This window comes from Myodes glareolus, chromosome 17, assembly GCF_982192425.1.
Source record: "Myodes glareolus chromosome 17, mMyoGla1.1, whole genome shotgun sequence".
In the NCBI taxonomy this organism is placed as follows: Eukaryota; Metazoa; Chordata; class Mammalia; order Rodentia; family Cricetidae; genus Myodes; species Myodes glareolus.
In genome coordinates, this window is record NC_142042.1 from 55345086 (window position 1) to 55633443 (window position 288358).

At 45.9% G+C, this 288358-nt stretch overlaps 3 protein-coding genes across 5 annotated transcripts; 1 reads left to right on the forward strand and 2 right to left on the reverse strand.

The window, feature by feature from the left end:
• Positions 1-20827: 20827 nt before the first annotated feature.
• On the forward strand, positions 20828-72982 carry Vangl1 (VANGL planar cell polarity protein 1). 3 transcript variants are annotated; one of them, XM_085677914.2, is made up of 9 exons: positions 20828-20962; positions 29166-29354; positions 37020-37158; positions 42325-42932; positions 60270-60403; positions 61381-61419; positions 61708-61840; positions 63079-63313; positions 68139-72982. In XM_085677914.2, exons 2-9 carry the CDS (start codon positions 29284-29286, stop codon positions 68397-68399), a joined length of 1620 nt encoding a protein of 539 aa, XP_085534040.1. In that variant the 5' UTR covers positions 20828-20962; positions 29166-29283; the 3' UTR covers positions 68400-72982. The 3 variants fall into 3 exon arrangements, with proteins under 3 accessions (XP_085534040.1, XP_085534039.1, XP_087753821.1); XM_087897695.1 differs by lacking the exon at positions 20828-20962 and adding an exon at positions 21584-21787; XM_085677913.2 differs by lacking the exon at positions 61381-61419.
• Positions 72983-81423: 8441 nt separating this feature from the next.
• Casq2 (calsequestrin 2) lies at positions 81424-149157 on the reverse strand. Its single transcript, XM_087897696.1, has 11 exons — positions 148737-149157; positions 124717-124801; positions 121719-121819; positions 113222-113333; positions 109124-109197; positions 103099-103229; positions 101825-101870; positions 95085-95139; positions 85398-85498; positions 83686-83760; positions 81424-82730 (listed from the first exon to the last, which is right to left on the reverse strand). Exons 1-11 carry the CDS (start codon positions 149010-149012, stop codon positions 82500-82502), a joined length of 1287 nt encoding a protein of 428 aa, XP_087753822.1. The 5' UTR covers positions 149013-149157; the 3' UTR covers positions 81424-82499.
• A 66524-nt stretch (positions 149158-215681) lies between these two features.
• On the reverse strand, positions 215682-218090 carry Nhlh2 (nescient helix-loop-helix 2). The gene has a single exon (XM_048442157.3). It carries the CDS (start codon positions 217707-217709, stop codon positions 217302-217304), a length of 408 nt encoding a protein of 135 aa, XP_048298114.1. The 5' UTR covers positions 217710-218090; the 3' UTR covers positions 215682-217301.
• Between the last annotated feature and the right edge of the window lie 70268 nt (positions 218091-288358).

The following is a 288358-nucleotide window of genomic DNA, read 5'->3' on the forward strand; positions in this document are numbered from 1 at the left end:
AGTCACCTGAGGTACTTGCTGCAAGAAAGAATCCCAGGTCACATCGGAGATACAATGAATCTCTAAGTATAGCTGTAGCTAGAATTCTACACAGGGTTTTTAAACAAATTGTGTGTGTGTGTGTGTGTGTGTGTGTGTGTGCATATATATGTAAGATCATGGGAGGAATGCACACATGTATGTGCCTGCATGTAGAAGCCACATGTATGTGCCTGCATGTAGAAGGCATCTTCCCCGATCACTCTCCACCTTACTTTTTAAGAGAATCTCTCAAAGAGCTTGGCATTCACTGGTAAAGCTCAATTGGTTGGCCACCAAGCCCCAGGGATCTTCGGTCTCTGCCTCCTCGTTCTGAGATCACTGAGATGATAAACATGTACAGTGCTCACTTTCCTTTCTCTTTCTTCTCTCTCTCTCTTTTTAATTCAAGTGCACCTTACCTACTCCTCTCAAACCCTGCAGTCGGCTTATTCAAAAGATAGTTATTGTGTAAAACAGTGCCTAAGAAGCATGCATTCAATGATTCTCATACCTAAGCCTTTCCAGGACCCTCAGAGGTGGCATGCCTTCTGTTGTGAATAGCTTATAGAGGGGACTCTATTGTAGATATTACCCCTACACAACAACCAGGGAGCCCTGATGGTATAAATTCTTACCCATTTTACTGTGACTTGACTTATGTTCTTACTTAATTTGTTTTGTTTTTATTTAATTACAATCTATTCTATAAGTGTACCCTTTGGACAGTTTTAATTGTCGATGGCAGTGTTTATTTATTTATTTATTTATTGATTTATTTATTTTTGGCTACTTGAAGTTTCTACCTTGTTAAACCATTAAATGTCTCCAGATTCTCTGGACAAACAAAACCAATGGGAAAGACATAGACGTGCATGGGGAGGGGTATTGTGCGCTGGATGGGATCCTTGAGCTACAAAGGCTACAAAGCCCCCTAATGTGTCATCTGCAAGCTAGAGAAGCGGGAAAGCTGGTGTGGCTCTGAATACAAATGTCTGGGAACTGAGACAGGAGTCTTGGGGTGGAGGAAGGCAGGCGTGGGAAAGGATTGGGGGTGAGTCCAAAACTCCAAAAATCAAGAAATCTGATGTTCAAGGGAGGAGATGAATGTCCCAAAGAAGAGAATCTTGTCATTCGTCTCTTTTATTTTACTCGGTCCCTCAGTTAGAGAGTGGCCCCCACACTGGTGATAGTGATTTTTGCTCAGTCTGCTGATACAAATGCTGGCCTCTCCTGGAAAGTCCCTCAAAGTCGTGTCCAGAAATAACGTCTTACCAGCTGTCTAGACATTCCATAGTCAAGACAGAGGAGTCATCATCAGGTGCTCTCTGTCACAGACTGCTGGAGTCCCCGACTCAAGACAGACTCCCTTCAGTGAGACGGAAGGCCGGACTGAACTCTCCGGTGTGGTGGAACTCCATGTAGGGATACAGTTGCCTTAAGAAACCCTACAAGTTGGATCTTCAGGATTTGAGTCGACATGCAAATAGGTTCCACAGGTACTGGTCAATCGATCCCATGCAGAAACAATCTGGGAAGGGACTATCTGAACAACCCAGGGAGCACTGGGAAGCCCATCTACCGCCCCTTCTGCTCTGGAGAGCATGCCCCACCCACTTCTACAATTGTCTTCACCTACTACTCTGCATCCGCGCTGTCAAGTTCTAACTCTCGGGATCTTCCTTCCGCCTTCCCAGGAGGACCACTGGTTAACACTAGTTGGATGTGCTACCTCTTCCTTGGAATGTCTTAATCTTCCTGAGCCATTATTTAGTTAGGCAACTAGAACATGTCTTATGTAACTTTCGGTGGAAACTAAGCACAAAGCGTAGGCGTCACATGAAAGGGGTGGAGCCTATTCACAGCCACACCCCTCTTTTCCAGAGCCTTTTTTGTACCTCATTAAAAGTATCCTAAATGGGAGGGAAAGACAAATGGTTCTACAGATTCTTCTCTCTTTCACCTGCCCATTTCTACTTCCAGCCCCCACTTCTGCCTGAATGTCAGATCCCCTAGAGTTATCCACCTGCTTAGCCTTTCTCTTGGGCATCAAGCCCAACATCCCAAACTTGTTCCTCTCAGTCTGGAAAACAGCAAGCCCTCTCTCACCCTCTCACGCACTGCATTCTGTCCATCAAGCATCGGCCAGCTTCTGCCCATGCTGGATCTGACCCCTTCTCACCTCATAGCCGTCATTTCCTTATATTACAAATACATCCTCATGAGCTACCTGGAGTGACACCTGCCCCTCTCTGCAGTTCATACTTCACGCACAGCCAGGCCAAAGGTGGTACCACTTACACAGTGGTACCCATTTCAAGGCCAAAGCTGCCACCTTCACCTTGCCTAGAAGTTAGACTGTCTACAGAGCTTCTCCTGGCCCTTAGCTCCGTCCCTTCATCTCCTTCCCTTCCTCATTTCCCCTCTGCCTCCTACTCCCACTCTCAGTTTCCCCAGCATGGTACCAACTCAAGAACTTACTTCCTATTCTTCACGTTTCTACCAGCTTTCCCCAAGACCTCTGATGCTTGCTCTCCCTGGCTTACTTCAGATCCCAACTCAGGCATCACCTCCTAAGAGAGGCCTTCTCTCTCTCTCTCTCTCTCTCTCTCTCTCTCTCTCTCTCAATCTCTCTCTTTCTCTGTCTCTGTCTCTGTCTCTCTCTCTCTTTCACACACACACACACACACACACTTTGGATTAGGAGCCCTTCCCTGGTACTCTCTCCTCTCCCTCTGCATCACTGTTCTCCAAAGCACTTCATTTCTGGGGTGTAATTATTTATTTATTTCCTTCGCTTGCACATGAAGTCTATGGTGGTAAAATCTTTGATTTTTTTTTGAAGAACCCCCCCAGAAAGGAACACTTCATAGTCTCTCAGACGATATTTGGTGACTACGTAGATGACTTGGTGGCTCTTGCGGTAGACGCTGTAGGAAGTATTCTATTTCATCATTTGACTTTATCCCCTCAACAGACCTGGTGGCTTAGATTGATGTTTTCACTTTTCCTGATGATAAAGCAAAGGTCCAGAAGGGCTAAAAAATAAAGTCAAAAGCCTCATAGTGCTCTTTGCTGATAATTGATGGAGTCAGGATTTCAGCTCAGTTCTTAACAGAATTAGATCCCACACTGTTAATATAAAGGAAGTCAAATATTTTACTCTTCTTGGAAAGATTTTCATTTTAGAAACTGGGGATTCAGCTAAGTTGATAGTATGCCTGCTTGCATGAATGAAGCCTTGGGTTCTATTCCCAACATTGCATAAGTCAAGCGTAGTAGCACAGGCCTGTAATCATAAACTTAAGGCCATGCCTAGCTGTAAAGGAATCTTGGGGCCAAACCTGGACTACATGAGATCCTGTCTCAAAATTTTTCATTTTAAAATGATAGAGTGCACAGAATATGGTAATATTGGATCCTTAACAATAGAAACTTCATACCCTCTGGCATTAGACCATCTCCAAACCAAATCCTCAAGCCGTACTACACAGGTGTCTCACCATTCCTCGGCTCACCCTGCAGCGTGGGACCCCTCATCACGCTCCTTTTATATACATAGCCTGAAGCAGCATTCTTCTCTGGTACCACATCACAGGTGACGTGGGCCATACGAAAAGGATGAGATATGTCCTTGGAACAGCCGGGATCAAATTCTTCTCAGCCGATTACTCACCGGGTGACTGCACGAGACATGGTCAGTGCCTGGTCTTGTGTGGCCCCCATCACAGGGTAGCTGTGGTGGCCTAGGCTAATTGCTATGCAGTGTGGCATCCTAATGTGTTCTGTCATTCCTACTGGCTAATTCCTCCTACGGATACAAACTTGGGCTTTACCTGCGCAATAGTCGTGCTACATATGGGACTGATCTAACACCTCCAGAGGCTCTCAATCCCACCGTGTCTGCCTCGCTTTCCCTGTGAGCACCCTCTAAGATATCTACTACCTTTGCTGGGCACCCAATCCGTGCCACAGCCATCATGCACATCGCACACCCATAATGCACCACAACTGGTAATGTTTGGACGGACACACGCGTATGCTTTCTCCCCGGGCTCAGTTTCAGGCGTGCAGAGCTGTCTTAGAGGGTGGTGATGAAGAGAGCAACTGTTCGGAAGAAACACCCTATGGCGGCTGCAGAAGGAGGCTGCGTGTTGGAGAAGTCCCGAGATTAGGCTTGTGCACTTTGGGCGGTGCACGTGGACCAGGGTTGAAAGTGCCAGCATGCATAGGGTAGACAGGGCACAGTGAGCAGCTGCGAGTGGTGTCAGCCTCTATTCTGATGCAGTGTGAAGCTGCAGCAGCAGGTCTTCTCGAACAACCTCCTTTCCTCAGTATATGGGGAAGTCCAGAAAGCCACCCAGGAAGGCTTGTGAGTGGCGGGCGGTGGCAGCACTGATGTTCCGAGGGGCAAGGACTCAAGCAGTTACGACTCACCCCCTACCTCTATACAACCGTTTTTGTCTTTTCCCTCTGCATCCCAGCACCACCTGGGGTCCCGATGGCTGGGAGCCCGGATTTTACCACCTGTCCGCAGAGGAGCGTTACCTCTGAGAACTTAGCTCCTCCCATGTGAAATGGGAAATTTATGTCTCTCCGTCAAAGAGAATCCAGCCGCTCAGGATGAGGAAGGCTAGAAAGAATGTTGTTACTGTTCGAACAGCGAGGAAAAGCCAGATAAAATTTTATGGAGCCTCTGAAAAAGGCGAGGCTACAAAGCTTCCAAACAAACCAAATTCCAGAGAGGGATAAGACCTCAGAGGCAGGACCAGACACACACAGCCTCTCTTCCCACAGGGGACGAGAGAAAGGCAAGACCACCAAACAAGCAAAGGGAGAACACGTTAAAACATTAATAACTCCTTCAAATAGAGAGGCTGGGGGCAGGGATTTGAGGCAGTTGATCACATCTTTGGCTCTAGCAGGATTTCGTGCCCACCTATCAAGCCCCTTCCCTCCAGCCCTAAGTCACCCAGTTAGTGGTCGTACCCCAAAGGTTCCACAGTCTCCAACAACAATGTCACAGGTGTGGAGCAAGAGTTCAGACCCACAAGTCCGTAGCGGACACTTCACATTCAGCCAGAAACACTGGCGCAAGAGGGGAGAAGGTGATGGGTGTTGACGGATGATGGGTACAGAGTCTGCTAATGCCCATGAGTCCCCTCCTGCCATGGAACTAAGCCACTACAGGAGACACAACCTAGGTCCAGGCCCCTTGCAGAAGAGGAGGAAGAAAGCTCCCTCTTCTTTTTAGAAGGTTGAAAGCGTTATCTCCGGGCCACCACAGGAGAATAGAATGGAAGCAAAACTTTCTTCCCTTTGGCTCCAGAATCTTCCCTGACACAGAAGAGACTGTGCCTGGGAAAAGGTCACAAATTTGAGGGTGGTGCCAAGCACAAAGCACAGTTTAGTTATCAGCGTCAGCGTTAGAAAGGCAAGAAGGCACATAAGGTCTCTCCCCACCCATGCTTCCCGTAAGAGGGGGCCACTCCAGGACAGTAGAGATCACTCCCTGCCCTACTGCAGCCCTAGCACTGAGCAGCCGAATTCTGCTGATGGGGGAATGGAAGAGAGAGAAATGCCCTGTGGTGTAAGGACTGAGTGGGGGACAGAAACCCCAAGAAAAACTCAATGGTACCCCAGGGGTAGAACATGAAGCCTAGACCAAGCCAGTTCTTGACTGGACAACCTCAGTTGCCCCCGCCCCCCAGTCATAGCTGCAGATCTAACAGGAAAATAAACAATTCCATTTCCAAGTGTGCGTTTCCGAACCCCCAGATGCCTGGCTAGCTCAGTGACTCCCCAGGTCCCTTCAGTTCTCCAGTTAAGAGGTGTCAAAAATAAGACATTCTGCTGGGTTTTGTCCCCTTCCCTTCAGAACAGGAAGACCCACAGCACTGAAGCTCTCACATTTCAGATGACAAAACACAGAGGAATGTTGGGGGATGACCACCCTGGAGTACTTGGGGCTCCTCAGCTGTAATGCAAAGCAGGGTGTAAGTAGCTGAGACTCCGTCTGCCCTGAATAGATGTTCTGACCCGTGGAAGGCTGGCTGCTGTGCATCTGAAGCTTCTACTGATTCGTGGTCTCTCTCTCTCTGTGAGTACCTTATTGTGTGGGGTTCTGCCTCTCCACACCCACACTCTGGTGAGTCTGTGACAAACTTCCACACAGACCTAAGACACTTTAGAAAGTATAGATGCTGTCTATCCCAGTCTCTGCTCTTCTTCCATATGATATCTGATTTTTTTAAAAAAAAATGAGCAAAAATGTTTTTCGTAAGGGGAAACAAGCTATTGTAAAAAGGTGATGTTAGCTAGAAATCATGATCAGTCATTGTTCAGACGCTTGAACTATCAGAGAGGAACTTCAGTGTAAGTACATAGCCTATTAAAGCCTGAAAGTAAAATATGAATTTATAAAAGACCGAGGGAGGTGGATGATATCAAATATTAATATTTTGTTACTATTATAACCATGATACTAAATATTAAAACCAATGATACCAAATATGAGCATTTTATTCCAGCAGGGCTTTGAATAAAGAAAACACAGCTGGGGGGCTGGAGAGATGGCTCAGTGGTTAAGAGCATTGCCTGCTCTTCCAAAGGTCCTGAGTTCAATTCCCGGCAACCACATGGTGGCCCACAACCATCTGTAATGAGATCTGGTGCCCTCTTCTGGCCTGCAGACATACACACAGACAGAATACTGTATACATAACAAATAAATAAATAAACATAAAAAAAAGAAAACACAGCTGAAAAAATATCAACCACAGTGAATTTGAGTCAACAGGCAGGATTCAGACTAAATTACAAAGAGAAAAGTTAGTGTAAGATCCAAGTACTCAAAGCTATGGGACACTATCAAGAGGTCTAATTCATGTAACTACAGGGACTAGAGAGAAAACCCAAAATGGGATAAATATCTGAGGACCAAATCTTTGTGAATTCTTTTTTAAATGATAAAAGATGTGAAGTTATAGATCTAAGAGTTACTGAGAACCCAAACAGTACAAATACTTTCTGAAAGAAAACTAGATACATCATCACCAAATTGCTAATACCAAAAATAAAATAAAATAAAAGTATAAGAGGACAGACATGTGTATAGACAAAGATCAGTAACACAACACTCTTACCAGGCATGATACAAGCCAGAGGAGGCAGAACGGTTATTGTGGGTGAGAAAGACCATCTACCCAAATGTCTACACTCAGGAAAAATTCTCTAAGAAATGGAGGCAAAGTAATCAGTGCTTCAGACAGATAAAATCAGGACAAATTAATTTGAGGAAGAACCATCTTATGAGAAATACTAAAACTTAAATTCCTTTGGGTAAGAAAAGTGATACCAAATTGGAATCTAAAAACAATCAAGGAAGGACATATACACAACAGACAGTGAGATAATTAAAATGAACCATTCTGTTTATCCTGGATTGCATTATGAGGTTATTGACTAGCTGATGACAAACAAAATAGCTATACATTTTATGTAATCCATTAAAAATTATGTTTAAATATCAGAAGGGAAAAAAGATAATGTTCGTGTTATTGTAAACTTTATAGCCATGTAACAAGATGGGCTTGTATACTGTCAATCTAGGGCAATCACTGAAGATAATTAAAATGAATAATTAGAAAACAATTAAAAATAAAATTAGTCACAAATAAATAATTCAAATGGTGGCAGGAAAAAGAACAAATCCAGCAGAAAGTAACAGCAATGTAGAGTACATGAAGTCAACCACATAATAAATTAAATATAGTTTATAGTAGTAACAGATTTAATTTTAAAATAATTAAATTAAATATAAATGGTCTAGAACTTCTGCTTTAACCAAGATGAATTAACAGTGAGCATATTTATCCCTGCTTCCTAAGCCAACAAATATATGCACAAAATACGTAAGAGGCTGTTTTTCATGATATAGAATGGTAGGCAACTGAGGACAGTGTTCCCTGGGAGACAGGAAGAAAATATGGTAAGATTTAGGATGACCCAGGCTCACTGCCTCAGGAAAGAGAGCTCTGGAAAGCCATGAGGGACTGACTGCTGTGGAGATGGCACTAAGAACCAGCACAGGAAACCTCCGAAGCCATGCATAGGTGACCAGCATGACTCTGATCTCCTCCTGTTCGTTATATGCTTGAATCTGAACCGCCCACAGAAGCTCATGTTTTGGATGCTTGCTCCCCAGCCAGCGGCACTGTTAGGAGAGGCCGTGGAGCTTTAAGAGGTGGGATCTTCCTGGCAAAAGTAGATCACTCAGAATGGACCCTAGAAAAGTGCAGTAGAGGCCTCCGTCCTGCCATGCTTGCTGCTTCCTGTCTGCTCTGATGTGAACAGCTATCCTCGGACACACCCGGCACTGCCAGGACATTTTGCTCAAGTGCATAGAATCAAGAAACATGAACTGTAGCTTCTGAAACTGTAAGCCAAATAAGCCCTTCTCCCTTAAGTTGTTTCTGTCCAATGCTGTGATATGACACACAAGTAATTAATACACATACTTGAAAACCAGTCCTAAGGGTCAGATTGTTTCCAAGTGTCTTAGTGGTGTCAGAGACAATAGCTTACACACACGCGCACACGTGTACACACATGCACGTGCACACGTACACATACGCGCACACACACACACACACACACTTAAATTTTTGTGTAGCATTTTAAACTGAGGGGATTTTTTTAGATTGATTTACTTTGTATGAATGGGTGTCTTGCCTGCATGTGTGTATATATTTCTGTGCATGACTGATGCCCATGAAGGTCACAAAGGCATCAGATCACCTGGAACTGGAGTTATGGATGGTTGTGAGCCACCAAGAGGGTGCTAGGAACCGAACCTGGTCCTCTGGAAGGATAGCAACTGTTCTTAACCACTGAGCCATCTCTGCAACCCTGCTGAACAATAGTTATAGAAGTTTAAAACATATCCAACACACAAGGCGAACTTCTCAAAGTGTAAAACTCAATTTAATAGATCACCAAGCAAGTCAAAAAGCAGGAAAAGAGCATTCAAGTGAAAAGAAGAGGTTAATCATTTGAAATGATATAGAATGGGTATGGGTGTTAAATCTAGCCGACAAGAGCATTAAAATGTGTATTTTAGCTGCAATCCACATTTACAAAACTTTAAGGGGAAACATGGGTGATGCAGAAAAGATCCAAATAAAATTCAAGGAAGAAAGCATTTAAAATAAACACGTGGACCCAGTGGAACTGGGAGCAGATTAGATGCGGCACGAGAAAAGGTTAATGAACTTAACTTCTCAGACATTGCAGGAACTTTTGTCAAAGGAATTCTTTCAGACTGCATAGATCTGGATGGAGTTCTTTGTTGTTGTTTTGTTACACCTTAGAGTTTTTTTGTTTGTATATCTGGTTTTCGTTTTTTTTTGAGGCAGTCTCATAGAGTCCAGGCTAGCCTCAAACTCACTGCAGAGCTACACAGCCTATGGTGACTTGGACTTCTGAGCCCCATCCTCTCGGGGTGATGAGAACACAGGCGTGCACCGCCAGACTCAGCTCCATACAGTGCGGAGACCAACCCGGGGGGCTTTGCGCATGCCAGGCAAGCCTCTACCCCCTGTGTCACATCCCCAGCCCCTCACCTTAAATTTGGCAAGATATTTTTACCGGACAGAGAGGGACATACTGTAGCAAATTCCAAGCTACCGAAGAGTCTGTAAATCTGCAACACGATGCAAGGCAAAGGAAGAATGGTTTATTTTTGCTCAGGATTTCAGAGACTTCAGTCACCGCTCTGGGCTCTGTTGATTATGGTCCTGGAAATCTAGAAAACATCACAGTAGGAGCAAGCAGAGGAAGGAGGAAGGAAGAAAGATGAGAACAAGAAAGGGATTGGGCAATGATGTAATCTCCAAACCTGCTTCCTCCAGCCAGGCCCCAGAACCTCTCAAACCAGTCCTGCCAGCAGGGAGTGCTCAACACCTGGGAGACGTTTGAACCACAGCAGTAGTCTCTTCTGCGGCGGGAGTGACAGCTCAGCAGGGGTCAGTGTTCTTACCGAAGACGTGAGTGATTGCTGGCACGTCCAGTGGCTCTCAGCCTCCCGTAGCTCCAGCTCCAGGGGATCAGATGCCCTCTTCTGGCTTCTGAAAGTACCTGTGAAAATATGGCATGGGCTCGCACAGACTCAGAGACGTGTATCTATGTGTGTGTAATCGTTTTTATAAAAATGAAGATTTCTGAGGGAAAATGCTTGCCACGTGGGATCAGCTGAAGAAACGACACTGCAGAAGGTTTGCAAACTAAGGATCAAGCAACAGAAATTATCAAATAAAATGCAAGGGGGAAAAGTTTAAAAACAAAAGTAAACAGGGCGTCCTCTTTTTCATCTCTAGAAGCTCAGCTTTTGCATCCCAACGCTCCCGCGGCTTTCCTTGCCGTGCCTAGTCTCTCCTGTAGCATTCGGAACGTACACGAATGTACCTGAACGGTCACTTCATTGTGTCCCTCCTGAGTCATCTGCGTCAGTCCAGGCAGGTTTCCAGGGATGCCTTTTCCCTCTCCTTAGCTCTTCTTCTGCTTCTTCACAGGCTGGGCCATTTCTCACAGGATCCCATCCATTGTACATTTGCTTTGTTGGATGTTGGGAGTTTGTACAATGATCCATACATACATATTCTGGAACTTTGTTCTGTGACCAAAAGTCCTGGCAAGAGACTGACACTTTCAAGTCTTTGAAGCCTTGAAGCATTTAACCCAGAGCTTTCTTTTTCTCTTGTCTTACCATCAAGGAAAGACTTTTCTTATTACCGTACCGACGACCCATGGCTGCTGAGGTTCTTCAGCCTACCTACTCATAGCGACTTACTTCCTTGTGTGAGTTTTTGGCATTGCTCCCTCTCAGCCACTCAGAGGATATTTTCTTCTTATGCTGAACATGCTGGATTGGGTGGAATACCCGAGGGAACCCTGAAGACCTGAAGACTCCTAGACTCTTCAGTGCACCCACCTGACCTTCTGCTCTTTAGATTCTAGTCTACTTGTCCTCTTTGAGTTCTGACCCTGTCTCTACAGTCTAGGGAGAGCAGCAGAGGTCTAACCCCTTCCTGCATCACAGCCTAAGCACTCTCACGGCAGAAAGCTGGGTAAATGCTAGGGTTTGCTTGTTTGTTTCCGGTCCCTCAGAGGCCATTGTCAGCTGTTGTCTGCTGATTTCTTGCTTCCTGTTGTTTAGTAATGTTTTCATCCTGGGAAATGGGGCTAAGAGGCTTTGTTGTGGTTCCTGTAGGAGGAGGATCAGATGGGACGGGACCGGATCGGGACAGGATCGGCTAGTTTGAATAATTTCACCAGACTCCAGGATAAAGGCTATCTCTCCTGTCTGGCACCAGGCCCCGAGGTGCTTAGGGTAGACCACAGAGGTCCAGAATGAATGAGTTCCGCAGGAGCCTGATAAATGAGGCAGAGGGCCAGAGATGTCAAGACAGCAGAAACACCGAGATTAGAGAGGTGTGACTGGGGCCTGGAGAGATAACTCCGCAGTTAAGGGAGAGCACTTGCTGCTCTTGCAGACCTGGATTTGGTTCCCAGCTCACACTGCTCCATAACTCGGTTCCAGGGATTCCAAGTCTTTCCTCTGGCATCTGTGGTCAACAGATACATACATGCACGTAGAGAACAAACACACGTTCAGGCAAAAACACCCGTGCACGTAAAATAAAGACCACTTTAAGAAGGAGCTCAATGATTAATAGTGACCCTACAGTCACTACAGTGTTGTCCTACTGTGTCCGGATTTGGTCCACCTCACCTGCTGCTCTCCCACACACCGTCTGTGACTCAGGAGAGAGACCGGGTCTGCGGTTAGGGGCGTGGGGGACACAGGAAGTCAAAACCTGCCTGAAGCTCTTACACAGCAGGAGTCTGAGCGGGGCTAAGAGTTCCAGAAGCTGGCCTCACCCTTGGAAAATAATGCCACCTGGTGTCAATCCAAATAATTAGCTTAACACCATATGTGGTGTGTTATTCAAGTTTTTTTCTCATACATAGTTAATGGGCCACTGATGCTATCACAGATTAAAAAATCAGCATAAAAGAAGGAAGTTCAGCATCCCACAAAGGATCAGGAGCCTAGCTCAGCTCTGCCTGTGCTTGGCCCATGAGCATAACCGTCTGTACTGCCGAGGTAATTAGGACCATTTTGGGAACACCCAGCATCCCCAGAGTCATGTGCACAGGCCGGTGTTTTTATTGGGCCCTCTGCCGTGGGCTTGATTCGTATTCTTCTCACTGATAACAAACCCAGGGTTTACCTGTAGGCCTGGAAGGATCCTGCTTCTGAGATCACATACACACCTGGCATCATGTTCCCTCCCTGGCCTGAGAGCCTCTTGGCCTACCTGCCTAGACTTGCAGATTAGCATGGAGGCATCCAAAGGGCTGGCCTTTCTGGGGAAGTGGTATACTTGGGCCACAGATGGCGACTGTTTAGGCACCCATGACTTCACATGAAATATACACTTGTCCACAGGTGACACATTGTCAACTTGATGAGATTTCGAATAACCATGGACACATCCCCTCTGGATGTGTCTATCAGAGTGATTCCAGAGAGGTTTGCCTGAAGAGGGAAGAGTCGCCCCTCATAAGGGGGCACCACTAATGGGGTGGAGCCCTAGACTGATACAAAGGACAAAGGACATTGGTGTTTATCTCTCTCCACTTCCTGACTATGGCTGAAATGTGACCGGCTACCACAGACTCCTGCCACCAGCACTTCAGTGACGGCCTGCACCCTCGATCTACGAAAAACTTTCTGCCTGAAGTTGTTTTTATCACATATTTTGCCACAGCAATGAAAGAAGTGACAAAAACCGCAGGACAGGGATTGGCTCAGTGACAGAGCACTTGCTCCTGATTTAACCCCAGCGTGGAAGACAGAAATGCTTCGATGTGAAAGAGCCCATATAGCACACCGTGTTTGGGGGCTCCAGAAGGGCCTCAAGATCTAACTGACATAGCTTGCTAAGGCAAGGTGAGGAGTCCATTTCCCTGTGGCTTCCAGGACAATGACCACCAGATTCTGGAAGGGCAGCCATCAGGCCGGCCTCCTCCTCTGGCCTGACTCCACCTCTCAGCTTCCCGGGTTCTAGCAGCATGTTTGGAGCTTTTGCCTTCTGCCACATCTTCCTGCTGACACCTGATCCTGGCTGTCTCACCTTTGTCTGCACCCGTGGAGGCCGAGGTCCATGGCCTTCATCACAAGACCCTTGTCACCTGGAACTGCATCTTCTCTCCTAAACCTTAGCCTCTCTGAAGTTACCTCTCCCTGGCCTATATAAGGGTTCAGAGCTTCCCATGATGCAACAAAACAGCAATGACAGCAGCTTCACCTTTGTGCACCCTGCTTTATCTCTGCTCCATGTGGCCAGTCTTTCCTCACCCGCATCTTTATTGCGTGGAAGGTTGCATAGACTGTCCCCAAACTAGATTCATTATCATGAGATTGCGTCTTTACTATTTTTAGATTTATTAATGTTATGTGTATGACTGTTTTGCCTGCACGCCGTATGCATTCCTGATACATACGGAGGTCAGAAGAGAGTAGCAAACTGGAGTTACTGATGGTTGTGAGAAACTATGTGGGTGCTGGGAACTGAACTCTGGTCCTCTTGAAGAATATCAAGTGCTCTTAATTGCTGAGCCATCACTCTAAATCCTCTCCATGACTTTTAAACCCATTGATATATGGCTTAAAAATGAGGAATCTGAGAGTTGGAGCAATCGCTCAATGGTTAAGATCTCTGACTGCTATTGCATTAAGACCAGATTATGGTTTCCAGCACCCACACTAGGAAGATCATAACAGTCTGTAACTAAAACTTCCAGAGATCTGACACCCTCTTCTGTCTTCTGAGGGTATACACACACACACACACACACACACACACACACACACAGAGAGAGAGAGAGAGAGAGAGAGAGAGAGAGAGAGAGAGAGAGAGAGAGAGAGAGATCTAACTGCCTGGCCCAGTTGCTAGCAACTGGGTCATCTCAGACAAGTTATTTGGCCTTTCTGTATCTTTTCTCTGTAGAAAGTTATGAATAGGTCTTCTGTAGCCTGATAATATGTTTCTCCACTGAATCAGTAAGCCACATCAAGTCAAACTGAAAAAGTGAAAGAACATGTTTATTTGAGTAAAGCCACTCCTGGGTGAGTTCTCCAGTCCCAGAGATCGAGGCCAAAGAAATCTTGCACCTGAACTAGAGCAGGGAACTTACATAGCCTGTGGGTGATGGGTGATGGTGTGTCCTCCACAAGCTGGATTTGTGCCCAAGGATGGTAGAAAACTGAATGCTGTAGGTGGGGATTTGGGCTGCTGGCAGCTTTAGGGGAGGAGCTGTCGTAGCCACCAAAAATACAGAACTGGGCATTTTGGTGCCTTTGCTGGAGATTCTCTGAGAGCTTGGGGTTTGGAGTGGGGGGGCTTCTCAGATAGTGCAGGAGCGAGCTTGGCGGTACCAACTGAACAGTTATCTTAGGATGATAAAGACCATGATCAGAAACAGCTTGGGAAGGAAAGGGTTTATTTGATTCCACTTCCACATCACAGCCCATCGTCAAAGACACCAAGACTAGGAACTCAAGGCAGAAACCTGTAGGAAGAAACTGAAGCAGAGACCATGGTGGTTTGTTTTTTATAACTTTCTCAGACAGCATTATACAGCACATGGGACCACCAGCCCATAGGTGGTGTGGCCCTCAGTGGGATGCCCTCCAACATCAACTATCAATCGGGAAAATGCACTACAGGCTAATTTGGTGGGGGCATTTTTTTTTCAACTAAGATTCCCTCTTCCAAAAGGACCCTAGCTCATGTCAAGTTGCTATAAAACTGGCCAGCACACACATGGATGAAGCACCAGTGTCATGATTAGGTTTAGAACAACCCCTGACAGGTAGCAAATGCTCAGTAAAAGTGGCCTGTCATTCCTGGCACTTGCGCATTCCCCAGGGACCCATGCACTTTGCATACCTGGATCTGAGAGTACCTTTTCTTCTTAGATTCCTTGTGTTTTCTGATCCTCCGTTCCCAATCTGCCCGTGGTGGCTGCATTCTCTCAGGTCCCTTTGTCACTGTGAGCTCCCGATTTTCTCACATGTCATTCTCTCTGCTTCACATGTCCCTCCCACCCAGTCGCCTCGACCCTCATTGAAGGTCTTCTGGTGCTCTGTGTCCCGTCTGCGACGTGTCCCCTTTACCAGCCACCTAAGACCAGCACCTCTAAGCCTGCTGCATAGCGCTTCCTGAACACTGACCACTGCGTCTCTTCCAGGCCTGTGTGCTGCCTTCTCATGGATCTCAGACTCTTCAGAGTCCCTTCGTTCCCCCAGCACAGAATGTAGACTGGCAGCTGCAGGGAGCCCTCCCACTTCAACATACAGCTTCTCCATTTCCTGTCTTGTCCCACTGCTGGCCTGCCAGGACCTCACCCTGCAGGCCTGTGGTTCTGCAATAGCCCCCCTCAGGGAATGCCACTGTCCCTTCTGGCCAGTAGCTTGCACAGCATATGGCTGTGACAGGCAGTTTCCTGGTCACGCGAGGTCATACACCTCTGCCTTACCTGCCCCTCACCTCAGTCACGTTACTATCACAGTTTATTGTCTTGGTTTACAGGAACCTTTTCAGGCTATGCCTGAGTTCCAGAAGGGCGTCCTGCCCACACCTCCTGTCTTCTTTCCTGCATTGCTCTCCACCTAACACTTATGTTGAGAAGGAGAACATGTTTGTGTGGCTTGTCTGTCCCTCTTTCCCCACTGGAATATAAACTCCATGTGTGCAAAAGCTTTTGATTGTTTTAATGTGTCCTTAGAGCCTAAAATAGCGATTGGATCATGGTTGATGCTTAGGCAAATATTTGTTGGATAAATTATTGGATCACCGATGGACGTGACACTGTCTGCACTCATGTCCTTAGTAACATGCACTAAGTATGCACGCTTCTCCAATTACCACGACGTTATGGTCCTGATAAACCGATTTAATTGAAACTATCCTAAAAGCAGTTAACATACCTAGCTTACAAAACATCGTCGCTTGGCCTGGTTTACCTTAAATCTGAATCTATATCCCTTTGCTTTTGTGGGAAACAAAGCATCAGCTATATGGCCTGCTTTATAAGTCAGTACTGACTATCTCGTGCAACTTATTGGACACATCCTTTGAGGAAGCAATGTGACACATTTTTTTTTTTTTAATCCCCCGGTCATATGATTGAACTGGTCAGTGGCTCCTTGTGGCTGCATCTCGCTAGTCAGAGTAAAAGCCAATATTCAGAATGCAAAGTCAGATTTCTTTGGACTGGTATTGCTTTTGTGGCAGTGTAATGTTGAAGTGTGTGTATGTATTTGGTATATGTATTATGTATGTATGCATGTTTGCATGTGTGTGTGTGTGTGTGTGTGTGTGTGTGTGTGTGTGTGTGTTGTGGGTGTGTAAACAAGTGGTAGATGTCTGGTATCTTCCTCCATGGCTTTCAGCTTGTTTTTGAGACAAGGTCTTCGACTGAACCTAGAGTGCACCTGGGGAAGATTAGCTGCCCAACTCTGCAGGGATCCTCCTGTCTCTGTCCCTTCAACACTAAGATTATAGGAACAGGTCGCTGCATTATATTATATGTGGGTATCAGGGACCTGAACTTCGGTCCTCATGTATGCATGGTAAACACTTTACTGACTGAGCCATCTCCCCAGATTGAAAGCTCCTAAGTAGAGCCATTGTAATTCAGACACTCATATTTATTCTTGGATTAATGAATATTTTCTCATATAGTTAGTTTGCTTTTAAATGTTCAAACACTAATGTTGTATTCAAGGTTCCCTACTTTCTGGCCTCTCACCGGCTTTTGAATTCCCTATGTCTCTGCATCATTCCTTAGCTTCACCCTGTCTATTCCCTGCCTTGACTGGATTCCGGGTGCTGCTCCCTCCACACCCATGCCCGCAGTCAGACAGACACACTGCTGGCCCATTGACTCAGCACTTGAGAGAGGCTTTTCTTCTTCCTGCCGTCACCCTCCACCTGAGACTATTTTCCTTCTCTCCTTCCTCAAGGGGAAGATGAACTGACCCCTCCCCGGGACAGGCCACCTAGGCTCAGCACCAGCGTGAGCAACAACAAAAAGACACCAAACATATGCATAGCTTTTTACATTTAATGGCCCTTTAAATGATCAGTTCCATTTCCCAGTTGAAATATTTACGGATGTTAATTTTTCTATTATTTACTTTGCAGCTTCCCTGTCTTCCCTCTGTGTGCTAGCTCTAATTCTGGGGTGTGGTCTAGGAGAAATGTCTAGTAAAGTGAGCTTGGGACCTCCACAGTCCTCACGAGGAGCCCTTTTACCCCCCCCCCCTCAAGAGTTCTCTAAGTGTGGGCATGACAGTCTCCCACTGTCTCTTTTAAACTGGGATGTATAGAGCTGGGGAGATAGCCCAGAGGTTAGCAGCATCTGTTCTTGCAAGGGGCCAGGTTTTGATTTACTGCGTACACAAACTGATGTTTATGAGTTTTTCTATTGAGATGTTTCTCATTTAAGTCCTGTTTTTGCTTTGTTTTTCCTGTTAGCTTCTGAGTTCTGGAGGAGAGATAGTTGACTTCAGTGAAAGTATTATCCACATTTAACATAGTGTCTTCAGCATCTTTTGCTGTTAACTTACTTCAGGTATGTCCTGACTTTTCAATCAATTGTTCCCAGCAACCATAGAGGGTGGCTCACCACCTGTAACTCCAGCTCCAAAGAATATGACACTCTCTTCTGGACCCCTCTGGCAGCTGCATTCATAGGTGGGCATGCCCCCACCCCAACTGTTGTACACATATGCCTATAATTTAAAATGAATTTCAATAATAATAATAATAATAATAATAATAAAATAAAGCACACAGTCTGTGGGAAGGTCTGTGATGGGGTGGGGACCAGGCCAGATATGCTGGCACTGTAATCTCAGCATGCAGGAGGTGAAGAAATCAAGATCAGGAATTTAACGGTAGCCTAGGTTGATCCTGTCTCAAAAAACAAACAAACAAACAAAAAAAAACCAATAAATAAAAAAGCCTAGAGTGCTTGGGAGGTGGTAACATTCTGGTTAGAGAATTGGAGGGGGCTTTCTCTAGCTGGGGATATGAGTTGGTGTTATGTAAATTTCCTCTAGAGCTAAAACAGCCCATCCTTCAGGGAAGCTCCTTAAGCAGGAAGATACACAATTCAAAATAGTTTCAGGAAGTCCCTGAAATTGACTAGATTCACTAAGTCCCTCCCTGCCAGAGGAAGCAATAAAAACTGAGAGTCCTTCTCAGAGGAACAGGGCCAAGCCAGAAAGAAGACTCTGAGACCAGACCAGTTGTCTGGAAGAAGCAGAAACCAGCTGAGCTGCCTGGAAGAGGTTTGGAGCAACTGAGGCACCTGAAAAGGACCCTCTCCAACCTGTCAAGCTGCCTACAGGCTGTGCACTGCAATGCAAGTTCCCAGCTTTGTGACCTGTCACTCAGGCTGCGGTGGGCTCTGGTGATGCAGCCATTCTGCTTCTCTAACCCCCTCCCCCATCCATACTCCTGTAAGGAACACCAATAAAACTCACTGGTTACCAAGCTGGCCTTGGTGGTATGTGCACTTTCATCCGGCAAGGTTCTCTGTCTGAGCTGAGTAGACCTGTGTGTTGCATCTCCCCAGGAAACGTTTTGTCTCACGACACCTGGGTCTTGGTAGACAGATCACAGCAGGTTACAACCTTACAAGCCTTGGGAAAAACGGAAAGGAGAAAGGAAGAAGGGGGAAATGCAGATGTTGCATGGAGTTAGGCTGAAGTTCTGAGAACCACCGGTACATACCGTCCCTCTTCCCCTGTTCAGTTTGGAACAAACGAATTAGTTGGAACAAACGAATTAGCAAAATAAAGAGTAGCAGATGGTGCCCACGGTGCCACCTTCATTATTGATAAAGGTAAAAAGCTGGAGGAGGCTCCCTAAGATGAAAGGCCAGCGGCACTGACAGCTCTGCCACGGGTGACTTGGGTTGTTCCAGTGCGATGCTGGGCCGTTGGACCTGCCACTCAGCGTCTGAACGTCTTCAGCTGAACTTTTCAGCTCTGAAACTCTAGGTTGCTGGGTAAAAACAAAAGGCATGTAAAAGCTGAATTAATTATTTACAACTGTTTATTTTGGACGATCCTTCTCTTCCCGCCCTCCCTCCCAACACACAAAAAGCATCCTAGGTTATTCAACCTAATCTCCTAAAATGAGCTGCAATTCCACTCCATGACAATTCAGGCGGCTCTTCGTAGTACACAGGAGCCCCAGGAACCTCTTGGAAGGTTCTAAAAGTTAAGATGAATGAGACTCAATTTCCAGAGTTCTCTACCTACCTTAGCAGCTGATCATGTTGGACAGACAGTTGGCTTTACTTGGACTCTGGAGTTACCAGTGGAGTCTGGTGGCGAGGAGTGGGGAATATCTGTCAGCTACCTTAGACATCTGGGTTTACTTGGAAGGAAGTGGCATGTATAGTGGAGAAAATGGGGTATGGAGGTGTGGGGAAAAGAGGAGGGTGAGGAGCAAGGGCTTCTCGAGGTTGCAGGTTCCTGAAGAAGGGTGCTTCTGAAGGAGCCTGAGTTTTCCAAACTGAATCACTCCCAGCATTCCTGCAGACAAACTGCAAACTCAGCACTTCCTGCTGTGCATGCCCTCCTGCGAGCTTTTGCCATGGCAGCAGTAGATCTGTCATTCTGGGCACGGATTCTATTCAAACCAAGAACGAAGGGTGCAAATATTACACACACACACACACACACACACACACACACACACACACACACACACACACACACACTCACAGCTGCCAACCGCTCAGCACTTTCTAGGATTCTCACTACAACCCTTCAAGGTCAACATTAGCGTTATTACCACTGTCCAGGCAGGGAAGGGAGGCTCAGCGAGGGAAGTGGTCTTAGTCAGTTGGGAACTTTTGGCTCTCCGCCTTTAGAGATGCGCTCTTCAGGCCGTTTCCAGAAGACCAGGAAGAGCAGGGCATGCCTGCTCTGGTAGGAGAGGGGCAGGGAGAAGCTGCTGGAGAGGTGTGGGCGTTTGTGGTTATTGCTTGGGTCATCTCTTGGGCTACATTGGAGTTATGTGAGCTGAAATATGTATGAGTCTGGGGGAGGGGTAGAAGTTGGTTCTGGAGCCACCGGTGAATATGTGAGCTGAAGCTTTGGTGATGAAAAATAACGAGAGGGCTCGACTTTTATGCACAATTGGAGAGAGAGAGAGAGAGAGGGAGGAAAGGAGAGAGAGAGAGAGAGAGAGAGAGGGAGGAAAGGAGAGAGAGAGAGAGAGAGAGAGAGAGAGGGAGGAAAGGAGAGAGAGAGGGAGGAAAGGAGAGAGAGAGAGAGAGAGAGAGAGAGAGAGAGAGAGAGAGAGAGAATGTTGGGGTGCTGGTGGGGAGACAACATCCCTTGGATCATACCCTTGGATCATATATTCAGGACGCGGTTGCTGGACTATGTGTTCCTGTGTGCACATGGGAGTTGGGGTGTCAGCCCTTAGTCAAGCAGTGAGAGAACAAGAGATTGAGAGACAGAGACAGAGACAGAGAGAGAGGAGAGAGAGAGAGAGAGAGAGAGAGAGAGAGAGAGAGAGAGAGAGACCTGGGAGACCCGCCCCGCCCTCAGCTGCAGGTGGGCCGGGCCGGCCGCGGGGGCCGCAGCGCTTGCAGCTCTTGGCTGGCCGCCGCGCTGGGCTAGCAGGGCTGGGCTGGGGCTGCGGGGCGGCGCCGGGACAGGAAGCGGAAAGCAGCAGAGAGCGGCGACCGCGGCGGGGCTGTGCCTCCACTGCAGCCCAGCGCAGGCCGCGGAGCCGGGGCGCTGCAGCAAGAGCGCGGGCGTGGAGCAAGGCTGGCCGGCGCCGGGGTGAGTCCGGGGAGAAGCGGGCGCGGCGCGGCGGCAGGGGACTGAGTTGGGCGGGAGGTCAGGCCCAACTGCGCTTGTCCCTGCTCCCCAGCACTCGGATCTGGGTTCGGGGCCTCGGGCCAGGAGCCCCCCGGGCCGCTTCGGGTCGCGCTTCCCGGCACCCGGGTCCTTCCATCCCTGTCCCGTGCTCTCTCCGAGTCCCGGGGCTGCCTATGCTACCTCGGACGTTACTTTGCCTTGGCTGGCCTTTGGAGTGCGCCCCTGGGTGCGCATGCCGGGGCAGCAGCGGGCAAATGACGGCGTGTCCGAGGCAGCGGGCGGCAAAATGCGCCGCGCAGGGCAGGACGCGATCGGGGTCCAAGCCAGCTCCCGGGGTCACCTGGCCGGTACTCGAGTACCGGGACGGAGCTGGCTTACGTTTCACATTTCACTCACAAAACCGCAGCCCTGGAGGCCTGGGGGGCGCGGCCCGCTGCGCTCGCTGAGCGCAACAGGCAGGTAGGAGTTTACTTTCAAAAGCGCCGGGGCGGAGCAGAGGCGTGCAGCCAGTCCCAGCCCGAGGAGGAGTCCCTGTCCGGGGCAACCTCGCCGTGCCCGGGAAGCACCGGTAGGACCTCATTTCATCCCGCAGCCATTGAACTGCCCCCAAGCAACGCGTCCAGAGACCTGTGAAGCTTTTTAAAAAATTTAAAAGCGTCGGCGGTGGAAGCAGGAGTGGGGCGGAGCCACACAGCTTGGCGGCTGGGTGATGAGCAGGGGAGACTTGGAGCCGGGCAATCTCAGTTTTCACTTCTCCAAACCGGGTATGATGCCCACACTGGGAAGGTGAGCTCCTTCTGAAGTCATGGGGAGATGTCAGGGCTGTTTATCATGACGATTGTGTGTTTGGCGCGTGCGTCTAGTTAAAACCCTTTTGAGGGGCTATGGTCAGGATGCATGCGTTCTTACAGGCTAATTCCAAAAGCTAGCAAGCTGTGAGAATTAGTGTTTTCACTGACATGTTTATGCCTTTTACAGGGTTTACTGAAAAATATTGTAAGTTGTGTCACCAATCGACAATGTTAATTAGCCTTCTCCTTCCAGTGGGTGTGTTGATTACACAGCTCCTGGGCTCTGTAAGTGAGATGGCAGAAACTGTCTGAACCCAGGGAGGCATAATTAGCCATTTTATGGAACCACTAATTAGAGTTTTTAGAATTGAATTAAATCAATGTGATATAGTTGGGGCTTTGATGTGTGGGAGGAAACTGTTTTATTCTACATTTCAAAGAAATATCCAGGTGCGTTTAGCATTTCCAAAGGTTGATGACTCCCAGTATGATTAGCCAAAAACACCCAGTGTGAAAATTTTCAGAGTTGCTGCGCCGACAGTGTGACTTGGTGACAACTTAATTTGTAAATAAAATGGGAGAATTGTGAGGGTGTCATATTTTTGAGACTGCTTGCCAAGTCTCGTTTTTATTGTCATATTTATTGAGCAACAGGACGGAACCATACAGGAAATTGAAAAGTTTCCTTACCGAGCAACAATTCCGGGACACCCTCTGTTGAATTAATGTGTTGACTGTGGCGAATACTCTTTTGTTTATCCCCCTAAAGGCACACCCTACTTTGCCTCTGCTGTAGTTTGGGTTGAATGGGCCCTGATTATACTGGTTAATAATCAGAGGTCTCACCTGGGATGGAGGCTGCTTGAGATGAACTTCCTTTCTCCTTAAAGTCCGGTCCTGTCCATCCCCAAGCTCCACTTCCCCCCCCCCCCCCCCCACTGAGCCTGTGAGTAGGCATTGAACTGCAGGATTCTTTTTAAGGTTATATGTGGTTTGGAACAATTCACTATTGTTGCCTTCTCTAAGCAAACAAACAATTCTGGTAATTGCTACATATCTTTCAGTTTTCCTGGGCTCTCTAAAAGCAGACTCCTGTAGTTCAAGTGGGGGCGCTTGCTTGTGTGTGTGAGACCCTGTTTTCTTAACTGCACCATAGCCTTCTCTTTTGTCCCTTTAAGGTTGTTCTGAGGATTGAGGTATTTCATGCAAGTGACCTCAGTCTTAACACACAGTAAGCACTTGTTGTCAGACTGGAACTGCCATCATTGCTGTGGCGTGAAGTGCCTGTGCCCAGAGCCTCTGCTGCACACAGGCATGATTGCTCTGAAGCTGCCCATAAAGAGGACAAATTCAGTGGCTATGACTGGACTCGTGCTGATAGCGGTCTAGGTCCTCCTGGAGTCAGAAGAAAAGCTGCCCGCATCCTCTGCTGCTCCGTCTCCACCCATCTCCCACCCCAGTCCCACTTAGAGCACTGTACCTGGCACCGTGGAATATGTGGAGTGCATCAGATCTGTTTCTGGGGCTTCCAGATCTAGGAGGGGGCAAGGGTTTGCTTGAAAAAAAAATCCATCATAGACACAGTAACTATCCACAGCTCTTCAGCAATCTGTGCCCGGCTGCCCAGAGATGGTCCAGAGGTGATTAAAGACTCACTTAATCGCAGTTGGTCTGGGAGTGCAAGTTGAACTCTGGCAAGCCAGGTAAAATGAGGCTGGCATTTTCTTTCCCCGGTGAACAGTGGCCCTCAGCCGTGCATTTTGAGGAGTTCTCCTGCTGGGAGAGGGTCATGGCTTTGTCACAGGCGCCTGAGCTCTGCAGAGCCTCCTGCCACCGTCTTGGATCTTATTCTATGATTTACAGGTGCGAGTTCAGCAAGGCGTCTTAGCCACGCCCCTCCGCGCCGTCCTTCCGCGCCCGAGAGCCTCCAAGTGAACCCGCATGTGCTACTCTCTGGATGCCCTGTGCAGTAGCTTTTCCCCTTCCCAAGTAGAGCCCCAAGAGTTGCCTGTAATTAATCGCTCTGGGTAGAAACTGTTGAGAGGTTCTTATAACTTCCTTTTCATAGAGGCTAGCTTCCGTTTACCATGGTCATTATTATAACCTGTTATTTCCCTTATATGATTTTTTCCCCCTGAGCCCTGTCTTTCTTTCAAGTAGGAGCCATGTATTTTATAGGAGTAAATGTGACTTTAGGGGAAGATTCTCCTTGAGGTCACCGACTTTCACCTTGTTTTAGTCCAGGGTGGCGGGGGAACGTTCAGTGCACACTGTGAGATGCTGTCTCGGCAATGTTCCCCAGGCCCTGTGGTTTGGTGTATTCCGGCCCAGACCAGGGCAGGATAGTAGCTGAAGCAATGGTGCTGGTCATCCCTGAGCCCATCTGGACCATATGTTCTGTTGCTAAGCAAGCTGCCCTGTGCACCAACGGTGTAGCTTCCTTCCGGATAGTCCCCAGGTCTCCCCTTTACCTGCTCTCTGCAGGCTTTCTTCTATGGTAAAGGCGTGCCTCCGTGTCCTGAAACAGGCACGTCTCAGGACATTCTCCTCATCCATTTAGCAAATATTTATTAATGTGCCTCTTGTTTGCCAGCAGCTGGGGAGAGGGTAAGGAACACGGTCCCTGCACCCCAGGAGCCTCTTCAGGGAGCCTGATGCTCAGTTGCCACCCAAGTGAATGTGTAACTTGGGAGATCTGTAGGGGGAATGCAGGTGGTGGGCTGGCCAGGTGCGGACTGGAGGGTCAACAAGGGCCTGCCAAAGAAGTGTGTTTAAACGGAGAGGAATTAGCCAAAATGGTGGGTGGGAAAAGAACGAGCCCCAGCAGATAAACTGGACTCTCTAAGGTCCTGGGGCTGGAATGAACCGGGCCCCAGAGGAGCTGGAACAGCTGGCAAGACTGCTGATCAAATGAAAGTTTCTGTGGTTTTTTTTTTCTAAAGATTTATTTATTTATTATGTATACAGTGTTCTGTCTGTATGTTTGCAGGCCAGAAGAGGGCACCAGATCTCATTACAGATGATTGTGAGCCACCATGTGATTGCTGGGAATTGAACTCAGGACCTCTGGAAGAACAGTCAGTGCTCTTAACCTCTGAGCCATCTCTCTGGCCCCAAGTTTCTGTGTTTTAAAGTCCAGGGAACACCATAGGGAATTTGAAGCAGGTGGGGATAGAGGTGAAGCCAGTTTGTCTACTACCCAGTGCAGGTCCTGTCAGGGGCTGGTATGATAGACAGCTGCAGGTTCAAGGATTCCCCGTCTACACCCCTACCTGCCCCTATCCCAGTCTGGGCACAGCAACCTCTCATTAGCTTGCTGCCCAGGGAAAGGGACGTCTTTTCCTTACTTTATTGTCTTTGCTGATAAAGGTGTCCCTCGTACACTTGGTTAGTTCCTTTCAGAGATGAACATGGGAATGTGTGCCTTAATTAACTCAAGTGGGAGCCTCTACCTGAGGTCGAGCCCTTTTCTGGAAGGAGTTCACCCTGCCTTTTATTAGTTACCCTCCTGACTGCTCACTCAGATCTTAGGATGAGGCAAGAGCTGGTAACCATGGTGAAAGCAGAGAGACTTAGGAAGGCCAGGCTCTGTGTGGGCTGGGTCAGGTGAGGAAACCTGGAAACCCGGAGGTGTTCTCGAGGCTGTCTCTCTGCTGTGAGCTGTGAGTGGATAGGGCGGACCTGAGGACAGGTGGAGCTTGGCGTTGCTGGGATGCGTGGATGGACCGGAGAGAGTGCTGAAAACACCAAGAGTGGGTCCATCCACTGACTAGGCTGGCAGCATCACAGGCCAGGCCGAGGACAGTAGGAAGACCAAGACAAGACAGAAGAGCACAACTGTGGACCAGAGCTGAAAGAGCAGAAAAAGGGAGCATTTGGTTTTAGTTTTCAGGAAGCGTTCATAATCTTTGGGTGAGGGGACCATTGCTCCTGACTCTGAGGAGTGTGTCTATCACCAGAGATGTTGAAGAATAACGGGGTGAAAACCTGATAGGGGGTGGGATTGTAGGAAGATGTGTTAGAGGAGAAGGGGCAACAGACAGTACAAGGGCCATCGAGTTAGAAGCTAGACATCGGTGAAACTTAACGAGGGAGATGGTGTGCCCCTGTTGAAGCCATCCCTCTGTCACTGAGCAGGGTTTGGAGGCTGCTCATGAAATATGAAGGGGTGAGTCAAAGGGTCAAGATGGGCCAGGAGAAAGAGGACAAGGGTGACCTTTGGAGACTCAAGGCAGTCTCTGGCCAACTGAGAGTTTCTTCAATGAAGGGGGAAGGATGGAGGATTTAGTGGCAGCAGGTATGGGGTCAGGCTGGATCGCATTCAAGATTCCTCTCTTTGGAGAAAACCTGGGCAAGGGTAGTTGGTACAGTTAGGAAGAGACGTTTTCCAGAGGGGGTCTGTTGAGAGCTGGGATTTCCTCTGTGGGACATGCCTGGCGTTGCCTTAATGGATGGTCCACATTGTAATGAGGACAAAGAATGATGATGACCTTCCGCAGAGGGAGAAGCGAGCGAGATTTGGGGTCTGTGCGCGAGAGATTATACCTCAGGAGTCTTGTTTATTCCTCATAATGACCTTGAGAAGGGAATATTAATGATGTCATTTTACTGGGGACTTGGGCATGGGACAGAGCAGAAGCATTTGACCTGTGGTATGACAGCAAGGCGGTACGAACACAGACTCACTCGTGGTGTTCTGGGTTGGAGCTACCTTCCTCTAAGATGCCCCTCGATTGCTGGTGAGAAATCAGAAGTTACAGGCCGGAAGGTAGAAGAAGCAAGTGTCAGGATGAGGGGAGTTAATTATGAATGTAGAGAATGGTCAGCTTTCTGACGAAGGAGGCAAATTTTGGAATCTGTAAGTCAGCAGAGAGCTGGGCCAGTGGCTATCAAGGAAAGAGGATTGGTTGCTGCTAGGCTCCCTATCCTGGCTGTATCTCCCTAGGGGTGCTTGTCTGCCAGCCAGAAGGCCAGTGAGAAAGGAACATAGCCCAGGGCAGAAAGGAGGGAGACCCCTGCCTTCTGAAAGCTTGGTGAATGGCTGGTGAAGTCCCTGGGAGACAGTCCTGGAGCCAAGCTAATGTTTTGAGAGTGCCTGATTGGTTTCACATTTAGTCTGTACCCTCACCGCCTTCCTCCCAAGTAGGCTGCTTGACTTCCTTTTACTAGGTAGGAAACCCACAGCGCCAAGATCAAACTGCCTTCTTCTTCCAGTACACAAGCTGGTGGGTGAGCAGGCCGCCTGAGAGGCAGCCCCATTCTGCCCGCAGCAGGTATGCCTTGGGTGGGAAAGCCTAGAGGAAGGTGCCCTCCATAGAAGATCTTGGAGTTTAGAAATCTCCGAAAGAAGCTCTTGGAGCCACCCACTTTTACTTACCCTGCGCATCTGGTGCCCATGCTGGTTCCTGTTACCTCCGTGCGCTCGTATAGTCATCAAAACGCTCCTGATGCTCACATTTTATAGATGGGACTTCAAAGAGGTTTCATCATTTGACTGAGGCCCCACAGCTAGGAAGCAAGTCGAGTCTGTGTCTGTTTATATCTCTGCTATGGGAGCTGGCGGCTTGCGAGTGATGAGTGAGCAGATTTGGATTCAAGAAGGCAAGAGAGGGGCTGATCACAGGTGTCTAAGCATGGCCTGGGCTCTAGGCTTCCCCATGACTAGGCTTTGGCTCTTGCTGACAGGTGGCTGTTAAGTAACAACCTGATACGGGAAAGAAGACCAAGCAGTAGAGAAGGAAGGCTATGAGTGGAACTGGCCGGCCACCAGCAGGGCCAGGGAAAGGGCCAGGTCTCTGTCCGGTCACAGCTCTGTGGCTCCAGCACTCCTGAGCAGGGTCTCCCGGCTCCTTAATAACACGGACATGAACTGGACGCGTCAGTGCCGAGAGAAAGGCCTGGGTGGAGCAGGAGGGCAAGGAGTGGCCTTGGGGTTTGACTCCATAATTATCATTTCCTACCGACGTGTGCTAGTTTGGGGTTGACTGGGCCATATGTGCCCTTGGTTTAGGGGACATTTTCATCGCTTTTAGCTTTTAATCACATTAGAGAGTGGGGGAGATCTTTTTTTTTTTAACATGAACAATTAGTGCTCTGAGGTCAGTTCCTAGCGAAATCATGAGTTGAGGCATCTAGAACAAGGCAGGTAGCCCCTAGGCACGGGGTCTCTTTAGGAAGCATCTTCCATCCAGGAAGGAAGAGAATGCCACTTGTAGACTCTGGGTCAGTGTAACTGTGCAGCTGTGACGTCCAGGCCTGGTTAACGCTCCCAGTTGGAAATGTCTCCCAGTCTGAGCTGTTGCTGTGGTCTGGGACCCGAGCCTCCCTGCACTGGGGCAGGGTGTGGACTTTGCAACTCCTTTGTTTTCTTCGCACACTTCGTCACACTGGCCCTGTTTGAGTTTTAGCCTCCAGGACACTGCAGGGTGGGAAACCCTGCGGGGCCTAGACCAGGCCTGGGAGAGGGGTGCAGTCAGAGGCAGAACTCTAGATCAGACTTGCTAGAAGTGAAGGCTGAGCATGTGGAGGCTCAGGAATGGGCTCACAAGTGTTTCCAATTTATTTTTATTGCAGAGCAATATTTGCGGGAAGTGGGAAAGGACCTAGGACCTTGCAACTAATAAATCACCTTTCCTGATGTCCCCGGGTAGCAGTCCCTGCCCTTCCGTACATCATTGTAAAAGTTGTGTAGGCTCACTGGCTACCTGCAGTCCTGTTTCCTGCTTATTAAAAATCTCCATTCTTCATAATTGTCATTTTATACGGATACATGATATTTTCTTTGACTGACTAAATCATAATTTCCCCCTAGCTATTCCTTGGCTTGGGGAGGCATTTACATTGCTTCTGGCTTTTTATTATCATAAGCAGCAAGGCAATTGTGGTGGTTGTTGATTTTTAATTATCTAAGGTAAATTTCTAGGTGTTTGGAGTCTCGAAGAGACTAAGGGAAAAAAAAAACCTTTAATTGACTTTTGGAAACGATGGCCAAAATGCTGAATAAGCGATTTCCCTGGGAGTTGTTTTTATAACTGACAGTTGGGGGTGGGATAGACATTTGTCTGGGGGTTGGTGTGAGAAGCAGTTCCTACAGCCAAAGCCATGAGAAATAAATGTCTCAATGCCTAGGCTTCTCCCAAGCCTTCTTCCTGTGGTTGTGATGGGGTCCAGCATGCTTGGTACCCCTCTCACCTCTCGGACACCTGCGAAGCTTGTTCCTCAGTGAGCAGCAGCCCCGTTTGAAGGTTTGAGTGTTATGCTTACTTATTCCATAACGGGAACCTCCGAGGAGAGTCGGCTATTGTCGGTTTATCTTTCCACCCTCTTAAGATTGATTTCTGAGGATTAATCTCTCCATTTTCTCCCTTTCCCAGAGTCCTGTTGAAGAGCAGCGTCTCTGAGGCCCACAAGGCTTTCGGAGCGAGCCGGTGAGACTGCTCGTGGAAGAAGAGAGCCTGCACCGTCCGCCATCCGGGGAAGCTCGCCATTGCTATGGATACCGAATCCACATATTCTGGATATTCCTACTACTCAAGCCATTCAAAGAAATCTCACCGGCAAGGGTATGTAAGCAAAGCATCAGTCCGCCCTTCTCTTTGGGAATTAGGTTTTCAACAGTCTGCCCTAAGGGCTGAGGATGTTAAGGGTTCAGCCGGCTGGTGCTTGAGAAGCCAAGCTGTAAGAGCAGCTGACAGGCTCCCTGAGACTCGGCTCTGCCAATTTACATTTTATAGCCGCCATTAGAGTTGATGACCTTAATTTCTCACAATTGGTTTTAAATTAAAGTTTTCCCAGCAGTGGAAATGGTTCTCATTTCTAAGTCCTTCTCATAGATGTAGTTCTTCTAAAACTTTACCAAGTCTGTGAATGAAAGTTAAAAAGTAGGTGTTAATTTCTCCCTTCACCCAGAGCTGCTGACTCACGGGCCATTAAGCCTCTGCCCTGAGGCTCTCTCGGGCATGGGGTGGAGCATAAGGGGGGCGAGGGGTGGGAGGGGGACACAGACGTGCACACCTGCCCGCCGACACCCACACGTGGGCATGATTGGCCTAGCATCCGATCTCTCTTTGACTAGTCTTCCAAGAGAGCAAGCTCAGGGTTTGCAAACACTGACCTGCGTGGTGGGACCCAACTCTCCAGCCTTGCCGATCGAAACAGGCCCGCTTTGGTACTCAGAGCGCCATGTGCATTCTGGCCTGCAGAATGCTTGCTGAGTGGCGGGACACAGGGACGGATGGACGAACGGACACGTCAATGATGCCGTGGGTGGTATTGTACTGTGCAGGGTAAGAACACAACAGGTGAGGGGTCTCCTCCTCTGTGAAATGGGTATGGAGAGCCCGTCTCCTAGACTGAATGAGCTGTGCTTGGGAAATGAGGAGCTCGGCCATAGTAGGAGGCCTCTCGCTAGTAGCTGCGTCCATGCTGTTTAGCCTTGGTATTTCAGCCACCTGTGTTCGAAGGTGACGACTGCCCCTAGCTCAGAGGGCCACCTGTGGCCACAGCTGTGCTCAGAGGGCCACCTGTGGCCACAGCTGTGCTCAGAGGGTCACCTGTGGCCACAGCTGTGCTCAGAGGGTCACCTGTGGCCACAGCTGTGCTCAGAGGGTCACCTGTGGCCACAGCTGTGCTCAGAGGGCCACCTGTGGCCACAGCTGTGCTCAGAGGGCCACCTGTGGCCACAGCTGTGCTCAGAGGGCCACCTGTGGCCACAGCTGTGCTCAGAGGGCCACCTGTGGCCACAGCTGTGCTCAGAGGGTCACCTGTGGCCACAGCTGTGTGCTGTATGGAATGGTTACTGCCCTGGTGATGGCTCCTGTCCCTGAGCAGATCACCATATGAGGAGCTGTGCCCAGAGTGAGATTTCAGGTTAGGATATATGTTTTGTGGCTCCTGCATGGATGGCCATGCCGGGAAAGAAGCCTCCATGTGTTTTCCAGGCTGTTGGAGTGTCATGGAAGGGGCTCTCGGCAGTGGCGCCTGGGAGGTGGCGACTTGTCCATGTAAACTTGATTTTTCTCCACCAATGTGGAGTTTGTAATTTTTTTTTTTTAAAAAAAGAGTGAATGGACCCCGATAAGGGAGCAGAGGCCTTTAGTACTAGCATGTAGGGGACAGAGGTGTGCTAGCTATGAGTTGGAGGCCAGCCTGGTCTACCTGACAAGTAGCAACTTCCAGGCCAGGCAGGGCTCCGCAGTGAGACCCTGTCTTCAGAAAGGTAAAACGAATGAAATAAAAGCATAAAAGGAAGTTTTTCAAGACTGTGCTCACGGGACGACATTATTTCAAAGAAATAGGCTTCTGGGTGGTTCTTCTTCTTTTTAATTGCTTTCTTTTCCAAACATTCCTGCATTTTTTGTATAGCTCCCAGTGCTGGAGCCCAGCTCTTTTCCCCAGTGAGGACAGAAGGCGCGGAGTGGGCACTTTGGGGGTGACGTTCTACAGCCCGGATCCTGAGAAAGTCAGAACCCCCTTCTTCCCCTGGTTTTAGAAATGATCACAGATTTTGATCAGTGGGCGAGCTTAACAGATTTGTTCTAAAATACCAGAAACAGCTGTTTTCAAATATATGCTTTTTTTGGACCGAACTGGAAAAAGCAGCTGGGTTGTTGGGATGTCAGGCTTCCTCATCCATATGGTATGAGTAGAAATTTGGGGTTTCTTGGGAGCTTGGGGTGAGCAGGAGAGGAGGGTGGCTTACAAAATTCTGAATGGAGCCAGCCCCGGCTTCTTTTGTCTGCACATCCAGCAAGATGTACACCTCCCAGGCCCATTGCTGCTTGCTGCTGCTTCCCCGGACCTCCTGGGGTCCCCGAGATGCATGGCTCTAGTGCTGTTATGGGAACTGTAAGAGACTATAACTTTCAATTAAGATGACACGCAGAACGCTTAGTTCTTCCTTGTTCCCTTGTGGAAAGTACTTGGCAGATGCAAGTTGGGGCCGAGGCTTTTAATCAATTGATCAAGGAACGCTGTGGAGCTCCTACTGGGAGGCCCGAGTGGAGTTCTGCTTCCCAACGGTTGGTCAGGGAATATTGTTGAGTGCCCATTCTGAGTGGAGCTGAGTGAGGGATTTGAGCTGGAGGGCTGTGTAAGTGCACTTAGTGGATCTTTGAAGCCCCTCCCTCCCTTCTGTTGCATTGTCTTGCTGGGGGAGGACTACAGAGGTCATAGGAACGGCAGGGCACAGTTTGTACCCCACTCACAGTGGGTCCTGTGGAGTGTTCAGCCAGGGTGCGAAGAATGTCCAGCGGTGGAGGGGCCCTCCACAGGCAAGAGAGCCAGCGGCCTCGGGCCTTTCTGGTCTGAGGAATGCCCTGTAAAGGCTTCTCTGCTTGATGATTTGCAGGGAGTTTGAATGGAGGAGTAGGAAAAGAAGGGGACCTGGTCTTTTGGTAATTTTAGCGCAGCTCCAACTCAGAAAAGAATAATGAAGCGCCTGATGACAGTGATGGGCTTGGAGGATTGGCCACTGCCCGAGCCCGCTATCTGACAAAGAGGTCACTGATGCCTGCGTTCTCCAGAGAGCGTCCAGTTAGTTAGCTTGCCGAGAGAGCAGTACAAACTGCAGCCAACCTCGACTGACCTGTGGGGCTCCTGATGCCAGCAGCTGCTGGGAGCAAGGTCTGTCCTGGTCGCCATCTCCTCTGCTTACAACGGTCCTAGAATAGTGGGGATCCGGGGCACCATTTTACAGGTGGGGAAACTGAGGCCCAGAGAGGAACATGACTACCAGATAGATATTGGACCACTTGACAAGTTTCAGGCTTGTTGGTCCTTTGGAAGAGAGTGCCACCTTTGGAAGGAAAATGTGGCTACTGTGTTAAAATGCATTGTTGAAAAAGGGCTGCCCAGGCAGTGGTGGAGCCCCAGCCCCGCCCCCCATCAGCCTCTTTGTTCTCCACACCCAGCAGGCCTCCAGTCCACTGGCAGGGGACAGGTAATGAGTGGGTGGTGGTAGGGGAGGAAAGGGAGGAGTAACCGGTGGGATGGCTTTCCCCATTTAGAAACGGACAAGCAACGGAACGGGAGGAAACAGCCTGCCCAGGAAATGCTGACTGTAAGTGGGGACCGTGTGGGAATCTCAGGCATTCCGGCTAAACCGAAGAGGGAGTCACAGAGCTCCCTGCAGCTTGGCTAGCAAGTTGCCTAAATGATGCTGCATTTGCCTGCGCACATGGTTGCCTCACGCTTGCTGCCACTTGCCCTCCCCACCCTCGCGCGCCTGTGTACCCACAGTGCACAGATACACTTATCTTTTGCCCTGACAGCCTTATCTTTACTCCTGTGGGCCAAGGAATCAGGAAGACAGATTTAGCGATAAAGACGCAGATTCCTGTGGGTGAGGAGGCTGCCCAGCCAGAGCCTCAGGTGATGCGGACCACTTAGGCCATTAAATCTTGAGTGTGTCTTAATGTTCCATTTATTGGCTTAGGAAACTGTTTATTCCGCCCCCACCCCCACCCCTGACTCTCAGTTTCATCATTGGGGAGCTCTCTTCCAAGATAATGGACAGCCACAGATAGATGTCCCTTTAAGTTACAGCACCAGTTTGCTGTCCCAGGCTGGCCTCGAATTCTGTATGTCACCAAGGGTCACAGGTGTGTGCCGTTTTGTCTGGTTTTATGCGGTGCTGGGGATTGAACCCAGGGCTTCAGTAAGGCTAGGCAAGCCCTCTACCGACTGAGCTCCATCTCCATTTTCCCGTTACTGCCTCTGGAGCTACAGAGATGAGCGTTGAGGTATATTCTGCAGTGGAGTGACCTCTTAGAGGTTTTGTAGTTCTGCAAACTAGAAAGCCCTGGATGGATGATCAACAGTGTTTTTCTTGGACATCACCCTCAAGTCCTGGCTTGACTTGGAGACTTGCCCAGAGCAGTAACTAGCAGCAGTGATTTCTGGGACTGCTGTGTGGTGAGTCTCACTCCCTTCTATGGTGAGACCAGTACGGGGAGCAGCTAGCTCACTTGGTGAAGCGCTGATAGGAGCCTCTCTGTTCGGGGTCACCCTCGGTTGGGCTTGTGTGCTTTACTTCATCCACGCACTACCAAAATTAAAAGATTTATTTTTATTTACGAGTCTGTGTTTGTGTATCCTAAAGGTGCTCACGGAACCCAGGAGCAGGAGTTACAGGTGTTTGCCAGTCTCTCGATGTGGGTGCTGGGAACAGAACTCAGACCTCTGGGAGAGCAGTAAGCACCCTTAACTGTTGAGCCATCTCTCCAGCCCCACTATTTTAATAAGGATGCACTGTGTATTACAGCGCTACACAGCTGAGCATCCCGTGATTTTGATCCCCGGCCATTCACAAGGCTTTTCACACATAGGCAGACTTCTAAGTAGGAATTTCCACAGCGTCCCCACCCCCAGCCCGCCCCCGAAACAGGGGGTGGGAAAGTCCTCAGGAATAATCCTTGGGTCACCTGCATCCTGATGGCCTGGGGTGCTGGTGAGAAAAATGTAGATTCCTGTTGTCTCTCTTCCAGACAAATTCTCCAAGGGCAGGGCCACCCAGTCTCTGCACCCACGGTGGCTTGTCTGCACAAGGGGTCTGAGAAATGGGAGGCACTGGTGTGGAGTGGCAGGTGCTGGAGGACAGGGTGCTAGATATCAAGTTCTTACCTGGTTCACTCCGGTACTATCCGGGGAGCTGTGAGACAGAGTTGCCAAGATCCTGGATGTTCCCATGTCAGCGTTCATGGGGCCTTTACGAGCCCTGCCATCTGGGTGGTCCAGAGAGAGGAGTGTGGTCCTTTTTAGTTCCTGTTAGTTCCTTTCTGCTTCAGCCCTGGCGGTGTTCAGGAACCAGAAGCTAGCACGAAGTGGAAGGATTTAGTTCCAGAACAATCTTTGCTGTCACAGGATTTGACCTGTGAGGGTTTTCAATAGAGAGTCAGGTTAGATAAGCATGTGACTCAGCAGCTGGCCAACAAGAGAGTGACAAACGGAAGAGCAGTGGGGGGAGCGGAAGGGCATGGGGTCACCCCTGGGTAATCCAGGTGCAGGCAGGACCTGGTGGAAAGCAGTTCTAGACCTAGCCTGAAGTTCATTCTGAAGACTGACCTCGCTGGGAGAGCAAGAATCCCCCACTTGGCTCAATGTTGCTCACAGAGAATGCCTTTTGGAGTGCTGGTATTGGACAGCCCAGAGCGCACAGATAAGGCTACTGATGGTCACGGCCAATAGTGACCATCAATACTAACTTCAAAGGCCTATTTCATAACTCCAGCAGAACATGAGTACTAGGAATATTTACGCTATAAAATCTCCAGATTTCGGATATTTAGGAAGAGAAAGGGAAACAGTGGGGAGGAGGAAAAGAAGGAAGAAGAGGGTCAGTGTGATCAAAGTACAATATCTTCATGTATGGAAAGTGTCCTAGTAAAAGCCCATTGTTTTATATAATTTTTATGCTAATTAAAAAAATCTCACTATTCTCCCAAAACAGTATAACATAGTGGCTTTGAATAGACATAATGGCAACAGACTTGGCTTCAGTTCCTGCTCTGCTCCTTACCACAACTTCTGGAAGGCACTCAAACTCCCTGAGCCTCAATTTTTTTCCATCTGTGAGATGGGACAGTAATACTGGCCTCAGAGCCATTTGTTAGAATTGATTGGAGCTAATCCAGTCAAGCACTCCACAAGAGCTGTGTGGCTGGGCCAGAGCAGGGGAAGCTGGCCGCATTACCTATAGACCTGAGTGAAGAGCTAGATCCTCTGCTTATTTGGTTGCCTGACTTGAACCACCCACAACTAACCAGAGCACTTCTCTTTCTATTGGACAGGCTAAGAATGGAGGTATTGTCGCTAGAAAACTCCCTGCCGTGGGAAACCCTTTGTTCCTTGAAAGAATTGTCCACTGCATATCCAAGGGAGGGGTTCCCAAGATAGGAGTCTGCCAAGAGATCTGCCATTCTGTTGTTTTCTTTTAGGGTTTTGTTGTTGTTGCTAAGGAGTAGGTTAATAGGAGATAGACGGTCAGTGAGGAAGAGGTTTGGTAGTGTGCTGCTCGGGGCTCTTTTACGCCCCTTTCTTCAGGACGGCATACTTTCTGTCCCAAGGCCCAGACTCCGTTGTTGCCGTTGACTAATAATGGCCACTGTATGTTGGGTGCTCCCTCCACATCCTTGTACTGGGCACACGCACGTTCCCTCGTCTGTGTGACATCCTCATGGCCCCCATTCCGTTTCCCACAAAGGGAAACTGAAGTCAATACCCTGCGCATGGTCACCCATCTCCTGTGAGATGGAGAACTAACTGGCTCTGCACACAGAACGGGAAACCTTGGGTGTGAGGAGAGGTGGCAGTGGGAAAGACTGTCGTCAAATGGCACACGGGGACAGGAGGCCAAGGAAACCCGATAGGATGTTGGGATGTTGGCCACTGCAGGGCTTCTTTTGAGCCACTGCTTATTGACCTGCCTGTGACCTCCAGGGCTTGGCCACTGTGGCCGATTCCTTTTGTAGTTTTAAGACTTAACAACAGGGTGTCCTCCCACTGTCTCTGGAGGACCACCCACAAAGTCCCTCTGGGGTGCAAGTGTGGAAAGCCTGCTTTTCTCAGGTGGCCTGAAGACACCCCCCCCCACCCCGCAAGGGTCATTTGTTTCGCCTTCTTTGTTCCTATGGGTGTCTTTGAGCTCTGCCAAAACCTACAGGAATGGCTTTCATGTTGAGTTTGTAAGAATGAGAAGTAAATGATTCTCTGTCCGGGTTTAGGATTTCCTTTCTTCTGTCCTTGTCCCCCAAAGTATAGTGTGACATCGTGTCCCAGATTTTTTTTTTTTTTTTTTTTTTTTTGGTCAGACCAAAGTTTAGATATGATGCAGTGTTCTTCCAGTAAAAAGCATTTCTAATTAACTGAGGCAAATGATAGTCAAATCAACCAAGTTTAATTATTACAGTAAAATGTTCCTCAGCCATAGGATTTCTAAAATTAGGCTCTGAAAAAAAAAAATGTGATCATTGTTGGTGGAGGAGTGGCCAAGACTTTGTTTTGGGTTTTAAATTGGCAGAAAGGAAATACTAAATAGGGGATTCAAGATAATCTTACTCCTTACAGGCTGTGGGGATGGATAGCAACGGATGCCACATGTATAGGTGGGGGTGGGGTATAGGTCTAAGCATAGAATTTCCCTGACATCAAAATAAAATTTATGTTTTGGTGAGCTAGAGAGTAATGAACTTGGCCTAAGCTTGAGATCTGATTACTGGATTTCTCCCCAGGGAAAGAACACGAGAAAGACACAAATCTCCACGGAGTAAAGATGGCAGAGGGTCAGAAAAGTCTGTCACTATCCAGGCTCCCACTGGAGAACCCCTGCTGGCAAATGACTCTGCCCCCACAGGCGCAGAGGAAGTTCAGGTAAGGATCAAAGGCACTGCTGTGGGCAGGCTGCCACTCAGCCCCGCCTCCCCTCCGCAAACGTTTTTTTCCCCAAAGTCTTGTTGCAGTAAGTTCTCTTGGGTTTTTAATTTTTATTTTTCTAACATCTTAATGAGTTTATCTATTTTTCTGGTTTTATTGCTGGTCTAAGAGACATGTCCTATCATTGGGCAGCTTGGGGTCCTTCTGACGTGTGATTGGTGGCCTCCTTTGAATGATGTTGGAAAGAAGCCAGCTGGGCTGATGACAGGTCAGAAATGGGGAAAGTTCCAGGCAAGAGTCCCTGGAGACTCATTCCAAAATGGAATGGAACTGGAGAGGGCAGGAAACTCCCTCCCCAAAAACACCCAAAGAATGTTTGACACTGACGAGAGAAGACAGCCCAGAAACTCGGAATATGAAGAAATCAAGTCCTTGGCTCTTGGTTGGCAAGCATAGAAATCTAAATGAATGGGATATCTAAAGTCAAAGATCAGGGTCAGAAATACGTTCGGCAAACTTTGGGGTGAGTAGCTGTGGTCTTTGGGGCGCCTTAATGTCAAGGCTATTGGTTGGAGCTGGCATAAATTGGAGAAGGGGTTTCCTCTGGCAAGACACAACAGCTTCTCTGCTCCAGACCACTGCCACTCAGGACTGCAGGAGTTCGGGTTTCCTAGGCCTGGCCTGTTTCAGAAATATTAGCTTTAGGACCTCATATGAAGTCAACCAATTTTGAAATATCAACACTTTATTACTTTAAAAAAAATGTGTGGGATCTTTTTGGAGTCCCTACTGTCTGGCAGCCTACTTGATTTAAATAACCATCTGAGCTAAACTCAGAAGTATGTTTACACACCCCCCCACACACACATCTGAAATATTGCATGCCCAGCCTTGCCTCACACAAACAAAGCAATGCACGGATACACAGCCATAAAGATAGAGGAGCAGAGATAAGCGTATACCCATGCACACCTGTAGGTGCCCACAGATAGGCATTCATAATCAGATAGGAACCCTGAAACTATAATCCCTTCAAGGCTACAGATGCCATTGGTACTGATAACTATGCTTCCCCACTGAATGTGGAGTTTGTTCAGTAGCGAGCAAATTCTTGTAATACTGTTTGCTGCTTGCTTTGGTAAGAGGACAGATGTAAGGATGGATGGATGGATGGAAGGATGGATAGATGGGTGATGGATGGATGTGGTCAGTCTTATGACTGGATCATCCTGAAAAGCCTCAGGGGTCAGTTTCCTCCAGAAGTGGATTCAGAGGTGCCAGTAACCCACCGCGTAGGCTTTTCCTTCTTTGTACCCTGAGCTCTCTGGGAAGCTGTTGATGCTTTCAGCAGGATGGTGTGATGGGAAGGACTTTAGGAGGCTGTGTGTTTCAGTAACCGTGTTAACTTTAGGAACTACAACTCTTGTTGACCTCAGCGTCTTCACCAAAAATCTAGGGATTTCAACTGGTGAAGTTCAGACGCATTTTTCCTCCCTGAAGACCTCAAATTTGAGAGACGCCTTTGTACAGCTATCCTTTTCTTAGACAGAGATGTGCATGGGTTCGTAAAATGATGAGGCATTTAGTTAGCAACTCACTGGCAGGGAGTTGTGTGCGCAGCTGAGTCAGAGCAGTGTTATTACACAACAGAATCCGTACTGGTTACCTCAGCAGGGCTATCAGTCACATGTGCAGAATCCAGCGTTTGTCTTCCCCGAGACAGTGCTCCAAGGCCAACTGTTTCCTACAGCCTGTGAACTTGTCTTCTATTGCAGCAAGTTGTATGTCTTTGTGCTTTGTGTTCTCCCGCTGGTGTATTTTTTTCTTAACTGACCTAAATTCACTCGGAGAAATCAAATCGTTCTCAAGGGTATACTTAGAGAGTTTCAACAGATGAACCCACACCCTTCGGCTCAGAAAATTCTCCTGGCTCTTCCTAGCTGATCCGTACCGCCATCCCCACCTCTCCAGGGCAACCGCTATTTTGATTTCCATCTCAGTGGATTGGTTTTGCCTGTTGGAGAGTTGAATATAATTGGAATCATATGAGTTTTTCCCCACTCAGCATGATGATTTTGATATTTGTCCACGGTCTGTGTGTTTCAACAGTTCACCCTTTATTATTTTTGCTGACTAGTGTTCCATTGACTTGACCACTGTTTGTTATCTGTTCCGCTGGCGGGTGGACCTTGGAGGCATACACATTCTACGATGGATTAAGCTCCTATGAATATTTTTATACGTTTTTTGTGGACATATTTCCATTAACTTTTGGTAACACCTAGGAGTCGAATTGCTGGGCCGTGTGGTTAAATATATATCTAAGTTTCTGTGAGAGTGTCAGGCCCGTTTTCTGGCAGTGGTAAACCATCTTAAACCTCCATCAGCAGTGCCTGGCTGCTCCTAGCCATTGTCTGTGGTCATTTCTCTAATGCCCCATGATGCCTCTGACTTCCCAACTTGATAGCCTATGTGTTCCTATATTAAAATCATTACTACCCACCCCTAATATTTGCTGAGGTGTTCATAAATTATGTTTTTTAATGATAACACATTATTTCTTAGCCTGGATCTTTAAAAAAAATTAAATGTAATGTTCTTATTGATTCTTTAAAAATTTCACACATGCATACAATTTATTTGATCATATTCACTCCTCCCCATAACTTTGCCCACATTCACTCTCAACTTCTCACCCCTCCCAACTATACATCTTCTTCTTTAAAGAACTTACCTAGTCCAGGATATGTGAGTCATTCCCTGGAGTGTTTGCAACCTACCATGGGCCAAACCGTGAACAAAACAACTGACTCTCCTGCCTCCAGAATCCATTAGCTGCCAAGAGCTTCACAGTTAGGAGTTGGGGACTCGTGAGCCCCTTGCCTGCTCTGTACTGGAATGTTGGCTGGCTTGATTTTGTGTAGGCAACCACAACTCTGAGTTCATGAGTCCAGGGTCCTGTTGTATTCCAGAGATACTGTCATCCTGTTTTCTCCCTGATTTCTGGCCCTTACAGTCTTTGCTTCCCCTCTCCTGAAATGGTCCCTGAGCCTCATACAGAAGGGGTATGATACAGATGTCCCGTTTGTAACCGAATCACATTTTGGTTTTGCTCTAGTTCTGAATTTCTGTGTTAATTGCCATCCACTACACAAAGAAATCCTTCTGATGAGGTCCGAGAGGTAAAGAGATGCGACTTTAGAAGATGCCTTGCTATTACATCCATTTAGCAGAATAATGGCAGTGGTGTCCCCTTGAGGTCTGTGACCTCCCCAACCATGGGTTCTTGGCCACATTGGCTTTACATCCTATCAGAAACCAGTTGGTTACCATCATAGCATTCATGCCATTATTGCGGCCATGAGAGTTCACAGCTGAATCAAACTACTGATGACTTCCCCATCCCCAACTCCCCAATTGCCTGCACAGCATCTTTTGTACTAGAAAAACTAGCCAGCAGGGAGGAAGATTCTTTGTCACTGCCTACTTGGTTTTCCCATTCCCTGTGACCAAAGGATGTGATGTCTTCAGCAGCAAGGTCTTACCGTTAGCTTCTGCTGGGCGCACACACCCAGCACTGGACTTTTTATTTGAAAACCTGTGGCTTCTGGGAGGAGCTTGGTGCCTTGTGTAGGGTGATTACAATTAAACTCTTTTATATGAATAAACATGTTTGTGAAGTTTATAAAATAATAGTTATCCTCCCCCACATAAAGTTCCCTTTCCGTCTCCCCCCTCTGCTTGCTATCGCCTGTGCCCTACACACCCCCTCCTTTAAGATCCTTCTTCTTCTTCCTCCCTACCAATGGTCCCTCTCTGATTTCCCAGGTCCTATGGGTACTCCAAATGAAACACACAAATCCAAAGATTCACTGCTAGGATCCACGGATGGGTGAGAACGTGGTTTGTTTGGTTACGAGTGATTATGCCGCCATTTTATCCATGTACTGAAACTCCATCTGTCGTAAGCTGATGTCCTCATTCTACCACTTGGCTGCTGTATACGACTTAAGTTTTTCCAGTTAAATCATAACACGTGGAACTCACATGGTCTCTGGTGCCTCCTGACTGACTCTGTTGTGCCCTGAGATGGAGTCCCAGTTGCCAGAAAACAAACGACGTATTTAACAGACTCTCATTGAATGAACAGGTCAAGTGCTCCCACTAGCAGCTACCTAGCAGTTTAAAAGAAGAAAGCAATGGAGTTAAAGATAGAATAGCCATAATAACATGCTATGTGCTGATATTCCTATGACGTTGCTGTTTAGTTTATCATGAAAACATGTTTTAGAAAGAATTTTTGAGCTGATCTGGCCATAGATAGAGTTTTAGATTTTCTTTACTTAGTCAGTGAGAAATGTTGTCAAAGAGTTCTTATTGCTGCTCCTCACTGAAGTAAACCCTGCAAGTGTCATACAGAAGTTTAGATGTTGTGTGATTCAGCTGTGGGTGCGTTTGAACTCGCGTGATGTGATGCGCATTCCTTTTTTATGCCCCTGCTCTGCAGAGCTACCGGAGGCGAGATCTGGGCTTTGTCAGCCTAGAACTTAGCAGGGGATGAGGTCCACTGGTGTGTAGTAGTGGGTGACAGGGGCGGGATGCACTGGTGTGCAGTCGTGGGTACTCTCCTGTAACAGCTTCACTGCAGCTTAATTTAACAACCGCTAGTCAAGTCGGAGCAGAAAGGCCAGGCCCCTGGGCTTCTCAGGACTTTCCACCCTGAGGGATGACAGGCATCTCCGTGACGGATCACCCAAACGGATTCACAGGTTGGATTGTGTTTTCTGTGTTCAAAGGACAAATAGAGAATCTGTTTTGAAAATATCAATGAAAATGGCTAAAGTTTAAAAGCATCCCTGTATTAAAAGCTGACTCTAGGGGCTGGAGAGATGGCTCTTCCAGAGGACCCAGGTTCAATTCCCAGCACCCACATTAGCAGCTCACAGCTGTCTGTAACTCCAGTTCCAGGGAATCTGGCATCCTCACCCAGACACACATGCAGACAAAATACCAATGCACATACAATAAAAGTAAGTCGTAAAAATGAAAAACGCACTCTATTTCCGCTTCTGAGAAAGTCGGGGTAACTGAAGTGTCTTTCTTTTCTGTTTTATTTTGCTATGGCTTTTTACAAATCCGTCTCCCTGTCTCCTCTCCCATCAGGATGACAACTGGGGAGAGACCACCACGGCCATCACGGGCACCTCGGAGCACAGTATATCCCAAGAGGACATTGCCAGGATTAGCAAAGACATGGAGGACAGCGTGGGGCTGGATTGTAAGCGCTATCTGGGCCTTACTGTCGCCGCCTTCCTTGGACTGCTCGTGTTCCTCACCCCCATCGCCTTCATCCTGCTGCCCCCAATCCTGTGGAGGGAGGAGCTGAAACCCTGTGGCGCCATCTGCGAGGGACTCCTCATTTCTGTATCGTTCAAACTGCTTATTCTGCTCATCGGAACCTGGGCACTCTTCTTCCGCAAGCAAAGAGCAGACGTGCCGCGGGTATTTGTGTTCCGAGCCCTTTTGTTGGTCCTCATCTTTCTGTTCGTGGTCTCTTACTGGCTTTTTTACGGGGTCCGCATCTTGGACTCTAGGGACCAGAATTACAAGGACATCGTGCAATATGCCGTCTCCCTCGTGGACGCGCTGCTTTTTATCCACTACCTTGCCATCGTCCTGCTGGAGCTGCGGCAGCTACAACCTATGTTCACACTGCAGGTGGTCCGCTCCACCGATGGAGAGTCCCGCTTCTACAGCTTGGGACACCTGAGGTAAGGGCACGTGCACACCGAGCAAAAAGGATGACCTATAACTAGAAGATAGCCGGTCCTCGGCCGGCCGGGCTGAGATGCAGTCCTAGATATAAACGCTACAACTGGGGGCCAGACTCTCTGGCTCTAGTAGGGGCTGTGTGAGGTCAGGGGTGTCCATGCCTTCACACTGGGGCTCTCGACTGTGTTCAGGGTTTTATTGGACTCATTCCCTACCTTTGGCAGTTTCCAAAGTAGCAGAGAAAAGATAGCATAGTGACGGCTACCTACCTTGCCTGAAAACTTGGCTTATGGATGATGGATAAGGTGACTGTTCCATTTTGTCCAAAATGATGCTTTAGGTACTTGCTATACCCAAGTTTTGGAATCATCCTAGCTGTCCACTGGTAGATAAATGGATTAAGAAAATGTGGTGTGTGTGTGTGTGTGTGTGTGTGTGTGTGTGTGTGTGTGTGTGTGTAGTAGAATTTTACTTAGTTTTAAAGAATGAAATTGTGTCATTGGCAGGAAAATTGTCAGAATTGGGGATGATTGTGTTAAGCAAAGTAAGCCAGACCTACAAAATAGGGAATCACATTTTCTCTCATATAGAATGTAGGTTTTATAGATGTACATATATATGTATGATGTATATACACACACATGAAAATAGAAGGAAATTACTTAGGAGGGAAACAGGGAAATGAAGGTTTGGGGGGAGAAGGAGAAGTAGGAGAGGTTTGTGGGTATTATGGGAATGAGTATGGTTAAAATACATGACATATTTGATCTAAGACATCATTATGAAATATATCACTTTGTACAGCAAATATGCTTAATACCCCTGAACTCAGTATTCAAAACTATAATACCATGTTTTAAACAATCTGGTTTACTTTGGTGCCTCAGTGGGATTAGTAGCTCATCCTTTGTGCTTCCACTTTCAGAGATTTAGTCAATCAGTTGTGTAGTGGCCCTAGTGACTAATAAAAGTGTCAGGCTCTGGCTGGGGTTAGTGGCCTATGCCTTTAATCCCAGCACTCAGGAGGCAGAACTCTGTGAGTTTAAGGCTGGCCTGGTCTATGTAGTGAGTTCCAGGACAGCCAGGGCTACACAGGGAAACCCTGTCTCAAAAAAAAAAAAAAAAAAAGACTCAGGCTGAAGGCTATAAATGTGTAAGGGTTAAGTGTTTATAAAATGTCTGTGCAAGGAAAGGTTAAAACTCATTTATATAGTGTATTATTTCCTGGTTAACTCCAAGGGTGGGAATTTGTTTGTTTTTATAAAGGAAGGTAAGCACTCTATGCAGGTTATCACTGTGAAACCTTGTGATATTATTAATCCCAGTGTTTTGGACGCAGAACTGGGGATAGAGGGTGTAAGTAATTTGTACAACATAGCATGTCCGCCTTATTTGGATTCCTCCCATGTCCTGGGGCTGAATTAATGATCCAGTTATGACAGCTCTCTTCCGCGTAGCTGCTTACTTTTCTGTTTGTTTCCTTCTGTAAATTGTGAGATCTCTGAGACTACAGGCCATGTCTTACTCCTTCTGGCGCCCTTGTTGCCTGGCATGGAGCATGGCACACAGTTGGCAGTCCTATGGTCCTTGGGTGAGTGATCCACTGTGGTGGTTTGAATGAGAATGAGTTCCATAAATGCTCCTGTATTTGAATGCTTGGTCCTCAGTTGGTAAAACTGTTTGGGAAGGATTAGGAGGTGTGGCCTTGTTAGAGGAGCTGTGTTACTGAGGGTGGGTGGCTTGGGGGGTCCAAAACCCACATCATTTCCAATTATCTCTCTTCTCTCTGCCTCTGCCTGAGGGAGATGTGAGCTCTGAGCTGCATACTCCCTGCTATGATGATCAGAGACTCTCACCCTCTAGAACTGTGAAGTCCCAAATTGAATGCTTTCTTTTATAAATTACCTTGGTCATGGTGTCTCTTCACAGTCATAGAAAAATAACTAAGTCACCTACCTTGGATATCTGGCTTTAAAGTTTCACTGTCTTGAGCTTACGTAAATGCTGATGCATGTCACATGGCAAAGCAGCCAGGACCGGTGAGGACACTTTGTGGTTACCAGACTGGCTTTGTCACTGTTTTGGCTACCCACAGAGGTGGCCCGGCCCCAGTCTGGAGTCAGATCCCGCTGTCCAACCAATGTCACGTTGGCGTGTACTCGCATCCATGTCTCTGGCTCAGCTCATACTGCCTGAGGACTAACTGGTTTGGTGTTCAAGGCTGCAGCCACCGTGATTGATTCTCAGAGGAGCTTCTGTTCCCATGAGTGAGCTGTGCAGCATACGTTGGTGTTTCAAATCCTCCACGGATGCAAGTAAAGCTCCGGAAGCAAGGAAGTCAATGAGGCATTGGAACCTTAGAGAACTTTCTTCCTTCTCTTTGTACTAGAGAGGGATCCCCGTGATGTTTCCATACAGTACCCAAGCCCAGAGTTTCCTGCAGCTCCCAGGCACTTGGAAAGAGACTAGCATATGGCTTGGAAGTGGGCAGTTGCTGTGCCAGGCCTGAAGATAGGAGACTGGGATACAGGAGAACGGGGTTTCTGAGGGGGGGCAGCTACAAAAGCCTATTGGGAAACAGTCTGGCTCCGAGGCGAGTTTTGCTGAAGTCAACAGGAGAAACCCGTGGTCCTGGAGCAGGTGAGCAGCATTTGGGGGTGTAGAAGCCGTGGGCTGTGAATGAGACCAGATACAGCTTTGCGTCTCGGCCTTCATTCTCAGTACTGTAATTCCCACTTGCACAGGGAAGGGTGAACTCTTCCTCCCCTTAGGCCAGTCCAGGCTGCTGGGACAAATGGCTCCTCCTGGATTCCCATCCTGCTCTGAGACAGGTTGATCTCAACTGCACGTGGGACCTGGGTGCTTATGGAAGGGGCCAACCCAACAGTCCCTAGAAAGTAGGAAAGCAAACAAACCAAAAAACTGACAAGCAGCTTTGGTATCTCACTGCTTAGCTTTGTGGGTAAGGGGCAGAACTGGGTGGGAGAAGCCAGACTGTTGTGTGGCTCCGGGCTTGCTGCTAATACACAGTCCAGGAAAACTGCAGGTGGCATGTTTCTGCCAGGCTTGGAGAGGAGCATTTGAGTGGGATTTCTTCCCTGCGGCTCCCCTCTCCCCCTCCTTTGTCAGGGCATTTTTGTCCCTTACATGGTGATTCTGAATTCTGAGGTGGAAGGAGAGGTGTCCCGTCTCTCTTTCTGATAGATCCCTTGGTCAGGGCTAGGTGTCCTGTGACAACCAGGCTCAGAGAGCTGAAACAGGACTGGCCCCTCCCCTGGCACTGTGCTGATTTTATCGCCTGCTGATCCGTGGGCTAAATCCAGTCCAAACCCAGCAGTGGCTGGAACAATCACTGGGCCAGAAATATAACTTCTGAGCCCTTTTGTGAATTTTCAAGGCGGGAGGGAAGCCGGGAGCAGGAAGGACAAAGCAAGCCCCAGACGTCAGAATAGCAAGTCTTTGCCAGACCCAACCAGAACCCCAGGCCTCCGTTTTCCCTTTATGCCAAGCCTTTGCTGTGCAGAGTGACCTATTGCGCTTGGTTGTGGAGCGATGGGGAGCTCTTTCTTCCCTTGTTCAAAGGTGATTTTCCTGAATGGACTGAGCTATTTTTGAGAGTGTTCAAAAGAATGCCTACTCCTCAGGTTCATAAAGGAAACGGTCTTGTTAGCACTGGTAAAAGGCCCTGGCTGTGGCTTCCCTTGTGGGCAGGGATCGTTTGGGGTTTATTTGAAAACCTTCTGAAATGGGAGAGATCATTGTTGCGGGATGTGAAATTCCATAAATAGATGTAAGATGTGAACTAACCTTTAACTAATGCCTCAGGAGCCCCAAGGGCTTTTCATGTTTGCTTAATTTACCTCACCTTTGGGGGGCAGAAATGGTGGGACAGGATGGTGGCATACAGCTTTTCCCACTGAGGGCAGGTTAAGGGACCTGTTTGCAGTCACTGGCAGGCAGCACGACCTTTATTCTCTGTGTCACCTGAGGTGGATGTGGGTGTGAAGGTCTGTGTCAGCCGCTTGTACACATTCCACTGGTCACTTCTTTGGCCCAACTCACACAGTGATTTGACAAATTGTCTTTAACTTTATTAGAAATATATTTTTTTTAAAAGTTGACTTATGAGAAGAGTAACACAGAAGAATATGGGAGACAGGTTTTAAAATGACCTTTACTAACTTCAACATTTTCTGTGTCTTGAAATCTTTAAAGCAAAAACTCAGTACATGGTGGAGCAGGCACTGATGTAGTTGACAGCAAGCAGCTACCTAGCTGGCTCTCAGCCGTCAGACGCCTTCTCTGCTTCGAATGCAAAACTCAGTTTTGAGGACAGTCCTGTGGGGGGAGGCACTGTCTTCTTCACTGGTAGATGCGGAAATGGAGGCATGGGGGCGTTTGTCATTGTGAGCGATAACATTTGAGCCAGCCCCGATGTTGTGGGTTCAGAATGGCCTTAGCCACTCCTGGTACTCGCCCTGAACGGAGGTTTTGTGCTCATGTTCTTGGTCCTGCTGTAAGAGCACATGACGGACTTGCAAGCACCTTGTGTGGTAGTGTACGCCTGGCAGGTGTTAGCTGATGCCGTGGGTGCTGCTGTATTCGCCCGGCTCTTTGGAGCGGAGTGACCAGGATGCAGATGTCAGGCTGGCTTTTTCTCTCCGGTCCCTTGGCTCCACCAGTCCTTTGACAAAGACTGGGCCTTGGAGCTGCCGCAGTGTGTTTGAGGCTCTGGTTGGATCGTCTTTTACCTTCTCTACTTTACCTGCTTCAAAGATGCCTTTGCCCCAGTGCTGTGTAATAGCATAAAGCAACCATCATTTCATTTCTAACAGTTCTGCAGCATGGGTTGGGCTCAGCTGGGTGGTTCTTCTGTAGGTCTTGCCTGGGTCCACATATGAACCAGTGTGGCTATGCCTTGCTTTCTTTCTGCGTATCCTGAGACTCTCTCCATCCCCTCATGAACTCTTTATTGCTTCTGCGTCAGTATCTAGATATCAGTGGCAGCTCAAGGATTCAAAAGATATCCAAGTAGTTCTCAGGTGCGGAGAGCTGAGATCTAGAACTGGCCCGGCATCACTTCTGGTATGTTCTTTCTGGTGAAAGCAAGCCCAGATTCAGAGAGTTTGTGTTGGCCCGTTTTGAGCATGTAGTCAGTCATGGCGGGGTAGTCATGGCTACAGGGGCTGGAGGCGAGTGCTCCCATGGCGTCTACAGTCACAGGCAGAGAGAGAGAGATGCCGGTGCTCAGCTCACTTTCTCCTCATTCAGCCCAGGACACCAGCCCCTGAGATGGTGCCTCCCACAGTTAAGGCGAACCATCACACTTGGTTAACCCAATCTACTTCCTCTCTCATAGCCCTGCTTAGAGGCTCACCGTCTAAATAATCTCTTACAGGCTTATCTCCTAGGATCTCCTGGATCCTGTCAACACCTACCACCCCAGGCTCCTCGTTCCCAGTCTGCTAGACTTTATTTTGCATATAGCTCTGATATTAATTTCTGTATCTTAAAGAACGAGAAGAAGGTTACAAGTGGGAACAAAGTGCTTCTCTGGGGTGGTGCACAAATATTAATACCTTGCTGATAATCACCGTCAGGAAGAGAGAAAAGGCACGCATGAATGGCCATGCAACTCGCAGCAAGCACCCTGTAGATTTTAATTGTCTTTTTCAATGCTTCATTCAGTAAGACTATGAGTATCTTATAAATTGCCAATGAACGTGAACCTCTTCGTCACAGGGCTAGTACCTAACCAGAGAACCTTCTATGCTTATAAGAAGTAGTTCTAGAATTGCTTTCTAAATCATAAGAATATATGATTATATACAGCTGTTGGGTGGCTTTGTTGAAAAGGTGGTTTTATGTTCCTTCTTCCACAGTGACGCCCTTGCCCCTAATATGGCGGTATTTGGAGATGGGCTTTATTGAAATAACTGGCTCATTTGAAGTCATAAGCTAAGACTCTAGATAGGATTAGCACCCTTATATACAGGGATACCAGAACACCCTATTCTATTTCCACGTGCACACAAACACAAGCCACGTGAGATAGTGAAGACAGCCATCTGAAAGCCAGGATAGGAGCTCTCACAGGAACCGAATTGACTGAAACCTTGGTGTTTGCTTCCAGGCCTCAAAACTATGAGAAAACGATTTATGTCATGTAATTTACCTGGGCTCATCCACGTTATAGGCAAAGCTAAGATGGGATTATTATCAGAACTGGCAATTTTTGACACTACAACGCAGGAATCTGCGGGGTCAGTAAGCACATTTTGTCCCTAATGAAACAGGGTTGGTCTTGTCCTCTGGGTGGCTCATCCACTCTCTTCCAGGCTTGAGTCGGGGGCTTTGCTTTCCCTGCAAATTCTATGCTTTCGAGCTAAAACAAAAAAGGGGGAGTCAGGCACCCTGGGAAGGCTTGTGTCCCTGACTCTGACTCCAGTAGTCAACAAGTTGCCTTTCAGGATGTAGGCCAGGCTCAGTCGTGAAGCTGACACCCGCCTCTCCTCCTATACTAGGGACCAACACCAATGGTCTGGGGAGGCTGCTGAGGAACCAGAACCATCGGCCCTAACACCAGGAGTGTTTTTAAATGCTTACTGCCATTCTTGGCTCATGTTATTACTGCCGTGGTTTCATATAGAAATGAGTGCTTTCACTTGTAGCTACTTTCCAATAACGATATTTCACCAGTCCCCATGCCCACTCCCTTAAAAAAGCAACGGCTAAAGATGAATGCAAGCTGAAGACCAGAGGGGACTGGGTCTGTGCAGACTGTGCTGCAGGAGAACTTGGAGGCAGGCTCAGAGCTGCCGTTTGTGGTTGGGTGCTGTGGTGCCTCTCAAAAGTGTCTGTAATGGGACTGTAAGTTTCTGGACACTGTGGTGCTGTGTTTATACAGCTGCTCTCTGGCAGCCGCCACAGCTGGGGTGGCTTGCTGTGCATGGCGTCTGCCCACAGCCTCATGCCGAGGCGAGAGGACTCGCCTCTCATAGGGCACAGTGCCCACGGAAGGGAAGCTGGTTTCCACTCCCTTGTGTGTGTGTGTGTGGGGGGGGCTGTGGCAGTTGAGAATGCCTTCCTAAGGGTTATGCTTATACATGCCTTCCTAGGACCTATCCTGGTGTGGAAGACCTTCATGGGCACCATATTTGTATGGAAGCCAACCGGTATTTTTGTACGATCCATGATAGATCCGTGAACTGCCTTCTTGGGACCCATGCTGGCGTAGACAGCCTCCTTGGGGGCCATGCTGGCGTAAACAGCCTCCTTGGGACCCATGCTGGTGTAAAGAACCTTTCCCAGGACAGTGTGAGTATAGGCAACCTTCCTGGGGAACCATACTGGTGCAGGTAACCGTCCTAAAGAGAAACGGCTGTGCTTCCTGAACAGGACACCACCCCTTTCCCTCAAGGGTTCCAGTGGGTTGGTCCCACACTCCAGCTCTCACCCATAAATACAGGTGTGACTGTGCTTGTCGGGGCACCGCCGAGAAGGGAAGTGGTGCCTGGCGCCTCTGCCCTCTGACTCATTGGATGGCACTCAGCTCCGTTCCAGGTATAGCTTGGCCCTGTCTTGCAGTCACAGGTTCCATTGGGTAGCTGTTAACTGTTGGAGCCCAGACTTACTGCCTGTGTCCCCATTGTCTTCCTAAAGCTAGGGGTGCCAATTGAGGAAGGTGGGACACGGACGGGAAGGCCAGTAGAGCCTCTCAGCTGTGTCTGCAGGCCTTCTTAGTCTCTGCCATGGCTGCTTTCAGACACGCTAGGCAGGCCCTGGTCTCTGATCCTGGGGTCTCTGGTGTTTTGTCTTTGTGTGATTCACACAGTAATGTGTCAAATTAAGAAAAGCCAGTTTCCAGATCAGGACTCCGGTCCAGACAGTTCTGACAATACAGGTGACAGACAGTGTGATGGGGTTCTTTTGGTTTTTTGAGACAGGGTTTCTCTGTGTAGCTTTGGTGCCTATCCCAGAAGTAGTTCTGGTAAACCAGGCTGGCCTTGAACTCACAGAAATCTGTCTGCCTCTGCCTCCCCAAGTGCTGGGATTAAAGGCGTACGCTGCCACCACCACCACCACCACCCAGCATGGTGGGGTTCTATACTACAGCCTGACACAGAGCTACAGCCTTCTGAGGAGTTAGTGCCTGGGCCATGGAGCTATAGGAAGAGGTCTCCTGGGTACCAAATGCAAGAGGGTTCCAGTGTCCCTGGCTCTGGCTGTGACTCATCGGAGACTCAGAAGGAAAATGTCTGTCAGTGCCCTCCCCACACTCAGAGCCTTGCATAGGATCATGCGTGATGACCAGGGAGGGTGCACGCCCATGGCAGCTTCGTGTCATTTCTTTCCCGAGACCAGAATAAGCTGGTCTCTTTCACGTGCCGTTCGCAGTGTGCGCATGCTCTGTGTGTGGCTCCACTCGCGGTACAAAAGTGGCTTTCTTTCAGAGTTTCGCTTTTATTATAAACTAACATGGCCACAGTAAATGCGTGGGGAAGTGCTCAAGGTGTCCCCTACCCTGTACTTTGAAGGCCAGGCCGTGGTGACTCAGTTCTATTGGTTCTGTCTTGGCGGTCTAGTCTCAGTACCCCAGGCTTCTCATTGGCTCGCCCGTCCTTCACTAAGGACAAGGAGTAGCTGTGAGTCTTGCCCCGCTCTGGTAGTAAGTGTGGAGGCCAACAACACTTTGCTCTTTGTGATTATTGATTCAAAGTTTCCACCTGCTTGCACTAGAAGACTTGGATCCCCTGTGAATCCAGGCAGCGACGGACTGGGATTTCCTGCAGCCTCACCAGCCCGCCAAAGCCACTGATCGGCGCTTCCCTCTTTGGGGTCGATAGTGTGCCTGCCTGGTGGTTAAAGATCGCGGGCAGCCTGGGTCCCAGAAATGTGCCACAAGATGCTTTGTCCCAGAAAGCTCACTCTATCTCCTGGTATAATAAACATAAACCAATTCCAGTTTTTGCCCCTTCTGGTCTCTTGAGTTCCAAGGTGCGCGCTGCCTGTTATTTGGGTGGGACTTGATCTCAAGCTAGCTTTGCAAATACAGACATCTTAATTAGATGGCAGAGGGCCTGGAAATGTAAACACTATTTGTGCCTGGCCGAGACAGCAGCGGCATTCGGGGATTTGCTTCTCCGGGACTCACACAAATAGGGCTGCAAGTAGGCAGGTCCCAGCTGTGTCTTGCTTGAGCTCTGGGCTAGTGAGCTGCATGCATGCAGAGTGATCTGGCTCTCATATATACTTTGCTGGGGAGAACTGGCCATTGGCTGAATGGTGGTGTGGGCAAGGGGTGGGGGGGAACTGACCGTTCCGTTCGTTACTTGTCTGGTTGTTGCTGTCAGATACCTAATGAAAGCAACCCACAGAAGAAAGGCTTTGTTTGGGCTCAGGATACAGCCCAGAGTTGTGGAGTTGTGGCAGCAGGATCCTTAGGTGGCTCGTCATACTGCATCCGTTGAGGGAGGTGAAGATCTGCTCAGTTCCTTCCTCCTTTGTGTGTGGCTCTTCCCAGCTCCCTTAACCTAACCTAGATCCTTTCTCACAGCTTTGTCTCCAAAGTGATGCTCAGGTCCTTCCAAGCTTGCTGTCAGTATTAACCACAGACGTCTTACCCTGGCTGGGAGTTTTTTGACAGACAGCAGAATCAACTTGAACTTGAGATCCTGCGTTTTTTGTGTTGTAAGAAGACCTGAGTGTGAACCTTAAAATGTAGTCCCTGCAGCAGCCATACCGTAAAGGGTAGGTGACGGGATGTGGTCGATGTTTCTACTGGTAGTCTTGGAGTTGTCCAAGTGCCTCAGTTTCCCTTTGCGCTTGTGCAGAACTTCAGCTACCAGCAAGCTCACTCCCCGCTTATCCTTAACTAGTTTACCTTCTTTCCTGATTCATCTTCTTACTAGCTTCCTGGGGCTGCAAGAAGAAGGGGCTACAGATCTTCCTTTTGGTGTCTCAGACACTTGTGGTCTCCATCTTAGCAGGGCCTCGCTCCTTCTGAAGGCTTTAAGGGACCCCTTCCTCAGCTGTTCCTGCATCTGGTGCAGTGTGCTGACTGTCCTGGCTCTCCCTGGCTTGAGGTGCATGACTCCCACTTCTGCCTCCCTAGATCTTGTCAGGCACACCAGGTTGAGTGACCATGACATCCGCAAAGATGCCATCTCCAGATCAGGTCACACTCCGAGGGTCCAGACGGATGCAGATTTCAGGAAACCGTCTGAGAAACTATGTTGGGTTTCTCAGAGCCATCCAGTGGTGAACACTGACCCTGCGACTCCCACTGCAGATCTTTCGCTCATACTTTTTCCTCCGCTTGGAGTTTTTGGAGCCCAGTGTCCTCAAAGTGGGACCAACACTCACCTGTTAGCTTGGGCAGTTAGCGTTGCCTGGTGTGTGGACCTCAGCTAAAACTCCATCCCCTTCCTTTCCGTATGTGTTTGCTTCCATTTGCGTGAGTCTTTTACGTGTACTCTGTTTTGGTGCTTGTCACCACCTATTGAAAGAATGAAAGTCCTTTTAAAAGTCTGGTTTGTCAGAGGACACGGGCCCAGCTCGCAGCCACACTGGCCCGGGGCAGGCGCCACTACAGTGAACAAGTACATGGTAGAGAGATGGGAGAGAAGCAGCCTTGTGCACTGGGAAGGGAAGAGGAGCTGGAGACTTGACTGTGATGAGGATCGGCCTGATGTGAGAGGCCTGCACTGCCGTCTGAGGTCATGGTGACGTCTGGGGCCATGCCGCTGCCAAAGGCCATATCTGGGTCTGTGGCCCTACTGCACCTAGGGTACCTGGCCAATGTTACCCACAAAGGCCATACAGATTTCCTGTCTGGGCTTCAGTCTGAGTATATGTTGATGACCGAGTGCCATGCTGAGCTGGCCCCACCTCACCAGCCACTGCACAGTGGCGCCAACAATGATGTGGGAACAGGAGAATTGGTCCTGCCCCTCTCCTGGGCAGTTCAGGAGAGTTGGCAGGCTGACCAACTCAGCTACGACTCAGGCCCAGATTCAGGGCTTTGAGTTGGCCTGTCCTAATGTCCACCCCATGCTAGAGCACCTGATGGGAGTGGTCCTGCAGAACCAAAGCTGCGGGATCTCCATGACTCAAGGCAGCAGGAGGATAGCTGAGAGGACTCTTGGTGAGGGGCCAGTATTGATGGTGTAGCGGAAGCCAGAGGCCTTGAGCCAAGCCAAATGACCCATTGCAGTGAACATTTGCGAGTAAAGCCATTTGGACAAAAGGATACACAGTGTGACACACTGACACACCACAGCTTTCACAGCGAGATATTTTTGTTTATTTATTTTTGTTATTTATTTTGTGGGGAACTTTCAAGAGTGGAAGTGGATATTGAAGGACTGGGAAACGAGCAGGATTGAGGTGCATGATGTGAAATTCCCGAAGAATCGATTAAAAAAAAAAAAAGCATGCAAAACAAAGTCTGTCTTGGAGTTTGGTGACTGGAACATCACAGGTGTTCAGGGTTTGCAATGGCCGGGATGGAGATGGGGCAGCTGATTATTTACCCTTTTCTGGACGTCAGCGTAGTTGACTTGAAGGATGAGTACGTACTCTAAATGGACATCTTTCCAGATTTTACTATGTCAGTCAACACACACCTAGGTAATCGGAACAGTGGTCTGGCGCTGATGGGGGGCAGTTGCGTGTAAGGAAGATGTTCACATTTTCTCCTCGTGGAGAAAGCTGTTTTATTGAGCTAGACGGGTCCAGTTAATATTGGAAAAGGCTAAGACTTAAGAGGGCCTTACCTGTGCCGTGCTGTCTCCCCTTGGTCTGAGAGGAGTTGAGGATGTGAGGGATTTAGCCTAGGTACGTCCTAAAGAGCAGTTTTCATTAGCCATTTCCGTCATGTGTACTAGTTTGGTTGCAGAAGACACAGTCAAGCCAGGGGAGAGCAAATGAACAGTAAATAAGGGACCGCGTGTGGAGGTATACATGTATGTATGTATGTATGTATGTATGACCTCATATATATGCATGAGTGCGTGCTTCTCTAGATTTCAATCCTTCTCTTTCTGCAACCTATGGTATGGTTTAAAAAGAGATGGTTTATGGCCCCAGTTGTTTCCTCCAAGTATGAGATGTTCTCCTCAGTCAGAGGGACCTGGACCTGTCCCCAGGGAAAGCAATGAGGACAATAGCAGAAGTCAGAGATTAGTTTAGCACGGTGGGAGAATGATCTTTTCAGAGGTTGGAGTTGTCTGGGGTGTTATCAAGGGAGTTGTTACACAGATTGGCAAAAATAAACCAGATGAATTCCGATTTCTTTAATTCTTGGATCTCTGGCAGAACAGTGAGGTTACATCCATTTCTAGAATTCTAGGAGTATGTTGGTCAGTTTTCTATTGCTGAGGCCAAATACCTGAAATGGTTAGTTTTTGAGGAGGAATGACTTATTTGGGCTCTGCTCACAATTTCAGGTTTCATTTGTTTGTTTTGTCTTTGCTCACTTGGCCCCAGTGCTTTAACAGGCCGAGCTTTGGGGTGCAGAGTATATACCCCAGCCAGCTGCTCAACCAGGAAGCAAGAGAGACAGGACCAATTAACGATCCCAGTGTCCCTTTCAAGAGCACACCCCTAGTGACCTACCTTCCTTCTGTAATTTTCTACCTCCAGGGTTTCGTCCTCACAGTGCCCCAAGCTGGCAACTGAGCCTTGAGGATATAGTCTTTGAGGGGAGCATTTAAGACACAAAGCTTAACAAGTCATTCAGTGTGAATGGATGTTGAACCATACTTTTATGCCCAGGAGTGGCACGAACCAATCAACCCTATTCCCTATTGTAAGATGATTATACCCATTTTCAATAATATGATACTATTTTTATAAGGCTTTATGGTTTATAAACACATTCACAGGCCTGATTTCAGTCCATCTCAACGACTTCATAAGGTAGTTGTTTTTTTATCTCTCTATCACAAGCCAAGAGGAAACAGTCTAGAAAGTAACAGAAAAACAAGATCAGATCTGGAATCTCGACTTTCTGCTTTGGAGGCCAGTGTTTTCTTCACCTATGAGTCATGGCTGCCTCCCAATAAGTAGAAGGTACTGTCAAGAGGCTGCGATTTGTCAAAGCACGCTGGAACCTTGTGTGCTTGTGGTTCCTCTCTCCAGAGAAGGCTATTCAGAGGGCTCCACTTCGGCTCATCCTAAAGGCAGCCCCCCTGGGTGGGAGAAATTGGCACGGATGTACACGGGGCAGATCCGCTTCCCCAGCACACACATGGACATAGAAACTCATGGCCACAGCGGTATAATTTACGAGGCATGTGCCTTAGACAAGACACTTTAAATTATATCATCTTATTAAATCTTATCAAGCCTAAACTAAACAGACGAGTCAAGTGGAAAGACAGAAGGCAAAATCCCCAAGCTCCAATATTTTCCCTGGCCTAAATGTCAGTCAGAGTGAACTTGTAGAGAGTCTGAATTCAGCATTTGCCCGCCAGCCTTGAAGCTCTGAAGGCGGTTCTCCCTGAAGTCAGCCTTCGCCAGCACCTCAGGGTCTCTCACTGGAATTTCTAACTTCCCCAGCCTGCCCAGTTCATTTTATTCACCCTCCAGGGACACACTTCATATCTGCCAGCTTTTGGAGCCCATGTCCCATGGCATAGCCAGATATTCTGGGCAATTAGTCCCATCCTACTCAAGATAAAAACAAATGAATGAAATAAATAATTTAAGATGATATGACCTCCCTCTTTCATTCTCTCCAGAGACAGGAGTTGTCTGGGGTATTATCAATAGAATTGTTTCATGGATTGGGATATTGGACTAGATGAATTATGATTTGTTTGATTATTGAACTTTGGGGAGAACAAAGAGATTGCTTTCATTCCTATAATTCTGGGAATATGGTAGGGTTGTGCCCACAACTTGTGTCCCAGATTTCCTGCTTAAAGATGGCTTGGCCAGCTCATTGCCTTTTCTCTCTGAATCTGGCGCTGCCAGCGTGATGCCAAGCTCCTCACCAGTCTGATTTTCCTTGTCCTTCTCACTCCCCAGAGAAGATCTCAACTAGGAATCAGGGTTCCTTGAAGGATTTGATTTCATGCATCTCTCATTCCCCCTTTGCCTTGAATGATTTTAGGAAATACTTCTTGGCCAGTCTTAAACCTATGGGAATCCTAAGGTTTCATAAATTAACAAGTTGAGCCTACAAGTGTTATGTGTGGAAGAAATAAAGGAGGCCTCCCTTGCATGTGAGGAACTTCTGCAAGAAGCGGTTAAAGAGCCAGAGATTGCATTGCCTGACTGTGTAGCCTGACAACGGTCTGTGTAGCGCTGGCGGTACTCTGAATCCAAGGACAGGCCATGGGGTCTAAAGACTGTGAACGACTTCCTGAAAGAGGCCAGGCCTGCTCTGGCCCTGTGTGGTGCCATAGTTGGAGGATACAGAGAAACAGAAGCAAGGACGCTATCTGAACACTGACATTGGCTAAAAGAATGGGTGCACTGTGTGTCCTGGTCTTGCAGGGCTATGACGTAAGCCAGCCTCTAAGCCATTGGAATGACTTTGATAGCCAACAACAAGGGAGAGCGTAGAAAATGACATCAGCCGTAGAGTTCTGAGTATTTAGATTGTTACCGTCGCCTGGAGCATGGGGGACAGGTGGTCTCTAGCTGCAGATTGGACCCAAGTCTTCAGCTGTTACGTATGAAGCACAGCTAAGCTGTGAACACAGAGGATCACCATCCCGGGTCTCGACAAGACTTCAGGCCTGTCGCACCATGGTTTACTCTGTAAAAAGATGAAACACAGTAACGTTGGCGTTTGACCCAAACAGTGACAACCCCCCTTCAAGTTGGGGACACTGGCCATGTATTGTCTTAGTGCTGTGGGAATTCTCGCTCCCTTGTATTGTTCGATGCCAGACAAATGGTTCTCTGTAGGCGAGAGCGCGCACAGCTCTTGGAGGGGTTTAGAAACTTGGCATGAGAGTAAGTCAGCTCCTGAACTAGCTTGTCAGTCTGGGCAGCTGGCCAGGACCTGGCCTGGCTCTGAGTCACCCTGGTGCCTCTGTGAGATGACGGAGTGGGAGAAGGAGCAGGACGCCTGCTCTTCTCTTCTGTGATTCTTAGGAGATGAGATCCTCCGGCCTTGGGGGGACGGAGGCCCTGTGGGAAGCACCAGGCCTCTGTCCCGCAACACCAGCTGCCTAGGGATGTGCCCCAACATTGGCAGCCAGGGGCCTTGCCTCAGCCTGTCCTGGCCGTGCTGGAAGGTGACAGGGTGGGTGCTCTGCTCGAGCGAGACAAGGACAAAAGCCACTTCTAAAGATGGCATTTGTGGGGCGAAGGCATTGAGCAACAGTACCATGTTCTCAGTGCATGAGCCCATGACATTCTCTGGGCCCCTGCTTGTAGCCAGGATGAAAAATCAAAACCCAGCGGCCACCACAAGATGATTTGAAGATGGCCCTGGGGAGAACTTTGGAAACTGCCTTTAAATTCTTCACTCTTTTAAAAAAAAAAAGGATTTATTTATTTACATATTTATAATATGTATGAACCTTCAGAGTTTATGTGCCCCACATCCAGGCAGGAGCCCACAGACACCAGAAGGGTATTGGATCCCCTGAAATGTCAGTTACAGGTGCTTTAAACTGCCATATGGAGGCTGAGGGCTGAGCCTGGGGCCTGTACGAGAACAGCCGGTGCTTGATAGCTAAGCCATCTCTCAATCCCTCCACACCAGTTCTTAACTTTTGATTATGGAAGAATCTTCTGCTATAATCCAGGCACCTAGAGATACTCTTGCTGGTATAGAAGCACAGGATGAACTAGTTTGAACTGGTGTGTCTGTATATAACTAAGACTTATTTTCATGCTTAGGACCTTTGTCTTGCCTTAGGCCCAGAGGTTCTGGGAAATTAGTGTGGGCAGAGGCAGAAAAGCAGCAGCAGTGTTCAGGGAAGCACGCGTGTAATGGAGGAGGATATACCTTTGGGTCCCGTGCAGGTGAAGGAACCCCTGCCCCTTTCTGGAGAAAGTCACAGAGGAGGGCGGGGTAGAGATGGAAGCCACACTGAACAGAGCTCAGAAATACATGAATATCTGCACTGAATCCCTGCCAACCAAGGGCCTTGGGGAAGTTACTTTTGCATCCCACACTGTCCTAGTGCCTGTTCGGCCAGTGCAGTCCAGAGGACAACAGTCTAACTGAGCCTCATCCCAGCCTGTGTTCAGTTCTTAAAGCAGAGTTCCAAAGGGAGTGTGTGTGAGAGGGGGACACACAAGAGCTTCAGCTGGTTAGTTAAGGGTTGCACGGTCAGAATGAAGTGAAGGTCTCTGAGCCACTCTGAGAGCACTGGAATGCCACATCGTTGTCCAGGAATCCAAGACTGTCCCTGTCCTGGGGCTCTGGCTATTGTAAATAATCCTTATAAGCCAATCATCTTAGGGTGTTGGGAAGAAGACTCAAGAGGGCAAGACAAAACAGAGCCGTGGTGTTTACCACGCTGGGGTTGGTGAATGTCTTTAGAAGCTGCAGGCGTCAGAACACATAGCATAGGGTGAAGAGCCAGCATCTAGGTTGTTAGTCTGCACCAGGTCCTAGTCGGACTATAGTGCATGCCATGCCATTGTGTGGCTCATGGGTTTCTGTACCTTTGTTTTCTTGCCTAGAGTGATCATGAGATGAGATGGGCTGGATGTAGGCCCTTCCTGCAGCACTGCTGGGTGGTCTCTCTGAAATAGCTCCCAGCATGCACCCTTAGTCCTGGGTGTGGGTGTGATCTCCAGGCTCCAAAATGGCAGGTTAGGGCTATCATCTGCTGAATGACCAAGATGGCAAGGGCAGGGCCTCCAAGGATCTTCTGACCAGACAGTCTTATCTGAAGCCTCATTTCAAGCCGACTCTGCCTCATAGGAAGACCGTCACTGTAATCTGTGTGTGAAACCTAGCATTAGCGAGGGCCTCAGAAACCGTGACCTTTCTTTCGTTCATGAGCCCTGTGACCACCTTCACACCTCCTACCTTTGGGTGGGAGGCTCTCAATTTTCTTTTTTCCTTTGTAAACTAAGGACAAGCAGGGAAAGTTCTGTATACATTAACCCTAGATCTCAGTTTCAGGTTGTAACGCTTTTCTCTTCCAACCACTGGCTGGATGGGATATGGGGAATGAAGGAGCCCAGGAGAGGGAAGGAAGCCACTTAACTGGACCGTGTGAGGAGTGCAGCCGGCAGACTTCTGTGGGAGGTTACCCTGCCTTGCAGTTACCAACCTGACACGGAGGACTTCTCATTGCAGACCGGTGGTATTCCATGACAACCTTGTGCGTTAATTTTTGCCCTTGCTTTTACAGCATCCAGAGAGCAGCCTTGGTGGTTCTGGAGAATTACTACAAGGACTTCACCATCTACAACCCCAACCTTCTAACGGCGTCCAAATTCCGAGCAGCTAAGCACATGGCTGGCCTGAAAGTCTACAATGTAGATGGTATGTGCTTGAAACCATGCATGAGGTGTGAAGGCCACAGTTAGGCACCTTCGTCACCTAAAGTTCATGGTACATTTGCCTCTTCCCGTGCTCTGCGCTTGCCTTGTGGGCTTCCTCACTTCAGAACAGTTTCTGTTTTATTTCACTTGTAGGCAAACATGCTTTCCAGGAGAATGTCAATTCACGGTCTACATATATGGCAAGTTCATGCATTTGGGGATTTTGGTATTGGAAACTGTAGTTGTGTTTCCTGCCTCCTGCTGGGAGCATCTTAGATTGAGAAAGGGCTGCTTTTCCAAATCGGAGCAGCTTACCCAAAGACCAGAATGCTCCTCCAAAAGCGTGAGACTGAGACATGTCAGCAGTTCAGGCACCTGGGAGCTCCTCTCAGGCTTCTCAGTCCTGGCTAGGAGCAGGAGTTGAATGGTGACGAGAAGCTGGAGCCAGCCGGAGCCAGCCTTGAGGAGTCGGAGCCCAGCTTCATTCAGGGTGTCAAGTGCTTAAGTGTGAGAAACTGGACTCCCTTCGTGTCATTTCTCGCTGGGCACCCAGGATAAGACAAGGGCTTTGCAGACTCCAGAAGAGAATCACGTTGTCAGCCACTCAGCTGATTTACAAACATAGCAGCTTTGGTGCTGGCAACCTCTCTCGCTCTCTCTCTATATATATAAAGTGTAAGCTTCGCCTCATGGAAAAACTCAGTGAGACCAAATCCTCCGTAGCAAGTCACCCAGAAGAAACTGAGGTCCTGCCACATCTCTCCTATAGCGCTCACAGTGACATTCACAGATGGGGCATTTTGTGGTCGCTAGTCCCTGGTGTCTGGGGTGACGACTGTGAAGGCCGCACCCCGGCTTAGCGTGTTTCCTGTGTGTGGTCACTGTACGTGCCCTTTGACTCTCTTTTTTTTCTCTGTCTGTCCTTGTTCTCCCACCCTGCTCATTCTCTCTCATTGTCTGCTGCATGTGATGTCCCAGCTGCCCTTATGGCCAAACTGAAACTTTATGTCGCAGATGGTAAGTGACATCATCTTCGGCACGCTCTGGCGGGTGTTGTTCTTGGCCAACGTTCTCAGTGCTGAGCCTCCTGCAGCCACTTCAGAGTTCCTTTTCCATTTCCCCATCAGACTGGGGTTAGGTTTCTGGGCTGCTGTGACTATGGAGTACGGTGCCCAGGGGAAGTTACTTTTAGCATCCCCGTGTGCTCCACAGGGGGCGGGTGGGAGAGTACCCTGGTACTCTTTTTCTGTTCCATTTCCTGGCCTTTGATGTTAAAGCTTTCCCGCCATTCTCCTTTCATCCAAGGGCCCAGCAACAATGCCTCTGGTCAGTCCCGAGCCATGATTGCTGCAGCTGCCCGCCGCAGGGACTCCAGCCACAATGAGCTGTATTATGAGGAGGCTGAACATGAACGGCGGGTGAAGAAGCGGAGAGCAAGGTTTGTGACTCTCACGCGCCTGGCCCCTCTGGTGGAATCGTTTATTTTCACCTCCAGGGTTAATTTTCTGTTTGCAAACATGACCTGTGTGCCTGCTGACAGTCCACTGTACTCTTGTGTTTCTCAGATTTTGTGTGGGGGTAATCACCACCAGCCAGACATACCTCTGATGCCCGTCCCAGGTTCTGGGCCCACTCACATAGCCTCCTGCACGGTCTGAGGGTCTAGGATTGGGTTCAGGAATTTGCAGCTAGCGCAGATTCCCAGGGCCTTTTCTGCCGCTGCCCTTGGAGGGTGCCAGCCCCACCCACACTGTTTCCCCTGTTAATTGAAGGTGACAAAGGTGACTTCCCTTATGCCTGCTGCCCCATTCTTTCTTTTCCTGAGCTGCTGGGGTGGGAGGGAGGGTGGAGCAAAGGGGCCCAAGCTCTGGTTTCTTTTCTGTTTTTGTCATCCAGGCTTTGAACTCTCTGTGTATCTGAGGATAACATTGAACTTATTTTTTAAAACCTTTTTTAAAGCATGTGTCTATTTGTGAGTGAGTGAGTGTGTGTGTGTGTGTGTGTGTGTGTGTGTGTGTATACCCATGTGTCCATGTACTTGTACATTTATGCCACAGTATACGTGTGAAGATCAGGACAATTTTGGGGGAATTGGTTATTTCCACCACAAGTTCAGCCTTTACCCTGAGCCATCTTGTCAGTCTGACTTCTCACCCGGCCTCCACCTCCTGAGCGCTGGCTTACAGGAATGCCTAACCACATGAGGTGCTGGGGATCTCTCCTAGGTCTTGTGGTCCTGGGCAAACACTCCACCCACAGGAGCTTCCTGAGCTCTGGTTCTCTATCAGCTGCTTCTGTATACCCATTTCCTCTTCCTAGACGGAGTTTGAGCAGAAGCCTTCCTATCTCACCTTCTATTGGAAAAATTAAAGCATAGGTTAAAGTGAATTTTCTGAGCTCATTACTGGCAGAATTGAGAAGCCCCAGGGACCACCACCACCATCCCATCACCATCACCACCCCTACCCTCACCCCGGCCCCTCCAACCTTGTTTCTCCTGTTAGTTTTCTTTCTCCTGGTCTCTTCCCATCCACTGAAGGACAGCTAGGGATGAGCAGTGTGACAGAACCTTGGAGAAGTTGGTGGTAGGCACAAGAGGCCCTTGGGGTGTTAGGGGACTGTCCCTAAACCCTGCAGTGGGCTCTACCTTGATGACTGCGCCGCATCTCCTTCCAGATTGGTAGTGGCGGTAGAGGAAGCCTTCATCCACATCCAGCGTCTCCAGGCTGAGGAGCAGCAGAAGTCTCCAGGAGAGGTGATGGACCCCAGGGAGGCAGCTCAGGCCATCTTCCCCTCCATGGCCAGGGCGCTGCAGAAGTACCTGCGCACCACGCGGCAGCAGCACTACCACAGCATGGAGAGCATCCTGCAGCACCTGGCCTTCTGCATCACCAACAGCATGACCCCCAAGGTGCGCTGGCGGGGTTGGTGGGTGGGCAGTCACCTGACGTCCTGCGTCTCCTTTGTTGCTGCCACACTACTTTGATTGGTTTGTTTGTTTGTTTATATGTGCTTGTGTGTTTCCGTGTGAGCATCTCTCTCGTGTGTTTGGATGCCTCAGAAAAAAGCCAGAAGACAAAGTTAGGACTCCTGGAGCTAGAGTTGCAGGTGACTGAGTCTCCTGAGGGTGCTGGGAACCAAACTGGGGTGTTTTGGAACAGTAGCAAGATCTCTTTTAACTGTTGCGCCATCTTTCCTACCCTTCCACTTCATCTTTGAACATAGAACTCAGTGATCCTGCTGGACCGACTGATCAATGAGCCCTTGGGCCCCTCCTCTCTGCCTCCCCAGCAGTGGCTCACAAGCATGAACTGCCATGTCTGGTTTTTTGTGGCAGCACTGAGGATCTGAACCTAGGTCCCGTGCTTACACAGCAGACACTTTGCCCACTGAGCTGCCTCACAGCCCAATACAATTGTTTTTTTCTTTTAATGTACGTTTTGAAGGCCTCTCGATTCTATTACAGAGAAAACAATATTTCACCTTGTATCAGTACAGTGTAGTTGCTAGGGTGGACCCTAGAGCTAAACCGACCCATTTTAACCTGGGTCTTCCACCAACTGGCTGGCTGTATAACCTTGTGCAAATAGCTTCTAATGTTGTGCCTCAGTTTCCTAGCCTATAAACTGAGGGTGTTCCTAACAATCCATGTTAATTCATGTCACATGCTTAGCATCATACTAAGCCTAACTTAGTAGCTATCAATTTTTGGTAGAAAGGGTACCACCAATTTGGATGTTGTAGAAATAGTTTTACTGAACAGTTTTCTTTTTGTTGTTTTTTTTGTTGTTGTTGTTGTTTTTTTTTTTGTGAAACACAGTTAATAAAAACTCAGAGGCAGATATTGAGGTTCAACTTGAAGATCAGAGAAGCATCGCAGCCAGTCACTGACTCTTACCTTGACCTCAGCCCAAAAATGGCGATCCTGTCGGCAGGAAACCTCAGAATGAGACTGAGACTGAGAGCTGTCTCCTCCTGTCTTATAATCCTCTCTAGTTCTGGGATTAAGGCATGCACCACTACCGCCTGGTTTCTATGGCAAGCTAGTGTGGCTACTGGGATTAAAGGTGTATGTCATTGCTGTCTGGTCTGTAAGGCTGGCCAGTGTGGCTGTTTTTCTTTTCTGATCTTCTGGCAAACTTTATTTATTGACAAAACAAATGAAATGCCACTGCACTTTTGGACAAAGGCATTCAAACACTTTTAGGGATGGATATTACAGTGATCATCAATGTTATGTAATGGAGAGCTATGACCAAAAGACAAGGGGGAGGTGGTGCAGCAGACGTGTGGTGAGTTCAGGTCCTTGCCCCAATCACTCAGTTGGTTTGTAGCTGTAGTATATTTTTCTATACTTGATCCCTCCTTCAAATAGGGATATCTGCTTGGCAAGGTTGTTGTGTAAGAAATTATGATAAATAAGGCTACATAGCATGTAAATCATATGGAACCATGAATGACGTTGGCATTGGTGCATAGGTAATATTTAATAGGCCTATCCTAAGGACATGTTACTCTTACGTGTCCCACAATGTCAGTGCTATAGACTTGGAAAAGCCATGCAGAAATCTCCAGAGAGAAACTCTTAACATTTTCCATTTCTTTCACTCAATAGTCTCTCACCCAGGAAAGCAATCAACAGTCAGGTCCATAGTAGTTTTCTGTATCCCTGGGCTCCTAACTTGTGGTGTTAGCCGGTCATGGATGGAAACATGCATCCCTGCACTGAGCACGTGCACACACACTCTTGTCACACTGAGCACGTGCACACACTCTCCTGTCACACTGAGTACGTGCACACATTCTTCTGTCACACTGAGCATGTGCACACACTCTCCTGTCACATTGAGCATGTGCACACACTCTGCTGTCACACTGAGCACGTGCACACACTCTCCTATCACACCGAGCACGTGCACACACTCTCCTGTCACACCGAACACATGCACACACTCTCTTGTTACTCTGAGCATGTGCACACACACTCCTGTCACACTGAGCATGTGCACGCACTCTGCTGTCACACTGAGCATGTGCACGCACTCTGCTGTCACACTGAGCACGTGCAAGCACTCTGCTGTCACACTGAGCATGTGCACGCACTCTCTCATCACACTGAGCACGTGCACGCACTCTGCTGTCACACTGAGCACGTGCACACACTCTCCTGTCATGCTGAGCATGTATGCATGCTTTCTGGACACATTGACTATGTATATAACTTTCCCATCCCTGTCCCCGGAACAACACTGTGTAGCTGCCAGTAAGCACCATGTAGTAGATCTTGGAAGGCACCTGGAGATGACTGACTCGAAAGTATACAGATGTCTGCAGATTACTTGCAAATGTTGTGCCATTTTATACTAGGGGCTTGAACATCAGATTTTAGTATATGGGGGGACTGTCCTGAAATCAGCTTTTCAATTACTGTCTATATGCACAACCATACATTGAAGGTGGATTGCCCCCATCCAGAATATTCTATATAACTCCAAACTGGAAATCATTTACAAATGTGTCTATCATGCTGTGTGGTATATCATCTGTTGGAATGTGGCGAAAAAGTTGTTTGAGTATTTAGTTACAAGACTCCAAATACAACAGAGCGTGAACACAGGTTGTAAATAGAAAACTACATGCCTATATGCAGAGAAATGGTCTCTGGCAAGGACAAGGGACAGCTGTTCTCCTTTCTTCAGGGTTGCTAAAAGTCTGATTTCTTCCCCATTTTCTTTGAAAACTTATGCCTTCTTGAATGTTTATCATAGGGTAAGAAAAGTCCAGTGTAGAAGGTTATGTTTTCAGACAGCTGGGGTATGGTTATAGTCACAGTCCTTGGGAGGCTGAGGCAAAAGGATCATGAGTTCATAGCTACCCTGGGCTATGAAAGTTCTAGTCCAACCTGGGCTACCTAGAAGAACCCTTCATGGAAACAAAAAACAAACAGACAAACAAACAACAAAGCAACTAGAGCTGGTGAGTTAGCTCTGTGGATAAAGGTGCTTGTCACCAAGCCTGAGTTCAAGCCCCAGAACCTACATGCTGGAAGGAGAGACCGACTCCTGAAGGTTGTTTTCAGATTACATACATGCCATGGCATGCATGTGCATGAGGGCACACACACACACACACACACTAAATAAGGTAATCAGTAACCCAAAAACTAAAATTAAAAAAATAAAGGTTTTTTTTTTTTTTATTGAGGAATAAAATCCCTGTCTCCCTCCACTCCTCCACGTCTCACTGATGAGAGCTGGTGTGTATTCTAGTGTGTAGGGTGGAAATGCTTTGATCCGTGTTCGTACTTTGGAAACCCGCTTTCTCAACTCAAGGCTTCTTGGATCTTCTTTTCAATACCCTGTAAACCCCTTTCACACAGCTCCGACTCGCTCCCTGTGAAGAGCTGGGTCTGATTCCGCCAGATCCGCAGATTTGCTTAGCCGCTTGTCTGCTGAGGCACATTTGAGTTGAGTTTCCTGAGTCAAAGCCAGGGCTTGGCTGTTTCTGTGACTCCGATTTCACTGGAACACAGCCACACCTCCTTGTGTACCTATCACTATGGCTACGGCTGCTTGCAGTGCACACTGGGGTAGAGGAGTTACGAAAGAGGATTGCTTGAAAACTGAAAACGTCTTGACCTCGACCTAGGACCAGATGGATGCATGCCAGTATTTTTCAATTTATATTATTGGCTCATTCCTTCTCTCAACTGAACTGACTTGTGTATTTAATTCTGTGCCAGACGGACCAGAAAGTCACACTTTGAAAAGAAGAGAACAGTGTTGATGTAGGTCTTGCCCTCTACGAGCAGGGAGCTGGGTTGGGAGGAGACAGCAAGTTGGTCATAGGTCAGAAAGTAAACTATGGCACGGGATCATCCCAGTCATTTCAGGAGCCTTGACAGCAGAGCGTGTCAATCCATCTGAAAGGGTCAAGAAAATAGTTTAAGGTGTGAAGGGCAAGGAGGAATGGCACATAGGAGGATTTACTAGACTTCAGTTAGTTTCGTGTCTCTTCTGTCTCTTCTGAGCAAGAGCTCAGAAGAGGGGAGGGGACATTGGTCTGCCTGTCCCTATAACTGGCCTCGCGGGTTCGGTCCTAACCGCCAGTCACTGTGTGCCAATTGAGCTCCAGCGGGAACTGTGGGTGCTTTGTGAGTATTGAACCTTCCCACCTCTTGGTAGCCCAGGGAGTGAGGTAGTGTCGTCTCCACCCAGACCGAGGGCGAATGACCGAGCAAAATCACAGCCAGCAAGTGATAGAGCAGGCAGTTTTGTCTGTGTGGTTGTTCTTGTCTCTCTGTCTTGGAGTCACTGACTTTTCTTTTGTACCAGGCACTTGACCTGCCCTCGAGGATCTTTTGCTTTAGCGGGGGAGGTGGAAGAGCGTGTCCAGTGGCGCCTGTGTCTTCAGGTGACTTGTCACCTTAGAAGTGCCTTCTGACCAACAACAGTAGCTACTCCACTTCTCTTGCCTCATCCTCCGGGTGCAAATTGCCAAAGCAAACAAACAAAACAAAACAAAAAACAAAAACAAACAAGCAAACAAAACCTATGGGGAAGCCCAAGAAGTCTTCCTTCCCCCAGAGAAGGTCTCTCGGGGCTTCAGCCTGAGAAACCAAACTCTGGCTGAGGGTCTCTGTGTAACTAATATTTCCTAGGAATAAATAAGATGACCCCTGGCCGCATGGCGTAGCCGCCCTTGTTAGTTCCCTAATGCTTTTCTTTGCCTTTCAGGCTTTCCTTGAGCGATACCTCAGCGCGGGTCCCACCTTGCAGTATGACAAGGACCGCTGGCTCTCAACACAGTGGAGACTTATTAGTGACGAAGCCGTGACGAACGGGTTACGGGATGGAATCGTTTTCGTCCTTAAATGCTTGGACTTCAGCCTCGTAGTCAATGTGAAGAAAATTCCGTTCATCGTACTCTCTGAAGAGTTCATAGACCCCAAATCTCACAAGTTTGTTCTCCGCTTACAGTCCGAGACGTCGGTTTGAAAGGTCTATATTTGTGGCTTTATGAGAAACAAAAGAAGAATATATAGAGATATATATGTCCTGGGGGGGGGGATCCTTTTATAAAGATTTTTTTTTTAATTCTTCAATGCTGACTGAAGCTGGCAGATGATAGACCAGTATCCTTCGACCATCTGCACTTTATTTGGAAGGAAGCAGATGTCCACCCCGACAGCGACTGGTGGCGTCTGACGTTAATAGATGGGACTTCTGAAGAAGCTGTTCCCCGGAGTTCCTGTGACAGCTGTAAACCAAAGTGGAGCTGCTGTGTCCCTGGGAGCCTCACCTTACTGGTCCCTGCCTGTCGCCCCGCTACCATGTCCCCCTGTACTTCTGGCCGACCCCTTCATACGTTCTAGGGTACTCAGTTTGTCCTGCTTCAGGAAACTGCACATCCACACGTGTGTTTGCGCATGTAATTATCTATATCACTACACCATCCTGGGGAGGGGTGGGCAGTCTGGGAAGTACCCACCCACCAGCATCTGTTCTTTGTTGCCTTAAATTCTGCAGAGAAAGAGCCTGACGTAAACCGTGCACTGCCGGGTTGCAGCTGCTCGGTGACTGGCTTTCTCTTTTCCAGATGGAGAGAGCTACCTGCCCTGTTTCTGGCCCTGCTCCTCTAATAGGCCTGAGGCAGGTAGCCTTTCCCTAAGCCTGGGATTGACCACCTGAACTCCACTGTAGCCCGTGTTGAGCACCCCAGACCACAGCCCCACCTGGTGAGCGGCCCTGGAGGCTAGCTCTGCCCTCCAGAGCTTTTCCAGGGTGTCCACAAGCTCTTTGCACAGCCTTAGCCTCTCCTGCAGAGTCTTTTTCAGAAGTAGGGTATGACCCAGGGGAGCCATTTGGCTGCAGAGCCCCCTTAGGCTGCAACAAGAGCCCCTGCTTCCTTAGCCCTGCTTCTCCCAAACCAGGAGAGACCAACACTGTGACTCCCAGTTGGCAGGTGCCCCTTGGCACCATCCACTTTCCCAGGGAGACGGGTACTCACAAAGCTCATGTGCCAAGCTGCCCTATCACAGGAGACCAGACAATGCCCACACGCTGGTACCTGCTGCTGTCCCACCTCTGTGGTTTGTGACCACCATCACTGTGCAATGTACTGCAAGGAAAGGGGTACTCTGCCCTTAATTATTGGTCAGGAAGAGAAAGGGAAAGGGGGTGCTGGGAAAAGGGAGAGTGGGGGGGTGGTCAGCATTGCAGTCCGGGAGGCCTCTTCTCTCAGCTAGTTTTGTAACTGGTTTCAGGAGACTGTCCCTCAATATCCTCTTTGTAGACGTAGGTGCCTCCTGGCAGAACCCTGTGCCGGGGAATGCCCACGGAGCCATGTCCTGAAACCTTAAAGTGGGGTGTCTCGGTCTCTGTTTGCCTTCCTGTATCTGAAGCAATGATTCCCCAAGTATTCACTCTTTGCTTTCCTGGCTTCAGGGATCTGGTTTCAGGGAAGGAGAACACTGTCACCATGCCCCTTGTCCCTGCATGTGTCCCTTCCTGTTTATGTACTTGGTAAATCACACTATTTTATCTGTCATTTTTTTTAAAAAAAAAAAAGGTCAAAATTGGCTTGGGATATTTATAATATATCTGTACTTAGAAAAGCAAACATTCTTCACTCACCAACTTTTAGCTCAGGAAGGTGTGTTGGGGAAGGAAAGGGAATCACATGGGCAAGGCATAGAGCCAGGAGACCCCGTGTTAGTAGAACGGCTCTGTTTAGGATACACAGAGTGGAACCATGGTGCTTTGGTCTTAGTTTTTCCCATTAGGTCCCTTCTGACTGGAAGTTCCTTGTGATGTCTTTCTCAGGAATATTTTAGGAGGTAAGGTAAGGGGTGGGCAGTCTGTGAGAGACTGGCTGTGTATGGAGGGTAATGTCACAGGCTAGCTGCTCGGCCACGAATACCGTGTGGCTCTAAGTGCCATAAATGTACAGAACGTGGAGTTAAATGTATCACTGCTCATCAGTGCTTAAAATACTGTGCTCCCAATGCTGTCTTAGATCCTGGCTCTCAGAGGGGTAAGTTGGAGCCGTGGTATTGGTATGTGCATTTGCAGCAGGGTAAGAAAGGTTTAAATTAAGGAATTAATTTATTTTCTCTCCTGCCCCCTCTCCCTTTATGACTCTTTGCATAGTAGAATTTCAGACTTCCTGAAATTATTGTTTTGGTTGTAAATTGAATATCGATTCTTTTTTTCAAAACACGAAGTTTGCATCGATTCCTTCCCGAAGGAGAAACAAAAATCAAAGGCAAATTAGGCCCTTGTGCTCTTGCATCTCAACAGCTTGAGTTACTAGCGAAGTGGGACCATGTGAATGATCGTTTGGATAAAAGCTGCGGAAAGATGCAGAAAGCTGCATCACACGATTAAAGACAATAAATTTTTAGTTCATTTCTTGGAGCCCCACAGCCTATTCTTTTTAAAGGATGTAAACGGTGCCCTAAAGCGAGCAGGATGCATGATCCTGTTTAGAGTACACAGGATTCCATTAGCTTAAATGTTTATAGATTTTTTCCCCCTATAACTTTCAACTTAAGTTATTAAAATTCTAACATTAAGTGTGAAAGAACTCAGTGCCAAGTGTGGGTTTGCTGTGGCTGTCTTGCCCCCAGTGATTTTCAGTTATCTACAAAAGTAGACAACTTTTGTTCAAAAGTGTGTGCTATAAAAAGGGGGGGGCAGTCTTTAATAGTCCATGAACTGACTATGTGCAGTCAAAAAGTCTGCACTGTGGGAATTAGAATTGATTTTAAAGTTATAAGGCTCATTCATCCTTAGGTTATCCACAGAGTCAAGATTTTTTGGCCAAAGTTCACAAAGTAAGCCCCAGAGGAAATGCTTAGCCATCCCCTGCCACCTCCTGACAATAGCAGCTTCCCTTTCTCCCTCTGATCTCCCTTTTGAGATCTGCAAGAAGACAGGTTCTTTACAGCAGAGAGTGTGAAGTCAATGGCCAGCTCATGTATGTTTGTCTCATTGCAATTCATTGTTAGGAGCATGGGACGCCTTTCTAAAGAATGGGGCATGGCCATTATGCTGAGTCTTACAAAGGCTTACGGTGCTCACTCTTGCCACACCTTGAGTGGTGGTGGTCAGTCTCCTTTCTATGCCATCTTCTTGGGTGCATGTCTTAAATGTAACAGCTTTCTTAGGGTTACTACTATTGCAGTGATGAAACACTATGACCAAAAGCACTTGGGGAGGAAAGGGTTTATTGTGCTAAAGCTTTCATATCACATGTCGTCATCAAAGGAAATCAGGACTGGAACTCAAGCATGGCAGGAACCTGGAGGCAGGAACTGATGCAGAGGCCGTGGAGGAGTGCTGCTTACTGGCTGGCTTACTCCTCATGGCTTGCTCAGCCTGCTTTCTTATTGAGCCCAGGACCACCAGCCACAAATGGGCTGGAACCTCCTTCATGGATCACCATTTAAGAAAATGCCTTCGGGGTTGGAGAGATGGCTCAGAGGTTAAGAGCATTGCCTGCTCTTCCAAAGGTCCTGAGTTCAATTCCCAGCAACCACATGGTGGCTCACAACCATCTGTAATGAGATCTGGTGCCCTCTTCTGGCCTGCAGGCATACACACAGACAGAATATTGTATACATAATAAATAAATAAATATTTTTTTTAAAAAAAGAAAATGCCTTCAGACAGATCTTGTGGAGGCATGTCTCAATTGAGGCTCCCTCCACTCTAATAACTAGTTTGTGTCCAGTTGACATAAAACTAGCCAGTACAGAGCTCTGTCTGTAAGCATCTATCAACGTATTGAACTCTAGACATTGCCTGCCCACTCCTCCTTGCCAACCAATGACCCAGGGAAACAATGACGCGAAGACCCTGGTTTACTCTTGTCAACCCTGGCCCTGCTGTGTAAGACTCCCTACGTGTAGGTGCAAATCAGGCAAGGGGAGGGCTGGTTTCCGCCTGTATTTCTCTGAGCGTGTGTTGCCAGGTAATCATGTTTGCCAATTGTCTGTCATGACATTCGTGTGACCAGTGACAAATCAGTGCATGTCTCATGTGTACATGTGTGTATGACTGAGCCTGTGAGGGTCTACATCTCTTCAGAAAGTTTCTCAGAGCCCCCAGCTCTAAGGTGGTTCCTTGTCTATATTCTCCTTTATCCCTTTAACCGACCTCTCACCGAGGGGATGTCTGTGGGAGCCTGTTGTCAGCCTGCAGGCATGCCCATTAAATTTGTTCTTGCATTAGGACCTCTGTGACCTGCAAACAGCAAGCAAGAAAGAAAGGGCACGCTCTATGGGGGTTACTGTTTAAGGTTCACTTTCCTGGAAGCCTCTGTGCATTTATTATTGTAACTTTTAGAAGAAACAACCGATGATTAGTTATGGAAATTGACAGGAATGTCCTGGATGATAATTTAAAGAGTCCTGCAGTGGAGACCTCAATGGTTATAAAATGGCCTAAAGTATTTCTGGGTAGTGTTTGCTCTTTATGGATCTTGTTACATCACAAAAGATAAATCACTACTGTGAATTTACTACTATGTAACCTTGTCATATCCCATTATAAATAAAACATGCCTTGTTTCTAAAGCCGGAGTGCAGCTCTTGACTGGTACTCAGCGGAGTCATAAGCTGACCCCAGTTCAACCCCGCTGGAAGTACCTATTGAGTTTTAATCAGATGCTCAGAAAATCAGATCTGGGACACACGTTTCTGTTTTTTTGTTTTTTCAGTTAGTGTGTGTAGAGCGATGGGTTTCGTTCTGACATCTTCCGAATGAAAATGAGTGCAGTCCCCGTATTGACAAAATATTGTATTTTGTCACAAGGAGGGGAAGAGTTCTGGTACTCTCCACAGGTGTTAAGCCAGAATCTGCAAACTCTGCACCCTTGTCCTCCCCACAGGGTCTTTCATTAGGGATCCTTTCATTTGCAGATGACAAAGAGATAAGAGAAGAAATTTGCAGGAGACTCCTGCCGGGTAAATGAGATTTCAGACACGCCCTTAGAGCCAGGTCCCTCTGCCCACCCTATCCTGAAGCGTGAGCTCAGTGTTTTGGCATTTCTGGGTGTGAAGGAGGGACATGGAGGCAACCACCGTGAGTGGGAACCTGAGGCGGAGAATTCCTCGGGAGAACGATCATTTCTTTCACTTTGTGTTTACCGTTTGGTCCCGTGGGAAGCTTCTCCACCAGGCTGACCCGCTGGGATACATAATGGGAGGAAGTGAAGAAGCCCCTCCTCCCGGGAGAGCCTTAATCTGCTGCAGCGCTGGTCCCTGCAGCCAGGGCCATTTGCCTCCAATATCTACCTCTCCTCGCTGGACCAGAGCAAGAGGCTAACCTGGGCCTTGTGCACAGAGACCTGAGCTGGGTCAAGTTAGCCCAGCAGAGGGATGGAGGTATGGTGCTCATGTGGTCACTGCGCTGGGAGTTAAAATGAATTCCCAAGGGTGAACGAAGAGGAAAAACTACGGAATGAAATGAGAGCCTAGAACACCGAGACCTCCATCCTGTCCCTAGATCCCCCAATTTGCTTCACCATGCAATGCACCTCTTTAATGAATGTTTGTGGAGTTTTCCAACACTGTAGAGATCCCTGGAGCCTGAGGCAATGCAGGCAAGGTGGCTTTCTCATAAAGGCCAATGGCTTGTTCTCACCGAGATGAAATAAAGACACTTTTGTCTTAATTCCTGGGGACAAATGTAACAACCTCCCAGGCTTTTATCTTGGGTCTCTGATTCTTTTGGCCCTGAAATGACATCTTGATCATAACATTTCAGCATGTAATTTGTCTGGTTTTGCCTGTGTTTCTGTTTCTCGGAGCGTTCAGGCATAGTCAGGTACATTCACTGTGAATTTGCTCACCGTGTGGGAGAGTGATTCTCAGCCTTCCTAATGCTGCAACCCTTTAATACAGTTCCTCATGTTGTGGTAAGTCCCAACTATACAATTATTTTTTGTTACAACTTCATAGCTGTAATTTTGCTTCTATTATGAATTATAATGTAAATACCTGTGTTTTCCAATGGCCTTAGGTGACCCCTGTAAGATGGTCACTAGATAAGCCTCCACAGGTCACAATCCACAGGGCAAGAACCACTGATGTAGGAGTTTTCTTTTTTTATTATTATTATTTTATTACCTAAAAAAATACCAATCCATATTCTCACTCTCTCCCACTTCCTCCACAGACCCTCACACCTACCCCTCTCCAATCCTGAGAGAGAGCAATGCACCCTGCCCTGTGGAAAGTCCAGGGCCCTCTCTACTATATCTAGGTTGAGCAAGGTAAACATTCAAAGAGAATAGGATCCCAAAAAGTCAGTACATGCAGTACAGACAAATCCCAGTGTCACTATCAGTGGCCCCTCAGTCTGCCCTGTCAAACCCCTTCAGAGGGACTAGTTTGTTCCCATGTTCGTTCACTCGCAGTCCAGTTGGAGTTGGTGAGCTCCCATTAGCTCAGGCAAACTGCCTCAGTGGATGAACCCCTCATGGTCCTGACTTCCTTGCTCATACTCTCACTCCTTCCACTCTTCAGCTGGATCTTGGGAGCTCAGTCCAGTGCTCCAATGTGGGCCATTGTCTCTGTTTCCATCTGCTGTTGGATGAAGGTTCTATGGTGATATTTAAGATAATCATCAGTCCGACTACAGAGTAAGGCCAGTTCAGACACCCTCTCCTCTATTGCTTAGGGTCTTAGCTGGGGTCATCCCTGTGGGTTCTTAGGCATTTTTCTAGAGCCAGGTTTCTTTTCAAAACCCCAGTCTATGAAAACATCAAATAACAGACCTTTGTCCAGTGAATTAGTTACGGCATTGAGATGCCTGACTAATGGTGACAAGTTTAGATCAATTTGTGTTATAAATAATGTAATAAATAATGTAGCCAGAAGCATGAGGTTTCTGTCATAGAAGCCGGGAAGGGAGATGTGACGATTGCTTTCAGGTGCTATTGCCCCTCAGTTACAGTCTTAAAAAAATAGTTATTTTGTATAAATGTGGGCCAAAGAAAATCCAATGTTAATAATCTTATTTTTATGATAGTTACTCCAAGCTTTAAATTGTCAGCTCCTCTGGAACCCCCAAATTATGACCTGCTGAGCCAAAGTTCATTTCTAAGCAGCCACCAATGAGAATAACTGTTTCACAGAGCGTAGGAAACCAGTAAGGATGCAGCAGTGACAGACACTGTCCCACCAGGGGAAATGAACTGAACTCTGGTGAGGACCAGAGTCCTTACCTGTCTAGGCCGGGCCTTAGGAGATGCTATCTGACGCTTGCTTTTGTTAGCAGCAATTTTCATCTCTGAATTTTGAACCTAACATCTATCCTTATCTCGTAAACAATACAAACTATGTGGCATGGACCATATCCTTTTTGAATAGTTAGAGTATTGTGCTTTGTAAGCAAGAAGGGCAGTTTCTGCCTAGCCTGTACCTAGGGTTGTTTACCATGTGTATATGACCATGGTGGTTTGAAAGGAAATGATTCTCAAAGCGATCCTATTAGGAGGTGTGGCCTAGTTGGAGTAGGTGTGGTCTTGTTGGAGGAAGTGTGTCACTGTGGAGGCAGGCTTTGAGGTCTCACATATGCTCAAGATACCACCCAGTGTCTCAGTCTACTTCCTGTTACCTGTAAGATGTAGGGCACCCAGCTGCTTCTCCAGCATCAGTCATGTCTGCCTGCACGCCTCCATGATGCATCATGACAGTAATGAACTGGACCTCTGAGACCGTAAGCCACCCCAGTTAAATGTTTTTCCTTTATAAAAGTTCCCTGGTCACGGTGCCTCTTCACAGCAGTAGAACCCTAAGACAGTGACGATGCCTCAGTGCACACTGCAACATTGATTGGGTCACGTGCTCCAACAGGACATTTCTGAATATGTAGCTGAATGAATTGCATGACTCATAGCCATGTACACAAGTCCGGTTGTTTCTCTAAGCTTTGTTTTGTGAAATGCCCTCTCGTCTTGATGCTGGTGACAGGGTTGGTGTCTACCACTGACTGGAAGCTCAGAGCAGTAAGATGCAACAATCAATGGGACACTGTCCTTTGCTATGTCCAGCGTTATGAACACATTTTTTCCTATATATTTTGTCATTAAAAATTTATCTCCGGCAAGAAGGTGACTCTAGTCCCTGGTAGGCCATTTGGTCTTTCTGCTGTTTGCACATGCCACTGGCTAACGTGCCCAGGAGAGAAATCAGAAGCCATGATTGACAGCTTTCTCCCTCACATAGCAAATCCATCAAGACTTGTCCTTGCCCTACAACTTTCTCAACTTAATTACCTCTCTCCGTGTCCATGCATAGCACCCTAGTTCAGGGCTTGGCTTCTGCAATGACATTAGCTACCCTAGTTTCTCTCCGGTCTTTCTTTTTAAAAATTTTGAAATAATAGTAGTATTGTTATTATTTGTATGTTTGCATATGATGTATATGTGACCAGTGCCACACATGGTACCCAGTAGCTAATGTTATTTGGCTTTCGTTTGGGTCCTCCATTGATGCCCTCATCCCTTCCTAATTCACTATAAAACATTTTGCACATTAAGTATGCTAAAAACTTGGAAGATGAATTGAGAGCCCAAGTTGCTGTCTCCTTTTCTGATGTGACTAGTTCAGATTTAAGCTCTGCGATCTTTTCAGGGAACTTTTTTTCTTTTATCTTGATTTGATTTTCTGCAGCCTCACTTTTTTATGAAAATCAAGTGGAGGATGAGAGAGGAGGAAGGGCAGTGAAGGGCGGTGATCACTGTGACGACCATGAACAGTCACTAGCCAATTTATGGGAGAAAAAGTCTAAATGGATACAGAACGAAAGATGAAATCCTGAGGCTGCTCTAAAACCTGGAGAGGAAGCCAACTTCTCGAGTAAATCGAGTAAAAATCCATATTCAAGACAGGAAAGTGGGGGAAGAAACCGTCACACCGTGGATAGGGGTGAGAGGCGTGCAGTCAATTGTGTTTGGTAATTGGCTTTAAATTATTGACTTACTTGAGATGAGGGAACTAGATTATTTGATGAAAAATGTTGATGCTCGCTGCTCCGCATCAGCTACCCTTCGCTTGCCTGGAATGTTGATAGCGCACAAATTCCTACCAGTTGCATGGACAGGGATCAGAGAAAGCAATTGATTCGAAGATACTTATCGTATAGATTAATGATAAGCTATTTCCTTGGGCCACCAGCCCAGATGTTCACAGTTCAGAAGTTCACAAGCAAACCCTGCTGGGGGAACAAATTAAAGCCACATGCAGACAGGGGCCAACAGCTGTAGCTGCAGAGCGTGGAGGAATCTTGAGAAAGCAGTGTAATGAGCATCAGGACCACAGTAGGTAAAGTCTAAGAACAAGAGGCTGGACCGGCTGGCAGTAGATGGCACAGACAGGATGTCATTCCCCGTTAGTGCCAGGATGGTGTGCGAACATCCTCTAGTTACCCAGGCTCACGTTGCCATGGATAATCCAAAATGATAGTTGACTTTTGGCTCTGCTGCCTGGATCCGTGGCCAAATGTGTTTCTGTGGTCTCAGATTTCATATTGCAGGGAATATGAAGTTGCATTTTTCGGAACTGAAGCTGGATACTTCAAACATTTTTCCTCTATTGTCTCTCTGTTGAGCTACCTGCTCATTCATACCTTCCCTAATCTACGTGCAATGAAGGTTAGGAGTCTATTGATCTGTAGACTATTTAAAAAGTCTGACTTTTTAATGAATGAGTGAGTGAGCGAGAGCATCAAGTACACTCAACACCAAAGCACCGACTGCAAACTAATCACACATGATTGTTTAGGAGTGTTAGGGGCCTATCGGGGTCCTAGAGTTATCCCTCAGACTTGAAGTTACCGCTAAAGATTTCAGATTGTAAAAATATCGCATTGATTCTAAAGATTCCTCTTAACCTGTCTTGCAAGTATTTAGGTCTGCGAGGTGGCTGTGGTCATTCCATTCCCAGACAGCATGGCACTTCCGTGCTCATTCCCAGGCTGTGGCTCTGTTCCTTGCAAAGGACTTCAGGAACTTGAGGGAAAGGATCATCGTGCACCACAAACATCCTTACGGAGCCAAGGAGATCGTATGGTCCTGTTTCTGTAGTAGGTGGCTCTCCTAAGCCAATCCAGGCAACTGATACCATGCTGCCAAAAGCTCTTTGGTTAAATTCCCTTTCAATCATAACTAGGCTTATTTTGTGTATTCTTTCTTTTTTAAAATATTTTTTATGGTTTATTTAACTTTATTTTATGTGCATTGGTGTGAAGGTGTCAGATCCCCTGGAACTGGATTTTCAGACAGTTGTGAGCTGCCATATGGGTGCTGGGAATTGAACCCGGGTCCACTGGAAGAGCAGTCAGTGCTCTTAACTGCTGAGCCATCTCTCCAACCCCCTATTTTGTATATTCCTAAGAGAGGTACTCGCCGTTAAAGTCGATGTGTATCATGCTTGCATAGTTGTCACGAGATTTATTATTTGCCTACCCAAACTTGGGCAGAGGAGAAATGAGTAAACAAGTCTCTCCCCTAAGGTTGCTATCAGACCTATAGGTGAGGAACTCATACAATGAAAGCAAGATGACATGTAGTCTGCACACAGCACGGTTGTGACTCCTCACAGGGTGACAAACATGAAGGTAGGAGAGGCCACAATCTCTCCTAGAAAAGACGAGCGCTTTTCAGGTCTAAGATGGCATATAATTTATTTACACTAAAAAGGATTCTTTGTGCCAGATTCCACATTGAATCTTCCTCTTTCTTTTTGCTTTTTTGCTTTTTCTTTTCTTTTTCCTTTCGTTTTTTCTTTATTTTTATTTTTATTTTTTTTTTTAGCAAAATAGCAGATATTGTGTTTTTAATTAGCCTGCATTTCTAGTGTCATTTGAGTTGATTATGAACTCGGGATGGGAAGTTAAACGGATTCATTCAAGCAATAAAATCAGTTGCGGGAAATTCATGTGAGTCTGTCTCTTCAGACACGCTCTGAGGGAAAAGGAATGTTTTGATCCTTAATGTAAATCCTTTTAAGTCGCAACTACAGTTGTATCTATGTCCCTTCAAAGTGTTTGTGCAATCCTTAAGCCCTCTGTGTCCTACTGTATTAAGGACAATAACCAGACGCATCTCCTATTCTGCTCTAAGGGTTAGCTGCGGTCACATATGTAAAGCACTCAGCGTCATGCTCCAGTCATGAAACAAAACACTCCATGTGTATTAGCTCAGAGGGTTCCGGCTGCTCACTGAACTGTCCAGGCAGAAGCAGCTGGCTCCCAGGGATGCTAAAACAGGAATACCAGAGCACAGTTTCAGATTTGCACATTTCTAGGTCTCTGAGAACAGTGCTGGACTGAGAAACAGACTGCATACCCATCAGACCCCACTCCTTGGCTACTTCAGAGTTCAGCATCAGAGACTTCTTGGGACAATCACCTCCAAAATCAAAAACCCAAGAGTTTGCTTGAAGTGTGACTGGGCCTGGGTGGGTGGAACACAGCACAGCCTGCTTAGTTTTGTGAGGGGAGAAAATTATATTGAGGCCATGCTTTCTAGACTGAACTGGACACCCCCAAGATCATAAGGAAGTGCTGGCTTCTGATATAACTGCATTTGAAGACAAGGCCCTTTCAGGTGGCAATCAAAGTCAAATAAAATCATATTGGTGAGACTTTAGTTTGATAGGACACGTGCCCTAGAAGAGAATCAGAACTCCTGTCTATCATCTGTGTATCTCTCTATCTGTCTGTCCGTCTATCTATCTATCTATCTATCTATCTATCTATCTATCTATCTATCTATCTATCTATCTTTCTTTCTATCTATCTATCTATCTATCTATCTATCTATCTATCTATCTATCTATTGTCTATCTATCACTATCTGCCATGTCCTAACAAGATGAGAAGCCAGGAGAAGAGGCCTAAGCAGGAACCAACACAGCTGGCAACTTGACATCAGACTAAACTCTGGGAAGGCAGGCTTTTGTTGCTTAAGCCTCCCAGACTGGGGCTTTCTATTATTAGACAGATGTAAATATCATCAAAGATGGAAAGTTCACTGGTGGGGCTCTGAGAGGTGACTGGATCAGGAGGATCCTAATCCGTCTTGGTCCATTGATGAGTTCATAGGTGCACGGACTATTAGGAGGTGGGAGAGTAGGTCACCAGGGGGAGGGGCACTAAAGGATAGTTTAGAATCCCGCTTTGCCTGGGGTTCCTGAGGCAGAGAGGCCAGCTGTTTCCTCTGCTATAAATGCTGCCACCATGAAACTCTTCCTTAACTTCAGCCCCAGGCAGTGGAGACAGAAAAACTTAAACAAAAACCTCTGGTACTGTGAGCTGAAGTAAAATCCCTTCTTTTAAGTTGTTTCTCTCAAGTATTTTGCTATGGCAACAAAAGCTACCTAGTCCAGTGTGGGGCACGTGATACACTACCCAACACAACCCAGGGAAGCCAATGACAGCTGCTTTGACTGCCCAGTTATTCACATATTGACTAAATAAATAGGATCTGCTTAGTGATAGGCAAAGCACCAAGTGCTTGGAATACAGAGATAAGGACATGGCTAGTCTCTTACAGCCTGTATCTAGTGGAAGCACAGCTGTGCAATGCACTGTCATTGGAATGAGAAGCGCTGTGACCACAGGTGTGCACCCCATGGGAGCTCGTTCAGTCATGTACACCATTCCAGAGACGGTAAAAACACTCATCGAAGCTGGGACTTCACGAAAAGGACCGGTGTAGAGCGGGGAACGAGAGTGGGTTCAGGCGTTTCAAGTCCTCAGCTTGCGTGCCAGTGGATCAGAGACCAAGATCAAGATTAGAGACCCTTAGTGGAGGTCATGGACACACAGGTGGTAGCTGAGGATGACATACACGATAGTGCCTGGAGACGTGAACAGAGGGCCCCTGAGAAACACAGCAGATGCTGGTTGTGGCAGGGCAGACAGAGGAGCAGAGGGGTGGAACTGGAACCCGGCAAAAGCAAACAAACTCTGCAAGGCCAGGGTAGGATTATCAAGATAGCCTCGGTCTTTTCAAAACACAAGTTTAATGTCCGCCGGTTTATTACTATTCCATAAAAGGACTGCCCCAGTTTCAGAAACAAAGCCACACAGAGTGTTCTCCACGTTAACAGATTTTGAAAATAAATTAGAACACTTAGCAACTAAAACTACCAAGCACGATGTTACTTTCTGACAATTCAAAAGGCACTTGGGGATTTTCTTTTTTTCCTCTTTGCCTCAGGGCATCGTGAACTCTAATTATCACTGCCCTGGTCAACTGCAGAGTGCTGATGAATGGGGAGCTAATTGACCATTGGATAAAGCAATTCTAACTCAGATTGGGACAGCTCACTAGCAGGGACAGCGAAGGGGCATTCAGTTCCCAGATCACAGTAGGCAACCAGCAAACTCTTTCAGAGACCTAAACTGTCTCCATCAGAAAAATGAAAAACCTTCAACCCTCAGTCTCTCCCTACGCTCCCTGCTGATGAATATATGAGGCTTGCCAACTGTTGGGACGCTCAGAGAGCTAACTGACCCCCACACAGCTTTCTAATAGTCTAGAAATAATGGTGATGCCCACACATTTCAAGGATTCTGATAGCCATCCAAAGGCTTGGATTCCCCGAGAGATTCTGGGTTTGGGAACTGAATTAAATAATCACGTGAACTTCCCAGGCTCTGGTTAGAAATCCTCTCTCTGCTTGTGAACCAATAGCAAGTTGTCAGTTCTGTCACTGCCAGAATCAAAGAGAGTAAGTAAACTTGAGTAGAGGTGTCAGGAGATATGATCCCCAGACTCCCAGAATTCCATGACCCCCGAGGCTCTAGCAAAGAACAAGAGCTGTTTGTTCCCTGATGCTTAAAAGAAGTCAGCATGGGAATCACCCCCCTCCTGCCCCTGCCGAGTGGGACTGCTGGGCTGGGGAAGGCGTTCACTGAAATGTACCACTTCTGCCAAGAACCAACTAGAAAAAAGAGGCTGGAGAAAGGAAAAGAACTGGCTGGGTGTGGGCGCCGCCGCTTGCTGACCCCTTGGGTTGTCTGTACGGTAGGGGGTAGCTGTGATGGAGTTCTCATCGGATGCACCCAGGTCTGGGGTTATTCGTCATCGTCATCGCTGTCATCGTTGTCCTCATCATCAGAATTATCATCATCATCGTCGTCATCATCATCGTCATCATTGTCGTCATCGCCGTCATCATCTTCCTCTTCATTGTCGTCATCTTCAGTGTTGATCTTTCCAGAAAGCACATCCTCAATCCAGTCTTCCAGCTCCTCGGCTGTGGGCAGGTCATCATCGTCCGGGATCTCCATCCAGACACTGTCAGCCTGCGGTGACACACAGAATGGACCAATGCGTGAATGGGTGGAGGCTGAGACAGACCAGGGCTTTCTACGGAGCTCTGTTGAGTAGGCCTCCGAGTCTCTCACCCCTATCAGGGATACGAACAGATAGACAAACGGAAATACCAAACTGCAGAACACTCCTGTGCGGTCTTCTGTTTCAATAACAGTCAAAGAAATGTGCGTTCTACTACCCAAGAGAACGTATATGTGCATACACATAAATTAATGAATGAGTGAATCAATCTTCTTTCAAATTTCAAAAGTCAAGAAATGTAGAGATTGAGAGAACACTTACCACACGGCAGCAAAGAGACCTTGCTAATTGGCCCCTATTCACAAAAACAGCTGTGTGCTCTGGGCTGCAGTGGGCCCTCTAATGTGGCTCCTTCTTCCCACTGTTAACGTTGTTGAATTTGCCCTACTTCTGTCTTGATATGTATTAGATGTCTGGACTGAGTATAAATTTCTTCCCACTCTGTCTGTTTGTCTCAGTAGCCCTTCCCACCCTGAGTTCATCCGTGCTGAAACTTCTGTCATCGGGGTCTCCTGTCTGGGTGGGTGACTGCTAGCATGGGCTTCTGAATGTCAACCTCTCCATCTCTCTTAGGCAATGATGGTTCTAAGAATGAGTTGCCTGTATAAGAAGGCCTTGTTCTTTGGCTTGGAAAGTGAATACAAGAGAATGTTCTTGGGTGGAAAGTTCAAGGTCAATGAGTCAGGATGGACTAGCTCCATAAGCAAGGAAATACACTTCTCGAGAAGATTGAGACTGGCTTGAGCCCATGCTCAGGCTGTACCAGCAAGCTCCTAGAGTTTTGGAAAGACCCAAGAGTTCTACTTGGGGTTGTAGACTCCTTAATGACCTCATAGTTGGGGTTGTATAGCAGCCAACAGGGTGGCTGAGACCGCCTGACCAGGCCTCGGTGGGGATACTCACGTCTGTTACATTCACCACCCCGATCTGTGGCTTGAACAAGTCAATTTTGAAAGTCTTCTCCCAGTAAGCAACAAGCTGCAACAACAAAAAGGCCAGGTTAGACAGTGGGCGGAGGGCTGGACTCACCTACTGTAGTAACTAGGTTGTGATTGGTTGAATGCCTTTGAAAAAATTGTGGACCCTTAGGAAATTGAAGGCTTGCTCCATCTCTAAAGCACTATGCCTTAAACAAAAGATGCCACAGCACGAGCTGTAAGAACATCGAACATAAATGCTCCCACCGCTCTCAGGGAGACTAGCACCAAGATGGCCAAGGCCAGCCCCCAAATTGTAGCTTGTTGGTAGTTTGTGGGTAACGAAAGAGCCATTTCTCTTTACCTCCCTGTAAATGTTCCATTCTTAGAAGCCCTTATCTTGTGCCTCTCTGTCACATGAGATGCCTGGGAAAACATTGATAGGCTGTAACTTGGCATAAAATGCAAACACGAGCCAGGTTTCTTCAGCCAAGTGTGGGCTCCATCTGGACAGATCTCTAGTTGGGACAGGCCAATGGAGCTAGTGGAGTCCATGAAGCTAAGAAAATGGAGCTGTTCAGGGGCAGAGGTTTCCCTAGTAAATGCGGGGACTGACACGGACTTGGGTGTTGTAAATCTGGAAATTAGAAATGCCTGGAAATTGCTTTGCAAGTACCTAGGTAGATGCGGACTGACCAAAAAAAAAAAAACAAAAAAAAACCAAACTTGTATAATTACCAGCAGTTAGCCATACCAGAAGCAATCAATGGACCAAGCTTTAACTTTACTATGAATCTCAGTGGGACTTCCACATCTGCTAGCTTTAGTTTAGCATCCAGGTGTTGCCCTTTCTCAGTGGGATAAGGGTTATAACAGTGCCCGTCTAGGGAGTGAGCTATGAGGACATTCGCAAACAAATCACTGTAATTTAGTACCTATGTGTTAGTCTTCAAGGCTCTTGAAGAGACTCAAGTGCAACCCCTTGTAATGTTGGGGATCGTGGCTCTTGGTGCAGCGTTCTTGTCCAATAGAGAATGTTTGTAACAGTAGAGGATGTAGCTTCCTCCGCTGTTATTGTCACTGGGTTCCTATGTGGCATGAATTCTGTATGCTTTGCTCAAAACTAAGACTTAGTAGAGCTTTCTTGCTATTCCTCATTGACAGAGATTAGACTGGAGTGGTAAAGTCATTGTGCCTTCCACGTGTGCTAGGCACAACGCTGTGTCTTAGAGAACTTGTGAGAAACAAGCCAGGCATGGTCTCTGCCCTCAGACAGCCCGTTCCTTTGCTCCATCAGATTCTTAGCTCTACAAAGTGTTCGCTTCTGGCTCTATTCTCTAATAATTTAGGTTGTCTCTGGAGGCTCGGGGAGAGGTGGGTGGCGATACAAAAGGGCCATATTGTTGCTTAAAAAAGGAATGCTCCCAGCTCCCCTGGATGGGCCTCTCCAAGAGTAGTCACCTCTTGGTATCTCAGAAGTGAGGACACTGGTAAGTCTGGTCACCGTCATGAGTACATGAAGCCAAGGTCAATGCTGTATGAAAAGCATATGCACCCACTCCGTATGCAGCGGCCTCTGGGTTTCTTCAAACGTCTTTAAATCTTTCAGTGTGTCCCTCACGCTTGAAGACTTTGTGCTAAACAAAAACACGGATGGTGAAGGCCACCAGGGATGGGGCCTTGGCCTGGGCCACTCACCAGTGGGAAGTCATCTGGGTCAATCCACAAGATGCTCAAGTCAGGGTTATCAGTGTTGTCCCGGGCAACCTGCTTCAGGATCTCCAGGAACTCGAAGCCATCTGAACAGGGGACAAGGAAGTTGAGTCACCCAGCGCATCCAGTACTCCTCACGTGGAGCACAAGAGCGTGGTTTTTCCACAGGGCTTTCGTGGCCATCTGGTGCGTACCCTCAATTACAGAGTGAGTCTGTCAAATGAGTCAGACGAACAGCCGCAGACATAAAGGAGCTCATACAGAGAAAGCCAGGGCAGTGCTAAGCAGAGACATTGAAAGGTCACAGGGAAGTGGCCCCCTTTCTAAATGAAGATTTACCTTCATTTCTTCATCAGGAGAGGAAAACTGACAGAGGTCAGTCCCAGAGCAGAGGAAGCTCTCCGCCTGTCCCCAATAATCCTGGGTTCCAAGCATGTGCCATCCCTGGATTTCCCATAGTATCTGCTCTACGGACCGGGAACAGCCTGGGATTCCCAACGCCTTCAAACTGGGTCGGCCTCCCTCTGCTCTACAGTCCACTCCGGCACAAGCTCTGGTACCGCCAGCTCTCCCTGTACCCTGTCAGCAATATTCTCTGCCCCAGAGAGGGGATGAATCATAGGAAAAGCAGAGGCAGGCCTTTTACACTTTGAGCCTAAGCCCTGCAGCACACAGTGCTTTTTTCCATAAGCAAAAATTTTGCAAGAACATTCAGTAAGGGATACTGGAAACCTTGAACACACCCACACACACAACTAGAGCAGAGACAAGTGGTCTGATCCTGGCAGGTTCCTGACCAAAAAAGAAAAAAAATGAGTGTGTGTGTGTGTGTGTGTGTGTGTGTGTTTGTATATATGTGAGGAACATACACCATATGTGCACATAAGTCCACATGAAGAATCTCTGGGAGTTCAGGGAATTCAGAAGAGAACTAATATTTTGTTAAACAATTAAATTAAGAAAAATGAAAAAACCCAGGGAAGCTCTTAGCAAGTCCCCTAGTACTTATGCAAGAAAGTCCTGTGTGAGCCACCAACGGCCAGTTCATCTCAGAACCTGAGCAGAGATAAGTTCACGGTGGCAAATTTGATGACATCTTGCAGGTGGGAGAGGGCCAGTGGTGGTGACCTGCTTGGAACAAGGACCACAGAGGCAAGAGAACAACAGACTTCTTAACAGATGCGGGTGTGCACCAATGACGGGGAGCCCACCCACCTCTGTGTGGATACCACAGTGACTGGATGGGGCTAGAGGTTCAATTGTAGGACCAGCTCCTACCAGGCAGTAGTATACAGCTCAAAAGAGACATTTTAAGTTTAGTTCTAAACAATCAAGTTACATATCTGTGATAGCTGAGTTTGTGGCCTGAGATTCACACCCTCTGTACAAACATAGGGGTTGTGCTTTAGAGCACACGTATTTGCTCTTTGGGGGGTGGGGATGGGAAAAGTGTGGTTCTTATCTCCTGCATGTAGGCATCATTGAGAAAGCCAAGCTTCCCTCCACCAGCCTCAAATGTCCTTGCTGTCGCCTGGGTACATTGTGGCCCCTCTTCTGAGCATGTGGTCATGTCTCAGTGGAGGAAAATAAGGGAATTCATGGGAGAGTTGTCTGTGGATTTGTGGATCCAAAGGCATAGACCAGAAGAGAGAATTCCTCCCAGACACCAGCAATTCTGGCTGCGCACCTTAGAGAAGAAAAGGACAATCATTGAGGTGACATAGCCAGTTCTCTGGAAGATGAAATGAAAATGGGAAAGGGACCTGGACAGGTTTTACAAGTCACAAAGAGAGAGAGGTCCAACAACACAGACCACGTTCAAGCAGCTGAGTATGCGTGGACTGGGTCTTCTGGAGGGAGAGCAGAGATTCCTCACGCCAAGGTTGCAGAAGGCCCAGCCTATGACCAGACCTACAGATGCCGCCGTGTTCTCATGGAAAAGCTCATGTAATGCTGAGAATATTACATACGAGATCACACTGCCCCTCCTGCCTCTCTCATAGAGCAGGTTCAGCGATAGAAAGAAAAAGGTAGAATGAGCAAAAAATTGGGTTCCACAGAACGACAACAACAACCACAACCACAACAAAAAACAAAAAAACCCATTCAAATCTATGTTAACCAAAAGAATTCATAGATGTGGCTTTATTTCCATGTTAAAGATTGTGAAAGTATTTTGTGTGTGTGTGTGTGGTGTGTGTGTGTGTGTAAAGAGAATATTCTTCTTGTATAGGGAGAACAAGAAAAACTCAAAATCCGTTTCTTCCCAAACAAAATAAATAAAATTGACTTTAAAGGCACAAAAGCTTCATCAAGTTCCAAGGGCAACTACTTAGATGTCTGATGAAACTTAGATGCTGAGAAACTCTATATGGGCACCTGCCTGGGGCCCTGGGTGTTTTCATTCACTTTTGTGTGACACTTACACGTGTGGCTGTTGGGACCCAGTGACCTTAGTCCCAATCTCTTAGACTATCACTTGCAGCAATGTCCAACATTGTTTTTCTTTGTGAGCAAAATGTGTTGGTAACAATAATAGCTACTGCTTTTTAAAATTGCTTTTTTTTCATTTACTTATCTGACTTTTGTGCATGTACATATGTGTGGCCTCTGTGGGCGGGGGTCATGTACATGCCACATCTTGTGTGTGGAGGCCAAAGACTAACTTGCTGTAGTCAGTTCCCTGCTTCTGTAACATGGGTCCCAAGGATTGAACTCCGGTCATTAGGTTTAATGAGCGCCTCTACCCACCGAGCCATCTCACCAACTGCAGCAATATCTATTTCATAGGAGACTAAATGAATGTCTCTGAAATATGTAGCGCCTGGAACAGGAAGGCTCAATCAGGTGTTTCCCTCAGTAGTCTGGGAGTCTTATGTCTGAACGTAGGGGAGCCGAAGACCTCCATTAAGCCCAGTCTTCCATATGTCAGTGGGCTCACAAAAAAACTACCCCACAAAAGAGGACAAAGGAGGTGGTGGGACATCAGAAATGTCTGATTTTTCCTGCTTGTTCTGTGGTGGAAGCTGCTGTGGCTGTGAGAACCCTGCCCCAGTGACTGCGGGCAAGCCAGACTTGTAAAGCATTAGCCTGTTTGGACGCAAATGACTCAGGGTCTGCTGGCCTCTCCCTTCTCAGTCCTCAGCCTTCAGCAGATCTATCTCAGTGACTCCTTATCGACGTCTGGGGCTAGACATCTGGCTCAGTGGTTAAGAGCACTGGTTGCTCTTCTAGAGGACCCAGGTTCGATTTCCAGTACCCACAGAGCAGCTCCCAGCTGTCTATAACTCCAGTTCCAGGGAATCTGGCGCCCTCTTCTGGCCTCTAGCACACCAGGATCACAGACACCCACACACATGAAATTAAGAGCCAAACATCAGGTGACCCGAACATTGGCAAAGTCACTGTGGGTCTCCCTCACTGAGAAGGAGGTTTGTGTCACTTTGTGATCACGGTGACCACATGATTGGGACACAGCTGGAGGCAACTGAGCCAGGAAGGATCAAATGACTGTTTTCTGTATCAGTGACCTAACTCAGAGGCCTTAGACTGTGACAGACCATCTTTCAAAGCAAAACAAACAAACAAACAAACAAAAAACCACTATAATCTGTACTAAGTAAGTAGATAAGAGAAGGCTAGCTATAGACTCTTAGACTTGAAGTTGTTTAGGCTAAGCACTGGAGGACTAGGCTACCAGAGGAGCACCCAAAGAGGAGACCTAATGTCCTCAGTAACCAGGCTGGTGAAGAGCCCCAGCCGCAATCCTCTGTCTCTCCATTTTATTTCCAGGGTAGGTCCCTCTGCCCCTCCTAAAGTCTGATCCCGGAGCTGTCGATCCTAAGAGGCACAAATCTCCATTTCTACAGACACAGGACTGCTCTTTATTCGCAGAGTCTGCCACCTGCCACTCAGCCTTCCTCTCAGGCGCATTTGCACTGAGCACTCACTGGGTCCTGAGAATATTTGCATTTCATCTTCCCATCTAGTCTGCATGAAGGATTTTACCACCTTCATTTTTCCAGAGAGCTCAAAGGAGGCAGCTTGCCCCTGCCGTCTATGAGTAAGCAGCAGGGCCAGGAATTGAACTCGGGTTTTCAGTCTACACATGGACAGCCAGTTACTATCTGTCCTCCCTCTGAGTCTCGGCATTCCTACCACAGAGCTGCCATTTTCCTCCCTAACTTCTATACCTGAGTTTCCCAAGCCTGATGTGAAACTTTGTCTTCAGGAAGGTACAGAGTAGGTGAGGGAGGAGATGCAGTGTGGCCTCTCTCCTGGGGGTGGGGGTGGGCTGCCTCTGCCCTTCTGAAAGAAATTGGAGCCAAGCTCCTGTCCTGTTTCTGAGCGTGCTCCTGAGGCCTGCCCTGCCTGTGGGGTCAACTCAGTGATGCTTTAAGCAAGCCTGGAGTCTCCAGGATGACCTAAATAAAGCAGGCTGTGAGAACTGCAGGCCCTTCCCAGCCCCTAGACTGCAGGTCTGGAAGTTCAGGACCTAGGGCTGAGGAATGAGTGTGGGGCCAGGTTTCCCACGGCAAGCAACTGGCCTCTGGGAATTGCATCCCTGTGTGAAGAGAACCCGGTCATTATCCTTTCCTGCTTCCCTGGCAGAGGTTGGTGGGAACAGGCCTGCACCAGGCCCTAGGGGACCAGGTTAGGTCACTTACAGTCATCTAGAGAAAGGCCCTGTTTGCAGATGTGATTGTGTCTGAGACCGAGCTAAGGCCCAGGAGCAAACAGGCCTGTCATGCTGCCCAGACTGCCCCTTCCTCGCAGCCTCCTCCTGGTTGCTGGCTATGTTCAGTCCATGGAGACTGAGGATGCTCTTCCTGACCCCACACTATGGGCAGCTGTGGACTGAAGGGTCTCTGCCTGGGCTTAGGAAAGTTGTGGTCCTACAGTGGTCTGCTGCCATTGTCCACATGGAAGTGGGCATCTAGGCAGGCTAGTGGTCGGTATCATCCAGCTTGGAGGCTGTCTGAAAGGATGTTCTCTTTTCCTTAGGCATGCCTTTGAGTTTCCATGTGCTTCACACCCAGAGCCAAGTTGAGACGCATAGGCGAATCAATTACAAGAACCCCAGGGAAAGCCCCATGGGTCCTCGGTTGTATGGAATTCTCCAAAAGCAGAATTCTCCAGACTTGGGTCTTGTGGGAAGACCGTGAGGAGGTCACAAGGTTGGGAGCCCTCCCCCGCTTTTCAAAGAACTTCTACTGCAGTGAGACAGTCACTCAGAAGAAAAGACGCCATGGGACCCGTGGCTTTGAAGCATGTCCTGCCATTTTTTGCTCTTTGGATTCCAGAATTGGTGGGGGAGAAAGTCAAATGATACATTTTCACAATTCAGAGTCACATGGAGATAGATAGAGGGGCGGACTGCTGGGTCATAGCCCCAGATCTACCACTTACTATTCATGAGAGCTGAGGATGATGTTTAACTTCACCATACTGATGCCCCCTCCGTTTCTATCTGCAGAGTTGGTATTTGCTGTGCTTATAAGTAACATTCAGCACCCAGCAATCATCAAATAGTGAGACTGACATATCAAATTTAAGTTACAGAGCTCCAAGAAGCACCTAGTGCTCCTATTTGAGACAATTGGTCTCTAACCCATTTTTGCAAGAACCCCAGGGCAGGAAAAGCTCAAGGGCAGCAGGGCTTGAAGCCTCCTTCCAGGGGCCTGTTGCTAAATCTGCTCAGGGCTTGCATATGGCAGCCAACCTTGTGTTTTTAGCTTGTTAGTGTGACTATTCCCAATGCCCTTAGAGGGTTTCCATCCAGCGCGCACTCATGTAGAACCGCTCTCGGCAAACCTTTCATCAAATACTGTAAAGAAGATGTCAGCCCAATGCAGACGCATCTGGGAGCAGCGAGGAGGAGGATTCTTTGCAAACCTGCGGTGCAGCTCTGCTCTGAGCAGCCTAAGGAAAGGTGTGGGCAGAGGAGGGTGAGGTGCAGCAAGCAGCTGGCATGGTGGAGGGCATGAGAACATCCTAATATCCTTCCCACCCAGGCCGGGGAAGCTCACAGCAAGTGAAGACTCCAGGTCATGCTATAGGGCCCGAGAGCAGACACGGATTCCTGCCAGGGAGACACTCCTGCGCTCAGCCTCCTGCCGAGGGGAGCACAAACTGGCTGTAAGGAGAGTTTTTGGCGGCCAGGACACTGAAGAGACCAATGCTGCTGCCGCCCCGGAAGTTCACAGTCTGCATCCGGAACTTCCGTGGGCCCTAGGAGGATGCCTTGTTATTCACGGGACCCTCATGCTGCCAAGTGACTGGGCTTAGGTCTCACTTCCTTAGTACACTCTTTTGATCTACCTGCCCTGGCCCCTTCCCCACCACCCTGCAGCAACACTGCACAGCTTGCAGCCTTCCACCAGCTGGGTCATTGTTGGGAAGTGCTATCAAAAAGAGGACCACACCCACAAGGAGCCCTCTGCAAAGATAAACCTACTTTTCTGCCGTTCCTCTAGCCCTGTGATTTCGTGCACAGCACTGAACTGGCTGTGTCTCTGTTCTCCTGTGGTTCAAATGTTGGAGACAAAGGGATAGGTGGGGAAGGGCTGCATGGAAGGAGGGAGGCACTCCGAATGATCGCCTGGATGTCAGATGCCGCCTGAGCGGCACAGAAGTTTGCCTGCCTTGTGGTTAAGGGTGTGGGCTGGGAAGCCAGACAACCCTCACTTCATTCCACTGCTCCCCAGCCTGGTAACCTCCCTCAGCCTCTGCATCCTCAAGTGTATAAGGAGAATAACAATTAAACTTTCCTCAATGGATTGTTGTGACAGTAATGGCCACCATCACCACCTTCGTCATACTCCTGACGCATTTGGACGTCACGAGGGCTGGCTGCAAGGTCGGCCTGGACTTAGAGACCCTGGACAATGTGGTCCAGTCAGTTAGCCTTTACAGCTCCCTTCCTCACCTGACATCAGGAAAATAATAATAACAACCGCACACAAGAATCACAGAGTGGCCTCGGGATTACTGTGGCTCTTTCCTCACAGCTCCTCAACGCAGAAGTTCTTTCTTTCTATAAGAAGCGGCTGCCATGCTGGACCTACCACCTTCCTCTTTCAGAAAGTGGGTGCAGTCTGGTTAGGTAAGCCTTCCAGCGACCTGTTAGTCAGACCAAAGGAATCTGAGTAACCGGCTGCAGGAATGCACCCTCCAGGACCTCAGCCCAGCCTTGGGCCCCAAGCTGCACATCGCTGCCCAACAGGTGACTGACCCCAAAGTCAGGAACTTTCATTAGAACCCCGCTTCGGTTAGAGCCCTGAGTGCCAAGACAGCCCCTGCCTCTGAAAGTTCACGTTCCTGACCTCCCCTCCCAGTGTTGCTCTGCTCCCCAGGGACAAGTCCCGGCTTGGGATTTGGAGAGAAGGCAGAGCTTCAGGGCCCAGGGGTGTTTGCACAGGGAGGAGGTGGAAGTCCTTGCAGAAGCTTGATTCATTAGGGCAGCAATCTCTGTCAAACAGGTTTCTGCAGTTCAGGGAGACCTCTTTGTTCTATTGTTCCAGACAGCCAGACAGGCCTCCCTGCAACCCTGGAAGGGGGCAGTGGGGTGGCAAGGAAGCCCCCTGGAGTCCTGCCAGCAGGCAGCTGCCAGCAGCAACTCTGATCACACAACACCAAGGATCTGATTCTGTCTGCTTATAGCCTGTAAACCTGGGGGCTGAGGGTAGCCAGGATCTGTAAAAAAAGCGGCTGACACTACAGAAAAAAAATTTAAAAAAAAAAAGCAAGTCTAGATCCCAGAAATACTTGAGGAGGGTTCTCAGCTCTGCAAGTCTATGATGGGAAGTTCAGCCTAGCAGTGGACACTTAAAAGACTAACTCTCAAATGATGTGGCTTTGATGCAGTAGAACATTACTCAATCTTTAAAAAAATAGTCAAGATAGATAGATAGTGTATAGTAGGAATATATATATATATAAATATACATATATATGCATACATTATGCTAAAAACAAGATGCCAGATGCAAAAAGTTATACATTATATGACTCCATTCGTATGGAATGTCCAGAGCAGATAATCTGTGGAGAGGGTCGGGAATGGGAATGACTGTCAGTGGGTATTGTGGGTAAAGGGCTGGAATGAGATGGTGCTGACCTGCACTGCCTTGTGAGGGTAAAATCCCTACTCTGATGCTGGCTTTAGAGAGTGACTGCTATAGGGCGCCCATTGTGTTGATTTCCAGAATCGCATCATTAAGAAAGGTCTAACTGCTTGCTCCGTAAACATCTGCTGGGCACCTGCCCTGTCAAGCCACTGAGGAATCAGGCTTACACTGATGGGTGAGCCAGCAGGTCCTTTTTTCCCAGCACCCTTGTGTTCTCTTAGTCTGGGTTGAGCTTCTCTGAGTCTCTCTATCTTAGTCTGAAGCTAAGATCTGCTTTGTTGACGTTGGTTGGCTGGCTAGTTTGGGGTTTAAGGTCTTTTGATCTTTGTTTGCTTGCTTGTCAGATTTGAGGCAGGGTTTCATGAAGTCCAGGCTAGTCTTGGATTTGACACATGGCTGAGGATAGTCTTGAACTTCTGATCCTCCTATTCCTACTGAGATGCCAGACCTGCACCACCACACCCAGTTTTTACAGCTCTGTGGATGGAGCCCAGGACTTCCTGCAGGCTAGTATGTCCCAGTCCTAATCTCTAAATAGTGCCCTATGGCAAAGGGAGCTCTTGACAAACGTATAATTCTGCATTTTCTGGAGCAGTGGTCCCAAACCTGATGGTTTATCAGTGATTTGCCTCAGAACAGAGCCCCATAAAACCACAGATTCTAAAGGTATTGTCTGAACCAGCCCAAGGTGGCCTTTGCTGACATAGTTGCACACCCATCAAGGTCAGAAAACCCTGCTCCAACTCTTTATGGCCAAAGCCTGGCTGCTAGGCGTCCCAAATGACATGCCTGGACTCCCTGACAGCACTCTGGATTGTTCCAGGCCTCCCCCACAAGCTCCTCCTATCTGCACTTCCGCCTCCCCTCGGGAGACTGCCTTGTGGATCACTGTTCTTGGGAACTAGCATTTTGGCTCTTGCAAAATTCATTATTCTCTTCCTTCTCTTTCCATCGGTGTTGATAAGATGGAAACCAGGGAAGATTGCCCACAGTGCAAGAATAGCTAAGTTACCCTTCCACTCTTGTACTCTAAAAATGGACTGCTTGCTCTACCTGTCCACACTGTTCAGCAGATTTCTCTAGACCGTTCCTATGCACATGGTGCTTTCCAGAGGAACACAACATATTTTATCATTGTGTTAAGGTCAGATTGGTTTATATAGGTTTGATCATAAACTGACAGATACACACACACACACCCTGTAAGGCTCGGATGTTTTAGTGATCTCCTTGTGGGCTCCTTCCCATTCTGAGTAGCTGCGCACAATCACCATAAGTTGCCCACGCTGACCTTGAACTGCTGACGCTCCTGTCTCCTTCCCAAAGCTGGGATTCTGCACCCAGCTGTGTGGCTGACAGTCTTTGCAGTTCTATCCCCCTGGCTGAATTTACTGCTGAAGACTCACTCATATCGACCAGGTGACCACTAGAGGGGGTCAATTTCTTGCTGTTGAACTGGTACTGAGAGGGCTTGGAAGCCGGCTCCCGCCAATGGGTAAACAGATTGGTGAGGGTGGGAATGGGGGCTGGCTAGGTATCCTACCTGGGTCACTCCTCTCTGCAAAGGCCACGATGTGGATCCCGTTCAAGTCATCTTCCTGAAAGAGGAAAGGATCAAAGGTTCCTCTCAAGAGAAGAGAAATATAAATGAGTGCGTCAGGGACAACAACATGGAGGCTGGTACGGAAAAGGGGCAGGGGACAGAAATGGACACTGAGGTACAAATGGGCAGGACGGGCACACGGAAAGGAAGCAGATGCTGATGGGTGACTGGCAGGGCACATGGAACTCTGATAAGGGACTCGGATCAGTGGATTTCTAAGACAGGACAACACACATAAGAGTCAGCAGTAAATAGTTCTCACGCCTGTGGTCTGGCGAGTCCAGGGGGCGGCAGCAGTGGGAAATTGAAAAGCGAGTCAGTCTGGCTTATCAGAGGCTCCGGAGCATCAAAAACTCTGGAAACAGCACTAGCCAATCTAACAGTTTCAAGACAGTTCTGCGAATGTGACAGTTCTAATGTTCCCCACCAGGAGAGATCATCAGGGATGGACAAGACTACAGGGACTCCTGAGCATGACTGGCGGACCCTGAACCCCCACCTTGAGCAGTGAAGAGCCATCAACTCAACTAGGATCTCTGGTGCCCACACAAGAAAAGAGGATTCAACCAGTGCCTCTGGCTGAAGATGCAAAGCCCATGGAGCAATTCAGAGATGCCACTACATGAGTGCATGGTATGAAGGAGGCCAGAAGAGGGTGTTAGGTCCCCTGAAATTAGAGGTATAGGCAGCTGTAAGGGGTAAGCTGCTGTAGGGGCTGGGAACCTAACTCAAGTTCTTGTTCATTGCAAGAACAGCAAATGGTCTTAACCACTGAGCCATCTTCCCAGCCCCTGACAGGAACATTTCTATGAATGTGGGAGACCCTAAGGAGAATTTGGAATTTGGGACTATGGTGCTTTTAGGGCGTTCCTGGGGAGGGGGAGCCAGAGCAAGGGAAGTAAACCTGAGGACGTGTCAGATAGCCAAGAGTATTTCGCAGCTGCACATTCGGGGTCAGGAAGACTACCTGCCTGTCCCGCCTTCGTGTTGATTGTTTACTGGAGAAGAAAGAGTGAGGGTTTGGAGCAGACTCTTGTATAACAAATGTGACCCTCTGGAGACTCCATGCTACGAGATGGAGAAAAAAGGTCCAATGTATACTGATGACAGTTGTCAGGAGAGAGAGATTCACTGGGAACCCTTCTGTCATATCAGAGTCGTCCTATGGGGGTAGGGGACTCAACTGCCCCCACCTCCGTTTTCCATTTCGATTGCTTCTAATGCTGCTGCAATCCTATCTAAATGCTAATTTTTCCCCTTTGAGTTTGGCATGAACAAAGCCTCCAAAAATTCTAAGATAGATTAAATAGAAAATATTATTATTAAAAACAAGAGAGCGGGGTCGGCATCGGCCGGGTTCTCTGGGGAATTGAATGTTACAGATATCTATGTGTGTGCACCAGGTTATTAGGGAAACCCGACAGAGACCAGAAGGAGACTCTGACGTTCACCATCGTCCATTTGCTGTTATCACCAGACAGATTCCCCCAGTCAGGTCTCATTAGGTGGCCCCATGTCCTTGTTACCTGCCATCAGTTGGAATTGAGCACCCATAACTCTGTGAAGCAGGCTTCATTTCTGCCTCCCCTTCTAGAATGCACTTGGAAATTGGTTTTAGAATTAAGAATCCATATTCATTTTCTGACAGGCTGCTCCAGGTAGGCCTGTCATGATCGTTAGCTGAGACGGGCCCTGGATACAACACTGGCAGAGGGACAGAGCATCTCAGGCATTCGGGGCATGATCCTGTATCGAGCTCCTGTAGAGATATGGGAAGCCCGTGCTAGAGGCTGAGAATTTTCCTCAATAAACTCGTGGAGCAAGAATCCATGTGCAAACCCGTGAGTCAAATGCACATCATATACATATTCGGTACTTAAGAATCACGTAAGGAATATAAAGCCACAGAGATAGTGGTGACCTAAGTGGGACTGACTGGTTCCGTCTAGCCCAAAGACCCTCTGTGCTAGTCGACCCTGTCCACCATAATGAAGGGACATAAATTGTTAGTTTATCAACAACAGGAATCAGGGAGACTTATCTCTCACTATTCTGAGGGTGGGAAGTCCAAGGTGCCCTCACCAACGAATTCAGTGTTGGATGAGGGTTTGCTTAGTCTCTAAGTCTTTGGCCCTCCTCCTTTTTTTTCTTTTCTTTAAAGATAGCAACTCCTTATGTAGCCCCAACTGGCCCTAAACTCACTATGTACCCCAGGTTGGCTTCAAACTTACTAGCCTCCATCTGCAAGTATGTGTATGATTGACCAAGCTGCTTCTGCTTCTGCCTCTGCCTCTGCCTCTGCCTCTGCCTCTGTCTCTTCTTCTTCTTCTTCTTCTTCTTCTTCTTCTTCTTCTTCTTCTTCTTCTTCTTCTTCTTCTTCTTCTTCTCCTTCTCCTTCTCCTTCTCCTCCTCCTCCTCCTCCTCCTCCTCCTCCTCCTCCTCCTCCTCCTCCTCCTCCTCTTCCTCCTTCTTCTCCTTCTTCTTCTTTTTGGTTTTTCAAGACAGGGTTTCTCTGTAGCTTTGGATCCTGTCCTAGAACTAGCTTTTGTAGACCAGGCTGGCCTCAACCTCACAGACGTCCACCTGCCTCTGCCTCCCAAGTGCTGGGATTAAAGGCGTATGCCACCACCACCTGGCTGGGGCTTCTCTCATAACGGCAATTCCAACTATGAAGGCTCTTTCACGGCAGCCTGTCACCTTTCCAAAGGCCCCACCCACATGTGACATCATGTTTTCAAAACATAAATTTGGGTGAGATACAAATACAGACCATGGAACCAACAGGGAATGACAGCGCAGCTTCTCTGAAGAAGCTCATGGCTGCTGCGTGCGATGAACGTGCTTAAAGAGGTTAAACACAGCCTGTGCCCTCAGTGGTCATACCACAGACCCTAAGAAGCAGGGGTGTGGAACCACTAGTCAACACCCTTCTGTCGGGCCCTCAGCTTTTTGTCTGCTCCTGCTTAACAATGAATGACCTGGCTTGGGGTTGTGGATGGTGAAATTACTATTATTGCTATTATCCTATTTATGGTTATGATGATGTATTAATATTGTTATTGTGCGAGCATGCTATGGGGAAGGGAGCATGCCACAGCAGGCATGTGGAGGTCAGAGAACAACTTTATGGAATCAGTTCTCTCCTTCCACTTTCATGTGGGTTCTTGGGGGTTGAACCCAGGTTCCCCAGCCTTGCACAGCAACAGCCTTAACTAGCTAAGGCACTTCCCCTTCCCTGAGGCGTTAAACTTTGAGACTATTTCTCCTATGTAACCCTCAGCCTTAACTCCGGGTAAGCAGCATTCGTTTTAATAACACGCTTCTTAACACAGAGTAACAATGTAACGCACCGTCCACCAGCTCAAGGAAGAGCCTGTCTGTAAAACCCTCCCTCAGGGAAAAATGTTAGAAAACCTAGCCCTGCCAAGAAGAAACTAGTGTTATCTATACTGGCAGCTATGTTACCACTTCCGTGTTTTGTCCTATTTCTTTCACTTCTGGTGAACTTTCTCAGAATGAACAGACTTAAAGAAAACAAAGCAGAGCCCCTAAGACAGTGGCAACACCTTGGGGCTAATCGAAGGCTCTTCAGTCCTATCTTGGAAAGTATTCTGTATTGCAAGATTGAAAAGCATCCTTTAGAAAGAGATTACTGGGACAGAGGAGATGACTCCCTAGGTAAAGGCATTTGCCACTAAATAAGTGACGAATTCAGGGGGACCCACATGGTGGAAGACAGGAAAACCAACTGCTACAGGTTGTCATTGGACCTCTATGTCGTCAGACGTTGGTACCATGGCACACATGTACCCCACACACATACAAAATAAATAAAATATAAAATAATGGTTTTAGATAAGTCGCTGGCCCTTATCCCCTGTGGGCAGTTGGCAAGGACTCTGACTGGTGACAAGCAGTCTCAGAAGAGTGGCAAGCCACCACTAGGTTTCCATAGGATCTCTTGCCTCCAAGTTCTCTGAACGCTAGAAACTATGGGTTCCCCTCAGATTTCCACACAGCAAATGCCACTAGCCAGCATTTTCTTCAGTGCTAAGGCAGGTATGGCTTTTTGTGGGCTGCTGTCTTAAAAACCTGCACAACTGCAGAAAGCTAAGGGTAAACTGAGTGGGCTGGCTCACTCCTCTGTCCTGTGCAACTGTTCTGTAAGGTCAGGGAGAGTGGATTGAAGGTTTTTAAGTCCGCGAACTGGTCCCTATCGGCAACACCTGTAGTTTAACTTGCTGTGGACAAGTGGCCTGTCAAGATACTGCTCTTTGGAGCTGTGCCCCCCAGGTTGGGCACAGGGGCTGGGATTGACGTGGACCTGGCTTCTCACCAGTTCTTCTGACCAACCGGTGCTTGCTTTTTCTCTTCAAAACTGCGAAGATGTCTAGAATGACCCGTGCTACCCTTCCCCTCATTTGGGGACTTGAATGAGGGCTGGTCAGATCTTGTGACTGGTCCAGAATGCAGTGTTGGAAAGGGACAAGCTGTTCTCACTCTCTCTCTTCTTTGTTTTGATTCAACTTATTCAGCAAAAAACAAAGTAAAAAGAGTTAGTGCCAGCAGAGCCAGGCAGACACATCCTGCCTACCTTTATCACCTGAAGGTGATAAAATATTTGTCTGTGTGGTGAGGGGGGGATTTCAGAAGCTGATAGGCTCCGGGGCAGGGAGGGGACACAGGCTTGGAAAACCCGGTCTTGGGTGTGACAGGGTCTGTGAGCAGAGTCTGGGAGTGGGGATGTTTCTGCAGCTGTGTTCTCTTTCTCAGGATGAAAAAAAGAAGGACCGGAGACACCACATCCAAGAAAAAGCAATATGTGCTCTCAGTTTAAAATGGTATTTCAGGTTCTGGAAGAAAGCCGGGGAACCTGTTCTAGGGTCATGGGCAATGAAGAAATCTAACACCCAAGTGCAAGTGTCAGAATCTGCATTAGGTGCTGGGCCAGTGTTAAAAAGGGATTTCTCTTGCAGTAAAGGAGACTAGTGGGACCCCTGGCCAATTTGTGTAATGTTGAATATTGATTTCTGGATTGTTTCGTTTTGTTTCTAGAGGCAGGGTTTCTCTGTGTAACAGTACTGGCTGTCCTGGAACTCGTTTTGCAGACCAGGCTGGTGTCGAATGATTTCTAGATTTTTATCACTATGACCATGAGAGGAAAGCACTTAAAATATTTTGGGATTTTTATGTCAGCTACAGAACTCTCAAAGAGCACAGAAATATATTTACATATATGTATATGCTTATGAGCATATTCATATATATGAGAAGAGAGAAAAAAACAAGGGGGTAAAATAGCAACATTTGAGGACTCTGGGTGAAGAGATAATAGATTTTTCACATTATTTTATGAATCTGAAATGATTTGAAAATGAAAAGTTTTTAAAAGAAATGTTTGCTTGTCCAACTTACAGCCCGCAGGTCATGCCAAAAGATGTATAACTATGAATGAGGTCCGAGACCAAAAGCATAAGCTTTCTGAAAACATTATGAGATTTATTTGCGGGATGTTGTTTTGCTTTTTTGGCTTGTTTTACTTTTGATTTTTTTTTTCTAAATTTGATCATGTGGTTCTGGAGGCTGATCTTTCTAGATGATGTCATGTTGGAATGTCAGAAGTCTGGACAGCGTTCTAGGCATTTGTCATTCCTTTACATTCAGTAACAAACCCTTTAAAGATGAGTTCACTGAATGTGTGCTGTGATTTCAGAAACAGAAGCAAGTCCAATGTTGGGTGTGTGAGTTCCTCCCTGTGCAACCATGATTCCCCACTATGAGTTTAAATTTTAAGTAAATGTTTTTATTTTAAAGCCCAACGCTACATGGCCTGTGGGGACATGACCACTTTAGGGAGGGATATGGAGAAAACATGAGATTTGGGTCCAGATAGCCTTGCATCCCAAGGACTAATGTTTATTAGTTCTGTGTCCTTGAGTAGTTAACTTTGGCGGATCATAGTTTTTCCCTATGTCAAATGGGCTAAAGTGGTATTTGTCCCACATGAGAGAGCTGGCGGCTCTAAGTGAAACACCAGCAATGACCTAGAAAACACCCCCGGACTCCAGCTGTTTTTTGTCCATAGACTTCTAGTGAAGCTGGGGTGGGAGTGGGGTTGCACCCCAAAGCCTTTGGATGATACTATTTGAGCCACCTGACAGTCTATGACACAGACCTAGAGGAGGGGCTGACACCCCCAGCTTCTAGTGTCTCTTGCTAGTGTCTTTAGCTGTCATTTATTAACCAAGCACCTGCCATGCCCTGAACACTCCAACTCACTCATCCTCACTGAAGTCCCCATTTTAACTGGGGAAACAAAAGTCAGAAAGACCACGGGACATGCTCTAGATACAAGAATGCTCAGTGGCAGATACTGGACTTGAATCCAGGTCTCTACGACTTTGTAGACTGGGCTTCTTCTACTATGCTGCCCGACCCAGCTGGTGGCATCTGCCTGGAAGCCAACCTCTAAGGGAAATGAATTTGAGCAATATTACCTAGAGACTAGTACCCAGGAGGATTATACTGGATCCATGGAAACCTGGGCATTACATGAGCATGAAGCCATCCATGCTCCCAATACTTTACTCTCTAGATGCTGAACCCCATCGATAAGACTTGGTACTGAGAGGATAGCCTTCTTGAGGGACACACACCACAAGGTTTTGCCATTTCCTTACCCAGGTTTCAAACATGTCCTCCGGGCGCAAGCGACGTAGGGTGGGTCTGCAAAAGAGAGGAGTTTCCTTGAGTAGGGATCACCACAGGAGAAACTGAGTCTTGGCTCTATGCAAATTAGACACTGGTTCACTTCCTTCAGCCTAAGAAGCCCTAAATTCACTTCTGTCCCAAGGAAACAGAGCTCTCCCCTCTGCTGTGTCAGGAGAGAGCTAGGCCCAACCCACTCAGCCTAGTCAGACTCATTTGATCCCAGGCACACCAAGTACATGGGGATGGGTCAGAGGGAGCTGAGACAACTCCTTCCCATTGTCCCCTTCTCAAAGAAAGGGACTGCTCCCGAGAACCCAGAGTCAATTCTGAAGCAGAAAATGGGACACACAACAATTATTCCAAAGCAGAATGCCAGTTTTTAACATTAGGGTCATCCATCAAAAAACCTCAACAACAGACATCATGTTTACCCCTCCCCCAGTGCTGTCTTTCCTTAGGGACTGTCTAGGTGTCAGGGTCATGGCACTTCAGATTTGGTGAGCATATTTGTTCACGTCAGGGAGGAAGGAAAAGTGAGACCGTGGACTCACTACTGGGGCCTGCATTCCCAGGTGGCTCCAGAGGCAGAGGGCTCCAACTGGTGGGCCAGACCAGGCCAAGGCCTCCTGTTTGTGTGACTACACCCTGCCCGGGACACTGCCACACCCATTTGTTTACATGTGAGCAAGGGTTGCTTATATGCTCCAAGCCCAGAGCTGAACAGCTGCGACAGAGGCCGTTTGACCCCAGCACTGTGTAAATATTTACTATGTGGTTCTTCAGTGAAAAATTTTTGTGGATCTCTGCTAGAGATGCTCTGAGTCCTAGCAAGCATCCCTATCCCAGAAGTTGCCTGTAGAATTGGCCCTGGCTATGTTACTTAATCACTCAGTCCTACCTGCTGTCTGAGACGTTGGGAGAATAACAACTCCAAGGCTGGAGAGTGGCCAGAGTTCCTTCCATAAAGCACCAGGAATGTTTCTCCACATATAGGAGTTGCCGTTATAACTGTGGACTTTCATTCCTATCTTACTCTGGCTTTGGTAGTCTAGGAGGAGGTAGTCTAACCCTACCTGCAAATGTAGGGCTTCATTCAGAAGTGGTAACATCCTTGATACCGGTCAATGACTGCCCAAGCCACGGTGGCCAGTTCTGTTCTGTCGGGTGTCTTATTCTAAGCTGTTGCTCTTGGTGGCTCTGGACTCTTGGCCATTACCCAGACTCACCCCGACCCCACATGTACCTCTGATGCTCCGTCACAAACTCCACAATCTCCTCTTCTGTGTAAGGTTTGTTAGGGATGACATTGGGCTCATCCATAAACGGCTCATAGAAGCCAACTTCATTCATCTTCAAGGACAACTTCTTTGCCACCTGTAACAGGCAGAACTCAGACAATCGCTCATTGAATGCTGGCCTAGAGGAGCAGTGGGCTATCTACCCAGGAGAGGGTGCTTATCTTCTCCGGAACAGTGTGAGAGCTTAGGGACGATTTTAACTTAAATGTTGAAGTAGCAGGGACTCTATCGCTTGGAGTCTGGGTAGGATTTAACCTGCGATCAAAGAAGACTCAATAGAGAAGGCCTGGAGAGCAAGCATGAATACCAAGTGGGGAACGCAAGTGTGTGGTCATCTTCCCTCTGCTGCGTTTGCCAGGGCCGGAGGAGCGAGCCTGCTCGCAGGGTGGCTTTAACTGAAATAATTTGGATGGAAAAGGCAATTGATGGAAACCATTATCATACATAGGTTTACAGAATCAAAAGCTAGGCCATTCACCTGTCCTTGTTCCGCTCATAAACTCTAATTACTAGTTGAGCCAAAGCATGGGACCTACGAGGGCTCAGTCTCTGTCCCAAGCTTGCTAGGTGTTTTGTTGGGCACTGAGAACTGCCCAGCCATAAGACAACTAGCTGCTCTCCTTTGCCTAGGAGAGAAAGGCTCCCTGGGACATGGAACTTTCAGTGCTAAAGTGCAGGTTGTTCCCAGGGAGCCAGGAGGAGTGGCTCACCCTATAACTGAGCTCAAAGAAAGCACCTGAAGCCTGACAGATTTTTTTCTCTCTTGTTAAAGGGGCCACACACCAGTGCTTTGTTGGGGTAGAATGGTTGCTGTGTTTGCCTGCAAAGTTGCTGAGCTCAGGACCTCTTATTGCGACATACTTTGAGAGGCCTGGAATGTGCAAGGCTCAATAGGCAGCCAAATGCCATTCTCCGGCTCCGAGCCATGGTCCAAGAAAGCACAGGATAGAACAGATAGCTCCTTTTAAACTGCACACCACTGCCTAGGAGCTGACACCTTGCGGTGGTAACCAGAGCGCAGTGACCCAGTAACCCAGGGATTGGGACTACTGGGGGAAGGGTGGGTGTTACACAAGCTCGTACACAAAGAAGTCTATTCTGTGGAAACACTTCTGTCCATAAGTATCATCACTTGCTATTAATTCCAGGTCGCTACATTCCAAAAGACAAGCTTTAATTCCAACATCCTACACAGGGTTGAAGCCAACAGGCCACAGGGGGAGCTACAGTCAGGCTGGGCCTTCGTGTAAGCCCATAACCCCAGCCCTAGGGAGGCTGAGGCAGGGGAATCGCAAATTCAACACCAGATTAAACTAGAGTGAGTTCGAGGCTAGTCTCACTTATGAAGATCTTGTCTCAAGATAAAAGCGGGCTGAGGATGAAGTTCGGGGGTATGTAATTTTGCCTAGCATGCGTGAGGTTCAATCCTCAGCGCGTGCGCACACACACACACACACACACACACACGCACACGCACACACGCACACACACACAGTGTAGGGGGAGTCAGAAAGTAGGAGAGTCTTCCTTACACCCACCTTGGGAGGATACAGTATAAATGAACAGTAATGCAGCAGGGTGTGGGGATGGGAGGAGCAAACAGACCAGGGCCTCTATTGACACAATCCTTTGCACACCCTACCTATGGTACAACAAACTTGAAAATGCCAGGCCCTGCTCTCTGGGTTCACTTACTCACTCGTTCTGAGAGCCGGGCTTCGGGCTGATGAGAAATTATTCCTTGGAATAAAACTGCAATACTGTCCCGTGCATGGCCTGCTTACTATGGGCTGGCCACAGCTGCAGAGAGCTTTAGGTTGGTTACACTATGCAGTGCTCACTATGGACGTGGCCAGAGTATTGCTCCGCTCTGTTTTACAGACGAAGAAAAATTTGGGTGAGCGATTCATCAGGATGAGAAGGGCAGGGCCAACGTCTACACTCGGAAGGAAAAGTAAGCGCTTCCTCTAGTTTCTCATAGTCCAACATCCTTTCCTTTTGAGAATTCCCTTCTCCTTAGCCATGTAAAGAAATCTGTAGATGTTCCATAAATAACTACATTGGCAGCCTGCATTCTAATGAGATGTTTTGTTGCCATTTTGTCATGAGTTCTCATTAATCCGTCCTACATCAGAGGAAGTAATCGTGACTTGAAGGTGAGAGCTGGTCAGACCCACAGGTCAAGTGGCATGTGCATGTCTGTGTGTGCGCAGGTGCCTGTGCACAGGGTCTCTGGACCCTGGATGCTACTGTCTTAGTCTGCGGTGTTAAGTCTATGGATGTAAAATTGGATTGTTGAGGCCTTAAGTTCTAGGCTGGGAGAGCCTAAGATTTCCAACAGTCTCTTGGCTCCTTCCTCCCTCACCATCTGCATGGTGACTCTGTACTTCTCTTTTTTTCCTGCCTTGTATGATTGCATTTTGGACAGCAGGGACTGAAGGAGAGTTGACTGGCCAATGGATTTATTAGTTCAGTTTGTCTGTAAGCATTTAGCAGGGCCTTCTAGGCCAGGGCAAGACTCTAGCAAAACCTGGCTCACGGGTGTTACAATTTCATAATGATGCGTTGTACTCGCAGACACCAGAGAGTTCCATAAAAATAAAGTTGCCTGTGGTTTTTTTTTTCCCTTAGTTGGAATAAAGCTTGGTACTTTCAAGCAAACTACAAAAGACAATGGTTATTTCGCTGGCCTTTGCATACACGGGGATTTTGACTGTGCCTTTGCGGCAGTTCAACAGGCCAGTCCTGTGGTCAGCAATGAAGAGTCAGGTGAGCAGGAACCTGGACCTTCTCCACATCTCTCTTCTCCATCAGCTCCTTCAGGCCCCAGTCTGACTCAACAGACTAAATCTTCATTTCACTGGTCCCCAGGAAGAAGGAGAAGGGCAGCTTTAGGGTCGCCTGATCTATACCACAGGGATCCCCAAAGGGATCCGTGTGGGTCTCAAGCCCGTGTTTCCTGTAAAGTTCCCTGGGAGGAGGTTTTGTTTTGCTTTTTGTTTGTTTGTTTTTAACTTTAGAGTCCTAGGGCCAGAAGGATGGATCAACAGTTACAAGCATATACTGTTCCTACAGAGGACTAGATCAGTTCCCAGCACCCATGTTAGGGGGCTCACAGCCACCTGTAACTCCAGTCCAAGGGGATCTGATGCCTCTGATATCTGTGGGTTTCTGTTTCTGCTCTCTCTCTCCCTCCCTCCCTCTCTCTCCCTCCTTCTCTCTCTCTCTCTCTCTCTCACACACACAAACACACACACACATAATTAAAATAAAACAAGTATTTCAAAAACTAATTCATATTACTGTGTTCTGACACAGCCCTAAAAAAACAAATTTCCTAAACTTCTCACATAGATTAAGGTTCTTTTCTTTTAGTTGCTTTATCATATACACATACATATGATATGTGTAGATAATCATTTATATCTGTTGTATGTGTGTTCGTGCACATTCTGTTGTATGTATGTTCATGCACATTCAGGTGATGTGCCTAGTAGGTGTGTATGGAGGTTAGAGAATAACTTATGGGCGTCAGTCTTTCATTTCACCATGTGGGTCCCTGGGATTGAACCCAGGTCATAAGCTTTGACGGCAGGCCCCTTCATTGCTGAGCCATCCTGTTGGCCCACACAAAGACTTTTATAAGCTCCTCAGAGGAAAGAAGATGAACTGACTGCAGCTGGGAATGCTGGTATCGTCAAATCTACTCCAGCAGCCTTGTCTTCTTTATGGGCCTCTTGAATTGGGTTACTACTGGGTTCTTACTAGTTTTCTGCCCTTTCACCTCTCTCTCCCTAAACTCTAACTTCTACGAGACCAATTACATGTCTTGCTTGGTGCTGTTGAGTCCTGGAAGCCTAGAAGTCACTCAGTAAATAACTTGCTAACTGAATGAATGAATCCACGAAGCAAAAGAAAGACCACTGTGTCGAATGTTTTCTCATTGTGTGAAAAACTTGACCCAAACCGATCTTGTCTTCCTAACAGCCGCTTCTTTCTGGGCTTTGTAACGTCCTCAGTAGCTTCGAGGCTGCTTTTATTTTGGGAAGTTTTGTTGTTTTTCCAAATCCAGATTTGCAATCTCCAATTGTTTGAGGATTCTCTCCCCTGTCGTGGTCAGATGCCCTTGCCACAAACCTGGCTGTCTTCCTCCACCCAGGCTTTATTACTTTCTCTGCTCGTCAGCTCATTCGCCCTCTGCTGGACATTGTGGAGGCCGCAGCCCTGCCTTGTGGATCCCACCACCAAGTTCCAGGTGGCATTAGCCTGGTCCCCATCTGTGTTCCATAGGGAGATGCAGAAACTGCCTCTCTCTTTTCAAAGAGTGAGACCCTCACAAGGCCACGTGAGCGACAGCACGTAGGACTCTATCTGATTTGGTGGTAGAGCAGCTCTGGAGGTTCGCTGGCCTCCCTGTCTTCATAGGCACAGATGTGAAGTTGGCACACCATAGCCACAGACGCGGAGTCACACTCTGGCTAGGCTCGAAGGCATGTCTAAAAACAAACTGCCCTGAACTCTGAACACACTGTCACTCAGAAAACTAGGGACCTGGTGATTAGCCACGCCCAGCTGCCCAGCATTCTCTTCTTTCTTCCCTTTACACGAACCCGCTTTAATTTTTTTTTTTAAATTACACTGGGTCTCATCAGGAAATTTTCATGCAACTATATAATCTCTCCATACTTCACTACCCTTGTCTTCCCTTTTGTTTTCCTAAGAGAGTTTTACTTCTTATTTCATGTCATGTGTTTTATAGGGTTTTGTATATAATATAAAATATAGAACCCATGCATTACAGAAAACGTAATAACTGTGTTCTCTAGACTGACTCAATTCACTCCATATGATGACCTCCAATTGCATACATTTTCCTGCAAACAACTTCATTCTTTGTAACTGGAAAATGGTTATTATGTGTACATATCATTTTATCGATTTTGTTTTTATTCTATGTGTGTGGATGTTTTGTATACGACTCGTGTGCCAGGTTCCTGGAGAGGTTAAAGAGGGCATCGAAAACCCTGGAACTGGAGGTACAGATAGCTGTGACCCACTTCATGGGGGCTAGGACTCAAACCTGGGTGCTCTTCACTGTCGGGTCATCTCTCCAGTTCTTTTCTCTCTGAAGGGGTCCCATGTACCCAGACTGGCTTTGAACTCCCTGTGCCACTGAGGATGACCTTGAAAACCCTGTTTATGTGCTCATGTATGCAGTGCTGGAGATCAAACCTAGAACTTGGTGCACGTTAGGCAAGCTCTATACCAACTGAGCTACATCCTCAGCACTCAGAGCTACAATCTTAGTCAACCCTGGCGCAGCAAAAGCAGAGGCCAGTGACGGCTCCAACTCAGCCTTCTGCATTCATCCTCGCTAAAAACACTGTTGTGACCGCCCCTCCTCCTAGGTCTAGATGTCATTGGTTAACATCAGTTCTTACAGCTAGCTAACACATTTGCGATGGCCAAACTCCAGCCACACACTCCACCCGCGGCTCCCTTCTCTCAGCACAGCTATACAGAAGAGTCATCTTTGACATCAGGTGAAACTCAGATGACAGCCAGTTTTACCTCTCACTGACTGATCACATTCATATATCGCTCCCTGCCTTGTACAGTGAAAATATTGGCTCCTCTTGCAGACCTTTGGGAGGATGGGAATGCCCATCGCTGTGCATAACAAGCACGTAAGAAATGATCATTCTCCCCATCTTGCCTCTTCTGTTCAAAAGTTGTCCCAATTCTAAACCTCAGCCAATGAGGGCGAACTGTCTTTGTTTGAATTCGGGTTACATTGGATCCAATAGTTAACTTTTCCCTTTGGGTTATGGGCTTGAATATAGGGGCCACAGCCTCAGAAGCGCTTTTCCAGAATCTTCTAACCCTTGTGGACAAAGAGGCAACGAAGGATGTGGGGCTTGAATGTTCCATATCACTGAACGTGTCAAAATGGTTCCCATAGGTACTTACCCCCTTGTCGAAGGTGGCGAAGAACTTGATGTAAGGCTGGAAGTGTTCGGCTGCCTCTTGAAAGGCTTTGTAGTCTAGGAGGGAAGCCACGGGAGAAAGAGACATTTGCAGGAGGCTAACTGCACACTTGGAGAGAAGTGTGTTAAATAACTATTTAATACCATCTCAAAAGGTAGTTGGAGCTGAAATTGACTGGCATCCTTTTCCCATGGGTTCATGAACAGAAAGCAAGAAATAGGGGAAACTGAGGAAGAGGAAGAAAAAAAAAACCTGAATCAAAAAATCACATGGAAAACTCCAAATCAATGGGACAAGAAAAACCAAAAAACTTCTTCCACCCAAGTGCAGGGAGTTACAGCCACACCACAGATGATGCAGCTTCTGCATAAATGAGCCCATAATAGGAAGGAAACGAACCGCACTGTGCTTACAGTTAAAAAAGAAGACAGGACCCAGTGAAGCATTTCATGCTTCTCAAAAGAAGGGCTCCTAGGGACATCTTATCTTTGGTTTTCCTTTTTAAAAGCTAGTTTTCACAGCCCTCCTCGCCATCCCCCAGCAATGACATCCTCTCTGCCCCCTTTTCCGCCATATTCCCTGAGCCCTGGGGGAAGGGCTTGCTAGAGACGCCCCACCTACACTGGACGCTCACAGCTTCTGCACTGAGCCACAGCAATGAGCAACTTTCTAGCCAGGCTCGGGAGCTACACCAATCTCTGGATATAAGCTTACGCATTTATTTATTGGTTTGTGTTGATATGTTTTTTTGAGACAGGGGTTCCTCTGTGTAGCCCTGGTTGTCCTGAAACTCACTCTGTAGACCAGGCTGGCCTGTAAACTCACAGAGATCCATGGCCCTCTGCCTCCCAGCTGCTGAGGTTAAAGCCTGTGCCATCACACTTGGTTAAATATAAATATTTAGAAGGCAGTTTGATAATATGAGCTATGATCCTGGGAGGAATTCAGGGGGGCAGTCAGAGGTGAATATGATCAAAATTGTGTGTGTGTGTGAGTGTGTGTATGAAATGTTCAAAGACTAAAAAGAGGTTTAACTTTTAAACCCTGACCCTCTAAGAAGATCATTTTAAGCCAAGCCTATTCTTGACTCTGGTTTCAAACATGTATCCAAATTTGTCACGAGAGGACGGAACCACACCCGTGTGAGAACGCTGCCACTTTACTACACCTGGGCAGGGACTGTGAGGTTTCTGGAGAATGGGAATAGTGGTGCTTATAAATTCTATAACCCTGCAGTCCCATCATGATGGACTTTTCAGAAGACTGACTTCCTCCCATCTCACTGGATTTTATACTCCAAAATTAGGCAGATTTGTATAAGATTCAGTCATAGATTGTTTCAGAATAATGCTGGCTCAATAATGCCCAGGTAAAACAGATGAACACACCAATGTGATGAGACTTTTGTTCTGAGGAGAGCACTGGGTTTTAGGAACCACAGACCTGGGGAAACATCTCAGTCAGTTAAGTAGCTGCCTGACAAACTCAAGGACTTGAGTCTGGGGTTCAGTACCCAGAACCCAGATAAGACCCCATAGGAAGCTTTACCTTCTCTGAAGAATGGATGGGAAGTAGGGTGGAGAGAAGCTGTGTGTGTGTGTGGGGGGAGCAGGAGCAGGGGAGGGAGTAGGAACTGGGACCGGTATGTAAAAATGAGAAACGATCACTTTTAAAATATAAATAAAATTTAAACAAATAAACAAACAAATAAAAACCCAGCAGAGTGACAGATGCTTGTCACTTCAGTGCTGAGGAGGCAGAGACTAGTGGATCCCTGAGGTTGCTGGCCCCTACTTGGAAAGTCCCAGGCCAGCGAGATACTCTGTTTCTTAAAAATAAATAAATAAATAAATAAATAAATAAATAAATAAATAAATGGAGGGGGAGCGGAAGGAGGGGTAACTGTGGTAAAAATGAATAAAAATAAAAAAATCTGAACTAAAAAAATAATAAAGTCTGTTCTCTGTTGCACCCACATCTACAGGAACACACTCTCACACACACATGCGCATACATGCATGCACTCATATGCACACACAAACAGGTATACACACAGGCTGAGCATCTAGGTTTAACTTTAAATTACAGGGTCTCCCGTAGCACCAGCTGCTGCCCTTCAACATCCTGCCTCTACATCCCAAACGCTGGAGCTACAGGCATAAGTTACCACCATCAGCTAGTGTTTCGATTTCCCTAATAATTACAAAACAAGTTGGGCCATATCTATGTACGCCTTCCTAAGAAAAGGCGTCACTTGTTTCCCACACATAATATGCTACGGAAAGATACGGTTGGCTTTCAATCCCATTACTGGTCACGAGAAATAAGAAGATTATACCCACGACCAAGAAGAAGCATCAGTTATCAGGCTGTGGGGAGGCTTGGGTCCATGAAGAGCAGGGACCAGACGGCCTAAATTGTGTCCAAGGATGAGAAAAGAATGTTAGCAGCGACAGAAAAGGCAATGAGTGTGGTCCATTCCTCTGCCACCATCCAGTGTGTGAACAAGTCTGTTACCCATGGTGGTTTTCAAGGAACTGAAGAGTCTGGCACTTGAAGCCATCCTTGGGAATTGCAGGCTGCTATTTTAAGCCTCCTACCTAAAGTCACAAAGCTGCGCTCTTGGAAGTGACTCAAGAGTCTCCTTCCAGAACAGAAAACTATATGATTTGTTCCCCATCTCAGTTCCTTTTGCTACCATTACATAAGAAGATTAATAAGCAAATGAATAATAAAGCCAGGGAGCCCAAATCCCTTGCAGGTTACCCTCATTTTATGCCTACATGCATGATCACATCTGCCGTCCTCCTACAGGACTTGCAAGGCCTTGCAAGCATAGACCGCTCATAGACCGCTCGTTAGGGGTATGAGCACTAACGTTTACATCCTGGCTTCTGCATCCGTGAGTGACAAGAGACAGTTAATCAAACCTTTGTGTCCCACCCCTTCACGATCGTTAAAATGCAGACAACTGCCTGAACAGAACCTCACTCGCCTGTCAGGAGGCAATTTTCTAGGCACAGGCCCTGGCTATCACAGATGGTTAGAAAATGGGGTCGTTTTGGTTTTTGTCAGTGTGGCAGAGGAGAAGGTACTGGAAAGCACTTTCTACACTGCTCTTGGCCCTGGCCCCTCCTGATCCATGGTCACATCATGGTTGGTGAAGGAGAGGGAAGGCAGAGGATGGGAACAAATGGAGAGGAAGAACTGGAATGGGAAGCAGAGCTGCTCTCAGCTCGTGTGTGCCAGGGCTCAGGTAAGGTTTCTGCTCTGTTCCGTTTTATAACTTCTCAGAAAGCTGCCCTTGCTGTTCTCTTCCCCATGCATCTCTAGACCTCCACTCTCCACCCTCTCTCGCCTGCACACCCACTGCCGTGATGCTGGGGAAGGGCCCTCGGCTCACACACAACCTGGCCACAAAACCTTCATAGACATCTGCCCAAGGGTGGGGTGGCATCATAGGCACGGATGGATGGCCAGCTGTGGGCTCGACCAGCGATTTTCCATATTTTCTAGCAACTGCTGAGCCCATCCCCACCAAAAACTCAATTAATTCTCCCTAGCTACTGACCACAGGAAGAACCAACATCAGGAAGATATCCACTGGGTGTCCCATTTTACAGGAGACCCCGATGGGGAGGCAGAGAGGTGGGAGAGTAGAGGGAGGGAGAAGGCAGTTTATTCTGTAGAACACACCCACAATAACACATACACACTTATACACACAATAACATAGATGCAAAAACATACATTCACTAACACATACATAATACACACAATAATACACGTGCACAATCACAACTACAATCACACACACAATCATACAGACACACAGACACAGACACACACAGACACACAGACACACCTTCAAGACTAGAGAACATGGCCTGCCCTTAATGTTCTTTTCAACTCACCTCATATTTTGCAGTTTCTGCACGTGTCCCTTTGCACATAAAACAAGAAGAAATTCAAGTTCTACTCCCCCCAGCAAAAGAGATATTAAAGCCACACCCTCTTGTGTGATAGCCTAGCACCCCTTGTTAGGGCTAGCCTTCAGACTCGTGTTGACAGAAAGCTTACATTCAGAGTCCTCATTCTTGAAAAATCCTAGGAGCTTGATCTGGTCCTCGATGCGCTCGAAGGCCTGGACTTCCAGCTTGTTGTTCACGATCTCCACTGGGTCTTCGATGAGCTGAAATCACACACACAGGCACAGATGTGGTCACAGACACAGATACACACACATATCATGTGTTCAAATAAGAGACATCATCTCTCCCCAGTGGAAGACAGAACACTTTGGAGAGAAGGGACACTTGTGCACAAATTGTGCAAATAGGCAGTGAGACGGAAAGAACACTAAGTCAGGCCATGTTCTCTAGCCTGGAAGAGGTGTGTGTGTGTGTGTGTGTGTGTGTGTATAGTTTTGTGTGTCACTGTATGTGTGGTTGTGTGTGTGATTGTGTATGTGGACACAAAAGTCTTGATTTCACATCCCATCCTGCCCCATTGTGCATGGCAGAAATTCTTCTGTCCTGGGTGAAGGCATAAGTCACAAACAGTCCCACACCAGTTTGGAATTATGATTAATAGAATGGTTATTTATTCAAAGGGGAGAAAACTTACAGATTACCGTCCCAGACAACAACCCCTCTGCACGAATAGGAAAGGAGTCTAGAAGCCGGAAGAGGAGCCGGAATCCAGAGAGAGAGTGGAGGACAGCCGCTGCTTTTTTAAAGAGAGAGAGACCAAGCCCCAATGGGCTCATCTCTCAGTGGCTATTGGCTGAAGGAGCGGAAGGAGCTCCCACAGCATCTTCCCCTTTTGTTTAAGTAAGAGAGTTCTAAGCCTACTACGAAATTATACACAATAAGTACAAACCTACGAAATTATATACAATAAATACAAATATCCTATTCTAACTAGCTTAAGTCTTGAACAACAAATAACTTGGCCAAGTCATAAGAGGAAAGTAACTACATTTATATGATCTTCAATCCCATCGAAGATCTGAGAAGGGAAATAATGTTACCTGAGTAATTAGGAAGTGCAATCAAACAACTTCCAGAACATGTAACAAATCACAGAGACAACTGGCTACCTGGACAAACACCCAAAGTCACGTTTGCAGTGTTGAAGCAACCAACTTTAGCTAAGGCCTGACGTAACTGACATACCATTTTCAAAGGCAAGAAACTTTTCAAAACCATCTTACCCTGTCTTGGCAGGATAAGACAGTTCTGTTTTATCCATTTATGGATATTCTGTAACTCTGTCAGTAGTTGAGGTATGGGCATTTCTTTACCCAAAAGCCAGTTCTGGCAAGAAGAAAGACTCCAGGTGGAGTGTCTTTGGTGCTCAACATTCTCTTGGGAATAGATTGGTGTTGCCAGGAGCGATTGTGTCTCACTACCGCAGAACTCTGAATTAGATTAAAGGCCATTTTCTACAGCTCTTTGAAGAGGTTGAAGATTATCTATCTATACTGAATATAATCTCTATGTATCTAAAGAACCTGAATAGTCTAATTATAAATGATAAACTTAGATGACTATTGATCTATATAATTCTCAATACCTATCTAACTTAAAAACTGAGACAATAAACAACTGTGCAATAAATGAGGACAATATGATCTCCAAATATAAACAATGTGCAAGTATACATTGCAATATGGTAAATATATATATATCAATACATAAACAATATATAAGTATCTTAATCAGAGGTAGAAGTGTAAAATGCAATATGGTAAATATACATATATCAATACAATATATATATCAATACACAAAAATGTTTTAAACAGAGGTAGAAGCATGCATGCATACAATAGTGAACATAATTTAACTTTGTATCAATATATAAGAATCGATACCAATATATTTGTCTAAAAACAATAACTCACAAGTACAAATCTATTATTCCATAATCCAATTATCCCTCTTTTTTTTTTAAGATTCCTGAGCTTATAAAATTCCTCCCCCAACCCTCAACCGTATACTAATTATAACCAACCCCTAAATGATGTCCTTAAACCCAAGGACAAACTTTACTGGGAGAGGGGACGTCGTTCTCTAGAATTACTTCCAGCTGTCATGGGGGCGATGTTCTTTCTGGGGGATCCTGTGAAAGTAAAATGATGGTTAAATTTCAAGATCAATGTCTTTTAAAATTGCAAATATTCTCTGAGTATTTTGTGGAGGTCTGGCCAGAATGTTGTACAAGATGTGCACCATTTCAGCTAACCACGTTGGAACTGTCTTGTGTGGCTGGTACCCAAAACAGGTCTTGTAGTAGCGCTATCAGTATCATGACATCATATCAACCAGGTGGAGTTGTTGTTATGGGGCCCCATCTTCTTCCTGGAAACTTCAAATGTCACTGCAGGAAAAACTCATTGTTCATTGTGGAAAACTTAAACAGTAATCATATAGACATATACAGATATACATATATTCAATGAGAGGCACAATAGATATATTTAATGAAAGGTATGATAGATATGAAGAAAAGTAAAGATGTTTTCTAAACTCATATTTCTTTCTGTCCCATATCATGGCTCTTGACATGAGACAGAAACTCCAGAAACTCTGGGTTTTTCTTTTAACAACAGGCTTGGAATTAGAGAGGGACTGAGCCAGAGTCCAACTCCAAAACCAGCTCTATAGATTTAGAAATATGATTTAGTGTATTTTACTTACAGAACCTATTCAGTTTTCTTGATAGTCCCTATTGGGTCAGTATTCAAATATCCAGGGTCCCTTGAATTTTTCAAAGATGAGTGTTTTCCTATGGAGATAAGAACAGAACCCTGCCCCCATTCTATATGTTTTTCTTACCACCTGTATGAATATCATCATTGTAGATGAGCTGTCATTTCTCCTTTCCAAGAGGTTTCTCCTCTTCAAATTGAACCTTTATTAATTTTGATGGTATCCACAATTTTTCTTGTCCTGTGGAAACAAGAGTAAAACCCCTTCCCCAACGTAGCACATCTCCTGGCTTCCATTGAGAGGTCAGCACGTCTTTGAAATAAACAGGTTGGTTTAGTTCAGAAGTTTTTTCCATTATCCAATGTCTCTCTGTTGCTGTTGTTCCTTTCTCATTAGCATTAAGAAAATTCAAGGTTAATAAAGCATTATGCAATCTATTTCTGGGGGTATCTTTCGTCCCTTTCTGTTTGTTCAGCATATCCTTTATAGTACGATTTGATCTTTCTATAACTGCCTGACCTGTAGGATTATTTGGTATACCTGTAATGTGTTTTATATTATGATAAGCAAAAATGCGTTTCATTTTCTTAGATACATATGCTGGACCATTGTCTGTCTTTATTTGTGCAGGTATACCCATGATGGCCATAACTTCCAATAAATGTGTGGTTACTGAATCAGCCTTTTCTGAGCTCAGGGCAGTTGCCCATTGAAAACCTGAATACGTGTCTATGGTGTGGTGTACATATTTTAATTTACCAAATTCCATAAAGTGGAACACATCCATCTGCCAGATTTCATTCCTTTGAGTACCCTTTGGGTTACTCCCTGAAGGCAACGGTGTTTGATTATAGAAAGAACAAGTAGGACATCTCTTTATAATGTCCTTAGCTTGTTGCCATGTATTGGAAAACTCTTTCTTTAAGCCTTTACTATTGACGTGATTTTTTTATGAAATTCTGAGGCCTGCAGAATGCTTCCAATCAATAATTGGTCAATTTCAGCGTTACCTTGTGCTAGAGGGCCAGGCAGACCAGTATGGGACCGGATGTGTGTTATGTACATTGGACAAAGCCTATTCCTAATTATGTCCTGCACCTGGATAAACAATGAAGTCAACTCTGTGTCATCTGGTATGAATTCAGCGGTTTCAATATGCAAGATAACTCTTTCTGCATATTGTGAATCTGTAACCATATTAAGAAGTTCTTTAAAATCCCTTAGCACCATAAGAATGGCATATAATTCTGCCTTCTGGACAGAACTATAAGGGCTTTGTTCTACCTTACTCAATTCTTCTGATTTATAACCTGCTTTCCCTGATTTATTTGCATTGGTAGAAAATGTCCGGGCTCCAGTTATTGGAGCATCACGTACAATTCTAGAAAGAATCCAAGAAGTTCTCTTTATGAGGTTAAGTCTATCACTTTTGGGATAGTTGCTGCTAATTTCTCCCAAAAAATTAGTACAAGCTCTTTGCCATGGTTCATTATCTTCCCATAACTTTCTTATTTCCTCAGTAGTAAAAGGCACTATAATTTCTGCTGGGTCCATACCTGCTAGTTGACGAAGTCTCAGTTTACCTTTTTAAATTAATTCAGAGACCTTTTCTACATAAGTTTTTAATTTTTTACTTGGTTTATGAGGTATAAATATCCACTCTAAAATAATATCTTCCCTCTGCATTAAAATCCCTGTAGGAGAAATTCTGGAAGGCAGTATGACTAGGATGGAACTAAGATTCAGGTTCACCCTATCCACATGTGCCTCCTGTAATTTTTCCTCAATCATTGTCAGTTCCTTTTCTGCTTCAACTGTCAATTTTCTGGGGCTATTCAAATCTTTATCACCATCTAAGGTTTTGTTTAAATGAACTATTAAATCAGGTGTTATCCCAACAGCTGGTTGTAGGCTGGAAATGTCTCCTAACAATCTTTGAAAGTCATTAAGAGTCCGTAACCGGTCTCTCCTAATTTGTGCCTTATGCGTTTGAATTTTCTCTAACCCTATTCTGTAACCTAGGTAATTAATAGAATCTCCTCTTTGAATATTTTCAGGGGCAATTTGTAATCCCTACCTAGGCAAGACTTTCTTTACTTCTTTAAACATACTTTCCAAAGTATCTTTATTTGAATCAGATAATAAAATGTCATCCATGTAATGATAAATTTTGGACTTGGGAAATTGCTTACGAATTATTTCCAATGGCTTATTAACAAAATATTGGCACAATGTGGGACTATTGAGCATCCCCTGTGGTAGGACAGTCCATTGATATCTCCTAGTAGACTGAGAATTATTATAAGTAGGCACTGTGAAGGCAAATTTTTCTCTATCCTTTTCTTGCAAAGGTATAGTGAAAAAAACAATCTTTCAAATCAATAACTATAAGAGGCCATCCTCTTGGTAATAGAGAAGGCAAAGGAATTCCAGATTGTAGTGGACCCATAGGTTGAATTACCTTGTTGACAGCTCTTAGATCTGTCACCATTCTCCATTTACCAGATTTCTTTTTTACAACAAACACAGGAGAATTCCAAGGGCTGGTTGATTCTTCAATACGGTTAGCATCTAGTTGCTCTTGTACCAGCTGTTCCAAAGCCTGTAATTTATCTTCAGCTAGAGGCCACTGCTTGATCCATATTGGCTTTTCAGTTAGCCATTTTAAAGGTAGGGCTGTTGGTACCTCTAAAGGTTTGCTATTGGCTGTATGTTCTTGTACAGCCTGAATGGCTGGTGATCTTTTTCCATAATACCTCATTATATCCTTCCCAGAATTGTGAGTTCCTGGATCTACAGGAATGTTAATCTGGGTATTCCATTGTTGTAGCAGGCCATGGCCCCATAATTTTATTGCAATATTGGCTATATATGGCCTTAGTCTTCCTATTTGCCCTTCAGGCCCTATGCATTCCACCCATCTTGTGCTTTGTTTTACATGAGATAGGGTTCTAATTCCCAGGAACTGAACATCTACCTCTTGAAGAGGCCAATTCGGATGCGAAGATTCTGGAGTAATGATACTTACATCCGCACCTGTGTCTAATAAGCCTTCAATAAAAATGCCATTTATACAGACTCTTAGCTTTGGTCTTTGATCGTTAATAGAAGTATGCCAAAATATACGTTTACTCTGTCATACTGAATTTTTTGACTCATTCTCCACATGTAATTCATCATTTAGACCAGTATTACTTTTTACAGCAGCATTGGAGTTTTCAGTTTTCTTGGTGAGACACATTTTCCACTGTAACTGGGAATGACTAGAGATTCAAGAAGTATTCATCTAGCTTCTGGGTCTGTTACCCCTATGTCCAGAGCCTTAATTAATCTTTGCACAAAGTCAGTAAAGGGTTTTCTCTGTCCCTGCCTAACCCTGGTATATGATTCGACCCTTTTTGCTGGATCTTGTATTCTATTCAAAGCATTCAAGGCTGCTTTGTGACATAAGGACAGCACTTCTTTGTCATAAAGTGCTTGGACCTGTGGATCAGCATATGCTCCTACACCAAGAATTTGATCTTGGGAAACCTCCACACCTTTTGCTCTTCCTTCCTGTTCCATATGCTTGGATTCTTCTCTGAAATAAATTCCAAACATCAAGGAAGGTCCATCATCTAAAACTGCAGACACTAGCTGAGAGAAATCATGGGGGGTAGCTCTGACATTAGAAGCCCAAGTCCTTATCATTTCCTTAACAAATGCAGAGTGCAAGCCATAATTAACGACAGCTTGCTTAATTTCTTTTAAATCATTCATTGCTATTGGTGTCCATCTAGCTTCTTTAACTCCCTTTGAGCCTTTAGAAGTTGACCCTTTGTCAGAATAAATTACAGGGTATGTCGTTAGAACCCTGGGTAAGCCAGTTCTAACAGCTGGTGGTGGCATTGTATCCTGTCCTTGTGTCTTCTTACTCTGTTCACCAGCTCCAATATTTTCTTCAGTCATTTCTAATCTTGTTATCATTGTCTCCCTTAAGTCCTGAATCTCCTGACCTACCCGTGTTTCTAGGAATTTCACTAAGGTATCAGTTTTTTGGTTCCCATTCTGGAGGTACATTCTATCTGTTACTTTATCAAAACTTTGTGGTAACGTCTGAACGTCAAATTCAACAGCCTGAACCCTTTCAGGTAACTTCCTAGTACCCTTGGATATGGAATCAATTTTGTCTATCATAGTATCCACTTGTTCAGATAACCTCTGATTTTCAATAATTTTAATCCTTTCAACTAGTTGTTCATTATTAGTCCGTAAAAATCGTATCTTTCTTAATGATTAAATATTAAAAAGAAAACTGAAACCTAGTAACAAGTAAATTAATGTATTCCCATAGTCATATAAACCTTGCATGACATAATCCATTGTATTAATAAAGAAAACAGTAAAACTGGCGTTGGAAACAAAAACTGCCATATTACCTCTTTGTCTAGTAGGCGGCGCTATTGCCAAGTCGCAACTAGAACCACTGCAAAGGTGACGGAAATAGGGTCCTGTTTCAGTGTCTGCCTTAGTATTTGTTAAAAACTAGGAAATATAAGTTGCTCAACAAAGAAAATATAATTAAATCAATTCCATACACGGAATCAGAAACCCAGAATCCAGGGGTAGAAAAGAGCAACCCGGAAGTCGCGTATGCCTCTACGTGACCAAGTCGGCCCCGAGGAGTTGCAGCTTTTGGCAACTGCTTGCGTTCTGATTCATGCCACTCAAGTGCCGCACTTACGAGGGAAATTTAAAAACAACTCAGAAAAGAGCAAACCAGGCAGTCAGAGACTGTCCCAAGCCTGTGAAGCTTGGGAGGCATGGGGTTTAATTGAACTGCTGGCTCCAAACACAGGGCTAAGGACAGAGTTGCCCTGCAGAGCCCAGGCTGCCCCCACAGAGCCCAGGCTACCCCCATAGAGCCCAGGCTGGCCTTTCATGCACAGTCCTCGTGGCTCAGCATCCCCAGTGCCACGGTTACAGGTGGATCCCCATTCCTGGCAGAATTGGGTGATCTATGCAGAGCATGAGAGCCAAAGCCTTTAACCTCATAGCTGTGACCAGCAGTGTAACTTTATGCATGGCCAAAATATTTTGTAGTGTTTTCCCCTCTGTTGGAACTTATGGGTTTGAGGAAGTGATACCTCATTAGCTGAAAGGTTGTTTTTTGTTCTTGTTGTTGTTGGTGGTGTGTATGTGTTTGAGGGGGAGTATTCCTTAGCTTTATCTTTCCTAAAATGCAACTTTTTTTTATTTACTTCTTTTGTATGTGGGAAGATGTATGCACACCATAGTGTGTGCAGGTGGGGGTGTTAGAAGACAGCTTGTGAGAGCAGATTCTCTCACCCTGTGGGACTGAGGAATTGAATACAGACTACCAGGTGCCTTTACCTTCTGAGCCATCTCACCAATCTGCTAACTTCCTTTATACAACTCAGAAGACACAGGAAGACTAGGCCTGTGGGTCCCCACTTCCATCTCAGGTGGCTGCTTCACCCCCTCTTTGCCCACTTCCCATGGCTTTCTCTCAGTGTCGCTATACCGATCCCAATAAAACGTCAGTGGGTATCAGTGTGTAATTGGTAAGAGAACACCATGTCACTTCTTTTACACACACACCCATGCACGCACACACTCCCATCACTTCTAACAATTTGTTCAGTGACTTAAAGGCCTGCTTCCTGGTAGAAGTAGATTCTACAACCGTGTAGGCACCCCTTGTTGTTTTGTGAAGCCCGAGAAAAGCCTTATGCCACGCCAGGATCTCCAGCACCTTCGTGCCTGCATCCGAGTTGGAGCCTCCCCTCTGTGAAACAGCGGCACAGAGGCTGCTCCCCTCTGTGAAGCAGCGGCACATAGGCCGCTCACTACACACTTACATCCAAGAGAAACTCCACCAGGACATCTGCAGCGAACTCCCCATCAAACTCAATCGTGCGATCACCCTTCAGAACATACAGGCTTCCTTCTTCACTGAAACCTGGGGGGGGGGGGGAGGACAGAGGCCCAAGGTTAAGATCATTCAGGTGCAGAAAAGCCTTCTAGGTCCTGAGTGGCAGTGGGGTCAGGATCAGTGGGACTAACATTAACACAGACAGGTCGGACTGTCAGGGTCAGCCATGAATTAAAAATTTCCTCCCAATTCCACTACTGCTTTGGTTTCCAGGAATACTATTGACCCCCTGCCATTGTCCTTACCAGAACCTGTACTCGCCACTGCTACCTGTCACCTGAGCCCAGCTTCAAGCCCCTCCATCACCTAATGCCAGCCCTGCCGTTCTGCCCACCTTGGCCAGACCCGGGCTCCTCATCCCTGCTACTCCTGTTACTTTTGCACTGTATGGTGTTAGGGAAGGGTGTGCCCAGCATGGGAAGCAGGGTCAGGCTTTACTTCTCTTTGCCTTTTCTCTAAACCTAGAATGACTTCCATCCCTGACTCCATCTTGGTTACTTCTGGTTCTGGCTTAGGGCCCATTTTCATCTAAGGTCTCTGCAACCGTTTGGGTCTTCTATTGTTGCTCTCAGGGCTTGAAGGTGTTCACTCTAGTAAGACAGTCTCTACCAATAGGGGTGTGCCCTTCTCCAGGGCTGGGCTCAGCCTCTCGCACAGAGCTGGGTGGGCGTCTGTGTGTGGACAGCTCTGCATCACAGGCCTCTTCACTCAGGCCCCTGGTTGATGCTGGGAGGGCAAACAGCAACTTCACCGTTGCCACAGTACCCTTGGTACAAGGTGCTGTACTTTAACAAATCCTTGCTGGGACGCTGTACCCTTCCCCCCGGAATATTAAACAACCAAGATTGACATTATTGCAAATCTATCACATTATTAATTCTTCAGATCAGTTATTTTCAACTCTTTTATCCAGGAAATACAAAGGACCCTCAGGAGCAGGAGGGCTGGGTCACAGCCTGCTGCCCTGAACCTGATCTGAGGAGCTACCGGCATAACCCAGCAATGGATACACAGAATATTCTTGACTCTGATAGCATCTGATCTTGAAATGTGACCCAGGAAGCACCAGTCAGCATCTTGTTTGGGATTTTGTCTTGAGTGAGGCCAAGTAGTGCTTCACATCCTGTTGTAGTCATGACCAAAGTAAGGCAATCAGGAGAGGAGGGTAGGAGTAAAGGGGCGGGTTTGCAGAACACAACCATATCATGAAAACCCAAATATCCTACATCTACATTGTAGCTGCTTTCATCCCTCCACGGTGACCCTAGAGAAAAACATATTTAGATATACCAAGCCCCATCATGCCCTTGGCCAGTCTGTTCTTGTGAATTCTCATTCAGCCTGTGCTGCTTAGATCTGGATATTTCTAGGGCACTAGTACTTTTTAAAATTTTACTAAAAATTCTTCCAAATATCACCCATTCACCAAAACAGTGGCGGATTGGGAGCAAGGCTAACAATCAATAAGCTGCTAGGGAAAGAGGTAGAACTCATTAAATATTTTTGACTCTAGGAAGAGTTGAATGCATTTTGCTTCTATGCTCAGGATAGAAAAGATATTTTTAATACATCTCCAAGGAAATAGATATGCCAGTCATTCTCAGTAAGTCGTCATAGGCATGAGTTCTTCCTGTGTCAACTTAAGTAGTCTTCTCTAAAATAAATCTTATCTTAAAAAAATGTCTGCTCTTCTAAGAAATAAAACAGTAAAGGGTTTTTTTTTTGTAATTTGCTAGGATAATGCACCTGCATGTACCTGGGATAACAAACCTGTATGTTCCTAGGATAATATGTCTGCATGTACCTGGGATAAAGCATCTGCATGTACCTGGAATAATGCATCTGCGTGCACCTGGGATAATGCATCTGCATGTACCTGGAATGATACACCTGCATGTACCTGGGATAATGAACCTGCATGTACCTGGGATAATGAACCTGCATGTACCTGAGATAATGCGCCTGCATGTACCTAGGATAATGAACATGCATGTACCTGGGATAATGCATCTGCATGTACCTGGAATGATGCACCTGCTTGTACCTGCATTAATGAACCTGCATGTACCTGGGATGATGCACCTACATGTACCTGGGATAATGAACCTGCCATGTACCTGCATTAATGAACATGCATGTACCTGGGATAATAAACCTTCATGTACCTGAAGATGTCTATTGAACCACCACTAAGATTTTTTTCTTCTTCTGTGCTTACTACTCCAAATGCAATTAACCTTTCTTCAAAGGTTCTGTTTCATAACCTCCTGCTATTTTTAATAGCCATTCTCCACTGGTCATGCAGAAAAAGCTAAATGGACAGTGTTGGGGGTGGTATTTGGAAACCAGCGGGGTTCATTGTGCCCTTTCTCCTTGGGATTATGGAATGGGGATCTTAAAGGGCACTTGATCATGACATATTGACATGAGAGATTACCGCTCCCTCTGCCCTGTCGCTTAACCGTGCCTCACCTAAATCCATCCAGGCTGAAATTTTCCAGCTGGGGTTCAGCCTTAACTTTGGGACTTCTGGAGACTCTGATGCAATTGCGCAATGTGCTGAGGGCTGCTGGAATGTTCCCAGAGAGGCCCAGAGAAGCCACTGAGGCACGAAGATGCAGAATCTGGGCTTCTAGATGCTGTGGGAGCTGTCAATCAAGGCTCCAGAGCCTTACATCACTTTCTCTCTGCCTGATATTGATACAAAGATAAATTAAATGATTCCTGCCAAACCATTAGATAGTGGCCTAGGCTTACTTTTATCAGGCTTTTCTATGACCCAAAATGGTATATGCACTATCATTTTATGTGTTTGAAAATAATCCAGTTATCATGCAAGATAAATATAACTGCCTTTTTTTTTTTTTTACAAGACACATTTACACATTTGTTTCTTCCCAAGAGATTTCAAATAACGAACTTACCCAGCTTCTTGGCAAGCTTGGCTTCTTTCTTGGCATCCACCATCACAAAGCCTATGTTTTTATGTTCCAGAACCTGGGCCACGAGCTGGAGAGAAATAGGTAGAGGGAGGGAGTGAGTTAAGGGAAGAGTGATGGTAGAAGCTGTCCCAAGCATCAGGGCCAGCACCCTTTGCACATCCTGCTACTCAGACCTCTGATGAGTCAGCAGAATGCTGAGAATCTGAGCAAGGGGCTAAGGGGAAAGATCTGGAAAAATGCATCCATAACCACAAGCTCCTTTCTGCCCTCAAGAGGACAAAATTGGGCTGTAGAAAATCCAAAAGGAACCAAGGGAGCTCAGACACTCAGTGGACACCTGGTATGGAGCCTTGGGCCCTTCTGCAGTTGTCAAACAAAACTGTCAGGGACACATCTTTGAATGAATGAGTCCTGAGACCTGGAGGCCTCCTGCCCCTGGACGGGCATGATGCAGGTTCCCGCTGGCATCTGGGGGCTTCCTGAAGCCCATAGTGAGAAAGAACAAGAGGAAGTGTCTGAGGATGGAGGTACCATTGACCCTACAGTTCAGGAGGATGCATCAGTGCCTTGGACGGGGAGGTGGCTAAAAAAACCACTCTAACAAACAGCAGCATAGATAGGAGATGAATGTAATCACATTTTATTTATATTTTAGTAAATAAAGCTTGCCCGAGGATCAGAAAAGTAAAAGAGCCACGCTGGCCAGTCTTACAGACCAGGTAGCAATGGCATACACCTTTAATTCCAGTAGCCACAATGACACACATATTTAATACCAGTAGTCACTAGTTTGCCATAGGAACTAGGAGGTAGTGGTGCTGACTTAATCCCAGAACTAGAGAGGAATATAAAATGGGAGGAGACAGCACTCACACAGTCTCATTCTGAGATTCCTAGAGGCAGGATCTCCTTTCTGACTGAGATAGAGGAAAGAGGCAGTGGCTGGCTGTTTTGCTCTTCTGACCTTCATGTTAAACCCCAATTTCTGTTTCTGAGTTTTTATTAATCGTGCTTCCGATGAAACCATGTGTAAGACTGGCATCCAACTAAGCTTCCTGAAACTCTCAAATGTCAGAGCACCATTTCTCTGTCATCTTGCCCTCTCACCAAAAAGGGCCTCGACAGAAATGGGGATACCATGAAATATGAAATGCCCGAGGATTGAACCTGGGTCTTTACAAATGCACATTGAACCATTGTGCTACACTTTGAACCCGAATACTACTTTTAAAACGCATATATTCATATGCAGTCGTTAAGAAATACAAAAGCGAGATCTCTAAAACACATTCCTGATTTTCTCCAGAAGCGAGGTCTTGTGAAACTGAGACACAATATCACAAACTGGAGAGTGCGAACAATAGTTAAAACACAGAACTTGTCTGTCACCACAAAGGGCCCTCTGTCGTCCTTTATGGTCATAGCCACCGTGTGCTGCCCCACCCCACTTCGGCCCCTGGAATCACGTAGCAGGTAACTTTTGGAGATAACTCTTTCCACTCTTATCCAGAGAATCTGTCACGGTGCTGCACGTATCCCGAGCTGCGTTCTTTTTCACTGCTGGGTAGAATTCCATTCCCCTACTCAAGGGTGTGTGGGCTGTTTCCAGCTGTTCACTATTATGAATAGAATTCCTGTGTGGGATTTTGAGTTAAATATTAGTCTTAATTGGGGCGGGGACATAGAAATGACTAGGAGAATAATTTCTGAATCCTAGGGGAGTTTCAGGTTGAGTCTTCACTGAAACCACCAATTTTTTATCCAGAATGACTGAGGTATTTTACATTCTCATGAAAAATGTCCAGTTCCTCTATAACCTTGGCAGCATTTGGTGTTATCACTATTTTAAAGTTTAGTCATTCTCATAAGTATGTAGCAATGTTTCCTTATGGTTTCCTTGTGCTTCATGATAGTTTATTTGAACATTACTTCATGTTTATGTATGTTTCCTTCTGTAAAATGCCTCTTCATGTGTTCTCCCATTTCATGGTAAACATTAGCTTCTCTCTCTCTCTCTGTCTCTGTCTGTCTCTCTCTCTCCCTTCCTTCTCTTTCCTTCCTTCCTTCCTTTCTTCCTTTCTCTCCTTTCCTTTCTCGATCCCCAGCACCCACATAAATTGGGCACACTAATGTGTGCCTGCAACCCCAGCTCTGAGAAGAGAGACAAATAAATCCCTGAGGTTCCTGGCTAGCTAGCCTGGGAATCAGTGAAGCCCAAGTTCAACAAGAGACCTTGTCTCAAAAATAGAAAGTGGAGAGCAGCTCAGTCAACATGTATGTGCAGTTATGCACACACAAAAACATGCTCACCACCTACAGCACACAAATGGAGAATTTAATTCCAGTGAAGTCTAATTCATCAATTTTTTCATCTATAAACGGGACTTTGTTGTTGTTGCTGTTGTTTCCAGATGGGGTCTCATTATGTGGTTCTGGCTGAACTCAGTATGTGGATCAGGCTGCCCTTAAACTCATGGAGATCCACTTGCCTTTGCCTCTGAGTACTGGAAGGCATCCATACCTGCTATGCCTAGGTATGGGTGGGATTTTAATGTTAAGTCCAAGTGCTAAATTCTGAACATTTCTATCTTTAAAAGTTTTAGGATTTACTTTTTGTTCTATGGGACACAGACTATTTTGAGGAAATTCTGTGGAAGCTGCAATAAAGCCAGGCATCCAGTTCTCCTTTTGGGATAGTTGACCCCAGCACGCTTTGTAGATGGCCTTCTGTCCTCTGACCTTTATCTGTGCCTTTATCAAGACTCAGTTAAGACATCTGTGGGGGCCTAGCTCTGCCATTTCCATTCTGTCCCATTGATCTATGTGTCTGTCCCTGTCTGTATTACACAGCCTGGGTTGTAGCCTCTGTGAGGTGAGTCCCCCAAACAGGTAAGAGTTGTGTTTTTACTCAATAGAAACACATAAAAATAACTTCGTGAGTTATTTTAACTAGTTATTTTTCTCTTGCACACAAACTTTAGAATAATCTTTTTTATACTACCAAGGTTGGAATTCTACTATTATTATAGTGTAATTATGTATATGTGTGTATGTATGTATAAATGTATATTATATATAAATATATAAATGTGTGTGAGAGAGATAGAATTATATTAACTCTTCTTTCAAGTTGGGGAGAGTGATGTATTCCGTATGTTGTCTGTCAACGTGGGAAGATGCTGCACTTCTCCATATATGCCATGACTTTTCCATCAGCCTTGCAGCTCTGAGCACATAAGACCTTTTGTTTTTCTGTTTTTAGAGACAGGGTGTCGCGTAGCCCACGCTGGCCTTGAACATCTAATCCTTCTGCCTCTACCTCCCAAGTGCTGGGACTACTGACACACACTACGACACTCAGCATAGCATGTAAGTATAGTGCAAGTGTTGTTAAATTCACAACTAAATATTTGAATTATTTCACACTATAGTGGGGTATTTTCAATTTTCACATCTGTATTCTCGCTTGTACAGAATAAATCAGTGTATTCTTATGTTTTTCTTGTAGCTTGTAACCTTGAATTTATTTATTATTTCTAAGAAATTTTTCTTTCTTTGGAATTCTTGGGAAATGTCTGGGTAGATAATCATATCACCTGCAAAGGTTTCTCCCTTCCTCATTTGTCCGACTTTCCATTTCCTTGTGTTTTTGCTGACTTTTCATTCTGCCGGTGAGAACTCTAGTCCTACATTGAAGACGGTACCTTGCTTTCTTACCTGGTCTTTTTTTTATTTCATTTTGTTTGCACCTCAGTCTTCTGGATGGAGCTGTTTTTCCTTTCTGTCCTTTTCTTTCTGCTACATATTTTACAGGTTGATCCTGTGTTTTCTACAGTCCTTTGGGGATTTCTTGTTTTCCCCGGTAACTCGGGGAATTCGGCTCTGCGGGTGCTCTGCTACCCTCTGTTCTGTGGTTGTTCTATTGCTCCATCCTCCGTTCCTGTTGTACCCCCTGTTGTACCCCTGCTGACCTCTTCCTTTCATTCCCTTTCCAGTTAGACTTCCTAGGTCTTCCGAGGTGAACGCAAACGTGTCCTGGCCTAGTCATGCTTCCTTCTCATCTGTTCTCAGTCTTTCTCTTTTTCTCTGGCTCTGAACCAGCCCCTCTTTCTGTGACTAAGGATCCCAACAGAATGTCTATCTGCTCCAGGAATGCCCGGTGCCTGCAGTGGAGAGAGGACCCCTGCCACCCTGAACATCCCAGAGTGTATCTCTTTTCTTGGATTTTGTCCGGTACTGGGAAGGCTGGGAACGCCGCATCACCGCTGTGACTCACCATGAGCTTGCCTGAGGTCCCCGTGCCAATCGCTGCAAAATCGCTCGGGTGTAGGCTATTGTACACAATCTGTCAGACCATGCTGTGTTCTCTTTTCCTAACAAATCTTTTTTTTTAATCATTGCAAACCACCCTGTCCTATTTACAGAAGTCAAAATCTTAAATGAATGTCCCCCGTCTATCATTCAAAGTCACCACACTCAGCTTTGCAGTACAGTAAAGTCCCCTCTCTTCTCCAACATGAGCCTCAACAACAGTCCTTAAACTTCAGTCAGCACAAGAAAGACCCGAGGCTCTGTTAAAATGGGGCTTCTTGGTCCTCCTCGACAGAAACGAGAAGCTAGAGCTGGGTGGGGCTCAGGAATCCACACCCTCATCCACCACTGCGCAGCCACACCCCGTGGTTCTGAGGCCCGGGCTCTCGAGTCAGTCACTCTCTGGAAAGTACAGCTATGAATGACTGCGTTTCCTGCGAAAGTTACAGGGCAGTGTTCCAGCTGTGGGCTCACGTTGGCTCTTTTGATCTCTCTCCATTTAGTGTGGGAGGTAAGTGCTGCTGCTACCAACCCAGGGAGCCATGGAAACGGTTCACTGAGCACTGAGGACCCTCATCACCCAGCTCTCACAGCCTGCAGTATGTTCACGGGAAAGAGAGCTGACTCCACAAGGTTGTCCTCTAACCTCCATAGGCGTGCCATGCCATGTGCGCCGTGCCATGCACGTACCACATGCCCACACCGCCCAACACACACACACACACACACACACACACACACACACACACACACACACATACACACACTATCAGGAAAGAACGAGAAATTAACTTGGAGAATTAAACAAGAGAGTTTGATTCCAACTTCTCCTCAGCACACACCACCACATTTATTTGTTTGTTTGTTTTCTGTAAGTACGAATGTGTCATCTTTTGGGTATGTGAGGCATAACCTTTCCTGTCTTGATATCTGCATGGGACTTTTGAATATAGTCGAGTGGTCAGTAGCCATCACTGCCCTAGATCACAGGTGGGCCGGAAAGCCCCACTACCTGAGGTGTACCTTCCTCCTCCTCCTGTTCCTCTTCCTCCTCAGCATTCTGACTCCAAATTCCTGCACCTCCTGAATCTCTGCCAGCTTTCATCCTCCCTCAACCTAAAGCTTGCCCCTCTGAGCTGCACTGTTGCCATCACCAGTTCTAGCATGCAGCCTTCGCAAGCTTAAACCAGCCTGAGATGGCAGACATCTAAGAGTACTGTGGGACTGAATGAGGAAGTGGCTGTGGTGAAGACCTGGGACCTCTGAGCTAACTCTTGGTGTGACTGGGTCCCTCAGAACCAGTAGTCTCTGGGGAGGCTGGAGTAGACAAACTGGTGACGGCTGCCTCTTGCATGTGGCTTGTTTCCTCTATCTCCCCACTCCTACAACCTAAACCCCACCTCACTCATCCTCTCTGCTTCAGGTCTCTAAACTTTAGCAAAGCTTGGATGCCCAGAGCAGGCCCAGGCTCATCTTTCACTCAGTTGTCCTTTCTAGAAAGCTGGGGGCCCATCCCCAGGAGTGAGCTCCGGCACCTTCTGTAATCTGGGTTTACATCTCTGCTGTACTGTGACTCTTTCCTCACTGTGGCCATGTCAAGTGTCTCCTGTAATCTGTGCAGTTCCTTGGAGACAGTGGGTACACAGAGGGATTGGTCCGAGTACCTCACAAGTTCAAGGAGCTTGTTAGCCAGAGAGGCAAGATGCAATTATCACCCAATACTGTGAGTCCCAGGTGAGAGAAACAGTTGCCTCCACGTTTCTTAAATGCCCAGAAAATCGGAATACTCTTTTGTACGTGACTACGATTTTCTCCTGCTAGCTTGCAGCCATTCCTGACTGGCTTGAGTTTGGTGGGTTTTTTTCACTGCTTTGCCTGAGAGGTCATCCTAGAAACTAGCCCCACCTGTTGGCTGGTTATATGCAGCTCCTGGAATGGAAACATTGCTCACTCTCTCAGAATCATTAGGATTTGGTTTGGCCATTGCTGATTTTTTTTTTTTTACCCAAAAAGAACTTCTAACAAAATTCTATATAAATAATATCATAGGTAACATGATAAATAAACAATATAATAATTCAACAGTTGACAAGTGCATGTTTTTGGTGCGTCTTTCTCCTGTTGTTAAATTGTATTTATACTACTGTTGCTGTTGGAATGATCGGGTCCGTGTGCATACCACCTTTAAATGAGTAAGTGTTCTATACTTCTTAGACCCCGGTGACGAAGAGCATGGGACTTAGTGTCAATTCCTGGATTGCCTACTTTGTCACTAGTCTGTGCTGTAACTTCAGTGCACATAATACTATCTATACCAATATCTATACCAGGAGACTCTTTTGAACTTTTGAAGGTCAACAGAAATAACAACTATGAAGTGTTTGGCATGGGTCTTCACATAAAGTAGATGTTTAATGAGTGTAGATTTCCTCCTTAATAGTATGATAGCCAGATGCCGGGTGGTGATGGCACATGCGTTTAATCCAAGCACTCAGGAGGCAGAGGCAGGCAGATCTCTGTGAGTTCAAGGCCAGCTTGGTCTACAAAAGCTAGTTCCAGGACAGGATCCAAAGCAAAACAGAGAAACTCTGTCTTGAAAAACAAAACAAAAATAAAAACAAAAAGTATGATAGTTGAATATGGCTCTGGATTGTGTGCTGATCCTCAAGTATCAAAGCCCAGGGTATCAGAATGGAAAGAGAAGTTACGATCGTTAGCTAAGGATGAGCTAATGAGGGAGGCAGCCAAAAGAGCAGGGCAGATTTAAAGGCTATGGAGTCTCATGAGAGAGAGCTTGTGGGCAGGAGTGGGAGGCAAACCATAAAGAGCCTGGCAGGCCATGGTGAGTGCTGTGGGTTTAGTCTCCATGAACTTTGGGCGTGTCCAAACATCCCTGCATAACCACACAGCCCTGCATGGTGGGCCCTCTGCCTCTTCAGCTTAATGGAACCTTCTAGATATGTTCTTCGGTCCATCTAGAAGGCACCCTTCACCGTTCTCCACCAATTCTGCTGTCTTTGCAGTGTACCTGGACATGCTAGTTCTCTAGACGGTGACCCCTGACCCCTGCTCCCAACTCGGTGCTTACCCGGAAATCCTGAGATTTCCCTCTGCAACTTTCCCTTTGTTTGGATATGGTGGTTGTGATAATCACCTCTCTACTGTCAGTGTTCAGGCAGCAGGCTCTGTGTCTATGTCTGCCTTTCTCCCATGCTATCTCCAGCACCCAGGAGGGTGGCTGAACTGGCTCCCAAATTAGTGCCTCAAGTAAATGAACCAATTAAAAGGGAGACTGCTTGTGAGAGCAGAGGCCAGTGGGACAGTGGACGGGCAGAAGGAGTGAACACATCTACAGGGAATAAACAGTGTCAGCGTAGGTTTGAAGGTGAACTTGTCAAGGGTTGGACCAGAACAAGCTAGCTTAGTGGAGCAAGTAGTATTTAGAGGAGCTAAGAAGTGTCCTGTGTCTAAGATGTATAAGAAAAAGAGTGAAGGTTTGAACTCTGGGGTTGGAAGTTATAATTTGGAGTTGAGTAGAACAAAGAGACTGATCTGAGTTCAGAGAGGGTAGACCCAAGAACCCGGACCAGGCAGAGGAAGGAAAGGCATCCAGGTGGCAGGCAGGCGTGAGGTCAGATGGAGGGATGATTCTGATCTCAGACAGAGGTTGGGACCATGAAGAAGCAAGAGCCTTACATGGTGGCTAGTATGAGTAGAGAGACAGTATGAGTACCAGCGAGGCCCAGGCCTTCTTCCTTGGCTTTTGAGAGAGAAATAAGGAGAGAGAATAAGGAGAGGGGCCACAGGTGTCTTAGGGTCTCCAGCCAAAAACCAGAACAAAGGACAGATGGTAACGTCAGGCGAATATTCCAGAACTGGGGTTAGATTCGCAGAACTGATAGAGTTGCAGTGAATTCATGGTCACAGAAAACACTCAAGCTTCCCAGAGGAGCTGAGTGTGTGAAAGGCTGGGTCGTCTGGAGGCCTGGGGCATGACAAAGTCTCAGGCCAGAGCTGGCCGTGTGAGAGGCGTGTGAAGCAGATGTGTGAAGACAGGTGCCTAAAGAAGCACCCATTCTGTGCAAGGAGGAGCTTCTCAGAAGCTGAAAGCCATGAAAGGATCACTATGGTGCCCTGACTGCAGAGTCACTAAGACCTGGTGCCCTGGGGAGTCCAGGAGGGGCAGGACCCCCAGCTAGTCTCCTTTCTGAACTGGTAAGTCATGGATGACCTTGTGAAGAAAAGCCGGGACAGGCGCCAATGCAGGGAACTGGACAGTCGAGTGGGTGGCAAGGACAGGCTGGAGCAGGTGTGGCTTGCTTGTTCCAGAAGTTTGTCCATGAAAGGAAGTCAGTGCACAAGGGTGTGAGAGGGACAAGTCCCCCCGCTGCCTGACTATTGCCCTGGGCCTCAGAGGTCAGGGCATCTGATAGGTCTGTGTGTGCCTCCCAGGTCTCTGCATTGGTCTGTGTGTGCCTCCCAAGTCCCTGCATAGGTCTGTGTGTGCCTCCCAAGTTCCTGTATGGGTCTGTGTGTGCCTCCCAAGTCCCTATGTAGATCTGTGTGTGCCTCCCAAGTCCCTGCATAGATCTGTGTGTGCCTCCCAAGTCCCTGTTTAGGCCTGTGTGTGCCTCCCAAGCCCCTGTATAGAATTTATCAGCTCTAACACAGGAGGAGAGGCTGGAATTTCCTTCCTGGGTGGAGGCAAGATGGGAAAGATGTGAGGGGTAAGAACTCTGGAGAAGGCCACTTGAAAGAGGCGGCTTCTACAAGTTCAAGAATCTGCAAACATCAAAAAGAAGCCTGAGGAGAATTCTGCAGATCTCTACTCAAAGACGCTGTCCCTTAGGCCAGTCACTAACAGTACCCTGGCTGCATTGCTGTTCTTTCCAAGAGATCCAGGAGCCAGAGAGCTCTGCTCTCCCTGCCCCTCCCTGATGCCATCTGGCAACATGTCAAACTACTCAAAACTGTGTCCCCTGAAACCCGAGAGCCCGCGTTTATCTCTGGTATCTCCTGTCGCTTTTGGCCACTCTCAAACAAGTCCTGGGCTATGTTTAGCCTGGCAGTTGGCACACATTATGCCCACCAAGGAGGCTGCTGAGGACGAAGACAGCTATTTATGAGAATCAAGTATTTACTGAAGCCTTTTGAGGCCAGCGGTGGGTAGCCCTTGAAAGTGCTGAGGGGGAGGGATGCTTCTTATTTTCTTGGCACTTTGGAGACCTATCACCCCACCCAGTACCAAAGCAGGGACCCAAAGGCTGATGCTGTGTGTTCACTGCATCTCTTCAGGCTGAAAGTCTATAAAACAACCGCAATAAAGCACCAATTAGGGAAACGGTGTAATGGCTCAGTGGGAAAGGCCCTTGCCGCTGAACTTGACAACCTGGATTTGGTATCCAGTACCCACTTGGTAGAAGGGAACAACCGACTTCACAAAGTTGTCCTCTGACCTCCATACATACCATGGCATGAACACACACACACACACACACACACACACACACACACACACACACAATTAATTAGATTAAAATGTTAAAAAGATGGTACTGAGTGGGTATTCACTATGCCAACCACAGCACTAACTGCCTCGTGTGAATTTTCTTTTGGAATCTTCATGAGGGACTCCCAAGGAAGAGCTCTGTAGATGAGATGACACAGAAACAAGAAGCTAACCAACTTGTCTGCAACCACAGGTTTTAAGCAACCCCACTGAGAGTCTAACCTGACACTGCTCCAGAATCGGAGTGCTCCTCCACTGCAACCTAGTTCTGTAGAGGGAACCAGAGGGACCTGAGCCCACGCCATGGTTCTGCTGATGGCCGGCTGTGAGCTGAGCAAGTTATAGCTTCCTTCATCGTCAAGTTTTTATTCAAAAAAGAAGCGAGAGCCAATTGTTACCAGCACGACCTATGTGCAAACACTTAGTGAAGCTGTATTTCCTGTAAAAGCCATTGAGGGGCAAACCCTATTCTAAACCTTGTCCTGACCACAAGCATACATCAGCATCTCCTACAGGGGAAACTGGAGCTAACACAGCCCTGCAAGTCCACCCAGAGCTTCTCACTCAGCAGGTCTGGGTCTGCTCAGATCCCATGCCGTTAGCCCTAAGCCCAAATAGAGTGAGAGCCTTTGCCCCACACAGCTTCTGACACGTGAGCACCATCTCTCACTGCACAGCTTTGGGTGATATCCAGGGTGACAGAATGAGGGAGCCTGTCCCTGGAGGTCAGGACTTTCGCTTATCCATCTTACACTAGCAAGAGCATTTCATGGAATAAAAAACAAATGGATTTAATTCCCAGTAACACACACACACACACACACACACACACACACACACACACACACACAGAGAGAGAGAGAGAGAGAGAGAGAGAGAGAGAGAGAGAGAGAGAGAGAGAGAGAGCTAACAACAAAATTAATCCTAAAGCAATATTTGAGTCTGGAAGCACAGTGATAGAACACCAGCACCATATAAATAAATAAACTGATTAATTAATTATTTAATAACATGGGGCTAGGCCATGCCCTTTCCTAATGTTCTTAGCAGAGTTCTGTTCTCAAGGGCTTGTGGAGATGCAATCTGGAAGGAGACTCCCTGAAGCCCCCCACCCCCAACACACACACTGAGAAGAACCTCACACACGGTGCCACGACCTTTTGGGGGTCAGAAAGAGAAGGCTCCCCTCTACATTCACTTTCTCTTGGTTAGTATCATCCTTCATTAGAAGAGGGAGGAGGGGGTGCCCTGTCCATGGAGAGACCTCCCGGATGTGAACAAAGGACTTGGACTTCTCTGTCCTACGGTGCACACTAAAAAGCAGAACCCTGTTCCTCCTTGGCTGAACTTTATGAAATAACTGAGCCGGGCTAGATCTGGGAACTCAGGGGGCTGGGGCGAATGGAGCTGCATCATAAGTGCAAGGTCCCTCAAAACAAAACAACAACAAATTCTGACAAGAAATATTCTGATCACATCTACTAATGACAGCAGAGGCTATGGAAAACTAGCTGGTGTGGCGACAAGGATGTTTTATGGGATGTCATATAGCAGTGAGTTCAAAAGCAGTCTTTAACTGTGCACCAAATATGTGTGGGTCACTTTACATGTGTCTTGTGTCTGTTTTACAATTATAAGATTGTCTGGGAAGAAAGTACATATTGTGGCCGTTGGAATATTTTACAAAACAAGCATTCGGCCTTGGAAAATCCCACCCTGCCTGCAGCCACACGGTTAGCACACAGACTCAAACTCATGTGCTTCATAGGTAAATTGGGGGTGTGTGGTCAGCTAATAGCTTGATATCCTGAGCTAGGATGCTTGTTGGGAAGGGGTGAGACAGAGTCAGATGAGGGCCAGCCCAGCACACAGCAGATGATGGGGAGGAGAGGGTGCTTGGCTTGGGTACCCAGCAGCAGGAGGGAGCTCCTGGAACCAGGCACCCTGAACACTCCATTGCCTTGGCAGCCCACAGCATAGCAAGATGGCATGCTGGATCTCTTCCTGAGAGGCTGTCCAAGCAGAAACAGCTTGGGTGGATAATTCTGGCCTGCTGCACCCAGTTTAGACTCCGCAGAAACTTCTGAGACATCTTCAAACAGGCTGACGCTGTGGGATGAACTGGCTTTCTAGGGCGAACAAGTCACATTAGGTGTGGACGGAGACCGACGCTCACACGACACGCCCCGCCCCAACCTTCAAAGCCCAAGTTACCAGAGAGCCGGGCTGGCGATGGGAATAAAAAGCCTCCCAGTTTCTCCAGCAGATTCCACGTCCTCTTTCTTTTACTGCTTTGTCGTGTAAGCGTCCTTACTGTATTTCTATGGTGCTGGCTTTCATGGTAGCGCATTTAAAAATGGGTGCCGGTGCCGATGATACAAGACGGTGTTCCTGAACGGAGAAGCTTCGAGATGAACTGTGGTTCTGATGTACAGGGTAGGACTATTTTCGTTATTGTACGTGCTCAATGTGTGGGGGCACATGTGCTGTGTGGTTCGTGTGCCACACAGAGGGCTCCAGGGATCAAACTCAGATTATTCGGCTTACGCAATAAGCGCCCTTACCCATTGGGTCATCTTGCCAGCCCCTCCATTTGTGAAATCTTCACGTCTTCATTAATTCTGTACAGGGAAGGCTTAACTACAGTCAACTGAACCCATCCTCCCCCACTAGCTTCTTGTTGCTTTACTCATCCCAGATCACCAGCACTGTATAAAAGTGCCCAGCAAAGTCCCATTCTCCAGTTTCAGGGCACCAGAGCGTCACACGAGCTGGGAGTGGGGGTGGGTGCTTCTCCTGGAACAGCGTGGGCCCTGTGTGAGGACTCTCAAATCCAAACCAAAATAAGCCTGACATCATCTGGTTTTTCTCAGAGTGGAGCAGGTGTGAGACTGAAGAGGGCCCTCTAGGGTGGGGAGCACTTGGAAAACATCCCCAAGTCCTGCGTGTGCTGCTGTTCTCTGCCCAGTATTCCCACATCATCCCATCTGCAGATTCACTCGACTCCGGCAGCTTCATTCTGCCTTGGGGTTTGGAAGAGCAGCCCCTGGGACCTGTGCCAGTGCTAAATGGGCTCGGAATGCAGAGTCGGCCTGAAAAAGCTTGGGGCTTTCTGTCCACGTGCACAGATATACGTGGGACTGAGAATCCCATGGTTTGGGAAAACAAACAAACAAAAGCATGTTTTACCCATATTTCAGCAAAGGAGAACACACAGATTCAAGGATCACACAAATTCAACCTCTTTTCTATCCTCCTGTACTTGAAAAGCAAAACAAACAAACTGGAGAGAAGCCTCAGGCTGCAAAGATCCTTGCCACCAAACTTGTTTAATGACCTGAGTTTGAGTCCCATGACACACGTGGTGGAAGGAAAAACCATCTTCAAAAAGTTGCTCTCTGGCCTCTGCATTACTGGCACACATGCCTTCCACTTCACCAAACAAATTATGCAATTCTAAAAAGAAATCAAGCAAAAGTGTTTTTTCCAGTATAGACAATGTGTGTACAAATCCTTTCCTTTCCTTTCCTTTCTCTTTCTCTTTCCACCTATCCGGCCATTCATTCATCGCCACTTATTCATTGAAGTCTAGCGAGGTGTTAAGCTTCGGCCCATTTAAATACCATAACCGCTTAGGAGCCACACAGAGCCCAGCTGTAGAATTCAGCATTGCTAAGTGTGGGTGAAAATCCCGAGTATCAAGACACATGCTTTCATCACTTGGTACTGCCTACAAACCAGAAACTCTCCTGGTCAGTTCTTCAGTTGTATAATGGAAGGAGCATGCCATCTGAACCGAATAGGTATGGGTTCAAATCCTGCTTCATGCTGAACTGTCATTTCCTAACTTTGTGATTTGGACAATTTTTCCTTAACTCTCTGACTTACTTCTCTGCAATGTGGGAATATCAGAATTATATAAACTATCATATGCAAGGTTTCTGCAATGAGCCTGGCTCATAATATATTCCTGAACTTTGTAGATTTCACATTTTATAGAAAGTATCACACAACATGCAAGATGTTACCAAGTGCTATGGAAAAATAAGGGTGAAGGAAAAGGAGGGATATGTGTGTGTGTGTGTGTGTGTGTGTGTATGTGTGTGTGTGTGTGTGTGTATCTGCTGGAAGGTGACAGGTGACATCTTTGATAAGGTGACTGTGACGGTTTGAAGAAGAATGACCCCCTTAGGCTCATATATTTGAGTGCTTGGTCATCAAGAAGTGGCACTACTTGAGAGAGATTAGGAGGAAGTGTGTCACTGGGGGTGGGCTCTAAGGTTTCAAATGCTCCAGCCTGGCCCAGGGGTTCTCTGTTCCTGCTGCCTGCAGATCCAGACGTAAAACTGTCAGCTCCTTCTCCATCATCATGCCTGCTTTCGCGCTGGCAGGCTCCCTGCTGTGATAATAATGGTCGGAACCTCTACGACTGTAAACAAGCCTCAGTTCAGTCCGTTCTGCATGAGCTGCTGTGGTTCTGGCAGCCCTTCGCCCCTTCACAGCAACAGTGCGTTGGCTAAGACGGTGACACTTCAACACAGATCTAAAGGAAATTGATTTTTATCATTTGCAGAAGAGGAACGAGGCAGACATCAGAGACCATGCCATCTGTCTTTGCAAGTAAGATGACTATTTGATGCACAGATGAAAGAATAACTTCGTGTCACACTGCAGAGCATTCTCCCGTCATCTCTGAGTCACCTTACCATGATTCCCATTGGCTATCATGGCCTCTGCATACCCTGCATCCAAGTGCCCTCACTGTCCTCGATGTTGCATCTCTTGGGAAAGGAATAACAAGGCACAGCAGCCAAACAGATGTGTGCCTTCTCTTCTCAGCTAAGTCCTGAGTCCTTTCTAAGTGTACTTTGTAGGTAACCCTCTGATTTGGTCTCAGAAATCCAATTCAATGGAAAACATTTAGAAGGGGAGACACTCCTTAGATGCTCATATTATTCTCTTTCAGGAAAACCTTTCCAGCCGTGAGGTATGAGGGTCAACGTGAGACAGCTGGGAGACCTGGCTGAGTACCACAGCAGTCTTGAATTACTAAACATCAAGACCCAGCTTAACCTATAAAATTAGAGGTATACTAGTCAGCCAGCATCATTCAAAGGAGTCCAGAAAGCAAAGGTCAAGCAGATGCAACATGATGTTTGACCATATGGATAATTTCTTCAGTCCGATAAAACCACCCAGTGCTTTGAGAACCATAGTATGCCTATCAATCACCTGGGGATCCCATTTTAATGTACATTCTGATTCTAGGATGGGCTCTGAATGCTTCTGCTACCAACAAACTCTTGGGCAATGCAATGCTCTTGGGTCTATGTGTTTAGTATCAAGGCTTAGGTGGTCCTGAAATGTGCCTTCACAATAGCACCACCCAGAGGACTATCTACCTCATTTGCAACTGGACATGTAAGGATGAGCATGGTCAAAACTGTGGGGTCTGCCTGGGGAGATGGCACAGTGTTAAAGCACTAGCTACCAAGCCTGGGGACCTGAGCTCCATCCCTGGTGGGGAAAAAGGAGAGCACCATCTTCTACAAGTTTTCCTATGACTTCCACATGTTCGCTGTCACATGCAACCCCTGTCCCACCAATAAATAAGAAAATTAACAAATAAGCAAACAAATACTAAGGAAATGGAGAGATGGTTGAGCATTTAAGGGCACTTGCTACTCTTTCAGACACAAAGTTCATTTCCCGGAACCCATGTTGTGTGACTCAAAACCAAATGCAATTCTCTCTCTCTCTCTCTCTCTCTCTCTCTCTCTCTCTCTCTCTCTCTCTCACACACACACACACACACACACACAGATGAATAAAGATAATAAACCTTTAAACTTGAAAATAATGTTTAAAAGAATTTGCCACCAAGTAGAGAAGCAGTGCCCAGAATCTGGCTTCTGGCTTCTTCTCACATACCATAGTGTATACACACACAAGTAAATTAATACTTGTAAAAAAATGGTAGTGCCTTGCTGTCCTCCTTGACCAATCCTAATTGAAGCAGAATCTTGGACATGAAATGTGGTCATTTCTATTTTTTAAGTTCTTTAGGCGTTAGCTAAGAACTCCTGAAATAGGCTAACGTGTTGGAAAATTCCGGAGAGAGTTGAGGGCTCCCCTTTGGACAAGAATAGTTGTACTCCACAGAAGTGAATTCCTTTCTCTGCAACTGGCATAGCAGAACAGGCGTCAACACCTGCGCAGGTTTTTTATAATACACAGAATACTCATTTGCTTGCTTTTGGTTCTTTTAATTCAATGAGTTCAAAGCTAAATGGCTGGTCTTACAGATGTTGTGTAAGCAGGTGAATCTTTGGGGCTTGCTCTGGATCAAGTAAAGAGTAAAAACCCATGACTTCAAGCCCTCTGGCTTCCAACTGTCTGCTTTTCCCAAGCTTCCTTATTTGCATGCAAGGATGGGCATATAAGAATGACCATGTTTTTAGAGTACATAACTGTGTCTTGGCTACTTTTCTACTGTGACAAAATGACCAAGACAACAAAAGAAAGCATTTAATTTGAGGCTCATGGCTCCAGAGGATCATAGTCCATGACCATGATGTTGGGAAGCACGGCAGCAGGCAGGCAAGGTGCTGGAACAATAGCTGAGAGTTTGCGTACTGTGGCAATAACCATGGAACAAAGATAGAGACAACTGGAATGACCATGGGTTATTGAAACCTCAAAGCCCACCCCCAATGACACCTCCCCCCAAAAAGGTCACACTTCCAAATCCTTTCCAAACAGTTCCACCAACTTGTAACCAAGCATTCAAATATATGAGACTTGCACAAGGTTTGGGGGAATGTTTTGATTCAAACCTCCACAACCTGTGAGACCTATCAATGATGTTAGGTGCATTGCAGTGCCTAAAGAAGCTATAGTGACACCGAGCTAGAGACTTTCCACTGACATACAGATCAAATGGGGACTTAGAGTCATTCCTTTGAGGGAGCTCAACTGTGAGGGATACTGAAGACTGAGAAATGACCTAGGACATCTCCTAAAGCATCTAAGAGCTTTGGAACCCCACTGGGTCCTCTACATATATGTTATGGTTATCTAACTTGGGTTTTTGTGGGACTCCTAACAGTGGGAGTGAGAGTGTCTCTGACTCTCTTGCCTGCTCTTGAGACCCTTTTCCTCCTGCTGGGTTGCCTCATTCAGCCTTGATATGAGGGTTTGGGCCTAGTCTTATCGCATCTTGTTATACCATGTTCAGTTGATATCCCTGGGAGGGGCAGTGGGTCTGGGGGAGATGAGAGGTAGTGGTGGGAACTGGGAGAAGCAGAAGAAGAGGGAGGGGAAACTGTGTTCAGGATGCATTGTATGAGAGAAGAATAAATAAATAAATAAAAAGACCTGCAGAAGCCTGAGATCCACATCCATCACATTCTGGTTTTGCCCATGGATCATAGAACTAGCTTCCCCTTTCCCCACAGGGTCTCATGGGAAATTGTGCTAGAATTGCCACATAAAACAAAAGTAGGCAGTAGCCTGTGTTGCAGTATTGGGGAATCAGCCATCACCATAGTTTTTCTTGCTCTAAAATAGGCGATTTCTAAAAATTATAGATAGTATATTATTTAATTCCCCTTTACTGTCATGAGAGACGCCAAGAAGATACTACAGGAATGGCAAACACAGTTTCTCAAAGGGTGATGTCTTTTTTTTATTATTTTTTATTGAGCTATAGATTTTTCTCCGCTCCCCTCCTTTCTTCTCCCCTCTTTTTCTGCCCTCTTCCATGGTCCAGGCTCCCAATTTACTCAGAAGATCTTGTCTTTTTCTTCTTCCAATGTAGTTTAGATCCATGTATGTCTCTCTTAGGGTCCTCATTGTTGTCTAGGTTCTCTGGGATTGTGATATGCAGGCTGTTTTTTCTTTGCCTTATGTCTAAAGATCACTTATGAGTGAGTACATATGATATTTGTCTTTCTGGGTCTGGGATACCTCACTCAATATGATGTTTCTTAGATCCATCCATTTGTCCACAAATTTCAAGATGTCATTATTTTGTTCTGCTTTATAGTACTCCTTTGTGTAAATGTACCACATTTTCCCTATTCATTCTTTGGTTGAGGGCCATTTAGGCTGTTTCCAGGTTCTGGCTATGACAAACAATGCTGCTATGAACATAGTTGAGCACATGTCCTTGTGGTACAATTGAGCATTCCAAATATACCCAAAAGTGGTATTGTTGGGTCTTGAGGAAGGTTGTTTCCTAATTTTCTGAGAAATCTCCATACTGATATCCAAAGGAGCTTTACCAGTTTGCATTCCCACCAGCAATGGAGGAGTGTTCCCTTTGTCCCACATCCTCTCCAGCATAAGTTGTCATCAGTGTTTTTGATCTTGGCCGTTCTTACAGATGTAAGATGGGATCTCAGAGTTGTTTTGATTTGTATTTCTCTGATGGCTAAGGATGTTGAGCATTTCTCAAAGGGTGATTTCTTAAGCAGTAAGCACAAGTGTGTTCTCAGAAGCGATGTTGAAGAGCAGCCCAAACCTTAGACCCCAGAAACGGTCTGTTGGGAAGCCACCAGAGCAACTGGTCAACCCAATGCTCGACTACTTAAATGATGAGGTCTTTGTGCCAAAACCTTAGGTTGCTTGCCAGTCCAAGGGACCCAGTTCATCCAAACAAATGGACCAGTCCTGACTGTTCATGATGAGGAAACATTGGTCCTTCCTCATCCGCCCACCCCCTCATTCATTTTATCACACTAGCTATCTGTTGAGAGCAATAAATATTGGCCATATGGATGGATATGTCTATCCAGGGATCCACAATGTTCACTTTCATGTTCTAAAGCATCCATTGCCTGTGAAAACCCTGGGCTATCCCACCACTTAACAACTGAATTGTGGGTTGGTCTATTGCTGCTCCCCACCTCCCATCCCTACCACACAGGACACAGCACACAAAGCTGCAATTCTCTCAATTTATGTTGACATCACAATAGGAAAATGGGGGAAGGGCATAGATAAATCATTATGAAAGAAAAAATATGTGAACAGAAAATAATTTTATTTTATAAAAAAATCAATGCAATTATGAATTTTCAAACTGGACATGGTAGCATACACCATCAACTCCAGCACTCAGGAGGTAGAGATAGGCATATCACTGCTAATTTGGGGCCAACCTGGTCTACATAGAGAGTTCTAGGGCACTCAGAGCTATAAACTGAGACCCTATCTCAAAAAAAAAAGAAACCAAAAAAAATGTTCATTAAAACTTTGAAAATCTAAACAAATTAATTTTTTAAAAAAATAGTTATTTATTTGTTATGTATACAATATTCTATCTGTGTGTATGCCTGCAGGTCAAAAGAGGGCACCAGACCCCATTACAGATGGTTGTGAGCCACCATGTGGTTGCTGGGAATTGAACTCAGGACCTTTGGAAAAGCAGGCAATGTTCTTAACCGTTGAGCCATCTCTCCAGCCCAACAAATTAATTTTTAAAAACACTTTTAAAATTGTGTTAGGCTCTAAAAAAATAGGAAAATGACTTTTTGAAATGTGTATTGCTTTGCCACAAAACACTGAGCTGGTGCTGACATTATGTTTATGAACATGAAACTGTTCAGTGGCATAGAATAAGGCAGGAAACTAAATCTGTGACTCTGGCTGAAAATGCATGTTTAGGCACAGGGAAAAAAAAATGAGAACATGTCAGAATACCAACCGTGCTCACTTGGCCATGATGGTTTTTATGACATCCTTCATCTAATTCTTTCTTTTTGTAATCTGAATTTCAAAAGAAACTGTGCTACATGGTTAATGAGGGGACCTGGCGGGGAAGTGAGCCTACCATGAAGGACATGTAACCATTCTCGCGGGAGAGAAGATGCTCCGAGAGAACCTGTGGCTCCTTCCTTTGGCTGTCAGACAGTTGAAACAATGAGCCCCAAGAAACTGGGATGTCCCCAGGGGTCTCAGGCTGGCGAAGGGAAAACACTGAAGTCTGCTGTCAGTCAGGGGATGCTCCTCCGTCCCATGAGAAGATTTCCCACAGTTCTGACAACCACAGGCAGGACAGGCTGGAACCCAGACAGTGATGACAGGTGTGGCCGCACCCTGACCTGGACTGCTCAGCTATAAACACCTCTTGCCTCTTGCCTTTTATTTAAACCTAAACCTCATGTCAGGACCCCGAACATGGACGTCAGGCACACTGAATTACTCTTTTCAACGTGGACAGAATAAATAAATGTCCCTTTCCTCTCTTCATTATTGCTTGTCTCTTTTATTGGACTTGTGAGAATAGGTTGTTACGGCTTTCAGGGCCAAGGCTCTGACCCCAACAACCCCAGTAAGAGCCACATCTATGAAATGAAGTGTTCAGAAGAATCCAGAAGATTACTGGGGTTCTTTCAAGCTCTGGCATTTCATCCACCCAACAAACATGTATAGAACACCCATGTATCACTGTGCACCAGGTGTGCACTGGCCCGAGGGAGCCCTGGGGAGTTACACTCAGAATGGAAAGGAAAATTCAAGTTTCAGGCCCCCGTGGCTGCATTTTACTTGCCCTTTTCCTATGAACCATCTAATGACCATATTGCCTCTCTTCCTATCAAAACTTCACTCTCTCCACAAGGCTCAGACTCTGCAGAGGGGAGGGGGCAGGTGCTGCTGCTAATGCCTTTGAGGGACTGTCTTCCAGAGGCACTTCCCCAAGGAGGAATAGAAACCTTCTCTGCCTGTCCCTCCCTTTTTGTTTTGCCTTGGAAATTCTCACTCACTTCCCGGACCAGATCTTCCCTGTCATACTTCCCATGTACCCACACAAAGGCAGCAGGGTATTTCTCTCTTTCTGGGCATGCTCAGAAAGCCTTACACAGCAATCCCCTTTCCTATCGTCTCCCCTAAGCTAGCAAAGAGCCATACTATTGGCAAATACCAGAAATCAATGATTTTCAGTCTAAACTGTATGACATTCTGAGTACTGGGATGAAATATTACGCTGCTCCATCCTGCCCATGAAGCGAGAGTCTTTTCTTCCTTTAGGGTTCCCATGTCATGTATGCTCCCTGCCCATTAGCTACTTTAATGCCTTCTCAGAAAGTCAGTGCAACTCTGGGTCTTGGTCTGTACAGTGCTTAGAGTCAGGTAACACTTCTTTATATACCAGAGGCCTCAAAGGGCAAGAGTGCTGATGCTGGCACAGGATGGGCTAGAAAGAGGCTGCAAGTTCTCAACAATTAAGGAACAAGGAAAGGGGTGTGCACAGCGTAGTGTGGTAATGTACACACACAGCATTGCTGGAACTGTACTATGGATGTGTAAGGGCAGTGTGGTAGTGCACATTCACAGCATTGCTGGAACTGTACTATGGGTGTGTAAGGGCAGTATGGTAGTGCACACACACAGCATTGCTGGAACTGTACTATGGGTGTGTAAGGGCAGTGTGGTAGTGCACACACACAGCATTGCTGGAACTGTACTGTGGGTGTGAACAGTGCAGTATGGTAGTGCACACTCACAGCATTGCTGGAGCTGTACTGTGGGTGTGAACAGTGAAGTGTGGTAGTGCACACTCACAGCATTGCTGGAGCTGTACTGTGGGTGTGAACAGTGAAGTGTGGTAGTGCACACTCACAGCATTGCTGGAGCTGTACTGTGGGTGTGAACAGTGAAGTGTGGTAGTGCACACTCACAGCATTGCTGGAGCTGCACTGTGGGTGTGAACAGTGAAGTGTGGTAGTGCACACTCACAGCATTGATGGAACTGTACTATTTTTTTCTTAGTTGTAGTCATCTTTCCGTGAGCCTAACTTCTAAGTTAAACTTTACCAGAGGCAAGAAGAAACCTATGAGAAAAAACGTACTCTAAAGATGTCACGTATCTGTGACCCCAGCACTCAGGAGACAAGGCCCATGAATTGCCAAGTGCAAAGGAGAGCCTGGGCCTACCTCAAACACACATTCTAATAGAGAGACTCGGGAGCTGTATCCTGGCCTCTTGCCACTTCTGAGACTTGCCTCCTGGGCTCAGCACTTCTCAGCCCAGATGTCACTCAGCTGGGACCCTCAGGCCTGGCCTGGGACTGGTAACTCTCTTCTGGGAAGGTGCTTGACAGGACCCTGCGCAGGGCAGCCAGCAGGATCCTTCATGCCCACCTGATTCCAGGAGAATGCCATGGGGGCTGTAGGAGCTCAGACTGCCTCACCCCAATGAGCAACGTGCCAGTGGGCAACTCAGGGTCTCCTCCTGGGTGCAGACTGGAGCAAGAACCCATACTCACTTCACACCGTGACTGAGGATTAAGTCAGCTAACACAAAGCGCTTTCAGCAGTCCCTCCATCCCCACACACCCAAGTGTTCCATAAGCCATCGTCCTTATTGACTGTCCCGCACCCCAAGGGTTTTCTTTATCTTCACATATGTACAGATGAGAAACTGAAGCTCCGAGATATAGTTATCAGCCCTGACTCACATGCACAGTAGGGACAAAGCTAGAACTTACACCCCGAGCTACTGGCAACCACTCCCATCTTCCCTTTCCTTTGGCTTTCCCTGAGAAACATCAGGCTAGAGCCTGTGCTCAGCTTCCCTTTATCAATCTCCGCTACTCAGAACCCTCACAGGAAAGACATCCGGAAAGACGGGACCCCAAGGCCGTCCCTTCTTATGATTTTTTCTTGGAACCCCAGAACCAAGTATACACAAGGGACATACTTGCAGTAACGTGTGCAAATGTGCTCTTTAATAAGACAGGCATTTAAAACTGGTTGTCACTGTGCCCTGGCCCTGGAGGGGTTCTTCTGAGTCTGGCTTTAACCAGTCAGGTGTGAGCTTGCCGAATCGACTCTGTGTGGCTTTGCTGTTGTAACTGAGAACGACAGTTGTGATGCATCCATCTCACGGGCTAAGCAGCAGGTACGCTCTGGGACTGTTCTTCTTCCAGCCTGTGACATTCCCCCACTCTACAGAGGGACAAAGCCGCCACCCTCGGCCCCGGGTGGGTGGTGTCTGGGAAGATCATGATGGCTGTGGAGATTTGTTTAAACGCTAGCACTCTTTGCTGATCGGGAGGCTCTTTCAACTCTCCAATGCTTTCTCCGTCTTTTGATGTTATTTTGATATATTCATGTGGCTTTGCTGGATTTTAGTATAGTCATTTTTTTTTCTGAGACTTTCAGTCTCTCTGGGTTTTATGTGGTGAATTTGTTAATCGTATTATTTGATTAGCCTGAATATTCTGGAACTGCTGCCTTATTAATTCTCAAGCCGCCCTTCCTGTAGCTGTGTGTGGGGCTGGCCGTGGGGACTAAGGAGGACTCTCGGCAGCATGGGAATTCCTGAAGTGTCAGTGCCCTTTAGCTGTCCAGGAGGAGAGGCAGAGAGCCTTTCTCTGGCAATTGCAAAGGATTAGAAATGGCACCCACCCCGTGCCAGGTGACCAGTAGGTCACGGAATACAGATAAAATAAGAAATGACTTCAGCGTGGGCCCCAAACTCACAACAAGAACTTTCTGAGAGAAGAAAAGAAAATGCCTGTTGATGAATGCACAGTCCAGAAAGGCACACATCCACACTCTGAAGTCGACAGGGAAAACGAGAGGGAAATGATCCAGCCGCTCTCCCTCCGGGCAAGGTCAAAGGACCTGGCTTCTCTAGGGTCCAGGGCAGAGTGTGGAGAAAAGCATGGGGACTTGGCACTGAATGAATTCACAAGAAAGCCCTCCGTTTCCTTTAAGCCAAGGGCTAACAATAGCTGGAGCGTTTTGAAAATGGACAGGTGGGACACGAACCCCTGATACATCAGGACATGTGAAGAAAGAACTTTTAGCTCAGTTGCCCGGAGCGTGGCCTCTGGGGCCTCCCACCTTCCTGACCTGCTCTGATTCTGCAAGCCTGTGTGGGTGAGCCCCTGCTCTTTGTCCTAAACAATGCTCACACAGCTCCCTGGATAAAGGGGAGTCAGTGTGCAGCCCCTCACTCCCTTCCACCTTAAGAGTCTGTCCACTTCTGCAGAAAGAACAGAACAAAACAAAACAAAACGCAAAACAAACCTCTTCATCTATGTGAGACTACTTACTCCACACGAGACCTCTGGATGTAGTCTCCATGCCCTTGTTCCCACATCCCTGTTAAAGGCCGCGCGGGCTCTCGTGCTCACTCAGACAGGTGGCCGCTGCCCCACTCACTCACCTCCAGGACTATCTCCTTCAGCTGGAACTGCTTCTGCGCCACCTTGTCGGACGACACCGGCTCGTGGTAATAGAGGCACAGCACCTCGTACCTCTTCAACATCTGCTTGAAGCTCTTCTCAGAAACACTGACCACTCGGTCCTTCCCATCGTACGTCGGGAAGTTCAACCCCTCTTCTGCCCTGCTGAAGGACAGCAGATAAACCCCCACCAGGAGCAGGTGAGTTCTCTTCATTGGGAAAAAGTCTTGTTTCTCGCTCCCGAGACTCGAGATCATGGGAGATGGGATGGAAGGCACTTGGAGGTTTTGCTGAGCCCAGCACGGAGCAAAGAGGCTGATCTCACCTCCTTGCGTCCTGCAGCTGTGTAGTCTTGGGCTCAGGACAGACTGGGGAGGCTTAACGCACACATGCGCAAAGAGAAAGAGCCAGGCAGGAGGCTGGGAGGCCAAGCCCTAGATACCTTGCATAGCTCTCCCAGCCTCTGTCTCATTAAGAACTCCATTTTTAGGATGCAGTTGTTTCGGGCTAAAAATAAATCATGCAATGAATAATAATAAAATAAGTCAGATATGACACTGTTGAGGGATTTGTCCATGCAGAGTTACAGTGTATCAGTGGTGGAGGGACAGCAAGTGGTGGGGCGGGGAGAATAAAGATACTGTATGCCAGTGAAATGGGGGGGCAAAGGCCAAAGAAGAGAAGGAAGCTCATGAGGGCAGGTGGGAGGATGAGAAAGAAAACAAGAGGGGGCAATGGTGCCAATAAGAACATGGAGAAGTTAGGACATCAAAAATGCAATTTTTAGACATTGTGTTGCTCAGTTCCAGGGCAACCACATAGCCCCTTTTCTTGGCTGCACTGTCACATTGAGGGAGCACACACACACACACACACACACACACACACAAACACTCACACACCCCTTTCTAGGTCCTCTTGGAATCCCAGTCCTGGCAACACCATGCCCACATGTCCTTGCCAGTTAGGGACATAGAGACATGCTTTCCCACTAACCCAGGACACAAAGGACCAGTTCGCTTTCCTTTCCTGGTCCCGTGGCTTGGTGCTGCCAGAGGCAGGAGAACTGGTAATTATTTTAAAGTCACTTAAAAAAAAGTTTTCTGGTCTCCATGGGAACATTCATAGGTTTTTCTGCCAACGTCCTGCCATTTTCTTTCCCTTTTCCTCTCTCCTCCCTCACTGGCCCCTACACCTCACACCCTCCCCACCTCTACCTTCACTAACTCTTAAGACATGGTTTTATCCTGTTCTTCATCAGCAACAGGCTGTTCTGGGAGTTTATCGAAGCTGGGACACATCAGAGTCGAAATCTCCACTCTGCCTACTTAGTGGCTGGTAGACTCCAATGCATCCCGCATCCTCCCCGAGGCTCAGATCCCCACCGTTTAAAATGGGGAAGACTGTGTTTAGAATACAGATGGAAGAGCCTGGCACAAAGCAAGCCCTGGAAAAGCAGCCATTGTACATGATTCCTTCTCACTGGAGTGGGTGGAATGTGGGTTATTACAATAATTTCTCTACTTCTAATACTGTTTGTGAAGCTTATCTGGTCCGTTTTCACCATGTGCTCAGCCAGTCACTGTGTAGGCCTGATCCCTGCTCTTGAGCTGATTGGGGTTGAGCGCTGGACCATGGAGGGTGGGTCTGGGATTCCGAGCTGTCAAAGACTCCACATTGTGGAAGTCAGGGCTCTGGGCTGTGTGGCTTCTCATTCAGCAGTCCCCTTGTCCGGACCCCTTAGGTGGCTCTTTGGTACTTTCTTCTGGTCAGATAATGGTTCTGTTTTGCTCTTCAGAGAGGATAGTGGTGCTTAGGAGTCTGACCAATGTTTATCTTCTTTGCGCTAGAAAGCCAGTCACCGGCACCTTTCCCCGCGGCTGGAAGAAGAAACTAATCCCAGTGCTGACCGTACTGAGGCCTTCTGCAGCCTCAGAAGCTCTGATGAGCGTCACTTTCATGTTCAGGAAACCAGGACTTTGCGGGGAGCCCAGGACTGATAACCCTAACTGATTGTCTTTCCCAGGGGCTAGGTCCTTCCCAGGGGCGCTGTCTCTGTGCTGTTTAAAGGGAGCGTTGTCAACAACAGTCCTTGGCAAGCCTGCAAGATTCCTCCTTCCTTAGAAAAGATTCTTCCTTCCTTGTCTTTTTGAGGTCAGCGTAGCAAACTGTTCCCAGTTGTCTAAATCTCCCTGGGTTACCTTTATTTAGAAGTCGCTCTACTTTTCTCAATAAGTAACTGTTTCTTTTCTTTCCCCTCATTTTCATTTCTATCCATGTCACTTTGAAACCTTTAACATCAGAGTCTTTGCATTATGTATTGACGTGTTATCAAACTTGGGCGTAGTAAGCTGTGTCCCAAGTCAGACCAGCATCCGTCTCAATAAAAACAATTAAAAGAGTCAAATTAACAGAGCAGGAAACAGTTTTATTCCATGCATGCACATTGGGAAAAGATACAGTGAGGTGCACTGACCCCTTCAAGTCCATTTTTAGGGTTCTGAAGTGAGCCTGAAATTTAAAAAAAGGGGTCAAGGGCCAAGGATACACCACCTCAGCAGTCCCAGGGTACCCTCTGCCATGAAGGTTTGACCTCTAAATGAGAATATATGTGTTTGGTAAGATAAAACAATCTGAACAAGGAAGGTAATGTTGACATGTGTGTGTGTGCGTGTGTGTGTATGTGTGCAGTAAGCTGTTGGAACTGTGTGAAAATCTGTGGGAGGCGAGCTGCCTCTCAGGCTGTTGCCCTTCCTAGCAGAAAATTCCTGGGGAAATTCCCATTTTTTGGGGGGGAGGGACGCACTGTTTCACAGATGGAGAGCCACAGAATTTCTGTAGAATGTTTTCATTTCTGCCAAGTCCTCTGTAGACTTGCGACAGACAGAACTACTAGGGCAGAGAGAGAATTGTTTTGTTTTTTTTTTTTAATTGACTTTAGACTTCAAGTCTGGCTTCTGGTTGGTGGCTCCAGTAACAGGGGACTCTGCATGCAGCCTGCCAGCCGACCCGAGGACGCAATCTCTGACATACCTGTGATGCTGAGGGTCCATGTGTACCCACTAGTGGGTGGAAGTAGGGAAGGCAAACTTGTGCCCATCAGTTAGGGAGCAGCACGTTTTCCTGGCTGGCAGTCCGCTGTAGCAGCCATCTCTCCCCAGCCTTTGTTTTCCTGGGGTTTCCTCATTCCCCACCAGACTTATGGGTTTTTATGAACATGATGCTGCATCCACCTGTGTGCCTCAGATCAGCTGTCTTAGTCCTGATCAAACCAGTGTGGCCCACACTTCCAGGTCTGTGTGGGTCTGCTGTAACCTATGGGTTGTATATGCAATTATTGAACATTTTTCAGTTTTGCTGCATTTGTTTTTGAACAAGACGGAGAAAACAAACAAATACAGATAAATGTTCCTCGTCACAGTGTGATACAGGCCCTTTGTAAGTCCTGCCAGCCAGTTTCCAAATAACCATACAAAGACTTAATTATAAATGCTCAGCCAATAGCCCAGGCTTGTTACTAGCTAACACTTACATTTTAAATTAACCCATATTTCTTATCTACATTCTGCCACATGGCTCAGCACCTTTTCTCAGTACAGTGAGTTCTTCTCCTTCTCTCTGAGTCTCCTCATAAGTCTCAGACTCGTTCTCTTCTTTGTACTCTTTTTGCCTGCCTCATATTATCCTGTCCAGCTATTGGCCAGTCAGCTGCTTTATTAACCCAATCACCATGACATAAAATCACAGAGTGTAAAGGGATATTCTACAGCCCTTGCCTTTCTCGCAATTTCTACCTGTTGTCTCTGTGAGCCAGCACATCTAGAATCCCCCAACGTCACCCCTTTCCACTTGTTCTTCCTTGAAAAGCGGCAGGTGATTTCAAGAGCATGATTCAGGTTAATCTGCACAGTAATTCGGTTCTCAGGTAAACTGGGACTTGAAGTCATGGTGCTTTCTTTACTGGTCAAACACACAGATTTTTCCAGAGCATCTCCTCCATGCCATGTTTTTGGGTACAGGGTGTAGACACACTGTAAACCTGAATTCATGAATTTACATCTTTGGGGCGGGGGAGAGAGAGAGAGAGAGAGAATGCATGTGCACTTATACAATTCATTACACAGGGAAATATGCTCTCAAGAACAGTTGAGAAAGACAAAAGAAGAGACAATGACAACATGCTAGTTGTTGGAAGAAAGCAGTTGGGGGGAGGCAGAAGCAGGATTGCTGCAGTTTCAAGACCATCTTGGTCTACACAATGAGTTCCAGGCCAGGGGGACAGAAAGAGACTCTCTCTCTCTCTCTCTCTCTCTCTCTCTCTCTCTCTCTCACACACACACACACACACACACACATACACACACACAAGTAAGTCCCTTTTGTTACCAGAGTGAGGGCCAGAGTCTGTGCCCTGGCAGCCCCAGAGGCCCATGGCTGGTCACTTGTCCTCAGCAGGCCGGTTAAAAGACATTAGTGACAAGTGGAGAAAGGTTTATTCAATGTGGCCATACCAGAAGAGAAGTAAGAGGGTCTGGGAACTCCCTCGCGCATCTTTGGGGTTCTGACCTGAGATGTGGGATTAAAGGGGGGTCGAGAGCTGTGTGTGATTAAGTGATCCTGGAGTCAAAGGGCGGTCCAGTTTCCGTGGACAGATGGATCCACCAGCGTTTGTCTCCCGTCTCTCCTGACAAGTGATCTTGTCAGCGTGGTGTGAAACCTTCCTGGGAGACAAGTTACTCCTCAGGTAACATTGGAGCTTTAACCTTTCCCTCTGCCCAACCCCCAGCATGAGATTGCTATGGAAATTCCAATGGCTTGGGGTCCAGTGTCTCAACAGTCTGGTAGGCAGAGGAAGAAAGGCACATGGATGTCTCTCTGGAATCTCTTCATTCCCTCAAGGACAGTTACACAGTGAGGGTAGAGGTTGCCAGAGCAGAAAGCTGAAATGTATGTGTGTGTTTGGGGAGGGGGGCAGCACGGTGAGGCTGAAGTCTGGTAAAAAGAGCCCAGGGGCCAGCCTCACTCTCCACCTGCAGGCTCTCTTCGGCTCAAGCGCCCCCCACCCCCACCCCGCACCCCGAGTCAACAGTCAACATTACTTTTCTTTTACACACTGTTTTATCCTTTCAAACACAGACGTTGTCATCTACATTTAAAGGTCACATCTACATGCAAAGGCATAGGTCAGCTCCCCTTCCCCCTCTCTGGCTCTCGAAATTCCAAGTTGTGAAAATTAGCATCAGACATAGCTCTCCCGTGGCCCTCTTCTGGCTCCTAAAACTAAGTTTTCCTCTTAGTTCTGAGAGTTCCTGGGAGTAGGACAGGCCTCGGGCCTCTCCGGGGCTGGGCTTGAGGAGGGGCGGCCTGCATTCCTTCTGAAGAAGGGTTTAGAGGGCGCAGGACCCAGGACAAGCCCAAGCTCGCCTCTCTCCAGCGGGAAGTCCCACTGCCTCCACAGCGCTCTTCTTTGACTAAAATACTCCACCCAGTGGACAAAGTCCAACATGGCATCTTTCTTTGTGTTTGCTTTAGGCGCGTCCTGGGGCGGCTCACTGCCGCCCTCGGGGAGAGCGGACACCGGTGTGGGGACTTTGCCTCACAGGGTTAGGGAGCTGTCGAGGCCCTCCTTTCCCCAGAGCTCCTTAGGAGCTTTTCCACCTCACCAGCATCTGGAAACTTCCGAACAGAATCAAGTACAGAGAGAGCATCAGTAGGCTGACAAGCCCCAAGGCTCCACTAGCATGACTCTGATCCCAGTTTTTGAAATGTCACTTCCTTGGGGAGGGTGTCAGCCTAGACTGGGGCTGCCATTCACTTCCCGACACGTGACACTTCTCCTTGGAAACACCCCTCCCTCTGGAGTTCCTATCTTCTTAAATGAGTCTGAGGGTTATTGGATCAGGCAAGCATCTGTTACCAGCATTCTCATAAGTAGCCTGGGCCCGGAGCAGAGCTCAGTAACTCCGTATTAAATAGCATTGTGGAGTTAATTTGTGCCAGGCCTTTTCAAAGGTACTGCACGCAGGTTTATTCCTTTGAGCAACTCTAGGAAGCTGGCAGTTTTACTCCTCCCACTCAACAGGTGGACAAACTGAGGGACAGAGAGGTTAAGTACATTGCTTAAGGTCGCATGGCTAGTACTGGTAGAACTGGGGTTCGAGCCCAGCTGGGGAACTCTTGCGCCTGTCTCCCACCAGTTCTCTCTGAGGTCTTGTATCACTTACAGAAGCCAAGAATTGCTACAGAGCTATAGCTGGCTGCCCACACAGAGATAGATCCGTGGAAGACACTCTGGTTTCACACTCAAGCAGATAAACTCCCTGGTTGTTGAGAAGTACAGGAAGGAGGGAGAGGCTATCATAATTGGAATTATTGCTGTGAGGAACACCATGACCAAAAGCAACTTAGGGAGGAAAGGGTTTGCTTATTTCATTCACTTCTTCTTGCTTAATATAGTTCATCATCTCCGGCAGTCAGGACCGGAACTCAAGCAGGGCAGGAACCTGGAGGCAGGAGCTGATGCAGAGGCCATGGAGGGGTGCTGCTTATTGGCTGGCTCCACCGTCCTTCTTAGAGAATGCAGGACCAGCAGCCCAGGAATGACACTGCCCACCATGAACTGGGCCTTCCCCTATCAATCACTAATTAAGACAGCGCCCTCAACATTTGCCTGATCTTCCGGAGGCATTTTCTCAAGTGAGGCTCCCTCCTCTCAGGTGACTGTAGCTTGTGTCAAGTTGACATAAAAGCAGCCAGCACAGAAACTAATGCTACCAGGGCTCTATTTTTAATTTTATTCTATTTTATTTGAACTCAGTATCAAGTCTTCCATTTCACAGGTGAAGAAACTGAGGCTGAGCGAGGGCAGGTAATTGACTTGTTGTCACACCGCTGTGAGGAGCAGACCAGTCTGGCTTGGATGACGTCAGGTTGGTCTGCACAGGGAGGGCGGCCTGCCCTGTCACCTAGAGAGGGAGAAGCTCAACCTATATAGAATTTACAAAGCAGGGGAGCATAAGGGAAAATGGGTGTTTAAATAGGGAAAATAAGAAGCAAGGCAAAGGAGGATGGAAGAAAGGAAGGAAGATAGGAAAAAGGAAGCAAGGTGAGAAGAAAGGAAGGAGTTGGATGTAAAAGTGGTAGAAAAATAAACACAGGCAGTTTTCAGTTATCACTGGAATGCTTGCCCAGTATTAGTCCATGGCTTCTGTTCTGTTGTCTTCACGTCGTCTCCGTATTCTTTACTTATATTTTTAAATTCCTACACCCATACCCTGGTAGGAGATGATTTTGTCCAGGCCGGTCCTCGACGGGTCTCACCAGTCCTGTAATATTTATTTTCATATCACTTCTAATCACTGCAAACAGATTAAAGATAAGTTTCAATTTGCTGGTTTACAAATGATTAATTCCGTTTATATTTATTAAAATAATTGTGCAAGAGAAAGATGATCCTGTCAGATGTTTAGAGAGCGCATTGGCTAAGCAGACACACACACACACATTGCATTAAAAGCTATTATTTTCTTTTTAAAATTATATTCTACATGTGGTGTTTGAATGAGAATGGCCCCCATGGGTTCATATATTTGAATTTGGTTCCTAGTTGGTGGAACTCTTTTAGGAAGGATTGGGGGTGTGGTCCTGTGGGAGGAGGAGAGTCACTGGGGTTAGCTTTGAGGTTCCAAAAGTTCATGTCAGTCCCGGTGAGTGTCATTCTCCCTGCCTGGTGTTTGTGGAGCAGATTTGAACTCTCAGGTACTGCTCAAGCCGTGTCTGCTTGTCTCCCAGTCTCGCGCCATGATGGTCACAGACTCACCCTCTGAACCTGTGAGCAAGCCTCAGATCTTTCCCTCGTTGCCTTGGCCATGATGCCTTCGCACAGCAATAGAAGAACAGCTGTGACACTGTAGTAAATGGTGAATACCTAAAGGATGAACTCTGACAGGCAGTCAGGATGGCTGAGTAGATAAAGGCACTTGTCATCCAGCCTGACGACCTCGGTTCAATCCCTGGAACCTATATGGCACAAGAAGAGAGCTAACTGGCTCCCACAAGTTCATCTCCAACCTCACACGTGTGCTATGGCACACATGTACCCCCACACATCAAGACACAGTGAATAAATACATGTAATGAAGTACAGAATTTGAGGCATTTTGACCTGTGTACATCCATGAAGCCATCATCACAGGCAAGACAGTGTTGATGTGCTTCCGCCCACAGACTTGTGCGTCTTCTGTATCCTGCCCCTCCTCCACCTCCTTCTGGTTATCTCTTCGTTGTTATAACTATAGGTTACTTTATTTTTGGTACAATTTTCTATAAAGGAGGTCACACTTTGGTCTTTTTAATTTTCTGGTTAGCATTTTTTTTCACACTATCGTTATCTTGAGATTCATTCAGGCAGTTGCATTTGCTAATTGTTCGTCGTTTTTATTGTTAACTAAAATTGCATAATGTCGATATAATCAGCTTGTTTATCTGTTCCCCAAGATAGGAATTGGTTTTATTTTGCTTTTTCCTTACATGGAGCTACTAAGAGCATTCTGCTCGGATCTGTGATTCCTATTAGGTCACTGTGGAACAAGGACACAGTTGTATTATCATTTGCTTGTGGATGCTCCAGCAGTTCCTGCTCTGTCTCTGGGCATGACAGTTCATCTCCATTGTGTTGCTTTGTTCTTCCGTCAAAAGCCAGTTTCCCATGTGTGTACATCCTAGCTCTCTATCTGCCCCTCGGATCAACAGATCTCTTTAACGTTAGCAGGGCAGTTTCAGATCCTGCAGCTTTGAAAGTCTGCAAGTGCTTGCCCCCAACTTCGTTCTTTTCCAATTTGTTCTGGAATTTGTTTTTTTTTTTGCTATTGTTTTCTTTTGGTTTTTCTTTGTTTTTGTATTTCCATGTGAAATTCAAAATTAACTTATGAACTTTAACAAGAAGCCCAATTTTTGTTTCTTGAGGAACTACTGGGTGTGGTGGTGCCCGCCTTTAATCCCAGTGCTCAGGAGGCAGAGGCAGGCAGATCTCTTAATCTGAGTCCAGACTGGTCTCCATAGTGAGTGCCGAGGCAGCCAGGGCTGCACAGAGAGACTATGTCTATAAAGAACTAGAGGGGCTGGCTGGGGAGATACTCAGTGGTTCAGTGGTTAACCGGGCTTGGTGTTCTTTCAGAGGAACTGGGTTGGGCTCTCAGCACCAACGTGATGGCTAACAACAGTCCCAGTGGACCTAATGCTTTCTTCTGGCTTCCAGAGGAGAGTGTGCGTGTGCTGCACAGATATACATACAAGCAAAACACCAATACACAGAAAATAATTAAGCTTTCTTAAAAATATATATTAGAAGATCTTTGGATACTAGAAAAACAAGTGGATCAGTTGTTACCAGACAGCGGGTATGAACAAAATCATTCGCTGTCATTTAAAGAAAGAAATAGAAACACAGACAGTTTACTTAGCTGGGGAAGCGTTCCTGGGGGTAGAAGGAAGAAGGGAAAAGCACGTGGGTGGCCAGAGTCTCGGGACCTTTACAGGCACACACACGGCCACTTCTCCCAAGCTTGCGTGTCACAGACCTTTCTCTTACACAGGTGTGTGTTTCATGGAGCCCAGGAGATACTCAAGTAGATTACTGCTGGGTTTTTGTGTGGTATTGTGCTGAATTAGTAAGTCCCTTCGGAAGGAAATAACACGTGCACAATGAGTCTTCAGAAGGATGAAAAAGAGGTATGACTCTCCACAGATGTCTTCTTTAAACCCAGTGTTCTGTAGCTTCTACTCCACAGGCTTTCCTCTTTTGTTACATTTATCCACACATAGTTCATAGATTTTCATCCCTTAAAATGATACATCTGTAAAAATCCAATTTCCATCCTTTTCTTGATAGTATACAGAAATGCAATTGGTGTTTGTATATCAATTTTATATTCTCCAAACTTGTTAAACTGACTTGTTCTAGAAATTCTTTATGGACTCCACTAGCTTGTCTCCACAAACAGTCATAGCCTTTGTATACAGCGAGCCTCATGTCTCTTCCCTGGAGACTCATGGTGCCCTGTGTTCTATTTGACTCGCTTACCGCATGGACTGGAGCCCCCAGGTTGATGCTGAGGAGACAGGGGTGAGAGAACATTGGCAGTCTAGCCTTGCCCTCATCTTAAGAGAAGCAGTCCATTCTGTTAAGTGTGACAGTAACTACAGATCTTGTTTTAATAAAAGATGCTCTTTGTTAGCTTGAGTTCAGTCTTTTCCCAATTTGCTACAGTTTTTAATCAGGAATAGGTATTGAATTTGGTCCAATAATTCTTCTGTATCGACTGAGTTGATTCAAACATTTTTTTCCTTTGTAAGTTGTTTAGTTGGCAAACTGATTGACTTACAGGAAGAAGATAGATAAACTTGGATTCCTCCATCTCTCCATTGTTATATTCCATCCACTAAAGTTCTGCTCATTCGCCTTTGAGGAGCACCACCCTGCAATATTCAGAGAGGCCGCTGACATCAACATGCCCTCCCAAGAGGATTTTCCCATTCCAGCGGTGGAAGCCCACTGGTGACAACTCTTTCACTCTTAGTTACTATTATTGTCACTTTAGCTCTGTGGTGGGGTGTGTGCATGGAAGTGCAGGTGCCTGGGAATGCCAGCGGCATCAGATCCTTCTGAGTTAGAGTTAGAGGTGGTGGCTGTGAACCACCCAACGTGGGTGCTGGGAACAGGATTCTAGTCCATTGCAAGAACAGTATGTATGCTTAACCACTGATCCCTCTCTCCTGTCTATTATTACTTTTTAAAGCTTTATAAATTTTGCTTTTATCTTTGAAAAACATTTTTTTTCTGGGTAAGCCAGCAAGTGCTGAAGTAGACAGTTTGGCTGAGCGGCTGTGTTCTTTCTGCGTTGTCAAAGTTGTTTGCTAATCTTTTCCCTTCAATGAATCTGTTGTTGCCAGTAAGCGCATTTTTTACCTTGGGCATTTTGGTTTTTATCTCTAAAAGTCTAAACCCCTGGCTGGCTCTGTGTGAGCTCTGCTTGAAGATCCCTCCTGTCTAGCCCTTCAGGTCATCACAAAAAGTTTCCTTTAAAACCAGCACATAGGTTTTATTCAGGACTTGGCTCAGTGTTTGACAGTGACCCTCAGCACATCTTCAAGGATGTCTCAAGTAGCAATCATCTTCCTTTATTTACTTCAGATGTAGGAGGCCCTTCTGTCTTTGTGTTGCTTTCATTGGTTAATGAATAAAGAAACTGCTTTGGCCTCATAGGACAGCACTTAGGTAGGTGGAGAAGACAGAACTGAATTCTGGGAGGAAGAAAACAGAGTCAGGGAGAAGGCATGGATCCTTCGCTGGAGATAGACACTGGTTAGAATCTCCAGTAAGCCACTGTCACGTGGTGATACAAAGATTAATGGAGATCACCAATAAGAAGTTAGAGCTAGTAGCCAAGCAGTGATTTAATTAGTACAGTTCCTGTGTGGTTATTTCAGGTGTAAGCTAACTGGGCAGATGGGACGAACAAGCAGGCCCTTCCCCTGTAACATACTTCTATAGACTTATGTATTTTATTTATGTGAGTGCTTTGCCTACATGCATGTCTGGGTCACCATGTGCATGCATGGTGCCTGGTAAGAGTCAGAAGAAGACTTTAGATTCCCTGGAACTGGAGTTACTGATGGTTGTGAGCCATATGAGTGCTGGGAACTGAACCTGGGTCCTCTGCAAGAGCAGCGAGCGTTCTGAACAGCCGAGCCCTCTCTCCAGGTCTGGTAGCAATTATTAATTTTCTTGATATTTTTACATACTTGTGAACTTCAGCCTCCTCATCTTCTTGGACCCTCAGTTTCATCTCAACATAGGAATTCTACCTCTGTCATCCACTTCCCAGAAGCTCTCTTCAGGAAAATGTGGAGATCACAGACCAACTTATTAGAGTTGGTTCTCTCCTTGAACCATGTAGATCCTGGGGACTCACATTCTCAGGGCTGGCGGCAAGTACCCATATCCTCTAAGTCATGGCACTCATCCTGAATGGAGGGAGCTTTAAACACTCTTATAGCAGGTATTTAATTTTGTTTGTTTCTTTTTTGGGGGATGTCTTTCAAGTAGGAAGATATAATTGTTCCTGTTACCCTATCTGGGCTAAAAGCAGAAGCGTTAGAAAATAGGAATTCAGCCATAGTCCACTGTGACTACTGTAACTGAGTCTATAAAAAGGTGGCTTATAAGCACAGAAATGTGCTTTACATGGCTCTAAAGGCTTAGAGCTCCCAGATCAGGGCGCCAGTAGACTTAGTGGTACCTGAGGTCCTATTTCATGTTTCGTAGAAGATGCCTTCTTACTGTGACCACACATGACAGAAAGGCTGAGGGACCTCCCTGCAGCCCCTTTTATAAGGACAATAATCTCACTTATGAAGGCTATAGATCTAATTGATCCCTTCAAACCCCTCCCCTAGTCTCACAACATGGAGGATGAGGAGTCCAGCATGCAATCATTCTGTCTGGCTGCAGTTATTTCAAGGAGTTTAAGTTTTTATAGTGGTTGTTATTTTGTTTTGGATTTGTTGCTTTTGTTTTTGGCTTTTTTTGTCTATTTCTAAGCAATTTGAAAAACTAGAGATATTTTAATGAGATTATATTAAGATTCAGGTAGCAAGACCCTAGTGCAAAATAGCTTTGGGTAACTGGAAGGTGGGGCTGCGGGCCGTGGTGTCTTAGTTACCTTTCTACTCTTGTGATAAACACCATGACTGAGGTGGCTACAGAAGGAAGAGCTTACTTGGTTTATGTTCTTGAGGGATAAGAGTCCACCATTCCAGGGAGTCATGGTAACCAGCTGCAGGGAGCTAAGAGCTCACATTCCAACCACAATTGTGAGCATGAAGGAGAGAAAGTGAGCAGAAAGAGGAACAAGACCATAAACACTCAAAGATCGTCAACTGCCATGATTTCTACATACAGCAAGACCGTGAAGGGACACAACCAACTCCATTTCATGCTAGACCCCAAGGTAGTTAAGCTTCCATTTCCCAGAAGGGCAAGATTCCGGTCAAGGAACAGAAAGTACAGCCTTGAGCTGAGGCTAAACCACAAAAGGGCCTCAGCTCAGAGACAAACGGTCAGGAGGCTGTAGCTCAGCCTCTAAGTGGAAAGTCTGCTAGACTGGAGCCAATCAGAGAGTCACCCGCACCCCTTACGTCTATTACTGTAGGTTTGTGGATTTTACTTTATAAACCCTGTCTAAGAATGGTGGGGCACCTCCTCTGGCCCCCGCTGTGTCGGTGTGCGAGACAAGGTCCCTATCGCGATTTGCAGAATTAAACCTTGATTTTGCATCTTGGTGAGTCTGTGTCCCTGGTGATCTTCTTGGTGTCTCCATGACTTGGGCACAACAACTGCTCCTCATAAGCCTCCCCAAACAGTGCCACCAACTGAGGACCAATGTTCAAATATTTGAGCTGATGGGGACATTGCTCATTCATTGTTCATTCGAACCACTATACTATGATTCATTTCAATAATGCCATCAGATTTTTTTTCCATTTTTTCCATTTCCATCTCTCTCGTTTGCTTTCTTTTGTCTCAAACCATCATAGTATTGACTATTGCCTATATCTGGTTGTTGAATAGTGGACAATTTCCGGGCTCTGCATTCAGTTCCACCGTCTAGAGGAGACTGCAGTGATTTTCTTCCTAGAGACCACAGCATCATTCTCTCCAACCTCATAATCTAAATCTCTGTCATATGTCCCTAAAAGCTCATCCCGAATCATTCAGATGCTGCTGCGGTGACTCCCTCCAAAGCCTGGGACTACCACGGAAGAGAGGGACACCCAATGACGACACCCATCCTTGCCAAAAGTGAGAGGACTGTGGGGCAGTGTATTAGTTACTTTTCTTGTAGCTACACCTACATGCTAGACAAGGGGCAACTCAGGGAGGAAAGGTGTATTTTGGCTCACAGTTTAGGAGTGTACTGTGGCAGGGAAGGCATGGTGGAAGGAGCCTGAGGCAGCTGGTGACATTTCATCTTCAGCCAGGAAGGAGAGAGAGAGAGGGGTGCTGGTGCTCAGCTCAGCTCCTCTTTATTCAGTGTGGAACCCTAGCTCCTAAGACAGTTACTCCCAAATTCAGGGTGGGTCTTTCCCCTCAGCTAAACGTCTCTGAAAAGTCCTTCATAGTCACACCTACAGATGTGTCTTCTGGTTGATTCTAAATCTCATCAAGTTCAACCCTCAAAATTACCATCACAGGAAGCAGTCTCAAGGCCAGTCTAGGTAAGCATTAGGCTAGTTGTAAACACTCTAGACAAATAACCAAAGACAGATATGAACTGTTTCTCCAGTCCTAAAACACAAAAAGTCAGCTTCACTCTAATGACAACAGTACTTCCGAACTCTGATGAGATAGTTCGGAGACATTTAGATGTGTAATTTGGGATTTGGGTCCAATAAATCAAACTGGCGGGGCTCTCGAGCCTACCTTGCCTAACCCAGGATTAACTTTCTAGGATGCTTTCTCTTACCTCGTGCTAGACAACCTAGCGATGGCTAAGAATAAATAGTGATAACTGAAAGTCCTGCAGCGGTCCAAACCACGATGGCAACGGAGTGACAATCTGAACGCCTGAGTCAGGAGCTAGCCCAGCTGATCCCCCTAAAGCCCACACTGGCTCCTGGGAGACTGAAAACTCCCAGCGGTTTTATTTTGAGCGACAGGACATTTCAGTTATTATACAGGGTACTTATTTTTTTTAAAAAGACAGAAGAAACCTTAGAGCTACTAACATGAGCCCTTAGAACACAGACGCCTCTCCCTGTAGCTGAAAAAGGGCTGAAGTTGGCCCTTTGTAGAGCCCGTCCTGTATCCACTGAGAGTGGTGCTGAGCCCTCCACAGCCATGGGCGAACGTGACGCCCGACAGATGCACTGTGAGATGGCTCCTGCCGTCATCTCCATTATGGACAAAGGACCTGAGCTGCAGAGACAGGATTCCTTTGTCCAGCATCATGCATAATAAAGGATGAAGCTGGGACCCGAGCAGCTGGGGCTCTGACTGGAGCATGTGTAATGAACCACACTTAGTGCGCCTCTGCTAAGTGCTTGAGGGGAGGGAGACAACATATAAATAATGCCTTGTGGCTTTACAGACGTAAATAAACCGGTGCACGTGTTTGATATTTTACTGTAGCTCTCTCCACATTTCTCAAGCTCTAGTTCTGGGAGTTCCTACAAATGCTGCCACTTCGGAAGTTAAAGCCAGAAGGCTCCACCGTGCCTCTCACTCAGGAGCAGTTTCGCCCCTCTCTTTCCCTTGGATATCTTCAGCCATGTCTGTAAACCCTGTTGATTGTCTTAACTCCAGAGGTGAGCTGGTAGAAGAGCTACTGGCGTGGGTCAGTGTAGGGGTCCAATGAATGGTCTACGAAGCACAGGGAGGAATCATCTGGCCCCAAAAAACGTCACTGGCGAAGTTCTAGGCGAGACTAAAGCAGAGCTTCCAGTCTGTTCCCCGAGGTTCGCTCTCTGGGCACTGCCCAGGGCTTTGGTAAATACTCAGGTAGCAGGGACCTCATTCCTGCTCTCAGAGCCTGGATAAGAAGCGCACTTCACTCTTGACCATGAGCCCGCATCTCCATCTCAGCTGTGTATCCAGTTGCTGTTTAGAGCGCTGCCTGCTTGCCCCATGGGCTGTGGGTTAAGTATAGCCTCGGAAGAATGCTATCCTTAGCTGCTCCCGGAGACGTGCACTTACTTCTTTCGTCTTTCCCTTCTAGTGTGGTCCTTGATACCTATTTCTGCTTTCCTATGGTAACAGACTCCCAACCCTGTCTCCAAATTCCCTCATCATTATCCTCAGTAAAGGCTGATGGAGCCAAAGTGCTCCAACTTTTTTGAGTCTGTTCTGTGATCTGGTTTCCAAGTATACAGGGACATGTGCACACATAACCAAATGAGACATGAGGCAAGTCTTTCTGGTGTTCCCAGACATGGGGCATGGCCTCTGACACCTGTGGGCTCTTAATACCCCCTACTTGAGGATCTCAGTAAGGCTCTAAGAATAGCCACAGTGATCTTGCAACGTGTGGCCGGGGTTCACAACATCCAGAAACATTCCTCAGCCCCTCCTTCGAAGGGCCAAAGGACTGCTAATCTTCCCTGTGACTCATAAGGAGAGCCAGCTTCCAAAGTGGTGAGATAGGAGCGCTTGGCGCAGGGGCCCCGAGTCCCACATACCTACTCCACCTGTTTGTGGACCCAGCAAATTCCTCTGCAGTAGCTAGTCTTACTCTCACGCCAGTTTCTAGGTGAGACTCCTTAAACTCAGAAGCTAAGTGATTTCCCTAAGGTGACCCAGCTAACTGCCTGGTGACCCAGGTCTCCACATTGAAAATGTCCTGGCCTTTGCTGGGGCATCCACCTTGTTAAGCATGGCAACGTCCTAAAGCACTGTTGATGGTCTTAGCTGAGGGGGGGGGGTGGGTTGATGGAGGCGCTACTGAAATAGATCATATGACAACTGAAGTATCAGTGACAGGTCCTCACTAGCAAAACTAAATAGAAGTTCTCGGCACAACAAGTAACATACCTGGAAATACAAAGCAGATTTGACAATGGTGGGAAACAGTGAGACACAAGGATGAACAACAAAAAAACTGTTCTAAAATAGAAAAGAAAGGAAAGCTTGGAGGAGAAAGAAATGAAAGGGAAGGGAAGAGGAAAGAAGGAAGGAGAAGAAAGGAAGGCAGAAGAAAGAAGGAGGTTAAAAAAGGAAGGAAGACAAGAGAGCAAGAGAGGAAAGGACAGACAGACAGATCAATCTCTGCTAATCTGTTGAGACACAATCAAGTAACCTGGACACATATATTGGAGTCTTTGAAGGAGCAGAGAAAGAGGAGGCCGGATACAATGTTTAAAGAAATAAATGGCTGAACAATTTGCAGGCGTGATTGAGACCACGTGGTTTAACAAACCTCACCAGGAAGAGGGGGCAAAGCAAACAGATGAGACCAACAAGAAACCTCCAGAAAGAGGTAATAGCATGAAGAAAGCCAGAGGTGATGTGAAAGGAGCAAATTAAGTGCGTCTAGCTAGGAACCATGCAAACCAGCGGTGTGGTGGCAGCCGAGAGTCACTGGCAGCATCTTTCTTGCCTGTGACGAGACGGTTGGGTTGAAAGAGTTGGCAGTAGATACCAAAGCGAACCTCATCAATGACTGTAGGGTCCACATCTACGAGCAATGCTCAGGGCACATGTAGCCAGAGCCTGCCTCTCTGAGAAAGGTGTCGAAGGCGTCATCTTTTCCTCCGATGGTCTTGGCACACCAGTCTAGGCGCCGTGATCCAGGCAGCAAGCTCCTGATGCGCTCACACGAGGTCGCTGCTTCACAGCTGGTGGAGCGGATGGCAGGGGTGAGAGCAGGTGTAAGAAGTTGCTGCTTCTTACAGTGCAGCTTTGAGGCTGGCAGTGTAAGGGGTTGGCTGCATTTGCTACTTTTATTGAACATCGTACTAGAGATCTAGCCAATGGAATATGGCAAGAAAAAGAAATATTGCAGGTGACATGAGAGGTAATGTTTTGAGGTTTTAACTAGATGTGGGAGGTCAGAAGAAACTCTCCTCTTTTCTGATTTGTAAAGACCAGTAGTTTAGGGCAGATACTAGCTACTTCAGGGGACCTCATGGGACCCACACTCAACAGAAATAGAGAGGAAGACAGAAATTTGGAATCTTGTTCCAACCATCTTTAGATCAGCAGCCCTGTGTCCTTCCTTTCTGGGTTGAATACCTGAGCCAGTAAATTCTTACATTCCTTCCCTCTCTCCCCTCCCTCCTTCCTTTCTTTCCTTCCTTCCTTTCTTCTACCTTCTTAAGCAAGGCCACTTTTTTCTTGTCCCAGGCCACCAAAGATTTGTGACCAAACTCCATGTCAGAAATTTGAAGTCTATTCGAATATTGCCTTCCCTCCCCTGCAAACCTGGATTTGAATTTAAAAGAGGAAGCAAAGTGGAAGAGACCCAAGCCTTCTGCAGTCAGATGTCCTGCTGGGGGAGTGGGGTAGGGGGAATACAGCTTCAGTCTTTCTCCAGTGAGAACAGCATCCTTTCAGGTGAGGTAGTGGCTGGTCCAACAGCAAGAGGGACCCGGGAGGGCATCTGGGTCAAAGGTTCCTTAGGATTTGCAAGCTGAGTTTTTAGAGCTATTGGCTTTGGCAGACATGTGGCTCAGGATTGGTCAGGAGTGGGCAGGGAAGTGCCATGCTCCCTGCTTTGGTGATGCCAGTCACTGCTGGGCACCCAGAGTCATCCTGGCAGACTGCGCATTATATTGGCATATGCAGTCATCTGACTCGTCATACACACTTCAAGGAAACCGTTTTCTTCTGAAACTGAGCCCTGTACTCATTCCCAGAGCCAACGGGGAGGAGTGCTGGAAGGAAAAGCCCCGAGGACGAGGGCTCTTGGACAGGAATTCTTAGAAAATGATCCCCTGAGCTTCATCGCCCACTTGGGACTTGGGCACATCCATTTCCACTTAACGTTCAGGCTCACAGTAGACAAAATTGTTTCCTGTCTCTCTTCATAGCACAGCTGAGGCAGCCTGATGTTTCCAGAAAGGGTTGAACCGAGTGCCAAAGGAGACCTGGAAGGAAACAGTGGCCACTGCAGATACCTATCCCAGATCGGGCTGCTCAGGTGGATTCGGTGACCATCTGGGCTATTGCTCAAAGACCCATCTCGGCCTCTTCCCACTGAGGGCGGAATATGCACTCCCATCCCATTGGTGAATTTATTTGCCCCATGGAATGCTAGCGAACATAAAGTGGGTGCAAGCCTCTATTTGTCAAGCTTGGTTTTGTGCCCTGTCCCGAGAAGAGCTAGCCTCAGGTCACACTTCCCTGCAGCCACATGAGAAAGACCTGAGCCCTTCTGAGCCAGAACCACCAGTCGCTGACCCACACCCTACAAAGTCCTCCAGTATATCGACCGAGACACAATTCTTTATGCCAAGATAAGCACGGCCATCTTATCACTATGCAAATTTGCTTGCGTCTTTAATACAGGTTAAAACTACATGTACAGCAACCAATTGTTTAAAATAGATGTCTTTATAATCTGTTATCAGTAAATGTTGGCAAAATGGGCAACAGGTGGGAAAAACTTAAAAGCTCTGAGCATATCATACTGTCTTGCTACTACTTACGGCAAGGAGTTTGGGCTTTTTATTCCCGAAAAGGGCAGCAAACTACTCTTCCAGCAGAGAGTTTCCCTGAGCTGTCTGGCCAGTAAGAACCAGTAAGTAGGGGTGGCCTGGACTAGTACCTGTGCAGTGTGGGCTGGATTTGTCCCGTGGAGTCGTGCCAACTGTATCTGTCGCAACTGCTATCATAATTCAAGAAACAAGTCACCCAGCACCCAGTAGCCACCCTAGTTAGCCTTACCACGGGGCTGGGAGGGTACCCGACAGTTCTACTGATCTGGGAGGGCCTGCCTCCAGCCCCCCACATCCCTGCTGCAAACACTATAGCACTGTGTGATCGGGCTTCCTAAGTGTTCCTGCTTTCAGTTCCTTTTGCCTGAGCCATGTTTACAGGGCTCCAGATAGACAGGTATCTAATATAGAAATACAAATCAAGCATTTACCGATAACAAATCATAAATATATTTCTAAACAATCTGCATACATACGATTTTGTCATGTATTAAAGATAAATGCATATTTGCATGCTGGTGAGATATGCCGTTTTTGTGAAGAATTAAACCTTAGATAAACACTGAGCCCACAGGAGCAGAGCATCTTGAACACTGGTCAGAGCTGACCCATGCTTTTGTTTTATAATCTTTAGTGATGAGGCCGATGCTTTGCACAAATGCATAGTATAAAAGGCAGACATGCATTTAGGGTCATTTCCAAAGTTGCTGGAAGTTCTGCTCAAATGCAAAACTCGATGATTTTTTTAAAATGAAATTCAAGTCAGCAACCAAAGCACAATGCAATCCAAACATAACCTCGTTTGATACTTACAAGCTGAGGAACCGCCGTAAGAAAATACTCCAACTCCGATTCCATAATTAAACCATGTTGTTTCTTGAAGGACAGAAAACAGCATCTATATAGCAAAAACATCGCAGTCTGTTATAACACACAGCCGCCAGGAATCTGCACTGAGGAGTTTCAGGCACTAAGTTGGCCTCACAAGGCTTGATGGCATGCGTGGTGCAGAGTGTTCAGAACCAAGAAGGCAATGATGTCACATAGTGCAACAGGGGCAAGCACTACCAGACACACTGGTAAGACACCCCATGAGCTTATTTATTTATTTATTTACTATGTATACAATATTCTGTCTGTGTGTATGTCTGCAGGCCAGAAGAGGGCACCAGACCTCATTACAGATGGTTGTGAGCCACCATATGGTTGCCGAGAATTGAACTCAGGACTTTTGGAAGAGCAGGCAATGCTCTTAACCACTGAGCCATCTCTCTCCAGCCCCTAGTGAGCTTACTTTTGAGACTGATTTTGGTCACTGTGTGCTTAGAAACTCCCTCCCCACTCCGCAATCCTATATTCAGTTGCCTCAAGCCCCTGTGTGACTAACTAGGGTAGATAGGGCTGAACCATACACTAGCACAGAGTGAGGAACAAGCCCTGGCCACCTGCTGCTGCCATGCAGCTGGAGTCCCAGCAGCTGGGACACTTGCACTTTCGTCTCTGCAGGATTGGCTAGCTCACTTCTCTTCTCGCTCAGCACGGTTGCCACCTTCTCACTGGCCTTGGGCTGGATCAAGTGCACTGCCAGAGACAGTCCCGTCCTTTCTTCATAGTATGTACAGGTACAGTTTCACACGGTCTTGTGGAGTATTTGTTCACTGTCCATCCGCCCCTGAGGACTGGAAGTTTCCTGAGGACAACACTCTCGGGTCCCTTTTGCTCAACACTATGTGCTAGGTGCCCTGCACCGCGGCTGACACAGACCCCTTAAAAGTCACTAACTGACTAGGCCAAGGACATCTCCCTCCAAGCATCAGAGCTGCCCCTCTTCTGCATAATCTCTAGATTTATTTAAACTTTCTTTCTTCTTCCAAGCGTTCTTTCCCACACAGCTTGTGAGCCCAGAAGCTTCTCGCCATAATTGTAAAGTCTGCTCCAGAGGCCCCAGAGTTACAAATACAGCAATAGAAATGGATTCTTATCCTGGGAAAGGGGGGGGCAGATATTGAAAAGAGGAGCATGTCTGCCTCAGCAAATAATAAAGGAAACAGAGGCACATTGTCATGCACATTTACGCAGCTGGTCACTTGCAGGAAATTGATTCTGCTCTCCTCTGCTGCAACTGAGGGTCTAGATTATTCCTCCTGTAACAGCATTTTGGCATCAAATGCCATTGGTCTGAAGCCCACCCATTCCTTGTTAACCCACCTTGGCTTCAGAGGCTCTGCGGGTGAATACAGACAGTTGGGTACCGGCCACTGGCCAGGTGTTCCAGGGCAGCTGCCACTCTCTCTCGCCTTTGTGTTTTTTTCTACCGTGTCTGGTTTTAACCCTCATCTGCAAGGCCACTTTGTCTGGGACAGGGAGATAATTTAGTCTCCCGTCTGTTTGGCAGTTCCCTGATTACCAGCTGAGCCTGATTACACAGTCTGTGTGCCTGTCCCAGGACGCAAGTGGACCTGCTGCGCGGGAGGCAGAGGCGACGTCCAGGGCGAACGATGCTGCGAGCCTCCTTCGGGCACCTTCGGGCGGCTAGGCTAGCTGCGGTTCGGTTCACCTAGGCAGCCGGCTCCAGATGTCCTGGTTGAAGTCAAAGCCGCTTGCACCTCCCTCTCTTTCCAATAGGGGGCGGAGTGCACAGCCCAGATCGTGTCGCCAGAGGGATCTACCCTTCCCTAAGGTGATCCTTGGATTTCCTCAGGCTGCCTCCTCCGTTCAAGAGTTTAACGATCTAGCTAGAACCCTCGACCAACACTTCTAAGGGGCTTTTGTGAGAGGAACTTTTGGTTTGGGAATTTGGGTAAGCAAAATGTCTTGAAACAGACACTTGGCGATGCTGTTTTTTGCAAAACAAAACAAAACCGCTGACTCCCTTCGAAACCACAAGGAAGCTAAAAGCAGGACAGAAGCCTGGCATCTCTGCCTTCTTTTTGTGCCCATTCTTAGGGTGAAGTCACAGAGATGAACTGTTGTCTTGAGCCTTTCCCGTTGGCCTCCAAGTTTCCTATTTTCAGACCTGAAGCCTTGCGTTCGTAGGCTAGGACTGTACCACTGAGCTAAGTCCCCAAACCCTTCACCTTTCCTCTTGTGTCACCTCAAACTCCAGGAAGAGTGAAACATCTCAGGACCTCCTCACTCCACCAGATGAGGCCGAGCACCCACGAAGGCAAGACCGCTTTATTGATCAGTAATTAACAGCTTAGCTACCTAATCACTTCAGACCACCTTGCAAGACCAGAGCTGAGCGGTGAGAGTCGCCTATGGAGCCACACCGTTGTCAGGACTGCTTAGTTATGCATAGCTCTTGTCCCCTGTTTAAACCTAAACCCCTGTCTGGACCCCCTAAAGGCGGACTTGGCCACACTGGATCCTCCCATTTGTTCATCTTTCTGATGTGACCATACTGAATAAATCCCATCGAATTCTTACTGTTACCTGTCTCTCCAGCTGACATGTCAGGGAGAGACAGGCAAGTGTAGCCCCTTGGGGTTGCTAGAACCCGAGCTTTTGGCTTAAACATTTTGATAACAAGCAAGGTAAGGCGGCACATGCCTATAGTCTTGGTATTCAGCAGGAAGAAGCAGGAAGGTCAGAAGTTCAAGGTCATCTATGCTCAATAGGGAATGTGAAGCCAACCTAGGAAACAGTTGACGTTGTCTAAAAAAACAAACAAAAACACCAGAACACAAAAACTGGTTCTGGGAAGAAGACTCAGTAGTTAAGAATTCTTACTGCTTGACCTGAGTTTGCTTCCTGGCACCCATGTTGGGCAGCTCACAACTGCCTGTAACTCTAGCTCCAGGGGATTTGGCACTCATCTGCCTCTCAGGGTATCATCATACATGCTTGTGTGCACTGTCGCACACAGGCATACACATATACGCATAAGTAAAAATAAATATGCCAAAAAGCAAATTCCAATAACAACAGGGCCTCAAGAGCCCTCATACTAGAGGCGAGACAGAGAAGAAGGCATTCTCACTGCGGGAGACAGTTTCTGAGCGAGGGGAAGGGAGTGACTCCGGAGGGCCTCACTGAAGAGAGGCCTCTGCTACTGTCTTAACAAGGCTGGGTTTCTCAGTACTCAGAACGGGGTAACCCAAAGAGGCATAAAAACCAAAGCCATGAGGTGGGAAGAATAACCTTAGTCATCCTGCCCTGGAGGCTGGGAGAGTGGCAGGTGATCATAGGTGTCCAAAGGCTCCCTGCAAAGGCCTGGGGGTGGGGGGGGGGGGAAGCAGAGTGGAAGAGCAGGCTGGATTGAGATCAGAGGGCCAAGAATGTGCTGGAACAAGTCAGTCCCCAGTGAGGAAGCGGTACTGCAGGCACTGACACATGTCTGAGGGTGAAGCGGGTCATGGAGCCTCTGGGGGTAAATATCACTGGTGCGTGACTAACGTTCCTCCTGAAACGTAAGTCACATATGTAAGCCAAAAAGATGGCTTCTAAAACCCCTTTCAGAAAGTGAGATCAGGGTGGGACCGTGAACCTTTAGCGACATCCCCTGAGCTCTGGCTGTGTACCAAGATACTGGGGAAGGACTTGTAATTTGGGTAGGAAGGCAGAGAAAATCATGAGAACCCCAGAGTGAGCCCAAAGCCTCTGTCTCGCTAAGAATCAAGAACTCCAACACACCTGAATTCTATGAGACTCACCAAAAACCCTCTTTACAGTACCAGGACATGGCCTAGTCCCTAGTGGTTCATGCTTTTTTATCTTACTCGGTTGTAATACCACCCGAGACACCTTTGGAGCCACCCTATAATCTCAGTGGTCAAATGGGAATAGAGGTAGAGGAGGGGGATCCTTTACAAACCCAGAGGAAAACCCCCAATGCTACCAAAAACCCTACATATGGCCACCACTGGGCCACTTAAGCAGGACTGTCTTTTGAGAAGTCTACAGTCAAGGTCTCACCTTCTTCTCCTCCCCAGCACTTCTAACCCCTTGCTGTGCTAAAAATGTCTTTTAATAAATTCTACTCCATTCCGTTCTGGCCCATCTCAAAATTCCTTTCTCTAGCAAAGTCAATGATCTGGCTTTACTTAAGTAGAGGTCCCTAAAAGAGTAAGGGAACTCTTCAGGCTGCTGGTGGCAGTTCTGGGCTATCCCCTACTGTGCTGGTGTGACCAGCTGGATGTGTGCACTTCATCTAACCCCTAAGGCAATACAAGGAAACCAGTGTTATTTTTATCATTGTTACATGGTAACTACAGAGAATACCTACAGTGAATGACTGGGGCTTTGGTGACCAGTCTACTTTGAAGCAGATCAGCCCCATATAAGGAACTATCTGTTATTTGGGAGACAGGATCCTGAATTATGGAGTGGGGAGCCCCAGGGCAATGAACACAGGAGTGTCTAATGTGTTGCTGAAAACCTCTCTTTGGTGAATAGATACAGAAGAAACACTGTCAGGACAGAGAATCACTAGTCAGATATGGGACACTGGGACACTAGAGTCCTGGAAAGGCCAGGCTGGTGAGTCACAATTCCTGAGGCTAGGTTTTGAGCAAACTGTGCATGGAAGAAATTAAATCACATTGAGTGGTGGGCTCAGGAGACAAAGGGACCTGTGCGCGGCTACAGATGGCCTTTTGTAGGTCCCCATGGCCCAGGGCCAAGGTCTTCTAGTCTTCTTTGTGCTTTCAACTGAGGCAGAGAAGTAGGGCAGAGGGTGCAGTTCAGAAGTCTTTATACAGTGGCTGTGTAATTGACACAGGAGAAGAACCAAAGAGAGAGAGAGAGGCTGGCAAAGAGAGAGGCTGGAACTTTCCCCTAGCCCCTGTCCTTCATCCCTCCCTTCCCCTCTTCCCCATCCTCTTCCTCCCCTTCCCTCCATTTTTCTATCCCTCCCTTCACCATCTCTCTTTGCCCAGGCTAAGTAGAACTGACTGGTGAAGTGCAGAGATACTCTAGTGTCTGAAGGTGACCTGTGATTCATAACCAAAACACAATCTCATGGGTGAAGATTTAAGATGCCAACGAGACATGTGCTGCATGAAATTATATGTAGAATTACATATAAAAGACAAAATATTATCAAGAAATCCCATGCTTGTCAAATGACCTCCAAAGCCTTTACAGTGTGACATAAAAGTGCATTGCATTTGAGCAACTAAACTTTCTCTGTTCTGGTCCCCATCTTCCTCCTTGGAAACAAGTGTGCCATCTATTAGGAAGCAGCCTCTGTTCCTACTAAAGTCCGCTTCCTTATTTCCACTTCCTTGTTTCGGGACCTAAGAGTGTGGAAATTCCCCCAGAGGGTCCCACTGAATCCTAATATTCACTAATATCCCCACCACCATTCGCAGAACACCTTCGTGAACTCAGAGACTATAACTTAAATTCTCTTTTTTAAAAAATTAATTTTTTATGTGTGAGGGTGTTTTACCTGCATGAATGTATGTGCACCACATTCATGCCTGGTACACAAGGAGATCACAAGAGGGCATCAGATGCCCTGGCACTAAAGTTACAGATGGTTGTGAGCCGCAACATGGGCTCTCTAGAGTCCTCTGCTAAAGCAACAAGTATTTTTTTTTAACTACTGAGTCATCTCTCTAGCCCCCTCCCTTTTTGCAACTGCAATTGGTAGCCCGATGACAGCGTCTCAGTTAGGGCTTCTATTACCGTGTTAAAGCATCACAGACAAAAGCAACATGGGGAGAAAAGGGTTGATTCTCAGGCCACATCCATCACTGAGGGAAGTCAGGGCAGAAACTCAGGGAACGACAAACCTGGAAGCAGGAAGTGAAGCCATGACTATGGAGGAATGCTGCTGACTGGCTTGCTCAGCATAGCTTGCTCAGGCAGCTTTCTCACACCAGTCAGGATCATCTACCCGCAGGTGGCCCTGCCCAACCACAGACTGCACCCTCCCACATCCATCAAATCAAGAAAACACCTCCGCAGACTGGCCTACAGGCCAATCTCATATGACATTTCTAAGTTAAGATTCGCTCCCCACCAGAGTTGTCTAGGTTCAGTCACGTTGACAGAAACCAACCAACGCAGACAGTCACTGGGCAGAAGATCTTCACCTGGTTGCTCAAACGTCTAAGCAGACCCCAAAGCGTCCTGTGTTGAAGACCCTTGCCAGACTGCTTACACATCCCTGCAGCAAGTGGTGCTATACCCACCATGAAGGCATCTCCATTCCCAGTCTTTCGAGCCTTTCTGACTGTCCTACCTAGCTGCCCCTGTAATTCTCTTTCTGCCCTTCCTGGGGTCCACAAATCGTCTGCGAGTCATCTGCGGGGTCGTCTTTATGTGGCTTCCCTTCCCCCTTCAGAGAAGTAATAAAAATATTAAACAGGACTAAGTCCAGGTCTGACCCTGCGGCACCCCGCCAGGCACCCCCCGCCCCCTAGAAGAGTTGCCTCTTATGACTGGCCTTTTCCCCTTGCGGTTGTTTGTCCAATTTATAGTCTGCTCTCAGCTGGCTAATCTGAACTGATGGTGGAAATGAAAACGTTCTGAGCTACTCACCGCAAAAGTCCAAATCTTTTCCCACTCCACAGGAAACGACCCAGGCGAAGCCAGAACAGCTCATACTGAACGTCAACCCCGCTTGAGGTCACCCAGGAAGCTGACTATTTCATTTCGAACAGGTCACCTGGAGTCGTGAGCTCATGGTTTAACAATTGCTCATCAAGGACAAAAACTGTTCTGAGTCTCCACTTGATCGCTGACTCAAACTGGGGACTTAGACGAGTAAGGCACCCTGACCTGAGTAGAACAACAAACTCCAAGAGATGCTTGATGGAGCTGCAAAGGACTGATTGTCCTCTGGGAAAACTCTGCCATTTGAGACAAACATCCCAACGCTGTTTGGGGATCCCAACCCTACAGGGGCCAGGCAAGGCCTGAGAGATGGCTCAGCAGGTAAAAGCACCTGCTATACACACATGAGCTCAGCCCCTGGGACTCCTTTGGGATGAGGGATGAAGCTTCTAAAGCTGGGCTCTGATCTCTCCATGTGCACTGTGGTGCACGTTCACACACACACACACACACACACACACACACACACACGCGCGCGCGCGCGCGCACACACACACTCATGCATGAAGCAACAACAATAGTAGTAATAATAAATGCAATTTTAAAACTAAAAAATGAAAGAGGCAGGCAGTCCATTTTGTGTGTATTGGGTGTGCGGGTGTTCACTGTTCTGAAACCCTGGGAAACACCTCATTTCTCAGCCTGTGGTCTGATGTTGGAAGGTGCAAGAAGCATAAACACACCTCTCCTGGCTGGGCTCTCTTTTTCCTTGCCTTCCTGATCAGACACATGACATTGGAAGCTCATGTGCACCAACCCCTGAGAAGCATCTTCTCCCCCACGGTCCTCATCCCAGGAGTGAGGACAGACAGACAGAATCAAGAGGATCAACAGCTCTCTAAGCCACACATGGGAAGGAAGGGATTCTGCCCCTGGATTAACTCACCCAGATGTGTACTTCCACTTCATTCTGTGAAACCGTAGTCTTTCCTTCCAAATAGCCGGGAATTCCTGGGCTTCGAGAAGGAAGGCAAAGGGAGAGATTTCAACATTTAGACTCTACTTTTAAACTTTTGTGACTTTTTTCTTGGTCAGGAATATTATAACAAGCAAGAACACTCAGAGACCTTCAATCATAGTTTCTTTATCACAATGAAACAGAAGAGCTTGAATTACCTAGCTTGTCATCCTGGAGATTTTAACTCCATTACATAAAGTAAAAGAACCAAATGGCTGGCAGAATAACTTTATCTTTCTCCACAAATCTAGTGTTTGTAGTCTTAAGATGCTATACATAATAAAAGGAAGTCTGAGGATACTCTATTTAAGTAAGGTATATGTTACAGGTCGATGTATTTTTATTTGAATAGTGACTACCCATGTTGTGTGTTAGGCATACATGGGTGGCTTGGTTTTGTGTGGGGGGGTGAGTGGCAGAGGGGGTGGGGGGCGTTCCTAAAACCATCCACAAATGCAACCTCTCTGGCTAGCCAGCTCATTGATATGGTGATGTGTGTTCTCAGCGCGTGGCTTTCTTTGTACCTCCTACTTGGGGTCTCAATGGCAGCGGAGTGGGAGCTGTCCCTTTTCTGAGTCCCCGAAGCCAGGTTGTGTTTGTGTATGGGGAGAGTTAATGAGAACAGAATGCCTTTCTTTCCCCAGCTTCCCCAACCCCATCTGTTCAAACAAAAGGCTGAAAGGGAAAGAGAAGGAGACCCTGCTGGTCAAGGGGGGAGGAATAATAACATATATCCTTGGGCAACATTTCAGCACATGCAGCCCTTTTACACTGCGCTTAAGCTTCTCTTCAGACAAAAGAAGTCAGGCCAATGGAGTTCTCATTTTTTTAAACCTTACTTAAAAAAAAAAAAAAGATGACATTAGGCCCAAAGGCTTAGGTTATCTTTTTTTTCCCCTCCAATGACTACATTTAGAAGTCTAGATTGGAAAATGGAAAATATAAAAAGGATGAAGGAAAAGCAATTTGATTGTAGTGAAATGTACAGAGTAACCCACCTGTGTAGGCTGTTGTACAAGACTAATTTCATTTGCTTTGCATAAGATTCAAATACACCCAATTCATGCCGCAACAAAAGGAAGGAGAAGGAAGCCCTCCCCTCACGTCCCAGAAAGAGGCCATGAAAGGCCTGCTATTGCCAGCAGAGGAGAAAGTGCTTCTCCCAGTCGGTGTCACGGAAGACCTGCTAGCATCCCAGTCAGCCAGAATGACTACTCCCCGGAGCAGTGAGGTGCCCTGGCTCCTGGGATACTGCAGGCCACTCTCTGGGATTACATCACAGGCCTTGCTGAGGCTCTGCTAACCACTGCTATCCGCTCTCCATCCGGGCAGGAGAAGGAACGATTTCCTGGTTTGAGATCATCACTGTTAAACTACAGCCATTTTAGGTTCTCACCGTAGATGGGAAAGTGACTGCCATCAAACAGCTGGTTTTTATTTTGTTAATCTGTCCTACAAAACTTACATCTCAAGTTGGTCATCCCCACAGCGGTGCCTCTGTCACACTGATACAGGCTTGACTTTTTCTCTGTTGGGGGGACGTGCGTAACAGGTCCTCTGCTTTCTCTTGAGTTAATCCGGATGGTTGCATTCTCTTGATGATCACCAACGGAGGCTGTCAAGAAGTTGAGGTGTTTAAGTTCGTATGTGTTCAGGAAGGGAAGAGTGTCTATCTTTGGAATCATTTTAGACATCTTTTAAAGAGTGAGAAAAGAAAAAAGAAAGATAGAAAAACAAATGTGCGTTTTCAGAACTGTTATCACAAGGCTGGAGACACGGGTCGGAAGTGAAGAGCACAGGTTGCTCTTCCAGAGGACCCGGGGTTTTGCTCCCCAACACCCACGTGGCAGCACACAACCATCTGTGACTCCGTTCTTGGCGATTCGACAGCCCCTTCTGACCTCCGCAGGCAACAGGCACAGACATGGTGCACAAACATTCATACACATAAAATGAGGTATTTTGCGAAAGAGGCATTATCACACGATCTCATGGGAACTGACATCATCCAAGGAAGTTTGGTAAAGACACTGGGAGCCAGAGCGTGGCTCACTCCTCAGAAGGCCTGTCAGCGGCCAGAGTAGCAAACCAGCTCAGGAAACCTGGAATGTGCAGTCTCTGAAAGCAGAAGGCTCAGAACGGATGAGAAGACTGGGGAAGTTCAGCAAAGCACATCTTGATCATCTTGGTAGGACGTTTCCTCAGAAATGACCAGGCTGGTTTCATTGTCAACAATCAATTATGCACACGAACAGAAGGGAAAGCAGAGGTAGAAAGCCTAAGAGACAACTGAGTACAATGCCATCATCAGCTCTCACAATCTCTCTCCCCCCACTTTGCCTTTCTTGCATGTGTGTGTGTGTGTGTGTGTGTGTATGTGTGCGTGTTGAAGCAAGCCCAGAGCCTTGTATAGTTTAGGCTCTACACCAATGAACAGCATCACCAGTTGTTTTTGTTTTTGAACAAAGCATTTTCTTTCCTTATCATTTATTTTTGCGAGGGCTAATTTTAAAATGCGCTCTTATTCCCCAGGTACCCGGGTCAGTGTTGCCCCTGAATGGAAACCACGCCCTGCTGGTCCGTGGGGAATGGAGTCCGCAGCATAATGACAGTGAGCTGAATTCATTTGCCCACTCCACTTCCCTCCTTTGTCCCTGAAGGGAAATCGGAATGCCAATTCACTGACTTTACAGACGAGATGCGTTCTGCAATGCTTGGCTACAAAAGAAATTTGCGCGTTAACAGAATTAGTTTTCCCTGAACCTTCCTCGCTAAAAGAAAGTGGCATACACACTGTGTGCTGTCGTTCTGAGGGTGATCTGGGCACAGCAATGCACTGAAAGAACCAGGACTCTAAAGATGGCACTGTGCATGCAGAGGGGTGCCATACCTCCTCTTTACAAGGCCAAAAGAGCCAACACACATGCCGCAAAAGACAGGTAAACAAAAAGTGTAACAGATGACTTGCTCATAGTTTTACATGATGGAGGAAACTTCAGACTGAAGACCAAAAAACCCAGGGAATACTCTATGTTTATCTTAGATTCTGTAAAAAAATAAATAAAAAAATTAAAAAATGGCTAGCTATGGGGAAGAGCAATTGGGTATAACCCAGTGGAGATTGACTGGTTGGTGGCATTTCTCCTGGGAATAGAGCTGGGCTGCTCTAGAAATGAGGGTCTTAAGAGAATTTAAAGAAAAATCACTAAAAAGATAAATTTCTCTTTTCTTTTTTTTTACACCTCTGATGCCTGAGACAGGACATGATACAAGATAAAAAACCTGGAATATTTGTGGATTGTAATGCAACAGTTTTTTACCCCCAGATACCTGGCTGAGGTATTTTTGTTTTGTATTCTTTCAAGTTTTTATTTTTAATTTTGTGTGTGTGTGTGTGTGTTTATTAGCTTTTTGTCAATTTGTCAAGAACTAGAGTCATTTGAGAAAAGGGAACATCAGTTGAGAAAGTATCCCTACCAGACTGGCCTGTGGATCATTCTCTCTCTCTCTCTCTCTCTCTCTTTCTCTCTCTCTCTTCCCCTCCTGAGACAGGGTTGGCCTCGAACTCAGAGATCTGCCTGCCTTTGCCTCCCGAGTGCTGGGATTAAAGGCATGCGCCACCACTGCCCGGCTGGATCATTTTCTTAATTAATGATTGATGTGAGACAACTCATTGTGGGTGGTGCCATCCCTGGTCAGGTACTCCTGGGGTGTATAATAAAGCAGTTGAGCAAGACATGAGGAACAAGTCAGTAAGCAAGACTCCCCCCAGTTTCTGTCTCCAGACTTCCTGCTTTGCCTCTCTTTGAGGATAGACTGCTGTGGGGAAGGGAAATAAGCCCTTCCCACCCCAAGCTGCTTTCGGTCATGGTATTTTATCACAGCAATAGAAACCCTAAGACTCTCTCTCTCTCTCTCTCTCTCTCTCTCTCTGTGTGTGTGTGTGTGTGTGTGTGTGAGATTTTGTGCCCATGAGTGTGGTGCCTGTCGAGATCCAAGGATGGTATCAGATCCCCTGCAGTTGGTTTCAAGCTGTGCTGTACGGGTGTTAGGGACCGAACATTGGACCTCTGGAAAAGCAGTACAGGCTCTTAACTGCTAAACTCCCTCTCTGGTACCCTGGACCATACACCCACATGGACCTTCAAATCCCACAGGGTTTTCTAAGTGGTTAAGCACGCCTTTTGATTCCATGAAAGCCTAGGATCCTAAGATCATACTTTAGTTTATTCTAATGAGATGCCTCAGGACAGGATCTTAGATTACTCCAAGTGAGGGACAAATCAAGCCAGAAGTTCCAAACTTTCCAACCCCACGTCCACACCTTTCTGGAGAACAGGGATGCCAGAGATGGAGTTCAAGCCTATGGCCAACAACTTAAGCAATCACCCCTATACAATGGAAGTCAGGGTAAGAACTCTGGATACTGCAGTTCAAGGGGGCTTGCAGGTTGGTGAAGAGATTGAAGTGCTGGGGGTTTGACACCCCTACCTCCCTGGAGAGAGAGGAACCACGAGTCCTTTGGAGCTGTGTCCTTCCATTTGTCTGTTTGGGAATTAAGGCTTTTCATCACTGTCAGAGGACCAATGGACAAACAATTTAGAAATCTTAATAGACTTTACTTTCAATTCTAGAACCAGACAACGCTTCAGAGGATAGACTAAGTGTCCCAAAGGGCACAGAGGAGGGCTGCAGGAAGGAAAAACTAAAGGAAACTGTCAGCTGTTAGTTCCTTTCCACATAAGCAAACAAACTGAGGCGGTGGTGTCAAGCTAAAGCGTGTGCAAGCACACACAGGTGTGCACATATGTGCGTGCATACATGCATGCATGTGTGTGTGTGTGTGTGTGTGTGTGTGTTAGTTGATGTTTTTGTTTTGAGACAGGATCTTGCTATATAACCCAGGTTGATTCTGAATTCAAAATCCCCTTGTCTTTGCTTTCCAAGTGTTAGTGTTCCCAGCTGACCACCAGTTCTGACTAGGACGCATTCTGTACTAAGGACTAAGGCAAGGGGAGCGTCATTATCATTCCAGGTGAAACTGGTTGTTGGGAAATATGACTGCCATTTCCCCCTGATATCCCCCTGCTGGCCAGTTGACCAGCCTAGCCTCAGTATGACGACAACATGGATCCTTAGCAGAAGTGACCACATTGTGACTTTTAGTCTGCTCTGTGGGTGACCTAGTGCAGAGGCTTCCTCTAACACAATGGCCAGCTCTAAGTTTTATTTAATACAACAAGACTTTAGCTACCGAGTGCTTTCAGTGGATTCTGTGAATTGTTCTAGAAAATGATAGAACCAACACGTTGTCTTGATTTGAAGAGCAGAAACCCTGGGAACACACATCCCGGGTGTTGGAAGTGAAGGTTGTCTTCTAGGGCCCTCAGGCTAACTTCAGGGAGAGTCAGACTCAAGGTTGAGGCATCAGGGTTGAATTACAAGACACTCCCTTGTTTGGAGGACGAGTCCTGGAACACAGTTTATACATTCTCACAAACCAGTCCATGATATTAAAGCGCTCTGGACCAGCCGCTGTATTAAATGTTTTATATGTACTGCCTCAACTACTGCCCATTCTACATACGTGAAGCCGAGGCACGCAGTTGGAAAACTTGTGATTTGAACTCAAGCAGTCTGGCCTCAGAGTGCACACCAGAAACCGTGTCCCCATCCAGTCTCCCCCTCCTCAGCTCCACCCTCTGGATTCTCAAGCAGCTGGTGGGAAGACAGAAACGCTTTCTCCTGAGACACTCCACCCTAGCGGCCTTGACGCGGTTCCTGGGGCCCGGATAATGGAAGGGATGCCGCCTGTCTCGTTTCGACTGAGACATTAAGTGTGAAATTCCTCAGACTCAATCAGTGCCGTCCCCAGAATCAATATTCATTACGGCCGCATGCATGAGCAAAAGTTAATCGTGAGGAGGGCTCCCAAATTGGCTCCCCGCGAAAGAAGACAACGCCAACGGAGTTGCGCCTTCCTTCCTTTCTGCCATGGAGATGGAGCACAGCCGAAAGTTCTACTCATGTGAACGGATTGAAAGTGCTCCACGGCTGCCCCCCCCCCCGTTGTCTTCATAGTTCGTCATATGTAAAGTATTTTCTATTTGGAAGACAAAGCAAGACTGGATTAATGGTAGGGCTAGTGACCCCTAGCTATAGAGGGCCTTGGCCTCTCATGAAAATTCTTAATAGAGTTCTTTCCCTTTAATTGCATGCCACACTCTTTGGGGGCCCATCCATCTCTATGGATGCTCCAGGCAGTCGCCTCTCTTTGTAATATGGTTCTGCCTGAGTGTGGAATCAGCTGATGAGGCCAGGGGTCCCAAGGCAGAACACCATCTGGCCAAGGTCATGGGTGGCAGATTACCAATTAGGAGGCATGGCAGGGAGGATGTTGTGTGGCCGGGGTCCAGGAATGGATGGTAGAGCAGTCATTAGGAAGGGAGGTGGCGTAGGTGTTGCTGCAGATTAATGCGTGGCTCTCTGCTCTCAGGGGACCCTGCATGAAATCTTAAATTTGGTCACTGAGAGATTTCAGAGGTGGAAAATGAAGCAACTTTATTAACAGACGGGCATGACTCAGAACTGTGTTTCTCAAACTTTCATGAGCGTATGAATCACCAAGGAATTTTGTTAAAATATAATTTTGGATAAAGTGGGTCTGATTATTAAAATTCAAGAAGAAAAATAAAGGTAAAATCCAGAAGATGCCAATGCTGCTGGTCCATAGACCACGGTGACACAAGACTTAGATCCTCTGTGGATCTCTGCTTCCCCTCTGGAAGGCTTAGTTTACAATAATTTACATTATTGAAACCTGGTTTCTACAGGCCTCCCTCTATGCCAGACCCTTAAAATAAATGAGGTTTCTTCTGTATGCTGATTTAATAATGATAAATAAGAAAGAGCTGCTTCCTACAGTTAATTTTTTCACCAATTTTTTAATTGTACAAGTGATATATCTAGAATACTTAGACATCATGCCAATTCATCTGTGGTACCTTTTCTTCTATCTAAAATAAGGACTCATCAATTCATGAGAAGTTGATAATACATCGAATATACCATTTGTGTGCAAGTTTAGCAACTGTCCCTATATGTTTTTCTAATAGGAGTTATTTGAATAATCTAAACCTAAATCTAAACTACACAGGCACATTGACTTGGCTTCGCAGTTAAATCTATCAACCTCTAGCACCCCTTATCTTCTTTTTAAATTTTGTTTTATTTTTATTGTTTTTATTGAGCTATATATTTTTCTCTGCTCCCCTTCCTGCCTCTCCTCTCCCCTTCTATTCTCTCCCATGGTTCCCATGCTCCCAATTTACTCAGGAGATCTTGTCTATTTCTACTTCCCATGTAGATTAGACCCATATATGTCTTCCTTAGGGTCCTCATTGTTGTCTAGATTCTCTGTGATTGTGAATTGTAAGCTGGTTTTTCTTTGCTTTATGTCTAAAAGCCACTTATGGGTGAGTATATATGATATTTGTCTTTCTGTGTCTGGGTTACCTAACTCAAAAGGATGTTTTATAGCTCTATCCATTTGCCTACAAATTTCAAGATGCCATTATTTTTTTCTGCTGTGTAGTACTCCATTGTGTAAATGTACCACATTTTCCTTATGCATTCTTTGGGTCAGGGGCATTTAGGTTGTTTTCAGGTTCTGGCTATGACAAATAATGTTGCTACGAGCATAGTTTATCACATGTCCTTTTGGTATAATTGAGCATCCTTTGGGTATTTACCCAGAAGTGATATTGCTGGGTCTTGAGGTAGGTTGTTTCCTAATTTTCTGAGAAACCGCCATACTGATACCAAAAGGGACTGTACCAGTTTACACTCCCACCAGCAATGCAGAAGTGTTTCCTTTACCTCACAACCTCTCCAGCATAAGTTGTCATCAGTGTTTTTGATCTTGGCCATTCTTACAGGTGTAAGATAGAATCTCAGAGTTGTTTTGATTTGCATTTCTCTGATGGCTAAGGATGTTAAGCATTTCCTTAAGTGTCTTTCAACCATTTTAGATTCCTCTGTTGAGAGTTCCCTGTTTAGGTCTGTACCCCATTTTTTATTGGATTATTAGTTCCATTGATGACCAATTTCTTGAGTTTTTGTATATTTTAAAGATCAGCCTTCTGTCTGATGTGGGGTTGGTTCCCATTTTGTAGGCTGCCATTTTGTCTTGTTGACCATGTCCTTTGCGTTACAGAAGCTTCTCATGTCCAGGAGGTCCCTACTTATTAATTGTTTCTCTCAGTGTCTGTGCTACTGGGCCTATATTTAAGAAGTGGTCTACTGTGCCAACAGTACTTCCCAATTTCTCTTCTATGAGGTTCAGTGTGGTTGGTTCTATGTTGAGGTCTTTGATCCATTTGGATTGAATTTTGTGTGTGGCGAGAGATATGGATCTATTTTCATTCTTCTATGTGTTGATATCCAGTTACACCAGCACCATTTGTTTAATACGCTTTCTTTTATCCATTTTATATTTTTGACTTCTCTGTCAAAAATCATGTGTTTGTAGGTGTGTGGATTGATATCTGGTCCCCCAATTCAGTCCTCCTGTCTGCTTTTATGTCAATACCAGGTTGTTTTCAGTACTGTAGCTCTGTAGTCAGGGATTGTGATACCTCTAGAAGTTTCTTTATTTTATAGGATTTTTTGGGCTATCCTGGGTTTTGTGTTTTTCCATATAAAATTGAATATTGTTCTTTCAAGGTCTGTGAAGAATTTTTCTGGGATTTTGATGGGCATTGCACTGAATCTGTAGATTGTCTTTAGTAAGATTGCCATTTTTACCATATTAATTCTACCTACCCAAAAGCATGGGAGATCCTTCCTTTTTTTTTTTGGTGTCTTCTTTAATTTCCATGTGTTTGTGGGCTTTCTGGAATTAGTGTTGCTGTTGAGTTCTAATTTTAAGTCATGGTGATCAGATAAGATACATGGGGTTATTCCAATTTTTTTGTACCTGCAAAAAAAAAGTTTTGAACCTGCAAACAAAGTTTGCTTTGTTACCTAGTATATGATCAATTTTTGAGAAGGTTCCATGAGGTGCTGAGAAGAGGGTACATTCTTTTATGTTTGGATGAAATGTTCTATAGATGTCTGTTAAGTCCATTTGATTCATAACATCTGTTATCTCTCTTATTTCTCTGTTAATATTCCATCTTGTTGACCTGTCCAGTGGTGAAAGTCGGGTGTTGAAGTCTCCCACTATTAGTAAGTAGGGTTTAATGTGTGGTTTAAGCTTTAGAAGTGTTTCTTTTACATATGATGGTCCACTTGTATTGGGGGCATAGATATTCAGTATTGAGATTTCCTCCTGATGGATTTTTCCTGTGACTAATATGAAATGTCCTTCTTTGTGTTTTTTGATTGATTTTAGTTTGAAGCCTATATTGTTAGATTTTAGGATAGCTATACCAGCTTGTTTCTTAGGTCCATTTGATTACAAAATTTTTCCCAACCCTTTATTCTGAGGTGATGTTTGAGGTTGAGTTACGTGTTTTGTATGCTGCCGAAGGATGGATTCTGTTTTTCTATCCAATCTGTTAGCCTGTGTCCTTTTATAGGTGAGTTGAGTTCATTTATACTAAGGGATCTTAATGACCAGTGATTGCTAGCTCCTGTTATTTTAATTTTCATTTTTAGTGATATTATTGTGTATGTGTTTTCCTTCTTTGGGATTTGCTGCTGTGAGATCATCTATTGTATGTGTTTTACAGATATAGTTAACTTTCTTGGGTTGGAATGTTCCTTTCAGTACTTGGTGTATGGCTGGGTTTGTGGCTAGGTATTGGTTCTGTCATGGGATGTCTTTTTTATCTGTCAATGGTGATTGAAAGTTTATCTGGGTATAGTAGTCTGGGCTGGCATCATGGTCTCTTATTGTCTTCATTACACTTGACCAAGACCTTCTGGCTTTCATTGTTGCCATTGAGAAGTAGATGTAATTCTGATAGGTCTGCCTTTATATGTTACTTGGCCTTTTTCTGTTGCTGCTCTTAATATTCTTTCTTTATTCTGTATGTATAGTGTTTTGATTATCATGTGATGAGAGTATTTTTTAATCCAGTCTATTTAGTATTCTTTAAGTTTCTTGTATCTTCATATGCATAGCTTTCTTTAGGCTGGGAAAGTTTTCTTCTATGATTTTGTTGAACATATTTTTTGTTCTTTTGAGTTTTATTTCTTCTCCTTCTATCCCTATTATTCTTAGGTTTGGTCTTTTCATGGTGTCCCATTTTTCCTGGATATTTTGTGTTAAGTTTTAGTTAGATTTAATATTTTCTTTGACTGATGAATCTACTTCCTCTATTGCATCTTCAGCACTTGAGATTTTCTCTTCCATCTTTTGCATTCTGTTGTTTATGCTTGGATTTGTGGTTCTTGATGAGTTTCTCATAATTTCCATTTCTATAATTCCCTCGGTTTGTGTTTTCTTTTCTGTCTCTATTTCAGTTTTCAAGTCCCAAATAGTTTCTTTCATCTGTTTGCTTTTCCTTGGTTTTCTTTAAGGGATTTATTCATTTCTTTTCAATATGTTACAATTGATTGGGCTCAAATGACTATAACCAGAAGCACCTATTGCAAAGTTTTCCATTGGTGTCTCAAGGCTGAGCTTCAGATGCCACTGAGAATCTTGTTTCCCTCTCTTGTGTGTTCTGTTGAACCTGTGCATCCCTGTTACTATGCTTTGCTCTGTTTTCTTTGTTAGATAGTAAATTCTCCCTTAAGTGGGTCGCTCTCTCTCTCAACCCAAGCACTTGGCCCAATACCTGGCATCTAGTTGGAAGTCAGTGGTTGCAGAATGAATGAATTCTCCCTCCCACACCTCTAAGACCATTGCATGCTTGTTGTACCTTACACTCTATATCTAGCTATGCCAAAGACTTTTAACATCAAAGTCTTTCAAAAAAATATGTCCCTATTGGTCTCCATGTAGGCATCAGGGAGAAGATATTTTAACCTTAACTGGGGTTAGTAAGCAACATGGTGCTACAGGACGAGAAGGCCTATTCCTAATCTTTGACTCAGCAAGATGCATCTTAGAGTCAGGCAGCCACTCAGTGAGGACCTAGATGATCACCTGCTTTAGGAGCAAAGCAAGGAGATATTCTCCCATGGCTACTGGCTAACAGAAAGTGGGGGGTCCAACTTTCAGAGTGGAAGGAGTCACTAGTGCTTACCCAGGTCTCCTTATGTCTTTCAGGCAGTCTGAAGAAGACCTCATGGGTACAGCGCTATTCGTGGAGTAGTAGGTGACCACTGAACATCATCAGGACATTGAAGAAAGGTGATGGAAGGAGACAGAGGAGGTGGAGGAGATGGGGGACTGGTCAAAGAGCCTAGTGTGAAGGAAAGGCCAAGCTTTGAACATGAAGAGTTAATGACAGAACACCCACTAGGGGAGCCCTTATTGATGATGCTTGGATGCAGGAACCAGAGATTCTAAGAGAGATATGTGTACCAATTCTGAAGACTCCTTAGAAGAAGCACGTCAAATCCAAAGGGAACCAGCGACTTTCCAGGCTCCTGAAGCAGCAGCCCCATTCCCTTCCCTGTGACTCATTCCTGCCATTGAGAGTCTACTCACAGATAAAAGTTATTGCCAACTGAAGGTACTTTGATCTCCTAGGGGACACTTAGAAACGCTTAGGGACATAGTTGGGTGACTGAGACTGGGGTGGGAGTACTACAAACCAAATATTTACAAATCAATGCACAGGGCAGTCAGCCCTCAAACCACCACTACCACTATCACTATCTGTTGCAAAACATCAGCAGTGCTGAAGTTACCGGACTTAAATCAGTCTTGACCATTCCCAGTCATGGTCGCACGGCAATATGCAAACTTTCAGCTTTACTGCCAGATGGGTCTCATAGCAGCAGCCACACAGTGGATTCTCCACCTTTCCTGTTTATGTTACCTCTTAGAAATACATACAGTGCAAATTTCCTGCTCCTTCTGCTGGCAGATGTAACTTTTATATCTTTACCGACATTTCTGTTTTTATTCTCATACACCCCCGCTTTACTGATCCTCTCAATTTCTTGCCTTCTCCATTTCCGCATTCAGGATTGTCACCACAAAGGTGCCCTGGACATGTCCAGAAACCTGTCTGCCCCCTTCCCCCGTGGTCACTACAGAGCATCTGCTGTCCCTTTCTTTCTCACCCATCAAGTGCTTATGTGTGTTAGCAACAAAGCTTCCAGAAGGAGGCAGTGTTGCTACCATAGATTGCATCCCTTTCCTGCCTCCAGGAAGCCAAGAGCCATGGCTCATACTCCCAGATAAAGTTCATGCTGAATTTCAAGGCAAAACAGAGAACTCCTCTTTTCTTATCTATATGGTTCTTGGAAGCTTTGCCTTTAAAGACACAAAATGAGGCTAGTGTAAACAGATAGCTCAAATCTCTCTTTGGAAGGAAGCAGTGTCTACAGAGATGCAACTCTATCCAAAACATAGATAACTTTTTCTTCACGTTTCTCTCCTTCTGGTTAAGCTACAGCAGAGATCTCAATTCCCAATGAGAGGCTTTGTTCCCCTCCCCCCCTTTTAAATTGGTCTATGTTATCTATTTTAGGATATTTTCAAGAATAACTTTTATGTATGCATGTGTTCCTCTCCCATTTCTTAGGCATAGAGTTTCTTACAACTTGGAGATTATTTTAAAGACCTCCAGACTAACAAGACAGAACTTGAATCCGAACTCAGCTTCAAATCTCTTTGAGCTTCTCAGTCCAGCACGTGACCCGGAAATCACTTCTTCCTAAAGAGACAACAGCAGAAGGCACACTTCCCTCTTCTGTATCTATCGATATCTGTCCCTTGGAATGCCAGGCTTGTTCCTAGTCGGGATCCTGATCACATGCAGCCTGTCAAATCTTGAAGGAACCTTAGCAGCCTGCAATGAACACAGAAAAATTTCAGACTCGAGTTCCATCTTGGCTTCTGCCTTAGTTATTTTCTGTGGCTGTGGTAAAACACCCTGACCAAGGCAACCTGCAGAAGGAAGGTTGTATTGGGTCTTACTGGTCCATAGGGATAAGAGTCCATCACTATTACTGTGGGGAACAGAGCAGAAGTAAGGAGAGAGAGAGAGAGAGAGAGAGAGAGAGAGAGAGAGAGAGAGAGAGAGAGAGAGATAACGGACTGGGAATGGTGTGTGGCTTAAAAATTTTTAAAGTCCACTCTCCAAGGGACACACTTCCACCTGAAAAACCCCGCCTCCTAACCCTACCCAAATAGTGCTTCCAACTGGAGTATTCAACATCTGATCCCATGGGGACGTTCTCATTCAAACCACCACAGCCCTTCAGCATGCTTCCTTCCTGGAAAGCGCTAGCCATACTGGAAAGACAAAATGAATTTTCTTTTCCAGTCTTTGATTACAACCAGGACCTGACAAGTCATTTAGGCTCTGCCACTTTACACGCATGAGTGAGATTTTAGTATCAGTAGTGAAGTCAGGGGGCATCTTCTTGTTGTGGTTGCTACGGTTGCTGGGAATAAGGTCAGGGACGCAGGGTGTGTCCTGCAGCTGTGTCAGTGCCCCGAGTCCTGGAGATAGGAGCCATTGGAGGAGAAGGCAGCCAAGAATGCAGACCCTTGCTTAGCTGGCATGGCACTGTGTCTCTGAGCTCAGTAGCCTGTTTTGTCTGCCTGGAAGTATATTCTAGAATCAACTCGTTTGGTATTCCCAATGACAAAATACTAAGTCATTTCCTGCGTTCTCTTCTGCTTAAAATAGCCTGTTTTGTGCATTAAGCCCTGACTCAGATGAGGTCCAAAGCAGATGAGGAAACCGTTACCTTATCTGCTCTAGATGCAGAACCTAAGAGCCCAGTGGTACCAGGAGTGAGAGGGATTAAAAAAAAAAGGGAGGTGGCAGGACCAAGACAAGGGTGTGTGCTAAGACTGGGTAACAGGGGGAGCACAAAAAGGCTTTATGAATTTGGACAAGGTTGTGTTATTTAAAAATATATATTTAAGTGAAACATTGTAGCTTCTAGTTCCTACTCTTGGAGTTGAAAACAAGGGTGGGCTTAGACTACACAATGAACAGAATCTAAGTCCTTTACTAGACAAAAAGAAAGGGAAAGTGTGATTGTTAATATGTCAATTTACAGGATCACCTAGGAGACAGACCTCTGAGCATGTTTGTCGGGGATGTTTTCTAGAATGAGCTAATCAAAGTGGGAAAACATACCCTAACTATGGGAGGGAACATTTCATGGGCAGGGGTCCTGGAGAGAATTTATAGGAGGAAGTGAGTTGAGAACCGGCCTTTGTCTCTTTGTGTTCCTGACTGTGCAGTGTGACCAGTGGCCTCAAGCTCCTGTCCGCCGTGCACTTCCCACCGAGATGGGCTGCACCCTCTCTTCCTTCCTGACATTACGTTTGTCAGCTGCTTTGTCACACCAAGGAGGAAGGCAACCAACACCCGGAGTAGGAGCCATCTATTCTACCACATTCCGTCAACTAGAAGAAGTGATTAAAAACTGAGCCCATGGCTGTGCAGAAAGAAGCATGGAGTCACACACACTTGACTCTCAGGCTTTCTGTCAGGGACGACACCCATGCTGAGAAGTCTAATTTCCCTGCCGTATCACAGCGGGTTATTTGAGTAACTATTATGCAGTGTATTTCATTTCCAGGGCCTGCTAGTGCAATGGCTGACCATGGCCGTCACCTTGACACACCTGGAAAGAGAAAGTAACAGTTAAAGATGGCCTCCACCAGACTAACCTGTGGGCATGCTGACAGATGTTGGAGGAGCAGTCTACTGTGGATAGTAATGTCTCCAGGTAGGTGGACCCCTGGCTGTACGAGAACGGTAGCTGAACAGAGAAGCTAAGGAACAAGCCAGGAAGCAGCCTTCATCCTTGCTTCCTGCCTCTGCTCCTGCTTGAGTTCCTGCCCTGACTTGCCTCAACCATGGACTGTGATCAGGATGCCTGAGCTGAATAAACCCTTTGCCTCCAGTTGTTCTTGCTCCTAGCGTTTGTCACAGAAACCGATGGCCAGTTACGACAACTGGAAACTCACTTCTGTTGTTCAGGGTAAATGCCACCTTACCGTATCTGGAAACTGTGCTATGGCTACATAACTATCAGACAAGGCGGCGGGGGGGGGGGGGGGGGGCAAGGAGGAACATTTAAAATTTGTGGAAAAGCTGAAAATGAGAAGGTGTAATACAGGCCACTAGGAGAAGGGCCCAGCACAGGGGTCTTGGATGACCAGGGGACATCTGCCAGCACTCCCTAGGACCATTCATTGCAGCCTGCTATGTCAATCTACTTGTCCTGGAGACATGGTTTTGTCAACTTGACACAAGCTGGTCATTTGAGAAGAGGGACCTACAACTGAGAAACACCTCAGTAAGGAGAAGAGGAACCTACAACTGAGAAAATGCCCCCGTAAGTCTGGCTTTAGGGAAGCCTGTGGGACATTTTCTTAATTAATGATTGATGTGAGGGGGCGTGCTCAGCCCATTGTGGGTGGTGCTACCCCTGGGCAGGTGGTCCCAGGGTGTATAAGAAAACAGGCTAGTGCCTTTGATTCCAGCCTGTGGGAGGCAGAGGAAGACGAACTCTGTGAATTCAAGGCCGGCCTGGTCTACATAGCAAGTTCCAGGCCTGCCAGAGAAACATGGTGAGACCTTGTAAGAAGGAAAAAATGAAGAAGAGAGAGAGGAATAAAGGGAGGGAATCAGGGAGGGGAGGGAGGAAAGAGGGGAAAGCAAACAAGCAAACTGAGCCAACTACAGAAAGTAATCCAGTAAGCATCTCCCCATGGTCTCTGCTTCAATTTCCACCTGGAGTTCCTACCTTGACCTCCCTGGATGACATACTATAAGGTGTAAGACAAAAAAGAACCCTTTCTTTCCCATATCACTTTTGGTCACGGTGTTTTATCACAGCAATAGAAACCCTAACTGATCCACTACTCTAGGGACAAAGTGCCAGGTTCTGTATGTTTTCCCCAACTGTCCATTCCTCTGACATGCTAGAGTGAGATTTTTATCAAAGAGCCAAGACCTGCCTCAGGCTTTCTGATTTATTGACACAGCTCCCCAGACTCAGAAGAACTCTTCATTTATGGCTTCAGGTTATTGCAGCAAACAGAGGCAGATTAACAGCAAATGGAAAAGACACATGGGATAAAGTCTAGAGACCACATGACCTTTAGGGGTCCCTCCAGTGGAGCTGCTGGGGTTGTGCTTGATTCTCTCGGAATCAGTGTATGGGGGCACACAGTAAGGAGGCTCACCAGGCCCCTGGGGACTAGGCACTCTGACATTATGTGGCAGGCTTCAACCATTGAGATTCTAGTCCCAAAGTGAAAATGCCAGTGTTCACCCAAGTCCATTCTGACATGAACTGTCTAATCACATAAATACCTTGTAAATCCCGAACTCCAGTATTATAAAAGGCCATAACCTAACAGAATACTCTGTAGGCTCAGAGCTCATCTCCCATGGGCACTCCTAAAGTCAGACCTCTCTTGGGAAGGAGCCTAGGTTGAGGAACCATGGTCCCGAGAGATAACTAGAAAGTACTGTAAAGATACCCCTCCTGGACAGAGGTATGACACTCCTGTTCATAGAGTCTCTGTGTTTTAGTAAGCACAGGTGTCCAGGAAGACTCCTGCTCCCAGCCTTGGGACTGACCTGTGGTTGCTGAAGGCTCCTGGTGACCTAGAAGATGAAATCCAAGTTCCGTGACTGCTAGTGGATCACTCTCCTGCCCTCACTCTTGCTTTTGGCAACCAGAGTTCCTGTGAGTTCACCCAGGTCTCCATGCTCCTGTCTAGAACATCGACCTTGCCCCTTCCTTGCCTTAGCCTAGCTAGCCACCCTCTGCTCCCTCCGGACCCAGTCTGCCCATCACCTCAGAAAGTCTCCAGCCGCCCCCTCCCCCACCAATGTCAGGCTAGCCACCCTTTTCTATCCATTCTAGCTGTGCACTCTCTTGTTGACTTCTACTTCTAGAATCTTCTTGCAGATGATAGAAGAAATGCTATCTTCTCTTTTCCTAAACACCTAGCACAGTTTCTGCTGCATAATCGGTGGCTCATATGTGCTTAGCTTATGAATAAAAGAATGTAAATTAAGCACCACGTGACCAGAGGTAGGAAAGAGCCAAACTTGACCAGACTTGCCTTCTGAGCTTCCTGACAATTTGTAAATCCAGGACTCCAGTATACACATTCAGTCAGAGATGTAAACTCCAGTGTGCTTTGTAGGCCCTGTGTTTAGGGGCGTGAGCTCATATCAGTTGCCTTGGCCCTCTGAAGCCCGGTTTTCTCAGAATGAAGCCGCAACCACAGGCAAAGAATGTCAGTATGAAGTAGGGGGAGACCTGCGAAATGTTTGACGCGGTGCTGGTCACATGCAAAGCACTTCTGTTACTTCTAACCAATGTTGGCCTCCATCCTGGCCAGCCTGCAATCTGCTCCAACTGAAAAAAAAAAAAAACGAAAAACAAAAACAAACAAAAAAATCCCTTGCTGCCACAACTCTTAGAACCAGGCTCTCAGAACTTATTGTCTACCATGTATACTGAATCAACCTCCCAGAATTCTCCCTACACTTCTCACTGCTAGTCGACCTCACACCATAATAAAAGGAGCCTAAAACATTGCCTCTATGTCCTTTCTTACCGCCTCTTCCCCTAACATGCTGGGCTGGCTTCCTAAACTTGTTCATTAGCCTCCTGTTGGCAGTGTGAAAGACCTGGATCATTATCAGGTCATCATTGGTGCCCGATCTTTTTCGGTCCCTCTCTTGGAGGCTAGCACTAATCTGTCGTTGTTTGCAGAGCGAAGTCCCCCATCCTAGATGCAGCACAATCAGAACTCACCTGCCCTGAGCTTTCCTGGCTTCCAGCTTGTCTCTCACATCGTTCCCTTCACGGAGACCGCCTTTCCCTTGCTTGGCCTGCTCCAACTTGTCCACGGAAGCCCAGCACAAATAAAATTTCCATGAAGTCTTTCCACTTAGCAGTAATTCCTCACCTTTCCCTTGGACTTCTGTGGGGTTTAATGTAGTCATCCGTTCTACCTCCTTTTGTCCTCTGCTCGTGTTCGAAACTACTGTTATCAGAGATGTCTTTCCTCCCTCCAACTGGAAAACAACCCTACAATGCGAAAAGGCAGTGATTGTTGAATGGAGGGGTGTGGGCGACAGCCAAGGAAAACATACGGGTGGGGTGAGACCAAGCCTGTCAAACAGAGCTGTGCCCAAAGCTGTCAGGAGAGAGTTACTCCACAGAAGCTTACCAGGGTCAAGGCGACCAAGGTAAGCTTCTAAAGGCGTCTGATCTTCAGACTTTACATAGAGCGGAGAATGATCTGGGAGAACCTGGATCCATGACTCTGGGCATCACAGGCCTGTAAGGTGGAAATCATTCATACTTGTGACTCCCTCCTGCTCTTGCTTGTAACTCAGGCTCCAAATTTCTTATAGTCCCAACTCTAGGGAGAGGGAAGATGAGGCAGAGACGTTGGTATGAGAAACTCTGAGAGTAGCTTCTGACACTGAGTCTGTGATAGACAGGAGAGGTATCTTGGGCAGAAAGAGAACTCACCTCCCACCCCAACTCACATGGTGTCATAGCTTGGCTTAGACAGGGTTACTATTGCTGTGATGAAACACCGTGTCTAAAAGCAGGGGGGAGGGGCTGATCTCAGCTTGTAATTCCACATGGTAGTCCATCACTGAAGGAAGTTGGGACAGGACCTCAAACAGGGCAGGATCCCAGAGGTGGAAGCTGATGCAGAAGCCATGGAGGGTGGGGAGTGCTGCTTACTGGCTTGCTCCCCATGGCTTACTCAGTCTGCTCTCTTACAGACCTCAGGGCCACCAGCCCAGGGATCACACCACCCACAGTGGACTGGGCCCTCCCCATCAATCACTAATTAAGAAAATGCTCTACAACCAGATCTTCTAGAGGCATTTTTTTTTCAACTGAGGTTCCCTTCTTTCAGATAACTGTAGCTTGTGTCGAGATGGCATAAAACAAGCCAGCACACTCCTCCTCCTCGGATACAAGATGGTCCAGCTTGTCCTTCAGTCCTCCTGGGCTTTTCTCCCCATTTTTCTCATTCTGTTTTCTCCCTTCTTGCCTCTGCCCCCTTTCCTTCCCCTGCGTTCTATAACTGTCTCAACACCCAGATCAATAGCTTCTTTCTTCCGAGCTAATATTTATAAACATATTTAATTTTTCTGGAAAAAGACATGTGGTCTTCCCCAGCGACAAATGGCAGGAAAGCTAGATCCACTGTTTGCCAACTCACGTTACTCAGGGACGAAGCCCTTGAGAACTGGATGTCCTGTGCTGAAGGCTCTGTCCACCAGCAGCCCAGGGCAGAAAAGTGAACAAGTACCATCTTATTAGCTTGGCCTTGAGCTACCTCTGTAGGGGTGGGTGGGCGTGGAGGAATAAGCGCTGATTTTCCTTACCCAGTCTTCAGTGGACAAGCTTCCTGAATGTCTGAGATGCTCCAAGGTCAGTGGGATGCTGCAGGCCGGAAGCTGGTGGCCAGCGCAGTTGAGTTCTAGTTGTAGGGAAGGCTGTCCTTTGGGCTTCTTTGTTTATATTCCATACTCACCTATGAGGAGGAGAGGAAGTCTTGAGTGAATACAGGAAGAGCAGATGAAGTCCTGAGTGCATGTGTATTGGTTGAAATGGACACAGCCTTGTCAAGGACCCCATAGAGTGGTACAACCTTCCCCTGGGGTGATGCTCAGAGGAATGTAAAGCCTTCCTCTGGTCCAAGTGCAAATGTTGATGATGCTCACACTTACTAGCAGTTGACCAGCGTGTGCAAACTAGCAACTAACTGCAGCTTCCTTCCTGGAGATGTTTATAGCCGAGGATGCTTGTCTACCAAGACTTCCCACCAAGACTAGCTAAGAGCCCCCTCTCTTGGTTCCGGGTTATGTTCCAGGTGCCTTTCATCAGAGCAAGCACAGCCCACCCCATCCCAGCTTCTCTGTACATGTGTCTGTGTGTCTTTAATTCCTTCAGTCCCTTGATGCCAAAGTCAGGTTTCCAGGACCAAGTCAGTCAAGATGCAGTACCCGCTAAAAGTTTTTCAGGTTATAATTCATTTTATCTTGTAAGCTTAAGCTTGCTACAGGAAGAAGTTGGGGTGGGCTGCAACCTGAAATCCAGTCTATGGGATAACGTCTTTTTTTATGTACAAGACAGGGATCAGACAACACTCTAGACTCTCCTAATCCTTCCCTGACCCTGCCTCACCTACCATGACATAGCTTCTTACCTAACCATATGTGTGTATGTGTGTACGCGCGCGCGCATGCGCGCACGCACACACACACACACACACACACACACTGAGAATAAGAAAAACTGCAGGGCCTGGGTAAGAGTCAAAACATACCAGAAGTCACACACCCACAGAGTAATATGTCACCCTTCTCAGGGGTACACCCAAACTTCACTGGCACTTGCCCAATCTTGAACTCCAAAATTTTCAATAAATCTTCTTGTCTTTCTAAGCAGTCTGTCCTGCACTGTAGTGACAGGAAACAGGCTAACACAGCCTGCCCTAGGTGACGCCCTGCTCACCAGTCCTTCCCCTGCTGCTCTTCTTTCAGGAAAACTTGGATGAAAAACCCAACTTCTAGGGATCTGCCTAGAAATACTAAAGTTGGTGTGTGGTGGTTCACACCTATAATTCCAGCATTTGAGTGGTGGAACTCTAGGATTGCTATGAATTCAAAGCCAGCCTGAATTGCATAGTGATAATCCCATTCTCAAAAAACATTATGTTTGCACTCTACTATCATGTATCAATGTGCACCAGTATTATGTCTAAATCAATAATGCTATACCTTAATTAGAAAGACAATTGAAGGTTTGCAAAGAAGGCCCAGCATTGAAAAGCACTTGTTACTCTTGCAGAGGACCTGAGTTCAATTCCCAGCACCCATGTTGGATGGTTCACAACCATCTGTTACTCCAATACCAGGGTGTCCGACCTTTTCTTCTGGTCTTTATGAACATCTATTTGTAGGTAGAGCAATAGACTCATGAATGTGTGCACTATTCCCCCACATTTATATAACTGCTAAAAGTTGCTGATGCACATTGGTGCTGGTAGGAAATGGTGCCGATAAACTCAACATAGTCCCCACAATTCATCAGTCTGTGAAACTTCATACATGTGAAATTGTGAAATGGAATAAAGAAGAGGGTAGGAATATCTCTGGACATTCATATATGCACCCACATATTCTCTCTCTCTCTCTCTCTCTCTCTCTCTCTCTCTCTCTCTCTCTCTCACACACACACACACACACACACACACATACACACACACACACACATATATACATGGTGGAGGAGGTTCTTCTGTTCATGTGTTGCTTTCATTGGCTAATGAACAAAGAAACTGCTTTGGGCCTGATAGGGCAGAACTTAGGTAGGTGGAGAAGACAGAGCTGAATGCTGGGAAGAAGGGCAGAGTGAGAGACACCATAGACCTTCTTCCTGAGACAGACGCTGGCTAGAATCTTGCCAGTAAGCCACAGTCACATGCTGATACATAGATTAATAGAAATGGGTTAAATTAAGTTGAAAGAATTAGCCAATAAGAAACTAGAGCTAATGGGTCAAGCAGGGTTTTAATGAATACAGTTTCTGCATGGTTATTTTGGATGTAAACTAGCCAGGTGGCCAGGACAAACAAGGGCCTCCTTTCCATGTAACACACACACACACACACACACACACGCATGCATGCATGAGATTCAGGGAAAGTCAGGAAGTAGGGTGGAAGGAGTGATGGAAACACAGGAAGTACATTCTTTCTCTCTATGCATAGTTTTGGAACTATGCAAATAACCTTCATAATTCCAAAGCAAGATTAAATTTTAAAATGCAATTATGAAAAATTGAAAACAAAATGAAAAAAATGATTCCAACTACAAATCCAGTCAGTGGCATTCCTTCATAGTGGGAAACGGTTTTAAGTTGCAGTAAATATGACTGTGTATACCCAAAGACACAAGCTCTGAGATTTTCACAGTAACTTTGGTTCTGTTATTATGATTGTACTGTGTTTTTACATAGGAGAAGGCAAATGAATACATCATTATATCTATGGCATAGAGAACTAGCATATTCATGCAGAAGAAAGGAGACAAATAGAAAGTTACAACAAAGCCATCAGCAGCCAAGTCTAGAATTTGAGTCAGAAGTAATGACTTTTCCTGAAGCCAAACAAGCAAATGAAAGTATCTCCTGTTTTTTGCATTGAAAATGATTAGTCATGGGGCCACGTCAGAAATAATGAGACTCTCTTAGCAGCAATGGCCAAAGCCAGTCAAAGCAGAGAAGATCCTAACTTGGGCAGTGGTCTATGAGCACCACCGTGTACTGACTGGAATGAGGGGAGTCCAGAGAAATGGCTAATTTTAGAACTGGGGAAGAAAAGGTTCAAGATAGTCTGAGAACATCTTGTCAAAGCAAAGGCAAGAATAGTAGGAAACACTACAGAAGTCATGTCAAAGGGACCTAGAAGCCTACCTGTGAAGGATCTTGCTAGCCAAGGAAGGGAAACATTGAGCACCAGGAAAATAGTAACAGCAATGGGTAGAGACACATTAGTGACTTTAAATCTGTGGTTCTATAAACATTGAAAGTCTCTTAATTATCTTGAGCCTGTTTTTTCTGAGTCTGTTGCAGCTCAGTCCACTATAGGACGCCTGCTCACCTCTTGGCAGCAGAAAGAGAGGAGGGCTCCCAACACTTCTTCAAAGGGAAGCCTCCAGCAACCTAATATCTGTCCTTAAGCCCCATCTCCTAAGAGTTCCACTGTCTCCCAATACTGTTACAGCTGGAAAGCAAGCCTTGTATATTTGAAAAACCCTTATGATCTAAGCTATAGTATAAACCAACCTGTTTGTAGACTTTATTTGAGAGATTATCATTTATGTCCATTTATTTATGGATGTGTACTGATAGAACATTTTTGATGCATTTCCAAATACCACAAGGAATGGAAAGAGGAAGGGAGAAATATAATCTGCTATGAGATGAATGATGGAGGGTGGTTGATATAGTTCATTGTAATGCTTGATATTTCTGTAGGCATCAAAAACCTTTTTTGTCTGTTTTGTCCTTTTAAAAGTGAAAAAACAAGCCACTGACAGCACTATTATCTTATGACCATGCAAATAATATTCACAGAAAAGGTTAAGTAACGTTATTATATTTATTTGTTCCAGCCTGGAGGCTCTCAAAGAAAATGTTTCCTTTCCTATTGCTTTCTTTGTTTTGCTTTTTGTTTTTGTTTTTTCTCTTTTTTGAGTTGAGGTCTTTTTATAAGTTTGGTTTTATTCAAGTCCTGTAATTTCTTGTTTGTATTGGTATTTTTCTAAGGCCGTGTGTGTGTGTATGTGTTGCTGGGCTTCTACTCAGTGGAAGATAGCTTACCTGGCACCTCTTTTTACTTTTTGTTTTTGAGACAGGTTCTGCCTAAGTTGACCAGGCTGTCCTGGAACTCACTCTGTAGTACATGTAAGGCATTGAACATGAGATATTCCTGCCCCAGCCTCCCCCTAGCTTGGAGTAGCAGTACCATCAAGCCTGGTTTCTCATGACCTGCAGAACTTCTCCAGCAGTCTTCTGAGTTTACCTCCCACGGGTCTCAAGTGTATAGAATCCTTTGTAGACTCGGATACTTCCCTGAAATACTTCCTGTTGTTCTTCTCCACACAGGACAATTGCTTTCCTGTGGTTGGTTGTAATATTTTCATACTGGAATTGTGTTTTCTTATCTTTCTTAACTAGGATGCATCCTCCTCCCCCTACCACTCTGTAGGTACACAGGTTCCCCACTTTTCCCGAGGTGTTTTGCAGGGCTGTTCTGCTTCCTGGTTCCACTGCATCAGCTTGAAGGCGTGGCATAGAACTGCCTTCTCCTGTTTTGTCAGTTTTGCCTACGGCCCAAAGGTGTAGCTTAGAAAGAACTCTCCCTTAACCGTTGTGGTAGTTCCACCTGCAAGCAAGGTTCTCACCGCAGGCAAGGTTCCCGGGTCAGCTCGTCCCTGAACCTGAGCACGCCCACCTGGCTTCCTCTCTTCTCTGTTCAGCTGCTCTCCGACCTTGGGTGTGGATCCCTGACTTCCCTTTTTCTTTGATCCTGGTGGGGGCTGGTGTCCTTTTGCCCCACAGTATATATATCCGACTGATGCTTAATAAAGCTGCCATTTGCCACTGCTCCTTGGCAGATGAGCCAGGTCTCTTTGTGTGTGTGTCGTCTCTGTTCAAACCCCTAGGACAATTGTCCGTTCTCGTGGGCTCGGGTCAGGAAAGCGCGCGCCTGTTTCGAGGTTCGGGTGTCCACAGAAAAGTGCGGAAGACAACACCACTCTAGTTTTTTGAAACAGGGTTTGTGCAGCCCTGGCTGTCCTGGAACTCATTCTGTAGACCAGGCTGGCCTTGAACTCAGAAATTACCTGCCTCTGCTTACCAAGTGCTTGGATTAAAGGCGTGCGCCACCATGCCCAATATTTTTTTATTTTTTTTTAAATTTTCATATTCTGGTATTTCTTCATTTAAACCATCATTTTCCCCTTCAGAATATATTCAAATAATTTACTAAGGAATGGTAACTGAAAGGCAAACTTCCTAAGGCTTCATATGTTTAAAGAAAGATTTCCTTTTGCCTACATGCGTGATAGACAGTTTGGCTGGGTATTGAAACTCTGAGGTCAAAATTATTCTTCACCCAAACTTTTAAGCATTTTGCTTTGTTATGTTGTCCATGCTATTACAAACTGTGAGAGCTCCTAAAATTTCGTCTTTATTTTTGAAGAACTAAGTTTTCCTAAAAAAATGGACTTACATATGAACGTATTTGTTTTCTTCTTGCTCTTAAATAAAACAAGTACAAATATGAGACAAAGTTTACAAAACACTATTTTTTAGGCATTGCTCAAAGTACGTTAGATATAATATAATATACAGCAACCCCATAATATAATGATTTCCTCCACTTTGCAGACTGAAAAATTGAAGTACAAGGAACTTTTATTTAGTATTCTTTCATTTTGAATAATGGTGCATCCTATCTACAAAAAGGGTTTTTTTTGTTGTTGCATTTTTATAGTTTTCTCCCTTCTGCACAGTTCATTTTATTTTTCCAGAATTATTGGCTTTGTTCTCTTGACATGGGTATCACATGATTTATCTTTTCTCTTATATTTTCCATATTTTTTGAAATGTCATAAAATTCCATGTTTGTTTTTAAAGCATGGTGTTTATTTCAAAAAGGCATTTTGGTCACTGATTTTTCTTTTCTTTATTTTCCTTTATCTTTTAATTGAAATGCCGTTATTAATACAATAAATTTCTTAAAGATTCTACTCAAAGCAATAAATAGCATCTATTTTTTGAATTATCTTTCTTAATTCTTTTACTTATTATTATTTTTATATTTTTATTTTTATTTTCAAGACAAGTTTTTCTGTGTAGCACTGGCTACCATAACTCACTCTGTAGACCAGTCTGGCCTCAAACTTGGAGATCCACCTGCCTCTGCCTCTCAATGCTGGAGCTAAAGACCTGTGCCACCATGCCTGACCTTCTTTCTTAATTCTAATACCAGAGTTACTTGAGAGTGACATCAGCAAAATGGCAAGATATGATTTCCCAGAGCATTTATTTCATCACAAAACAATAATTTGAATATTTATCCATATGCCTTCATATACCTTCATAAGACTTCCAGAGTCTAGGTGAATAATTATTGCACCCACGGAGATCCCAGAAGAAAACACACACTGAAGAGGGTGGGAAGGAACTCTACAGGTTCTTTCCCAAAGGACTGTATCACTTTTGCACTCCCAGTCGCAATGCCTGAGAACCCCAGTTTTTCAACATGAATGTGCCTGCCAGTGCTGGGTAAGTTGAAAACATCTGGGCCTGCAATGGTGCTAATGGTTATGTAGCGGTGGCTCAGCACAGGCTTGTTCGCATCTTTGGTGAAGTGACTACTTTTGCCCGGCTTTCTTTGTATGGTGTGTTGCTTTGCTCTCAAGTCTTGAGATGGCTTGAGATGCTGTGTCCTTTCTAAATTATGTTCTAGAAGCATTTAATTTCTTCCACGGGTCCCCTGAAGATACTGGTACTGCTTTCTTTTTGAGAGGAAGACAACCTCAAGTTAAGGATGGTTAGTGACTTCCTTTTAGCTGGCAGGTAGTGGCCGCCCTGGGATTTGAGAGCAGGAACTGATCCTGAGTTCATGTTCTACACCAGGGTTTGGCACACTTTCTCTAGAAGCCAAGCAATTGTTGTATGATATTTTGTGTGTATTCTGACAAATAAAGCTTGCCTGGAGTCAGAAGATGGAGCTAGCCGCTAGTTAGTCATAGAGGTCTGGAGGTCTGTACAGACAGAGAGGAGACAGGAAGTGATCAGGTGGGGTGGAGACAGTATCTCGGCACTTTGGGATCAATGAACCGTAGAGGTAGGAAGCAACTGGCCACTGCTTCCTATTCTCTGATCTTCCAGGGTTTTACCCCAATATCTGACTCTTGATTTTTATTGATAAAGATTAATTATATTAACACTTCAGGTAATAACAAGCTTAAGTTTTGAGAATCTTAAGTCTCTGCTGCTGCTGCTGCTGCTGCTGTACTCCACCACTGTAGTTGAAGGACAATCACAAATAAACAACACAGATCAGGTGGGTGTGGCTATACACTCTACCAAATTTCTGTTTTGCTGAAACTTGAATGTTACGTAATTTGAACCATGAGTTTTATTGACGCTCAATTTGAAGCATGGTGTGTAATGTTTTCTATGCAAACCATTGACAATCTCCCGTCAGGTGCCTAAACAACCAGGTTTGAAGTACTTTTTATAGAATATGTACTGATGTGTCTTACAAACCTAATTTCTTTCATTATTACTGGGGTTTATGATACAGGCACGGTGTCATGGGTGCTCACTATGTCTCCGCAGAACTCAAATAACTGGGCTCAGTTGACACACGGTTAAATCATACGTTTCCCTTGATTGTTACCAAGTGCGTCTTCCAGAGCACGCGTTCCTCACAGGTCAGAGTTATTATCCTCCATAGTAGCTGGCTGAATGATTTCATCAACATTTTTCTTCCTCCGGGTCAAGTTTCCATGTTAAATTCTCTTGAACAGCTCATAGCATTACCACGGTGTTCTTCCAGCTCAAATAGTAAAAGAGGACTTGTCATACACCGGGCCCTCCCAGGCACTCATAAGTAAGACTGCCTGCTCCAGCAAACCCATTTTTAAAAAATCAGAGAAACAAATACACCTATGTAATACAGTAGTATCCATATTATCATAAACACAGGTCCAAGGGCTTATGAGGGTTCCTAGCTTAGGAAGCACACGGCTGCATACGGGTACTGTGAGACACAATCTCAGGAGAGCAGGGGTGCGGAGGTGGGGGGTGGGTTGAAACCATCTTTAGAAGTATCCATTTGCTTCTCGAACTGACCCTCCTTTCGCCAATGTAACGACTTCCCTTCGTCAAGTAAAAACATCACCTGTGCTCTGGCCCATCTTATTTGTGCGGGAAATTCCCATCCAAGCGAGACTGGTCTGTGTGGTGTTTGGCTGTCCCATCCATTCCCACAGCAGACAGAAAGACCGGCAGAGGGTTTGGAACCCCGCTAAATTCCCACCCAAATCTCAGGTGCCTGTTCTGATGAGAGCAGAACTCAGGCTCACTGCCAGGTAGGTGTTTCACCCACAGCCATGTTCAGGGCTTCGGCGTCTTCTGGAACCGGCTTGCTTTTACTTGACGCTACTCGTGGCTCTTAGCTAGGGCCGTCTTCCACCCCTCCCCACCCCCGCCCCCCGTTTTGTCCACAGTGTGGCACTGACCCTGCTGCATTTCTTCTTGCATAGGTCTTGTCTGTCAGCTGTGAGTGCTCTGAATGTGGTGATGCAGCCTGGAGCATCCGCAGGACGTCTGCAGGTGTGTAAGGCAGCCTTGCATAGGGTGAGTCTTTAGGCAACAGGTTACCACATGCCTCTGCACTGGCGTAAACAAGGCAGAGTGGGTGGGGGGCTATCGGGACAGGGGGATCTCCTGGTCACAGCCTGTGGCTCACACCTTCTTACGTTAACGTCTTACTTTTATGGCTATAGTTACACGTAAATGTTGGGCTCTTTGATTGTACCTTTCCTCTGGAGCAGGAGAATGCAGCCTACTACGAATCATTCTCTCCTCGATTCCAGAGATCATATCGCCCTCACCTCAGTGTTGCCGGCTCACTGAGGGGCAAAGCTCTGAGAGATAGGCTGTGCAATAGAAGAAGAAACATGATTAAAATAAAACATTCCCTGTTCTTTGTACTAGGAAATAATTTTAGCATCACACTCTGTCCATCTGGACATCATTAATATTGTCAACCACTCCCTTCAATAGCCTTTAATGTCTAAATAATTACTCCCTGTGGCCATAATCCGACATGATGTCACTCCCCTCCTGATTTGCATTTCATAGATAACAGACAGCTTGGGAATTACAGAGCCTTTGTGAGCTGCTCTGAAAGCCCAACACTTACTCCCGCCCTCACCTCCGTCACATCATGTCTCCTCCCCTAAATCTGTCACCAAACTGCACAACCTTCCCCCACTCAATTACCCTTTTCCTTCTGTTACTCCATCATTGGCTCTGAGGAGGCCCAGTTTCCTGATGGATAGCTGGGAATGAAGTGGACTAAGCAACCTCGCAGCGCATCTCAGTGTTTCGCTTCTGGGGCTAGCCTTGGCTGGAGCTCTGACTTTGCTCTCACAGGCGTGGTCGCTCCTCCACTCCCCATACACTGGGCCTTTCTCTCTGTGCTCACACCAGGATGGCCTCGCTTCACAAACTGGACCAAGGCTGGATTTTCGCCTAAGTTTCATGTCTTGGTCACTCTCTTACATACTCCCCTTTGCCACACAGACCTAGACAAACAGAAACGCTTTTCATGGAACCAGGTAAAAAATAGAGCCAAAAAGGATGAGTTATTAAGAAACGGAAGACTGCTCTCCTTTTTTAAATGTACTTTTAAAGCATTTTAGCCTCTCCTCACATATTTTTTCCCTTGAGCTTCTCCTTGGTTCCCCCTTTCTTGTTCTCTTAACCCCTTCTTGCCACTCCTCTCCCCAGTTTGTGAGCCCATCTTTGCCCTTTCTCTGTGCAATGCCAACCATCTGGATGTGTAGTTTGAAATATGCTGTCAAATATCCAGATGTTTGGGAACATCTGGATATTATTTGGGCACCTCACAGCAGTAACAGCTGGATAATGGAATTACTTTTCCCTTCTTAGCCATCACTTGACATCAGATGGACAGAGTCCTACCAACCACAATCTAAGATCCCCTCCCATGTGGGGACTTATCTCTGTCAATTATTTCCTTGTCATAAAAGGGGGGGAGGGAATTCTGTCTCTTCTTGGCCCTGCTGTTATCCACCCTAAATCTAAGTCTTGGTTCTTACGGAAAGAACTGGTAGGAACCAACAGTTTCTCAACATTTCCTGCCCTGGAGGCAGGGCAAAAGATCAAATCTGAGGCTTTTGACAAGACCTTATCTCTTTATAGAAACACTCCCTCTGGTCTGCCGCCCCCCACCCCCCTCCTGCCAGTTCCCCCAGCTTCGTGACACTCCATCTACAAAAGAAAGCAGGTTGACAGCAATTTGTTCTTTCTATCCTTGGAGTGCTACAAAGGACCTGCTTTGTCTGTGTTGTTCCGCACCCACTGGGACCTCCCCCTGCCAAAGAAGATCTCTGGAGACTCCACCCCCACCTCACTCCAGCTAGACTTTCCTAGTCCTGGGTTAAGCGGGGCGTCCTCAAGGTAACTTCCCAGCTTTAACAAAGCTGCCGACACCAACAAGGCCAAAGGTCAAATCGCAACCAAAGAACAGAAGCAGAGGTCACTGGGGCTAAGATCGAGGCAAAGGGCTGAAAGTGAAGGTGTTATTTGGACTCAGGACCAAGGTGCGTGGGTCTGCTGGTGGCTTCTTTTCAGCAGATTAGAGACAGGGCCCGGAGTCAGGACAGTCGGGAAATAGATCAATTTAGTGAAAGCCAACTCTGGTTTGACGCGGGGCCGGCGCCGCGCAGCCGAGCCGGAGGTCGCTCTGTCCCTGTGCGGGGTCGCGGTGCTGGCGGATGCGCTGGCGGGCGCCGCAGCCCGACTCGCCTGCCGCCAGCTCTGGGTTTTCATCCCTCTCCGGCCCTCCCCTCCCCCTCCCGCCCCTCCTCGGCTCCCGACCCCTCCCTCCTTCTCCCAGAGGAGGTGACAGACGGGCCTGTAATTTGGTTCCATTCGCTCGACTGGAGCAACACCTGCCCCCCTCCCCTGGGACGCGAGGGTCTCGTCCCAATCCGTACGAGAAGCCAGAGACAAATCCGAGCCCACATGCAACCAGGACCCGGAGGAGAGGAACAGCCTGCAGCCACAGACAGCTAGGAACTCCTCAAGTTCAAACTCCTAAATGCCACCAGAAGCTCTCATTTTCAAGTTTTCACTTAAACAAACAAACAAAACCAGAGAGCTACTTCTATAGTGAACGCCATTTCCACCCAGGATGTATACTACGGTATAAATAGAGTGCCTGGCAATCTGTTGCCACCATAGCTAAGTTCAATACAGAAGGTGATAGGAGATCTATCTGTCCCTCCCTCCCCCCCTGCCCCACCCCCACCCCAGGTCTTCTGTATCAGTCTAATAGATAACTCGACTTGGCCAGACCAAAGTCTAGATAGTGCCCAGGATGTTTCAGAAAAAACGTGTTGCCACTTCCAAATGTAGGGTTTTTTTTGCTTTCCCAGAAAGAGAGAGAGAGAGAGAGAGAGAGAGAGAGAGAGAGAGAGAGAGAGAGAGAAGGAAGAAGAAGGAGGAGGAGGAGGAGGAGGAGGAGGAGGAGGAGGAGAAGGAGAAGGAGGGGGAAATGGGGGGAGGGGGAGGAGGAGGAGGAGAAGAAGAAGAAGAGGAGGAGGAGGAGGAGGAAAAGAAGAAGAAGAAGAAGAAGAAGAAGAAGAAGAAGAAGAAGAAGAAGAAGAAGAAGAAGAAGAAGAAGAAGAAAAAGGGAAGGAGGAGGAAGTGACAGAGAAGGAGAAACCCCTTCCCCACCCTCACTTTGTCAAAGTATGAGCTTTTACATTTTCTTGTCCTTCCGATTCACTTTCTTATTCCAATCCTTTCTGGTAAAGTGGTGGATGACCTTGGGCATTCTCCCTGGCTTGGTCCTGAAATCTGGTATCTTCATCCGTCTTCATGTATAATTTAGGGATCAGTTCTTCCTATACTCCTCCCTGAACTTTGAGAGGACTGAGCCATGGATGACAGAGACTACACCTCTGCAATGGTTTGGTAACCAAGGAGAGCATGTTGGTCTCAGTGCAGACAGAGCACAGGACTGGTGGTCAAGGACTCCTAGGCCAATCTCTGCCCAGCATGGTTTGCTATTACTGGGAGGCGCTTACCTCTCAGCACCCGTGGTCCCCTTTGAATAGGGGCCTGAGGGACTTGCAAAGACGCGTGTTGCCAGTGTCACTCAGGCCTCCACAAGCTACTGTTGTCACAGAAGAGCCGCAGGTCCTCTCCAGTCCCCAGAAAACTTCCTACTTCAGGTCATCTCCTGTTCCCAATGCCTGACCAACATCTAACAAAAATCACCTGTCTTAAAAAAAAATCTGCTTAAAGTAGGTCTGTCTGTGTGTCCACTCAAACATGCTCTAGCTATGTCTGATATGATGGCCTTCACCTTTGCTACCAACTCCAGCCTTGTCCTGTGGCATGGCTTTCTGGACTGAGAGCCCTGTCTGAGGTACACCCCTCACGACAGGGAAAGGAGACCAGAGAATGACAAAGGGGAGGGAGAGACTTCAAAGTGGAAAGAGGGCAACTGGAGAGAGAACCCAAGGGAGATGCGAGAAGAGTTGAGCCTTTAGTGAAATTCCTCTCAGGAAGGTGGTGCTGGGGCAGATACTTAGAAAATGCTGTTTGTTTTCCGTGATGACAGTGGTATCTTTGTTATGCTGAAAGGACTGCAAGAGTCCTCAGCTTTTAGAGACACTTGCTAATGTTTTCATGGTTGAAATGATGCTCTCATGTGTAGGGCTTGCTTCGAAAAGCAAATGGCTGCTTTAACTTACAGTTTATTAATGTCTTATGGTTTTACACAGAAAAGGCTGAGCGTAGAAGCCCCGAGGGCACGTGGACCTCTCCTTTCACATCGTTTTTATTTGGATGAACACATCCTGCCTGGATAATGAGTGCATTTCCAGAAATAGTGTGGCTTCAAGGAGAGGGGACTTAGAAGCACACTGGCTTCCGCCATAGAAACATTATATAAAGTTATGCATAAGTTATATAAATGTTCACATTCTGTGACTCGGATGGACACTAGTGTGTGCTGTTTTACAGATTTGCAGTTCACCTAGAAGCACTGAACTCAAATTTGTTGAATTTGGGCATTGGACATATAATCATTCATCTCAATATCTCTAAAAATTATTTTAAATACTGCAAACTGAAAGTTCCTTTTGAAAGATTTTAGGCTACTTAATGGCTTTAGTATACGGTAATATATTTCCCTTTAAAATATTAAGACTGAAATATATAGTTATTGGATTCCACTGTTTTGTCTTATTTTTAATCCTAGAAGCAATAAACATTGGAGATATTAGAAGGGGTATTTTAAAAAATTATTATCATGATTTACATTCAAATGTATTTAAAGAATCTATTTTTGTTCTAAAAATTAATCGATACATTTATGTTCTAATCATCTTTTAAAAATTAAAACATGAGGCAGTGTTTATTATTATTAATTATACATTTATAGCATGCCTTAGTTTTTACAGGCAATAAAAAATTGTAAAGGCCAAAGGAATAGTAGAAAAGAGAGAGCAAGGCTGTAAATGAACCACACTCAGTAACGGCAGGTGCTGGGCATGCTACAAGCCATTCTGACATCCCAGATTTTGTAACTATGGTAACACTCTCCATCAGAGTGTATTTGAAAATGTTGTGCTTCCTGAGTTCCTGGTGATGGAGCTTTACCTACTGAGACCCCAAAGGATTCACACGTGGACTAAGACGATCTTAGATCTCTCTCAGAGTTGTGTCCCACCGCAACTGCCTGCCTACCGTCTCTGAGGGAACGCTTTTCTTCCCCAGCTTCTCCTCAATCTGACCCTCTCCTCACCCAAGGCTGACGTCAGTGACTTTTCCTCCAGGCCATCTGTTGTGACCCCCAGATGATCCTAGACTCTTCCAGAACCCTCTTCCCTACCTCTGTCACTGTCCCATCTTTGCTGTGATTTGAGAAGCTCCTGAACGTGTCCCCTCCCCCAAGACCTTTCTGGATTGCTTTCCAGAAGGTCCAGCAAGATGAAAAAATTTTCTTTGGATCTAGAAGTACTTAACAAAATTGAACAAGAAACCCCAACAATTCTTTCTCAGTTCATTACCTCATGAATATTTTACTAAGTCCTGTTTTTTTTTAAGGTTGCCTACCAAAGATCTAAAAGACTTAGTGCTGCTGAAGTTTTTGACATGCACAAAACATGTTCCAATGCTTTACATGAACTAATTCACTCTCCTAAACATGTTACCTTCTAGTCATTTTATCACTGGGGCTGGAGAGACAGCTCAGTGGTTAAGATCACTGGCTGCTCTTACAGAGAAGAGTTTGGTTGCGAGCACCCACATCAGATAGCTCACAAACACCTTCAACTCCAGGGGATCTGATGCCCTCTGCTGGACACCTGCACATACATACACATAGATACATACTATACATGCACAGACATACACATAGATACATACTTATACATGCACATGCATACACATAGATACATACCTATACATGCACAGACATACACATAGATACATACATAGATAAATAAATAAGTTGAAAAATTTAAAACTTTTTACATTTTTAAAATATTAGATATCATACCCCAGCCTCCATTTAACAGATAGAGAAACTAGGGTACAAAATGAAGTAATTTGGTCAAGGCCATGTCCAGTTGTAGGAGGGGTTTGCAACGATCCTGCTTTGCCAGCACCCATACTCCTGATTACTCTGCTATAAGACTAGCAACCACACTCAGGGTTATGTGAAAAAAAATATGAAGAGGGATGAAGCAGAGATTGGGTAGTGGGACGAGGCTGGCAGACATGTAGGGGATTTTAAATGTCTGCATTGTGGTAGATCCCACGGTTTCCTGCTAACCATCACGCCTTCCCTCAGAGGATGGGGATGATTTCTAACTCACGTTTTGTAGAGGTCATAATGCGCTATATGCAGATGGATACAATTGGTGACGATCACCAATCCCTGGCACATTCATCCATCAATACTAACTTCAGGGACTGGAGAGATGGCCCAGTGATTGAGAGTTCGTATTGCTCCTTGAGTGCACTAGAGTTTGCTTTCCAGCACCCATGTCCAGTGACCCACAGCCACCTAAAACTCTAGTTCTGGGGGTGGGGGTGGGGGTGGGGGATGGGGAGTGAGGGAGTGTGCAGCGCCCTCTCCTGGACTCTTCAAGCACTGCAGTCACTTGTGCATAGCAGCTCACACATACACATATAAACATAATTTTAAATTAAAAAAAATACAACAGATATATCACCTATACAGCTTCCTAGGCAAGTGTGAATACAAAGATGCCAGTAACAGATCACACCCATTGCGTACTTCTTCCACTTTGCTATCCTGTGAATCTGTACACTAGCCCAGGGAACCCACACATCTGAGGGCACTGCACATACTGTCTTATCCTTGAAACCATGGACTCTAAGAGGAATTGGTAAAAGAGCCAGTGACTAAGTCTCAGGCCGTGTCTGAACTCGGCTCTACAGCCTTGGCATCTCACCTGGAGGGCTGAGAGAAACAATGTACTCTCAAAATAATGAAGTGTGTATGTGGGACCCAAGGAACAGGGCAAATGATGCTGTCTAAAGTAACGGAGGAAAGCAGAGTACTTCTGTGTGAACTGGATCAGGAAGGACCAAGTGTGCTAGTGTGTCTGTGTGTGTGTGTGTGTGTGTGTGTGTGTGTGTGTGTGTGTGTGTGTGTAGCTGGGTTTAGCAGCAATGTCTAACCTCAAGAATGACTGAACAAATTTGGGAAGTCTTTCTTTCTACGCCTGGAGCATGAACTGAATCTCACTTCTCTCCCAAGAAGGCACGAAGGCATGCTAGTTTTAAAAGAAGGTTGTGATCCCTGTCAGAATGAGGGTAGGGGGTCCCTAGGTGAGGTGTGTGGGTGAGAAGATGAGAGACCAGAAGGAAACAGCAAAGCCGGGGACAGAGCCAAGTTGACAAATATCTCCCTAGGGTTGGTCCAGGGTCATCTTGCAAAGTAAAAGAAGGTCCCCGTCCCTCCGGCCCCGTCAGGGCATGCTTGGCTCGGCTAACAGCACAGCTCTGCTTTGACTTCCACTCATTTGTCCTGTAGATGGAGCAGCCTTGCTTATTGCAGTCCTCGCCTTCCCTAGGTGCTGCCTAAGCCAAGGTATCTCTAAGTGCACGGATGGGCACTGTCTGTCCAGGGGTCCGGGGGCAGGTATGCACGTGGCATGGTCACGCTGATATCAATGAACACTGTAGGATGTGACAAGTTGGGGATGGACCTGCTAATCAATTGGCAAGCAGGATTTCATGAGTCGGGCAAGTCGTCTGGCGGCTTTCGGCTTCAGTTTCTAGTCTGTGAAGTGAAAAATGATGAAAATATCTACCCTGTTGAGTGGTGAGGATTATATGAAGTCATGCGTGTGCAATGTCGCTCTGAGGTGTACAGTGTCTACACTCGGCATACAGCTCATGGCTATCCAATCAGTAATAATAATAAATGAGAAGTCCATTTTAACCTGGGGAAGGAGACTGGCCAGACATGCTCTCAAGCTGGCTGCCAAATGGCAGGAAAATGGATATGGTGGACAGCAGCCAGAAGCCCAGAGGCTAGATACTCACCTCCTGTGCCATGTGGGGGCACGTGTTCATGGGGCAGGGAAGTCAGGAAGTCATAAACAGCTCACTGCTCCTTTCCCCCTTCCTTTGACATTTGCACCCATCCCAGGTCCTCTGTGCTGTAGAGAAGCCCTTGCCAGCGTCAGGTTAACCAGCTGCAGGAGAGCAAAATCAAAGAGGGAAGAGGAGGGCCTCTGGATGACAGAAACCACACCCAGTGCATGGGCTTCTAGCTGTGGCAGCACTGTTCTCAAGCTTTTTGGTTTGTTTCCATCAAAGCTTGGTCCCTAGAACCCACTGAGAGAGATCTGAGATAGTCAACTGTGTCGTCTCTAGGACCAGCTTTGAATAAACATCATGTTTCCTCCCAGCAGCGGTCTTTCAGATTTTCTGTAGAGCGGTCTACCAGAGGTACGACCTCTAATTCCTTCTTGGAGAAGGCTCCCAGCAATGGGGTGTTCCCTGCTCTCCCCCAGCTCCTCATGTATCCTGACTCTATACCATTTCCTCTCTCCTCAGCCTCCCCTTCCTCTCCCATTCTACCACACGACACAGACACTCCCCCGTGACACAGCCTTGGCTCTCTCCCTGGAAGGAATGTATTTTTGCTCAGCACTTTTACGCCTTACCTGTGAAAGGCTCCAGGCAGGGCTAGGAGTGGAGAGAAGGCTCTCTGAGCAAGTGAGCATTGGGCCCACCCCAGTGGCCTGCCTACAGGATGGGGTGGAGAGGAGCAAGCCCAGCAGGACACTGAGCAGTTGAAGCAGAGAGGAGTTGAGAAGAGCAGTCAGAAGAAACCACACTGGATGGAGGACAAGGCTGGGGCCAGCTGGGAAAGGTGGGTGACAAAAGCAGCCAGCTGATCCTTGTGACAGCTTTCCTTCGTGGCTCTTTAGAACAGGTGTCGCTCAAGCTTGGACTGTTCCCATGACATGACAAGAAATTAAAAGTGATGTGGGATATCCTTCTGTATGTGTGTTGCTTTCATTGGCTCATGAATAAAGTTGTTTCAGTCAATGACTCAGGCATATTTCTAGTTAGCTCTTATATCTTGAATTAACCCATTTCTATTAATCCGTGTATTGCCATGAGGCTGCGGCTTATCGGAAAGGTTCCTGAGTCGTCTGTCTCCTTTGGCAACTACATGGCATCTCGTTGACTCTGCCTACTCTCCCCCTGTATCTCTGTTTGGATTTCTCACCTGGCTTTACTCAGCTAAGCCATTGGCAGACACAGCTTTATTCATTAGCCAATAAAAGCAACACATATACAGAAGGACATCCCACATCATGAAAGGCCATGAGAAATGGCTGTGGTAGCAACTGTGAGAACCGGGCAAGTAGAACTGTGTCTCTAGTCAAGGACACAAGGCCTTCCTTCATGCTATCGTGAACACTACCCCTACCAGCACACCTTTGCCTGCCCTTCTTCTGGTCTCCAGTTTACGGCTCCTCACAACACTTAGTGTCCTTCAAAACCAGAGGATTAATTAATCATTTGCTGTCAGTATTCTCCTTGACACCATCTTATCTGATGTCAATTTTTAGGGTCTAGAACATTTCCTGGCACTCATTACGTCCTCAGTAAATCCCGCTGGTCAAAGTGGGAGTGAGTTACCTCAGTGCCCCTGCTTAGAGAACCTTCTCTAGGTCCTCTCCGCCTCCCGTGGCGGAGTCCGCGCTACCTTCAAAGGATAAGCCTATCACCCTCTGCTCTAGTGAGAGTCACAGTGCTTTGTCTCTCTCTGGAGGATTTGAAATGACATTTTAAAGATCCTCTTCTGGGACCGCGTGGGTTGTGTACCTGGGGGATGTTGGCCTTTGTCCTACTCCAAAGCAAGTATACATTTAGTCCCAGGAATTGAGTGACTAGATTCCTCCTAGGTGTGAAGGGAGGGCTGTGTTGGTGAGTTGGATTTCAACTCATTTGTCCAGGACAAGGCCTGGGGAAGGTTTCCAGAGGTTAGACGTTTCCTTAGCATAGGGGCATTTACAAGAGAGACACTATGAAGATTGGGAGCTGTCACCTCTTCCCGCTCCCTAGAGAGGTTCACAGCTACAGCAGTATCACTGGCCACACATGTCTTTGCTGCTCAGAGACTGAATAGCCACTGCTGCTGTGGCCAAGACCTTGTCCAGAGAGAAGCAAAAGGAAGATGCTGTTCTTTTTGATACCCTCGGCAGAAAGCGCTTTCATCCCAAACACCTGCAGACAGAAGAACACAAAACCTTGCTTGCTAGGTATGGGTGAAACTTACTACTGTAAGAAACCAGGGAGGAGAACGAAAACACTGTGAGCCCACAGACTGTATGGGCAAAACCAGAGAACCCAAATAATCACTTGTATATGGCATCCAGAGATTAGGGTGATACAGTTCTCAAGAGTCTATATGAGCATGTACATACAGGGATATGGTTATATTATTCACGGGTTCTACTTATACAGTATGCCATGTTTTATGCCAGATACAGGTATGTAGATGACATTTTCCTACTTAAGGTTGATTTAAGGCTATTTCTCACTGCAAGTGTGTCATAATCTGAATGTGGGGACTGATTCGATGTTTCAGTAATACATACCTTGTACATAAGTGACCAGAGGGAAAGCTGTCACAAGGGTCTGTTCACTGACTTTTTGAGAGAGGGTCTCATGTAGCCCAGGCTGGCCTTAAATTCACTACACAGCTGAGAATGACCTTGAACTCCTGGCTCTCCCACCTCCCGCATCTTGGGTACTGGGATTGTGAGTGTGAGCGACCACGCCCAGCTCTGCCCTGCCACTTAAATGCAGTCCCCTTTTTGGACCTGAGTTTTCCCAAGAACTTGGATTAGACAGTTACAAAGTTTTCTTTTAAAGCAAAAAATACATTTATGATCTGCGTGATATTTTTACATGCACACCACCCAGCTTTTCCTCACGGATGTGGCATGATCTATACCATCCCAGGCTGTGCTGTATACAAATTTATCAAGCCATCAAACATTGCAGCCCCTGAATATCTCTCTCTCTCTCTCTCTCTCTCTCTCTCTCTCTCTCTCTCTCTCTCTCTGCTTTGTTCTTGTTTTGTTTCACTAATTCCTTTCTAAGGAATTGAGTCCATTAAGACATTTCACGCTCAGCCAGCATGTTCGATTTCTAGACAGATGCTTAAAATAAAGAGGAGGAGTTTTATCTGATACCTTTATTTATATGCAAAACAGCGCACCAGTCATGAGATATGAAAACTCGTCAGGTAGAAACCAGGTTATATCTATTTTCACTACAAAATATTGCATTATATAAAGCAACAGAGACACAAAAAAACCCTGAAAAAGACTAAAATCTTTGGATAGCAGATGTGTTTTTTTTTCCTTTCTCCCTTGTCTCTAAAATACACTTCTCGCTTTACGAGTTTCACAGCCGAGAACACGAAACATTTCCAGGTCATAGACTTTTCTTTTTGGTTGTCACAGAGGAAGTAAGTCTGAATTCTTTTTTCTTTTCTTTTTTTAGGAAAATAATGTAACTTCCTAAAATCATCCCACGCACAAACGTCACACACGCACACACAAGAAGCTATTCCTTATAAACAGTTTGGAAAGGTTCTTTTCAGACAAAACTACAGGCAAGAATAACAACACTTAGCTTCTTATAAAACTATAGCAGTGAAGGGCTAGTGTTGCTGATCTCACAACAAAACAACCAACTTCTTAATATATAAAATATGCTTAGAAACAGGGTAAGCGGGGACTCTCTTACACAAGTGCGATATAATCAGAAAAATAAAGAAGAAAGATCACAAGATAATCGCAACAAACACATAAAAGGTTAGATGCAATTATTTCACTGGGAAAAGTGTAAACACTTGACTATAAATAAATTGGCACGGAGTATCCAAAGTAAAATTATCACCACTCTGAAAAATAAATGTCTTGAAAAAAATACTCTACTCCTTCTAACATAAATAAAAATAGGTTGTCTTTTTTTCTAACTACATCTATGGGTCTACATGTTAAGGTCACAAATAGATGGGTTGTTTTTGGATATTTAAAGGGGCATTTTGCCCGGAAAAGCAATCAGATGTTAAATTTTCCATTTAAATATGGATTTTTCTATCTACTTCAATATTCTATCTTGGGGTTAAAGTCTCACTAAACTCAAAGCCTCCCACAGTGCGTCTTGTCTATTCTGAATGGATCTTTTTTTTTAACCTTGCCAAATATTCAGGATTTTCTTTGTATTTGAATGTGATTTTTCATTTGACAGGGTGAACAGAAAGTTTACTGGGTCACCTTTCTGTCTTAATCTCTGTATGGAGAAGATTTTAATCTTTTCCTTCTCCCCCAAGGTTTGGTGACTTCTCAATTAGAAAAATCCCCGATAGTCACAATCTGAAACGATCAGCCTGGGTTGGGCTTCTGCCCTCCCTCATCCTTTCAAAATATGAAGATGTATGGGATATAAATATAGCAGGACTCAAAGCCTCCATTGGGTTACCGCAACCACCCTTAAGGAGATGTTCCTAATACATCCAGGGAAGGCCCCGGAGCAACTCACCCTATGTACCTCCAGAAGCTTCTTCCAGCCAGGAAAATACCCCTGCAAGACCCAGATCTTTCTGTCCAACCCCACCTCCCAGGCTCGGAAACATTGCCCTGTTGCCTTGATGACCAGAGAGAACAGACTGCAAGCTTTCCCCCTCGTTCTGGTGTCTCTGGGCGACCCTCAGGCCTGGCAGGACGGGTGTGTCGCCTTTGGCAGACTAGACGCCCGCCGAGACCGGCGGCCTCCCGCAGCGTCCCCCTCCCTACACGTCCAGGACGTGGTTGAGATAGGAGATGTAGCAGATGGCCAGGCGCAGGATCTCGATCTTGGAGAGCTTCTTGTCCGGGGGCAGCGTGGGCAGCAGCTTGCGGAGCTCGGCGAAGGCCAGGTTGAAGGCCTCCACGCGGATGCGCTCGCGGGTGGCGTGGGCTGAGCGGTACTTGGCCGTGGCGCGCCGGCGGCGGCGCTTCTCCTCGCGGCTCAGCTGCTGCGGGTGCGGATAGAGCGCGGCCCGGCTGCCGCCCTTGCTGTCGCCGTCGGCCTCCTCCACCGGCTCCAGATCTGACACGCTGCCCAGCACCTTGACATCTGCGCCGCCCAGAGACTCCGGGTCCGAGTGCGTCGAACTGGGGTGATCTGAGTCGGCGGCTTGGTCCGGACTCAGCATCATTTTGCAGGCTGGTGGGGAGTCAGAAAGTCAGTCAATAAAAGGAATCTGATTCTTCATTTGCAATGAGGGGTGGCAGGCGAGGGCCTAGCAAGCTTGACTCCTAGAGAACCCGTGTCCCGGGGTCCCCTCCTTGCACCAGCCCCACGCACATGAGGAGGAAAGGCTGGGAGAGGAGCCAGCAACAGAGCGCACCCCGAACCCCACACCAAAGCCTGCAGGTGGCTGAAGCAGCCAATGGCTTTGGGGTTGGAGAATGATTGTAGGCCTGCGGGGCTGGCTGGCATCTCGTGCCTCCTCTGACCAAACATCAGCTGCTCTATCCCGCCCCCTTGCTCCATCCCCTTCCTCAGCACACGAAAGATCTCGATAGATGGATGTATCTGGGTTTGAATAGAGATGCGGAGTGTGCCTCCCGCCCGAGGGCCTGGGGCAAGGCAGCTGGAGACTCTCAGCGCCTGGGGATCTGGGCTGCGCTAGGGTGCGGGCGAACCTTATCCCGGAACCTAGATCGGGGACAGAAAGGCTTCCGTGTCTCCCCTCGCGTTTCTCCGAAATAATAAAGAAATGACCAAACACATGTGTTTGGTCCTTTCAAAAGAAAATTGACTCCTCGGCCCTCACACGCTCCCGGAGCACCATCTGTCACGCAGACTGCCACACACATTGGGGACCTAGGGACGTGGATCACACAATGCCCGGCAGTCTGCCGACCACCTCCCGGGAAAACACAGGCGGCAGGATCGCTCCGGGCGAAGAGGCTGGGAGGGTAAGGGAGGAATGGACTCCGAGGCATGGATGCGGGACGCCCCGGGCGTAAGCTGCATCTTTGCAGGTAAAGTTCGTGAGCTCCCGGGACCCGAGCCTGGTAGCGCACCTCTGGCCCCGGGAGGCCTGGCCGTGGCCCGGCGTCTGAGATCGCCCTCCTGGAAAAGCCACCTCCCGCCGGGCTCTCGGGCGCCTGGAGGAAGGGCCCCCGCAGCGCGCCTTCAGGAACCGCTGGGCTAGTGGGGCGTCGGGGACCGGCGGGTGGGGACAGGCACCTGCCCGAGCTGAGGGCTTGGGCCTCGGCCTCCAGGAGGAACGACCCGACTGCGACCCCTGGTCCCCGGTGTAGGCTCCGAACAGGTTGTGAGTTAGAGGTTCGCTCCAGAGAAACAAAAGCCAGGGGATGTGGGTTCGGCTCCTGACCCTGCACTTGCGCAGGAGCGAACTAAGCTCGGAAACAGCTTTCCGTGCAAGAAAAGCCTATTCTCAAAATAACAATAAATGATCCAAACGAACCGCACGCGATCCCCTATGGGCTTTTCTCTACGTTTATAAGTGAAACAACTCGCACTTACACAGTTGCCACGAAGGGACAGAAACACACAGGGAGAAAAAATCACAACAAACCATGACATAGTTACAGATCGGACAAAAAGTTCCCGGGTTGTCCTCCACGCGTTTAAATTCTCAGGATATCTGAATAGTCATAAACAATATTTCTCGTGGGTATTTATGTCTATGACTATGAGTGGGGATGCATCTATAAAATGCAATATGAATCAACTTAATTTCAAGAAAAAGAGATGTAAAGATGTCTTACCTTGCAAAAGCCCTGCCGATAATCTGTTCGCCAATCTTTTAGAGTTAAAATTCCAGGGAACAAGGAGGAGAGGTCCTGGTAAATATTAAAAGCAGCCAATATTTATTACATTCACAAATGAAAAAGCAGCTGTCATCTCGCCGACCGCCACAACGAGCAACGGTGTCTTAGGAGGTGGGTGGTATGATTGCTCGCTTAGTTGATAGATTGAAACCGCCTGCTCCTTTTAGTTGTTCTTAAACATTTCGGAAAATTCGTTGTTGATCTTTTTAAGTCGAAGTGTTGAAGTCTCGTGCTTCCCCGCTTCCCAGGGCTCTATAAATAACAAAAGAGATGCAGAGATAAACGCAATCACATCAAAGGGCTGATTCCTTCACTTTCTAATAGCAGAATAATCGATACGAAAGATGGTTAAGATAAAATTCCATTCCTTAAGGACTCCTTCCCTTCCCTTAATCGGGCTGGGACGAACCTGGGAAGTGCGCACGGAGGGATGGATGTGGCTTAGAAGTGATTTCTTTTTTCTTCAAGATAATGCTTTGTTCCCAGGAACACAATACGGTAACTAGGGGCTAAGGTTGCCTCTGTCTTGTCCCTCATCGACTTAGATGTTGTATAAACAGACACCTATTTTCTAGTTTCAAAGTCTTTCAAGGCTGGTTACACCCCCTCCCCTACCCCACTCCCTCCTCTCTTTACCTTATAGCAGTAAAATATATATACTCAGTAGCTTGGAGACGCTTGAGAAAGGTTGGTGAGACCTGACCGTCTTCTGGAGTAACACAGACAGGGAAGCGGAGAAGGGAGAGGTTGGGAGAGCCAGAGCAAAGAGGCAGATGCCCGTGTGGTTTCTTGGCTCTTCTGGTACCAATTGATTTAGCCTGGAGATGGTAGAAGAGATAAAGGCTTAAGAAGGGGGATGGAATTTTTTTCCCCCTAAATTGATATTTAATGGGAAATCCTATTGGACAGAAACCTGGACACGAGTCACTTAATTGGACTTGACATCTGTCACAGTGTGGGAGTTTTCACAGCCCAAATATTTTAGCAGATCAGATTCCCACTGAATCTGTGCCATAAAATATGGCAGTTGAGAGCAGTCCATGATAGATAGAAACCATAGCATCTAAACAGTGTTTCGCCACACAGGCAGTTCCTTGTTTTCTGATTATTGATGCACTATTTAAGTACAAGTAAACAGTTTATAAACATGGGAAATTCCTCTGGCATTTTGTAAGCCAGCATCTTTTTATCAATGGTTAGGAAAACAGTTTTGGAAACATATCCTATATAAGATGCTATAATTAAGGTGAAATATTCAGATAGGCAGTGCTAGCATTGATTAGAGATGACATGGCTTTTAAAAGACCCTTTAATCATGATTATTAAGAGGGTTGATATTTTGGAGAAATGTTCTACTATGAGACTAACTTACTAATACATGATTTAAAAAAATTTTTTAATACATTAATATAAATTGTTGGTAAAATTAGGAAGAAAGCTGAAGTAGCTAGGGACCACTAGATAAGACAGTGCTACCTTTTAAGTTATGCTTGTTTTTCTCTCCACTCATTTATTCATTTATTCATTGTTTGTCTTAAAATATGACAAACTGTATGTGCCAATTATTGTACTTCATTATCGCCCAGCTTTACATATGAGTGGATAGATTTACCTGGCGGCAATGTATTGTGCTAAAAATGTAAACACAAAGTATTCCAGCATACAATACCTTTGCCCTATATGACCTCCAGCCCTGAATTTACGTTTTACAAACTAAGGGAAATCTACTGTTAATCGCATATCATTTGTTATTAATTATATACTGCCAGTGACACCATCAATTACATTTTCTTTCTTTCTTTGCTTCTTCATTCCTTTCTTCTTGGGATTTTAGACAAGGTCTCACTACACAGCCCCTAGCTAGCCTGAACCTCACCATGGAGACCAGACTGGTCTCCAACTCATAGAGATCTGCTTGCCTCTGCTTCCCAAGTGTTGGGATTAAAGGCATGTCCTACCACATCTAGCCTTTCTTTTTGTTTTTTAAAATTGGTGAATCTTAAAGAAAATAAGAGCATTGTAGCCATGCCATGTCTTCCTGTTCCTGGGGGAATGTTTATGGAGAGCAGAGTCTTGGATTTCTCTTCACAATCACCTTCTTCCTATAAAGAGATATTCTCCTCAGGGAAATGGCCACCTAGAGAATGGCCCTTGGGGTCCCTGATCTCTGTGATATAGACTGCTAACTTTTGTTTACATAAGCTCTGGAAGGGTCGTGGACCAAAACAGGCAGGGTGGAGGGAGAGAAGGGAGTCTGAGGAATATGGCCCTAGTTCCGTTCAGTCTCACCTCTGCTCAGGCCAAGCATATCTCCACCTGGAAGCAGAAGCCAACCTCAAGCAGATGACTGTGAAAACAGGTGAGTAGCTAAGTCCTGCCCCTGCAGGCTGGAGGGGGTGGGGAGTGAAGACAGGGGAAAAGGGTGGTTTCTCAATCTGCCTAGCAGCAGCCAACACTAAGCACCAACAGAAATGTCCACACAGATGCGTACCTCCAAATACCTGCACCACCTCGCCATCCAGCCCTCATATAAACTGCCTGGCTCGCTTAGACATTTGGGCAGATGGATTGAAAACCGGGATGGGTTTTGTCATCTGAGCTTTAGAAAGCACAGCTGCTAGGATGGAAGTGTCCAGGGTCCCTGGGCACCCTACTGTTGGGGGTTGGATGGAGGAAAAGCAGCCCAAGCCATGGCTGGCCCGATTCTCCTATGGTGTGTGTGAATCTAGAGCAATTCTCTTTCAAAGCCAGGCCACTGATGACCTGCACATTCATAAGTTAATATGAGATTAAGGCTGTGTAGAAACACTTCAGATTCATAGAGAGCTATGCCTAGCCACGTCATTATAGACACAAACATGGAATCACGCACACATGCATTCTCTCCTGTGGGAAAGCTCCCCTCCCCCTCCCCCTTGCCGGTTCTAAGTGATTCAGGCACAGATGGACCCTCCTCTCATATCCCCCTCAGAGACTGTGCATTGTGTGTTCTGGTTTCCATATCTGTCTCTCCCACAAGGCTGGGACATTTCCAGCAAAGCTCTGTAGCGTCACCTGTCGTATCTGACCTTGACACCTTGTATGCGCTTAGTTCATTGATGGCGAGTAACTTCCTGTGTACAGAGGTTCCCAAGAGACTGGTCATGAAGCCACGCCCACCCACAGATGCCCAGCCTTCCATTCTGATAATTTCTATTCTTCAAAGCGAGTGTGATAAGCACCTCTCTCCCCGCACTGGCTTGCTGGGACACTCAATGGATGTGCAAGTACATGACAAAACGCTAGTGCCGTACAAATTAGGATGTCCTAAAGTGTAAGAATAATCTTAAATACTGTTAAAGCAAGCAGGAGATGGTAAGCAGTGGCTTTCACTTTTTGCTCCTTGATGTTTTCCCTGTATGCATGTCTGTGTCAGATGCCTTGGAGCTGGAATTACAGACAGTAGGGAGCTGCCATGTGGGTGCTCCAGGTTCTCTGGAAGAGCAGTCAGTGCTCTCGACTGCTGAGCCATCTCTCTCGTCCCCAGTAATGGTTTTAAAAGCCAGGTTTCCTGGCTGTCACAGGCTAGCTGTGTAACTTCTACTGGCTAGGAGTTACTTAGCCTTTATGGATCCCAGTGTTCTAATCTGTAAAGTGAGAATAAAGAATACACGGTATGCTATGGTATGATGTTATTTTACGTCTCCTTTCTCCTCCCAAAAAGATCACAATAATACACATGGTGCTGGAGAAATGACTCTGTGGTTGAGCATGTATTGTCCTTGCAAACAACTGGAGTTTGGCTCCCAGCATCCATGTTGGGCAGCTCATAATGGGCTGTAACTCCAGTTCCAGTGTGATGAGACACCTCTAACCTTTATTTTGACACCTGCAGTCACAAATACATCCCCCCCACTCATTTAAAAATAAAGTAAATCTTTAATAAAAGGCAATACTTGTGAAGGACTTAAATTGTTGAACTTCTTAATAATGTTACTAATATGAACACATTCAATATATATACATTGTATAGAAATACAAACATTTCTGAACATACCCACCAGATTGTGTGGCATATTCTGTGGCATATGAAGTGCCACACACTTCGTGTGTGTGTGTGTGTGTGTGTGTGTGTGTGTGTGTGTGTGTGTGTGTGTCAATGGCTGACCCATAGTGAATACCATTTCAGCATTGGACCATAGATATCAGACTTCTCATTCATTCACTTATTCCCTCTTCACCAGAAAGCTAAGAAATAATTTCTGCTGCCATAGGACATGGAAAAAGATGGTGATTTCTTCAAGGTCACATAGCTAGTAACCCATAGGGCCAAGATTTAGATTGGGGTTGGAGAGGAGAAAGGCGCTTACCTCCAAGCCTGACTACCCAAGTTGGATTCCTTGAATATCTGTTGTAGGAGGAGAGAACCAACTCCAGAAAGTTGTCTTCTGACCCCCACCCACATGTACACCGTGGCACACAGGCATGGGTATGAACACACACCCGAAGTTGTCTTCTGACCCCACATATACACTGTGGCACATATGATGATGGGTGCTATAAAGTAATCCAACACTAGCCCAGAATTGAGTATAATAAAGGGTTATTTATTTAGGGGTAGACTCACAGATCACAGACCTCTGCACGAATGGGGAACAGGAACGGAATCCACCCGCTGGGAGAGAGAGAGACCATGCAAGCTTTACAGCTACATTTATAGTATAAGAGACCACACCCAAGTGGGCTGCTATCTTAAATGCTATTGGCTGAAGGAGTTTCCACAGCACACATAAGCATATGTATGTACACACACACACACACACACACACACACACACACAAAGTTGTCTTCTTAACCCCACACTACATTGTGGCACGCAGGGATGTGTGTGTGCACACACACACACAGGACGTTTTCTTCTGAGCCTCACACATGCATTGTGTCATATAGGCATGTGTATGTACACACATCCAGGAAGTTTTCTTCTGACCTCCCACATGTACAGTGTGGCATGTAAGCATGTGTATGTACACACATACCGGAAGTTGTCTTCTGATTCCCACGTATACACGTGGCACACAGGTGTAGCACAAATTCTCTTTGGCCTTAATAATAAAAACCCGGAGTCAGCTATCAGGAGGAAAGCTGAAGGCTCAGAGAAGCAGAGCGGCACCCACTAGAGGTTTTACCTCTATCAATGCTCAGACCAAAGGGGCGATTCTGTCCTCAGGCTGCATCCTCAGGCTGCATTCTCAGACTGACTGCCTAGAATGCACTGCCCTTCAGGCTGCATTGAGCTCCTATTTTCTCTCACCTTACATTCCTCTCTCCACCCAGCCATATCACTCCTGTCTCCACCTGAGATTAAAGGTGTATGATCTCAAATGCTAGGATCGCTTTTGCGTGAGCTCTTTTAGACTGGTTAAATTTCGTGTAGCCCAGGGTGACCTTGAACTAACAGAGATCATCTGCCTCTGTCTCTGGAGTGCTGGGATTAAAGGTGTGTGCCACCCCTGCCTAACCTCTATGGCTAGTTAGTGTGGCTATCTCTGAGCTCTGATCCTCAGGCAGGCTTTATTTATTAGAACATAAACAAAATATCACCACATGCAGACATGTGTGTATACATATACACATAGGAAGTGTCTTATGACCTCCACATTCACACTGCGACATGCAGGCATGTGTATGTATACACATCCACACAGGAAGTAAGTAAACAAAAGCACAAATAAGACATATTCAGGTGATCTGCATTTGGAAACTGGACCATCACCCATGTGAGTTCCCGTGACCCTGTACCCTGTGTAAACCCCATGAAGGAGAATTACACACCACGTGAGATGCATCAGCCAAAGGAAAAATGTACATACACTTGGAACAAACTTGGTAACCACTCTTGGCCTGTAAATATAATGGATGAGTCCACAAGCCTTTAAACATTCCATTCACATCTATTAATACTATGGAGCCAGGCAAGACACAAAGGTTTAAAAGTTAGGATTAGTCCTATTAGACATCTGTTTTCTTTTTATTCTTTGAAAATTTGTACTATGTCCACAAAATGTTTAGAGCATATGTATTTAGTGTTTGTATATGCATCACTAATAAACTCTATACAGTTAATTCATATAATACAGCATAATATTTAATCATAAATGTACAAAAGACATTTTAAAATGAGAAACAACTTAATATGTATGGAATAGCTGATTTTACTTACAAATACAAAGACACAGGCTTGAGATATTGGTGATACATGCTCTTGGAGCAATGGTCTTTTTAGTCATTGTTTAACCCTTTATGATAAAAATGATTTAATGGTCTGCTCTTAAACGCAGCACATTATATCACAATGCAGGGTTTACGACTGACATAGGAGATAGAAATACAACACAAATTTTATCCCCCACCCCCACGAAACCCTGACAACTCTGTGAGGTGACCGGTGAGCATTCTACAAAATGGGTCTATTAATCATCAAGTTTAGGGCTGGGGAGATGGCCCAGCAGTTAAGAGCGTGTAATGCTCGTATAGAAGACCTGAGTTCAGCTCCCAGCACCCCTGTTAGGCAGTTCACAACTGCCTATATAACTCCAGGAAATCTGATGCCTCCTTCAGATTTATATATATATAAATTTATTTATAGCTTACACATACCTATGAACACACACGCACATACACACATACACACACATACACATGTATACATATAATCTAAAAAATAGTTTTAAAAAGTCAAGTTTAGACATTATAAATGTATGTCATTTTTTATTTGCAAATTTAAAGTGATGAAATAAAATTAGAACTAAAAGCCCTCCAGCTGTTGGATGGATAAATCCCATGTGATATACCATACAATGGGACATCACTGTATGACACCATGGAACACAATTCTGGTGTGTGTTGTGGCATGGATGTGCCTCCGCAGAGTGCTGAGTAAGGGGAACTGGACACAAAGACCCCCTTCAGTATTGCCTTTTTGCAGGAGAACGCCCTGGTAGACAGACCCCATAGAGAGACAGAATGAAATATTGGCTGCACAGGGCAAGTCTGGGAGGCACAAGGACAGAACCACGATGGACACATCTTCCCAGAGCATGAGCAACGGATCCACAGTATTTGGTAGTGATGTCAGAACTCTCTCTGACTATGCAAAACCAGTGAGTTGTGCATATTATGGTGTTACTTATGTCTTGGTAAAACTGCTAGAAAATTCAGAAGGTGAGGACTGGAGAGATGGTTTAGTGGTTAAGAGTTCTGACTGCTCACAAGAGGACCCGGGTTCAATTCCCAGTACCCACATGCAGCTCACAACTGCCTGTAATTTCAGATTGCAGGGAATCTAATGCCTTCTTCTGGTTTCCTTCAGCATAAGGCACATGTGTGTGCATAGATACACCTGCAGGCAAAACATCTAAACACATAAAATACAAAAATGGAAAAACAAGAAGAAAATTCAGAAGATGAAACAAGCCACTCGTGTACCACACTCTGCTGTGGCTACGCCGGTGTTTACCACTCTCTTGCCTGGTAAATAATTCTCTTTCTTGTTACTTATTTGTTTGCTCTCAAATGGTAAGGATCTTGTTATTACACTTTGCGTATTTGCCTTTTTCTTTTCTTCAGAGGAAAAGAAGAGTCTTATAGTCATAGAGCCATTGCAGCTCGCCGTCCATGCGGTCTGAGCAGTGGCAGCCTGCAGTCTGCTGCAACAAGAAGACATGTGTAGCTCCCAGCTCTTCCAGCCCTTGTGTATAGTTCACTCCTTACACAGGGTGGGGGTCTACTTGTAGGGGTGGGGACAGCCATTTGCAGGAAGGTACTCACTCCTAACATTGAAAAGCTCATTTAAAACATTTATATAGACCAATATCATGCCATTAGTAGTAATCATAGGTACAGAATTAAAACTTTTCATGGGGGCTGGTGAGATTCCCGGGGGTTAAGGGTGTTTGCTGTTCTTCCTGAGAATCTCTTTGGCTTCTATCACCCACATCAGTTGGCCCACAAGTTCCTGTGACTCCAGCTAGGGAATCTCATGCCCTCTTCTGGTCTCCAAGGGCGTTGCACGTATGTTGCATACAGTCAGGTAGACACTCGCACACATAATTAAAAATATAAACCTTCAAGAGAAAAACCTTTTGTGACAAAATATGCCTAAAAGTCTATAGCATAGTGGTAGCCATAACTACCTATTTATCTTCACTAAAAACACACTAATAAGAGTGTCCTCAGTCCTCCATCACAGTTAAATATGCAGTGTTGTGGAAGGTTATTTATTTATTTATTTATTTATTTATTTATTTATTTGAGACAGGGTTTCTCTGTTCCAGGACTAGCTCTGTGGACCAGGCTGGTTTTGAATTCACAGAGATCCGCCTGCTTCTGCCTCCCGAGTGCTGGGATTAAAGGCGTGTGCCACCACTGCCCAGTTATTTATTTTTATCAGAGAATAAAGTACCTGTCATCAGAAAACACTTTCCTGAAGGTTCTAACAAATCACCGTTCCTTTATCCACTTCATAATCTCCATTTCCTACCTTCTTCTTACAAATGGGTTTAACCCCCACCCCCAAATCATTGGCTTGGAAGTTTTGTAGCAGCTTAGAAATGTAGTCATGAGTTTCTGAGCGTGGGGGGTGTTCAGAAATAGATGCCAATATAAGACACGTTTATTTCTGTGATGCGAGACAGAGAATCACACAACAGAAAAATCTCCCATGCTTTCTTCTCGAGATGACTTCCCTGGGACCCACATTTCGTTTATACGCTGCTGTTTAAGTCAGTAAAACATGCACTTAAAGGCGTACACTGAGCAGGTATACTATTTCAAAATGTGCACGTGGCATTGTCAACAAAGACAAATAAATTTGACACATTTACTTTAGAGCTGACCAAGTCTGTGAGCATTTCAGGGATTTCACACAGAGGCTTTCAGGCTGGGCACGGTGGCGCATGCCTTTAATCCAAGCACTTGGGAGGCAGAGGCAGGCGGATCTCGAGGACAGCCAGGGCTACATAGTGGGACACTGTCTCAAACAAACACCCTCCCCTCCAAAATCATAAAAAAACCCAAATAGTATCTTTCTTTGTGTAAGTACAAACTCAGTCTCTCCCATTTCATTTACTCCAAAGTCAGTTATATCTTTTGAAGTTTATTTGATTTGATTTGTTTGTTTGTGCTTATGGAAATGTGTATAGGACTGTGGCTGCTGGTGGAGACATCAGATCTCCTTGGAGTGAGAGTTACAGGCAGTTTTCAGCTTCCTGACATGCATGCAGGCACCTGAACTCGGGTTCTCTGCAAGCATTCACTCTTAACTATCTTTCTCTCTACTCCTAGTCTAATATGGTTTTTTTTCTTTCTTTTTAATTTTATAACTTTCTTGTTAAAAAAAACTTGCAAATAATTAAAGAAAACACAACTTGATGAATTTCTTTATAGTTAGAATTAAGATTCAGAGCAGAAGGTGTAGGCTGAAAAGGTGGCTTAGTGGGTAAGTACACCGGCAGCTCTTCCAGAGGAGCCACATTCAATTCCCAGTATCCATGCAGTTGGCTCACAACTGTCTGTAACTGAAGATTCAGAGTATCTGAAGCCTTCTGACCTCCATGGGGATTGCATGCACATAGTGTACTTATATACAACCATACATATAAACATATGAAAATAAAACTGTGGGGCTTCACATTAAATTTTACACTTTTGGCAATTTATCGTCAAATATATTTATGTACTTATCTACCATCAAACCAAAAAATGTACAATTGAATTATAAAAACAACTAACTTTTTATCCTCTTTCATAGCTGCTGTCCTTCACCTGTATTCAGTCCTTCTTCATTCCCTTCTATTGAACTTTTCTTGTTTTCTTTCTTGCATGTTATACACAAACATGCACATTTTTTGCATATATTATTATGGGCTAGATTCCACATATGTTAAAGAGTAAATGGTTTATATCTTTCTAGGAGTATGCAGGATCATGCCAAGCTTGTTAGACATGTAGGTTCATTAGAAATTCATTTATTGTTATTATTATTTAATAGAATTATACCATATAGATGAAGTGAGTTTTTAATCTAGTCACAAATTAGCAGATGCTTGGGTGACTTCTGGTTTCTGATATTGTGAATATAGCTAATAAACCTGGGGTAGCATACATATACGGGTATTTTCTAAGTACGTACATTCCATTCTTTCAAGTAGAAGACTAAGAGTGAGACTGCTGGATTGCACAGTGAATGTTTGTTTGATTAGAAACCTCCAGAATTTTACAAAGTAGCTATACCATTTTGCATTTCTACCAACACTGAGTTGTTCCATGTTTTCAGTAACATTTATTATAAGCAACTTAACAACTCATTTTAGGGACTGGGGAGGTAACTCAGCTGTTAAGAGAGTGTGCTATTCTTGCAGAAGAACTGGATTTCCTTCCCAGTACCCATGACCAGTGGCTCACCCCATCCAGTAACTCCATCTCTAGGTGTCTGGTGCCCCCTTTTGGGTTTCATGGGCACCTGCACTCAAATGCACATACCCCCACACAGACACACACCCACACATGTAATTAAAAACACATCTTTAAGGAGCTGGAAAAATGACTCAGCAGTTAAGAACACTTGTTGCTCTTGCAAAGGACCTGGGTTTGAGTCCCAGTACCCACGTGGTGACTCAAAAGATCTGTCACCCCATTTCCAGGGAATCCAAGAGGCACACGTGGTCACATACACACATTCAGATAAAACACTACTACACATAAATTTAAATAATTTAAGCTAATTTTTTAAATGTTTAATTTTTTTTACTTCACTCTAATAGGTGTTTACTAGCACGTCACCATAACCTTATTTTGACCTTACTCCTTTTCCAACCTTGTTGGGAGGTGATGTTTTTTTCTTAAAAAAAATCCTTCAGTAATTTCAAAATGAGAAAAATCATAATGAAATTTGATGTGTGTGTACAGTCTTGGTACTTCCCTCCATTCAAAACAATAAACACATCTGCAAGCCTCTGTCATCTGTGCCCCCAATGCTCCATCCACTTCACCCCACAAGAAGCCACAGGTCTTCCTGTTGCTAGAGCCGATAGTGTGCTTTTACATGCCTTGTATGAACACAACCAGGTAACATGTCCCGTTTAGTTGTCTGCCTTCCTTAAATGGTTCTCATTTTGAGATCCATCAGCACTGTGTTCATCTTTATTGCTCAGAAGTAGTTTTTTTTTATCCCTCCCATAGCTCTTCATTTGATTTGTAGATTGGAGCTTCCATTTGGTAACCTGTTCTGTGGTCTGAAGCACACCCATTAATGTTCGTTGCAGGGTAAATCGGTGAGCACTGAATTAAATTTCTTACCTGTTGTTTTTCTGAAAATATCTTCCTTCGCTTTCCTTTTTGAAAGATATGCTCTGACTGTGGAAGTCCACATTGGCAGCTGCATTCATTTTTATTTCTAGCACCAGGGGGAAAAGGTATGTCCATTTGTCCATCCATTTATTATTGTGTGTAGTTTCTAATGAGACGTCTGCGCTGTCACTATCTTTATTCTGTATATAACATGCTTCTCTGTCACTCTCATCTCACTTGAAATTTTCAAAGTTCTTTGTTACATGTATTTTGTATGTGCGCATGTGTGTATACAAGTGTGGTCTACACATGTTGTATGTAGAACAGTTGTGTATTATCTTTTTCATCACTGTCATGAAGCGAGGCAGCTAACTGTTCAGGCAAAAGTGGTTTCTGGGGTTCCGGGAATCAAATCTAGCGTGTTATATCCCAGGCAAGTGTTGTACCACTGAGCTGCATTCCCAAGTTCAAGAAACGTTTTATTTGGTGTACAGTATTTAGAAGCTCAGGATCCCAAAGACTAGGAGGCCCTTTTAGTTTGGCTTCTGGTGAGGATGACGATGACTACACATCTTGGCCAAAACAATGGATACGAAGAGTGAGTGGTCACAGTTAGAAAACAAGCAGAAAGCCTTGGGTCTAACAGCCATCTGTAAGGGCACACTCCTAATGAAGTAAAGACCTCCATTAAGTCCCATTGTCCCGTACAAACCACCCTGAGGATCGGTACTTCAGTCACAATAAACCCTGAGTGACACACGAGCTATACACAAATGACAGCATGCCGAGGCTCAGGTCAATGCTAATGCCGGGAAATGAACATGACTGATTGAAGGCAATTTTTGTGGAGTGTTGATTCATCCTAGTCAGGAATTGAATTAGGCCTGGCTTTTGTTGCTATGATTACCAACAATGTAGTACAGGCTTCAGATTTCAGCTGGCTCCATTGCTAAAGACCCAGGGCATTGTGGCAGGTCATGTTGACCAACTGCAAGGACACGGGCAGAGAGAGCCAGCACCCATGGACTTCCTTTGCTACTTTTTTTCTTTCGGAGACAGGGTTTCCCTGTGTAGCCCTGGCTGTCCTATCAATTGCTCTGTAGGTCAGGCTGTCCTCGAACTCAGAGTTCCACCTGCCTCTGCCTCAGGAACGCTGGAAGTAAAGGTGTGTACCTCCACTGCTCGGTGACATGACAAGGGTCTCACTGTGTAGGCTTGGCTGGCCTAGAACTCACGATGTAGTCCAGGCTGGCCACAGACTCATAGAGATCCTCCTGCCTCTATCTTCTGAATGCTGGGATTAAAGGCGTGTGTCACCACGGTCAACCTTATCCTACCTTTGTATCAACTTGACTAAGTTTTAGACTTCAATTATTCAATGAAACTTTTGAAGGTATTTTGTAGATGGGATCAAAGTTCAAGGTGAGTGTGTTTTAAGTAAAACAGATTATCCTGTATAATTTTAGTGAAGACCCGACTCCATAATTTCAGAGGATTTAAGATAAGAAAGAAGCTTCCTGTAAGGGAAAGAAATTCTGCCTGTGATTGGCAGCTTTATCCCAAGTACCCGCCCTTCTGATAACCCGCCTTGAAGATTTTCAAGAACAGAAGGTTGTGTGCTGGCAGAGGGCAGTAGGCTACCAATAGAAACTCCTTATATTTTTATTTGTGCTCATAAGATAATTTTGGAAATAATATTAAGTCTCTTCTTTAAAATTTCCCAAAACAAGGATATTCAGCGAATTTTGAAATCGGTTATCTTAAATATTAAAACCCAATGCATCCTGATTAGTTTGTAAGGGCTAAGAGAGATGGAGCTATCATAGCCAAACTTCAATAAAACCAGCTCGAACCGCTTGACCCCTCTCTGCTTCCACCCACATCTTCCGTGGACAACCCTCTCACTTATGACAGCCTTTAAATCCAAAGGCCACCAGCCGGGGACTATCTCAGTTCCCAGCCCCAATATAAACAATTTAACCTCAGCGACAAGAAACTGGACACCCTAAGTTAAAAGGCGGAACACTGAACTGCAGAATCACGAAATGTTAACTAAGATCCTCAGAAATTAATCCAACATGTTCTAGTAAGATTTAAAAGAAGGATTTCTATTACTGGCAGAAAGAGTTGTGGAGCGTGAGGACGTGTGTGTGTGTGTGTGTGTGTGTGTGTGTGTGTGTGTGTGCAGGGGAGTGCATGTGTGTGAGATTACACACAGTCAGAGAAGGAGGGCAAGCTTCCTCTAGTGCTTTGCACCTAACTGCCTTGAGACAGGGTCTCTCACGGAAGCAGAGGCTCACCAATCACTTTGACTGGGCTGGGTGGCCAGAGACCTCGTTTTGCTGTGATATGTGATCAAGATGTTTGGACAGAATCATCTGCAGATCATTGTTCTCCTGTGGTTTCTAGCGTTGTGATAATCACCATGACCAAAAGCAACTTGGGGAGGAGAGGGTTTATTTCATCTTACGCTTCCAAGTGACAGTTCACCAATAGGAAAAGTCAGGACAGGAACTCAAGACAGGAATTTGGAGGTAGGAACTGAAGCAGAGGCCATGGAGGAGTGCTGCTTATCCCTTCTCAGGCTCACATTCAGCTACCTTTCTTGTAGAGCCCAGGCCTGCTTGCCTACAGAGGGTGTGCTGGTTTGGATGAGAATAGCCTCCACAGGTTCATAGATTTGAACACTGGATCTCCAGTCAGTAGAACAGGTTGGGAAGGACTAGGAGGTGTGGCTTTGTTAGAGGTGTGGCTTTGTCATGGGGCAGGTTTTGAGGTTTCTAAAGCCTGGCCATCTCCAGTGTTCTCGTTCTCTCTCTCTCTCTCTCTCTCTCTCTCTCTCTCTCTCCCTCCCTCTCCTCTCCCTCCCTCCCTCCCTCCTGCTAATGGATCAAGATGTGAGCTCTCAGCTGTTCCTGCTGCCATGCATTTGCTCTGCCACCGTGGTCTCCAGCCCTCTGGAACCATAAGCCAAATGAAATAAATACTTTCTTTCCTAAGTTGCTTTGGTCTTGGGGTCTTGTTGTAGTAACAGAAAAGTAACTAGTGCAGCTGGTACTGCCCATAGTGGACTAGGGCCTCTGCTATAAATCAATAATAAAAATGCTGTCCCAGGGCTGTACCCACAGGCCAAACTGATGGAGGCAGTTCTTCAGTTGAGTTCCCTTCTCTCCGGGTCTGTCAGGTTGACAACCAAGATTAGCCATCATATATATGTTTAGCAATATAAATATACTAATCTATTAAATAACAACATTATAATATCTACTAGTGAGCTTTTAAGATTTATCCCTTTTATTTTTCAACTTTCAGCATAACTGTTAGGCATTCTATTTCTGTTTGGACTTTCTCCCTCACCCCCACACACTTAAAGAAAGCCATTTGAGAGGGTGAGCAGGACGGTTCAGATGATCCAGTAAAGGTGCTTGTCACCAAGTCTGGTAACCTGATCTTAACCCCCAGGACTCACGTGGGTAGAAAGAGAAAACTTAACTCCCATTGGTTGTACTCTGACCTCCGCACACATGCCGTGGCAGGTGCAGGTGAGGGCACTCTCTCACATCTCACGTGCTATGTGTGCATGCACACACATACCTGGAACATGTGCAAAGGAAGCCAAATAGATAAATATGGTAAAAACGCATTCTAGTCATTTGGGAATGAGCAACGGCCTACAGCCTTCTATTCTGAAATCCCACGTCTATTTCCCGAGATAAGGACAGGGCCAGTGTACTTATCACATCAGGAGATCAACGATCCTGTCGATCGCAGTTTAAAGATGTTGACCGGCTGTGTTCAGCCAGTGTAGGCAGAAACGCTGAAGCCAAAGGGGAAAACGCATCAAGTGTCCATGACGTGGACACTGACTCCTGCCTTCCAAATTCTATACAATGCTGGGAATGCTTAGGAAACATTAAAAGAGCTTTGAAGGACAAAACAGTCATACAAGTTAGGTAATTGTAGTCATTTTCTCTTAGTTTCGTTTGCTTGTGTGTGTGTGTGTGTGTGTGTGTGTGTGTGTGTATGTGTAGTCAGTTGTTTATAGATGTACTTATTGTAAGCATTGTTTTAAAGTGCTAGATTTTCTTAATTTAGAATAGGTATAATATAATAAGCCTGCACAGAGAGTATGTGTATAGATACATACATACACTGATTAACCTACTATCTCATTGAGAAGAAAAGTCATTAAACAGGCGTACTATATATACTCTAGAGCAGGGGTTCTCAACCTGGGGTGGGAGGGTCTAGCAACCCTTTCACAGAATCACGTATCAAATCTCCTGCAAATCGAATGCTTACATTACGATTCCTAACAGTATCAAAATTACAGGAATGGAGTAGCAATGAAATAATGTTATGGTTGGGGGTCACCACAGCCTGAAGAACTATATTGCAGGGTCCCAGCGTTAGGGAGGTTGAGAACCGCTGGTCTAGAGTTACAGGCATCCAGCAGTGAGGGAGCACGAAGCCGGCAAGGCTGCGGAGGTGTGGGTGGAGTTCTGTCAATCACGTCTCTGTGGGCAGGGCTGGACAGCCACCTTGCCATGCTTACTGGAAAGAACTAGCTTCTCTGCTAGTGTCATCTATTGCCAGTTACCAATATCTTGCAGATATCAGGAGTCAAATAAGAGAGGGAGAGAAACAGCCATGTTGATTCAAGGCGCTATTATCCTGATTTCCCGAGAGACCAGGAACCCAGAAGACAGCAGAGTCTGGGTGGAATTAAGGCAGTTGTTTTCAGCTTGAGCCTCAGGTGGTAGAAAGGGCAAAAGCAACTGTCTTACTTTCCTCATCCTCCTTCTTACTGATTCAAATGAATATGATTTTAAAATATAGTTTATTTACTACCTGGGTATTTCATTTTTGGTATTATGACTGCTTACAGCATATAGAATGTCTAAGTGCATTAGCACATGTGTGAATTATAAACTCACAGGGGCTGTAAGAATGTGTTTAAGCAATTTCTTTCTTCTTTAAAAAATTTAATTGTTCAGAGGTGGAGAGATGGCTCAGCTGTTGAGCACAAGATGCTCTTGTGAGGGACAGGGCTCTGCTCCCAGCACCCACATGGTGATTCAGCCATCTATAATTCCAGCTTCACGGGATCTGGTGCCCTCTTCTAACCTCCACAAGCACCAGACGCATACATGGCCTACAGTCTTACATGCAAACAAAACACACACATAAAATGGAATCAAATACATTTTAAAAAGTATATTAGTTAGCTGGGCATTATAGTACACATGGTTAATTCCAGCACTCTGTAGATAGGGAGAGGCAAGCATATCTCTGTGAGTTCAAGGCCAATCAAGTATATATATATATGTGTGTGTGTGTGTATGTTTTATATATGCGTGTGTTTATATATATAAGTTTATATATGTGTGTCTGTGTGTGTGCGCGCGCACATGTGCTTATTTATTTATTTATTTACTTACTTATTTTGTTCTTTGGCATTCTCATATATGTGTACATTGCATCCTGATTACTCTTGCCCTTTATCCTGACTCCCACCCCATCACTCTCCTCCCTCCCTCCCAATCCCCCTTCCCATAGTCAGGTTTTCATTTTGTATTGCCTTCTGGTGAACTAAACCAGGGCTATCTAAGTGATGGTGTGTGTGGATCCGAATGACAACATCCCCGCATATGCTCAAGTATTAGAACACTTGGCCCCCAGATGATATGCTTTGTGGGGGAAGTTAAGAAACATTTATGAGGTGCATCCTTGCTGAAGGAAGTGTCACTTGGGGGTAGGCTTTGAGAATTCTTAGCTCACCCCACGTCCAAGTCTCTGTCTACTTCCTCTGAGTGGTCAGGGTGTGATTTCTCAGCTCCCTGCTCTGGTCTCTTGTTGCCACGCCTTTCCCACCATTACGGACTCTCTTCCTCTGGAAACATAAGTCAAAATAAACTCTTTCTTCCAGAAGTTGCTCTTGGTCACAGTATTTTATGGCAGCAACAAAAATCAGTTAATTCACGGTGGGTTTGCAATTCTCCTTCATAATTCGCTAGGCTCATCAGCGGTTACTCAGCTAGTGACAGTGACTCTCAAGTCTCAGAATCTATCAACGGCTACTAGTTCAGTAGGAGAAGCCAACCAGGCCTCTTGAGTCCATCCCCCATCCATGAAGAGTTAACAGGTCAGCTCTTTGGCAGCTTAGTGCAGGCACTGTGGTTGGAGGGACTGCGTCCTGCCCAGCACCTGACCTTCCACTGTAGTAAGCTTTCTCTTCAGACATTCTTGGACCGCCAACCCACAAATAATGACGTGGAGACTTGCTATTAATTATGAAAGCTTGGCCTTAGTTTAGGCTTGTTCCTAACTAGTTCTTATAAGTTAAATTAAGTCTACATTCTTTCATATGACTTGTTACCTTATTTCTGGAGGTCCGTCCTGCTTCTTGCACATCTGACTGGCAACTCTGCCTTTCTTCTTCCCTGAGTTCTCTCTCTGCCCAGAAGACCCGCCTATAATCTCCTGCCTAGCTATTGGTTGGTTGGTTTTTTATTAATCCAATCACAGCAATATATCTTCACCCAGTGTATAACTATTCCTCAACATTCCATAGCTCCCCTTCCTATCGTCCAGTTCTTAATTCTCTCCCCCATCTTCCATGGCGTTCTCCCGAACCTTAGAGACCATGGTATAAATGTTTTGCTTATGGCTGGGCACACACCTTTCCTTAGCCTCTGCACCCTGAGCAGACTTGTGTCCCTACACTCACCTCCTTCCACGGCAAAGAGAAGCTTCTCTGGCTTAGGCTGACAGTAGCATTTGCCACCAGCAACCATGTGCTCGGGTCAATTCAGGGACAGACAACCCTAAACAATATTTGATTGGTCTTGATCAAACTGTTTAGATAACACCGTCTCAGGAAGTGATTCTCAACCTTTGGGTAGCAGCTCCATGGGAGGGGGCGTCAAATAACCTTTTCACCGAGGTCACTTAAGACCAGGAGAAAACACAGATGTTTACAATACAGTTCATAACAGGAGGAAAATGACAGTTATAAAGCAGCAACTAAAATAATTGTATGGTTGAGGTCACCACAACATGAGAAACTGTATTAAAGGGCTGCAGCATTAGGAAGGCTGAGGAGCGCGGCTCTAGGATATATTCAGGAAGGCTGATGACCGCTGATCTAGGATATATTTAGGAAGACTGAGGAGCACTCACTGCTCTAGAATATATTTAGGAAGGCTGAGGAGCACTGCTCTAGGATATATTTATTTAGGAAGGCTGAGGAGCGCGACTCTAGAGGATATATTTAGTAACATAAATTTATATACTTTTATATAATACCTTTTTCATTTGTCTACCTGACTAGCAAACCTTTTAGAAATATTTTCTTCCCGGTTTTTAATAAATATATGTATCTTGTGTAGTTTTAAAAGTGACAATTCCTTTAATTTAAAAAAATAATAAATACGTGTGCACACACATGGTATACATTCCCATAACTATAATGCATCTCAAATAGATGCACATACTGTCTCTGCCTTGCTCCCCTCAAGTATTCTCTTGGTCTTTCCAGCAAGGATGCAAATTTCCCACTGTCTTTAGCAGAAAGAACAAAGACTGGGTGTGACGAGTATGGCTGAATGCAGTGAAGATGGAGATAAATATTTTGAAAGAGAGTGACAGCCTGCAGGTGGGTGGATCGCACACAAGCATAAAGGGGCAGGAGCTCCCCGCACCGTAGATCTCTCTGGCAGCTGTGATGACCTCCCTGACTGTTAGCCTAGGATAAAATGATACCTGTACACTTGAGAGCCATAAGAGCATCTCTACATAGCTGTGAGCCCCTGAGCCTGATGCCGCACTGGTGGAGAAATCCCCCAGATCCCAGAAGTCAATCCACCCCTTCTCACCTCACCTCCCCGCCAGGCTTGTCGTTTTGGAAGAGGTAGAAGAAGAGAGATGGACATCTGGCTGTTTGATGCCATCCAAAATCAGGATTTGGTCTTCTCAAGCAGAGCTGGTATATTTGGATGCAGGCTCCTGGCAAGAAGTCAGCTCTCAAGAAATTGGGATGAATATGTTTGGCAAGAGAGATTCTGATCAAGAGAATTTCAAAATGAACTTTAGGAGGCAGCCGGAAAATATGCTTATCCAAAACCGTAGCCCTGTGCTGGACACCTCCCACCTGCTTTTTTGGTTTGTCCTCCGCCCTTCTGCTTCTCTTTAGGCCCAGGAAGATGACCAGAGCTGAGTCCCTGGGCTCTCAAGCCTTCTCTTTGGAATGATACATGAGAAGCATTGTGCAGGAACACAGAGTTCAGCAACCATACCTTACCCCTTCTGTCCCAGCACTGGTAACAACTCCTTGTCGTTGTCACAGCCAGAATGCTTTATCCTGCCTCAGTTTCCCCACAACATGCTCTCTACAAGTTAGACCTTTCTCCCTCTTTGAGTATGTCAGTGTCCTTCCAACCCTGATTAAGCCGGAGGAGAAGGGGTATCCGGGAAGGAGCACTCAGTGCTTTTCCAAAGGATGGTGAAGGAGAGCGACTATGATAGCTATGCCATGTTTGCGACTCTAGATCTGCACGGTAATGGGTGCCTTCCGATGACAGAGTGAAGCTGAACTCTCCATTCAGATTGTTAAAGGCTGCTAAGCAAGGAAGACTGTGCCTGTATGATATGGCTGAAAAAAATAAAGGACCCAAGGATATCTAGTAGCCCTTTCTATAGAGACACGCCTGTGGTAATAACCAGGTGACAGAGGACGGGCTTAGCATGGAGCAGGGATGAGAGGGAAGGAGGCTTAAGAAGCAAGTGGTTATCTACATCATGGGCTCCCAGGTAGAAGTAGTGTTATACATCCCCCTTGAGACACTAGTTAATTAGTTGCATAGATAATAAGATTCCTACTCATTTATATGGGCTCAAACATGCTAGCTGCAGAGTCGATGCCCAGCCAGGCCTGGTTACCACAGAGATAGAACCTGGTTGCTACCATTGGGGCATAGACCTTGGGATGAATGCCAGGAAGTATTATGCTGAAAGGCTTAAGAAACAGAGGGGCTGGAGAGATGACTCAGTGGTTAAGAGCACTGCCTGCTCTTCCAAAAGTCCCGAGTTCAATTCCCACCAACCACATGGTGGCTCACAACCATCTGTAAAGAGATCTGGTGCCCTCTTCTGGTCTGCAGGCACATATGCAGACAGAATACTGAGACTACTGTATACATAATAAATAAATAAATCTTTTTTTTTAAAAAAAAGAAACAGATAGAGATGGGCTTATTTTAAAATGTGGGCTATCTGTTTCAGAAACCACCAGCAGGGTGGTGCTGGGCTTGGTGCTGGGCTCTGGATAGGTTCTAGGCTAATTTAACGAAAAGGTAGTTAGCAACTGCTTGCTGAAATAGAGGAGTAAAGATTCAACAGGATGACCAAGGATCCACAACGTGTTCTGAGCATCTGTAAGTGCCAGGCTGGAGTTCTGTTTCTTCCCCCTTTGTTCTGTTTTGAGCCCTAGCCCATGAGAAGGTACCACTGATACTCAGTGTGAGGCGGGTGGGTCTTACTCTCTCGATGTCTCTTTGCTGGAAATGTCTCCTCCAATCTACCCAAAGATGTGCCTCCTCAATCTTCTAGGTGATCCTAAATCCAATTGAGATGACCATGAAGATGAGTTCTCGTACTCCATGATGCCTTCAGAAAGCAACTGATTCTGCATGGGGCTGGAGTGGGAATCTCAGGGTGATGCCACCAACACAGGCCAAATAGCAAATAGTGAAGCAGCTGAAGCTAGAGACTAGCCCTGGCTAACCTGGAAATCACGTTGTAAGCCAGGCTGGCCTTGAACTCACAAAAATCTGCCTCTGCCACTAGAGTCCTGGTGTTAAAGTCATGTGCCACCACACCTGGCTCAACATGAGATTCTTGATGGCAGTCGACTGCCAGCCTAGAAACCCAGGAACAATATATTGTAACTGAGAGCTTTGTATTTGTAAAAATGATGGTTCTGTGTCTTCTACTTAACACTGTTCCCTTGAACAATGCGTTCTCAAATACTTACACGGGCGTGGATAGTGCTTGTTGAACCATTTCCAGATGGTACCGAGTGGGACTGATAACTAGTCAGGTGGGTGACAGAGTCACGGTCCACAAGGACCTTAATTAGGGAAAGCAGTGCTCTAAAGCATCAACAGAATGAGTTTTCCCTGAAGTAAACAGGAGACTCTGGCTTTAGTTTCAAACACTGAATTATATAGCATAGAATGAGAAACCCGACCACTCACAGTTCCTATGAAGACGCGAACTTCTTTAAGTCCTGGTGGAAAGGGCTCTGGGGAAGGCCATACCACAGCAGTTCTCCCTAGCGAGCATGCTTAGACCCCAGGGCCAGGGCTGGTGGCAGCACTGTGACATAGGGAAGGTGTTCAAAGAAGGGGGCTGGCTGTCTACAAAGTTAAGGGAAAGCAGAGTTCCCTGGGAACCTTGGGGAGCTCAGAATTTATGCCACTGTAAAGAACAGAGCCAGCCAGAAAGGCGGCACTAGAGAGATCAAGCTGGTTAAAAGGGGACCAGGTGGTGGTGGTGCTCGCCTTTAGCCCCAGCACTCGGGAGGCAGAGGCAGGAGGATCTCTGTGAATTCGAGGCGAGCCTGGTCTACAGAGTGAATTCCAGGACAGCCAAGGGTACACACAGAAACCCTATCTTGAAAAACAAAACAAAACAACACAACACAACAACAACAAAAAGACCAACATGGAGTGAGGTGGGGCTCCTGAGGCCTTGCTCTTAGCTGACAGGCTGCTGACACTAGGTGGCTGCTGCTGGGGGAGGAGCAGTTTCTTTCCTTCGGGGGTGTGGCCATTGGCAGGCTCCCCAAGCCCCAGCAGACGAAAGCCTCACACTCTGCACAAATGGGCAACACTAATTTCTCGTTGGGTTAAAACATTTTTTGCAAAACTAGCAAAGACATAGTATAAAAAAAGAAAATGAAGTTGGGAGGGTCCTGCGGGAGTTGGAATAGGGGAGTGAAGGACAGACAGGATGAAGATATAGTATATACACGGATGAAGTTTTCAAAGATTTGAGCAAGAATGAAAGAAAGGGGAAAAAGAAATAATGGTGCCAACCTGTAATCTTAGCCCTTGGGAGGCGGAGGCAGGAGAATCAGGAGTTCAAGTCCAGCCTGAGCTCTGTAGTGACTTTGTGACTCACCTGGAGTACATGATGAGACCTGGTTTAAAAATCTTAAAAGCCTGAGAGGGGGTGGGCGGGGAGTGGCTAGGTGCTTGTGAGCAGGAAGTATCAAGCCCAGAGGCCACACCCCAGGCCAGTCCCACTCTAATGGTTGGAGGTCTACATTCTCAAGAGCGCCCTGAATTTGATGCACCTCTGACTCTGAAGATAACTCCAGGTAAGATCGAGGGGGTCAACAGAAACACACACTAGGCTCCCCGGCGTGTTAGCCATGTTAGCCAGGGTAGAGCTGAATTCCAAGTCAGTGCTCGGAGTTACCTGTTTCCTACCTCTGGTACTATACACCAGGAGTCAGATCTTTACAGATGAAGACTGCCTTTTAGCTACCCAGCTACAGCACCAGTTTTAAACATGGGGAAGTTGAGTGGACACTGGCGCCCTGCTTCTCCCACATTAGCACAGGGGTCCCGAGTCTCCTTCCTTTTCTAGTCCATGCATTTTCCATTTGTCACTAAAAAAAAAGTGGAAAAGCCAAACCCACCTCCTTCAATCATATTTGCGGCGAGTCTTACCTGATGATGCCCTTCGGTGGAGTTATTTGTGTATTTACTTCCTCTCTACCGTTCGGTTTCCCTTTTGCATTCTGTGATCCACACAAGGAGATTCAGTTTTTTTTCAGCACACACTGGAGTCACCCTGGGAGTAATTCAAGGACTGAGGTGCTCCAGGAAAGCTGAGGAGCTTCGTTCATTTGTCACACGACCCACAGTCACCATCTGAGACTGCCGACTTTCTACTCTTGGAACCGCCACACCAGTGGTTCTCAACCTGTGGGTCGACACTCCCTTGGGAGTTGCGTATCAGATATCCTGCTTAGCAGATATTTGCATTCTAATTTATAGCAGCAGCAAAATTACAGTTATGAAGTAGCAACAAAAATAACTTTATGGCTGGGAGCAGCACAAACTGAGGCACTGTGTTAAAGGGTCGCCGTGTTAGGTAGGTTGAGAACCGCCGCTCCATCCAGAGCGGTGGGAATGGCTCTGCATTGCTCCTCTGTAACTTAGAGCGAATGAACGGCTGCCAATCTTAATGGTGACAGCCAAGAGCATGGCAAGAGCACCCACGAGGGTATTGAGCACTGTGTTTTAAGAATGAACGAGATCCCACCATCAGGATAACCCATGTACCTTCTAATTTTCCCTATTAACTTGTTATATATTCATTACGTTCTCTTGACAATGTTCGTAAAATAGGAAACAATCACTTGGGTTTGATTTATCTTTTCTACGTTAGTATCTTTCTTGAGAGTATGGAACGGGCAGAGTACTATAGCTCTAGTATTTCCTGATAATCCTAAAGTTGGCTTCCCCTGAGTCGATAGATGTTGGGAAAAGACAACTTGAAAGTCCATGTGAGCCCTGTAAAAGATCTCCTACACTGGGAAACGCAAAACCTTCACCAAGATCCTACCCAGCCTTGTATACCTGGCATTGACTCTTCAATAAGGCCAAATGAATCTTTCTAGTACCTTGGAATTTTCCAGGCTGTTGTCTGCTTATTTTCTCTCATCCGCTAACGTAGTCAGGCGCTAATGCACAATGAGAATCTATTTACTCGGAAGAGGGTTGCCAGGGTACCTAAGTGCTTCAGTCAAACCACGCCACACTTCTCTGCCTCATAACTGAAAAGTACGTATTTTCCTGTATCTCTTCTGCGTACTGCCCCCAGCTGCTGACGCAAGAGTGTTGTGATGTTCAGTCCGGTTAGCCCCTCTTCCAGCGTGAGAAATGTTCTTTGCTAGGTTGCTGGGATTATGGACGATTTTCTTTTTAATCTTTTCAAAAATGTCCTCTAATGTTAACACAAAATTCTTTGAAAAAAAAATAAGCGTCATTAAAAGGTTACAGAAAGAAAAGAATATCTCATATTCTGGTATGAGATAAAAAAAAAACAAAAAACACCAGAATTATTTTAGAGAGATCCAAGCCATGTGGGGCAGGGGTATGGTAACAACAGATGTGTTGGGGAGGCGGATTTGACAATTTCCACATATAAAAGGATTTCTGGGTGATTGACTTCTGTGGATAATCAGCATGTCAGAGTTATTATGTAGAAAGATGTACACATAATTAATTATGTGCTTCATTTTTTTTTCTCCCATCCAACTGCTCCTGTGCCCAACAGAGAAAACCTCAAAAAGGAATTGACTCAAGGGCATTTCAAAGGCACTGTTTATGTCATTGCATCCATGGACATGAAGGGGTACTGGGATGTGGCCTGCTGTGTGTCTGCCCTTTTGTGACTCTGAGGAACCAAGGCCATCAAGTGAGCCCAAGTGGGATGTGGTGATGAACTAAGGTCATCGAGTGCGCCCATCTGAGAGGCAGTGATGATCATTGCCCTCCTATCTCTTTGTTTCTTTATGAGGCTTTCAAGCTTGAGCCTACAGAAAGTGGTGATTTTGGGGTCCCTGGGAATTTGATGTCTATGATGATGAACTGAGGAGTAACTTGAACTTTAAGTTCCCCAAACTCAAAGATGTCTTATGGGTGAGTAGTGAGAGGATTTCTGGTTGCAGGACTCTGACACCTTTGCAGCCTGTGGTGGGCTAAAAGAATCCCCCTAAAGTTACCTCCATCAAACACCTGAATCAGGTGAGTGCGACCATATACCACCAAAGGCGTGATAAAGATGGGGAATCGCTCACCTTGAGAGCAAGGGTCAACCTCATGTTATCTGAGCAGGCTCAAGGGTGATCACATGATCTTTATGGGTGAGAAAGGAAGAGAGAACACACAGGGCAGGTGGTGGAAGTTTGTGTGTGTGTGTGTGTGTGTGTGTGTGTGTGTGTGCATGTGTGTGTAAGACGGAGCAGAGTGATGCACTCACAAACTAAGAATGCACAGCTGACCTCTAGAAGTTAGAAGCAGCCAGTGACTGATTTTCTCTTAGCTTTTCCAGAAAGAGTGTATTCCTTGACTGCATCTTATCTTCAGATGTCTGGCCTCTGAAACCATGACAGAATCTATTTCTATCTTTAAACACCCTATTTGCTATTGTTACAGTCGCCACCAGAAGCTGATCTACACTGTTGGTCTTGATTCAAATCCTGGCTCCAACTCCTACCCGTAATCTTTAGCATCGTGTTCTGGCCCTTAGTCTCCTCCTCTATGAAATGGGAGTGCAGATGTAAGCTCTCTAGAACACAGCAGCATGACACTAACACACATCGATGCCCAGTTAATTTTTATGATAAAAGTATTTCATGGCTGTAAAGCTTATATCATGTTATCCCCGAGCACAGGGAGGTTCCTAGCTTGCAGGAGTAGCCTATGCACGTGAGTAAGAGAACTGTAAGTGTTGGGGGTGAGAGAAGACCCAGATCAGAGAACAAAGAAGAAAGCTGACAGGGTTGGCAGGTCGGACTTGATGTGGGGGGTCAGGCGAAGTGTCTCCGGATCTTTGCCTAATTACAAAGCAGATGGACCAATGTCCTTAGAATTTAACATGGAAATTCCCCAGTTTCTTTTCGAAGGGCTTAGTTTTTTTATAGCCACATTCGTATTTTAAACCTCATAACTGAAATCTAAGTACACTCTTCATTTGTAGCTTGTCAGCTAAGGGAAAATTACAGGATGGGTCATGGCAACGAGGAGATTATGGGCTGCATCTGATAAATGGCTATTTGTATGTATTAGCCTGCTCTGGGGCATTCTCGGGGTGTAATTTCATAGCGGAGCTAACATCATCACATAACATATGACAACAGGCTTGATACCGCCCATCTGAGATGAAACTGCAGCTTCCATAATGAGCAAGCAGGGCCCAGGAGGTAGATGGATTGACACCCTCACACACACACACACACACACACACACACACACACACACACTACCTGTCCAATCCAGTGCAGGCCCTGAGGATGGAGTGAGGACACATTGGAGTGGGTGACCGAACATGGCCTCAGTTCTCTGAGGCAACCAGTAACACGCCACAGGGAAAAACGTCACCCGCCTCCATGTCCTAGAGACTAACTGCGCTCCTCTTGCTGCACTCGGGTTCCTGCAGCCTCGAGCGTAAGTTTATTGGCTAGCATCACCCTTTCTGAGATGATTTACCTCAGCCTCCGTTGATCTCACATTGACAAGGACTCTGAACTCTCCCTTGCTGACTCGGTAGTTAATGATTTATGAAAGAAATCTCAATTCTCCGAGGTGGTCCCCACTTGAAGGAGACACCAGAGTAAATATTTTAAGTGGACCCTCTTTGAAATGAAAATGATCACAGCAGTGTTAATCTCCTTGGCCATTTGAGACTTTTCCTATGCATCAAGATGTGCAGTGTGTGCACATGTGTGTGCATTTGTGTGCGTGCATGCATATGTGTGTTTGTGTGTGCTCATGTGTACACCTGGGTGTACATGTATATGTGTGCACATGTGTGGGCATGTGTGTTTGTGTGTGTACACGTGTGCACCTGTGTTACATGTGTGCACCTGTGTGTGTATGTGTGTGTGAGCATCGGTGTGTGCATATGTATGTGTGTGCACTTGTGTGTACATGTGTCAATGTGTGTGTGTGTGTGTTGTGTGTATGTTGGTGCAGGGCAAGGTGTTTCCTTTATTGTTTCTGAAACACACCTGTATTCCCCAAGCTTTTTTTTTTTTCTTGGTGAATGAGTTGGTCTCACTTTATGTAAAAACACCATTATTCTGTTTACAACCTGGTCTCCTCCAGATTTCCATGTACTAAACTCTTGTTTTTCCCAAGGAGTTCCATTCTGTAGTCTGAACACCTTCGAGAGAGCATGTACACCGGGGCCAAAAACTGGATAAGGATGCTATTATTTGATTCCTCCAGATCCCTTGTCTTCTTCCCTCTTACTGGTCAGGATTACCTAGTTCCCACCTGCCATCATTACAGATGTAAAGAGTCCTTGCTGGTTTTTTTTTCATTTAATGCATTTAAATACAAACTTTTATTCTCACCCTTCCCATTCTTCTCCTACCCCCACCCACAAACAGAAGGCTGGATTAACTGATACCCACCTCCATCTGGAGCAGGACAGTGTGGACATGAGGGGATTGGCTAGTCCCTTCCCAGTGCGTGCTCTTCTGTTTCAAGTTACTTATAAGTACCAGCCATGAACGAAAGAGAAATGTTTCCATTTTTGGATCTAATCCCCACCCCCTTTTGGAGACTTCATGTATGTTTGGTCCTACCCTTCTCAGTCTTTGTCCACTTGGGACCAGCAGAGGGAAAACGCTCTAGAAGAGATGAAATCCATTAAAAATGTAAGTTTGGGTATGAAAAGCATACTGGGAAAACCTCAAAGTTGTGTTTTTATATTGTGCAGTTTAGTTCTCTTTCAGAATATTCAATGGTGGCTTGGCTCTAGATCCGCAGCAGAGTGGAGGCCTAGCGTGCTTGAGGGCCAGCATGAGAAAAAAGAAAAAAAAACAATGAAACATGAAGTCATCTTTCCATTGTCAGAGATTACAGCATCTGAGAGCTCTACCCGTGAGTGCTTTTTAGGCTTTCCTGGTTCTTTGTTTGCCAAATCATTTTAGGTTGTATCTTGTATTGTATGTTTTAAATGGTCTGCTATAAAACTTTGAGTTCTATTCAAATCTTCTAAAAAAAGAAAAAGAAAGAAAGAAGAAAGAAAAATAATTGATTCTGTATTTAGGATTGAAACTGTTCAGTAGTCCCTTTAGCTTCAGCTTGCATACACTGGGCCATTTTTTTAAAAGCATCCACAATGGTAATCTGGCTATTCCTGCCTGTGTAATGCCCTGTCTGAAAGCTGGGAAGTCTTGCCACAGGGTTCAGTGTTTAGAGTCTTGACAGCGATGACTCCAGACAGAACTCACGCTCTTTGAAAGCATCCCTGTCTCCTGTTTGCTTTGCCGTGATACTCCACACTGCCCTGCAGCCTCTGGATTCCAACATCTTCTCCTCCACATGCTCCAGTTAGAAACTCCAAGCTTCCTCTGCCCCTCTCCCCGCCATGGCCGGCAGCATTGGTGAGAAAGTGAAGAAGCCTCCTCTTGTCTGTCACTGGCCTGATGACAGGTCAGTGGGTCAATAGGGCTCTGCCCTTGGGGAATCCTCCGAGTATCTGGGGAGAATTAGGATACCAGTTTTTGGCTGGTGTTGGCCTAGAATCTTGTAAAAGGTAAAAGCGTTTGCCCCCTAGAGCCATCCCTTCCAGAGAAACTGGCTGGCTGTCCTTTGGGAATCTTCCTGCTGGTCCCTTCGTTTCTTGAGCAGGTTGCTCTAGCACCCACATCATATATGTATGGGAGAAGAATGAGATTTTATAAATACCTAAAGGAATTGTCATGAGCACACCCCTTGAGTGCAGGAATCCTTGCCCCCTTCGCCTTCAGCCCACTTTTCAGAGATTTCTGAGGGTTCAGTGATGTGTTTTTGGGGTTTGGGTGTTGCAATTAGTCTCTACAAATATCTTTGGTAGCCTTAGAAAAAAGAAAACACTTCTTGAGTCTTTGGGGTAACTGATTCTAGGTTCCTACCCGCTGCTGAGTTTCAATGACAATGTGCAAAAATTAGCCTGAAAATCTCTAAGGAATAAAACTTTTTGCAATGTGAACTTCAAAGATAATAACTTTGATTTTTACTTAAATGACTGATATTGAATGGGCAGAGTTACCACTGCCCTTAACAAAAGCTATTGCACCCTGGGATGGTGATAAGGGCCAGGGTATTGCAGTTAGACTCAGCTACAGGGTTCTGGAATGTTCCTTCATAGCTTACTACTTTATCCATAGAACAAATACCCAGGTCCAGACTCTCTGTATTACCCTCCCACCTTCACATGCTGTCTCTGATCTGGACAAAATGTCCCATCACCTCCTCTCTCCAGCCTAGGACACATTCAACTCCGTTCCCTCCATAAAGGACTTCCTCTAAGATCCGTGACACATGTCCTCTGCTCTGGGTCCTCTTGTATCAGGTCTATCATACCAGGGTCTCCACTTTTTGAGTTACAGACACCTGTTTTCTTCTAGGGAGAATTATGACTTTCTCTCTCTCTCTCTCTCTCTCTCTCTCCACCCTCTCTCGTGCAGTCACACACATAACTCACAGATCCCCCCTCCATTGGGTGAAGATTATACTCCATGCTAGTAGAGCTACACTCAGCAGGGCTTGACCAAACACTTGGGACTCCCAACACAGAAGATCCTCGACTGAGCAGAGTTACAGAGCCCCCGATCTTCTACAGTCCTTCCCCACCATCTTCCTCATTGCAGGTTTTCTTTTTTTTAATTTTTAATTGCTTTTATTGAGTTATATATTTTTCTCCTCTCCCTCCCCTTCCTCTCCCCTCTCCTTCTACTCTCTCCCATAGTCCCCATGCTCCCCATTAACTCAGGAGATCTTGTCTTTTTGTACTTCCCACATAGATTAGATCCATGTATGTCTCTCTTAGGGTCCTCATTGATGTCTAGGTTCTCTGGGATTGTGAATTGTAGACTGGTTTTTCTTAGCTTTATGTCTAAAAGCCACTTATGAGTGAGTACATATGATATTTGTCTTTCTGTGTCTGGGTTACCTAACTCAAAAGGATGTTTTATAGCTCCATCCATTTGCCTACAAATTTCAAGATGCCATTATTTTTTTCTGCTGTGTAGTACTCCATTGTGTAAATGTACCACATTTTCCTTATCCATTCTTTGGTCCAGGTGCATTTAGGTTGTTTCCAGGTTCTGGCTATGACAAATAATGTTGCTACGAACATAGTTTATCACATGTCCTTGTGGTATGATTGAGCATCCTTTGGGTATTTACCCAGAAGTGGTATTGCTGGGTCTTGAGGTAGGTTGTTTCCTAATTTTCTGAGAAACCGCCATACTGATACCAAAAGGGACTGTACCAGCTTGCACTCCCACCAGCAATGCAGAAGTGTTTCCTTTACCTCACAACCTCTCCAGCATAAGTTGTCATCAGTGTTTTTGATCTTGGCCATTCTTACAGGTGTAAGATGGAATCTCAGAGTTGTTTTGATTTGCATTTCTCTGATGACTAAGGATGTTGACATTTCCTTAAGTGTCTTTCAACCATTTTAGATTCCTCTGTTGAAAGTTCTCTGATTAGGTCTGTACTCCATTTTTTTTAATGAATTATCTGTTCTTTTGATGACCAATTTCTTGAGTTCTTTGTATATTTTGGAGATTAGCCCTCTGTCTGATGTGGGGTTGGTGAAGATCTTTTCCCATTCTATAGGCTACCATTTTGTCTTATTGACTGTGTCCTTTGCTTTACAGAAGCATCTCAGTTTCAGGAGGTTCCATTTATCAATTGTTTCTCTAAGTATCTGTGCTACTGGTGGCTATATTTAGGAAGTGTTCTCCTGTGCCAATGTGTTCAAGTGTGCTTCCCACTTTCTCTCCTATAAGGTTCAGTGTGGCTGGCTTTATGTTGAGGTCTTTGATCCATTTGGACTTGAGTTTTCTGCAGGGCAATAGATATGAATCTATTTTCATTCTTCTACATGTTGATATCCAGTTATGCCAGTACCATTTGTTGAATATGCTTTCTTTTATCCATTTTATATTTTTTGCTTCTCTGTCAAAAATCAGGGGTTCGAAGATGTGTGGATTGATACCGGGTCTTCTATTTGGGTCCATTGGTCCTCCTGTCTTCTTTTATTCCAATACCAGGCTGTTTTCAGTACTGTAGCTCTGTAGTAGAGTTTGAAGAAGGGATTGTGATGCCTCCAGAAGTTCTTTATTGGACAGGATTGTTTTGACTGTCCTGGAATTTTTGCTTTTCCATATGTAGTTTGAGTACTGTTCTTTTGAGGTCTGTGAAGAATTTTTCTGGGATTTTGATGGGCATTGCATTCAATCTGTAGATTGCTTTTAGTAAGATTTCCATTTTTACTGTGTTAATTTGCCTACCCAAGAGCATGAAGATCTTTTCATTTTCTGATGTCTTCTTCAATTTCTTTATTCAAAGATTTAAAAGTTCTTGTCATATAGGTCTTCCACTTGTTTGGTTAGAGTTACTCCAAGATATTTTATGCATTTGTGGTTATTGTGAAGTGTAATATTTCTCTGATTTCTTTCTCAGCCCATTTATCATCTGTGTAAAAAAGGGCTACTGATTTTTTTGAGTTAATCTTGTATCCTGCTACATTACAAAAAGTATTTATGAGTTGTAGAAATTCCTTGGTAGAATTTTTGGGATCACTTATGTAAACCATCATCTCATCAGCAGACAGTGAGAGTTTGACTTCTGCTTTTCCAATTTGTATCCCCTTGATCATCTCATTAAATGACGAGAAAGCTTTCAACAAAATACAACATCCCTTCATGATAAAAGTCTTGAAGAGAGCAAGGATACAAGGAACATACCTAAACATAATAAACACAATACAGAAAGATAACAGTCAACATCAAACTAAATGGAGAGAAACTCCTAGCAATCCCACTGAAATCAGAAACAAGACAAGGTTGGCCACTCTCTCCATATCTATTCAATAAAATACTTGAAGTTCTAGCTAGAACAAGACAACAAAAGTAGATCTTTGCTTTATTGGAAACATCATATTGAGTGAGATAACCCAGACCCAGAAAGACAAATATCATATGTATTCACTCATAAGTGGCTTTTAAACAGAAAGCAAAAAAAAAAAAAAATCATCCTACAAATCACAATCCCAGAGAACCTAGACCACAATGAGAACCCTAAGAGAGACATATATGGAACTAATCTACATGGGAAGTAGTAAAAGACAAGATCTCCTGAATAAATTGGGAGCATGAGGACCATGGGAGAAGGTTGAAGGGGAGGGGAGAGTCAGGGAGTGGATCAGAGAAAAATGTATAGCTCAATAAAATCAATAAAAAAAAAAAGAACTTGTCTTTTTGCTATGTGCACACCGTGTCAGTACCACTGCTTAGAAGTCCCATTGTCCGTGACTATAAATTCCTCTTCTTTACTCTTCTGACTTAAACTCCTTGGTTAATCTTGGCTCCCTTGCTCTTCTACATAGCCTTTGAAGTCAGTTTTTTGACTTCCAAGACATGCTGGGATTTTAACTGGATTCTTTAAATCTGTGGATTTATTTCTTGAGAAAAAAAAATCTTTGTATCTGAAGTTTCTCAGCTACAAACATTGTTTCCATTATATTGTTCATCTTCACTAATAAATGAATAAAAAATCTAGATATCTCTTATAGATGTCATAGCTACTAATTCACTTTAGTTTTAAGTTGCTCTCTCTCTCTCTCTCTCTCTCTCTCTCTCACACACACACACACACACACACACACACACACAAAACAAAGAGAGAGAAAGGTAGTAAATGTTACTTTCTTTTAGACTGCATTTCCCGCTACTTTATTGCTAGTTTATTAAGAATGCCGCTGACTCATTGTGAGAAAACAAAAACGTTTGGTGAAAATAATGGTGAGGGTGGCAACGACTTACTCGCTGGCTTCAGTTGCCATTTACAGAGTACATACTCTGTGGGCCATGGCACTCCAAGTTTACACACAGCCTCTTTGCTCTCATTGCTGACCTTTGAGTGTGAACAGAGTCCAAGGTTAGACAGGCAAGCCACACAGAGGCGGAGGCACGAGGCCAGTCAGCTGAGTGACGAGACTCGAAGGCAGCCAACTGAGTCTAAATGCATCAGTTGCAACAGCTCTAGCAACTGTATCACCTGCCTTAGCTTTAACTGGAGCAGTAAGAGCAAAACAAACACCACATGTTCTTCCACTATTCTGTATTTTCTGTCCCCCTGATTCTGTATACAGTGGTATCTAATGTGGCTTAGATCCAATGTCTGGTCTGACTGGTGTAGATCACAGGTTCTCTAAGAGTCTGGCCACCACTGTTTGCTTAAGAACAGCCGCTGCCTTCCCTACTGGCTGTGGCCTCCTCCCACTGCCTGGCTCTGTGGTAATTAGGATCCTGTGATTTTAAAAAGGGTTAAGGAGAGGGCTGTCACTCCCAGGATTCGATTTCTCCTCAAAGAGACAATTGTTCTGGTTTGTTTATTTTTATGTGGCCTCACTGATCATGTGTTAACCGTGGCACACACCAGTCAGCCAGCTTCATGATTAGCAGAGAAATGCTTTTATTTGTGAGCATGCTCTTATGCCCCCAAATTACATAGCAGATAAAAACAAGGTCATGCAAGATTTCCGTCCTGATATAATAAGCAGCCAGCATACAGTAGATGCCTAACCATTCATTGAGGTTTGCATTATAAAGCAACTCCATTGCAAATCTAGCCAATTTAATCCTTGCTGGGCTCCAGGAAGCAGACTGGGCGGGTGCCACTATGCCCCTTTCGTAGTGAGGAAGGTGAGCTGTAGAGAAAGTGACCTGTCCAAGGTCACAGTGCAGCGGAGCAGAGCTACAGCTGGACCCCTGGGGACTGACTTTCAGCATCAAGTCCTCTTCACCCCCACCTGTTTCCTTCACTGTAGCTTTTGCCTTCCAATGTGCAGGGAAAAGCACACCTCGCCCCTGCTCAGATTTCCCACACTAAAGGTCATGTCCTACCAAAGCTAACTCTGAGCACAGAAGCCAGCCAGCTCAGCCCATCCAAACCCTGACAAGGACTGCCGTGCTCCCTGTATTGCTCAGTTTCCTGGTTAATAAATAGGTGCTCTAATCAGGATGCTGTGAAGCACACTCTTTCCCAAGACAGGATGGGCTTCTTCTGTGTTGAGTCTTGAAGTCACGCAGGGATGTTTTAGGACCTTTTGATGCTAGGGACAGTCTGGAAGGCAGTGGTCCTGAGTGTTTTCAAAGGGCATCCTGTGGGAAGAAGCGTCTAAACTTCCTTGGCAGTGTATCTGTTCTCCTTGGAGCTGGAGTGCGCTCAACTTCTCTGCCATCCGTGTATGTGTCCTGTTTTATTACATGATAAAATCATAAAGTGTTCAGCTTTGTGAACTTTTTTAATTTTATTTTTTTAAAGACAACAACCTATCTTTTTCATTTTACATACCAATGCCAGTTCTCACTCCCTCCCCTCCTTCCCCCATCCCCTCCACCTTTGCACCTTTCCTACGTCCACAGATTCAGTTCAGTGAGGTCCAAGTGCCGAGTTCTAGCGTTACTCACTGGGGTATCGCTCTGTACTTTTCTTAATTTGCTCCTTAGGTTCGGTGTTGGGAATCTGTCCCTTTCTGGAAAGGTGGCCTCTGCCCATTCTGTAGGAGATTAACATGGGTGCTGCTTCTTCCTCAAGTGTTGGCAAACCTCCCCCATTGAACCTATCCTCCTCCCAAGAGTTGTTTACAGTGACCCATCATTATCATGTCTGGAACTTTGGGTTTTCATATGGTCACTTACAGTTTCTAGTTCTTCCTTTGTCAATGGCATTATCAATTCGGTTGATGTCTCTTTTAAGATCATTTTTGGCTGTGTTGATTTTCTCCGTCCTTTGTTTTCCAGGCCACCGATTTCCAGGCTTGTCTTTGTCATTTCTGTCCTTCTGTCTATGGCAGCTCAACTGTATGCTCTCTCTCTCTTTCTAGCTTCCTAATGCAGAAACGCGGGTCATTGATTGCGTCTTTTCTTGTTTTCTAATGTAAGCTCTCAACTTTTCTAAATTTTAATCTTAGTAACACTTCAGTTATACCCTAGAAATCTTGGAAAATATGCATACAAATGTCACTTAGTAAAAAAAAATGCACTTTTTTTGCAATTTCTCTTTAGAAGTATATTATTTAATTTCAAATAAATTTTTTCTGCATCAGGAATTTTAAAACTGTTTTGTCCTTGTGGTTCCCTTTTGCCTCAAAAAAATGTTTATGTGACCTCAGGTACATAGGTATATGAAGTAGTCCTATATTTGTTGATAATAAGCAATAAATAAATGCATTTTATTCTAGAGCAATGGCTCTGTGATTGAGAGCACTGGCTGCTCCTGTAGAGGACCTGCGTTTGATTCTGAGCATCCATATGGCAGGAATGGATAACTGAATCCCCTTCCATCACCCTCTTCTGACCTCCATGGATACCAGGCACGCACACGGTGTACAGACACACAAACAAAGAAAACGATGATGCACATGCAAATAAATATATCTTTAAAACAAATTTTAAAATACTTGTTTGAAATTTTACCAGTTTTTAAATTGCATGTAATTTTATCAATTATTAAAGAGAAAGCAAATTTGCATACTAAGGAGCTGGATATGCTCATTTGTTAATACAGTCCAACAATATGCTAATTTACGTGCTGAGGAATGATTGTAGAAAAATATTAAAGACTTTGCTTTCAATAATTAAGCCACTGTATTTATATAGAGAGCAGACAACTTCATATTACAGTATAAAACAATGAAATTCATAACATACACTATTCTGGGGTGGGTGTTTCAGGAAGTGTGTGCTGGCCCGATGGCATGTACCATACAGAGAGTCATATGGTATGTGTTCACAACCAGGGCTGCGGTGTGGTCACTCACACGGGTTCTCATGGGGCTGCGACCCACGGCTTGAGAAACGTTGCTCTAAATATTCTTTTATTAACATTTTGTAGTTAACTCCAGTGAGAGCTCTCTGCACATTGCGTTATCCAAAATTTTCTTAGTGTTGCTACAGGAAATCTACTCCACCTGTTCTTTTGCTGTCCAAATCAGAACTTTCTCTACACTAACTTAGATGAAAACAGATGTTTCCTGTCCTGATGGCCTGGTTCCAAACTATCACTCAGAGGCTTGTATTAATTACAAATGCGTGGCCCATAGCTCAGACTTGTTACTAGCTAACTCTTACACTTAAATTAACCCATATTTCTATTAATGCTTTGCCACATGGCTCACAGCTTGTTACCTCCTTTTTTTTATATATCCTGCTTGTTCTGCAGCTGGCTGATGACTCCTGACTCCACCCTCCTTTTTCCCATCATACTCAGTCTGGCTTTCCAGCCTAGCTTCCTGCCCAGCTGCCTGCCTGTCAGTTTTTTTATAAAGCAGTGAGAGTAATACATATTCATAGAGTAGAAAGGATTGTTCCACAGCACTTAGCTCTTTTTTTGTAGTACAGAGGATTGAACTCAGAGCCTCGTGCTTGCTCTATGCACAGCTCTTTGAATCTTTTGAAGGAAAACAATCCTATCTTGCTAGTTTCCACCGTACTGCATATCACAGAGCAGAAATTAAATGGATTAAAGAATTAATTCATGCTGTAGACAGAAAGGAAGAGAGAGAGAGAGAGAGAGAGAGAGAGAGAGAGAGCAGGCTAGAGGGAGAGAGAGGGGTAGGAAATAAGGGAGAGAGAAGAGTGAGAGAGAGAAGACTCATGGTGAAGAATCCAAATTTGCTCTCTAGTAACTCAGGGTAAGGTGTGAAGGCAGTATATAAATGCTTGGCTCCCTACAGCTTGTTGTTGTTGTTGTTTGTTTTTTACCAATGTTGTGGTTCGGTTTGGTTTTTCTGGATGGTTGCTTGTATTTATTTTTTTGAGTCAAGAATTCCCCATGTCGGGGACTGGGAGGGGGGGAGGGAGGAAGGATAGATATGGGTTCAGGGAAGAATATATCTAAACTATGGAAGTCAGTTTAGGGTTTACTAGAGACTTGACTGTAAATGGGATCCCAGGTCCAAGGAGAGATCCCCAGATTGTTCTCTGGACAGAGGAGAGGGTGCCTGAACTGGCCTTGGCCCATAACCATACTGATGAATATTTTGCTTATCACCATAGATCCTTCATCTGGCAATAGATGGAGTTGGAGACGGGGACCCACGTTGGAACACTGAACTTAACTCCCTAGGTCCAACTGAGAAGCAGAAGGAAGAAGAACGTGAGCAGGGAGGGCAAGATCAGAGGGAACCTTCATCCGGCGATGGATGGAGATGCAGACGGAGACCCACATTGGAGCACCTGACTGAGCCCCCCAAGGTCCAAAGGAGGAGCAGAAGGAGGAAGAACATGAAAAAGGAAATCAGAACCGCAAGGGGAGCGATCACCCACTGATACAAGGCGACTGATCTAATGAGAGTTCACCAAGGCCAGTTGACTGGGACTGAAGGAGCGCTTGATCCAACCAGATTCTCTGGAGGAGGCTGGATTCTCTGAATGTGGCTGGCCCGAAGTCTTTCTAAAAAGCCATTGACAATGACTCTGGGACTTGTTTCCTCTGCATATTCTGGATTTTTGGGGATCCAGTCTGATTGGATACTCACCTTCCTGGTCCTGGAGGGAGCGGGGAGGAACTTGAACTACCCACAGGGCAGGAAACCCTGACTGCTCTTAGGGATGGAGAGGGGAGAGGAGAGGGAGTGGGGGGAGTGGGAGGGTGTTGGGAGGAGGGGCGAAAATGGAAACTTTTATATTTTAATAAACTTAAAAAAAATTAAAAAAAAAAGAATTCCCCATGTCGCCCAAGGTGACCTCAAACTCACTGTCTTCTTACTTCAGCTTCTTAAGTGCTAGGGTTAAAGGCGTGAGACAGAATAAAGGTACGTGACACCTCACCCAGATTTTTCTAACAGTTCTTTTTTTTTTTTTAAAGGGTTGTGTGTGTGCATCTGAGTGTATGAATGAGTTACTTCATGCTTGCAGCAACCCATGGACATCAGAAGAGGGTGCTGGATCTCTTGGAACTCCAGCTATAGGCAGCTATTGGATGCTACTGTGTAGGTGCTAGGAACCAAATCCAGGTCCTCTGTAAGAGCAGTCAAGTGTTCTTAGCCACTGAGCCGTCTCTCCAGGCCTTCCCTTCAGTCATGAAAAGAACCCTAGGAAGATTGAAAATGCACATGGAGTCTGAACAATGAATTTTATATCTCAGCTTGCTAGGACTACGCAGCAGCGATCTCCTTTGTGCAGGTAGAAAAGGTTGTCGGTCTTTTCTGACCTGCTGGTTTCCACGGGAAACATTTGCCTTTCTCAGACAAGCGAGAACGCTGTAGTGGGTTGTAAAAGTGCAGGAGCCCAGCCAGATGACTTGTATTCCTGTCTCTTTTGAGGGGTCGAGGCTTTGGGGAAGCTGGTATACGCTGCCCCCACCCACCAGCATCGCCCCTGAACACACACACACACACACACACACACACACACACACGGGAAATTTGTATTTCCAAGCAGAGGTCAGGTTCAGGCAGTTTGGAAACTCTTTTGCCTGATGATGGGGATGTTGGTCCCAGGTGTAGGGCAGAGCCAGGATGTTGCTAGATTGGGTTTCCAGGTATCATAGATCCGGTGTGTTTGGATGGCAGCTATGCAGTGACAGGAAGAGTCTCGGTCCCTCAAGATGAGGTACACCTCGGACGAGGGCAGCCAAGTCAAACAGATGAGCAACAGATTGGATGCAGAGTGCTAATGGACTGGTGTCCGTCTCCAGAAGGGATCTTTCGCCTCACCAGCTTTTGGCTTCCGTCCCGCCTTATTAAGCATTTTTATTAATGCTTTCGATAAAGACGTTGATGGCGCAGTGATAAAATTTGTGGCTGACAGGAAGCTGGAAGGGGTGGCTGACACAATGGATAGCAGAACTGCATCAAAGGATCCGATGAACTGAAACAGTGAATCAGATCCAACAAGGCTACACGTGGTTAAAATAAACAAGCCAACGTGATGGAGCGCAAGGCGATGGGACAGATGCCGTCTGATAACAGCCTCGATGAAAATGATGGCGATGTCTTAGTTGACTCTAAGTTCAAAATGAATCACTAGCGCCCCGTGAGCTTCATAGGGAACGGTGGAGCAGAGTACAAGGTAGCCTCCAGGCTCCCCAGAGCATGCCTGTAACCCCAGCACCTGGGGGACAGAGGCAGGCGGATCTCTGCTCGAGGCCAGACTGATCTATGTGTGAGCTCCATACCAGCCAACGCTTCAGAGTGAGACCCTGCCTCAAAATAAATAAATAAAAACACGAGGCTGATGGTGCTTTCTCGGATGGCTAGAGAGAGTGCTATGACCCCCATCCCGTGTGTAACAAGTTCAGCTCACTCCTCACTGGGAGAAATTGCAAAGGGCATCACGCCCAGGCTCTGCAATAACCAGAGTGTTCTGACAGTGGGTTTGAATGTCCCCAGGACCTGAGGCCCCAGCAGAACAACCACCCTGAAAATTTTTTTTCAGGAATAGACACAGGACTTCGGGTTCTACGCCAGATGGAAGACACTTTCAGACATAAGAGGGATTCTTTGGGGTTCTAGCATCTTCCAATCAACAAGGAAGCTTTGCTATTATTATTATTATTATTATCATTATTATTGATGTTTTGGTCTTTGTCTTTAGACTTTTTTGCTTTTTTGTTTGTTTCAAAACAGGATCTCACTCTGCAGCTCTGGCTGTCCTGGAATTCACTATGTAGACCAGGCTGGCTTCAAACTCCCAGAAATCCACTTTCCCCTGCCTCCCTAGAACTGGAATTAATGGTGTGTGCTACTGTGCCTAGCTCAGAATTTTTGTTTATTTGTTTTGTTGTTGCTTGTGTTTTGTCTTTTGAGACAGGATGGTAGGCCTAGCTGGCCTGCAATTTTAGGTAGACCAGACTGGACCCGAGCTAACAGAGATCCACTAACCTCTTTCTCCCAAGTTCCTGTATTACTCAATTACTCACTTGGCTCTGGTTCTTAACCCTTATTCTCAGGGATGTCTGAGTATGAGCTACTGTTTGATCACAAACAAAAGCCCCAAGCCAAAGCTTTAGACCTCCCCCTGTGCACAGAAGGACTGAAGGAAGGGATACCAGGCCGAACAAGCAAGCCTCCATCTCCCTATGGGTTGCTTGTCTTCTCAGTCACCTTACCAGGTTCCTCTTGTCGGGATTTCATATGCATGTGACAGCCTTCCAATCCAGCTTCCTCGTCCCATGGCTGCTGTGTCATTTCCAATGATGGAGAGATCTCCAACAGAAATAATCATAATTGTAAGCTGAAAATGAATGAATAGGTCCAGCACTGAGGGCTGAAGACATCTCTCATTGGGAAATTACATGATCTATATACATGGACATTGGTTCCACCATTTTGTTTGGTTAAGACCTCCTTTCCCTTCCAAAATCCTCAAGGGGTTTCTTTTTTGTTTTGTTTTCTTTTTAATCTTTGTCATGTGAATAATTAAGATTTGTGAACTTATGCCTTCAAATCAAACGTATTTTAAAATTACAGCCCTTTTTTCCTTGTAAGGGAAGAAACAGTGAGTGCCAGCAAGGTGGACATTTCCATTATCCACCCAATGCCCAAAGCCACCTGAGCAGTTTCCCATCTCTCACCCAGGGCTGGAGAAAGTGGGCTCTGCTCAGCGTAATGAGACAGGCACTGTAAGTAAATATTCTTGGGACCGTGTATGACAGTCTCAGGCTGCTGGCACATTTGCAAGATGATTTCCATCTTAATCATGCCTGCCAGAGAAAAAATTCTCTTTTTCCTTTTCTTCTCCCCGCTCCCCGACACATTTTCCTCCATATCATTAAACGTATTACTGACTGTTGGTACACAGAGTGGGCGTCGAGTTAGCGCAAGATCTCATCAGACCGCGTCTGCAGGTCTCCCAAGGCCTTATTCTTTTTGTCTCTTTCCTCTGTTTTCTTGTTAGAGTGAAGAGGCCTTTTTTGACATCCTCATTTGTTCTGCTTGTGTAATAGCACAAGATCTTTCAGTGCTGTCGACATCTGCTCCACTCTGGAGAGCTGCAGAAGCCAAGCCAGCAGAGCAATCATAATTATGCCCAAGCGGACGGAAAGGATACAGGGGCTGAAAAGGAAAACAAGAGAAAATGCGACATAGTGTGTGTGTGTGTGTGTGTGTGTGTAAGCACGCACACGTGTGCATGCGTGTGTGTCCATCCTCTGTGAGCATGGACACACACTAAGGCCATGCATGTACTTAGGTATCCTTGTGGGCATATCATTTTTTTCTGAGAGTAATAGTTAACTACTAATAAGTCTCGGAAATTTCAGGTTCCCTACTCACCTACATCCCCAGGTAAACGAAACCATGTATGCAGTGGCACACCTCAGGGCACTGTGGAGGAGAGCTCTTTCACCTTCCATCCCTTACCCCTGTGCACAGCTGGGAGGGAAGCCTGGAGATGTCCTCTTCCCAGACACTACTTTCTACAGGGTGTGTGTTGGGGGGGGGGGCGGTGAACACGCTTGTTGGAAAGAAGCTGTGAATCTTTCTTGGTTGTCAAGGTATTTGTTATAAAATAACTGGCCTGATGAGTTTCTACCAATAGTAAAAAGAAAAACTGGCATCTATTGGATGCCGAGTGATGACCAGGTGTTTAGCAAGTACCTTAATCACGTAATCATTTGTCCCTCAAGAACTTGACAAGATGAGGCCCGAGGCGTGGCCTGGTGGCTGAGAGGGTACATTGCTCTTGCAGGGGACTCCAAGTTCAGCTCCCAACACCAACAGCTCACAACCACCTGAAACTGCAGTTCCTGGGGTTCCTCTGGCCTCCAAGGGCACCTACACTCATGTGTGCATGTAAGTATACAAAGGGCTCTTTGGTAGGCCTGAGCATGGCTAGCATGGCACCAACAGGTTTTGCCCTTAATCCTTCTCTCTCCCTTGCTAAAAACTATTAGACTACATTGTAAAAGCTAGCCCCCAAGGTCCATTCCCTTATTTGGCCACTGACTCCTTCCTGAGACTGATCACCAAGTTTCAACTATCAAAACACCAAGGCTCAGAAATCAAAAGTCACTTTTGGCTACTGGCTAGTTTGTCCATCAGGACTTACCAACTCACCCTAGATTAGACTCTCTCCTTTCTCCTTAAAAACCAACTCCTACAAAACACTTGCTGCTGCTGCTGTTTGCTGTCTTCCTTTGCCCTATCTAGAGGCAGTCCCTGCCCCATGTTTGCTCTTCCAGAGTAATGAATCTCATTTGTGCTGAGAATTTGGTATCTGGGTGTGTCAATCCAATAAAGTATATGTAATCAAAAATAGTAAAATATACATTAAAAACCCAACTCTATAAGATAGATGCTTCTATCACCCCATTTGTAGTTAAAATACTAGGCCCTTTTCCCAGGGAGAGAGTGATCAGTCCTTAAAGGCTCACAACCAGGAAAACAGAGAAGTCAGCTTTCTGAAGGCTGTGTCTACACTATAACAGAGGGACTGGCCCTGTCATTTATTTTGTGTCTTCATCAAGCAGAAGAAGAATTATCGGTGACAGGTCACTCCATCCCAAGAAGCCGCCTTTCAATGAAGAGAACAGAAAAAGGAAAGGCCAGACCTATTCATTGGGTTAACAGACAATTTTGCAAAACCCAAGAATCCTACTGACGTCAGTCAGGGTCTGGAACAAGCTGTGACAGTGCCTGAGTCTTGCTTGGGAGGCCTGCCCCTCATCAAAGGGTGAGATTCAGCTTAGAGAACACACCCTTCTTGCCTCTGCCTTCTACCTCCCTCAACCCGATTCCTGCTCAGAGCTTAAACTGTAGCTGCACTTTCCACAGCCCAGACCACTTTCACATCCCCAGGACTGGCTTCACAAAGTCACATGACTCGCTGCTTTTACCGAGCCCCTTTTGAAGCATTCCTTTGAGTTTAGGAGGCCAATGGGACTGCATTTCCTGTGTCAGCACCTCAGATGTCCTTGAGCTAGTAAACCAGGTGGGGTTTAAAAGGAAAGTTTCAGTTGGACCTGGTGGTACACACCTCTAATACCAGCACTAGGGAGGAAGAGGCAGGGCTGTCTCTGTGGGCTCAAAGCCATCCTGGTCTACATGGTGAGCTCCTGGCCAGCCAAAGCTACCTAGTGAAACCCTGTCTCAAAACAAGAAAGAAAGCAAGAAGGAAGGAAGGAAGGGAGGGAGGGAGGGAGGGGTATCCTTGGGAATAAAATGTCTGAGATAAAGCCCTGTAAAAGAAGTGCTTATCTGGGCTCATGATGCTGTTGCTATGGGCCTGGGGCAGCTTAGATTATCATGGTGGGAAGACGCAGCAGAGAGACCCTGTGCATTCTATGGCAAGCAAGGAAGCAAGGACAAGAAGGACTAGGGTCCCAGGTTCCAATACACCCTTCACAAACCCACCCTCAATGGCCTATTACTTTCTTCACTTAGGCTCCGCTTTCTAGGTTCCAGTTGTCATTGGTAACAACAGTCTGGCCACCAAGCCTTCAACACTTGGGCCTTTGGGAGTGTTTAAGATCCACACTCTAGCGGTCTCTGTGACATTTTGACTATGGCTGTGCGTGGAAGAAGGGAGGAGAAGGCCTTCGGAATCTGCGTGCAAGGCTGGACAAAGCTGCAACCATAAGAGAGCCTTTGCTTGCTCGCCCTGCTCGAGATTTTAAAGCCAGGCATTTTTGTATGGGAAGGCCCTTTACAAAGTTAGCAACACTCAGCGATGTTTTAGGAAAGGAAGGGAAAATCGTAGGATGAAAAAAGAAGGGGGGGGGTGAAAAACAACCAAAATGGGGATTACTCTTGGGAGAGAAAGAAAAATTCTAGAGCCAGAGAAGGGGAACCGTGCACACCATCCTGCCAGCAGCTGCGCTACTGAACGCCACCCAATGGGGAGAGCCAGCAGTCAGGGAGACAGAGACTGCCAGGGCAATAACGCATCGAGAGCCTGCCAGGGCCAGTCTGAGCCAGGGAGGAAACCGGAGCACACCTGGGACCAAGGAACAGCGCCACAGTCCCTCACAGCCGAATTAATATTGATTAACATCACAGGCATGGCACCCTTAAGTGTCTTCACGCACAGGGCCTGGAGTAGTCCACCAAGGAGATACACTGAGCCTGCCAAGCTTGGGTGGGAGCGCATTTTGTACTCATTGTGGGCTTCGATCTCGTCATACAGGGAAGCTTCCCCTAGCTCACTAGATACACCACCCAAGAACTCCAATGACAAAGAATTGGAGGGGGTCTTTGTAAAACTCTGCACAGCGCCCCGGGGTTTCGCACTAGTCTCGTAGCCCCTCACTCCATCTTTCTAGAAAGTTCAAATAACACACCAAGTATTTCCCCTGCTCCCTCCCGTGAGGTGGCGAGGTCTCTGAGATCTCCCAAAAGTGAACAGACACCTCGTTGCCCTTCCTCTGAGGAGCGCAGACGCACGGGAGCAGCTCCTCTTGGTGGGCCTTGCAGTCAAAGGCCACTGCCTGTCTCAGGCCCACTCAGATCTCATATTTGCATATTGCCGCCCTGCGGGATGATGCTCTTGATTTAATTAATAGTTTGTTTGTTTGCATAATTTCCCTCAGAAAGGAGTATTAGCACTTCCAAAGGATGTTAACAGGACCCTCTGCAATGATGAGTAAATACAACTCTAGCGTCTCACTTTTTCCAGTTCAGAAAGACTCAGCGTGTGAAGGACTCAAAAGCGCGATCTTTCCCTGGGGAGGAAAAGTGGAGACAGGGCCAGTCTGGAACTAGCACGTTGTGAAAAGGCAAAGTAACTTCTAGAATGAATTGGTGGGTTTGTTTGTTTCTTTGTTTGTTTTTGTTTTAGTTTAAAATTACCTGGAGTGGGAGGGGTCTTTGCTGACTTTCTTCCCCTCTCTCCTCCCAACTTAAAGCTCTTAAAAAAACAAAAACAAAAACCTGCTGGGCTGGTGGCCCTTCTTTCTCCTGTGAATACTATTTTCACAGCTGGAGCGATGACTCAGTTTGCACAGCACTCTCAAGTGCCAGGCCCATGGGGTTCAATCCCCAGGATCAACATCAGGGAGAAAAGGCTTGCAGAACAGTGATTTTCCTACTACTGCAGGGAAAGGAAGGACCAGAGGGAGGAAAGAAGGAGAGAGTAAGGTGTGTGTGTGTGTGTGTGTGTGTGTGTGTGTGTGTGTGTGTGTGTGTAGGGGGGGGGGTCCTTTATCTAGCCTAAACCCCATTTCCAGTCCACTCTCAGTGAAGGAGAAATTACATTCTCCTTGAGCTCCTGAGAGCCACATTAATGTTTTAAAAAGAAACTTCATTTATGTATATTAATACAGTTTACATATTAAGTAACACTATAAGAGTTGTAGTTTTAAAAAGGAAAAGGGGGAGAGACAATTTGCAAGTTACAAACTCCTCTCCCACAAACAATTTTTTTGTTTTGTTTGTATTTATTTTTTGGTTTTATTTTTACATCCTAATCAAAGTTTTCCCTCCCTCTTCTCCTCCCAGTTAAAAATCATCTTTTAAATTACTTTTCCTAAGTGGGTCAATGTGACAAACATATTCTTGTTGCCACTCATGGTTGATAGGATTAAAAGCCAGCTCAACTCTCACAGTTTCTGCCTCTCAGGAGCTGTACATGTCCGTTCTTTTGGAATGCAGAAATGGTGCTTGCTACTTCAGTACCCAGAAATCTGGATTCACAAGGCCACTGTGAAGAAAACAAAAGAAAAACAAGAGAGAGAGCTTTGTCTTTTTTCTATTTCGCCCTTCCTCATCACCTAACCGTAGTGATATTTGTTTGTATTTTAACAAATAAAGTTTGTCTGAAGATAAGAGTGCAGAGCTAAGTCACTAGAGGCCAGGGAGTGGTAGCACAAACCTTTAATCCCAGGACTCAGGAGACTGAGGCAGAGGGATCTCTGTTAGTTCAAGATCACTGTGGGCCACAGGAGACTGAACAAAGCTCACACAAAGGAGATCCCAGCACTTGGGAATCCCATGCCTTTAATCAGCACTAGGGAGGTGGAGACCGAAGTGATCTGGCTGGGCAGAGAGGAGAATGTAAGGTGGGAGGAGACAGGAGCTCAAGGCATTCTGATGGCCCCTGTAGTCAGAGGATGCAGTCTGAGGACAGGATCACGCCTTCAGTCTGAGGATTTGGTAGAGGCCGACTGGCTATACTGTTTCTCTAATCTCTCAGCTTTCACTCCCTCATATCGGACTCTGGGTTTTTAAATTCTTAATACCAACTAGAATTTATGCTACACCTGACATGACTTTTTCTTGGTCTCCTTTCTAAACTGTAAACTACACCTAAGGTTCAACTCAAGAAAAAGAAAAAGCCCCCAATAGTAGGAAGCCCTGGAGAGCTGGCCAAGCCCCCAGGGGCTCAAGACTCAGATTAAACCAAATCTGACCTGGAGATTTAGCTCAGTATAGAGCTGAAACCCTGCAATCCCTCCCCAGGGCTGCAAACCCAAAGCTCAACCTCCAGGGAGTGGAACTTCACCGCATCGTGTCCACATCACGTGGTTTCCCGTGGGCCTGCCGAAGGAGCATGCTCTGTAAAGTCCTTCCTGCCTCTTTGAGAACAGGTTGGAAGCTAAGATTATTTTAAATGTATGTTTTACTCGTTTAAGTACTGAATTCAAATCTTTTTTCGTCACTGTGTGTGTGTGTGTGTGTGTGTATGTGTGTGTGTGAACATCCATGCATGTCCACGCATGAGCAAGTGGAAGGCAACATGTATCCTCCTCTCTTTCCACCTCATTTCCTGGGACAGTGCCGAAAGGCCAGCTCATCCATCGGCCTGTCTCCACCTGCAATGCTGGGATTATAGGCAAGCGAGGCCATGGCCGGCTTTTATGACTGTGCTAAGGAATCGGACTCAAGTTATCTGGCTTTCATGGCCAGTGCTCTTACTCAGTGAGCCATCTCCCCAGCCCCCGGGTCTCGTTTTCTGAGGCACAGTGCCAGGTTCTTTCTTATGGTCATCAGTCGGTGCAGAGGAGGACATGTGACCCAGACACTGACAAAACAAGTTCCGATATTAAGAAAATGTCACCAAGGCTATGGGAATGACTTTTTCTCTTCTTCCCATGGGGCCTCTGAGAGTGGTTATTCCCCGCCTCTCCCTGAGAGCTGGAGGCTCCTCCAGGGAATCTGCCTTACCTCCCTCCTACCTGGCTACCCATGGGAGGGACTGCATTTGGCACCTCAGCTGCTTGCCTGCATCTGGTTCAGGCCAGTGAAGGAACAGGAAATGTACCCTACGTACCTCTGGGGAAACCGTGACTCTTCTTCGGAGATTACCAGCAGTCTTTCTGGAGAGCTGCTATTTCTGGGTGTGAGGTCAGCTGCCCCAAAGCTACTCCGCTACCAGCTGGGGCTGAAGCCGCAAGAGGAAGAAGGCAGAAGGAACGGACGTGCAGGGTCATGGGGTCGCGGTGTGGGCTTCCATGCACTGGAAGCTGGGTGCGCCGCAGGATTTCAGTTTGAGGAACCATTTGCTATTCTCTCTTACGAGCCTGTTTGAGTTTTCTGCTGCTCGCACATGAAACAAACACTGCATGTTGTCAATAACTAAAAGCTTCTAAGTCATGTTAATAAGGAAGGCAACGGAAGATTGCCTGCATGAGACGGAGCGTAGCACCGACTAAGCGGAGAAAAGGGGAGGAACAGACTGCTACGTAGCCGGGAGAACTTCTGCAGTGTGGTTCAGCGCTAAATATAAGACACTGCCGTCATTCCGGGTACTTAAAAAAAGACCGAGTGAAATAACCCAAAGTGTCATCATGAAGAGCTGTACTCAGCCTTGGTACATATGAGGCTTTGTTTGTGTTGCCAACTCGATGGGATTTAGTACGACTTGGGAGACATACTTCTGGTCATGTCTATGAGATCTTTTCCAGAGCGGTCCCACTGAGGTGGGGAGACCCATCTTGAATGCAAGCAGCACCATCTCGTGGGCCGAGGTCTTGGAAGAGACAAAAAGGAGAAAGAGAGCTCAGCGCCAGCATTCGTGGCTCTGCCTTCTGTCCTCAGATATACGCGACTGGCCACTTCATGTTCTTGCTACCATGCCTTCCCATCGTGATGGACCTGCGCTTTTGTCTTGTATTTTGCCATAGAAATGAGAACACAAGGGCTGGAGAGATGGCTCAGAGGTTAAGAGCACTGACCGCTCTTCCAGAGGTCCTGAGTTCAATTCCCGGCAACCACATGGTGACTCACAACCATCTGTAATGAGATCTGGTGCCCTCTTCTGGCCTGCAGGGATACATGGAGGCTGAACCCTGTGTACATAAATAAATCTTTAAAAAAAAAATGAGAACACAAATACAGCACAAGTCTGTTTGCAGTGTGTGAGGTAGCTACCACATAGCATGCAGGTAAAAATGATCCTCAAGAAACCTGGATTATAGACCAGAGACTTCTAAAAGCCCTAACAAGAACAGTTGATTTTCAAGTAGAAAAACACAGGGAAGGACAGTAGTCGGGCTAAGTTATGGACACCAATACCAGTTTAATACCTAAATATAAATGGAGGGCCCGTTCCTCATCTGGAATGCCTCCCCAGTCTCTGGTGTTTGGAAATATATCAACATAGGATTAAGAAGAGTGTCTTAACCCTTTTGTTCATATTATCACTCCTCCATCTCTTGGACTGGTCTCCAGTTGCTCGGCCCAGTGCTTCACTGTGGATCTCTGTATCTGCTTCCATCAGTTGCTGGTTGAAGATCTATGACGACAATTAAGGTAGTCATCAATCTGATTACAGGAGAAGGTCAGTTCAGGCATCCTCTCCACTTTGCTTTGGGTCTTAGCTGGGGTCATCCTTGTGAATTCCTGGGAATTTCCTAGTGCCAGGTTTCTTGTTAGCCCTTGATGCTGAGATCCACAGAAACAGCGGACCTGAGCTAGCGAGAGCTCACTGACTCTGGACTAACAGCGGGGGAACCTGCTTAGGACCAAACTAGGCCCACTGAATGTGGGTGATGGTTGTGAGGCTTGGGCAGTTCATGAGGCCACTGGCAGTCGGAACAGAATTTATCCTTAGTGCTTGCACTGACATCTAGGAGCATATTCTCATTGGAGAGAAACCTTGCTCAGCTTAGATATAAGGGGGAGGGCTTTGATCCTACCTCAAAGTGAAGTGTCAGACTTTGTTGACTCCCCATGGGAAGCCGTATGTTTTCTGAGGAGTGCATGGGGGTGGGGTGGGGGACAGGGTGGGGCAGGAGGAGGGGAAGGAAGGAGAAGGTGGATAGCTATATAAAATGAGAAAAGATTTTATTTAAAAAATTCTTTAAAAAAAAAAGGAAAAAAATAAGATCAAGACCAGAAAAAAAAAAAGAAGAAGATAGAAAGAAAGAAAAACAAACAAATAAAAAACCAAGAATGTCTTAGCAAGGTGAAAGGCCCGAAATGCAAATTTCTCTTGGAGCATTAATTTGACACTAAGGGGCATTAGTTTTCTTTCTGTCTCCTCGGAACTCCATTATTATAACCCTCTGTAACCCTAGTAACTGAAGAGGTGCCTAATCTGTGCAGTATGCAAACGCACATGAATGAAAAAACAAACAATCCATGTGTCTGAGTCCTCCCCATCCGTAAACTTAGTAGGAAAGAGGAAAGCAGAAGGAGGAACTGAAAGGGGCTAGAAATGGACAGGAGTTGGAAAAGGTACTCCCCACCCACACTGCGGCTTCATTTAGTTCAGGCCAGGCCCTGATTGGCTTCTCATAGATCTTACATCAGGAAGCTGGACGGCTTTGTCTTCCTTCCCAATCAGGATAGAGACATGGAGCCAGGCTGTGTAGGGGCATGGAACAGCCAGGCTGCCCTCCACCTACCCAGCTTTGCCATGCTTCCCAACACCAGCCCCTCCAGCCTTCGGAGTTGGAGTTAACCAGCCACTGACATTCCCATTTGGAAGGAGATGGGCTAGTATTATATTTACTACATATCTTTCAAAAGTTGTCAAAATTGGCTATTGTGGTGATAGTAGTTCACCTTTCCTATTGCAGGTAATATCAGAATACTGTCAGGCATTTTGAGGGGCTAGCAACCGGCGTAAATGGAGATATATTAGTTTGGTGTGGTAGATGTATTTATAGGATTTCCAGTCACTTCCATGTATAAGTATTTGTTTTGTTTTATTTGTTTGCTTGTTTTGGGGGGACTGGGTCTAACTATGTAGGTCTTGCTTTCCTCACAGTCACTGTGCAGACCAGAGTGGACTTGAATTCACAGAGACCCATCTATCTCTGCCTCTCAATTGCTGGGATTAAGGGTGGGCACCACGATGCCCCACAAGTATTGTGTGTGTGTGTGTGTGTGTGTGTGTGTGTGTATGCACGCGCGCATGCACAGATGTGTATTCCAGTGTGCAAGTGCACATGTGTGCTGGTACATGTGGATATGTGTATATTCACGTAGTACTTAGAAGACTGGCCATCTCGGGTGTTGTTCTTGTTCCTCAGTCACTGTCTACCATGGTTTTGTTTGTTTGTTCTTAAATGAAGTCTCTCACTGGCTTGGAACTGGCTAAGAAGGATAGGCTAGCTGGCCAGTGAACTTCAGGAATCCAGCTGGCTCTGTCTCCCCAGCAATGGTATCACACCATGATGCCTGGTGGACCAATTGTTGCTGTTGTTTGTTTGTTTTCCTTTAAATATGAATTGTGGAGTTGGAATTCTAGTTTATTATGTATACAGTGTTCTGTCTGCATGTATTCCTGCAGGCCAGAAGAGGACACCAGATTGCTGTGGGAGCTCCTTCTGCTCCTTCAGCCAATAGCCTTTAAGATACCAGCCCACTTGGGCGTGGTCTCTTATACTATAACTGCAGCTGTAAAGCCTGCACTTGCTCTCTTGCTTTTGGCTCTCACTTCTGGGTGATAGACTCTATTCCTGTTCCCCTTTCACGCAGAGGACTGTGATCTAGGACCGTGATCTGTAAGTCTCCCCCAAATAAATAATCCCTTACTATACATAATTCTGAACTAGTGTTGAATTATTTTGTAATTTCCGCCATCATCTGGCACCCGAATGTGGGGACCAGTCGATACATTTTGGAATCAGTTCTCCAGCCGCTTGGTGCATTGGGCACTAACTCTAGTTGGCCCTCAAATGCAGCAGACTGCTGCTTAGCATTCCCCAGCTCCAGATCTGTGTGGTAGACACCAGTCCAAATACTGCTGCCTGCAATCCCCACGGTGTACACAATCAGCAACTCACACTGACAGAAAACTTTGGGCTTTCTTTTTTTTTTTTCTTGGGCCCTAACTTTTGTAATTGTTTGATTACCTTAATAACTGCTCTTAATTTTTTTAAACAAAGCATATTTTTCAGTACCTAAGTAAGGTACATGTGTAAGCATCTCTCAGCCACGTGACTGCAACTGCAACACCTGCTGGCCAATAACAATTATTACATCTACTCCAATTCATTGTAATTACTTTATGACAGCTAAGATCTGAAAAACTACAAAAAAATGACTGATAACATCCAGGAGTTTAATATTATTTTGCTTATACTTTGGAAGGTATCGTGCAAGACTTATGCTATATTCCCTCCCTTTATTTGATTCTAGGAATTAGTTTTGTTTTCAATACTATCTTACAACATTCTGACCAGAACTCCAAATAAAAACTTGAAAACAAACAAACAAACAAAAAAACCCTATCAACTACTCAGAGACTGTTTGTAATTATACAAAACAACAATCTTGAAACTTAACCATCATTTTACTTTTACAAGATCCCATAGAAAAAACTTTGTCCCATGACAGCAAGAAACAATTCTAGAAAGCAACGTCTCCTCTCCCAACAAAGTTTGTCCTAATGGTTAGAGACACCATTTAGGGGTTGATTATTACTTGCATAGGATTGGGAGTTGGAGTGGAAATTATGTAGGCCCAGAGATCTCAACAAAAGGGGGGAAGATTGAATGGGATAATAGGTAAATTTAGTGTGAATTTATTCAAAACAATAATAATAATAACAATAATAATAATGAATAATAGAATTAATACTTGTGAGTTATTATTTATGGACAATTTACACTGGTATAGTTTCTTGCATATTGATACAAGTTCAAATTATATTTGCTATTTCTGTTTATAATATTTGTGCACCTATGCAAAGTTATTTTGTCATATTGTATGCATGCATATTTCTTCCTCTGTTTAAGACATTTTGCATATTGATACAATTTTAGGATATATTTATCAGATTGCATTATATATTTCTACCTCTGATTAAGATATTTATACCTTGTTTACATTTTGATGTCACTGTCCTCCTTTACTGCACAGCTGTTTAAAGTTTGTTTAATATTCTGATATGACGTTTTAATCTTTAAGTTATAAAGGTATTAAATATTATAGGTCAGTAGTCATTCATGATTGTTATACTTTTAGTCAGACTAATTAAGTTTTTTAAATACATAGATATTGTATTCTGCATAGATAGGTAACCTTCATCCACTTCAAAGATATGTAGAACATAGCATTTAAATAACTTAGGATTTTGTTGATGTAAGACACAATTGCTCCTGGCAGCGCCGATCTATTTCCAAGAGAATGTTGAGCACCAAAGACACTCCACTTGGAGTTTATCTTCTTGGCACAGCTGGCATTTTGGGCAAGGAACTGCCCATGCATCGACCACTGACAAAGTGTACAATGTCCAGATTGGACAGCAGGATATAAAAAAAAAAAGACTGTCAAATCTTGCCAACGCAGGGTAAAACAGTTTTGAAAATTTTCCTGCCTCTGAAAACCGTCTGTCAGTTACTCGAGGTCTTAGCCAAAGTTGGTTGCTTCAACATTGCTAATGAGACTTTGGATGATTGTGCAGGCAGCCAGTTGTCTCTGTCATCTATTGCACATTTTGGAAGCTACTTGATTGCACTTCCTGCCTACTCAAGTAATATTATCTCCCTTCTCAGGCCTTCAATAGGGTTGAAGATTAGATAATTGTAGTTACCATCATTTTATGATCTAGCCAAGTCATTTTCAATACAAGACTTAGACTCCTTAGTATATAATGTTTATTAAAACATTTACTTAAAACATAAAATATGTTCCTTACTTAATATTGTTTATGCTGGTTATAATTCTAATCTTATATTTGATGTACTTGTTTCTAGTGTATATAATTTTGTATTGGGTTTGGAACTCTTTTATTTAAAGAAAAGGGGGAGGTACTGTGGGAGCTCTTTCCAGTCCTCCAGCCAATAGTTTTTAAGATATCAATGCACTTGGGCATGGTCTTTTATACTATAAATGCATCTGTAAAGCCTGAGCTCACTCTCTTGCTTCCAGCTCTCACTTCTGGCTGCTAGACTCTGTTCTTGTTCTCTGTTCGTGCAGAGGATTGTGATCTAGGACTGTAATCTGTAAGTCTCCCCTAAATAAATAACCCTTTAATATATGTAATTCTTAACTGATATGGGATTATTTTGTAACTTCTGCCATCACCATATTTCATTACAGATGGTTGTGAGTCACCATGTGGTTGCTAGGAATTGAACTCAGCACCTCTGGTCCTAAGCTAGTGCTCTTAACCTCTGAGTCATCTCTCCAGTCCCACTGTTACCTTTTTCTATATTGTTTTATAAAAGTATTTTCATGGAGTTGAATGCAAAACCAATAGAAATTATTCTAATACTCAGAAGTAAATTATAACAAAAAATAGGTTCTTTAAAGCAATAAATTATTAGGAGAGAAAATTAAACTGCTAATAGACATAATCAATAGGTTCTTGGCTACTTGCCTTAGAGTTTCTATTACTGCTAAGAATCATACATAACTAAAAGCAACTTGGAGGGGAAAGGGTTTATTTGGCTTACACTTTCACAGCACTGTTCATCATTAAAGGAAGTCAGGACAGGAACTCTAATGAGAGCAGGAGCTGATACAGAGGCCATGGAGGGGTCTACTTACTGGCTTGTTCCTTTTTATTATAGATCTGCATAAGAGGACCCACTAATGACCAAGCAACATAATCAATACTAGGCTGTCAGAAAATCCCCACTGCCAAAACTGCTAATAACTCTTCAGTTTAGCCTCAGGCAGATTATTCTGGACAAAGGCAAAAAAAGCAGCCACATTCTTCATCAAACTATTACAAGAACTGTCTCTAGGTCACATACTAATAGTCTTTCCGTTTGAAACCTCTTTAGCCAGGTCATCATAATCTTTATTCTCTCAGCACCACTGTCTTCCATGCTCCTACTAGTATGGCCCATCGAACTCCACTTAAAAATGTTCAATTACTTTCCTAATCCAAAGTTCCAAAGTCCACATTCCTCCAAACAAAAGTATTATCAGGCACCAAATTTCCAGTCCCTGGTACAAAATTCTGTCTTAGGGTTCTCTAGAGTAACAGAAATTGTGGAATGAACTCTCTCTCTCTCTCTCTCTCTCTCTCTCTCTCTCTCTCTCTCTCTCTCATATCTATCTCTCTCTCATGCTCTATCTATCTATCTATCTATCTATCTATCTATCTATCTATCTATCCATCCATCCAGGGGATTTACTGGGGTGATTTACAGGCTGCAGTCTGGCTAACCCAACAAGGCTGGCTATGAAACTAGTTCAAGTCCAAGAATGTAGTTCAGTCAAAAAGTTGGATGCCTCAGTGGGTCTTCAGAATTTGCTGGAATCCTGAAGAAGTAGGCTCTAAGCTCTCATGCCAGTGAAGGAATGAATGTGCCAGCAAGGTGAGGGCAAACAGGCAAAGAGCAAAGCTTCCTTCTCCTATGTTCTTACATAGACTTCAAGCAGAAGGTATGGCTTCCAACCTCAAGATCCAGGTCAAAGTATGTGTCCTCCTACCTCAAAAATCTGGACTAGAAGTGAATTCCTCCACTTCATACTAAGCAAGAACTATCATAAGTGTGTCCTCCATTTCTGGATTGTAGTTCACACCAGATGTGGTCAAGCTGACAACCAAAAATAGCCATCAGTTATTGAATGATTTAATCAATAAGAAGAGTGGGATAAATGAACATGTTTTAAAATATTTAAATTTGTTTGTAATATGGCAAGAATATTCTTATTAAGAGGAGCAGTAGAAAGCCTGTGGATGTGAAAACTTACCTCCCCAGCACAGTGAGTGCTTAGAGTATATGGAAACCTGGGTTCAGTCACCAACACCCATCCCTTAAGATACTTACAGGGACTGGGAAGATGGGTAGGAGTGCTTGCTGCTCAAACATGAACTCCTAAGCTCAGGATCCTAATACTTATTATAAAGCTGAGCATGGCCAAAGGCTGGGGTCAGAGACAGGAGAATCACTAGGACTTGCTGACTGTCCCTCACTGAGAGACTGTCTCAAGAGAATTAAGTAGAGTGTCATAGAGCAGAACACGTAATGTCTTCTTCTGCGCACACACACACACACACACACACACACAACCATTCACATACAACACACACATAACCCATACATGCATGTACAACATACAATACACACATATGCACACATGTATAACACAAACAGCACACAACACACATAACACACGATATACATGCATACACAATATACACTACACACACATATGCACATACAGCATGCAACACACACATGCACACACACCATACAACACATACACAGGCACACACACATAACACATATAACTTATACATCACACAGACATCACACACACACCACACACACACCACACATACACACATATACAACATGTAACACATATCCTCACACACAACACACACATATGATATAATTTGAATCCATCACTCCAAGGACACTGAGAATAAACAAGGGAGTGTCAATACATCGAAACATACCTGAGTCAGCCCTAAATGAAAACAAACCAGAAATGCCCTTAAACTTTTAGTTTGTATATTACAAAAATTTGTTAAAAATTTCTCAAAGCTGATGAACATCGTAAACACATATGTGATACCATCAATGACCTTTGAAGTTCATAGGCACTTTTCTAAACCATTAGTTAAAAAAATTTGATCAACTATGTCATAGGAAAGATTGACTCATTTTCATATGTTCTTAGCAGGATTTATCACAAATATTTATCATGTGAAGAAATGATTTCCCCTTGGCCCAAAAGGAAAAATTACAGGCCTCTCAGAGAAGTTAAGCAACAAAAAATTATAAATTTGGGGGGGGGATTTTGTGATGCTTGTGATTTAAATATTTTTAAATGCACAATTTTTCATAAATAACCTTGTTTCCTTCTTCTCTTCCTCTCCCTTTCTTTTCTCCTGGGTTTTTGAGACAGGGTCTTATAGAGACCAGGCTGACCCTGAATTCCTATCTACCTGCCTTCATCATACTGGGATGCCAGGGGAGCACACCAGATTGATTCTCCTGTGTGCTGGGATCGTGCAGACAAATACAATCACACCAGATTGCTTCCCCTGTGTACTGGGATCGCAGGCAAACACAATCACACCAGATTGCTTCCCCCGTGTACTGGGATCACAGGCAAGCACAATCACACCAGATTGCTTCCTCCATGTACTGGGATCATGCAGGCAAACACAATCACACCAGATTGTTTCTTATTTTCTTTTATTTAAACCTCTAAAATTATATGAGCATCAGATGCCAAAAGGAATAACTTAAGAGGGAAAGATCCTAGCTCCATCTTCTTAATTTTTCATGCCAGTCTGGATTGATTAAGTCATTTTTACATTAAAAAAAACTCACATAGGACACACGGAAACACAAAACTATTATTTCTAAAGAGAACGAAATGAATTGCATGGATTTTTGTCACCTTCTCAGTCTTGGTGACTTAAATTGTGACCCCACTCTGGTTTCTGGTGCTGGAACAATGGGAGGTGAGTATGTTGGGGATGTATGTAAGGTGGTTAAGAATATGGTTCTGGAGGCAGAAACCCTCTTAGGGTTTGTGGAAGGGAAATGCCCGTGGGGATCACCTTCTTTCTTGGTCTCTTTAGGCTTTGATGACAAAATAGCATTAAGTCAGGAGGATTATAAACAGCAGAAAAGTGGGCTTACAGTTCTGGGACTGAGAAGACCAAGACCCGGTGACCATCAAATTCAGTGTCTGAGGAGGGCCAGCCTTCTTGTTAGCATGAACCTTATCAGTGGAGGAAGAGGGAGGAGTTTTTAAAGGGGTGCTAACCCATCTCATGAGGGAAAAACATACCACCCTCAATGCTTTCCCATTTACTTAAAAGTGAGGGTTCCAACCCCAATTAAAATCCTAGCAGGACTGTCTAAAGAGCAGAGAGAAGCTACTTTGGCCAGGTCTAAATCCCAGCCATGGTACTAGGGTAGTTTTGCCGTCACGAGTCACAGCTTCTAAATCTGAAGAAGTAGAGGGAATATTAGACAGTTGCTTAAAGTTGTGTGATTGAAATGGAGCTACAACTGTGGAGGGCTGTTTAAAGAGATACCATGATCATAGTATGTATCCATGAATGTTACTTCCTTTGGAAATATATGACCCAGGATACCCACTAACACAACGTAAATCTCTTCTGGTCATAAATGTCAATTCATCTTTCATCTTCACAATGCCAGTGAATTTGGATGGATTATCTGGATTATGTTTCATCTTCCTGCCTCATCCTACAGCGAATACTAAATGTGACATTGTTGACATTGATGTGCAATTTACAGAACAAGTAAAAGCGTTTGGTGACAAGGCTAGACTCGTTCAACACACTTGCCATTCAAATCAGTGTAAACATGCAGCTGCCAGTGCATCTTGTAGACTGGCTAAGAAGAATTGCTGTTGCAGGAGAGGATGGGAAGGGCACACTCAAAGCATTAGCTAGTTGGAGTTCAAATGGGCACAGTTTTGAAGGTCAGTGTTAAAGTAGATTTGCGTTTACCCTGCATTGAAAATTAAACAGAGGCCTGCTCGGTGGTATGTAGTTGTATTCCTAGCTAACATAAGAAATGGAAAAGCATGCCCAGGCATGGCGATGTATACCTTTATTTTTAAAAATTAATAATTATTTTTTAATTAAAATTACATCATTTCCCTCTTCTTTTTCTTCCCATCCACCCCTTCCATGTAGGACTCTGCCTTGCTCTCCCCTAATCTCCTGGCTTCTTTTCTTTAGTGATGGGCAGACAGAAGCACAACCTGCTCATCTGTTCAATGCTCCTACAGGGCTGACCACTTGGTACTGAATAATCAACTGGAGGTAGAGGCTCCTTCCTAAGGAAAATTATTTCTCCTAACCTCAGCATTCCTTAGTTGCCTATAGTTCTTTGTCTAGGATTGAAGCCCCTTGAGCTGTCCCACCTCCACGTTAGCCCGTCTGTTGGTCGTCCTTGTTCTTGGGTCTTCTTTAGGCAGCCACAATGATGAAACTTCGTGGATGGCACTTCCCAGCATTTGGTTTCAGGTTCCTCTGGCTCTTACAGTCTTTCCCCCGTCCTGAGGTGCTTTCTGAGCCTTGGTGTTATGTATATAACTATTTCCTCTGTCTCAGATTTACTCACTTTATTGTATATGTTATGTCTCAATTTAAAAAATTCAAGGAAAACAAAAGTCTTTGGATTAATAATAGAGCTTTCACCCCAAGGAGCAAGCGAGAAGACTACAAAGACATTTACGGTAGTTGTAAGATCATCGCTTGTGTTGTGAGCAACAATCTGGATATACAGACATGAGGATGCCACTAAATAAATTATGACACATTTTAAAAAATGACAAAAGCCTTCATTAACTTTAGCCATCACATTACCGCAGGATGCAGGCTGAGACTCCTCGTTACCAACACTGACTTAATTAATGGCCCTCGTCTTTTCGCCTTGGGTTTCTGATGGACTGGCTACCCTGTCTCCCTTGAAGGGATGACTATACCCAGCCTCGGCACGCCCATTTGTCTGAAAGCTCTCATCTGAGCTGACCAGCGACTCCGAAAGCCAGGTCTGGGAAGTCGATGGATACGCCAGCTTCCAGCTGTCCCCAAGAGCCACAAGGTCAAGCGTGTGAGGGTCCCTGAGAGAAGCCTGGAGGTTCAGGATCTCTGCTGCCCTTTGTCACTGTGTAGACAAACGTAGCAGCAGAAAGTCAGGTGAGGCTCACGCATCCCCCTTAGAGGATGCTGCCTCTGCTTCTCACGTTAGAGCTCGGTTACACAGCGGGATTTTAATTTCGCTTCCCAGCCTGTATCTCCTCTGCCTCTTGCTCAGCTCTCCCTGTTTTCTGTGCGGATCTCCACTCTTCTCCCATTTCTGCCCGCTTCTGTGCCCTTCTCCCTGGGTGAACCCCGTCCCCCACCCCCACTCTCCCTTCTCTCTCCTTCCTTCCCCTTTCTCTTCCTCTTAGTCTCTCTTGAGACAGGTCTAGTGGCCTGGTTGCCATCTGCTGCCTTTTTTTATGAGGTTGAGATCAGATGGCATCTAATCGATCGTCGCGGTCTCCATGGTTACCAGGGTGACAGAGTACTTGGGAGAGACACATTCTCCAGCCTGGGGCTGTCAGACCATTCCTGAGAGGGGAAAGAAAATAAAACCTCTTCCATCATATTTACACATTTACATCTTTCTCAGAAGTGGCAGAACACAGGTCCTGGGTGTGGTTTTACATGGCTACCCAGTAGCTTGAGGCCAGGGGACTCAGAGAAGCTTCTATTTCACACACACACACACACACACACACACACACACACACACACACACATATACACACACGAGACAGAGAGGGTTTTTTTTTAAACCATGAAGTCCACTATCCAGACACAGAGATAGCCCCCTCTCTGTACGTTTGGGAGCTAACTCACTCATTTCAATGAGCTGCTAGCCTTTCAGTAGAGTACGGTGACAATTGCCAGCTATTTGCTTCATGTAGATACAGCTATGCCGAAAATTACCATCACATAATCTTTAACTGGGATCAAAGGTCATGTTAAAGTTAGTTGCTCTTTGGCCAAGAATTGGTTATAATTCAAGAATTGGTTATATGATGAGATATGACCAAAAGGACCTTTATTCTTATTTGAGATATGGTCCTTTGTAGCCCAGATTGGCCCCAGACTGCTTTGTTGCTGAGTATGATCTTGAACTCCTGACTCTCTCGCCTCTAAATTCAGGCTGTGACTTCACGTGTGTACCACTACTCCTGCCTTGGAATGAACCTTCTTAATGCAAAAGGTACCTGGGCTTGGCTGTGGTCTGCTAGGCTTTAAGACCTAGGGGCTTCCCAATGTGCAGAGACACACACGGGCCATATTGTGTGTTGTGGCTCACACTCCAGGTCTGATTGACAGAGACCCGAGAAAGGCCTTTTTCCTGAGGACAGAGAGCTAAATGGAACCAGGGTTAGCTATTTGAAGTAACTCTGAGAAAGGAAAACAACCATGCTGGTGTTATAGTCAAAACTGCATTGGAAGTAGTGTTCTCAACTATGTCCCACACCATTAGCAAGAGGCACAAATGATGGAGTCTACAGCCCTTCTTTCTCCTTTTTCTTCCAATTGTTCATGCTTTGGAATAACTATCTTAAATTCTGCTCTTTTTCAGCTTCCTGGAGAAAACTGGGCAAAATAAAGCTATAGTCCAGAAATGGGTCTTCAAGTAATATCTGTCCATTTAAAGAAGAGACGTAACGCCGCTCGTGGACAATGCTTCCTACTCCTTCCTGTCTCTGATTCCTCCAAGCCTTTCGCCTTTCCTCCTGCGCAGTATCTTAGCAAGATTCAGATAGATTCATCTGCAGCGCCTTTGGCTGTTAAGCAAATATCACACTGATATTTGAAATAGAAATGAGCCCATCAATTGAAGGAGAGACTTTAATATAAGAGGAAAATAATTTGTCATGGTCACGAACCTTCTATTCATTTCTCACCTCTGCATCTCGGTTAGTGCTAGCCCCTCTGTGCTTCTCCCTACTGCCCCCACTTGTTGCTGCCCTCTACAGAGGAATGGCCTGGGAAGGCCTCTTATTGGAGTCATGTCTTTCCAGTTCATGTTTTCTCCAGCCCCCATCCCAGAAAGCTGAACTCCCGATGTTCTGTCTACGCCTCTCACTCAGCAGTCGTCACCACTATACACCCTTAAATGATCACTAGGTATTCTTAACTCTCTAAATTGTGAGCTCCAGGGGGTGCAGGCCCCTTATTTGTGAGATCTCCCTTAACATTGTATTGAGATACCACTCACTCTAAGCTTCCTGAAGACAATAGCAGCTTGTGAAACCTATAAGGCAATGCACACCTGGCTTTCAGAGCTTTTGTTTGTTTGGATTCACTCATTTATGTGTTTTTCTTCTTAGTGTGTGTGTGTGTGTGTGTGTGTGTGTGTGTGTGTGTGTGTGTGTGACAGAGGTCCACAGAGTAACACTGGCTTCCTCAACTACTCTCTACTTTATTGAGACAGAGTCTCTCACTAAACAAACACTCCTTGATTCTTCTAGACCGTCTGACCGTCACGGTCCATAGGCCCTTCCCATCTCTGCTTCTCCAGTACTGGGAATGCAGGCTCTGACCACCACAGCCAGCTTTGTATGTGCAAGTTGAAAATCTGAACTCAAGTTCTCATGCCTGGGCTACAAGCACTTTATAGACTGAGCCATCTCCCCAGACCATTTTGTTTTGTTGAGACCAGGTGCCTCTCTCTGTAACCAAGACTGGCCTCAAATGAACAATCCTCCTGCCTCAGCCTTTGGAGAGGCTTTTCTTTCTAAAACCCTGGACCACATGGAGCTCTGAGCATTTCTTTGGCTTTGGTTCTTGACTCTGTGTCTGCCAGGAGCCTTCTCTTCCCTCCCTGCCCGGATCACGCTTCTGCACAAGCATGCTTCTCCGAGGAGGTGGGCTCTGCCTTGGAGTCCAATGAGTCCTTTGCTCCCTTCAGGACAGCTGCCACAGCGTGGTGTCAGCTCGTGCTCACCTTCTGAAAATTGAGTTTGTCAGCACTCAGCCACACAGCTGAGTGAGACGTTGTGTGATACGGGCTGTCTCCTGGGAGGGAGAAACTGGCATCAACCACATCCTAATGGGAACCAGAAACAAAGAATCGCGAATGAAGTGTTAATTGCATTTATAAAGACGTTAACAAAGGAATTAAAATGGCAAAAGCGCCCACCCCCCACTCAGGATTCAGAAGAAAGAGCAGTACCCAAAGAGGAATTTAACAATAACCATCGGTGGTTATTGCTTGTCCACTGCAGAAAGAACTCTCGGCAAACACTAACGTTTCAAAGAACACTTTGAGTCCATTGTCTTGAGTATATTACGGGTGTTTTAACCCATCTCACCTCCCCTTCTCTCCTTGCTTTTGGATGATTTACGTTTCCAGGGAATCAAGAGGCCTTGCCATGTTGTTCTGCTAACTACGGGGATGATGGTGAATGGTTTGGATCTAATCAACCCTGAGGTTCTTATTGGGACAGGACGCTTGTTGTCTGGGACACTTTGTTTGTTTGAAGTAAAATGACAAGACTAGGGACTTTTTGTGATTATTCTTTAATATTCTAGAGGTAATCTGCAGCGAGGGTGACCTGGGGCTCCCTGTCCTGCCCTGCCCCTTCCCTGGGCCTGCAGCTGCTGACAGCAGGACTAAGTGGGCCAAAGGTCAGAAGGTTGCATTGACTGAAGGGAGATCAGTAGGTGAACTGCCCTGCTGGATGAAGTCAAAGGCATAGACTTGAGGCCTTTTATGGGGCCTCTTGTTGCACTCAATTTCACCTTCACAGATCTTGCTACTAATGCTGACAGTCACTGCGTTGTTTGTATGCAACTAGTGACCAAGAGATGAGTGAGGTCAGTGAATCCCAGCTAATCCAGTGACCGGAACTCTCTCTGCCGGACAGCACTGTCGCTAAGGGCTGTGTTTGCTGTGTTCACAGAGGGTGGTGTCCTGTACATTCTGAGACACAAACAGCAGAAGAGAGAACAGACATGCCAAGTCATTAAGGAAAATTCTGGGGTCAGAATTCAAGCACTCCGACAGTTTCTCTGCCCATGCTACGGAGTGCAGGAGTGTAATTCTCCCCGGATCTCATTTGGTTCAAATAAGAAGCCGGGGAAGGAAGACAAGCTATATAAACAAGCAGGTCAATGCTTCCTGGTGTTGCATCAACTCGCTCAGAGGAGAGGTCCTCTCAGCTCACCACCAACCAGACTCTGGCTGACCCCCTGGTTCCCTAAACCATCATGTCTCTCCGTCTTTCCTAAATCAGTCGTATCGGTGGAGGAGGCACCCACGTGACGGTTAGCTTAAAATACTCTATCATATTGGCTGCCTCTATGCTGCTGGGTGCAGGTAGTCTGTGGGGCGGAGGCACAGAATCAGGGACATCAGGAGAGCCCCCTCTCCAGCCCTCAGAATCAGAGGCTCTTCTCTGGCCTCTCCCAAACTGGGAACTCTGCTGAAAACATCGGAGACCTTTTCTTCCAGACATGATCTCTGTGCTAATTTTGGCGATATCATAAATCCTAAAATGAAATCTCTGGATGATTTGTGACTTTGCATTTATTTTGACTCGTTTTCATTTTTATATGCGCACATATACATGTGTGTGTGTAAATAACCGTTGTTATTGTCTTATTTGTGCTTCATCGTGTCTCTCATGAACAGATTGTCTCTCTCATTAGAACATATGGTTTGTAGCCCTTGAATTCAAAGTTTTCAAAAATGGAAAATTTAATCCAATGCAGAACAGGATCTAAAATTATCTAGGAGTCATTCGTATTGTTATTTATATTAGAGTCTTACTCAGGTAGCTCCAGCTGACGTGAACTAGATATATAGCCTAGGATGACCTTGAACGTAGAACTTCTGATCTTCCTGCCAACACTTCTAGAAGGCTGGGATTATGCTGAGACAAGGTCTCCCATACTGAGACTAGCATAGCCCTGCACATGTAGCTGACAATGCCCCATCGCTCCTGATCCTCTTGCTTCTACTTCCGAAGTGGCGGGATTACAGGTGTGTACCAGCTGTGTGCCACCATGCCCAGCTCTGTAATTTGAATCTTGAGAGTCTTTTGCATTGCTTTTAAGGTTAAAAAAGAGGAGTGGCATAAAAGTTTGGCCTTAGCTGTCTATGGCTAAGAGTAGGACATGAAAATCTAATGGGGAGAAAGTCAGGGGGAGCAATTGGCAACTTACATATTAAGTCAAGATGGCCGACTTTCAGGCCTTGCTGTTGGTAGCTGGATCCCTGATTGCTTCCTCTCCTTCCTGGCCTGGTTGCGCCTAAAGTCAGTGCTGGAGGACAGGGAGAAATGCTGCTGCAATGTGACCATTGTTGCTCAACCACCTGCTAAGAGAGCCAGTGTCTGCAGCCATCTTTCTGTCATGCTGGTACCGGGCTGCTGAAGACACACGGCCTGAGATGCTACCTAATCCTGGGAAGAACGAGTTTCAGACATACATTCATTCCACCTTTGTTAAAATTATGAGAATTGGTTCGCGTTTCTGAGTTACTCTCACAGGGTGAGCATGGCTGCTTTCCCCACTCCCAGAAATCCAGTAGATGGAGGGAGTTTCTCTGAGAGTGGGTCTAAGTTTGACCGGACTAAAGTTAAATCAAAACACACCCAAGCAGCCTGTGTACTTCACAGCCTTAAGCAGTGCAGATTTTCAGGCTATTTTTCTTCCCAGCAGAACATGCTATTGGACGGAGCCATTCTTGTACAAAAGGCGAACCCATGCATGTCACAGAAGTACACCCTATCTAGTGGTTTGTAAAGAAACATGTAAGGTTTCATTGACAGTAACTGTGCGGTTAGTCTACTAGGGCCTGGCATGGAGGGGTGGCCGAGAGCCTTCTTTGTCAGAGTGTGAACTGGTCCTGTGTGTCACAGCGGAAGAGCCAAACTCTCTGGAGAAAGGGCAGGTGCAGACGAGCCGTTTCCATTTTCTGCTCCTGCAGCTCCTGGGCCCTCCATCCAGACCTGCCGCCAAGGCATGCTTGTACAGAAGCCCAAACTGAAGCACACTTTGGATTAATTTCCTGGCCGATGCTTCTTTGCAAAATCCAGCCTGCGCTTCTGATTAAGGGCTTTCTTCCTTTCTGTCATGAATTTCAATGACTCTGGACTTTAGCGGCGTTTCCTACCAGCCAGGACATTTAGTATCAGTACTGACCAAAAGAATTAAGACTTCAGATTAGCCAGTTCTGTATCCAAGACCTGAAGATAAGTGCAGTATGCTGGAGTGGACATGGCTAGGTGAATGCCTTTGGTTCACGGTGGCTGACAGTCAGCAATCGGAAACACCCTGCAGACGAAAAAGAGGCTTCTCCCTACAGGGAAAAGATGGGGATCTTCTCCAGTCACCTGCCACTTTAGAATTGTAAAAGCTAGTCATAAAAAGCAAAGCACCAGCAAGCTTCTGGCCCTCTCCAGTGTGTCTCATTTCTGAGATCATCTTTCCCAGGTCAGAAGAATGGACCAGAATGCTTCTATGGGATGGCTCAGAGTTGTTTTCGGTGAACTCATAAGCTCTGCAGCTCTCTTGGTTCTTATCCATTTTATTCTCCAGAATGGGCTCTTTGGGCCTGTTTTATTTTTTGATAGTCTGTAAGTCCCTTTAAACATTTTCACATATGAGCATTTCACCCCTACCTGACATAGTGGGAGGTGTTGAGCTCTTTGGTTCAACTCTATCAATCAACCAATATTTATCTGTATACTTTCATTTTGTGTGTGTGTGTGTGTGTGTGTGTGTGTATACACATGTACTTGAGCAAATTTTCTAAGGCAAAAGTATGGAGCTCAGAGGAGAAATTTTGGGGGTTAGTTCTTTCTTTCTTGTGGGTTCTGAAATAGAATTCAGGTCCTCAAGTTTCCAAAGCAAAGGCCATTATCTACTGAGCAATATTGCAGGTCCGTCAATAAATCTTTATTAAATGAATGAGCAAGCACAAGAAGACTAGTGACAAATGTGTCAAGGCAGAATTGTGTCAACTCTCAGCTGATGTCACAGAAAGGTGGAGAAGGGGAGAGGTGCAAATTTGAGAGTGGGAGCTGACTGGAAAGGTGTCCTTCGCAAGTTTCTTTGTGCCTTCAGAGGCTAGGACACTTTAGGAACAACTGTGTAGGCCTGGAGAGATGGCTAGACAGAAAAAAACACCAGCTTCTCCTTCAGAAGACCTGTATTCAATTCCTGGCACCCCACATGACAGCTCACAACAGCCTGTAACCACAATCCCAAGGGATCCGACACCCTTTTCTGGCACCTAAAGGCACCAGGCACTTTGATCCCAGTACACAGGAGGTAGAGGCAGGCAGATCTCTGTGAGTTTGAAGCCAGCCCGAACTTCATAGCATTCCAGGCCAGTCTAGGGCAACATAGTGAGATCCTGTCATAAACAAATAAAGCAAAATACCAAAAAGTAAGCAATGACTATAAGTACTGTGTGGGAGGAAACAAAAAGAACTTTGTGTTTTAGTTTCTAGAACCAAAGAGCTGAGAAGGCCAAGCCCTGACAAGGTTGAAGCCCCCTGACATTCTCGTAGGCTGCAGGCACTCAGAGCAGCGCATTTATTTGTGCTGTTTGGTCCTAATGGCCGACTGGAATGACGATGGAGTTCACTGAAACCGAACATAATCAGCATGCCTGAATTCAAGCCTGTGCACCTTTCCAGACAGAATGAAAACTTATAGTGACAATAAAGCGACCCCTGAACAGCCCCGCTAGTCCATCCGACGACTTCTAAAGCCATTCCTGGCAGATCAAGCTCCAACTGTCTCCAGGGCTTTCAAGAAAACAGAATGTTAAGGATGTGTTAAAGGCCACGGCAGGGAGAGACAAAGCACACGTGTAACCTCGCTGGAGTCTTGTCATGGCGGCCATCAACCGTCCATGCGAATTCTGTAACGCCGCTTTCCAGTTCGTGTGTCTTTAAATCCCTGCAGCTCACACTTGTCCCGGTTCCAACTGTTTTCTGGTGCCTCTCTTGCCGAAATGGTTTCAATTAGAGCCTGGATAGGGTTGATACGGAACTCTCACACCATGCTTGCCAACATGGGAATTGGTTTTTCAACACTGATGTTTTTCGTCCAAAAAAAAAAAAAAATCCCCCTTCTCACCCTTGAGTTAGAAGAGATTATTTTCAGACAAGCATTTAGCTGAGTTTTAATGTCAAAGAAACTTAATTTGCAAACTCGTTAGAAACTCTTTAGTAAAAGCAGCCTGGTAAAACAGATGATTAATATTGGTAAGCTCCTCATTTGCATATTAATTAGTCTCCATACTCAACTAATTAAAACCATGCTTTTAAGGACTATTTTCTAGATGGCTCCCCTTGTTTCAACATACATTCATGTACTTTAACTCAAATGGGATTTAGTGAGTGAGTCCATGCTTAATACACTAATTCTTCTGTCTGTGTCACCGGGGACACGGCTAGGCCTCTAAGCAGCCATTTCAGTGGCCTGCATTGCTTTTGTCTCAGGTATACATGTTCTTCTGGGTATAGATGGGTGGAAGAAAAACTATTGGCTTGTGAACATTAAAGGTAAAAGAAAAGTACCAAACTCATTCCCTTTAGGGCTCGTTCTGTAAATTCCCTCTCCGGTGGCACATATACACATGTTGGGGTGGGGTGATCCGGTGATCAGGGCCTCTTGACCAGTGTACTTTAAGAAATATTTAAACCTAGTTAATGTAATAATTTAGCCCACTTTTTCATATTTTGAAAATAACTAGTGTGTCTGGAAAATAGACTGACCTGTTCTAGGAAATTAAACCTGCAGAAGCCTAGTTGCTCAGGACTGCAAGAGTTTAGTTCAGAGACGTTGAAGGATTTAATTCATGGAGGCTAACTGGTTGTAAGTATTTGTCTGCAACGTTCAAGACCTTGGGTTCCCAGTTCCAAACAAATAAAACTGCCTAGGAATTGAGCTCTTATTGGTGAGAATGCATTTCCCTGCAGGCAAAACAAAGCTAACTAAATAAATCAACAAAACGCCAAAATATTTGTGGGATCAACTTGTAAATGTACAGCCTTCAACTGAGATTCAGGAGAAACTATATTAGTGCAGTAACTGAGGGCCTTTAGCCAAATTACTGTATTCCTATAGTACCCAAAAACAAGAATCTGTGTGGGGCTTGTGTAGGAATGGCCATTAATAAGAGACCAGAAAAAAGAACAGGTTCCAATCAAAGAATTTTCACAAATTTGGTTCAGAAATCCCGAATGCGGAACACCTACAGTCAATCAGCGAAGGGGAATGCCATAACCTGGCATGGAAGAACGCCAGTCAGCCCTGTGTGTCTGTCACCCGAGTCTCTGCTGTGAGAATGACCTCCTATCAACCAGAACTGCCCTCATTTGTATGACCCTCCGTGCATGGCGAGATTGGAACAGTGGAAACTGTTTGCACAGCGGCTCAGGCTGACGTCCCCAAACTATGCACTGACCAATACAGACCACACCTTCATCTTTAACACGGTGTGGATTACAAACCAGGAATCTGGACATGAGGAAATTCTCTCTAAGAGAACCAGCAGTCTAAAATGGAAAATCTCCCCCACACCCCATTCTTCCCCAGCCGTCAGTCTACCATTCTCGGGGCACCGTGGAGCAATCAACTGTTCCTCCTGCTCTGGTTAGCCATGCGGGGATGCTCTTCTGTCTTGTTCATCGTGGTCTCTCGGGAGCAGGTACTAGGTAAATGCTGAGTAAGAACAAGAAGGCCAGGCAAGCACATGTGGACAGTAAGTAAAGCCTGCGTTGTAATTGTTGCTCACACTGTGACCTAAAGCCCCCATAGATAGAAAGATTAAAACCAGTCAACCAGTTCTCATGACTTTGTGTGGTTTTTGATCAGCTCTGCTCTCTCACCTGGTATCCTGCTTAGTTTTGTTTTCAACTTGGCGATACAAAGGGATGCTCAGGCGAAGAACTGCCTCTATAGACCTAGTCTGTCCGGCATGGACATGGGGCATTTTCTTGATTGCTAATCGACACAGGAGGTTGAGGTAGGTTATTTGTATAC

What these genes read in the sequence shown, in the direction of transcription:
- Vangl1 (XM_085677914.2), top strand. Translation starts at nt 29,284, where the DNA reads ATGGATACCGAATCCACATATTCTGGATATTCCTACTACTCAAGCCAT. An exon ending in AAGAAATCTCACCGGCAAGG is followed by an intron (nt 29,355 to 37,019) that starts GTATGTAAGCAA and finishes ATTTCTCCCCAG; the next exon opens with GGAAAGAACACGAGAAAGAC. An exon ending in GTGAAGAAGCGGAGAGCAAG is followed by an intron (nt 61,841 to 63,078) that starts GTTTGTGACTCT and finishes ATCTCCTTCCAG; the next exon opens with ATTGGTAGTGGCGGTAGAGG.
- Nhlh2 (XM_048442157.3), bottom strand. Translation starts at nt 217,709, where the DNA reads ATGATGCTGAGTCCGGACCAAGCCGCCGACTCAGATCACCCCAGTTCG.
- Casq2 (XM_087897696.1), bottom strand. Translation starts at nt 149,012, where the DNA reads ATGATCTCGAGTCTCGGGAGCGAGAAACAAGACTTTTTCCCAATGAAG. An exon ending in TCGCCACCTTCGACAAGGGG is followed by an intron (nt 103,230 to 109,123) that starts GTAAGTACCTAT and finishes TGCCTGTTACAG; the next exon opens with GTGGCAAAGAAGTTGTCCTT. An exon ending in TGCAGAGAGGAGTGACCCAG is followed by an intron (nt 85,499 to 95,084) that starts GTAGGATACCTA and finishes TCCCCTGTTCAG; the next exon opens with ATGGCTTCGAGTTCCTGGAG.